The sequence below is a fragment of the Calypte anna genome, chromosome 2, assembly GCF_003957555.1.
Source record: "Calypte anna isolate BGI_N300 chromosome 2, bCalAnn1_v1.p, whole genome shotgun sequence".
In the NCBI taxonomy this organism is placed as follows: domain Eukaryota; kingdom Metazoa; phylum Chordata; class Aves; order Apodiformes; family Trochilidae; genus Calypte; species Calypte anna.
The window spans coordinates 55,148,175-55,401,408 of record NC_044245.1 but is presented as its reverse complement, the minus strand read 5'-3'; the positions used below and the strand labels follow the sequence as shown (position 1 = coordinate 55,401,408).

Here is a 253,234-nt window from a genome sequence, read left to right as displayed (position 1 = left end):
CAGTTAACACATTGAGCTCCACAGATCCACAAAGATAACAAAAGGAAGACAACTGAAGCAACTTGCTGCTGAGAAATCACCCAACCCACAATTTTCTTTCAGGATCTCAAAAATGTGTCCATGCTTCTGGCTCCACAGTCTGCCAATTCCTCACATAATACCACATTTATTGTCTTTTTCCTCCCCCATGTGGATTTCTCCCTCATCTGCAAGTGAAAAAAAAATCATTAGACTCCAAGAAGGAAGCTGCAAAAAAAAAACTTCTCAAGAAAAAAAGACAAAGTCAAGTACAAACCTTTCGAACATACACTCTGCAGATGAAGGCTGGAATAGAGATCTCAAAGTGACTTTGAAATAGTTTTGCTTTTATATTTGCTTGATCACTAATCAAAGGTATTTACTGATCTGAAATCACAGACCTGAGTGTAGAAAACATTTCCCATTTTCAGTGCTACAGAAATGTAGATATGAAACCCTCATGACTTTATTTTAACTCTAAGGATGTTATAGGAGAGCTCATTGTGTAGCTTATAGACAAATTCCTGATGAAGATGGCAGCAAGTCTCCCATCTCCTCACATGACATCAGAAAGAAACCAGTTAGTTCTTCGTGGATGAACCTATATACTGATAGTGTCACCTCCATGGATCTGTCCTGATTAAAGTGGATTGCATCTTATTGAACATTATTATGCTACCAGGACGTGCCTAAATGGTGAAACTAGTCAAGTGGCACAGGGATAGCTATCCTAGGATAATTATCTCTGTGTACAGTGCACTCCAGAGTAAATACAACATTTTCCAAACCATTACATCTCTCCTTCTAAAGGGAAATAGGTATTCTGAAATACTGTAATTTTTATTCTGTGGTAGTGGGTTCTCATAGAGAAAATTCCAATGCAGCTATAAAGAAATAGTTTGTTCTTATTCTACTGTGTAAGTCTTAAGCCTCCTGCAAATTAATCAAACTGTTCTGCCAAGAAAAACTAAACTTAGGATACTGCCAGTGAGTGGAACACCTTTCACATCACCTCTTGATTACTAAAGCAGCATTTTTTTGAGGCTGTAGAGCATGATTAGGTCATGCTGTTTTGCAATTCAGTATTAAACTTTATGTACTGGCAGTAAAACTCTGCTGCATGCTCTGTGAATAATATTAGGAAGCAAAAGCAGATTCTGAAGGAAAGAGAGAGAGAGAGAGGGAGACAGAAAAACACAGAGAAAATGTTTTCTCTCAGACTGGAAATGCTTTCCTTAATACTACAATAATGCAAAGTTTCAGTTACTGTAGATCTTTTCTTTTTGAAACGGAGTTCCTTTTCTTAGCTATTCTCTCAGAAAAAATAGATTACTTAATTCAGTAGTGAAGCAAGTCAATAAGGTTTAGTCAAGCTATTTAGTACATCGATTTTAATTCAAACATCAGCCACAGTAGGAGACTGACAATAATTACTGGTATGACAGCACCACAGGTGCACCCTCTGCTTTTACTACCATTCCAGGATGGAGCTATGTCACTTTTATGGCTTTTCACAATATGGCTTTCCTCTACTTTCTAAAATACATAGAGCAAAATTCTATTTATTTCAGTCCCATAGACTTAGCAATTAAAAAACTGAGGAAACAAGAAACAACCTTTTTTGGTACCACAAGAGCAGCCACAGTTGTCACAACCTATTTCAGTACAAATGCTAAACAGCTCCCCTGAAGTAGAGAGAACTCCAGGATGATGCTGTGGTACAGAATTGTATCCTATGATTTTTATGTTTTTCCTTTCATTTCGGGACTGATTTTTTGCTCAGTGTTATGGTCTGATTGTGGGTCATTAATGGAACTTTTGTGCTTATTTCATAACTGGGCAATTCTCAGATGATGGAGTGAGTACCTAGTGTATTGATTCACTTAATTTCCCAAACTTCTGTCCTCAGACGATCTAAACAGTCTAATTTATCTTTCTATTCTATCATTCCAGATTGCTAAAAAAATGCTTAGCAACTTGGTTATGAGTTTCCATTAATGAGGAGCTGTTTCTTTTATGTAAAATGTTAATGTGTCAATACTTCATCACTGAGACATGTTGGAGAGATTTTCTTCCTTTAGACAGCTATTTAAAATAGCTAAAGATGTGTGATGTGTATTTTTGGAGGCTGTCAGGCAATGCTATTTTTGATGATACAATATGTCTGTTTTTCCTTGCCACACAGGAAGACAGTGATACTGGACTGAACATGTTTTCCCCTCAAATGAGTTGTCTTTGGGGAAACATCCAGAGAAGTGTCAATACATACACAAGAAAATAGCACCAGTCTCTGTCATAAGCCCCATTCTTTGATTGAAAGAAAATCTTTCATGGTTGGTTTTATCACATAAATTAATGTTTTACAGACCTCCCTGAAGTCAGTGGCAGAACTGATTCCTTTCAATAGGATCTGTTCCCTTACTACTGTTGTTGCTGCTGTGGATTAGAGAGAACAGTCTGCTAGTAAATTAGCATCCTAATGCCAGTATCAGTGTCACAAAGTAGCAGAGAGAAGCTGTAGTTTGTGAGCTGATGTGTCATGAGAGCTGTAGGTGTAGGCAGTAGGAGTATAATACAGGCACTGGGACTGTGTTGTGATTCATGTTATAGATCTTAATATAAACTAAGAAGGAAAACACACTTCTGAAGAACTACAGTGTGCCCATCTCTTTCAGGGACACACAGTGGGAGTGAAGTGTGCCCTCAGTATCATCAACTAGCCCTGTGTCAAATATGTTCATAGCTGCCCTGCCTTTGCTGTTTAAGATCAGATGCAATAGACAGCTAAGCTCAGCTTTGCACAAGCAACTTTTATTGTTCTGCAATTGAAAAAAAACATACTATTGGAAAGACTTACAGTAAAATGGAACAAAATCCCAGAGGGACATCACTACAAGATGGATACTAACGTCTGTGGGAATAATACTTGGCAAAGGCCAAAGCTCTCTCAGTTCCTTCAGTTAAAGGAGACAGCAGAATCTGGACATTGCATAAAAGCCCTTCAGTGTAATAGTGCTGGTTACCAAATCCAGCATAAACTGTCATAGTGCCAACGTGTATGATGATTTACAGAAAGCATATAGTTGCTTGTCACCCCATCAGCTCCTACATGACTGAACATCTGCCCCACTAACCAGCCTGCTTTCCCCTCCAATTTTGTCCAAGACAAAAACTGGCTAAAAGGCTGTTCTGGCAGATCAAAAATGAGCCTCAGGAGCAACACAGCAAAGTACTCTGATACGAAGTGCTGAAATTTAAATACTGCTCCTAATTAGTCCCAACTGAACCTTCACTGACTTCCTTGGAGCTAGAGTACAAACAAGTTTACCCTACTGTATCCAAAACCAATAGTGGAACTAGAAGCCAGAGAAGAAATTGCTCCATGCTGATGGCAAGTAACAAATCAAGTCTCAGAAGAAATCTCTTAGAAGACAAATCTGATTACATACCATGTGAAAAACCAACATTGCTGTTTCCTGACATAATGATCTGCTTCTCAACAGTGAATTTTTAGGCAACAGATAGCAAAATAAGTCATTAGGATAGCCAAGAAATTGAATCTGCATAATACCAGGAGTCAAGACATTATAAACTTTTAACTTTGAAACCATATGATATTGGAGACCTGTAACTGACTCTTACCACACAGAATATGGCCATGCTGAACAGTACCTTACTTGATGCCATTTTCAATATGTACTAAGGAAGGCAAAACAACTAAGCATGGTCAACAGCCACAAGGGACTTAGAATCATAGAATCATAGAATTGGCTGGGTTGGAAGGGACCTCAGAGATCATCGAGTCCAACCCTTTTACCACAGGTGCAGTTGCTAGACTATGGCACTGAGTGCCACATCCAGTCTCTTTTTAAATATCTCCAGGGACGGAGAATCCACTACTTCCCTGGGCAGCCCATTCCAATGCTGGATCACTCTCTCCGTAAAGAAATTCTTTCTAATATCTAACCTAAATTTCCCCTGGCACAACTTAAGACCATGCCCTCTTGTCTTGTTGAAAGTCGTCTGGCGAAAGAGGCCAACCCCCACCTGGCTACACCCTCCTTTCAGGTAGTTGTAGAGAGCGATGAGGTCTCCCCTGAGCCTCCTCTTCTCCAGGCTGAACAGCCCCAGCTCCCTCAGCCTCTCCTCATAGGGTCTGTGCTTGAGTCCCTTCACCAGCCTGGTTGCCCTCCTTTGGACCTGCTCCAGGACCTCGATATCCTTCCTGAACTGGGGGGCCCAGAACTGGACACACTTCTCTCTCTCCTCTCAGTTTCTTAGTGTTCAGAATTACTGGTTTTCATTCAACTGGTGGGAGAGCAAAGCCTTAGAGCAGAGGTCTTGCCTCAAAAGCAGGAGCAGTAGGACTTCCTTCTGGTTCAACAAGTGAAGCATCATGTGTGTAACTAGTCTACCTCTGTACAGCCAGGGGACTTATTGCTATATTCAAAGTTCCCTTATGATGTACACTGCTCAAAACCAGAGAGAGACCTGCCCAAAGGGCCCCGGAGACTAAAATAATGAACCAGCAACATTTCAGTGACACCTCCACACTCACTGTAGTCTGTTTCTCTGTTACAGATGACTGTAACTAAGAGAGGATTGTCAAATTGATTTTAAGTGAGCGTTAGGTGAGGTGTTTTCATTCTGTTGCTGTTCCTCACTTAAGATGTGTCCCAAATTGAGTTTTGTATGAAAGAAGGCTCTGCTCTTTGCCCAGGTGAGAAACCTACTCACCGCTTGATTTTCTTTGGGAACAGCAAGAGTGCTTGGTTTAGATGCACGGAGGACACAGATAAGAAGCAGATGTTTCTGGAAGGGACATATGGATTGCAATGCACCACAGGCAGATGTGTACCTGCAGGTGCAAACTTCTCAGCAAAAATTTCCAGTCTCCTTCACCAATACAAGATGTCCCAGGTTAAATTTATTACTAGTAAATAGCCAGGTTCCCAGTGCCTTGGGGTGATTTGGTACAAATTGTTCCACAACACCAACTAAACTTCTTTCCAAGGAAACTAATCCCTCACTTCTTAAAAAGAAGCTGGTAAACCTTGGCTCCTGATTTCTCCTACAGAACTGCAGTGTAGTAAACTGCCAGCTGCTAGAGAGCACCCTCACACTGCTGCCAAAGCAGAAAGGGAAGAAGCTGCACTGAAGAATGACCTGCAGCTTGTATTTAATTCATTTTTGTCTGTTTGTTTCTGGGCCAGGTAAGAACAGCACCAGGAGTTCAGAGGGGCTGAGAGGAGTATGAGAGCAGATAAGCTGGAGAAGGCACGGAGGAGCAGGAGAAAGTGAAGTAGTGGTGTGGAAAAGAAGGAAATTTCCACTGCAGAGAAAAGGGAAGGGTTGTTGAAATTTTTGTTAAAAAGTGAAATTTTTGGCTACAAATTTCACCAGAGTACCACAGATGTATTAAAGCGGTTCTGTAACTTCCAAAGTGTTTTCCATATGTAGTTTTTCCCCACAGGAGGTTGAAAACATTTCATTTTTTTGTGGTAGAACCACAGAGATTAACAATTTCATGAATGACCAAATAACCAGCTTCTGCAATTCAATGTCTATCTTTTCTTCTATATATGTAGAGTTTTTACTTGTGTGTAGATGGTAGGAATTTGGTTTACAAACTTCCTCGGCCAGTGAGGAGGGATCTCAGATATATTTTCAGTTCTAGAAGATTCTGCATCCTAAATTCCTGAATGATGAGCTGCATGAAACCACCTTCCCAGGACACTTTGTCATCCTGGTAACTGGAGGGAGCAGACACAAGGAACCCAGCAGTCACAGGCACACACAGCATGCTGGATATATTTTATACTTAACAAAATTGCTTACCAGATCTTATTCTCCAATAGACAGCTTTCCACTTTAGCTATTTTATTAATCCTTCATAAGTAAGTTTCTTTCTCTTTATATCAGCAGGCTATCATTATTAATTTCTTTAGAAGAGTGAGCTGACTGCAGTTATGTTCTCTTATTAGATCATCCACTCAACCCACTGCATCTTACAGGATTAGTCAGGGAACAGGAGAGCACACACTATTGGATTTTGGGCTTTGAGCCTCTTGGTGCATAGCTCAGATCACTAAAAGGGCCCCAGCAGCCTAATTACTCACTAAAGTGAGAAAGACAATTGCTGAGTAGTGATGAACCTCATTTTTCCCAAAGTCCCCACCAGCCGTCAGTTTCTACTCAGAATTGCTTTTCTAGTTCTTTTTCTGATTTTTTTCTGCCTAGAGAAGGCTCACCTGTCAAGGCTCATCATTACAAACAGAGAAGATAAATCCATGCTGTTGATTAATAGCAGTGCAAAATTTCCAGGCTAAAGTATTTCAGCCCCCCAAATCCCTTCAGAAAAAAGGCTATTTTTCAGGAAGTCCTCAAAAAGTTTTCTGCTCCTCATCTCAGAATCTAGTTCTACATCCTTACCTTAAAACGGTTCAAATACTTCAGCCATAGCTGTCTGATAGCTTGTCAAGGGTGTTTATCACCACCTGAATGCAATACAAAACTCCTGTTGGAAATTAAGTATTGGAACCATCCTCCTGTTGTTTTGAATCAAGAGGGTTCATGTGAACCACATGAGCACACTTCAAGCTTTGGGGAACATCCTGAAAGATTTTGTTAAGAAGTGGAATACTTGTATAAGGGTCATCATAATAAAATATGAAGTCTGAGTAGGATTTTTCCCTTATATAATAACTGCAAACTCCTGTTTTTTAATTATTCAGCAGTCAGTCAAGCTCAGACACAGAGTAATATTTCAGAAAGAACAATGTGTTCTGTGGACACAATATCTTTCATGACCTTGTACAAACCCTCACATGAAATATCTCTTGTGTATGGATGTTGTTGCCAGAGTACATTTTTCCACTCTTGTTCACCTAAGGCTGAGACAAATTTTTTTTCAAAATCAAAACCTGCTAACTATACAAATATATTTAACTTTGCTTCTTTTCCTAAGTACAGCTCATAAACTTTTAAGGAAATTTCAATGTGGATGGAGAATCCATTGATCTTTAGATCCACAGACCTTTAGATTAATAGTAATATTTACTGTTCATAGGCTATAAGCAGTGCTCTCTGGTTCTCATTATTTCAAATTCAGTCATGTGCCAGGAGTGCCCACTTGTCCCCAGAATAATAATAAAAAAAAAGAGTAAAATTAAAAGGGGTGCATATGTATATTTAAGGGTCCTAAGCATTAATTAAAGTAAAAGTACACCTTAAAACTCCTATCTACCTACAAGATTTTGGATATGTAGAGTGCAGCTCAGTACCAATCTAATGCCAAGTGTTAATGTTGGAATATTTGCAGCCTGTGAGAATTTCTGTTTCTAGTTTACCTTGATGAAATTTGTACCCACATTTCCAATTCCCTATATTTGCAAATATCTGCAAAGCCGCCTTAATTTATTAGTAAAAGGAGAAATAGGAACAAGTGACCTATACAGTAGTCACATGTAACATTAAGTTACATCTTTCATGTTTAATGTCATGAAGTGCCAGAGGAAACTAAGACTTCAGTAAAAACAATTAATTTTTCTCAATGAGAAACCCAAACAAACAGAGATGCCTTCATGAAAAATGTGGGAAGATGGAAAAATGTTCATATTAATAAACACACTCAGATTATTAGTTTGCATCAATGGTATGTATTAAATTCTAGCAGTATCCCATAGGAACAAACCTAAACATGGGTTGGGTAATCCCAAGCATAATTACAGGCTGTGTGGAGAATGGAGACTAGCCCTGAGAAAAAGGCCTTGAGGTGGCTGGTTGACAAGAAGCTCAATGAGCTCAACCACCTGCATCAAAAGAATCATGGACAGGAGGTTAAGGGAGGTGATTCTCCCCCTCTAGTCAGCTCCTGTGAGATCCCACCTGGAGTACTGTGTCCAGTTCTGGACTCTTCAACACAAGGAGGATATGGAGCTGTTGGAACCAGTCCAGACAAGGCCACAAAGATGATCAGAGAGCTGGAGCACCTCTCTTACAAAGATAGGTTGAGAGAATTGGGGTCATTCAGCTTGAAGAAGAGAAAGCTTCAGGGGGACTTCGTAGTGGCCTTCCAGTACCTCAAGGGAAAGCCTTACAAGAAAGCTGGGGAGGGACTTTTTGTAAGGGCATGTAGCAATGGGGCATGTGGTAATGGCTTTTAAATGGAGGAGAGCAGATTTGGAGTAGCTATTAGGAAGATATTCTGAAGTATGAGGGTGGTGAGGCACTGGAACAGGTTGCCCAGAGAAGTTGTGGCTGTCCCTGGAAGTGTTTAAGGCCAGGTTGGATGGGGATTTGAGCAACCTGGTTTAGCAGGGGGTGTCCCTGCCCATGACAGGAGGTTTGGAATTAGATGATCTTTAAGATCTCTTACAACCCAAACCATTCTATGATTCCACCAAACGGGTTAGATATGAAGCAGTCAAGACAATTAGACCCTCTGAGAGTCTATATAGACTTGTCACAGCAGCAAGGCCTAAATAATATATATCCTTAAAACTTAAAGAAAAGAGAATTTATCTGTGATGACCTTGAAAGAAGAAGCAGCAGAAAATATCTCTGATGCATGGTAGGAGCTGGCCTTGCAAAATTTCATCATGTCTGACTATGGCTAAAAAGAAAGTTGAGAAGACTGCATCCTCAGTTATACTCTGGACTTTGACCCCAAATTTAACTTAAGCATTCAGTTCAGAGATCATCTTGGTATATCTTTCAGAACTATTCCTATCTACCCTACAGTTTCACAATGACATCTTCTTATGCAAGTATGATTATGACAAGGTTAAGCAGATGAATTTCCATATTTTCTAAACAGTCTTACATGTGGAACCTAGAAGATGCATTTGCACACATATGTCTACATATATTTACACTCTGGTATCTGTTAACTCCTGTATAGATATCAACCATTGCACTTACAGGTGAGGGTTTCAGTAACCAACAATTCACAAAGTGTCATATAAAGAGGTAGATAAGTTCAATCACTATTTGAAACTACACTTTGCTGACAAAGATGGATTAATCAGTTCATAAGTATGGAGTCAACCTCAGAATTTAACTTAGCAGAGGAAGCCCTCTAAAGAAACTTTCATCTTCATTCAGTTTTCAGCTCTACATTCAGCACTGTCTGTACTAAAAAAAAAAATCAATCCTCCCTTATCCAGCATCCAGGCAACCCAGATGCTGCCTGGTGATACTTGCACAGGGGTGAGAAGTGAAAAGATGACTTACTAGATTATATTTCAGTGTTAAGAATAATGAAAGACATTTCTACACATAACAAACTATAACAATGCCTATGGGTACTGGTCAGAAACAGCCATTCTGTACTGCTAAGTGACTTAATTATGAGGGTGAATCTTCATGTTCAAAGCTGATTTGGGAAGGAGTTGAACAGTGATTTAAAGAGCTATCACAGCTGCCAACATCCAGAGCCTTTCTCATTTTTGCAGTGAGTCACTCAGTTATACTGGGAAGTCACTGGCTCTGAAGGATGAGAAGAGATTTGCATAGAGAAGCATGAGGAAGCGCACCGAAGTCAGAACAGTTCATAGCATTTGAGATGCTGTTTGATCCTTTCCCCACTCCCACTGACATTTCTCCCCAGTTTTCAGAGCCTACCTGTTTTTCTTCTTTCTTAAGCATGGATTTTCTCAAAGGAAAGCAGAAAGAAATAATGTCTCCACTACAAGCAAAGGAAAAGGCCTGACTAAACAATCGACAGAAGCAGGGAAAGAAATGCTTCTCAAAATAAAATGAAAGGAGACCTGTTCCCCTCCTTGTCATATTTCCTGCACCAGGTTTCCCTTTAATTGAGGGGAGAGGCCACGTCTATAACTCTAAATGTGCTGTAATTGTCTGCTGTGTACATTTAACATCGGCTTGTGCCATAACAAGCAATACCAGTTAAGAATGGGTTTTTTGCCTTTTCAGTTTCTTTTCAGTTTGTGTTGCAGCTGTATCATCTTTGTTGATATCTCAGTTTGCGAGGCAGCCGCTCCTCAGCATTTTGTTAATTGTTTTAGATGGTAAATACATGGTGCTAATTCCTAAAAGACAGGCAAACAAAACAGCACTGTGTAATTGGCTGTAGCCCTGAACCTGCAATGACATTTTTCTGAGTGCAGCAGCACTGATTTCTCTCTTTTCATATAATTATGCAACCATAAATCAAACCAGTAGTTCCATTATTTGAGTGTCCAACAAACAAAACTGGACATTATATTCTGGAACCTGAATGCATGATATATATATATATGGACAGCTGCACTGAATGTTTGTTTTCCTGGTGGACCATCTGCAAGACATGTCTTATAAATTGATTTATGGGGACTGGAAGAAGATAAAACTCTCTAGAGATAAAGAGTAAGTTAGACTCACAATTTGAGAAGATTTTCCTCCTTAGCTAATGCAGTTATACTAAAGATTGTCAAGAAAAAACAAACACAGATGTTCCCCAATTTTGTCTACTTCTTGCTGATGGGCAGGACATAAAAGTACAAAATGTGTCTTTGGTGAAAGGCTATGAGAATGTTAGGTTCTTGTACAAATATTTGCATGTGATCCCAATAGTCCTGCCACTCTAATCAAGTCTTCTCCCAGCTGTTACTCACCTGGACAAATAGGCTGAAACACTGAAAGAACAAACACAAAGGACTTTAGAAACTTATTAGTTTTATGTTTGGAATTTGCAGTTATGCTGTTAACTATATATGTTAAGGTTTTTTATATTCTGGAGAACACAAAACAATTGCACTGGACATTTCATATCCCCAAAGCATTCTTTTTTTTTTTTAAGAACAAATACAGGTTTGAAAGCATTTAATTTCCACTGAAATAAAAAATAGTCTCAGAATTAAAATAACTTTTTTTTTTTTTGTGGGAAGACGTTAGTCTAAACTTCGCTGTTTTGTAATCAGTATAACTCTACTGAAGTCAGTTATATTTTATTACATCAGAAATAAAATTAGCTTTCAGTCTTTTTTCCTCTTTTGTCCTTAAAATAAGCTAGCAGACAAGTTCAAGCAACCGAACAGCAGTCAGCTGTGAAACATGTATAATTCAAAGAGGTATTATGGATGGATAACACATAAGGGTATATGCAATGTCCCTGACCATTTTGAGCTGGTTATTCTATACACCTAGTCACCCACCTAACCAGAAGAACTGCTTTGTGTCTGTTGCCAGGAAGGTACAGGAGAGCTGCTCCCCTAGCAGAGTCAGGAGCCCAGGGTGACACCAGAGCAGACATGGGGCAGCAGCCTCACTGAACAGGGGTGTACAGTCCCGTGGCACCTGAACAAGGTCAGGATCTCAAGGCTGGTGATGCTGACCTGGTTAAGTCACTGAACCAGTGACCATCAGACAATTCCAAGGCAATAAACCACCTTGAGGTCAAGCTGGAAAAGTCAGACATCAGGGTTCATCAATGAGATACCCTTTCAGGCACAGGTATGGCTGGGATGCAGTCCCCTTAGACTGCCTGATTTACTTTGTGGTTTCATGGCAAGCAGGGGACCCCCTGACCTGTCTTACACAGGAGTGTGAGTCAAGGTGGTGCAGCCATGCCCTGAGCTCCCTGAGCCAGGCTCCCAGGGAGGAGGGAAGAGGTCATGCTTGAGGCACTCACATCTAAATAGCTTCTCCCTGACACTTTAGCAAGGGACAGGTATGAACTGCACATATGCTAAGGCACAGATTTTTGATTGGGATAAAAAGCCAGCCTCTTGAAAAAAAAAAAAAAAGAAAAATTGCACACTTTTCACATCTTAAGCAGTGAAATGAAACAGTGACAATCTCCAAGATTTTTATCTAGAAAACAACATTTGCATTATCTAAAAAAATTCACATGAGGAATATAGATGGCATAAATCAGTATTTACCAGTAAAACCAAAAGTTTTCTTCTTAGCACTGAGTTAGTATTATACTAAATACTTTGGTATGCCTGTTTTTCACAGGATGGAAGTCTTGAGATATTAAAAGGCTCTCCTCCAGATAGCCCTTGCTGAATAAAACTCCAGAGTTTATCAAGATTTATTTCCAGCCAATTGAGTTTGAAGCAGTTTAATACAAGGCATGTAGGTTCCTAAATATTTATTTGAACTAAAGCTCTGAACCATGACAGATAAAAGCATTCAAGAATATAAAATGTATTTTAAAAAACAAATCCAGTGGGTAAAATATAAAAGCTATGTGACATCCTGTAGTTATCTATGACAACTTAATAACATTCTAGGGATATAACAGAGACAGCAGAGATTTCTCCAGAACACTACTGCTCAGCCACACTATCTGGAAAATAAAATTAATAATTTGATATTGATACCTACAGAAAAACTTACAACCTTTTCCTCCCCACATCATGAACATCACAAATGTTCCTTACAGGAACATTCTTAATAGCCTCATGCTCTCATGAACCACTTTTGAAAAGAGATTGCTGTAAGGCAGGAATATACCCTTATGTGTTATCCATCCATAACACAACTCCTTCTTATGACATTAATGCTCACAGGAACCAGCCAAAGATCACAGCAATAGAAGCCCAAGAATATGAAAATATGTAATAGATTTTTTCTGTTCTGGCTACCTTTTTAAGCCCTTCATTGTTTGAATTTTTGTGGTTATATTTTGTTTTCCTACATTAGGAAAATTTCTTTAATGTATTTCCTCATCCTCACACAAAACTAGCTTGACAGGTTGGCTAACTCACCAAAAGCTAACTTGAAAGTAAAAATGAAAATGGTGGCATTTTAAAAGAATTAAGTGTGAGAAGGAAAGCTTTTCCCTAATAGCTAAGTTCAAAATAAGTTCACTAGTTCTTCTCTGCATTGAAATAAGCACCTTCATAACTCTGTGTACCTCCCTGTCTAACACTAAGCTAGAAACACACACTGACAAAACTATAGTGGTTCTTCTGCAATTGTATGTTAATATCTGTATGCTCCAACTCAATTATGAAAAATCCTGAAGAGAAAGTACCAAAGTATTTACATTCACTACATTCACAGCTGCCAGAAACTGGCATTTCAAAATTGCTAAATAGAATTTAGTGAGAGAAACAAAACCAGGCACTCGGTGCTGGGTTAGGAACTGGATGGAGGGGCGGGCCCAGAGAGTGGTGCTGAACAGTGCTGATCCAACTGGAGGCCTCTCACCAGTGGTGTCCCCCAGGGACAGAGTGGCTGAGAGCAGCCAGGCAGAAAGGGACCTGGGAGTCTGGATTGACAGGAAGCTGAACATGAGCCAGCAGTGTGCCCAGGTGGCCAAGAAGGCCAATGGCATCTTGGCCTGTATCAGGAACAGCGTGGCCAGCAGGTCCAGGGAAGGGATTCTGCCACTGTGCTCAGCTCTGGTGAGGCCACACCTCGAGTACTGTGTCCAGTTCTGGGCCCCTCAGTTCAGGAAGGAGATTGAGGTGCTGGGGCAGGTCCAGAGAAGAGCAAGGAGGCTGTGAAGGGATCCAGCACAAGTCCTTTGAGGAAGGGCTGAGGGAACTGGGGGTGTTCAGTCTGGAGAAGAGGAGGCTCAGGGAGACCTCATCACTCTCTACAACTACCTGAAAGGACGGGGTAGCCAGGTGGGGGTCAGGCTCTTCTCCCAAGACAAGAGGGCGCGGACTTAAGCTCTGCCAGAGCAGGTTTAGGTTAGATTCTAGGAAAAAAATCTTTACAGAGAGGGTGGTCAGGCATTGGAATGGGCTGGCCAGGGAGGTGGTGGATTGCCTGGCCCTGGAGGTTTTTAAGAAGAGACTGATGTGGCACTCAGTGCTATGGTCTGGTAACCACAGTGGCAGTGGATTAAGGGTTGGAGTTGATGGTCTCAGAGGTCTTTTCCAACCCAGATGATTCTGTGATTCAGTGATACTTTCTCCTGAGGTGTTCCCCTCCAACTGGCCTTTCTGGAGGCTGTTGCCCAAATTCACACAGAGAAGACCCATGGATAACTGCTGAGGAGCTCTTTAGCTTCAGTGTAGCTCCAGGCTCGCTGTTGCGACCACCACCTCCCACTGTCTATTCCCAGTCACACAAAATTCGACAATTTCAGGTATTAAACCAAAAATCTTAGTGTAATAAAATTGCTTCAGAAAGAAGTGTCATCAGCTTAAAGGGAAATAGTGAAGGGAAAGTCATTCTAGTCACTACAGCAGACTTCTCCAGGAGCTGTGCTCTGTATAGTTAATTCATCACATAGAAACCAAGGGGGTAATTAAGATGTCTCACATAAAGAGCAGTTGAGAATGGGAAGATTTGGTTCTGGCTACAGTTCCCTAATACATCAATGCTATTATTTGTCCTCTCATTAGTTACTCTTACCAATGTTAAAACCTCCCTAGCCTTTTCTTCGCCCATAATGTATCATTACTGGCAAGTGGCCGCAAGGCTTAAAATACCCAGGCTCAGTATTACATGCTGCTTACAGAGAAGAAACTCTTTAAAAAATAATGTAGTAAAATACTGTAAAATTTTTTTCCTTTGTGTATTTGTGTGTATTCAACACTAAATTACTTTCACAACACAGTCAATGACAGAATATTTAGAGAGTTAAAACCACTTTGTGAACAGGGCTGTATGGAATTTATTTAAAGTACAGTTTTAATCAGAGACGCTCACCTCCTCATGGGCAGATAGGGGCTCAATAAAGCAGAGATGATCCAAGGTGGAAAGCCACCTATGCCAGGCATGGGGCCAGAGTACATCTGTGCCTTGGAGAAAGTGGCAAGGATTTCCTGACACAGGCCTTTCACATGGATACCTAGAGATGGGTATCACCCTTCAAAGAAATCTTTTCTCCAGGTAAACATATTCTTTTTAATACAGTTTTCCTTAAAATTGCAGTCTCTACCCTAGTGTAAGAAAAGAAGCTTCATTTGTTTTTTCATTATCATTGTAAAAAGTATTATTCAAGTGGTTACTGTACTTAAAAATTAATTTCTATGTTGTATACTTGGAAATTTAAAAAAAAAACCCTCAAATATCAATAAATTATACTAGTATATTTGAGGTTTTTCAAGCAATCCTATTGCCTAGTGCAACCACTGAAGACATAAAAAACCAAAAAACAAACAAAAAACCCCCCAACCAAACAAAAATCACCAAGCAAACAAAAAAAAACCCCACCCCCAAAGAAAACCAAAAACCCAAACGGAAAACACCTCTTTTTCCTGAGTATCTCCTTTCTCAAAATGGGAAAGGACCAGAATTCACACTAAAGAAAAGTACACTGCTTCATCATCTTAAGAGCACACATCTGAAAAAAAAGGCCACTCATATAAAGCAACTTCAGTTCTCACAGTACATCAAACAAACCTGAGAAAGAAGATAGAAATGCACCACCAATGAGATAATGAGCAGTGAATGCTTCAGGTTGTGGGTAATTAGTAACTACTGCCATGTGTTTCTGGAATGAAAAATCCCCAGAGATGAGAGACCTGACAACAGAGGCCAGACAAATAAGTTGTTTCATGACAAACCATGGCAACCACCAGAAAACACAGAATAAGGATCCAAACTCCAACTCAAGGATCCATGCTACCCCTACAGAGTATCTCCACACATTACCACGTAACTGCAGTGTATGTATTACTGTATATACATGCACATGCACATACATTTGCAGGTTCAGATCTGGACAAAGAAATGAGAACCCTTCAGATAGGACAAGAAGAATTTTCTTCAAAACACTGGAAGTTGTCCAATTATATCTTTCATTTCCATTTCAAGTAAACAAGCAATCTGAGAATAAGACACAAAATACCTCTTGATTTAAAAGGTCTTAGTTATATCTGGTGAGTTCAGTCATATGGAAATGGGGAACATTTCTTCCCTTGAAGAGACATGTTCAATTTTTACAAAAATCTAGATTTAAACCTAGGAAAGCTACCCTAAATTATAAGGTACCTTAAAAATACAAGAAAATAAACAACAACAAAACAAAAACTATTTATAGGTAGTTGATTAGCCTAAATTATTTCTTTTATCTGTTGCTATTGAGCTGGAAATGAGAGGCAGGAGATAGAGATGCCTGGTTAGGAACAAGGAGAGAGGAAATCTCAGTCTTCAAGAAGTAGCTTTGAAATGCTGGAAACTTTTTTCTTGAGGTTATCAGCCCCAGGAACCTGTGCAGGGCATGGGTGGGAAGGAAATTCAGAGGTCCAGGTAGCTTGCTGAGGTGGCTTCTGGATTCAGGGGATGGAAAATTACCAGGAAGAATTGGAAAAAAACATAAAAAATCAAACCAAAAAAACGTGGCAGGGAGGAAACAGAGGCATTCAGTTAGGAACAAGGAGAGAGGAAATCACCATCTTAATGAAGAAGCCACAAACCGCTCAAAGCTTCTGCTTTGAAGCCAGGAGTGCCAGGAGCCCGAGCAGCTCGTGGGTGGGAAGGAAATTCAGAGGTCTGGGTTGGTTTTTGAGGTGGCTCCTGTAAGGTGGGGGTGGTGAGGTGTGAGGAAGCAGGGTGCCTCTGTGCTACATCTCAGATTTCCTGGAGTGCTGCTGTCATTAGGACTCATGGTTTTGTGTCAGAAAAATACTTGGCCTGTAGCCTATTTCAGGATGCTTTCATTGAGAGCACCTCCATGACCTGAGCCAGATGCATGGGGAGCATGTGCAAAACCCAGGCTGGAGAGGTGTGTGGTAGAGCCCAAGCAGGTACTCCAGAGTGAAAGAGAGGTGAAGCATCCTACACCAAGGGCAAGACCAGTTGGTAAGGGGAGTCTGGAAAGGGTTGTGTGGCAGATAACATGGGAAAAAACAAGTACCAATGAAATGATAGAAGCTTCTGCTTTGAAGCCTTGAGCCCCAGGAGACTGAGCAAGGCACGGGTATGAAGGAAATACAGAGCTCCAGGTAGCCTCCAAGCCACCTCCCTCATCTTGGCACCGCAACCTCTCAACATAGACCCAGTGTTCCAGACACCACAGCACCTACCTGACACCCATGTAGTGAAATGAGGCAATCAGGTGTTGCTAATTATGAGGTGGGAGGCGTGAGCTTGTGTTAAGCCCACCTGTGCCCAACTAGGGCTTACCCCAGCTGCGTATGAGCCCTTTTATTGGTCGCTGCTCATGCACAGCTGGGGTAAGCCCTAATTGGGCATAGGTGGGCTTAACACAAGCTCACGCCTCCCACCTCATAATTAGCAACACCTGATTGCCTCATTTCACTACACACCCACACCTTCTGAACCCACCTCCCAAAAAATGCTACAGAACACAACCTCCCCAACAACCGCGCTCTGCTTCACAGACACATGTCTGCCTCAAAATCTCTCCTGCACACACCCTCTGCATTCCTCATCCTTCTCCAGCACCTCACAAACTGCCTCACACGACAACTCCACCTCTCCAGAGCCAAACAGCTGTGGCTTTACAGATGGACACCAGACACATGGCTCCTGCACACAGATAATAGGTACCCCTAAGAAATGTAACCACCCTATTAATTTCCAAACTTATTTTGAAGTACAACCCAAACTCTGGTGGTTAGGTGGTTGACCCACTGTCACCTACAATCTATGCAAATACACCCAGCATTCAGCAAGCCTTCATAATCTGCTCTTCCAGGATTTCTGCTTGTTGTTTAGACTGAAGTTCACTCAAAATGGTTGCTACATATCAGCCATGCGCAGCTGGTGGGTTTTTGTGTTATTGCTAATCAAAATCTGGAACTCCCAAGGTTTTTGGCTTTCCACATACTGGAAAGATAAAATACTGATTTAACATCCCAGCTAACAGGCAACAGCCCAGAATAACCCAAACCATTCACTTCTGTGAGAATGAATAATCAGAAACACATCATAACAAATGACCATGATCTATGCCAAACCTCAAAGAATTCACATTTGCCCAGCACCTAAAATTTGACAGATACCTGCTTTAATATCCTGATCAAGATGAGTGTTAAAAAATTGTGAGTTTAGGAGGTAGCTTCTAAAGATTCCTGTTAATGCTTCAGTTCAGTAATACAATGCACATTGCAAAATAATCATAGTTTCATTACTATGCATGTAAACTGCAACATAATCTTCACTCAAAATATTCGAATTTTTTCTTACCTTCTTCTCCTATAGACATTCAAATCAAGTATTTTCTGGCATTTGGTTATTTGAAAAGGTTTTGAGTCTCTAACTGATGTATGAGCACTTCTGGTAGAAGGACCAGTACAGGGATATTCACATGGGAGGAACTTCTGGCATATCAATTTCTGCCAATTAATGTCCTCTCCAAATAGAATAATATTAAGTGATCTGGAGAACTAGTTCTGTAGAACTCAGAATAAGTCATTGAAAAAACGTAAGGAGCAGTCAGCCCAGTTTTAATAACTATGTTGACTTACTATTTCTCCAGTAGTATCAGGGAGCACTGAGGGACAAGTAAAGGGAGCCAGGAGCTGATGGTGACCCTAGTGCAAGGCATGCCCTCAACATTTGGATGAAATCCCACAGGACCTTAACACAGCAGAGAGACCTGGAGACTGGTAAAAGGATCTTCAATATCTACAGACACAGGGAGTGATGAATGAGATCCAGAGTCCAATCAGGGACTCCAGTCCTGAAAGAAGGAACAGAGACAAGGCTTAAACCCCCTACTCAAGTCTGCCAAGGTCCCTCTGGATGGCATCCCTTCCCTCCAGTGTGTTGATGTCACCACCAGTGAGCCACCCTTGACACTTTTTCAAGAAACGTACTGCAATATATGCTGATGTAGCTAGAAATTGCAGCCAGTCTAGAGAATTTTCCAAACTTTCTCAAAACGCAGCCACTGGCACTTTGCCTCAGCACTGTTCAGCAATCCAGGTCTCACTGTCAAAACTTATGTAAGTCATAATTTTGATGTCTGTATTTGTAATTCTGCCCCAGGAAACACTTAGAAGGCACCACTGCACGCAGAAGATACCTTTTAAAACAATACATGCCATTTTTCCAGGGACATCTGAAATTTCACAAGCTACTTATTCTTCCATAAGTGTCTGATCCTTTCATTTATTGCCTGCCTGAAAACACAATCATCCCAAGGTGCGTAATAATTTCTGCAGCAATTGATTTCATAGATCATAAGATTTCATAGGAATAAGCAGAAGGAGCTGATAAAACCTGCAGACAAAAAAAAGGATAACTGAAAACTTTCCCCACACCTCAAGCTAAAAACCAGAACAGCACAAAAACTCTGTATGCAAAAATTTCCTATTTTTAAATCTTCTTTTGAGAAACTAGACAAATGATGGTTCTAATTCAGCAAAGCAATGAAGCATCTGGAAAATATAAGGATAGTGAATGTTCCTAAGATAACGCTCTAACCTGAGGCCAATGTTAAACTACACTATGTCCTCTCCTGGCCTGACTTTCATTGACAGAAATCTCCTCTGTCCCTGGCAGATACATCAGCAGAACTAAGTAGTCTTCATGGGTACCACCAGCTGGTGCTTTCCAAAGTAAGATATCACACTCTTTTACTATACACAGTCTTGTTCATCACACTAGCTGAATCAGAAATACAAAGAGGAGGAGCTTCATAGTGACAGCCTAACAATATGGCTTTTCATCTTATATATGCTATAGTCACTTTTACAGAAGGTCAATTACACATGTAATTTACTCCAGCTGAACTCTCAGCTGCCACCTTACACAGCCTTGCAAATACACAGGCTGCACAAAACTGTATTGATAATTAATTTGTCAAGAAAATGCTAGGGAAGAGCAACACTGGCAATTTATGTCATAGATATTCAAAGGAAACATCCTGCCTGAGTAATTTAATGTCAGAAAGTAGAACAGCAGCAAAGCAGAACAAAGAATTGGTGTCTTCCACCAGCTGTTTTTTTTAATGGACATTACTGCAATGTCTTATGAGCCAAATTCAGACACAATAAAAGCACACATTTCTTAACTGAAAACATCTGGCCAGGTTTTGACATTAAAAATGGTTGTGTAATTATACATTTACAGCCTCTGTACATATACTCTGTATATGTACATGTACTCTGGGATGTTAGAGGATATTATAATACAATCAGAAGATCTCTGTATGGAAAACACTATATGTTATCCTTAAAGGGAAGATACAGATCTATTATTGGAAATATATGTTACATTCTAGTTCTTTGCAAAAAAAGAGGGTGGTTCACCCCAGACACTCCTTATCTTTCTCCTCACTCTACCACCCTTAATACTGTCAGAGGTATAGAAACCCTCCTCATTTGTTACTAGCAGTTTTCTCCACAAGAGTACTAGTTGGTTGAAGTTACTACTATTGTTACTTTTTCTGTGTGTGTGAAATAGAATATCACTTTTAAAAATTCTGCTTTGTTAACACTGCAGTGTTTTGTCAGGGTATCTTGGATTCAGTGGACATCAAGCAAATGAAAAGTGACTGTGCAGTGGGCTTTATAGTCACTGAGCTGGGAAACATCATAAGACAGAATGAACTGGCCTTAGAAATGCTTGCAGTCCTGTCAGAGTTCTGTATCTAAAAGCCTTCAATCAATTTCAGTTGGGGCAGCACCTGAACTCTACCTTTGTGAGTTTTTGAATCTTGGTGAGAATTGCAGAATTTCTGATCTTGGATAAAAATCTGTCTCAAAATCTGGTATCCCAGAGTCTTGCTCTGCAAAAAAACTTCCTCAAGACTTCCACCAGTACCTTTCAGATGTCTGGGCCAGATGACTTAGAGAAACTAAAATTTCTCAGTCCACAATCCCACACTACATTTCTTGGTTTCCATTGCTTGGAAAGCTCTTGCTTTAGCAGTCTAACAGCAGGAAAGAAGAAAGAATTCCTCCTGGTGGTACAAGTTAGGTAAAGCACTTCAAACCTTGCTGACAATAGAATATTTTATAAATAAGCTATGAGAAACATATCCTTAGATGTATTCAAAACAGATGATGGGATAAACTGCACCTCTGCACAAAAAGAGGAAGAAGTAATTTATGTCACAAATGAGCTGCTTCATTATCTGTATTACTAGTTAGGACACTGTAGTCACACAAAATAGGTCTTCTCAGCTTTAAGATAATCCATTTTCCTGGACTGTGTGTCTTATGATGACTCAGCGTGGTAAGGCTTTGTATTTCTCAATGAGAACCAATAGAGCAAGCAAAACTCTTATTTAATTAGAAGAGCATAAATGTCATCCATAAATATGTAATAAATTCACAGTTGTTAATCCCTTTCTTCTCCATCAGACATTGGCAGGGAGGAGATAGAGACTCCCGGTTAGGAACAAGGGGAGAGGAAATCACCATCTTAATGAAGAAGCCGTGAACTGCTCAAAGCTTCTGCTTTGAAGCCACGAGCACCAGGAGCCCGAGCAGGGCATGGGTGGGAAGGAAATTCAGAAGTCCAGGGAGCTTGCTGAGGTGGCTTCTGGAACCTTGGGGTGGAAAATTGCCAGGAAGAATAAAAAAATAAATAAATAAAATAACAAACTAAAAAATAACAACCAAAAAACCAACCCCCAACTTGTCTTTCTTGTTTCCTTATTCCTCTCTACTTGGATACGGACACATCTTTAGGAACAGGGAGACACCCAAGCTCAAGGCTTCAACAAGTACCTGTGAAATGCTCTAAGCTTCTGCTTTGAAGCCACAGGTGCCAGGAACCTGTGCAGGGCATGGGTGGGAAGGAAATTCAGAGGTCCAGGTAGCTTGCTGAGGTGGCTTCTGGAAGCAGGGGGTAGAAAATTTCCAGGAAGTAAAAAAAAACCAAATAACCAAAAAACCCCTCAGCCCTAAATTATTTCTCTTTTGTCTATTGCTCTCGTGTTGGAAACCATGGGGGAGAGATAGAGACAAATATGTCTAACTTTGAAATCTCACTTTTTCCTTCATGTCCTGGTAATCCATAAACAAGTCACCCCTTCTCTTTCTTCATTTTTTTTTGAGTAAAATGTAATGGATGCAGTTTGATGGGAATGTGTCAGTCCTTGTATCATTACCAGTTGAAAAGTATTTCAAAATCTCATCTGGGAATTTTACTGAAGTGCTGCAGTTATAGCCCCTCCCAGGTTTCCATACACAAATGTATGAGGAGGAGGAGCAATGTGTCATTTATTCAATGAAAGTTTTATATTTAGTTACAACTTGGATTAATTCTTTCCTCTTTCTGGAGGGTAAGTTTGAGTCTGTACCTATTTGGAAGCTTGAGTATCATGTCAGTGGCCAAAAAAAATAGCTACATATCTATTACATTGTCACCTAGTTAGAAATGCAGTACAGGGACTGCCAAGTTACCAGTTGGCAAATGCTTCAAAAACAGGGACAAATAGTGTGTAATAATTCATTAAGGAAAGAGACCCATTATAAGGCATAGTAATCATACCCCAACCTCCACACACTAATTGTTTGATAGTTTTCAGCTATAAAAATATGATAATAAGATCAATAAACAAAGAGAGAAAAAGCTTTGAAACAGTGATGGATAGAGATAAAATGGCTCACTGAAGTAGAGATGTTTCTAAATGGCATCCAAAAACAAATTAGGAAGCACTACAGTATCTTTTCTGAACACAAAGAAATAAGCAAGCACCCAGCAACAGACCTTAAAGCTGTACTTACACTCAGTATTGGTTAGGGACAAGAAGTGCAAAGTTAGATACAACAAATCCATACCGTCTCATTTACCATCAATAAATATTTCTGTGGGCTTTTGTGACACTTTGGCCAAAAATGTTAGCTGGCCTGCTATATTTTTAAAAGGTAATCTGTTCTGTGTTGGAGTCCTATCTTTCTGGCTATTTTACTTCATTATTTATCTGGATAACTTCATTTCATACCTTTTAAGGACCTGCACAAAACAGAATCCATCATTATTCTGGCTGAGTTTTCTTGAGGAATTCTATCTCTACTTGGGGATTAACAATAAAAACTTCATCAGTCTTATCTGGTTTCTCCTTAACATTACCTGGAAGTACCAAAATGCTATGTATCTATTTTCTGTGCCCTCAAGTTATCAACCAATGCTTCTGACCAGATACATCCCCTCAGATAAGAGAGGGCTGAAAAATTACAAAGGCACAGTGTCTGTTGTGGTTCATTGCAGTGGTTGAAAATAGGTTAGCTTCATCTCCTGCAAAAAACAGGCCTGTTGAGTCCAACAGCTGAGAAACTGAAGGGAAAAAACAGAAACATCACTGTAGTAGATTGCAAAACACAGAGCATGCCAAGAGGAGGAGGACAGAAGAAAGGATCTTCTCTTAATTTGTATTTTTTTATTTTCACCAGAATGCCAGAGACCAGCGAGGAAATGGCATTGTTATACTCAAACTAACCTCCTGTCCTCATACCTCCGTTCTCCTGAGACCACAGTGGCTTGCAGAGTCACTGTAAAGGCAGCTACATCTTTGGGAATATATAATGGAACATTAACAGCACAATAGCTGCAGAGGTGCTTAATTTTGTATTAAGTGGATTTCAAAAGAGGAATGGCTCAAGGAACAGTATCTTGGATATACTTAGTGCTGTGTTAGTTTAGTTAGACAAACAGGTTTGTTATTTCAAGTCACAAATCAGAGCTGATGTGAGAAGTGCATAGATTTGGATAAACGGCCCATGTAAATGTCTAGCAGAAAACCATTGACGTTATTTTTTTTACCGTCTGGAACCCGCACCTTTCTTTTTAATAGAAAATACAACTTGTCTGAAAAGTAATTATAGGCTGAGCTGGTGCTTTTGAGATGTGCCTTGTACTGACAAAAAACAGGCTACAAGAAGCTGAAAATTATTACAGAGCTGCTGTGAACAAGATTGTAGGATGTGTCCCATTCGACACAGAGAAAAGAGGTCACATAATGCATGGAATGAGAAAGGTCTCAATTGTGAGGACTGCAGAAAGAGGCAGCACTTCAGAGATATTTGTTCCTTCTTGTTTGTACTTTTTGACTGAAAATTAAAAAAAAAATCAGCTTTGAGTAGCTGTCTGCTTGTATTGCAAGGCAGTTACCAATAACAATTTCTGTTGTGTTTGGATGTGCCTCAGATACTCTGCCATAGTCAGGAAGGACACTATCATTGAAAAGAAAAAAAACTAATAAAGAAATACTTGTTCAATTATAGGAATAAGATAGCACTGTTTTAAAAATAGTTTTGACACATGGACTTTTCGATCTGGCATGCAGCAGAAGACCAAAATAGTTCATCCCATCCAATCAATTACTGCACTAGCTACTAGAAAATGTGCTGCTGCTTTGTCTTCTCCCTCATTATTTGTCTCATATCAGTCATTTCCGTTTCCTTCACTGTCACATAATTGTTATGCTGCAGCCCCAAGTAAGAATGAAACTCTTCAGTTGAATCATCACTGTAGGTTTGCACTTCTGCTGTCCTTTTCAAGTTTGCATTTACTTGCAGTTTTCCCAGAATACCCAAGGCTGTATGTGTCATTATCAAAACTTGGTGTCTGTAATACAGAGACTCCAGCAAATACAGATTTCCAATAGCATATTATTAGTATTTAGACACAGATGAAGCCACACTAAGACTTCTAATACGTCACAAGAAGCTGTTTCCAGGAAACTGAAATTTAAACACCAGGGTGTAGATTTAGATACTTTTTGCTTCACAGGGTGATAATGAAGGGGAATGAAAAATAAAGAAACATCTTGAAAGTAATTTTGTTAGAGCATTACTGACAGGAGGTGAAGGAAATTCTATGAAATCTGTTAGAAATTACCAACCTAGCAATCAACAACAGTGAGTTGTTTGAAAAAGTGTAACTGTGGAATAGAGCTATGTATCAAAAGATAAAGTCAAGCAAACAAAATATGGAAGTGCATGAGGAAAAAAATTGACTGCAGCCAGGATTTTCCAACACAAAAGTTTGTGTAAAGCTATACCAGGTAACATTAAACGGGTTTAATAACAGATCACAAGCACAAGAAATGCTGCTCATTTGGCTCAGACAATTCTGTTTGTGCACAAGTACAGAAGATACACTTGCAAATCTAAATATATATGTTCATAGAATTGAGAGAGCTCCATATACTTCTCCAATTGCTCATTCTCAGAATAAAAAGAAACAAAATGTATTAGCAGTCCAATAGTTAAGTTATACATACATAGTTAAAACTGTTCTTTTCTCTTTTTTTTTACACCTAAGTCAAACAGGTAGGAAATTACAGCGTCAATGGCTAAAGTACAGCAATGTTTTATACACCTCAAAAGCAGGATGTCATAGAGGCAAAAGTGTTTTCTAAGGGGAAGCCTTTCCAGCCAGACAATAAAATTCTAATATCCAGTTCGCTATTTGGGTCATTGCTATGAATCAGGTGAGCTCAAAGTTAGAAGAAAACGTTGAAATGTAGACTTGAAAGATATGTCATCTCTGAATACTATAAAATATAAACTAAACAGAACTTATCTGTTTCACATTAAGTAAAACTTAGAACTGAGGTGGACAGGGAAGGAAAATAACAACAAACTGTGGGAAAGGAGAAAGAAAAGTACAATGAATAGGAGAAAGCTTGACACTAGATGGCAATATGACTTTTCAAAATAGTGCTCGTAGGTATAGGCAAATATTTTTGCAAAGATTATACTATTTCTTAGATCTTGTGTTGGTTTAATCATACAGTTTTTATTTGCTTTGCCCTAAAATAAACTTTCCTTTCTTACTATTGCATTTTTTTCATTGTTTTCTGTGGGAAAACAGTCTGCGGAGGCTTAAGGATTCCATGTGCACATCAATAGGATTGTATGAAATCGTTTATTAACAACTTGCACTCACTTTATATAGAGAAGACTTGTTTACACCATCTTATCATGCAGGTGGCTTTGTATTCCAATTACACATTCCATTCTCATGGAAAGATTCTTCTCACATAATTATTTTCCTCTTCTGTTGCCAATTAATTTATCTCTTTCCCATTAGCTCATTCTCAGAAAGCCTCTAACTAGGCCTCAATAACCATTAACCCAATGTGGCCTAAGTTGAAGTAAGTCAGGATTGCTCACAACCTGTATATTTCTGAACTGTTTCCCCAACAGTTTTCTTTAAATTACGTTTAGACAATACTCTGATTTGGAGCTGACTAAACAGAAGAGATTCATGGTTTAACTGGGGTAGATGAGTTCTTCACTATCCAGTGTGTGTGGGAAACAGGTGAAGAATCACCTAATGAACAATGACCAGATTCTATCACACTTGGTGAAATGTGGATCAAAATAAAGCCTATTTTATGGGCTACCACCTTGCATCTACTCATGTCAATCAGAGCACGACCCTCATCAGGTATCTATTAAACTTGGGATTCCTTTGAAGAGCATTTTTGTTGATTACCTGCAGCATCTTGGTGTTAAGCATTAATCAGCAGCAAGCATTAGTCTTGGTTTCCCATTTTGTGCTCATGCCCAAGTATGTAGCCTCTACTAAATTCCAAGTCATTTGTGCAGGCAGAATAACCTGGACTGTACTACAGTGATTCGAGGTGCTTCAGTTGGCTTACCTGCACTTGGTGTAGTGCTTTTCCAAATTCCTTGGAAAGCCCAAAATATTACAAATTACACCTATAAATACACCCATTGTAAAACTAAATGCACATTATAATTATCAGCTGAGATGTTAGCTAATGGTTTATTTGACTGTTTCCAAGAATTAGCAGTATTTGAAGGTAGCATTAATCTGTCTCAGCTGTGGCAGCAACTCAGAAGGACCTTGGCCTACTCTCTGCACTACTTTAAGCATCTCTTCCTTCTATAGGCACTTTTTTTTAATGAAAATGGGTCCTCAAAGCTATTACCACTCCCACACTCAACTTATTGTCCCTTTCATCAGCTCAGTAACAGATCCCAAAACAACACAACAGCCATTATCATTTAGTCTCTAAATCATTTTAGCTATTGCCCTCTGCATTGTTTGTCCTATATTTCCACAAAAAGTACTTTAAAAACTTTTCTTCTTTTTATGTCTGTGAAGACAAACATGGACAACACAGGATTATAGAAGGCAAGAAAATGGGACATCTTTTCCAGGTACTTTGGAGAAGCAGATCAAAATATCTCACAGAACAATCTCAATGTCTCCTCTAAATTAAGTGGAAATCTGCAAAACTTCTCAATTTCTAGCACCCTGATATGTAATATTTATTTTAGTTCAATTTAACATGACATAAACTGGATATTTGAATGAAAACAAAAATATGCAGCTTGCTTCTAACATCCATATTGAGACCCAATGAAAATTTTGCGGACAAAATTCACATTGGAAATTCCAAGAGAGCTTTAAGTAGTACCACCATGCAGCCTAATTAACACATAATTAATTGATACAGTGTAGTAAGATGAAAACACAGTTTCCCATTGTAACAGTTCTGATATTTTCATTTCGAAAATATTTGTGGCAATATTTAAATGGCTCACCAGCCTCTCAAGAAAAGACTTCAGCAAAAAAGACTTGAAAGGCGCCATGAAAGTCTGCCTAAGTCCTAGCACAAAAATACTTCACTTATTAAAATGAAGAAGAGAAAAATAATTTAAAAAATCCAAGAATCCAGAGACACTGAAGGATGATAGCATTACAGGGATTGATGGAAGTGGACAGATGTGTGTGTGGATAATGGTTTGGAATCAGTATGTTTACTAATCCTTCACTCATAATTCAGGATTAAAGCACCAAAATCTAAACTATCCACATGAAGAAATAACACCATTATATTCAAGATCCAGTATTTATGAGAAATTGCTAGCTTATATTTGACCTCAGCTTGGGTTTTTATAAAGGACTACTTGTTTTATTCCAATAGAAATAAAAAGTTTTTTAAAGAACATTTCTTCCCTACCTCATATTTGCATTTCAAATCTTGCAGCCTTGTTGTAGGGCATGATCAGAAATCATTCCAGCTGAGCAGAACAATTGCTTTAATCGTAGTTACTGTAGGCTACCTCAAAGTTAAATGAAATTATTAAAATTTAAAGAAAGCAGCAACCTAAACCCCTCAGGTATTTTAAAGTGCACAGGAACAATAGCTTGGTGCTACTAACCTTACCTCTTTCCTGCAGTGGCAGTCTGGTTCTTCACCACACCCAAGAAATTTTGCTTGAATTAATTCATGGGATTTGGGAAAAAACAAGAAAGGTCTTTCACACTCCACAAAATGCAGGCTTGTGACTCACTGGTGGCCTCAGACCAGAATAAGTGTGGAATAAGGACAGCTAAATCCCTGTGTCCTGCCATTATAGAAATCACAGGTTAAGATACAAATACCAAGTTGCATCTTAATCTGCAGCTCCTCCATGTCAGTCTTGATTCTCTTGAGTTGTATATTTTATGATGAGAAAGGTAGATCACATGGAACTGGAGAGAAAGTGCTCACATTTGAGAGGAGAGAGCTTTATAGCTGAGCACAACTCTATATGAACTTTGGATCTGGAATTTGATCTCTTTTTGCATCAGCAAAAAGGTCCAGTTTTTTAGCAACCCTTTTTCACTACAACAGGCAGAGGAAATGGACTATGAAATCCTCCTTTTTCTGTATTTTGAAGCCCCTGTAAACCAATGCAACTCTATAAAAGATAAAGAGTGACTCCAACTCATACCAGATGAAGATCTGGAGCAGAAGATGCACATATTCCAAATACAACTGCTATTAAGAAAATCAGAATGTGTTGAGAAGAACCTCAGTGAAGGAAAAGCTCTGTAAACCTCAAGGGAAATTTATTTGGAGTAAGTTTATCAACATCTGTGCAGGTACCATATATTTGCACCAGTGTAATGGAGAAGAGACTGCCCACTGTGAAGAAATCTCTGACTGACATCAAGACTGCAGCTTTGAACACAAACAGAAATCTATTGCCCAGAGTGCTGAATGGCCCAAGACTGACCACAGCCCCCTCTCCTTACAAGTCCCAACACCAACTGCTGTCTTCTGTTTTCTTCTGCCATTTAAAGAAAGGTCAGAGAATATGGGGCAGGTGATGTCTCCTACCAGCAGCAGCAAGGACACCAAGCGCAGCTCTTTAGGGCCCTGTTACCATTTCAGATGACTTTATTAGCAGGGCAGAGATGCCACATTTTGTTCATACTTTGGACAAGCTTTGACCCAGCTTCTCAGGACACCTGAACATGCCTTATCTCAGTTTTAAAACAGGATGAAATAATACTGCATGCCAGCACTGAAATCGTTAACAGGAAGTGTGAATCTGATTGGGGCAGAATTCTTTTCCAAATGGGGGTAATGTGTCCCTGTCACACAGGCATGGTGACATGACATGCCTTTGTTTTCCTAATATAAAGGACCCAAATGTCCATGTTAAGCATTAGCTGAAGAGAGGCAGCTGATACCTATCTGTTTGGATAGTAAGCAAAAGATTTACTTTCTTTTTGTTCTGGCTGTTAGTTTATTGCAGCTGAGTGAAAGATATCCTCAATTTTCCTTATCATTTAATCACAGTGTTCAAGCAGGAGACAGTCAGGAACACTGTAAAACTGTTGAACTTATTTAGAGACAAATACAGCTCTGATTCGACTGGGGCTTGGGAAAGAAGACATGGAAAAGGCACAGAAGTGGATATGGACATCAAAACTGCAAAAGCCACAGAGTCATGATTTCAACACCAGAAGCTGGAGCACGTATCTCACTAGGGGACTTTTCAGAGAAGAGGAAGGAGGGGAGGCAGAATAGAAGGTTAAAGTCCTCCTACACCTGTCTCCCCCTACCCCCGTTAATTTTTTCACTGGTCTCTTCTTCCAACATCCTTAACAGTGTATCTTCAGCTGATTCTGATCCTCCTCCACTGACAATGAAAAAGTATCATCTCAAGTTGCAAATTCAATCCTACACTGTGTTTAAATACCAAGGAGATTTAACCCTACAGTTAAATGCTGGGGGAAGGTGTAAATATCACAACTTGGAAAAGATTCTTCATACCACAGTTCGAGAGCCAAATTCTGTCCTTTGGATTTTGAAGTTTTAAACACAAAAATAGCACTTAACCCATGAACATACTTTAAAGCACTGAAGGATTGTTAACATAAATTTACATTCCATAAACTATGTCAAGGATCCAGCAGTATTTCTTAGCACACTGACTTTTCAGATATGACAATACAGAACACACTACAAAGCTGTACTTTTACTTGCTTAATAGCATGTTTTTCACAATCCCATAAACATATCATCAAGTTTATCAGTAAGATAAAAGTATATATGATCCACATTTCATATATCTTCCTTTTTATTTCCAAGGTAGTAAAGAAGGTTCATTTATTGTCTTTATCATTATCTACTCCTCTTCCATCTTCAATTGTTATTTTAACACAGGCTGCAGGCATATTCAAGAACAATTTACCTTGACTTTGAAAGCAGCTATGATTTTCACACCGCTCATCACCTGCAAAAAGGGATTTCTGCAAGTATGAGTTACCTGCCAATAAAGGTTCATCTCCTGCTCTCTAGAGGTTCAGTCTCAGGAATGATGGTGAATGGCACTGCACACTTTCATTTTCCCTCTGTGACCCTCAGCAGGAACAGAGTCAATCAATGTGGTGTACTTTAATGGCTCCAGTCCTTTATGCGTTTTCCCACAGAATTGGCAGCAGCACGTTCAGATCAGAGGAAGCTGTTCTGATGACATCTTCTCATGGCCTGAATGGAGCCTTGGAACTCCTGCCTATTTTTTCTCAGCAATACCATCTGGTCTAATTGAAAACCTCACCTTGCAGAGCAGTGCATTTTATGGGTAGTGTCTGATGTCATGAACTCTAGAAGCAGCAAAGCACATTGTTTCTTCAAGCAGATTTGCGGAAGTATGACTCCCAGTGGAGGCAGGAAAAGTACAAGAGTGTGAACAGCTCTGATCACCCACATCTCCCCCCCAGGTCCCTCATTTCAAAAAACAACCTAATAGGTTTTTTCTCTCAGTGGGCAGCTCCCCATATTTTCTGTTTCTGTTATGAGTGTGTTAGACCTGTCAGGCACAAAAGCACAAGTGACAGATGAGCCATCTTTTGTACTAGAAAGTCTGATGTTGGAATGTTTCATAGAAGAATCACTTTATCTCTGACAGCAGTGAAGGATACTGTTACATTCAGGAGAACTGATCCCTTTAGGCAAGCCCATCTCTAATAATTAAAAAGGAATGTTTTGTCATTTGTGCTTTAAAGTAGCTTAAATTTATATAAAGATTTTAGGTAGCAAAATGATTTTTTGTCAGCAATTTCTTTGAAATTTTTACATATAGCAAGATTATAATCACTAAGAAATCACCCTTAGTTTTTACATATTAAAAGGGTTTTCATTAACACATGAATGTGACTGAGCATAAACCAATGAACCTGTAAGATCAATCCTGTCTCTTGCAACACTGCCTCAGAGCTAGATTTTTTCATTATTTAAAGCATACTGGAGAAGTGACAGCAACAGCTTTTGATTTATGTATGCTGTAACAATGAGGGTGTTAGCATCAAGAAAACTTTGGAAAAAAAATAATTACCTAACAGCATGGAAACCCGAGGCATAGTTTTAGAAACAGTGGCACATGCTTTGCCACTAGAGATGTAGTCAACAACTGTAGAGATGGAAAGTTCATTCATGCATCTTTATAGTTTGCAGTGAATTTAGACTTATCCCTCATCCTGTGCAACAAGACTTCCTCTGTTTATTCCTCCTACAGACCACAATGAAATCCAGGAAAAAAATCCAAAGATCCTTTGTAAAAGAACATCTATCAGTGATGGTCCTTGTTTTCAGGGTGTTCAGAGAAGACTTTGTGAGCACTAGGAATGAGGATGGATTACCAGCTCTTTTGCATGTAGCAAGAGACCTCATATTTGCAGTATTTTTATCTTGGTCTGACCAACCCGTTCTAAATTCTAACTTAAATAATAGAAGACAGCTTGTAGTTCTTTATGTTCACCTGCCTCTCAAGTGCCAAGGGTAGGATTTAGAGGGCTCAGAGCTTGCACTTCATTGTTGAGCAGGAGACGCAGAAATCGGGTACAAGTGCAAAATATACTTCTCATTTTTATGAACCCCCTGGGAAGGACTAATCCAAGAAGAGGAAAAAAAGGGAGAAGGAGGCAAGATAACAGCCCACTATGGGACTGTACTGAGCCAAACTGACTCCTCCCCTCTTGGCCACCTCTCTACTCTATCACCACATCCAGCCAGGGAACTCGGTGTGCCGAAAGATACCCTCAGGATGAGAGCAAGGCAGCTGGTCTGTGGAATTTGGAGTCTGTGTTTCACATTCTGCCTTTTCTGCATCTTTCTTCACCAAACCACAGCAAAAAGAAAACTGAAGTTTGTGTCCATAGTAAGTAGGTAGTTCAAGGGTAAATGGGATTTCTTTAAAAAATGTCACTTACTGCTCTTCTGCTACTCTGGGGGAATATTTAAGTGTTTCCTGAATACTGAAAATTCACTATTGCATTGTACAAAAAAAAAATATTTTAAATAAGAGTTTAGAATTTTGTCTCCTTTGTGCAGTCCTGGATTAATTTATCTTTCTGGATTGAGAAACATTTTTTTTTTAAGTAGCACTAGCAGAGGAATCACATAGGAATCTTTTTTAAATTGTAAAAGAGAAAATTTCAGCTCTCTGCAAAAATGATCTTTACTGTGGAAGAGTTTCCATTTGCCACTGGTTTCACTGAATTAACATATTCACTTTGTAGCACCCAAGCAAGTGTACCGTGGCAGTGAATAAACAGCACAGAAACAGTTATGTGAAACTAATGTTATTTGCAATTATTATAGTGTATCATTTGTTCTGGTGATTTTTGTTCTGAATATCACATATGCTTTTATATCACTTCTGTAGTGTTTTTGTGCTGCATTATTTGATTTTATTTCTCCCTACTTGTATTAAGAAATAAAAAAAAAATGGTGGTAAAAGTTTAAAATTACATGACATGTACCTACAGGAATTATACTGGACACTGAAAGAATTCAATGCAGGAATGAAAAATCTTGATATATTTTTATAGATGTACCTTTTATCTGAAATGAAATTCCAGAACAGATTCAGTGTTTTTATAGTAACAGTTTTGTCTATATTTAGGTATTCAATGACATTTCCATCACCCCTTGTGATGAAAGTCAACCTATGGCTTTTTAAAGCTAATTTTTGCCAAGAAAGCATGCTTCACATCAGTCAGCCACAGAGAACTAGTTTGGTGTTTTGCTGGTTTGTTTGGGTTTTTTTTCCTTCTTAATTCCTAGTTCTACCAAAATATTAAGATTCCACTATTTCTGGAAAATTACTTAAATCCTTCTGCTTTCTGTTTATTTAGTATTGTGGTTTATACCTCCTAAATATGCAAAACCTTTCTAAAATACCTGAAGATATTTTCTGGTTTTTATAACTTGCAAATATGTATTTGAAGTAATTACTATTTAATGTACCTTCCTGGATCCAAAGAAAAGCACCATGAATACATTTAGCATCTGGCAGATACAATACTCATTGTCCTTGCATATTCCTTGTGACATAATTCTATCCACCATAAAAAGCCCAGTAATATGAAAGAAATCCAATCTATTTTATCAGGTATTTCGCCATGGTGACCACACTCCACAGGAATTTTTTCCAACCAGCAAGCACAAAGAAGTTGCAAAGCAGCAGGGATACGGACAGCTTACCAAGGTTTGTTTGTTTACCTGGGCCAATATACTGAAATACTAGAATGTGGTCTGTTGATATTTGGGGGTTTTTTAACTTTTTTTTCAATTGGAGAAAGCCCATATTAAGTTGCCATCCACAGCTCTCCAAAGGGACAGCCTAAGAACTTCCTAGGAAGCTAGAGCTAGAAGCCCTATTTTACATGGCACAGGTCAGCCTGTTCTGGTCCAATAGCAGTGTGTGTTGGTTGGTTTGATTGTAGACTGGGGTGTTGTGAGAGAAGCCAGGCACTGGTGGCAACTACAGTTCATCTGAGACCAAACATGGGGCTTTAACTACCAGTAGCAGAAAGTGCTGGAAGTGCACATAGACCACCCTGCTGAGTAGGAGTGCTTCCTAGCTCACGAACTACAAAGACCACTACTAGCAGAAACATCTCTCATGCTATGCCAGGGAAAGCTGATTTAAAGCTCAGCTGTTTTAATGCAGGCACTGGTGAATTACAGCAAAGCTGATCTTGCACAGAAGCATCAGTAGATGGTAGCAAGTAGCAGCAGGCAAAGCAGCTGCAGAGTCCAGCTGTGTCCCAGCATTAAGTGTCATTATTATCAGCTGCCTCCTCTTCTGAGTGGGGCTGAGGGTGAGCTGTGTAACTGTCAGGCTCTAAGGGAATGTGTGGCCATGAAGAGGTTTTAACCTTGTTTTAGCCTTTTTTTAACCTTGTTTCTGCTCTGCTTCCACCAGCACTACTCACACTGCCTGGGCTTCTTTCCTTGTTCCCCAAGATAAGTTGTTTGGATGGGAAAAAAACCACTAGCTATTTTTCCAGGACTCAGGGAATCAGGCAGACTCCCTGAAGTAGTTTGGATGTGCCAAAAACCTGGATGTTCCAGACAAATAGCTGTCGTGGATGGGTGGGCAGCCTGTGTGGGGTGTGTATCTCTGTTAGGCTGCTGTAGAAGTTGCCTCACTCACCTCATGTCCAGCGGGTCCAGCACGGTGCACGTGTTTCTCTCTGCCAAGGGAAACAGTCACTTGCTAGGCCTCTACCCAAATCAGAATAGAAGAAACTGCCTGAGGGGTTCCTCTTTGGTGCCATGGTCTCTTAGGAGACCATACCAGTCTCCAGTGTGAGGACAGGCCTCTTTCCTCTCACGTCAGCTCCCTTAAAGACACAGGAGCAAGAGCACAGCTTCCTGTGACTTAGCCATGACTCAGTCACCCATCACGCACACACTATGTGAGTTCAGCACTATAGATCTACTTGCTCCAGGTGTCAGGATTCAACAACACACATATTAGTCATGCTGGGGCAGAAGCTCAGGCCAAGCATATGCCCTAAGAAACTCAGGATGCACAATTGCAGCAATGGAAAGAGGTGATCGCATATACTGTGGGCCATGTCCAGTAATCTGGATAAAACCTTGAGTAACTTGGTCTGATCTCATGGCTGACTCTGCTTTGAAGAGGAGATTGTACTTGAGGCTTCCAGAGGTCATTTTCAACCTGAATTATCCTGTGACTTAGAAAAAGACTTTAGGAAGCAGTGAGTAATCACTGTACTTGAGATGCATTACTCTGAGGTGCAGAGTAACTATTACATGAACAAAGTTGAATATATTTCAATTTAGGGCAGGAAACATTGTCTACAAGTGAAAATATTACAATACTGAGAGCTTTACAGGGACATTGCATGGGGTTCATGTCACGTGTTTACAAAATTATGTAAGAAAGTTGGAAAATGTTTAGCAAAGAACTACTGAAATGCTGTGACTGGAAAACCCATTTTGCTGTGAGAGTAGAGAATTGTCATCTGTTTAGTTTAACACAAAGATTAAATGACTTGATTGCACTTCATTGATTATTATGTTATTGGGAATAAGATCTGCAATGGTAAATGTGTCATTTAAAGGTGTAACAAGATCTGGCGGCTGAAAGCTGGGGACATATTCAGGCGAGAAACAAGAATCAAATGTTTCAGACTGTCAAATATTTGACAGTGAAGGCACAGAGGATTTTTACTTGGAGTCTTCTATTCAAGATTTTGTATTCCTGAAAAATAAGATCTTGCTCAAGCTAAATTTGTAGCCTCCCTACAGGATCACTTCTGATATTCTATGGGATTCCTAACGTGGATGTGTCCTCATGGACAGGAGGAGGCTCTGTCTGCATGCCAGTTAACCAAATGTGAGCAATAGAGCAGAAACTAGATAGATGGTGTTGGGACATTTCTATACCTACTTTAAGTCACCCTGCCCTTCAACCAGTCTTACTAGCTTGGATAAACATGCACATAGCTTTCCATAGAGCAAACTGCAAAACCACATCCATCAGGAACATGTATCTAATATTATCCAATACTAAATGCAGCAATTTTAGTGCTTTTTTTCCCTTGCCTTCTTTCCTCCTTCACTTTAGAAAGGAAGAAGGTCTTTGTCAAAATAACATGAAATAATACCTAATTTTTTTTGTTATTTTTGTAAGAATGGATGCATAGCACATTCTTTCTTGATGCTTTTACACTATTCTCTTACTCCTACAGCTTGGCATACAGCAACAGTATGAGCTCGGCCAGTACTTGAGGAGGAGATACACTCATTTCCTAAGTGTTGTATACAAGCAGTGTGAGGCAAGTACTGGGGCTGGGAGGAGGATGTTTTTCATGGGTGCTTAGTGGGATTTCATGAATGTATGAGAGTCTGAACCTTGTATAGTCAGAAAACTTAGTACCCGTTGAATACAAAGTAATTTCAAAGCATCCCTGAAACTGCAGCTCAACTTTCATTCAGGCTGGTGTTTTTTTGAAAACTATGTGAAAGGTTTTTTAGGCTGCATATCAGGTTCAGATGCCTCACTGGTGTATCACAGATTATCTGGCAGTTATTTTCAATTCTATGGTTCTATATGGGGTGCAGATACATCTTTGTTTTCATTTAGGGTCCAGCTGCTCAGAAAGCCAACTGTATCCTGAGCTGTTTAAAAGGGTGGCCAGCAGGTCAAGGGAAGTGGTTTCAGCCCTCTACTCCACTCTCACGAGACCCCCACCTGCAGTACTGTGTACAGTTTTGAAGCCCCCAACACAAGAAGGACATGGAAATCTTTGATCAGAGGGCTGGAGCACTACAATGAAGACAGGCTGAGAGAGATGGGGTCATTTAGCCTAGAGAAGAGAATGCTCTGGAACAGGTTTCCCATAGAAGTTGTGGATGCCCTCCGGGGAAGTGTTCAGGGCCAGGCTGGATGGCACTTTGAGCAATCTGGTCTAATGGGAGGTGTCCCTGGCCATGCAGGGGGTTGGAACTAGATGATCTTTAAGGTCCAACCCAAACCATTCTATGATAATGTGATTCTATGATGTCCCAAAGTCTAGATGGTCAAATTGAGCCAGTCTATTCTTTTCACTAGGACTCCTAAGAGAACAGCTACCATGTTACAGCTCCCTTGCCCACCAAAATTTCATTTCAAGGCCCTATTCCAGCTTCACTCTTTCTCCCTCCCTGTTTTTTCTCACTGTCTTTCACCCCACTCAACTTCAATGCCATCTTCCCAAGCACAATACCAGTAATTTTCTCTTCTACTAAGAGAAAATAAAAATAACCTCGCAGGAGGAATGACCCTTCAAAATATTTATCTGTTGGTTTTTTTTTTTTTCTTGCTTCAGATTTATGTTCAAAGCACTGACTGTGATCACACACTTACGAGTGCTCAGGCAAGTCTTGCTGGGCTGTACCCACTGACACCAGGTCAGATCTGGAACCCCAGAATCCTTTGGCAGCCAATTCCAGTTCACACAGTGCCACTGTCACATGATAATGTGAGTATAAACTTGGGGCATTCGTTTCCCCTTAATCATTAGTAAAATACCTAGGATATGAGATGAAGGGGCAGGATAAAGGGCATAGTAAAGGCAATGAAAAGTACATTATGTAACTAGTATTGTGCAGAGATGTCTAATAATCTTAGTAGAAATATTATCATGAGTTCCCACAGGAGCAGATTGTATATCCAGAGATATACTCCAGACCTAGAGTAAACCTAGAGACCTAGAGTAAACAAACAAAATAATAAGTCCTAGGTATGGAGAAAAAAAATCACTTTTAATACGAGTAATAGAAGTGGATTAGCCCTAAATTTATCACAAATATGGCTGCCTTTGTGTTAGAAGAGGAAGCATACCTATTCTCACTAGTGTTTCAATATTTTTTATTCTGCAGCTAAAGGAAAAGACAAAATAATTATTCTGGGATTTTCACTGCAGGGAGAATTGAGTCACAGTACTGGTTTTCATGCACTTTGAAGGTCAGTGCATGGACTTTGAGGATTGGTAGGAAAAGTAAAAGGGAAAAGGAAGGAGAATTCAGAGTCTTAAGAGCATGAATTCATAGAGCAATGTATTTATTCAGCCCTCTTCTTCAGCTCCTCATCTCAGAGCTATAAGTGTGGATAGCAGCTCTGTAGCCAGCATGTAATTGTTATAGAGGAGAAAGCTGAATAGTGTGAGTGGAGCTGCAGTTCCCCATTTGTGGGAAAAAAATGGTAAAAAGCCAGAAAATATCAAGAGTGTGCAGTAAGAGTCCCAGATTGGAAGAGGAGGTTTGAGTATGTGATGCAAGATAAATTGTGTGGGTTCACGAGTCTAATTAAGACAGCGTGTGATGATAGTGGGAACAGGTTAAACAGGGACGTGGATCAGTGACTCTCACCTTGGGGTGATGAGATTACAAAGGCAGAGGATATGGAGACATGAGTCTTCCTGTTCATGCACACAGCCTGGAATAGAGACAGAAGCTGTTTCTGGCACTGTCACAGGTGTTGGTACCTCAGCAAACAGACAAGATACCTGGTCAATATCAACATCATTAGCAAAGTCATGCAGGTAGGTGTTGCACTTCATTCACATCCAGAGGAGCAAGTAAGTTAATTCAAACAAATCATAAAGTCGTGAACACAAATACTTTTTTTATACTTTTTTCAACTATTTATGTTTTAACTCTATTCGTCTTTACTACATAAGTTAGTAGGCTAAACTTGAGACCACACATGTTCTACTACCCAAAATAAGTGTCTATCTTTTATTGGTCAAGTCATGCCTGTTCATCATGAATTTACAATTATAATTTAGAAATACTTTCATATCTTCTGGAATAGATAGCTTGTATTTCTAAAAAGATCAAGGAATGTCTGTGTAGCTTTCCAAGATAATTATCCCTTCAGGACTCTCAAGTTCTTTTAAAATTTCCTTTAACTGTGGGATTCTATAGATAGAGCTTTATTACTGGGAAAAGGGCAAAAAGCATAGTAGAGAAAAACATGGCTATGTCAGCTATGTCTGTATCAAATTTTGGTTTACCTTTTGTTTAAAACCTACACACAAAAACTTCAAGCAAGAAGAAACTCAGTTTAGCTTAGATAAGTGAATTAACAAGTTCTTCGGTTCTCCCAGTCATAGCTAACCTTTAACCTTTGTATGGCTTGAATTAATTAAAGACAAAATGGAGATGCAGAAACTTAATGAGTTTCTACAGCTCAGCTGAACTAAATGAAGCTGTAAGACCACTTAGTAAAGCTGAGTATGCACATAGACTCCTATTGCAGTCCAGTTGCTGCTTCATAATTTGCTGCAAAAGGTTGACTGTGTTTAAAGAAAGACTGAACACAGTGAGTGAAATCATTCCTGGGAAAGCCAAGCACAAAGCAGTTCATGAGGGCTTGTGTTAGTCTTCTGTCAAGGGACAAATTTCATGTTGCGTAAATGAATGCTTTAACTTTGAACTGATGCAGCTATTACTCCTCTGAACATTTAAAGATTGCTTTGTAAGTAGTCATCAGTGTGAGTCTTACAGTCCTGAAGATGAATATCCTTGAAAACTACATTCCCAAATTATTTTTCAGCTTGTCCTAACTAGTGTAGCCAATCGGAACAACAATCCTTCAAGGGTACATTGAGTTGCAGAACAAGAAGCACTTTGTCTAACTAACGTTTTGCAATTTTCTTTTCAGTTGCTATACTTACCTTTCTCACACTGCCCAAAATATAATGAACTTCTAAGAGAAACCTTTGTAACAAGGGATTTCCAAAGGCACTTCAAGCACTACAGGGTAAAGTATTTTTAGTTCTGGAAATCTATTTAAAATGTAACACCTCTGTCAATGTTATCTAATAGGTAGGTTTTAAAAAATGGCTGTCAATATGCTCCTTCCAGATCTCTGATCTTCACACTGGGCATAGACAACATACCCAAAAAACCCACAATTACAACATTAAAGATTCAGCTGGGCTGACCTATCCCCATCCATTGAAAATTCTAACTTATAGGAAAGATAAATTACTGACTACCTTGAAAAAAACAGTCCACATACCTTCTAGGAGAGCAAACAACACAAAAACTCAGATCAGATCAGTGCTAAATCACTCCAGTACCTCTTTCTCTTTACTCCTATGCAAAGGAAATCTTCCAAGGTTTATAGCAGCTTTCTAATACTCAAAGGGGGACAAGAAACCTGAGGTAGGACTTTTTGCATGGTATATAGTGAGAGGACAAGGGGCAGTGGTTTAAAACTTGAAGAGGAGAGATTTAGGTTAGACATTAGGAAAAAAATTCTTTCTTCTTAGGGTGGTGAGACACTGGCACAGATTGCCCAGCTAAGTTTTGGATGTCCCCTCCCTGGAAGTGTTCAAGGCCAGGTCAGATGGGCTTTGAGAAACCTGGTCTGGTGGGAGGTGTCCCTGTGCATGGCAGAGAGGTTGGAACTGGATGGTCTTTAAGGTCCCTTCCAACCTTAGCCTTTCTATGATTCTATGAGATCTCTGTCTATATAACTCTCTGCTAGTTCAGGTTCCTCTTCCACCACAAAACAACCACAGCTCAATTTCCCAAATTTTCTATAACAGCCTCAGTGCTTTCCTCAACTATCTGCTCATTTCACACACCCATAGTTTTCATTCAGATACTTGTTTATGGTTTGCTCTCACCTCTCTAAGATATCCTTTCCTTTCTTCCTCCACCATCAAAACCTATGCCATGAGCATGTAACAACTTATGTATTCTATTGCAACCTTCTTCACAGGATTATTCAAAACAATACTATCAAACCCACCTGTTTTCTTACAGTCTTGAGAGCACCTGACCTCAGACATCTATCAGTAGATTTGCATCTAGGTGTTATATACAAGCAAATCATAATTCTTTGTTTTATCAAATTTACATCATACCTCTCCACACCTCTTATCAACACCAGAATAATTCTGTTTATTGCACTTCCTTTAAACACTTTTATGATTTCTGCCAGGCTCCCTCATATATCTGTGTCCCCTCTACTTCTGAACATTTCTGATCCCCCTTCTGAGCATTTCCACCAACCATAAACCACTACCACATTTCAAATCTGAATTCAGATCACCAACCTAAATTAATAGGCTAAATTCTTCAACCATTAGGAAGTGGTTCATTGCTTAAGAGCAAAGATTATACTGTTTCTAAAAATTACTATGTACTAGTATGGCAGTGTGTAGAAATGATGTAAAAAGGCCTCATATACTGCAAATAAGTTAAATTTTTTGTATTCCAGACATTTTTGAAGTTTTTAGCCACTCATACAGGATACCCACTGAAGAAGTTGAACACTGAAAGAATCTGGAAGCTTTCTGACACTTTGCAATATGAGGTAAATAAAGTCAATTCCCATGGTCCAATAGAAATATTTATGCTTCCACAAAACTGTTTTTAGCTCTTATTACATTGTTTGTATGACACCAAAAGATGGTAGGTCTGTGCTTCCAGAAATTTTTGAGCCACAGAGTATTTTCAGCTCCTTGCCCAGAAACCCTCACCTAACATCAAACTTGTAACTGAAAATCCTGTAAAGACCCTATGACTGTGTGAGATTTCTGTGGGTCATGCACTGCTAGAATGGACACAAACCAATGGTCCACTAAATCCAATATTCTGTCAATAACTCCATGAGGGGAATTAGGCAAAGACAAAGATTTTGAATAAACTTGTCCTGTTACTCCTCTAAACCTCATAACAGAAATACACAGGAATGAAAGAAACTTGGCAAAGAAAATTAAGCATCCTTCCACAAAGATTTTATGACAATTGTATAAGCAAGAGAGGTCATTATTTACATATGGACAATAGTGATCAGAATATTTACATGAATTAAGCAGCCATTGGACAGAAAGAAATTTTATGTGTGCAGGTTTCGGAACCTTATGCAAAGGAATCAGGCACATCACTAAGAAGCATGGATTTTATAACAAAAGGGATATTTTACTGCCCAACTGTCATGGGTATCTGCATCTCACAGTCTGGCACCTCTGACTGGGTTCTGAAAAAACACTGAGTGCTCTTAATTTATCAACTTTTCCCACTTCATATCATCTCAAAGTCTAGAGTTACCTCAGCTGAAGCAAGTGAAAATTGTAGTGTCTTGTGTTAAAAAAGTTTTGTTGCAGGGAGCATTCACTATCAATGCTTTAATGCATAACTACTTTTAAACTCAAATATTAATGATAAATTTGTCACTAGTATTGAGATATCCTCTAGAAAAGTGAGGCAGTTTTAGGATATATTTCACAAGCAACATATAGTACTTGAGTGTGACCTCTGTCAAGCATTTTCTGCAAAGGTCCAGCAGTCTTGAATGGAATGTTAGCTAGGGCCTTAAGTTAAGGGAAACGTTAACTTGGTGGAACACCTCACTGTGATTTCAGTGAGGTCACCCTTCCTTATCTTCAAAGTACGGAACAGCTCAGGACCACAAGCTTTTTATTTCTCTCATGATTTCATATTGAGAAACCTGTGTCACCAGAGAAATGTGCAAAATTGACAGATCCCTTCAGGTATCTAGCTAAATGCTGGAAGACCAAACCAATTAGTTGGGTTCTCCTACTAGTATTAGATTTTATGAGCTTTGTTCATTCATATTACTCAGCTCCTGGGGGTATCAATTAAGAAATCTGTCACAAAAGCCACTCTTACCCTTTGAAGCATACAAAGAAAGCTTTCTTACACAGTTTTTTGAACAAAGTTCCTTAAATAAGAGTAGTGTGCATCTGTCTGTATTTGTTATTATTGGCTAAATGTCACCTGGACATCAGGTAACCTGGAGACTGAGGTACTTGCTTGCCTTAAAAAAATATGCAACTAGCCAATTCTTTCCTCAAGACAAATTATATTTGTAAAAAGAGTAAGTGATACATCGTGACCTGAGCTGGTTTAACTTAGTATGCTCTATTGTTTCCCTTGTTTAAACAAGTCCTTTAAGTAGTTGGCATTTTCCTTAGGATTCTTTACAAGAACACTCCTTTCGTGAGGCCAGTCCAGCAGTTCACATGCACAAGAGGTTACACTGAGCTAAAGGGAAGATACTAACTCTGTTCACATGGGAATTCAGGATGCTTCAAACAGTTTGTGACCATTAATGTATCTTGGGCTGCATCCCTAAAGAAAGATTAAGCCATTCCACTTTAACTCCAGTACTCAGTCAGTATCCAACAGGTCTGGTATAAATAGGTATAAATTCCACCTATGTGTCTAACCCCTATACACTCTGGTACATCCAAATTACAGCTACATGTGTTCCTACTTGATCTCTGAATTCCACTTACATTTCAAAGCTGCCAGCTCTTAAAATCATGACATTTACTTGAAATTTGTTTCAGTAAAAAACTCGGGATATATGGCAGTAGATGGTTGAATAAGAGTCATATATTGATTTTTTTTGCACCTGGTAATGGCATTAGCAATTGGCATAAATAAGGCCAGTTGTTTTTTGAATAGTTTTCAGTATATTTCCTCTTACAGTTGAAGATGACCCTTCAAATTTGTTTGAAGGTCATTATTTTATTATAAAGAGAAAATGTTACCTGGGTGAAATATTCAAAATTTGTCCTGACAAACATTTTGTGCCATAACAGAAAAATCAGTAGGAACCAGTAAGAAAATCACCATGTTTTCTTTTTTTCATTGTAGGATACTAACAATTACAGTTTACCTGTTTGGGCTACTCATGGTGTCAGGACTAAGCTGATAAAGCTCTCAGAATTGTTATTGCAGGCGGAATTTGGGTTCCACAAACAAAAACAAAAATCACGTTTGCAGGGAGGTAAGCCAAACTCTTACCCCATTTAAAACCAAGAGTGGAATGAGAAAGAAAAAGGGGTTGCTAATGATTCCATAGTAGAACTATAAAAAATGACACGATGTGAGTATTGGTGATCAGCACTGAAAGACTTTGGTTAATGGTAAGAGAGATGGTGAGAATATGAATCATGAATATCCTAATCCAGCATTATAAAGGAGGCATCATTTTGGCTACACTGTGTAAAAAATACAAAACAATATGTAAATTCTATCTGAACGGAATTAATTCTCAGTGTAATGTATGTTACCATGCTTCACTAATATAACAAAATATTTTTGTAATACTCTCTAGGATGGTAACATTTTTGCCTGTAAGTCTCCATATTGCATTTATGAGAGTACTAAACCGAGAGCTATAAACTGCTTCTCAACTTTATTCTGATCAACAAATAGTAGACAAAATGTTAAAAGAATTTCTACTTTTTTTAATCTCTTATTCTCCTCCATTCATCAGCTCTCACCCTTTGGGACTTATTTTTGGTTTATATGGACACTGTTCAGGGTCTCTGAACTACAAGGACAAATCTCACAAAATCAGGGATTAAATTTTTCAACTTTTTGGAGCTCCAACTTACGAAACTAAGAACCAAGTTCAAACCTCTGCTCTTGCTTTACTGACATTTGCTATTGAAAATATGATAGTAGCAGAAGACAATACATATGTCTCATGTAACACTTCTTAGTTTAGGATTTTAATTTGCTGAGATTTCAAACTCATGCAAACATACTAGCACAACTATTGATTTAATTCATACAGTTTGTCTTACAGTCTTCCAGCAGTTAACATTAAGAAAACAAAGACAACCACAAAACTTAAGGCGGCTCAGTGTTCAGAGGTTATCCTTTTTGGAAACTGGAAGTGTAAAAGAGGGCAGGGTCCATTACTGTTCCTGTGGTGCAGAGCAGCTGTGAATGCACTGTTTGAAGGTGCTGATGCTACTGGGGATTCCCTAAAGATTTTATGCAGGAGCAAAATATGTCCACTGGTCATATAAAAAATAGTGTCAGAGCTAAGCAGAACCCTCTGCACTAATTACCATTGATTACCATAAAGTTGATTGAATAAATCTGTTGCATTTGAAGACAGATCATGTTTAACAATAGGTACTGCCATTAACACTAAGCATCTTTTCCATTGTCATTGCTTCCCCATTTTCTTTCAGGTATTCTTTTAAAAACTATTCTAAAGCACATCTCAAATGCTAGGAAGCCTTCATACCAGCGAAAAATGGTTATGTATTCTGCTGTGAGTCCTTTCTGTTTTTCTTATGCTCCCATTCTGAGGTTATTAAATGCTGTGAAGGTCACAAAACTTTATTTCTCTTATAAAATACAACTATGAGCATTTTTCATTTGGTTAACCTTAAGTACGGTCAGATTATTTTAATTCTTTAATAAGCAGATACTACTCTGAAACATGCAACATTACATTTTCCACCTGATGCCATGGCTTGTTTAATTCTAATATTGTTTCGATTGGTCAGAGAACTGGAAAAACTATGCCTCATGTTTTACTGAATATCTGTCACAAAGATAATTTAGAAACAAACCCCCTGCTTCCCGCATCACTTCCATATACAAAAGGGGAATTAAAAAAATATCTAATTAATTATTTTAGGTTATTATGCAGTCTAGGCTATTTTATATTTTAGTTTAGAATGTGCTAACACTGTCAGTGGAGAAGGAAATTTTTTTGTTGCTCTTGGCTGAAAGCTCCTATTTCTAAACTGAAGTTAGATCATGACCTGTCAGGCAAAGAGCTTACTGATCTGATCTGAATACTGTTTACTTAACGTTCAAAACAACTAGTTCTTTTTGAAAGAATTTTTGATAGCTCCTACTAACTTTTCTAAGAAATGCAAGTGTCAAAGACCTCTTAAATATTTACATATATATATACTTTATACATGCAGCATTTCAATTTGTACAGTGATGAAAGGGAAGTATTTGCTCAGAGCTGCGGAGGGCAAGTATTAAGGAGGTCGCATGGGTCATGTTAAGTGGAGAGATAACGTGCTGGGCATGTTCTTAAATAACAGGTGCAATCATTTTCAGTAAGATTTTCATTAAAGGCTTCTTCTGTTTACAGCATGCAGCCACCATTGTTGCCTTACAGATGGCACTCAATGTCTTCAATGGAAAATTGCCTCCTTACAGTGCCTGTCATTTTTTTGAATTTTACCAGGAGAAAAATGGGCAAGTATCTGCAAGATGCTCTGCTAACTTCTACTTTGTCTAAAAAGCAATTTACTGATACCCTAGAATAATTTAACTTGATACACAAGGTTCACTACACACACAAAGAAAGTATTATAGACTTACTTTAATTATTACAATTGGACTCAATTTAAAAGTTACTGACAGCAGCAGAATCACAGCACTGCAAGCTGGAAAAAACTCTATGTATTGTTTCATTAGTTATAAGAGGGTTTATGCCATCCTTTTTATCTAACTCCTTGACTCTCTATGAAGAAGACAGACTTCCTGCAAATTAGTTCTGACCATCTATTGTTTAAAATAACTCTTCAGAATGCTTATGATATTAATAGCCAGCCAAATATACTGGCTAAAAGTTTGTCCCAAAGTCCCATTGCTAGAATATAGAAAGGCTGTGTGATTCTGCATGCTTAACTATATTTTGATACTTCTGTATTTTGAAACAGGCAATACACCATAGAAATGTACTATCGGAATAATTCTGTGAGAGATCCTCACCCCCTCACTCTCCCAGGCTGCAAGTTTCGCTGTCCACTGGAGACATTTATCCAGTTGGTCTCCCCAGTCCTAGTACACCATTGGACAAGAGAATGTAGAAAGTAGGGCACAAGAAGAGGTAAGCTAAGTGCTTTGGGCACAGGTTGCTAGAAGTAAAGTCAGGATTAGATCCTCTACCAAAATCATTTGAAGTAACAGTCATTTTTACAGAGGTTGAGTCTGAAATGAAAAATACTCAGATTTGATAAGACAGATTTGCACCCAAATTGCTCCTTCATTGACATGTTTGCCTATTATAGCCCAACTTTTTGGTGAAGTGAAATCAAGGCTGATTGGAATTTTATGCACTATTTTTCATGAGGTTTTTTTTTTTGTTTGTTTAGTGCAAACAAGAAGACCTTCTTGTCCTATCAAGGGAGTAGATACAAATGCTCCGAATTACAACAATTCATCTTATCTTCTCCAAGTGTAGAGTATTTGTCTGAGCTGATTAACAATGTTATTAAGTCCCTTGATTTTAGGAGACATTCAGAGATCAAAACAGATTAATATCTTAAAGTATACCAGACTGATACTTAGCAGGGTGGCAAACATATTAACAGACACACACTGGTATACTAACTCATTCCCTAGTAGGTTGTTTGTGTCTTCATACTAGGATGTCTAACTTTCCATTTCAGCCACTGATTATATTTTCAGAAAGAGGGAACAGTAGAGAACATAGAGAACACAGAGAATTACATTGTTTCTCTTGTAGCTAGCTCTGTATTCCTTAATGGATATGAAATACAAGCAGGCTGTGGGATTCAAAAGTATCCCCACTTTCTTGATTATCACAGGTTGTATGTAGTGTTAAAAATTGCATATAGCTTTCTGTACCACTGATGTCAAGAAGAATTCGAAATGTCAGAGATTAGAAGAACACACCTGGTTGGAAATAATTTCCTGTTAAATATCTTGAAAATGTTAACAGAGTGGAAATATTTTAGGCAGAATAAATATATAATTAGAAACTAGTGATTCTTTAAATACATTTTTTGCTATACTAACTGCTCCTAAATTCTCAGGAAACATAAGGAAATTATGACTTATGATTGGACAAGGGGTAATGGGTTTAAGCTGAAAGAGGGTAAATGTAAAATAGATATTAGGAATAAAGCCTTTACTCTGAGAGTGGTTAGACACTGGAACAGGCTGCCCATGGAAGTTGTGGCTTCCCCCTTTCTGGAAGTGTTCAACGTCAGGTTGGATGGGGCCTTGAGCAACCTCATCTAGTGGGAGGTATGGAAGGTGTCCCTGCCCATGCAGGGGACGTAGATGTTCTTTAAGGTCCATTCCAAACCAAAGCATTCTATGAGTCTATGAAATTACTATGTTTAATTGAAAAAGGTAATTCATCAGGGTGAGGGAGAAGTTGGTTATGATGATTTTTTTTTTTTTTTTAGCCAAGCAACTAGTAATAGAAGAAACAGTAATCAAAGATATTGATAGATACTTCATGTTTGTACTGTGGTGCTTAGTGATCTAAGTTTTGTGGAAATCAGTCCCCTTCTTCACAAAGCAAACTGTGTAACTGACCATGTAGATAAATACAAGAAATTATCTATCTAACATATAAAGAAATTTTGGCATTAGTAAAGACATAAAGATTTAGCCTTTAAGTTCAACAGGCTGCACATTTTTTCAGTTCTCAAATTTTGATTCAGTAGAAGTTACATGGTGTTCAGGCATTGCACATCAAGTTCAGCTTCACTGCCCATGACTGCTTTCATTAGTAACCTTCAGTGCTGAAAACACATATGGAACACAAAGGGTATTACAACAACAGCTGATGCTCCCATCAAAATCCTTGCCATATTGTCTCATTATAATGTGACAATTTCCCCTATTTTATCCTAGTTCAGAATGGTTCCATCTCTAGTAACTGTTTGGGCCAGATGATAATTTTGGGGGTCACAAGTCTTTTCCTGCAGGCAAAAAGTTTTAAAGTTTTAAAAGTTTAAAAGTTTTAAAACCCGTGGTGTGTAGGAGTGGCATGTGAGAAAATGCCAAGGCACATTGCCCTACAGCCTGCACAGTGCTGCAAGCTAGAGGAGGGCCTGTACTCTGCAAATCAACAGTGAGCAGTGATTAAGCACATTAACAACTCAGTGAAGGCAGATAGGTTGGACCAGTTTTAACACTAGGAAGAAAAATCAAACTGAAGAGCAATGCAAAGATTTTACAGGTCAAATTACACCTGACATATGCAGCTGCAATGTCACTGATTTCAGTTGTTTCCAACTTTGTCAAAAATCAGCTCAAATACTGTCCTATGTTAATGCATGTTAATGCTTTGATTGTCTATGCATCAGAGCATTTGAAGAACAGAAGCCCATAAATGTGATTTTTTTTAATGAAATGGGGAAGTGTGTCTGAGCTCAAAAATTTACCTTACATAGTTATTCTACATGGAGGCATCATTTAAGACATAAAGAGCTCTTTCCAGAAACCACTGAATTGAATTTTCATGGGGTGACTTTCCTTAGTACAGGGAAACACAAGAGCTAGGGAAGCATTGCTCTTACGCGTCACACAAGAGAGTAGCAGCAGTTGAGGGATGATATAAATCAAAGCCAAGTTCCTCCCCATGATGATGACTACAGCACAGAACACAGGAAGTAAAGACAGCTCAGCATATTTTGGAAGGAGATGAAACATTTCTCTGTGCTCTTTTGAATATTCATGAAGGTTTCAGGGTGGATTGTGTCACCATTTCAACAGACTTTTCCTAATTCCATCATAATGGGAGCATATTTGATAACTCTTCAGTATTTAGTCTGATCTACCCACTTGTTGAGATACTAGTAACAGATTTGCCAGTTTTTGGAGAATGAGGCCATGTGCTAAGAATGATTTCTCTCTTTTTTTCTTTTAGGTGCTCCCTTCCAGTATGATTAGCTTTATGAAACAACTCCTCCCACACCGTGATGTGACTACAGTCCAACATTTCTCATTAAATTCCATCAGCATGACTAGGGGTCTCCTGATCTCTACCAATAGAAGACATTCCCCATAGAGCAAATCAAAATTATAGAAAGATGTGACTTATCCTTCATGAAAATTAGCTTTATTTTTACCAAGTGATAAAATCCAAGTGCAATAGGCAACTACAGTAATTTCTCAAGATCTATTTACTTCAAAAGGACTTTGGTAGAAGTAATTAAAGAATATAATTGTAGTTACAGTGAAAGGATACAGCTTTAATTTACAGCAAAACTGGAAAATATTTCCTAAAGGAACATTGCCCTCTTTTGAAGAATGAGACAAGAACTTCCAGAATTGGTGAGGGAAGCAGCACTTCAAAAGGAGCCCAGAAAAGGAGGACTCATTCTGGTGTCCTCACACTATATTTTACTCAAGCAGTAATAAAGCATTTTAGACAAACAGATCCCAGAAGTTACAAAAATTAAAGTAATGGCTGTTTGCTTACCTATGAGATGTCTTTCTCTTATGCATGCACAAATATCCTACCTCTATGCAGAAAGAAGGTCACACTTAAGGAAAGAAGGGATCATGGACCTACGCCTAAGAAAAGCCTACAAATAGCCAGGCTGGATACCATGAAAACATGGCAGGCACTAGGCTGATCCAAAATGATACCGGTTTATTCAATTTCTTTCCAAAAATGCAGCAAGGCCAAGTGTTTGATTTTTTAAAGAAAAATCATTAGTGGTTTCAAATAGCTTTTCAAACACACCTTCCTTCTGCTGTGTTACATTGATTGTGTATTTTGATCTGATGATATAAATTCTGTGCTTCATGGAAGTGTGTAACTCAGTGCTGTTCTTGACATTAAAAATAAAAAGATTCTCCTGGCAACACAAAATAAAAATATCCAGAGTTACATGCTAGTTAAAACATGTAGAATGTGCTGGTCAACCTTTGTCCAGTTATATTTTCTAGTACTGCTATTACGTAAACAGTTTATGTTCTTACTACAGAACATGGGTCAGAAAAATCAGATGTAACTACCTTCTTAAAACAGTGGACGTGTCTATGCTTGAAGAACTAGGCTTCTTTATTTTTTATTTTCTCAATGTGGATAGAATCTTTCTCAACAGCTTTATTGGTTGCAGGTCATTTCAAAGAGAAACAAAGTAACAGATGAGATGCAGAAAAATTTTATATTCTGTCTTCCTTTCCTTGCTCCAGACTTATAGAATGCAGGCTAGGCCTATGAATGTATGCTCCTTTTCAGAACTACAGCATAAGCAAATAACTGCTACTCCACAAGCTACAAAAGAATAAAAAGATTCCTTTCCTCTCTAGCAAGAATCTGCATTTCATAATTCTCACTGTAACAGCCCCATTCTCTTCTCAGCAGGGCCCAAGTAACAGTTCCTGTGATTCCTAAGCAAAGGTAAAAATATTTTCCAATAGCATGAGAAAACCAGTTTTAATTGCTTCTGAATGCAAACAAAAGCTTATTTTTTCCTGTTTACTTTAACTTCCTTAATGGACACCAGCAGAAAGCTTCCTAGGTCTGGCGACTTAGTGCAACTTAGTGCAAGCTATTTAAATGAACCATCTCAAAACTACGCAGCTGATCATCACACCTCCCTTAGCAAGAAGTAATTAAAAAAAATAGATAAAACAGAGAGAAAGTTAAGACTCCATCATTATCAGTATCAGACTACAAAAAATCATGGCCTTTGCTGCCAAATAAAATTTCTAGGCATCCTCTCTTCTATTCTGAACTTATTCCTAATTCTCCTTTTTCTGAACTTGTGCCAAGTTGTATTACTTGAGTTGCTTTTAATGCTGTTTTTGCCAGACATACAGTAGTGGAAGTTCAAGAGCTGTAATGGTGGTCTCATTCCACTCCCATTAAAAGCAGAGTAATGTTTCTGCTGGTTTCCTAGACTGAACAAGGTTCACAAAGGAAACACAACATGGAGCTGAGATACTCTTCATGATCCTCTTTAGACTCCAACTCCCAGTTCCTCTCCTCCTTTCTCACCCAAGTCTATCTCTCAGAAATTTTCAGAAGTGCATGAAGACCACTCTTCTGCCCCACAGAATTATTTAGTATGGTGGGTCATGGAGATGGACCCTGGCCTCAGCAGTTCAGTTTAGCTATGGACGTGCATTCCAGCTGAGACCACTGCTCACAGAATACCCAGAAGTCCCTCTTTTCCTCACATCATCAGACCATGGCTTCTTCCCTGTTACGTTCCCCAGTAAATATTTCTTGAACATTCACATTTTTATGAGCAAAAAAATCTCAAATTTACTTTCTAAATTGTTTCTAAATTATAGTATTCTCCTCATCCCTATTCAATAGAAATTCCACTAAACACATTCTCAATAATGTTTTTTGTATCTTAGGACTATCACTGTAGAAACACAGGAAGAATGCTTCCTTTATACCTTCCTTACTCCAAGAAAAAAATAAACATCAGCATTCATTAAATATGAAACATCAGGCCCAGAACTTGTTGTCTGAATATAAATCATGTATGTCAGTGAACAAAAAATACGACACTCTAAATTAAGTTTTTCTACAACTGCACTATCTGAGTCCATTTGAAAAAACCTGTCCCATAGCCTTTTGCATGCATGAAACCATAAATGGTTTCATTAATTACAGTTTCTCTTAAAAAATAAATGAGAAAAAAATTCACAGTTCAGCTTTGGAATTACTTAGAATATAAAGTAAAATATATTTTTTAGGATCATGTTGCAAAAGCAGGATCACATGAAAACACAGTTCCCTCCCTTCTTTCACAAACAACACATAGACAGTCCAATCATATTTTAAATAACAAGACTTGCTGTAATACAACCTGAATAGTCATAGCTTCTGTAATATAGGTGAGATGTAGCTGGTCACTATTTTTCCTGTCATACACTGAAACAATGCCAGCAAGATGGTGAACGAACAACAGAAGAGCAACAGTAATTTTGTGTTTCCTGGGAAATGTGACACTAAACTGACTGGACCACACAAAAAAAAATATGGATCAAATTAAATTTGCTTTACAAGAGTGCTACAAGTGGATGTTCCTTCTATTTACTTAGTGCTTAGGAGTCATCTGAGATGTGGCAGACACAAGTTCAAATCCCTCCCTTACCATGTATCAGAAAAGTATCTTAATCATAAGACCAGAAAGTAATTCTGAGTCCCCTGTAAAGAGGTAAATATTACAAATTTGGGACAAATGAAGAAATTATTAGAAGACACTGAGCAGACAATTTCTTCCCCCTCTCACCCATCTTAGTGTAGCAACTTTATGCTTACGGTATTTTCTCCTGTAACACAAGACATACGTTCATGTCCATAATTATTCCAGTACCACAAATTAATCCTTTCGCCCTTCCTACTCCCAACAGCTGGGCGAAATGCCTGACACAGGACTATGAAACAGTCTCTTGCTTTTCATAGAATCATAGAATTGGCTGGGTAAAAATGTGTCACTTTTTTTACTGAAACAAAAGCTTTTCAATATTTTTTATGATCAACTTACACCTGTGTTCATAAAGATGAAGTATTATGCAGTTGTGAAGTATGTATTACTCTCTTACACCTTTTGCATATGTACCATCCCAGAAGGAGAAGCCAAAAGGGAGGATGGGGACACAGCAAAGGAAAAGGAAAGAAGTTCATGTAAGAGCTGAAAACTGGTCATATATTTACAAGAGAGATGGGGAAGCCTGGGAGCTGTGGTCCTCCTGACTTCCAATCCCATCCATCAGATGAAAGGGACACATAAAGTCATTCACACAACTCAGAGAAGAAAGCACTTGAAGCTCAGTGGGGTTTGGGGCCATAGAGACAGAATTTCTGGCAAATGGTAAAATACCTGTTGTAGAAAATACTGTTGTAGAGAGATGAGTCAGGTTGGAGTATGCCAGAAATTGGATGACTTGGAAAATACACAGAGGTTCTTGAGTTTTAAATTTTAGAAAACTCTATAGGTCCCTGAAAACTGTAATTCATTTACTCAGACAGCCCTTATGAAATGAAGTCCAGGTATATCATTATTCTTATTTTATAAGGAGAAAGTCAGCATGGGCAAGCTGAGTAATCTTCTCAAAGCCAATGAGCGGCTGTCAGGAACAGTGTTATTAATCAGTATCAATAAAATTGTGAGCTCTGGGGCTTGTTGACAAGACATTTCTGAGAGAATTGAGACCAAAAATGAACTTGGCATAACTAGTCACAAAAGAAGTACAGATATACTCCAAAGAAAAGAAAAAGCAACACAGACAACTTGGAGAACACATATCTGCCCAGTAAGGAGCTTAAAGAACATACTTGTTGCAAGGTTCAGTCAATTATTTTATTTGAGGGGCTACTAATTTAAATCTACATGAAGCATTGTTTGAAGTAATCATTCTGATTCCTCAGCGATCATGTCGAAGAGGAAATTAAAAAGGACAGAAGAGAAGCTGGAAAGAGGACTAACTGAGCAGCAAAGAGAAAAGAGAAACAGCATTGCCTGGCTCTTGGTTCCAAATACCTCCTTGTGCCCACGCTACTGCCTGGAAAGATCCCAAGTCTAAAGAAGCGAAAACAGAACAGACATGTTGAAACTTTAGGAATGTTTAGCAACTCCTTCACATTTTAACCTCATCCTTATATTCCAAAAGAGAAAAATATCACAGAGAAAAAGGAAGTGAATTATGATTTGATTAAATAGAATGTAAACAGTAATTTGAAAACAAAGGGCGATGCAATTTGTTGCGTAGTCACACAACATTCCTCTTGGATTTGAAATTCACCTGCAGCAGCTCCTCCCCTTTTGAAAGTACAGCCTGGTGTCTGGGCTGTTCAGCCTGAGCAGCTGCTGGAGCTACAAAGTCCTTTTTAATCTTCTGCCAGGATGGGAGGGATATGGCTTGCCAGCCCATCTAGGATCCTGTGTTTTTCTTTTCATGTTATCCTCCTACTTCAGCAGACTACAGGAGAAAGAGAACTGAAGTTTGTGGTTGCAGTAAGTAGATTTGTTTTCTGTTTTATTGCAGGGAATACAGGGAATTTGATATGGCTCTCAATTCAAACAAGGTGTGCAGCTGCTTTGACTCCTTTTAGAAATAACTACAGCTGCCCTTTTGCTTACTGAGTTGAAAGAATTCACTTACAGAAGATAAAAATGCCTCTAGCTAGAAGAGCTTTTGTCTCCTACCTCCAAGTTGTTATTTCAAGATTACTGAACAACTTAGATTTGTGGAAGATGCATAATATACATCAGTTAAGATATCTGAGTTCTATTTTACCTGGTTTTGCTTACTTTACCTGGCACTCTGACGAAGAGTCTGAGAACTGCTGATTATGGCCTACCTTTTCTCTGTGCTTGGAATCCGAAGTTTATGATGTTACAGAAGTTTTTTAAAAACAACAACAAAAAAACAAAACAAAAAAAACAACTCCAGAAGTATTTTCCATTTCAGAATAAAAGAATTGGAGCAGCAGTATACTGAGAAACAAAAAAAGGCATTTTTATGTAGAGATTTGAGATACATGTGGCATTAACTGCAGCTAGGTTGAAAACAAATGTAGCAATGTTTTCTAAGCCATTTCTTATTTTAAAATTAATTAGGAAATACTTCAATGTCACTTTCCCAATAGTTGAGGTAAAAGAGAGACTAATTCAATAAAATTGTTTGGATCATGATGGTTGCAGTGTAGTCCTTTTCCTACTCATTTATTTTATTGATAAGAGGTATACTGATAAAGAATAGCAACTCTAAAGAGATATTTTCAATACAAAGTTATGGGGATAGTACATATTCATAGGTAAGAATTTTAAGATCATCTTCTGCCTTTCTCTGAGACATGAAGTACACCTGCAGATAACTGAGAGAAGTACTGTGTCCAAAACACACCATCTGCCTCAAGACAAAGTATTTCACATCTTGGTGTCTGATGGCTGCACTGTGGATGTGCCACTTGGAGAGAGGCACAGGGTGCACAGGAAAAACCAGTTCCTATGCCGGCTGAGGCATATTGCTTTATCAGACTACACACATGGCAGGGACTCAACACCAACCCCAGTAAAATTCTCTATATTGCAATACACTTAAATGTTGTTTCAATGATAAGAGGGAGAACTGGAGACATGGATGAAATTAGGCAATCAGCAGGACTTGGAGAACTAATTCTTTGAAGGGAAGGAATTGCAGCTGCCACCATGTTCTAACAAGCAATGGTACTGCAGAAGGAAATGCTCACCATTATGGAGATAAAGGCTTCCTATCTGTATCAGCTTGCTTGCCACTGCTGTGCAGACAACTTCCCTACATAAAAAAAAGAAAAAAGTTGTAGCATTTTCTTTATTTATAGGGTAATATTACAATTAATACTCAGATAATAGTTAAATTTCATTCAAACAGTCTTCTTTTTATCCCTGATACTTTTCCACAGATGGATCAATCTGCTTAAAAAGTTACAATAGGTTTGATCTGATTACCAGCATACATCTCCTTTCTCAAGGCATGGTTTCTTTATGTTCAATTGAATTTTGCCTTCTAAACTCACTGGTTGAATTTTCATGGGGACATAAATAGGGTAGGAATTGCCCCTAGAACATTTCATTGATACATTGAATAGAATGAGGGTTTGAATGTATTACTGACTTGTGAAAATGTGTTTTTAAACCTTTCTTAGCAGAACTGCACATTATAAAATGCAGCTGCAGGGGAGAAAAAGCAGACAAATGGACCCTTTTGTTCACTTCTAGAATAAGCTATGCTCTGGGAAGGTGTCTAGATTTTAATCTTTGTGCTGATTCCATGTGTTTTGATTATTGTCCACAAGTCCTTTTGCCTCAAAAATTCTACTTCAAGCCAATTTGTCAAAATATTTTAATTTTCTTCCTCACATAGAGACAGTAGCCTTCACCACAATTCTTGTGCACTGAATTTACATTAGACTTAAGAGTAAATAAAAAAATAGAACCATTGGGTAGCCAAGTAGAAATGACATACTGATTTATTGCCTCTGTATAAAGAAATTCTGACATTTAACTTCTATCTCCAGATAGGCACTCATTTCACCTGTCACATATACAAAGAGGTGTGGTTTCTGAGTTACTTTGATATCATCATGTCTCTCTCCTTCTAACTCAGGATAGGAAGTGTTGACTTGAGTGTGTTATCTGTCTAATCAAGCCAAGCCACATGAAACCTTGTCTGAACATGCTTGGTATTCCTACATTGGTGTTTCCTCTGAACTGATACAATTTTTCTTTTGTTTCTTCATTCCTATTTCTGGCTTCAAAATAAGAAAGCTTTTTTTTGAAGTTGAGTCTGTCAACAAAAATGTCTGTGAGACTGTGAGACGCTCTCTATTACTCAGACACACATAATTCACCATATTTCATGGCATGTCTGAATGATGTTATTTATGCTACACACGCCACATTCTCCATTCACCCTCCCCTTCACACCAGTTTTTCTCCAGTATAATTTTTCACCTGACAACAATGGAAGCAAAGTCTGAGTCACGTGGCCTTTTTGATCTGAACTGATCACCTACACAGAGCTACAAAGAGCAATTGGGATAGCGCAGGCAGCAAATCAGGATCACACAGTATTGGTGGGAGGAGAGGGTGTTTAACTGCTATCCCTCTAATGCTCTTGAGATCGCTCCAAATGGAAGTGCCACATGAATGTACCACAGAGGTGTGCTTCGTTCTTTTTGTGTACATTCTCCTTGTGTTGATCCATTGCTACATAGTGCCTGAAAAAATATGGTAATTTAATCATGTCAGTCAGTTTGAGCAACTGTCAGTTACTCATAAAAATGCTTTTATGTGAAGATGCATCATAACAAGAAAATATGCAGCTACACAGTAATTGGGAATTTAACCTTCATTCTTTACAGAGGCATCAGCCTGACCAGAAAAGCTAATGAATCCTACATGAGACCTCTCTGTGTAAGCATGTCAAAATACCGAGGAAGTAAGCAGTGACACAAATCTCCTCTGCACTCATTTTTCTTTCATGAAACTGAATCAACTACCACATTAAGCTCTTTGCATATTCCCCTATTCAATAGAGGTGCACTGAGAAATTACTATAAAAAAATCAACTAAGATTCCAAATTACTAGGAATTAAAAATTGCATCTAGACTAAAATATGAGATATTTAAGAAAGATTTTATGGACTAATTTGCTATATTTGAACTTTTAAGAAGTGGATGTTTTTTTCATTAAAAAGTGCAATTTCATGTTGATCAGTATGTTGATGATAGTTTGAAAAAATCCTTGATTTGCTGAAAAATACTCACTTAAGGTTGGCCACATCTTCAGTGAAATTCAACTAGGAAAGCAAAAAAACATAATGAGTTTCTTGCATAGTTCTACTGGTAACATCTACTGCAGCAAACTTTGCTGCCTATTGTAGAAAACAAACAGAGAGAGAAATCACATTATATTTGCCTCTAAAGGACAGTATTTTCCATTTCTGCAGTACCTGCTGTAACACAGGTTTGTGCACATTAGTACAGTAGGCTAATGAAAAGGGTGTGCATTGTAATTAAAATATTAAACCACACTGCATGTGTTTACTTTGAAAAATGTAAACATAAAACATCTATCAGTGGGAGTGGCAAACTAACAAGCATGTACAAACCCCTCTCATGTTTGGACAAGAATAATGTGGCTTACTAAGTCAGTGGAGATATTAATTAGAATCAAGCTATATAGCAGTGAGGTATTGAGGAATAAATGTCATTGTATGAAGAAATATTCCGGCTTCTACATTGTCATTTTATTCTGCAAAGTCAGGAATGAGGTTGGTTATGTAAACATTGATACAAGCAAAGGGAACTATTGCAACATCTTGGATCAGTATCCTGGAAGATTCTCCCTGTGAATTTGTCTTGTAGAGTTTCCTTTTGTCTGAAAGTTTTGTGGACTTTGCTTTCCTAATCCCAGACAAGACATACCTAGGGAGGGTAACTCAGAGATTTTCAGATCTATTTACTTCATGGTTGGCACTTTGTATGCTGTAATAAAAAGGTTCATCTAAGGTTTTTAATGTAAAAATAATGTAATAAAACATATCACACTAATATTCACCAGGCTGGAGTGTCCAGGATAGAAAAGTAACTAAACTCTTTACTCTCACTGATTTTAACAGAAAAAAAATAATCCCACAGACTTTAAGAAATATTTTCATGCATGGATGCAAAATTATTAATAAATACTAAGTGAACTAAAAATATAAATGTTTATGCTTTTTTATCTTTATATCTTAGGATGCTTGAGAAATGAACCATAAGATAAGATCCATTTGCACAAGGAATTGCTTAAAAGTTTACTGCTATGAAAGAAGCAGTTACCAAAAGCTTTTAGTGTCTATGCCAATGTAATTAAATACTCATATAAGCATATCAGTAACTGGTTTATTATTCAGAGATGTGGAGTGTTCAAAATCCAGTCTAATTGCTTGTCTAGGTACCTAGCTATGGATGCAATCTCAGTATTAACATCTTGTCTGATTAATTTTATGTTCTAGGAGGTTCATGTCCACTAAATTGCTTTATAGTTATAACTATCCTTGTGGGTAAGGAACATGCTCCAATGCTACTTCTCAAAGTTTCTCTAGACTCTCCAGTGACTTCATTTGAAAAATTGCACTGGAAGTATAATATATGCTTGACTTCTAGATGGGTAAGACAGGAATGTTAAAAGTAAATAACCTGATTTTTAAATTGGTAATATTGTTAGGTTTTCCGACACGGTGACCGAACACCTATTGTAAACTTTCCAACTGATTTACACAAAGAAAGTGAATGGCCCCAGGGATTTGGACAACTCACCAAGGTATGTTGACTTTCTCAGAAGAACTTCTATATATGCTACTAAAAATAGAAAGTGGGCAGATTTCTTTATGTGTGTCTCAGAAACATTAGCAAATCCCAAGTACTAATAGTTGGCATTAGCAATACCCCATAATTCCTAAGGATTTTTCACAGAATCACAGAAAGTTAGGAGTTGGAAGGGACCTTGAAAGGCCATCAAGTCCAACCCCCCTGCCAGAGCAGGGTCACCTACAGAAGGTCACAGAGGAACGTGTCCAGGTGGGCTTGAATGCCTCAAGAAGGAGACTCCACAACCTCCCTGGGCAGCTTGTGCCAGTGCTCTGTCCCCCTCAGTAAAAAAAATTTCACCTTTTGTTTATGTGGATCCTCCTATGCTCACGCTTATATCCGTTGTCTCTTGTCCTATCACTGGGCATCACTACTGGCTCTCTCCTTTTATGTATTTATAAGCAATAATGATGCCACCCCTCAGTATTCCCTTCTCCAAGCTGAAGACACCCAGCTCCCTCAGCCTTTCCTCACAAGGGAGACGTTCTTGAAATGAGGAGCCCAGAACTGTACACAACAGTCCAATTTCTTGCAACATTATTCATTCAACCACTGTTGAAATCTCATTCGTCACAGCTTTGTAGCAACCTCCCTGACAGCAATAACTGTGTCTTCATTCAAATAAACAGCAATTTTAGTATTGTGTATACTCTTTAACAATCACACAGTTCTAATGAATAGTAAGCACTGGGCCTTCTGACAGGGTACAGGAATTACACCTGCTCACCAGGTCAAGTGATGAGACCACATCTCATCATTTGATTGGTAACCAATTACTCACAAAGCAAGGGAAGTCTTGCAGAAGGAAGATGCTTCTGGGGACAATTTGTCTTCTAATTATGCTACTTTCAGCCCAGAGTTTCACGAGGATGCACTGAACCTACTTGCTCTGAATTTTGACATCAAACCTTAGCTTTGTAACTGTATTTGACATATGAAATTCCGAAGCTGAGAGGCCAATGCATTTCCCAATTATACTTCATCCTGATGTATAAACATGAATCAGAGACAGATTGTTATTTTGTTATCTTTTTAGCAACAGTCCTAAGAATGCACTTCTCTGACAGCTAAAAGTTAAAAAGTTAATCTCACAGCTTTGGAAATGAGTAACAGAGGAGATGGCAATGCAAGACAACTGCAGGAGCAACAAGGCAAAGGTGTAAGAAAGTTACTTGAGGCATGAAATGCATGCCACAAATTTACCAGATTGATCAAATACCAGAAAAATTACAATAATAAATGGTAGGTTTTCAATCATCCTTTCTCATCTGTCAATAGCTGGCAAACAGTGTAAAGATCAACATTGATCTTGAATAACTTTGGGAGCGTCCATGGAGCTATAGCACAGTGGAAACAGTATTTGTATAGAATCAGGTGCATTGCCTTTCCTGTAGATGAATTTTGAGTTATAGAATCACAGAATGGTTGGGGTTGGAAGGGACTTCTGGAGATCATCAAGTCCAACCTCCCCGACAAAGCAGGATCAGCCAAGAGAGGTCACAGAAACATGTCCAGTTGGGTCTTGAGAATCTCTAGAGTAGAACACTCCATATCCTCCCTGGGCAGCCTGTTCCAGGGCTCTGTCACCCTTATAGTAAAGAATTTTTTTCCTCAGATTGAAGTGGAACATCCTACATGTCCAGTTTGTGCCCTCATCCTACTACCAGGTAGCACTGGCCCCTTCTTCTTGACACCCATCCCATATTCATAAACATTAAGATCCTCTCTAAGTCTTCTCTTTTTTTGAGATAAAACAGCTCCAGATCTCTCAACCTTTCCTCATAAGACAGATGTTCCAGTCCTCTGATCATCCTTGTAGCCCTCTGTTGAACTCTCTCTAGTATATCCCTGTCCCTCTTGAACTGTGGAGTCCAGAACTGGACACAATACTCTGAGGAGAACCTCCCTCAAGTCTTAGCATTTCAGAATGTAACATTTTTTCATAGATACAAATGAACATTTCTGTTAAATATTATCAATCACCAGCAACACAGTACATTACAGAAATTACAGTTAAAAACGGATTGCTGAAGACAAAGAAGAGAAAAGAAACTTCTATATTAAGATTCCCCCATCACCTCAGCCTAATAGTCATCTGTATGTTTTTCTCACAGACTGGAATGCAGCAGCTGTTTGAACTTGGACAGTACACAAGGAAAAGATATTCCAACTTTTTAAACAGCACATACAAGCGGCAAGAGGTATATAATAGAACTGCCCGGAGGACAGTTTTCTGGCATAATGGAACTAAGGACTTATATGATAAAAGCACATCATCATATTCATTTCATTAATGAAAACATTAAGGTAAAAGCAGAACAGTTTTGAAAGCCAGACTTTTATGTCAAGGTAAAAAAAAAATAATCCAAATTCTAACTTTCAGCTCCTTACATTCAGTTTAGGTTTTCCACTGCCCAGTTTCCCAGGATTTTCCAGGACTTTCCAGCTCAACAGCACTGTACAAATTAGGAATTTATACATAGTGACCTAATATTGTTCTACCTTGTTGAAAGTTGAATGCATATCTAGACATATGATGGGCCATATTCACATATTTCATCCTGTATAAGGGATGGTCCCCTGTATTAGAGAGGTCTAAGGAGTGGTTTGGATGTGCTTGTCATACAGTAAGGTCCATGGTGTGCAAGACAGAGCTATTGTTTTGGTCTATACATGGGAGATTCATGGATGGGAAGCCATGCTTCCAAGAGAGGTTTATGGTTTTAAGTGCCCTCATTCCCGAGGCACAGCAGATAGTCACAGAAACCTTTAGATGGGAATAGACCTTTAAGATCATTGCAACCAACCATAAACCTAACACTGCCAAGCCCACTACTAAGCCATGTCCCTGAGTGCCATATCCACATGTATCAACGTTCCTCAGAATCTCAGAAGATGGAGAGCTTCCTTCTTTTAAACCAAGCTTTCTTATTCTTCTTAGTTCAGTCCGAATGCTGAACTAAGCATGATCGAATGCATCATTCCAAACTGAAAGATGCTTTGGCAATTCCATTTATGCAAAGGAAGCAGTGCCCCAGAAAACTGAGTTACATTTTCACTCTTTTGACTTTATGAAAAAACATGAAAATGAAAACAAGAAATCAGGATTGATGAATTGGGCAAAATTTCATTATTAATCTTATTGTTTCCATGTTATTTTAACTCTTTGCCATTCTATCTTCAGTTTTACATCCAAAGTACAGATTATGACCGCACCATTATGAGTGCCCAGTCCTACCTTTCTGGCCTCTTTCCACCAACAAGCAGCCAAATTTGGAACCCTGAGCTGCTCTGGCAACCCGTTCCAGTTCATGTTTTACAAAAATCTACAGACCGGGTGAGTACTGGGCTGGGCACTTCCTATAATGCTTTAACTTAAGCAGAAGCAAAAAATGAGAAAAAAGGGGGAAAAAAAGCTAAAAACCATTTCCTAATGTTTTTTAGTTCAGTCTAACAGAAAACATCACCTGCAGCTACTGGCTGACAAGCATGTCACAGGTCAGCTGTAACAGCTGCATGAAAATCCTCCACCTTTAGTTGCAGAATACCTGAACTGTCATCCATACTCACTTTCTTCAAGGTACAGCTCTAACATTTCTTCTGGCAAGGACACTTTTGTCCAGCATTACAGGGAAGTAGTCCTAAACCTTTTATAGGGAGCAAGACAGACCTCCCCTCCTTAGCAAGTTTGTCACATAGTTTATTCAAGGAATGGGATTTTCACCAGCCACTGTAATGACCTCTCTATTATTACTGACCTATTCTCGTAGCACTTAGACATCCTAATTACAGACAAGGGCCCTTTTATGCCTACTGCTATACAGACTTTTAATGAAACCCTAGCACTTGCCTTGTGGTTCACAGTAAGAGCAGACCTACTTGAATAATAGGTCCTGTAGAAGTTTTACCACATCTAGCTCCCTCTGGTTTATTCAGGTTTAGGTTTTCATTTTACTGTCTCCTGTGACAAGGATTGTGTAAGGAACAGTGTGTTGAATAAGGACAAAATGTTATTGAGTATATTGGTGGAAAGACTAATTTTCTTCTGCCTTTAAGAACAGAATTTGACTTTAAGGAAATGTTTCTAAAAACCCTATTAAATAACTGCTTGTCCAGTCACCAACATCAGAGGATGAACTTTCTCATTAAGGGGTGGTCACTGTATTCTTAGATGCTGTGCTTGAAAGCAGGTAGAGAGAAAGGATTTTCACAAACTGGTTTAGGCATAATGTGATTCAGCTTGAAACTTGACTCTGTCCTTCAGCAGAAAAGAGGGACACTATTTAAATGTGCGACAATAGAGGAAGTTCTTTCACCAGAAGACTGAAAAAAGGTCAATGTAGTCAAAGCTCTGGCCAGATAAAACCACAAAGCCCATAAGGGAACCACAGTGCAGTGCAATGACCTGTTTGGAGATGGCAAGTTCATTTGTAGGAATCTCTAGTACATCATTGCTTCTGCAGCTGCTTCAGGAATGTGTATTGATGTTTCACTGAAACATGTCTCTGCAGCAACTTAAAGTTCTTGTTTAGTATGCAAACCACCTGGAAATAAACACTGTTCCCTTGCTAAACCAAGCAGATGTTTGAGTGTATTTTCAAGCCCTAAGCATCTTGAAGTGGGAAATTGAGGCCAAGTACAGTGCCGTAAAAAAAAACTTAATCACCATTTGTTTTTCAGCCACTGAAGTCCATCAAGACCTGACAGGCAACAGTACCAAATACTCCTTCCTTAATAAGGCCAAAAGGAGTGGCTTAATTAATCACACCTAGAGGGAGATAATTAAGCCATATAGCAAGAGAAACATTTGTTATTGTGTAATTAAACAACATTCCCCAGTCTCATAGTGCAGCTTTGAGCCTTCACCCTCCAGTGTGCCGCTGTTACAGAAAAAAAAATGGAAATCTGTCCAAGTGAAAACGTGTGCCTGTCAGTGGCTGCTGCAAGTGTCATGTTGATCAATAAAAAAGAAAAGAGATGCACTGGAACTGCAGTCTGTGATGTTCTGATGTTCACTGCAAGACAGAGAAGATCTTGCACATACATAAGCCATAGCTATTGAAGTTAATTTCTCTTCTCTATATTGTCAGTTCCTTGCCATGGCTTGTGGGGTTATGGGATAATTAATAATAGTGCTGGTTCAAAAGTCCTCTAGTGATGAGACATAAAGTCCTGAACCAGCACAAGTTTGTTTTGTTCATCATAACTTTTTATTGACACTTAATGCAGGATCAGGTATCTATTGTCTTTCTGCAACTGGCACAAAGCACACAGAATTTAATGGACACACATGTATTTACACATGGTACAGATTAAGTATGAACTATCAGGTGACCTCATAATACATGTACTTGGAGTTTTTAAAAGTGAACCATATTCCTAAACAAGAAGAAAGAACAGAGCCATTAGGCTTGTATCTTTTTTGGTATTTGAGGACCACAATTCAATCGTGCCCCCTGTTTCAAGTTCTGTCCATTAAGGGGTACTTAAAATGCTTACCAGAATATGCTCCAAAGAGATGAGAGCAGGATGTGTGGATGCAGAAGCAATTCAGATTCCAGTACCAGGAGGAATTAAGCTGCATCTGGAGACATTTAGAAATTAAGAGGGTTACAGGTAGCTTTTTATGAACTCCTGATCATGGGCCCTGATCCATTTCTTGAAGAATTTCCCTGGCAGACATGCACAATTGCTTTTTGACAAAATCAGTGAAGCTGAGGGAAATCAAGCTATTGTAGCCACAAGTAGCCACTTGTTGCAGTAAAGTTACAACACTCCATTTCTTAAATAAACTGAATTCATGAACAAGGCACTCAAACAAACCGTGAATATGTCTGACATGTCACATCAGCAATCTCAGCAGTCTCGGCAATAGGAAAACTAGAGGTTTGTTGATCAATTTTAGAACTATTCTAAGGTTTACTTCTCTTGTTTCAGAGGCTGCATTTTCCTCTGCCTGACTGTCCCCGTTTTGATGAACTTCAGAATGAAACACTAACATCTAGTGAATTTCAAAATAGGATACAACCATACATGGTAAGACAAAATGAAGAAGAAACAAAATCTACTAAGAAGAAAAGTAACTAAGTTAGACAATTCATGATGCCATTGTTTCCTTATGAAAACATAACTATATGGAAAAAAAATTAATCCTGAGGACTCTGTTAAAGTCAGAAATTTAGACCAATACTATCAGAAAGTATGTTGGATATGCTCGTGCATTTCTCATACTTTTCTATATGAAACTTTTAAAATGTGATTTTAACATAAATTTTATGATACTATTTAGAGCTGCATATGATTAAATTCCATGATCTGAAGGGAGAATACATTTTTGGATGCAGTAATTTCCAGTTTTACAGGGTAGCAAACAAAAACAATTCTAAAAATGTGTTAAATCTAAAATTTTGGATGTTTTATGCCTTCCTGATGTGACTTTCTGAAGCTGACACTGCAACAGAGAATTAAAGCAAGCCAAACCAGGCAAACACTCTGGTTTATGTAAATATCTCTGAAATGCATTTTGAATCCATCACAAGACATAATTCTGTTTTGGCCTTGACACAAAGCTTCACAGTCAGAGATTTAAAATTTCCCATTCCAGCACTGCAGCAGGATGTAGTACATGGATGGTATGCCTGCCTCAAGCAACCACATCCTTGTGGATAGGAATTGCTCTAGACAGTGCTGACTGCTTCTTTCTTGTTCACCCACATGCACTTTGTAGTAGCACTACTGCACAAATAAAGCAGTGGTCTCATCTTATTCAAGCCCTGACTGCACCTCTAGACTTGCAGTCATTTGAGGCTTACTGCTTGGGCTAAACCAAGTATTCTCTTTTTTTTCTTTTTCCATTTTTTTTTTCTTTTTCATTTTTCACTAATTTCCTGTTAGCTCAGCTACTCTGGCCAGCCTCACTCACCTGCAATACAAGGTGCATTATTACCATCCTCTCAGCTACTAGTATGAACCAGGTTACATGGGATTAAGGGATAATAAGGACTCCCTTTATTCTTCTGTGATAGCACAGAGCAAGAATCCCTATGGGATCTGTTGGTGAACTGTTATGTAAACACTCAGCTCCCCTTCAATGGCGGATGGAAAACCTATTTTCCTTTTTAATTTCTTCCCGTGTCATCCTGAGTATTTGCCTCAGCTCTCTTTAGTTTTATGTTTTCTCCTCATCTTTTTCTCATGTTCCTTTACCTTTCTCTTCCTTATATCTGAAGGCTTGAGGTGACAGAGGCAGCCTCCTGGAGCAGTCAGAAGAGCGCACCAGAGAGAGCACCATACTTTCCCTTAGCAGGACTGGGGGAAAAAGCAGTGTTAAACTAGAGATCAGTACTTTGAAATGGTTACAAAATGAACTCCACAAGCAAAACCTTCTTATACAAGGCTTTCACCTGTGTAAAATTAAACATTACTGTGTTGCCAGGTTGGGTGTTAATGAATCTTAATGTTCCATACATACTGAATATTTGTGACATACTTTTTTTCTCCACAGGATTTCTTACAAACAATGGCAGTTAACACAGGACTTGAACTAAATAATCTTAAAATACTGGACAATTTCCAGCTCTGGAATACATATGATACTCTACACTGTGAGGTAACTATAAGGCAATAGAGGTAACAAGGCTAGAGAGGCCAGGGAAGAATAAAACTCCTAGGCTGGGTTTCAATTAAACCACAGCAATGTGGTTTCATAGAAATGTAGGAATGGGTTGTCTTTTACTGTAAGTTCTTATTTAGTGCATTGGTAAAAGATAACCCAAAAACATGGCTTACAGTTTGAGAAACTGTTGTTTCCACCTCATGTTATCCCTAAGCACTAGTACAAATATAACTTCCATTTATTCCCTCATTTTCCTTCCCATACTCTGCTATAGAATTATTTGAGCATGCTGCACAGGACATATTCATGATTTTTAACAGGAAAATGAAATCATTTGCCCCAACCTATCAACAGCTAAACTTCAAAATATTTAGATGTTGAAAATGAGATGTAAGATTATGATTTATCACTTAGAAAATTAGGAGATGTTGATTGGTACCAGTGAATAAAATCAGACTAGCCCCAAAGAGTGGGATGATTTAATTTGTCCCTGGTCATTATCAGCAGTATACTGAGGCACTTAAGAACTAGAAGGCACAGTCACTCCTACATGACTGTAGAGTGACACTTGTCTGTAAATGGCCAGTGGTGGAACTAGTATCTGGACAACTATATGGAAAAGGCAGGAAAAGCTGGAGCTAGGTTATACACTGAAGACCCATTGGAAAACAACAGTTTAAGGCATATGCCTGCAATCTTTCACTCTAGTTAACCCAACCCAACAGTAAGAACACATTACAACTACAAGGGATCCCCTTGTTTCTCCTCTTCCCATGAACCCACTTCAGGTTGTTCCCCATTCTCACAAAGTGCATTTCAGGCCATGCTGATGAGTGAAACTACACTGGGCAAAGAATTGAAGGAGAAGCCTCAACAAGCCCAAGTATAGTAGTGTGAGGCTGGGCAGCAGGATGATGGAAACCAACATTGTTTTGTTTTCCTTTATAATTAGGATATTCACAATTATACTCTCCCTGTGTGGGCCACAAAAGACGTAATCAACAAGATGGAAAAACTGGCAGAATTGTCCCTATTATCACTATTTGGGCTTTATAACAGAGAAGAGAAATCACGACTACAAGGAGGTAAATAAAAAAAAATACGTAGCTCTCAGGAAGGAGAAGACAATGCTAATGATAACATACAACAGCCTGCAAAATTATTAATACAGAATCTTGATTTGTAATTATGGGCATTGGATGCCATATTAAGCATGCTGAATGCTGGCATTTGCAAGGGTAGGATATTGATACGTGATGTGTAAACATTAATGTCTTTCATTATCCCAGTTTTTAAGGGACCGGGATTTTAAGAAAGATTATAGGAGTCCAAGGGGAAAATACCAAGCCCTCATGGGTACGATCATTACTTATCTGTTAGCAGGCTAGATTAAGTTTAAGTTATTTCTCTAATTTTTATTCTATTTTTTTCCCTATTTCCTCCTTTGATGTACTGCTCATATATTGTAACATAACCTTGGCAACTCATCAGTACCTGTCTGAGAGACAGATATGAATTTATTCCAAAACCATGTGATCTGAATAAATTATGAGAGACTCAAGTTATGTCTACACTGCAAGAACTGGAGCTTAGTTCCAAAACTGGTGTGCACAGACTATGCGCATTCTGACACTACTTCAGGACACAACCCTAGCATTCATCAGATGATCCCCAGCTGTCCATGAGCAGGAAACTCTAACAAGTGACCTTGAATATCTGCAAGCTGGACTGCTTGATGCTAGACTTTGTGACCCACTTATCCTGCAGCCTAGACCTAAAACTAGCATTATTATCAACCTCATAATAAAGCATTATTTCAGCCTCATCATCTGGGCATATACATTTTCAGATCAAGCCACATAACAACTACAAGTTCAGACCTTCATTAGAGCCACTAGCTGGTATCTGGTGATTACATATGGCCAGCACTTTATTTCTAGTGTTCACAGGCATACCAGTTACACCTTCCTTCCTTATGATCATGTAAATCGTGCTACAGGGAATTTCTGCTGCCCGTAGCCCAATGGCTTTAGAATATCTCGGATCTGGAGAAGGAGTATAGAAAAGCTTTGAAGAAACAGAGAATTGATACTGTGTGACTTGCTGGAAGTAAACAGTTAAAAATATGTCCTCAGCATTGACAGATGAGCAGGCTGGCACAGTTATTGTTACTGCAGCTCTCCAAAAAACGATAGAGAGGAGGTCTCAGCATAACAAAACTGGAAGTATCATTAGCCCTAATTCTCAAGAGAGCTCTAGATGATTTCTGCAAATCTTTCCTCTTCACCTCACCTTCATGATAAATGATATATTTCACCTCTGTAATGAACTTGTAGTGGGCTTAAAAGTCAGTATGAAGCCTGAGTAGATTTCTTCTATTTGATGCTAAAAATCTTTTGCCTTTATGAATTCTATGCAAATTTTGTAACTTCATTTTCGTTTTCTTTGTTCTCATCTTTTTAAGGTGTGCTTGTGAGTACAATTTTAAACAGTATGAAACAAGCTGCCAATTCTACAAAACAAAGGAAAATGGACGTCTACTCTGCAGTAAGTATCCTTAAGGAGAATAATCAGTTTTCCTTTATATAAATGAAATAATACAATACAGTGCAAGTGAGGTAAAAAGCTGAACACCAATCAGTACAAAAAACTCATCAGGAGCATGGATCTCTCCTCAGAGTCAGTCAAACCGTACATGGTAAAGAAAACTATGTATTTTATAATCTTTTTTTTCTGTAAATCAATAGTTCTGTTTCTATAAATGTTCCTGATCCACAGACGCTGGCACATGGCAGAACCTGAGCTGCACCTCCAAATCCTTCCTCTGCTTATGAAGGGGTGATACAGCTCTTTTAAAAATTATTTCTTTATTTATTTAGAGCCCATTTAGGTCAGACCAAGATCCACTTAGCACATTCTTTTTCCTGTCTCTCAACAATGGCCAACAGCAGGGAAAAATGTGACAAAAATGTCAGCACAGTGATGCTTCCCCTGATATAACCTTCCAGCAATCTGTGGTTTAGGGACTTTCTGAGATAGAATCTGTGTCTGTGTGTTTAATAGCTCTTGACAGACTTTCTGCCATCAATTTATCTAATAACTTTTTAAATGCATTTGGACTTTTGGCCTCTGCAACATCCTGTGGCAATGACTTGTGTGTTAAAAGGAAAAAAAAGACTTTCTTATTTGTTTTAACCTTAATACTTAAGGTTAAGGATTTAGCTCCTTCCTAGCACTTGCGCTGTGAGAAACAGGAAGTAGTGATTCTTCATTCACTTTTCCTGGGTCACTTTTGAATTTACTATTTTCTGTCACACTTTTTCCACCTTTCCTTTTCCAAGACAACGTCTTGTCCTTATTAATCTTGTCTCATATAAAAACCACTCAGTACTTTAAATCCTTCTTGCTGTTTTTCTATTTGTTTTCTAGCCCTACTGTACATTTTTTTGAAAGGAAGAAGTGCATCCAGAATATTCACTGCTGCCTTAATGCATTAAGGCCAAGTGTACTCTTGTTTTTTAAATTGATCAGTCTAAAAGTCTTCATATTCTGAAAAATAATTTAAATCTGGCTATTAGACTACAATATAAATAAGTTTAGTAAATATGTATATAAAGGTGCTTGCAAAATTTAGGCATCCAGGTGATTAGACTTCCTTTCATCAGCTCCTCCCCCTGAGATATCCTGCAAGAGAAGGGTTAATGAGGAAAGAAAGAGACTTCAAGTGTGAGGATAATTGTTCCCATCGAAATAGAAGCCAAACTGAGATTTTATTGTATAAATCTAAACAGAAAGAACAACAGTTTTAAAAGCCCTGGAGTATTTGTGGAGGTAAGGAGAATAGTCTTTGTAGAGCACCATTTGCCTAGTATACTACCTAAAAAGAGTACTTGTATCTTCACTTGCAATGCCATAGGATGTACTTACCTTATACTGCCTTAATATGACCTCAGAGCCAAAAACACTCCTGAAGGAAGGAGGAGCAAAATGCTCTGAAAAATTAGATTTACTTCTCAGACTACATCTTGCTTTCCCCCACTGCCTCCATCTCCAAAATATTGCCAGATGATGCATGACACATACTGCAGTTACTCTTTGGAAATTTCCCCTGCTGTCTGTAGTAATCTGTTGACGTTTGTTCCCCAATGGGGAATATACTGAATATGTTTTTAAGGATAAATTTACAGAGGATTTGTTTTATCTTGATTCCCACTCTGTCTCTGCTCTTGTCTCATTCCTCTGGAGATTTGGTAGTTAACCTAACTGACTTTCAAGGATGGCCTTTTTTTTCCAATAGCATGACACCACAGTTGGAGCCCTCCAGATTGCTCTGAATATTTTCAATGGAAAACTGCCACCGTATGCCGCTTGCCAGTTTTTTGAACTCTACCAAGAAAGCAGTGGGCAAGTATCTTGATATCTATGGAAGAACAAGGAGTGTTTGGACTTCCCCAAAGTCATTGTTTTCTCAATTATTGCGAGGAAATACAAATTCATTTTAAACTGATACTTCACTGATCAGTCCACAGGCACAAAATCATATTAAACCTAGAAAAAAAATTGTTTGCTGGATATGCATGTATCTGTGTGGTTTGAAAGACAGGAAGAAAAGAAAAACAGGCTTTACCAACTAGAAGTAAATGGTAAAATAAAGGTAAAAAAAATACAAAGGTAAACCAGTTGGCTTAGAACACCCTGGTGCTGTTGCTATTCAAGGAGTCTTTTGAAAGACTTTTTTGAGCTGTACATTAATGTAACCAGCTTTGGGAAACAAGTCTTTGGAGATGTCTTTCACAGAGCCTCCATTCTTGAAGAGCAAGCTCTAGAGTAGAATGTTAGAACCTATCTCCAACATTCTGTCACTTAATAGGAAACTTTCTCTTTAAGAACCTTTCCTTAAAAAATCTTTTCAACGTTGTTAACCAGGAGATACAGCATTGAAATGCATTACCGCAATGACACTTCAAAGGATCCTTACCTACTCACTCTGCCAGGATGCACCTCTTCTTGTCCTCTTGAGAAGTTTGCTGAACTAGTTTCTCCTATGATAACAGAAAACTGGTCAAAAGAATGTGGGAAGAAAGACAAAATGAAAGGTAGTGTAACCAGTCTGTGTTTCTTACCTAAGATACAGAGTCAGAAGTTGTATCAATGGCTCCAAACTTGATGCCTTTCACATAATAGATAAATATCCCTTTAACAACTATGTACCAGATTTACTATGGACAGAGGAAGTCAAGAGGAATTAAATTTCCCTGAAAATATGAAGAGTAGATTTGCCCATCAGTGTGAATGGAGTGTTATTATTAGCATACTCACATAAGGACCTGCCCGAAGATCATGGCCAAAACAAGAGCTCCACCTGTTGAAAATTTCAAACACAAATATGAGTATAGGAACTATATAAGGATTCTTGTGTATGTTTTATGCATCAGACCTTCTGTAGACACAAACCAAAAATGGCTTGCACATGCACAGCAAGACTGGTGCATTTGCATAGCAAGACTGATGCACCTCTATTTCTGGCATGTGTGTTGAGGATACCTTAAATTCTGCTGTACACACAGAGTGTAGCTGATCCACACAGACATAGTAGCTGTTTGCCTCAGATTACCAACAGCTGACAGCTGATAACCTCTTCCTTCCTAAATATTATTTCTAGGAGGGAAGTACAGGACAAAGCAACACTTAGTACTTTCCAGTGGTCCTGGTATTTCCCCCTTTCTGCATACATTCAGTGTTTTGCTGATCCCTGATGAAATTTCTAATTTACTTGAACTACACATGGTCCTTCTTGCCCAGTAAAAACTTAGCAGTAAGATTTACCCCTGTACATGAAGCTATCTATGCATTTTATACTTATGATGTATGTGTCAGTAAATGCAGGATGTAGTCTTGCCAGAAACATGAGCAAAATGTAACTGTACTTCAACAGTACATATCTGCAACTAGACTCATATCTGTACACAAATTTATATGCATTTATGTCTTTCCCTCACTCCATTTTTCTCTTTTTTTTTTTTCCTTCACAGATGTTCTTATTGGATTTGATGTTGCTGTTGGCTTGTTGTTCATTTTTGACCTTGTACTGCTCTACCTCCTTTATCATTATGGACGCTGCAGGCGCAGAAACAATTACCAAGACATTTAGAGGGGATGTAAAGAAATGAGAGGGCAGATAAATATCAAGCAATCCTTTAAGTTGCCAAATTAATCTCCAAAACATATTGAATAAACTTGAAGAGCTGAGGTATTTGTGGCCTAGCTCCTGAAAGACTAAACACCCTCAGTGAGAAATACTGTAGAAAGATGATGGTGTTAAGTTTAGGTTTTGTAGAAAGATGAAATTACTCCAGTTTCTATCTTTAGGTTCTACACTATTATCACTCTAAAGTCAATAATTGGGGTGAAGGGATTCTATTGCCTATTCTTTTTTATATTGCTCATGACCATTTAGCCCTCTGCTTCTTTTTTACTCTGCTCAATGAGCCTGTCCTTAAAATCATGGTCTATACTACTTCCTTATAAATGGCTATTTTGTTGATGCACAGGAAAATGTTTTCAGTGGGCAGAAGCCACAATTACTCTGTGAAAAACATTCATATTAGCACCTGGGTGTACTGTTTCTGCATTTATTCATGCAAAGTTTTGACCTTGGCCTTCAGCTAATAGAAGTCTGCAGCCTGCTTTTCAAAGGAGTTATATTACTACAGCTCTCCCTGAAATTATTAGAAACTGAGGAGAGCTGTCACATATCCAGGCATCAGTCAAGAGGCTTAGTGCAAAAAGGTCTTGGTCAGTATCCACAACTACAGTAATATGCATAAATAAATACATTAAAATCTATTTTCTCTTGTTACACTGCTTTCCTATTTTTCTGAGCTTTTATTCATGAATGATCCTTTGCCTGTATGTTTTCTGCAATGTATCTGTTCTCTGTCCTCCTTTGGCTCCCTTCTATAACCTTACTTCTTTGAGTCACTCTTACAGTAATCTTCCAGCTGCCATTCAGTTCATCGCCTCTCATTTTAGTTTGCAGTAACTCCTTTTGCTCCTTGCCCTGTTCAAAATCCCTTATGTTAGCAAGACATGCTGAAAGTAAGAGAACAGTGACTGCTTTGGTATGCTGATCTCTTCTGTGCACTATATTTTGTTTAGAGTGTAAGCTCCTAAGGACAGGTAATATTTTTCCATAATTGCTCTCTAGTGTAATAACCTAGTATTAGTATACTGATTAGTATTAGTATAATAAGCTAGACATTTCACAGAATTGTACTATGTAGGGCTTGGAAGGGATCTCTAGTCCATATAGTTCAAGCCCCCTGCCAGGCTATGTTCACATACAGGAGGTTGCACAGGATCACATCCAGATGGGTTCTGAATGTCTCCAGAGATGGAGACTCCACCACTTCTCTGAGTAGCCTGTTCCAGTGCTCTGCTGCCCTCAAAGGAAAGTTCCTGCTCGTGTTTAGATAGAACTTCCTATGTTCAAGTTTGTGGTCATTATCTCTTGTTCTGTTTCCATTTTATAAGATAGAGGAAATATAATCACATGATCAAGTGATGAATTTAGTTCATCATTTAGTAAGGAAGTTTTTATTGTACAACAGCTTGGGGCAAAGCTGTCAAAAAGATGAAAAAAGATGAAAGGTTATCCTTAATTCAAATGTTTTGGATGCACAAGCTTCAGACTGTAACCAGTAGTTCTGATCCTCAGTGCAAAAACCTAAAGAAATGTCTGTATTACAGTCAAAAGTGTACAGCAGCTCTAGGAAACAAACCTGACCTGGCTTGGCTACCATTAGCAGTGCACTAATAGTGGGGAAAGCTCAGGACAAACTGCAAAGCTGATGTTGGCTTCTGAATACATTGATGTATGTACAAAGTAAATATCTGAAACTGAAGTCTGTATTATCAGAGGCACTCAGAGTCTTAAGTGAAGATGTCTTGTTCACTGATAACATGTGATAAGAACAGGTTTTGAGATACTATACAGTCAGTTGGTTGCACTCCACAAGAAGTAAGATGAGGCATTTTTTTTCCAAGATTTCTTGGAAAAAAGATTTCTTCTTACAAAAAGAAGTACAACCAGATAGAAGTAAAATGTTAAGTGTCTGGGACATCTTTTGTGGTTTATGCTACTCAAGTTTAAACTGTTACAGAGAATTTCAGGAGATGAGGCAATTCTAGCTGTGGCAGAAGTTGTGATGAAGTATTTTTTTTGTAGGGGCACCTTTTCACTAGCAGTCATACTTGAAAATCATAGAATCAGAGAATGTTTTGGGTTGGAGGGGACTTCATTTACTCCCGACCACCCTGCCATGGGCAGGGACACCTACCCTTCGATGAGGTTGCTCAAGGCCCCATCCAACCTGGCCTTGAACACTTCCAGGGAGGGGGCAGCCACAACTTCTCTGGGGAACTTGTGCCAGTGTCTCACCACCCTCATAGTGAAGAATTTCTTCCTCATGTCTAACCTAAACCCACCCTCTTTCAGCCCTTGTCCTATTGCTACATGCCCTTGTAAAAAGTCCCTCCCCAGCTTTCTTCTAGGCCCCCCCCTCAGGTACTGCAATGTCCATGCACTTTAAAAAGAATCCAGTGAACACAACTTATAGAGAATGTAATGGATAGTTTCCAATGACGTAACTTCATAATTAATGAATGTACAATAAAAATATAATACATTAGTAATGTAGACCCTGAATCTCACTTATAATAAAAGTGCTTTGTCTTGCTGTGGTTAAATCAAATAAAAATTCTCCAGTGGAGTAAAAGGTTATAAGAGCCAGGCAAGTTTGTGGCTTTTTAAATTTTTTAGCAGAATCTGCAGGCTGTTACTAGAATACATCTTGTCTCCAGGAAACTTGTAGCACTGAGATAAAGAACATTAAAGAAGCAATTCAAAATTTACAGTTATATTTGAGTGAAAAATAATGGAGCTTTCAGTATGCCTAGAGTTTCCAAATAAAAGTTAATGTTCAGGTTTGATTCTTCTGTAAGAACAGATTTTTTGGCATGAATAATATTGCTGATGATGACATCAAAGCTCTTCCTTTTGCCCTCTAGCAGCAACATCACCTGCCTTTATGATAATTATAGTAGCAACCAGTAGCTCTGCTTCAGGGTTTTCTGATGCATATGGTAGACAGCACTGCACACACAGCCCTTTTCAGCTCAGTCAGCAACAGCCTCCTCTTACTGAATTGATTTCATTCTGGAACTTGTTTATTCAAAGTCCTGAATATTGCACAGTGCAGCCATCTGGCTTCCAGAGTAACACTGGCTCAACCTGGAGCACTCACATTTGTATCTGTAATGTAAGGACAGTTGTTCCAAATGATGTTATTTCTTCTCACTCAAATACATTTTGTTCTCTTAAGTGTGCTAAGATGCAGAAAACAGAATATCAAATACACTGTATTAAAAATAAATGTTAAAAATAGTACTGCAAAAAGAAGAATGGGGATTTGCAATGCTGGAATTTGAGCGTGATGATGAGGATAGAGGCTGGTTTACTGTTAGGTACATAACCTTGTTATTCCATGTTGACGTCAGCAATATTGCAAAGGATTGGATTCTTGTCATGAAATAGCTGAAAATATTGTACTCCGTAAAGCATTTATGGTAAAGAAAGAGGGGTATGCAAGGTGAACATTTGCCTATAAAGGGCTAGCTTTATTTATTTAGACAATGTTTCTTCATCAGACATTGCTAACTATTAGCACTGAAATAAGCATGAGTTTCTACTGGAATAATAGCACATCATGTGAACATACACATAATGTAATTACATAGTCTCTTCTCTGACTAGGCAACTTCACTTTCAAAGGAATTTTAGCACTAGCAAGGCCTGCAGGTCCATGTCTAGGAGATTGGGTACATATGAACAGACGGTCAAAAAGACATGTCTAAAGTCCAGTTGCGTTAATTTCTGTAATTTCTCTCAAAATGGAGAAATAACACTACTTCCTCTCCTGAGATGGATAGCATGTTGTCAAATTCATCCATCCAGCAAGCTAAGGTTACAGTGATCTTTTTAAAAATCCATATAGAGAAAAAAAGATTTCATTTATCAATTCAAAATAGTTGGTGGCAAAAGAAAATACTCCATTCCTCCTTTTCTATATTTAGATGGAGTCATGTCCATGTCAAAAAAAAGGTATTTTTTCTGTGCTCTGGTTATGGCAGCTAAAGCTCTTCCATTTTCCTATAGGGAGCCCTTGACATAACAATTCTGCTAGCTTATTGATCTTATAAACTATGGAAAGAAGGTGGCAAGATGCAGGATGATCACCAAGACTTATCTTTAGGGAGACAAGAACTAAAAGAATATGTAGACTCAACATCCTGCAATTTAGAGCCCAAATAGGAAAGCATATGTCCTACATTCTCTAAAATACCAGTCTTCACAGAATTTGTATCAAGAATTACAGAAAGACTAGCAAAATTCTGTAAAATCCACTACTATTGAACAGGTTTCCAGTACTTGGAAGCAGAGCTCCTCCATTCTTTCCATTCTAAGGCTTTATCAGAACTTCTCATGGATATTTTTCAGGTAGCAGTAAGAGCTGAAGCTGACCTGTCTCAGTTTAGTTGTTAGGTTGAACCAAAAACCAGAGAAAGAATTCCTCTCTGTAACCCTCCTCCACTCTTCTAAGGGAAGATAAAAGGGGAAGAAGGAAGGGGGACCTAAAGTTTGAAAATCAGAACTGATTTAGATGCCAGTTCTCTGTAAAGAAGAACATTCTCCACCATGAAGTGCTGTTATCATTGATAACTGTCTCACTTCAGCCCTAAGAAGTATCCTGCCTTCAGCAGAATTACAGGCAAGAGTATGATTACTTAATAATTATTTACCTGATGCTTCAGACAAGTAATGCTGAACAAAATGCTAGGAGATTTTCATAGCCCTACCTTGCATTATCAAAAGTGGACTAGGCATGAAACTTTCTTCTTTATTTCAGTGAAGAAAGTGCTGCTTTGGAGAGTCTAAACAGATGCTGACTCCTCTTGAGTGTGTCATTTTATAATGACTTATCTTTCTGGATTAGTCTGCAGTGTAGAATGTAGCTCTAAGTACATTTTTTATCAGAGAAAACATAAAGACTTCTGTGAGGCTCTTGCTGACGATACACTTGGACTGTTAAAGACAGTGACTAAATATCCTGAAATAACAATTATAAACTCCAAAAGAACTGCATTGCTGAGGCAGAAGGATGTTACAGACTCATCTGTTCAAAGCAGCTCCTAAGACAAAAAAAATACTATAGGAATGGTCACAAAATTCTATGATTTTATGAGGTTTCTAATAGTAATATCTAATACCTTTGCAAATCAGCTCTTTTGTCAGGAAATTATTGGGATGATCCTGAAGCTATTCTTCCTCTTCTTCTTGGAGATGTTTTTGTTTCCCACCATGTGCTTACATGGGTATTAGGCCTCAGTAAATGCTTCTGTGACAGGACCACTCAAGATTTCCCTTAAATTTGAATAAGTGTGGATGAGTGAGGAAGGAGTGAGCCAGACACTTGCATTCTCAAATCAGTCTTCAGTTCTGTGCTAAGCAATTGATGCAAAACTAATAGCAAGCCAATACTGCAAATGGGAAAAAAAAAAAACCCCAACACTCAGACAATCTGCATGTTTCATGATGTATAATTTGAAAAGTTATTCCCTCATTATTTTAAGGAAGATGCAAGCAGGACAAAGCATCTTGAAGATGCATAATGGCATAATCTTAGTTGAAACAAAGCATGCAGTAGAAATGTTAAACAGTCTGAGAAAGAAAGCAAAAGGAAAAAAAAAGGAAAATCTATGTTTCTGCATACCAACATTATGTCCTGGTAACTACTAACAGAGCCTGAAAGATCAGTCTCAGAAGCCAACCTAAATACAGAAGCAGATGAGGAAGTATAGTTTTATAGTAAAATAGTATAATACTAATAAAGAGATAATTTCTTTAGTAGTTTAAAATTTTGTAGTATTATAATGCTTTTCCCATTACATAAAATCTGTATTTATAGATTCTTTTGCTTTTAAATATTGTCTGGTGACCAAACTAGTTCTAGATAATCTGGTGAATGCTAAGCATATCATTCCATAAACCAGATCCAATAATTTTGCATAGTGGATGGGCAGTTCTGCCAAGTGTTTACCAACCACTGGGTTGTGTGGTTTTCATCAATCTTTAGTCAGTCTTCTGCTGACCAAAGCTGTTAATAGCACAGCCTAGTCCTAGGTGGGTAATGAAATGTCTCAGTATATACTAGATAGACTCTTTGGCAGTCAGAAACATAATGGCATGAAAAACAGCTCCCATGGTAGAGACAATTTGTGGAAGCCTAACAAGTTTCCTTTGCACTGAAATATATGAGAGAAAAGCTAAGGGACTAGGTATTTCCCTAAGTGTGTTACATTATTGTCAGCTGGGCAGTGTGGAAACCCCTCAAGATGAATTTAGGCTTGGAAAAAAATCTTTTGAATAGAGAACAGGAAATTTGTTTAAGGTTAGCAGTATTTAGGAAAGGGCAAGCATGAAAACAGAAGCTATTTTAATAGGGTGGTCTGCTATTTGAAGAATATTTTAAACACATCATTTACGTCACGTGTGTAGAGAGGAGCAGAGGCTTTGGTTTATCTGTACACATCTTCAGATACAAAAATTCTTGCATTAAACTCTCAGTTAAAAAATTCTTGAGGTATCTGGAGTTGAGGGATTTCTGAGTAGTGAGTAAACTACAGCCACATTTTTCTGTAGGGATGGCAAAGCCATGAGAGCACTAACTTCCCTTCAACAGTGGCAAATCCTCCAAAACAAGATCAAGGTTATCCCACTGCTGCAGGGCAGGGTAAGCTGCCACAGTTCCTCTAGGAACTGATAAAGCAGGGTGCATAGACTCAACATCCCCTCTCTTGCCAAGTCCCTACCAGAGGGTTCCTGGCATGCTCCATAAAAGTAGGTTGTCTGCTTGAACCCTAGGAGTCTCTTCACCTTTTTAACTCTCTTTGCAACACCTTTAACTACATCTTCGTGTGTGTTAAGAAAAGCCTGAGTCACAATTTCCCACTGATTACTGGAAGCATTGTGCCACCTACTGCCTATACAAACCCTATGTGTTTGCAGCTTTCCACCTAAACTGTAAGAAAGCTTGTTTTAAATGGCATTTAGCCCACTTGGATGCTTCAGACTCTGAAGTCAAACTCATCTTGGATGTAAAAAGGCCAGTTCTGCCCTTCTGGAACTAACTTCTTTTTTTAAAAGAGTAGAGAAGAGATTGTTAGCAATTTTCTTCCAGATCATCTATGCAGGCAGTTGATGCGTAGGTTAGTGTCAAATGAACAGATCTTGCTGCTTCAGAAAATAAGACTTCACTACACACTTGGTTCAGGGATTTTTTCAGTAATTTTTTTTTCCCACAGAAAAAGCCTCCTACCCATATCCTCCTTTATTCAATGTCCAAACATCAGAGAATGATTACATTTTTCTAACCTTCTGTTAGTCTGTGCCCACCTTAACCTATGTTATACAAAAGGAAGGAATACTTACATTGTGCTTGATAGATCAGTATCTCCCTAGTGCTACAAGCTAAGTGTTTTAGTGTCTTCTACTCTGCTGGAGTGGAGTATGACCTTTCCTTCAGTCACTTTCTCTAACAAGTTAGCTGCATAGCATAGCTGTTTCTTCCCCACCCTTTAAAAAAGAAAGCAAACCCAAACATGTAATACTGTTAGACAAATATGTTAACTATTAGCTCAAAAGCATTTCCCTGCAATAAGTAGCACCTGATTTAGCTAATTGTTTAATGACTTTTCATGTCTGAAAGCTACTGTTAAGACATTTTTAATCAAGTAAAATTTTCAAATTCACCATGCACAAAATTATTGAAGATAGTAGGAAAAGAAAAGTACCCTAAATTGAGCTGCTTAATTTCTGTAGTGAGCTAATGCAACAGAATCTGCAAATGAAAGAAAGTGAGGAGAAGCATCTTTGATCAGAGACTAATTGTTGATTATAGGATGAGCTTTGTATTCAATCTCTACGCTGACCACAGAATTTTCACCAGTATTTTCTCACTTCTTGGCGATTACAATTACTGAAACCATTTGTAATATCTGGCCACTCAGTCTGACACTTAAATCTGGGGATTTTTCAATATTTTGTCATCTGAAGTCAAATGCTGTTGTTATACACAGGTGCAACCTTTCCATCAGAAAGCAAAGAAAGATTTTTGTGGACTAGAAATATCAAAACTTGGTAGTTCCCTAATTCTGGTGAAATTTAGAACATAAAAATTCTTTAGCTTCTTTAAATTTGAGATGTTTTTATTTTACTTGTTCTTTTACTAACTGCTCCTGCCCTTATCATCTAGGAAGACCTGCCTTTTTTAAGCACTCTCACTGTGAGCAATAGGAGTCAATGGAGCTATGCTCATGTGATGTGAGTGCTTGCATAAGCCAAGGCTTGCTGAGGCAGTTCTTCCTACATGACAAAGGCAGGAGCAGTTAATAAAAGAACAAATAAAACCATCTCAGATTTTGGGAAGAGGTATTAAGTCTCTCTAGGAAGTTAAGAGAAGGAAATAAATTCTTTCTATGGGAAAAACAAAGCCATAATAAAGCAGTAATATTCTGCACTGGGATGCATGAAGCCAACAGCTATCAGAAGCTGAATGTAAAGGAAACAGAATCCCATGTGATTAATTGGAACATTGTCAAACTGAGCTTCAGTTTTTTAGTTCTGCTTTTAATCAGCAAAATTCATGCTGCACCACTGTTTACTGGTTGAACTGAAAGAAATTTAGGGCCACGGCTGAACAGTTTGTCTTTTATCTGTCAAGTGCCAAGTCATCACAATATGTCAAAAGCTCTGTTGGTATTCCTAAAAAATGGAGTGCATCAGATCTCTAAGCACGGGTCAGAGATAAAAACAAATTATATTTAAAGATACAACTGCTAGTCATTTTTGCATAAGAGCATAAGACAAATAAATTAAATTCAGTTTCTCTTACTAAGGCTACCAAAATGCTTGGTTTACTCAAATGTAACAAAATTCCAATTCAATTTCAAGCTATTGCTGTATAGATTATTGTTCTATACCTTTCTTGACTTTAATCTCACTTGTGCATGCAACAGTTTTCTTGTAAGGGTCAGGTCACTTCATAAGATTCACATCAGAAGTAGTCAAATCAGCGTATCTGCTGTTACCCAAATAATTACTTCTTTATAAAAGACTTAGCTTGATCATGCCCACGGCCTTTCCTGGTAATAAAACACTGATTTTGGAGAATGTGGGGAAAAAGTATCAGTAAAAAGCTTGAGCAATTATAACATCGGTTTATATGTTTATTAATGTTATTTTTGACATTCCAGCAGTGGAAGAGAAAATAATGAGCAATGAATTGGTGAAATGAAATTTGGCAGAAACAAAATAATTCTTTGCTTGTATGATAGCGAAAATGTTTCTTTTCATGGCTGCTATAAAATCACCACAATTGCGAGACAGCTCAAGCATTTTTAAACATCTTAGCCTAAGCTCCTCTCAAGTGGGTAACATTGACTTGCTGGCCAACTAATGAAGCATATTGGCTAATTCCAGTTCACTTTTAAGTAATTCATCAAATATCTCATTTACTCATATAATCCAAACCTTTTTTTATCAATATAGTGCAATATTAATTCAACATTTTCCAGAAATAAAGAGGCATAAATAGAAATACTTTCAACTTATTTTCTCACATGCCTATCTGCCTTACACTAAAAATGGAACAGCAAAAGTTTAGGGAAATTTGCCCAAAAGCCCAAGCATGAACAGTATGATTGTGAACTAGCACTAAGTAAGATTACATAAGTATCCATATGCTTATACTTAAAAACAACAGCAAATGCCTTAAACACCATTTGATGATCATGATCTCTGTCAAAGCAAAGCAAAAGGAGTGGGAAGATAATATGGACAATATATTGCTTGAAATGGATGCTAGAAATAGTGTTAACTGTGTGCACTTCTGCCTGGTTTATTGTGCTTTTCCATATCATACACTTCTCTTTCCATTAATTCAGCCCAATGGCCCAGTCATCTTATTACAGACAATTTTAAGGATATTAAAGGCAAAATACTTTTTCATCATCAGAAGCAACACTTCTGCAAGCTGAAATGCAGGCATCTCTGCAATAGATAGAAATTGTTAAGGGACTCAGTGATTTGCTCATACTGAGTAAACTGAAACAAAGCAAGAGCATGAGGAAAACGAAGGTGAAACTGTAAAGACCTAACCAAAAAAAGCTAACAACTCAAAAGAAAACAAAAGTTTCTAAAGCTCTGCTTCTCCTTATCGCAGAAAAAGAGAAAGAGCCTGAAAATTATGCTGACTGATGCTCTTTTTATGACTCAGAGTGTCTGGCATTGTTACAGTGTAGATGTCTTTCAGTAACAGGAAAGACAAACGATCAGCTTCTCTCTGCCTGCAGTTTGCAGTGCAGGAGCTTAGCAATATTGCAGCATAGTGCTACACTCTCCTTTTGTTGTTAACATGGATGTAACCTGATTATCACTGTAAATAGCTCATCACATGAGCTTCATAAGCACCAAGCCCATCTACTTTAAGCCTTCTTCTAAGGACAGAGTGTGTTGCCTGGTAATATTCCCAGCCCTCATTGACACCAGCACTAATGATCACTGTATTGCACAGTGAGCTTAACACATTCATCGTGTAAATGACCAGACCTCTTAACTCTGCGCAACAAGGATAACATATGCCTACAGGGAGTATCACTGAGCCCACCTCTGTGGGTTCAACCCCCCCTTTTTTTTTTTTGTGCATGAGCACCAGCAATGACTCATGCGCCAGAAACAGTGCCCCACATGTCCCATTTCTCAAACTGCTGCCTGTGAGAGTCTGGTCTCACCAATTTGAAATTGTCTCAAAAGAACAATTTTACAGTGAATAGCCCTGGCTAGAGTGGAGGACCTGGCCTGGCCAGAGCTGAGCAGGGGGTAATATCCATAAAGAGATAAGAACTAACAGCTGGGTGGAGACTACTCCCCTTTTCTGAGGGCCTTCAGTGCTGGATGTCCCTCAGACACCATTACCCTGGCCAGGGTGGAGGAAGCCACCTTGATTGTACTGGTGCTGATGTACCTGGCTGAGGAGGCTGGAAGTGAGTGGGAAGTGGCACCTGGAAAGAGATAAGAACTGATGAGTGGGTGGGGGACTGCACCCTTCTGTGGAAGCTCCCCTCCAGGCAGCCTGTCTGCAATGGCTCTGAAGCCAATGCCCCTGGCTGCTGTGGCAGCTGACTGACAGCTGCCCCTTTGGAACAAAAGGAACTCAGGGGTACATATGGCTGTCCAGGCTGTGGCTGTTTTGGTTGTCTCTTGATCCACTGCCATCTCACATCCAGCCCTGTCCAGGATCAGCGCCATCTTGAACTCGCTGGACAGCTGCACCCCTGGTGGCGACTCTGTTTCTCTCTCATTCTGTCTTCCCTCTTTCTTACCCTTTTTTCTCCACTTTTTTTTTCCTCTCTCATATCTTCTTTTCCTCTCTCCCTTTTTTTGACTGGCTCTATAATTTTGCCTGTGTCAATTGTCAAATAAAGTCTACTTGCACCCGACCCTTCTACGGTTGGGCTTTGGTTCACAGATACAAAACAAAAATAAATTTTGATGTTACCTCAGACCATAACACTTCCTTTTCCTGCCAAGCTGAAGGATATGGTCTATGGTTCATCTAAGAGTCTCCTCAGTGAGCTACCCGAAGGGCAGCAGCCACTCATCTCACCTTGACTGGATCTTGCTTGCTCCAGGTCGCCTCAGTGTTACAGAGACAGGTTGTGGGCCAGCTGGAACCTGTTGGCCCTGTAGTACCAAGGACATTTGGTGGATGTCCATCCTGAGCAGACAGGCTCTGGTCTGCCCAACAGGTCTGAGATGGCAGGAAAGTTTAATGCTTTAATACCAGATTAGACCACAGAAGGAATTTTTTTTTTAAGAATCCTTCTAATTCACATTCTTTCTCAGCAGGTTACCGTTTCAGTGTCTTGGCCTGCAAATTACATCATCATAATACCTTCTGTTCTTCTCTATGCACTTCATGAATAATTCTTTGTAGACAGGTGCAGATGGGCAGCCCTCTCTTGGGGTACAGCGCTTGGAAGTCAAAGAGGTGTTCTCACCAAGGTCCACAGTCAGTGCTCCCATTTTACTGCCTTTAGACTCAGCTAGCCTCATTCAGTGCTTCTGCTCGAGACTGAGCTAACCTCCTCCTTTGGCTGCTTGAGAGTGAGCTGAGTGTGTGCTGGGAAGCTCCCCTTTTATCAGCCCCCCAATCCTGCTCATGCACAGCTGAGGCAAACCCTAACTGGGCAGGGGCGGAGGCTTAACACAGGTGGGCTTAACACAAGCTCACACCTCCCACCTTGTAATTAACACCTGAGTGCCTCAAACATGGGGCTGTGTACACATGCTCAGGCCATTCCTCTACTCATTCCACTACAATTTTTCATGGAGGAAAGGCTGCACATTCTCAAGTACATTCTTACTCCCTGAGGCACTGTGGGCAAGGTTAATAATTCCTGTTTGTTGCTTTGTTCAGAGTTGTTTCCACTGGGCATTACAATCTCTTTCTTATTTCTGCTTCTGGGATTTGATCCCAGGCAGTACTTTTCCTCTATATGGTGTAATGCCCACAGTGGGGAATCAAGTGTTTGTAAGTGACTCTCTCATAACTTTTGCTGATGAATACAGCAGTGCTGAAGCAGAGAACCTGTTACACAGTTTACAGAGGTAATTTTGGTGTGGATGACCAAATTTAAAGCAGAAGGATGCTGTGAAAATGGAGTAATTCATGCTCCTGGAGCACTCTGATAGCATACTGAAGAATGTCACAGAAATGTCAATATGGAAATCAATAAATCTGGAGCTTGAATAATAGAGTTTGTTTAGTATACACTAAGTAAATGTTGGGCTAGCAAACCAGGCAATATGGGTAGAACACAATGTCATATTCATGTTGAGTCATGGGATCTTTTATCTTGTGAAATGAGTAAGACAAAATTCCCATTAAAAAAAAAAGAAAAAGGTATCTGCAAAGGCAGTTCTAATCTTTTGGAATATTCTAACTCTTAAAGTCTTTTGGTTTTACAGTGTCAATATAGCACAGATGTTTACATGTGTAGGTGTATATTTCTCTAGGTTTATTTAAGAAATACATAATCATGACGTGGGACTATATCGTATACCACATCCATTGCAATACTGACCTCTGAAAAGAACTAAAAGTATCTAGCAACAGAATTAATTTAGCATACACTAGAGAGGTGTATGCTGGGCATAGATGTGCATGGGCATAGGTTTCTTAGCTGAAGTCATCCTGGAGAAAACATGGGCTCTATTTTCACAGACTACTGTGGGTACTGTTTCTTTTGTCCTGTCTTCCTCAGCCTGATGATCTGCTAAGCCCCTTCTCCCTCTCCTTGCTTCTACATTGGAATCTTCCTAGTAACCTATACTGACTCAGCTCTTATTCCTTACAGTATTCCTCAGCTCAGACCCTGACTCCTTCCCTAGGCATTCTCAGTCCTTCTCCTCAGATATTCATATTATCAACAGTGATTCCCTTAGCCAGATCAAGGTGTTTCTCTCCTTGCACTTTTTTTACTTTCCCTTGTTCATGGGTTGTTGGTCCCAGTCTTCTTGAGAAAAAGTCCATTTTTCCCTACCTGACCTGACTACAGAGCCAAGGTCCACTCCTGGTAAAGAAAAAACCAACATGCATTTTCCTTTGAGCCACGTTTTTGCAGTCCACACTCTGAAGAATGCCAACTGACTCAAGCCAAAGTGCAGCAGCAGACTCAGAATATTTTACTGTCATTTTACTGCTTGGTTCATCGTTAAGGTAGTCAGAGAGTTGAGCACAGACAACTTCGTCCCGGTTCTACACACTCAGTGCAAACTAGCAAAGTTCTACACACTCTAGCAAAGCTTTTACACCAAAAGAAAACAGAGGTTTTGCAAAGTCAAGTAACCAAAGGCTGAGATCAACCCTAGTAAAGGCGCTTTCCCAGCATTCCACTCCTGACCACTTCCCAGCCGTTTGGGCCTTCTGGCAGCCGCTGGCACACTTCCAGTCCTTTTGAAAAACATGTGGATGTTATAAAGTTACAGGCACACCATCACCTGCTAAGGGCAGAGATGCCCTTCCTCCAGAATGGAGCTGTGCCTGGGGTGGTCGTGACCCCAGGGCAGGCCCCACCTTCGGCCTCCTGTGCCCCTGGCACAATGGTCACTGACAGACGACACCGGAACCGGCCAGCCAGTTAGCAGCAGCACCGCTGGAAGCGCAGCACCGCTGGAAGCAAGGTTTGCAGCCGAGTTCTGCGCCTTCGGAAGCTTTGCCGCTCCGGGCTGCAGAGCAAATGGAGGTGAGCAACCTGCAGCTCCTCCCTGCAGCCCTTCCTCTCCCGCAGCAGCAGCAGCAGCAGTCCCCCGTGCCCAGGACTTGCCCTGCTGACCGGGCTCTGCTCCCGGTACCTCTCTTCTCTGGGCTCCATCGAACCTTTCCCGGGCTCTGCTTTGAACCCGCGGCACATCAGGGCTGCAGCCCTGTGCCGCGGGGAATAGGGGACCGGGGAGAACAGGGAATAGGAGCGGATCTTGGCTCTGCAAATCACGTTCCCCTCTGCTGATGCGAAGTGGATAAATGCTTGTTTCAGGTGTGTGTCTGTGTGTGTGTGTGTGGTCTGTGGTCGCAAGGACTCTGGAGTTGCCCTGGAAAATTCTGACACGATCCTGTGCTCTGTGGAGCCGGTCCTGTTCTTCTGGGAAGTGATAGCTTTGGAAGGAGGATATGATGCGCCTGGTCCTGGCCGTGCTATTCCAGGTGGTTTGTTGGTGGCAGTGGTGAGGCTGTGGGCGCTGGCAGATGTCAGGGAGGGGGAATGGAGGGGTTGATCGGGTTAGCAGGAAACACAGGGAACTGAGATGTGATGAGGGAAGAGCGTGTAAACTCGTGTGCACGCTGTGTGTAGAGAACAAAGAGCATAGCAGGTGCTCACTGACTAGGTAACAAGTAGATGGAACTAAATGAGGTTGGAAAACACTTAAAAAGAAAAAAAGAAGTAATACTTCTAGATTTAGACTTTACATTTGCTGTTTAACTCAATCCTGTATATTGAGAAGAGGTCCAGCTGGCAGGGAGCCATCTCTAATTCAGGCTGAGAAAAGGACCCTTTCTGTTGTCTGCCCAGCATGGAAAAAAATCTGTATTGGATTTCAGAGTTTGTTCTTCAACAGTCTTAAGTGGGGCTTAAGTGAGAGCTCTGACCATTGCAGATTTGTGGTAGTGTAACAGAAATTGAGTTTCAGTGACTGAGATACCCCAGGGGAGGACAGGAAATACCTGGTGGTGGGCCACAGCCAGACTTGGTGGCAGCTCTGCAGTGGAGTACCTGGTTTGGGAGGATGTGTCTGGTGCATGTTCAAGTGGCCTTCACACTGCTACTGTAGAAATGTCAGGGGACTTGATGACTCTGCTGTAGGAAAGGAAGCTTTAGGTGGTTTTAACTTCCTCAAGAGCACCTGCTGCACTCAAAGCTGTGCAGCCCGAACAAGGCTGTGTAAAGTGAGTTTACTGTGATGGTCCTTTTGGCAAAAGGCTCCTTGCTGGTGTTGCAAGAGCTAATAGCAGAAGTAAACTTGTCTGCCACTGGAGCACAGCTGCTGAAACATTCCTTGCCTAAACTGTTACAACCTGTGTGGTTTACATTGAGCCTTGCCCAGTGCACACTGGGAAGTGTTCTTCCTAGGAAGGGGGGCTGAGGGCAAGGGAAAAATGCATTCCTGCACTAATGGTGGTATAGGGGTCCTGGACTCAGCTCCCCCTTTGAAACAGGGATCTGAGTAGGCAAGCTGTGACCTTTAGTCAGACAAGATCAAAATCAAAACTGGCATTCTGCCGCCTTGCCACCTTTTAATATTCTTTCTACCAATGCTTTTCTCTATCTCTGAGTCATGTTTCTGACTAATGCATAACAAAAGGATCTCCCCTGTCTGTAGGCTAGCATGGAAAGCAGTGATGTGGTATTCTGGCACTGGAAGTGGTGACATGAATCCACTCTGGTCAGTGAAGCAGTGGCTACCAGTCTAATGCCTGTGTTAAACAGAAGAGGAATAAGGAAGAAGCATCTTCTGATGAGCAGCTTAGAAGCTGAAGTACCTTTCAGAATGGATGCAAGCTCATCTCTGGGGCACCTGAATTTTGAACCTGCATCTCCATGTGCTTCATCTCCTGTCATGACTGGCTCTGCCATGTAGAAGACAGGCACTTGCTCAGACCGAGCAGCTTTAGTGTCTTCCTTTAAGGGAAGAAATGCTCCTATGGCCATCTTAACTTACTCATCCATAAACAAGATGTGTTGTCAGTGCCATTAGCAGTTGGGTGTCAGAGTATTTAAATGTTTGTATCTAAGCTACTGATTTTAAAGTCCCAGTGAAGGAGCTGGAGATATTGGGCGGTGTGCAGTGATCCAGTCATTCAGGTCATTGTAAAAGGGCAATGTGTTTTGTGCTATGAGCATTGGAATTCTTACTGTGGAGACCACTAAGCAGGAAGACAGAGTTCTAGGACATTTGTGCATGAGTCAAATTGCCACTGTTAGGAGATCTTCATTTACAGAGGAAACACAACCAAGTTGATCAATATCTTTTTCTGAAGTAAGTTTGATGGCAACAGTTGGGTAAAACTTCAGTAGACAAAACATAATAGAACAACTTTAAAAATAACTTAATCCAACTAATATTTAACATTTTCTACATTTCTCTGGGGGACTGACAGATGTGTCAGCCTCCTCACACCTAGGAGGCAATGCCCTTTTTCCTACTTCTTGCAATGGCAAGAAAAAGATATGTTTCAGGGCTTCTTCCAAAGTAATGCACTCTGCTGGGTCACCCTGCAGCACCTTTTCAATGAGGTCACCATCATAGCAGGCCATGAATATGCTCGTGAAGAAAACAACAGCACATGTTTTTGTAATTGTGTTCTTGGACTTCAAGCTCCTTTCCACAAAAGCATTTTTCCTCTGTCCTCTTACATCAGTGGCTTAAAGCACCAGGAGATGTATCTCCCATCAGAGATGTACTGGTTAGGGAGCATGCAGCCACAAACAGACCAATGTTTGTTGTTGGAAGATGTTTTGTCAAACAAAGAAAAGTACCAGATTCTTCTAGACTGTGCCCCTTTAAATGGAAAATATCCAATTGGAGAGATGGCAACTCTCATCATGGCACATTTAGAAAAAGCAAAAACAGGAAGAAAAGACTTGCAAAGCCCCCCAACAACTTATATGAGAACATACTCCATGTGGAAAGTCAATCTATACATCTGGTACTTCGGACATCATCACTCTGACTGATGTGGTGACCCTGAGAGGTCACCTGTCTGATGTCATCCAGCCTGAATGGCAGAAAGCCATTCTTTTCAATGACATTGCACTTGCTGAGCCCCAGTAGCTCATAAACAATGGTACTCAAAGCAGCCTAATGCATGTACAGAACTGGAAAAAGAGAAAAATACAGGACTTGCACCAGGCAGTCCATTGACATGTGCCTTTGCTATATATGTCACATGTTCCAGAAAGCAACATCTCAGAAATCTTAAGGCCAAAGCACAACTCTCCTTCTCCACTACCACCAGAACATCCTCTCTTCTATCTGACAGAATACAGACTGAGTCACAGGCATCCAGGATCTCCAGACGCCCATTGCTCTGGCTTCCCTTGATGGACATGGGCTCACTGCAGTTGGGTTCCAGGTGAGCATGCTGCTTGACTCCTGCTTATTCCTCAGGGAAGAGTTGGACATGCCTGCTTCTGACACTTGGCTCACCATAGGCCCCATCTCTTCCAAAAATTTGGTGTAGTTTGGTGGCATGAAGAATTTCCTTGACTGTTGGTGCACCTTCTCCTTTGTCTTGGACTTTGGTTGGCTCCCTGGTTGGCCACAAGCAGGTCACAGTTTGTTACTGAAAGATGCTGTTTTGTTCCTTCACTAAAAGTAGTTAATTTAACAAGTAGAAAGAAGTAGAAAATTTAACAAATCAGGAAAAAAATAGAAGCATACTTACAGCTCACAGCTTTACAGATCTGATAGGCCACCTGTCTGATGTTGTCCAGACTGAAAGGCAGAAAGCCATTGTCTTCAATGAAATTGTACCTGCTGAGTCCCAGCAGCTCCTAAACAATGCAGACATAGCCATGGTACTCAAAGCAGCCTATTATCTGGACACAGGAACTGGAAAAAGAGAAAAATACAGGACTTTCAACAGGCAGTTGCATACAAAGCTTTGCTACATGTATCACATGTTCCAGAAAGCACCATCTCAGAAACCTTAAAGCCAAAGCACAGCATGGTTGGCTTTGTCTACTTACTGTGTCCTGCTGGGGCCCAGTGCATTTGAGTAGTCCAGCACTTGTACTTCATTATAACCTGCCATGGAGTGGCTATCAACATCTTTTGCTATTTTCACAGCCACGTGTCTGCCGTTCTGGAAAGACAGGTTTTTAACAGGGAGGAGAACAACGAGTAATTTTACCTGAGATCTTCAGGAATTATTTCCATCTACGTTGTCTATAACAATGGGAACCTTATCAGAACAGGCCTTCGACTGTAAGTGCATTCAGAATTAATCTAAGCAGGGTTCATCCATGCATAGACATAAGTAGAATTTAAACTCAGAAAACCTACTCGCTGTACCTTACGTATTGGTGTTACTGCTCGAGGTTCAAAGCCCCATTTACCTCCTCTTTCCACGGACATGTCCTGGGCTAATACCAGAGGAACTTCCACATCTCACAGCCTCACATCAGTTTCTGCTTGGGAACTGCAGAAGCCTTCAAGGAAGACAGAGCACCAGGTGAGAAAGTAAAGATAAACCCCAATGCAATCAGAACAAACTTTCCCAGCCATACTGTGAGTGCATCATTTAGAAAAATTACATGTATTTCATTAAAAGACTTACTCTCTGTGATTGATGTGTTCCACTACTTTTCCAAAAGTGTCCTCACTCAAGGCAGCAGCAATCTCATCCAGAAGGAGAAGAACTCTCAGTCACGCAAGTTGTGAGGTTACTCAGCTATTGAAAAAAACCCCAACAAACAGGAATGGAACAAACAAAAGGACTGGATTCTTCTAGACTGTGCCTCCTTAAAAGGAAAATATCCAGTTGGAGAGATGTTACTGGCAACTCCCATCAAGGCACATTTAAAAAACGTCAATACAAAAGAAGTCAATACAGAAAGAAGTGACTTGCAAAGCCCACTAAGTTCTTATGCGAGAAGAAACATACTCTGTGTGGAAAGTCAGTAATATTCTATACATCTTGCACTTTGGACATCAACAATCTGACTCATGTGGTGACCCTTCTCGTCATCCTCTGTGGTGCTGGATCTGTTCCTTGGAGGACTTTGGGATGGTGTAGGCAATCAATAAACCCAAGTGAATTCAGGTCAGAATAGGAAATTCAGTCAGCAGGGAGACAGATATTCAGGCATTCAGATACACACCAGGCCACCATGGGTTGGCAAGACCAACTTCACTTTCAGTGCCCAGAAATTCACAGGGCATATAGTTTGTGTTACAGGAGGGAAACATACTCAAATGTTTTCAGATGACAGCTCAAAGTGGCAAGGCAAAATTACAACATGATTACACTTCTTTAAAAAGATTGGTTCACTGAATTTTACTTGAGGATTTCAGTGTCCATCTTTTTATAACAGCAAAAGGATTTAATAATTATACTTACACAATAAATATAGCAGCAGGGAAATCGTGTTTCTGCCCAGACGAAAAGTGTTCTTTCTCATAGGTGAGGATCTGCTGTAGACCCCACTGTCACCACCTGTGCAGGGGCCCTGCCCAACCATCTCCCACACCTGAACCTCCAAGTAGCCAGAGACAGCCCCACTGCCCTCATCCTCGCTCAGGCACTGCTCTTCCAGCTCCAGGAACATCTGCAATGAGTCCGTGTTGGTCAGCTCATGGCTCCTTGGGCTGGCCATGCACTCTGAACTGCCAAAGTTCTCAATCTGTCACTGTCCCCCCTGTCCTCCATACAGCTGGTGCTGCCAGTAAGGTGACTGCTGGCAGCCTCCAGGGATGTGCAGGAACAGCAGGTTGCTGGGCTGGGGGCAGAGCCATTTGCTGGAGTGGCAAACTGTCTCCTCTCTCCAGAAATATCTGCCAATCAACAGCTCTTCTTCACTGCCACCAGAACAGCCTCTCCTCTCTCAGATAGCTTACTGGCTGACTCAAAGGCCTCCAGGATCTCCAGATGCCCATTGCTCTGGCTTCCCTTGATGGACATGGGCTCACTGCAGTCGGGCTGGCCCAGGTCCTGAGTGGGCATGGTGCTTGACTCCTGCTTACCCCTCAGGGAAGGGTTGGACATGTCCACTTCTGACACCTGGCTCACCAAAGGCCCCATCTCTTCCAAAAATTTGGTGTAGTTTGGTGGCATGAAGAATTTCCATGACTGTTGGTGGGCCTTCTCATTCACCTTGGACTTTGGTTGGCTCCCTGGTAGAGGTTGCACTCGCTTGCAACTTCAAGCTTCAGTGTACTGAAGATGACTCACTTGTACAACTTCATTCTTTCTGGCAGCTTGGAGTCCAGTATGTCAGCAGCTCCTAGAAGCCCATCCCTTGACATGGTACTGCCAACGCCATTGCCAAGGGAGTTATTGGAAAGCTGCTTGAGCTTCAGTTTCCAATCAGTTTCTTCATTAATTCTTATTGTGTCCTATATCCACCTCTAGGGCACATAGTAGTCCTTAAAGTAACCATCCTCCTCCTGGCCCTTCCCCAGGAAAGTTCAGTTTCCCCACAAACAGCCTGGATGGCTCAGGGGTTTGCCCATGCTCCTGTCCTTACTGCTGACTCAGGCTTGGACTAAACTGTCCCTCCAATGGACCCTGAAGGTTTCTTACAACCCAAACCCTTACATGGGTCTAGGATTATGATGAAACCACCACAGCAACCTTTCCACTGGCACTGCTGGAAGCACCACACGGAGACATATGACTTGGAGAACCAGCTTTCAGGAATAAGGCTCAGTTCACTCTGCTGAGGTGATTACCAAGGGACGGCCGAAATCCTGGAAGCTCCTTTGGAGAGAGGTGATGGGTGAAGGGCTGCAGGAACGCACAGGGAGGTGAAAGGTTTGGCAGTGTTCTGTGTGCAGCAGTAGTGAGCAGTAGAGAACAGCTGGGACAGGACCTGGGTGAAAATGCAGCTGCTGGAGATGAGCAAGTGCTGGGACACAGTGTCCAAGCTGTCCATGTCAAAACAGTCCAACCTGCAACATGCCTAAAGCAGGTGAGAAGAAAATGGGTGAAAATGATCCTGAAGAGCTTTGCTGGGCTGCTGGTTTGTGGTGGGAGGTTAACACCAACCTCAGAGAAGAGGCTTTTGCCATGGATTGATCTGGCTGAGCAGGGTCCCCCAGCCCTGCAGCAGTTAGCAGTGAGAACTACAAAGCAGTGGGCTGGAGACTGTGATTTACTTCTTTTTTCCCCCCAAAAGACAATAACTGATGTGAAAAGGGAGGATGAAAAGGTCTCGCCAATGTGCATGGTATGAATAGTCCATACAGGCCTATGCCAACGTCCAGAGCCAGAAAGAAACCTAGATTTAAGCAAAAACAAAACAAAACAAAAACCAAAAACAAAGGTTAAAGGCTTTTCAGTAGTTCTTATGTCAAGTCAGCAATTTACAGCAACAAATAAATTCTCAAATGGGTCAGAATACAAGGAGCTGTGCTGGGTTAAAAAACACACAGTTCTTCAGTGCAGCGGATGTCAAGGGGAGGGAGGTAAGTAAGGTGCAAATACTGAAAACCTCCTTCTGCTGCTCCTACTCTCTGGCTGCTGAAACTGGCAGAGAAAACGTGAACTATTCTGGGACCCCTCTGTGAGTCGGGGAGACTGATGCCCCCTGTTGGACCCCTGCCTGGGAGAGGGGATGCTGCAGAGGCTTTGCAGTGCCAGGACTGGCTGCTGCTTCGTTCCATCCCAGGGAAGAAATGAGTCCTGGTGCTGAGCCCTCCCGTTCAGGGGTGCTGGGCAGGTGCTTGAATGCAGCCTAAGCAGTGCTAAGGATTTGGGTGCTGGTTGGTTGGGGCACAAGCAGGAATTCATCTCCAGCTGCTGATGCCTCTCTCTGCTTCCCTTGCAGGCAACTCACAGTGGGGATGGCCAAGCCCTCCAAAACCCCAGCCATGTCCAAGAAAACAGTCACTGGTAGTTGAGGAACTCGAAGCCTGCAAAGACACTCCTCTACCCACACCCACCTGACTTAAAAGAAAACTCCACCCATGTCCAGCTTTAACCCCGCTGCACACATTGAATGGATATTTGTTCAAATGTGGTAAACTCTGTTGTTCAAAGTGGAAAAGGAAGTGGTGGCACATGGCTGTCTTATATGTTTGGCTTTTTTGTTTTTTTCTTTTTTTTCTGTCTTCCTATTTTCATGGGAATACTGATGAAGGTCAAAATGGCCTCTCAGTAGCCGTGTTCAGAGAGGGGGCTGAAAAACTGAAATGTGGGAGAAAGAAAACAAAACAGCTAACCAAAAGGGAAAATGAGAAAAAAAAAAAAAAAAAAAGGTGAATCTGTAAAGAAAAACTAAAATAGAAATAGGATTTCTGTGGGGTGCAGGGTGTGAACCTGCTTTACCTTTTAGGATTGTTTCCTAAATGTCTTTCTAAACTTAACTTGCTGTCCCAGCACAGCAAATTCTATTTAAAAACAAAGCTCCAAATCCTGGAATGTTCAAGAAACTCTCTTTCTGTAAATCACAGCTACCTCACTCAGAGAAACATGAGGTGAGGGGACGTGGGACTTCTGTTTCCATTTTCTGAAAGCTACATGGTATTACCTGAAGGAAATGGAGCTTGAATGAACAAAGGTGCTGACAATGGCTGTCTTGAAAATACTGTCCTAACAACTTTGTTGTTAAAACACAAATAGGTGGTGCTGGGTTTGGGGAGGGGACTAACGCTGCAGCTGGCCAGAGGACAGCATCCTAATCCAATTGTGGGTCTGGCTCACTCCAAGATATCCCTTAGCAGGGGGGGTTCCTACAAATGAGATGGTTTTTCTGGACTGATGTCCTGAGAGAGCAACCCACTGGTGCTGTGCCTGTGCCCATGGTTGTGCCGGGAAGGCAGAGGGGATCCAAGGGGAGCACAAACTGGGGAGGCGCTGGAGGGACTGGGGTGCTGGGGCCTCCATGGGCAGCAGGGGCAGCTGAGCTTGGGCAGGCACTGGGGGGACCAGAGGTGGAGGTGGCAGCTAAGCTCCCTGCAGACCATCACCCTGGGATGGCTTCCTGGGGAGTGCTGGGGCAGGAAGGCACTATTGCTAAAAGAGATGCAATTCTCTGGGCACTGTAAGGAGCCCTTGGCAGAGAGTGTGAGCTCACAGCAACCTTTTCATTTAGCCAGGGAGTTTGAGGGCTGCTGCTTCATTCCCCGTGCTTGTTGAGCATCAGCCACTGCCACCCTTGGTGCCTCAGTAAGTGATATTTTGAGGATGCAAAGGCTTAGTTTGGGCAAGCATTCTTCTGATGCAAAAACCCTAATCTGATTCTTCTCTTCAGAACCTCAGTTTCATTCCCAAACTCTTCATGTGAGAGAACCAAAGACCCATTTATAGAGTCCCAGCCCTCACTTTCAGAGTTCAAACCCTTAAACACTTCAAGCCCTCATTTACAGCTCTAAGCCTCAACTCCAGTGCCCAAAGCCCTGGATTAGGCATATAAACTTAGGTATGTTGCTCCACATTTGACACCAAAATCTACTTGCTGCCCTCTCATGGATGAACAAGGAGTTCCTGAACGAAGGAGTTCAAACACAACGAAGAAGTCTAAGAGGGTGGAAGCAGGGACAGGCAACCTGGGATGAATAGAGAGAAACTGTCTGGAGCAGCCAGGGCTTAGGTTAGGAAGGCTAAAGCCCTGATAAAATTAAATCTGGCCAGGGACATCAAGGGCAACAAGAAAAGCTTCTAGAGGTCTGTGGGTGATAAAAGAAAGAGAAAGGAAAATGTTGAACCTCTGTGGAAAGAAATCAGGAGACCCAGTTACCCAGGATATGCAGAATGCTGAGGTACTCACTTTTTTTGCCTCAGTCTTCACTGACAAGAGCTCAGGCTACACCACCCAAGGCACAGAACGCAAAGTTCTGTGATGCAGCTGACACACTGGGGGACCATCCAGAGGGACATGGACATGCTGGAGACTTGGGCCCATGCAAACCACTTCAAGGCCAAGTGTAAGGTCCTGCATGTGGCTCAGGGCGACCCCAAGCATAAATACAAGCTGGGTGGATTGAGAACAGCCCTAAGAGGAAGGACCTGGGGATGCTGGTTGATGAGAAGTGCAACATGAGCTGGCAATGTGTGCTGGCAGCCCAGAAAGCCAACCATGTCCTGGGCTGCATCACCAGCAGTGTGACCAGCAGGAAGAGGGTGGGGATTCTCCTGCTCCAGTCTGGTGAGAGCCCCCTGCAGTTTTGTGTCTAGCTCTGGGATGGAGCACAAGAACACAGAGCTGTTGGAGCAAGTCCATGAAGATGATCTGAGGGTTGGAGCACCTCTTGTATGGAGATAGGCTGAGCTGGGGTTGTTCAGCCTGGAGAAGGGAAGGCTCCGAGAGAGAACTTAGAGCATCTTCTAGTACTTGAAGGGGCTACAGGAAAACAGGGGAAAGAATTTTTACAAGGGCATGGATGTGATAAGACAAGGGGGGATAATTTTAAACTGAGAGTGGATTTAGATTAGCTGTTAGGAAGAAATTCTCTCAGGGTGGTGAGACACTGGCACAGGTTGCCCTCAAAGTATTTAAGGCCAGGGTAGATGGGGCTTTGAGTAACCTGGTCTAAGTGAGAGGTATCCCTGCCCGTGGCAGGCTGGCTGGAACCAGATTATCTTCAAGGTCCCTTCCAACCTAAACCGTTCTATCATCATTTGATGTGTGTCTCAGGACATACAGAATTATTAATAAGCACCATCCAGAAACTACCTTTTAATTAATCTTACAGAGAAGATACATAATCAATATCATCTGCATTTAGAATCATAGAATGTCAGGTTGGAAGGGACTTCAATGATCATCTGGCCCAACCTTTCTAGGTAGTACTATAGTTTATATGAGATGTCTCAGCACCCTGTCGAGCTGAGACTTTAAACTTTCCAAAGTGGGAATTTATATTTAGACAAAATTTATATTCAGACAATTTATGTCAAGATCCATAAAAATCTGATGTGAGCTTTAAAGTGCTGTCAAATTTTCTGCACAGTCTTACTGTAACTTTGGGATAGCAAAGACCAGAATGAGAACTGATCCACTACTGTGGGTCTGATTCCCAGAAGGCCCTCTGTGTACCCTCTATTTTGACATCTGCAACAAATCAGGAATAAAAGTGACAAGATTTCGCAAGAGAGGTTTTCAAAGGTGGGACCTGTATGCTTACCTCCTCCTTGTCCCTTTGAAACTTGCTCTGTCATCCTCCTGTCAATCAAGTCCTACCATTAAGCAGAAAAGTATTATTGTTATTTGGTAATCTAAACCCCACAATTATTAAGCATATTCCCCTCCTAATTATCCTAAATTTATGCTAAGCTGTGGTGTACCACTTAGATACAATCTTAAAGACTGGATAGATGCCCACCACTTTGTGGCAGAAAGCCAGTAGCCAATCTCAAAGCAGATGGTCCTGTATCTTCCTACACTGTAAAACAGAGCTGAATAAGAAGGTGAAGTAGTAATTGTCAATTCTTCTAGGAACTTTTTTCTTTGTAAGACAAAGAAGAGTGGAGGAATCTCTCCTTTCTCCAGAAAGCTGGCACAAATTCTGCCCCATCATTAGAGGCATTACTGGGAAATAGGAGTTAATTTGCCCTTTGCTTGCTGCTTACAGGCTGGTTAGAAGCTTGTTCTTTGTTAATGCTATAAACCACAATATATCTCTTTTAAAATAATAGTAGCTCTGTTATTATAGGCTGTATTTAAAATAATTTAAAATTTTAGATTGTATTTACTGTTGCTACAGAGAATCCAAGCAATGGCTTTTTACTCCATCACAGTACTCTAGTGCTTGAAGAACTCAGCCACCCTAAACCACAGTTTTTCAGATTAGGTACTGATCACAGAAATAGTCCTGTGGAGTGTTAATTATTTAGTAGTGGACTGGAACACTTCATTCCTGCTGGATTTCTGTAATTGGATGGTAAGAAGAGACCTTGTTCTTTAGATTAGAGGTGGCCTGAACTTTTTTGCAAATTACAGTATTTAAACTGAAGAGGTCAGACTGACACTTGCAGTACTTCAGCTGAAAGATCTAGAAATAATACAGATGTGTTTGCTTCTCCAAAGTAGACGGAAGTAACTTTTTATCTTTCTGGGTGGCATTAAAAAACTTGCTTTGTTATTATTTTATTTATGATAATGGCTCTAACATGGCTCCTGACTCTATAAGTGACTGGGAGAACTAAGGGTGAAACACTATTTGTGTCACAGTTAACAATAAAACTGTCATTAATGCTAAAGGAGTGAGGATTTTGTTCACTTTCTTTTTAATAGCTTTTTAAAATAAAATTGAAAACTTTAAAAATTGGAAGATGGTGTCTAAAATACATTTGTTTTCCAGACTTTCGACAAACCTGCAGGTAAACTGAAAAACAAGGCCCTATATCTAAGAAAAACCCCTGTAGTATCATCTCAAGAGAAAAAATGACCAAGAAAACTAGAATGCTGTTGTTTGCACACAATTATAATTTCACATTTGACATTTAAACAGTTAGGAAATCCTGATCTACCTTAATTTCTGAAAATTTTAATTTACCATGTTGCACAATATAATTTCTCTAACTTCCTGTCTGAACTTCTAAACACACTTTTCTTGTTTGCTTTTTTTGTCTGAGTAATAATTTCAAAATGATTATTCCACTTGGATATTTTCTCACTCTTTATCCTCCTTTCTTTCTTTCATTTTTCTGCATTATAGCCAAAGTTAACATCACTACTTCATGAAAGCATGTCCAAAAATAGAGGAATTTATGTAGAAAAATAGACAGGTAAACAGTTTATGACTGAAACACTAGCTTGACCTGAATAAATATGATGAAATTTACACTACTGTGTCTGATTAAAATCTGATTATGAAAATATTGATTCCTAGTTTGTTAAACCAATTTCATGACACTAATGTCATTATTTGGTCTCCAGTAATAAACATCAAACAAGCTGTTGCTTTACCTAGTGTTTTACCTACCTATACTAACAGCACAAAATCGGTACTGAGACAAAACATAACCCCTCTAACCAAAAAAATCCTGCAAGCCAATTATTTTACATGAACAGAAGACCTTCCTAAATCCCTCCAAAAATTCCCCCATGCACTTAGCCAAAGAAACTTCTGAATTATAGCACCTCTGTCTGAAATTAGGTTTCTGAAATTCCTAGTATGTTAATATAACTTTAAATATTTCCCCCTCTCAAAGTTCTGTTACCAAAAGTAATTTATCAGATTTCCTAAAGTAATGCAATTTTCTCATTAGTGTTCTTCTACCACTGTGCTCCAGATTCAGAGGACCAGAGTTATCAAAAGAATGACTTATTAGTATTTTAACAGGTTATGTAAAATATTACATGAATGACAGCTTATGACAATGAAAAATATATTAAAAAATAGCAATATACCACCTGTGATTTTAATCTTAGTTTTTTCTCCAGTATAATTAGTTCTAGTTATAAATTGTTCCCCAGTTTTCTCAATTGTATACTTTAAGAGCACTAATTTAAAGGAAAGGCATGGTAACTCCATGTGTTCTAACATGAGTTATATTTCAAAATATTTACGTCAATCTTTAGACATTTTAAGGAAACCATGGCAAGCTGTTAAAATGCTGCTGTAGTTTACATCTTTAGGAAATCTTACATTCGGTACAGAATATAGGAAGTTGACAGAAAGCTGAAGCATCTAGTCAAAACTTTTGAGGGTGGTTAGGCAACCACATAACTCAGTGGTTCAGCAATATTAATATGGGATTTAACATAATTTGTGAATTCACATAAGTAATATGCACAATTAAAAAGTGTACTTTGTTTTTTGATTGCTCAATGTGCCTTTTATGGCTTGATGACACACATTCTCCAAAACGGGACTGCAAGTTAGTAACATTTCAAGTATAATTAAAATACCTCTCTCATCTGCTATATACTATTGTGATGAGCATGAAACCAGAACCAGGCCTCAAAAATATACTACCAGGACACTGAAGGCACGAAAAACTGCAGCTACCCACACCCCCAAAGCTTTACAATCCCAAGATTCCGGGATCCAAGCACTTAGGACACTGCCAACCAGCCCCAAACTAGTTAGTCGTGGAATAATAAAATTTTGGAGGCAGGAAAAGGCCTTAAAGATTATCTTCCCTGGGCAACCTGTTCCAGAGTCTCATCACCCTTATAGTGAAGAATTTCTTCCTCATGTCTAACCCAAACCTACCCTCCTAAAGTGAAGATTTTCTTTCTCATGTCTAACCCAAACCTACCCTCTTCCAGTTTAAGGCCATTCCCCTTTGTCCCGTCACTACTGCCCTAATAAAAAGCCCCTCTCCAGTTCTCCTGCAGGCCCCTTTCAGTGAAAGCCACTGTAAGCTCTCTATCTAGTTTAGACCAACAGACTAAAGCACCAAAAAAGACAAACAGAAGCACTCACGGCCCTGGGAAACCCACCCAATCCACCTCACCCATCCCCGCAGCTGCCGCAACCCCAGCTTCTCCCCGCATCACCTCCTCCCTCCCCGCCGAAGCCTGAGGTGAGGGGCAATGGAGGCGGGAACTTTGCTGTGCGCATGCCCACCGAGGCACCCTCCCCCCTCCACCCCTCCGGTTCCCGGCAGGGGAGAGGGCAAAGGGCAGTGGGGAAAGGGGGGCGAAGCGTCTCCGCGGGCTGGGCTAGCAAGGCCGCGGGAAACCAGAGGAGCAGGAGGGAGGGAAGAAGGAAAGGAGGGAGGGAGTTATATATCAGCTGACCGCGTCCCGTGACGGCCCCAGGGTTGACGGCGGCTGCGCTGAGAGGGCGGTCTTGGTGCTGGAGCTAAGATGGCGGCCTCCAGCGCCAGGCTCTGAGGGAGTTGGAGAGGTGTAACGGCTGTTGCCTGGCCCGGAGGGAGGGCGAGGGGCGAGGGCTCCGCTCAGTGCCCTTTCACCCTTATCGCCGGCACCGGCGGGAAGCGCAGCGCTGGTAGGGGCGGGTCCGGGCAGCGCGGGCTCCCCGGACAGGTAAATCCCAGCGGCGGGGGAGGTGAGGAGGTGGCGGTGTCCCCCGCCTCTCTCCACAGCCCCGGGCGGGGCCGGTAGGCACCGAGGTGCTGCCGGAGGCCGTGCGGGTGACGGGGGGGCTGCGCCCGGCCGCCGGGGCTGTGGGGGAGCGGGGGCAGGGCTGGGGACAGCACTCTGCCGCCTGGGGGCTGATGCTGCTTCCGCCGGTCAAACCCCCCGCCGTCCCGGCTTGCCCCGTCCGTGGCCCGGTGAGAGGCGGGCTCCGGGTGACGGTCCTGGCCTGGGGCGGTGAGCAGCCCTAGTCCCCTCAGGTGCGTCCTTAATAAGCAGCCCTTCTCTTCCTGGATCTCCCAGCAGAGGGGAGGCTGGGCTGCTCTCTGTCCTCAGCCCGCCTGGTGCTTCACTGAGCGTCCTCTGCACCTGATGCCGCTTTTGTAGCCGCGGGGCAGAATCTGTCCTCCTTCCATAGATGTGTGTCCATTTAGAAAAAGATACGTTGTTTTTCTTCTCCTGGCCCTCAGTCAAAAAGCATCTCCATCGTGAGACGCTTTGAGAAATAATTTATGAAGAGTAGGAGAGATGAGGCTTGTTCTCACAGAGCTGAGGTTTTGTTTCTTTTCTGAGTGGTATTAGTATGCCTGACGAACATGGGCAGAACTTAATGTATGTTTCGGAAAAATCTCTCCTTAATGTGCTTATTTTTCCAAGAGGGTTTTTTTGTTGGTTTTGTTGTTGTTGTTTGTTTGTTTGCTTATTGGTTTTGGGGTGGGTTTTTTCAGTTTTTTACTTTTGGGGGGTTTTTTGTTTGTTTGTTTGTTTTATTTCTCCCATGGATGCCTTTTCGCTTGCTTTTTATTTTCTGAACGTCAAAACAAGTAGGCATACTAAGTGGTTTTCTGTCTGTGGTGAGCTGCCAGCGGTCTTGGGGATAGATTTTCCTGTCAGGTGGTGTGGAGCTTGCACCCTGATAGCTGTGTTTTCACTGAGGCTGTAAAAGGGTCTGAGTCCTTCAATCTATTTATTTATTTGTTTGGGTTTTTTTGGGGTGGTGTTGGTGGGTATTTGGACATGGAACCTTTGAGCATACTGCTTAGGGGAAACATAGGCATATATGTTTATTTGGAGTCTTCCAATTATTGCACTTTCTGTTCTGTGACTGTAGTTGAAGTTAATGTAACGGGAAATATGTTTTCCTGTTTTCTCTCATGCTCTTGCACAAATAAGATCCATGGCAGTGGTTCTGAAAACATTAAGTTGAGCAGATAGCTGCTTTGTTTCCTATTACTTAGCAATGATTAAATAAGAAATAAAATACTGTATTTCAGAAAATATTCCTTGTTTTAGAGCTTAAGATATATATTTGAAGCAGAAGCCTTTCCTTTGTTATAGATCATTTGCATGGGCTGGCTGCATGCAGTGAGATATGTAGAAAAGGAAGAAGGTTATTGAAGGAACTGCTGATGACTTAAATCTCATCTTTGAATCAAGTTAGGAAGATACTGTTCATACAGTCTGCTTACTTCAAAAATAACAGGACCAGTATTGTAGATGCAAAAGCAATGCTTGGCTCTGGCCTGCTTCAGTTTATAGATATGTATTTTGTTCTTAATTCCTGCCTGCTATAGGCAGCCAAGTGCCAGAACACTTTACCAGAAGTTACTCTCTTCCATTATTACCAAGTGTGTTTTTTCCACTTGCAAAAATTTTCTAAGTGTTTGGAGACTCAGAGCTGAGTATAGTCCCTCTGTAGTATAGACTTTCCAGGAACTTTACCTTGTATTTTAGCCTTGCCGGAATACATTTCTAATCAGATTTATTTCATTATTGCTTGCTCAACTTGGTGTCATGGGCTATTCCTCATAGTTTCCAAACCAGCATTTATCCTAAGGGACTGAATCATTGTGTGTTTCTGGATTTTAAGTGGTATTCTGGCAACTGCTCTTATGGGCCAAATCTGTGTTTTCAGACTGAGCAGATGACTTTTCTCTAACTTGTGTCTGAAGCTCAGTAAGTGGAGCTTACTGACGTAATAAAATCATTCAGCTAGCATTCGACAGTATCTTTGAAGAGTTAACCCTCAACTCCTTAACATCTCAGCGTGCTTCCAAAAAACTGCTCTCATGCCAGAAAAACTTTAACACTTTCTCTACCTCACTAATAAAACTTAATATAGAACAATATTTTGAAGAAATATGACAGGATACCTAAACTAACTGAAAGGAGCACTGCTTTTTTTCTTCTCTCTGTGAGTGAATAAACCCTTTTGTTCTCATACTCACCTGTCTAGCTGGGGAATCAGATTGGTTCATTGATACAGCAGAATGCTTAAAGTAGATGGAAAAGAAAAAAACAACTGTGGAAGATCACCACAGTCTTCAGCACTGGTTCTTGGTGAGCGAATGGGAGGAGTCAGCTGGAGGATGGACACTAATGTCCATCATTTATTGTAGCAGTAAGGTTGACATTCTCAGTCTGTTTACATCCCAGACCAGTGAAGGTGGCAATGCTGCTATCACTGATGGAGGTTGCACTAATCTTCTTGTAAGGATCTGGTGGGTCTCGTATTTTCTATGAAAAAGGACTGCAAGTTCCTGCACAACACATCAAGAAATCTCAGTTTCCACAGTAGTACTTTCAGGGCAGAGTACTGTTTAGAGAAGAGGAGAAAGTTTGGTGTTCATTAAAAAAGAATCTGCCAGGAGGCAAAGCTGCCAGTTAGCACACATAGCAGTGAAAAGTCAGATGAGACCTAGACAGCTAAAATATTTCAGTGCAGAAAAACATTATTTGTTTAAATAATATCTTTAAAGCTATGGATGAGCAGATGTCTGGAAGTCAGGCTCCAGACATTGAAGCTAAAAGGTAGATACATAGAACCACAGATTAAAAGAACCTTGGCTTTTTTCATAACTTTGATCTCATTTCTTTCCAGTTGGTCTCTGTTTTTATCTTCCTTGAAAGAGAGAAAGCATACCAAGAAGTCACACTTAAGCTTGATGTGAGTGTCTGTCCCTGAGTAGTGTAGACTTTCCACGAGCTTTAGCTTGTATTTTAGCATTACTGGAAAATATTTTTTAAAAGATTCTCAAGTTTCTTATCAATATTTCGTTACCTCCTCCTCAAGGTGAAATAGAACAATAATCCTGTTTGGGTCTTTGAAGTGCTACCTTAGCATAGGATAAGTCTTCACTTAAAGATATGAAAGTTTTGTAGTAATAGAGGACTAATAACATCAGGAAAAAGTAAATTCTGCGTGAAACTTTGAATCCAGGTCCAAACTTTAAACTGTATTGAAACAAAGGGATACTTACATGTAATTACAGCTATGACTATTGCTTTGATGCCTGCAAGGTCACAGCTTTGTTTCTAACTCCTGAAGTGTTAGTTTGAGACTGTATTGTCTCTGTTTCCTGAAATAGACTCTGTTTTCCCAGATGGTAACTTTGTCTGAAGACTGAAATCCTGGAAAAGTGGAAAGTATATGCAAATTGAGCGCAGCTTGTGTAATACACCTATTCATGTAGCTTAAACTCTGCTGAGGGGAAAGTCCTGGCAGCATTTCGGGCCTTAAAATTAAAGGGCCTGAAATGCTGCTAGGACTTTCCCCTCCGCAGAGGTGAAACCACATTTTTGTGTACTGCATGGCTTTCTGGTACATGCAGTACACAAAAATGTGGTTTCACCTCTTCCTCCAAAAGCTGTTTTACTGCTACTTACATTACTACAAGAACCAAACAGCAAAGTGTTGCTGAACTTCAGCATTGGGAAAAAGCTAATTAAAATAGCCATGTATTGGGGGAGTACTTTAGTCAGATTCACCAAAGAAGTTGCAAATCATGGACAGTATTTTGCCTCCAGGAATCTCAGATTATGTGACTGTATTTTGCATTCAGAATGCTTTTCTCTCAACCGGATGAAACATGTTTATAAACTGCTACTTTCAAAGTACTTTTTGTCTGCTTCAGTAGAAATAGAACAACTGAGCTTGGTGTTTCTCTAGTACCACGTTTGAGAGCCATGAGTGTGGGATATCCAAGAGCTGTTCTGTGATATGTTCAAAATAAGCTCATGAATTGATGATTTTTCTTTTATTGGGTACCCCAGGACACTAAGATGTTCATCAAAGTTGGGGTGTTACTGTTCTGGATGGTTTTATGATTGAAATAAAAATTTAACCCCATTTTTGTTTCAAATCAGTCAACTTTTTAAAGGTATCTTGAATACCTTTGGAGGAAGTGGTAAAAGGGAAAGGAAGAAGACTGGTCTCTTAATTTGGGAAATTAGTATGATAAGACTAAGCAGGCTACTTTAGTGTATTCTGGCAGTATGTCTAAAACTGAATAATGAAACTGCAGAGTCAATGGCTATAGTATCACAGGTACTAAAATTACAAGATGGCACATTGTAGGAAGTATAGTAAGAGTGAGGCCACACTGGTTCTACAAGAATGAGTGAAGGAAAATAACTTTTATTTCTTCTAAAATGCATCTTTGGCATTAATTATTTCTTTTTTATTTATTTTACTTTTCCTGTGGAACCAAAGACAACTGAAAAATGATTGCTGGGCTACAACATAGTGGCTCAGAACACAAGGCTATTGTTGGGCTTGTTCTCTGTTAAACTGGAAGAACGCATGTACAAGAATGAATTATTTGATTTTGACATATATTGCCTCTGTGGTAGACTTCTCAGTGGGAGAGGTAGTTGAATTCACTTGCAGGAAGCACAGTGAATAATGGTGATCTTAATAGTTTTAATTTAAACAATAAAGCAGTCTAGTGAATTTGTCATTTCCACTGTGTATACAGTACTTCATGTATCAGTATCCTGAATCTAGTCAGGTGCTTGTGTTAAAATTAATGGAAGCTGCTGGTAGCTCTTGAGTGTTTCTCAGTTCTGTATTATGAAGATGAGATGTTGGCAAGTATGAGAACATCTTGCTTAAAATACTCTAGAGCAGGTGGTATTCAAGTTGATAGGACTTAAGAGACCTAGTCAGAGGAATCTGATGTTGATGAAACTGGAATTACAGATAGATTTTATAATCCCCTACTTAGTGGAGTTTGTCTTGTAACAAGCCTTTTATTTTCTTTCTGCTAATACATTAGTGTCAGGAAAGTGGCTAAAAATGTGGCTGAAGATTGAGTATCTGGCACTTTGTTCTGAAAGATAATTTTAAGCCACAGAGTTACCAGAGCTGAAGTGTGCTACTGTACAGTCATGTCTGTGTAGCTTGGGCAGAGTATACTGTTTTGATGCTTAACCACATCTATAATGCTACAACATAGCTCTTAAACCAGGTAAAATGGACACCCTCAGGAGTGATACTGTTGAATATCTTACTACCCCTCATGAAGCTTTGCTTCAAAAAATAGATTTGGCAGATTTAATTTGCTGTAAGTCACTGGGGTATAAACTGTGAAAGTTTAACTTGAAGACAGATATTGAAATATATAAATACCGCTTCTGACTTTTTCCAGAGGCAGTACACAGGTTCTCTTCAGCAGGTAGTGCTGATTGTTCCTGCTCTTCACCTGTGGGAAGGAATTCTCAAGCTCATTTCTACCAGGCTATCCATTCTTCATGTTCATGACTACATAACTGTTAGTCTTTGTTTAGAAAGAAAATAGCCTGAAGTTGTAGAGCATAGAAATTAGCAGTGAGCTGTTACAGTTCGTCCATCACAAAATGAGAACTTCCTTTGCCAAATGGAAGTACAGTTAGCTGAATGTGAAAAGATAACTGGGGTTGTAGTCTAACTTTTAGTGTGGCACTGCCTGGGACTGAATTACTGTAGCATTGCTTTAGCTATAAATATGAAATCTTACAGAGTAACTTATTAATGTGTAGCATTTTGATGATGCCACCACATTAATGATGTGAACCTGAGAGAGTACCAGTATGTAATCCAGAGGATGGAAGTTTGTTTTTACATATTTGAAAATGAAACTAATGCTGTAGCAGTAAACTGAAAATGACAGCTTGACTTGTGCAGCTTTGTCAGGGGATGTCCACTTAAGTGCCTTGTATATGAAATAACATCGAAGTGAAGTAAAAGAGAAGTTAATTTCCCAAGTACTCAAATCCATTTCAGTAATGTAAATGTTCAGGAGCATTCCTTAGAACTTAGCAGCTCCTGAATGGATCTGGTCAAGCAGCTATGAGCAAGTTTCACAATTCCTGTACTTGTTTAGGGACTAGGTATTCATGTGTGAAATCTGCATGTCAGGATAGAATCGCAGAATGGTTTGGGTTGAAAAGGACCTTTAAGATCATCTAGTTCCATACCCTTGCCATAGACAGTGACACCTCCTACTAGACCAGATTGCTCAAAGCCCCAGCCACTCTGGCCTTGACCACTTCCAGGGAGGGGCCATCCACAGCTTCTTGGGCAACCTGTTCCAGTGTCTCACCACCTTCAGAATAAAGAATTTCTTCCTAATACCTAATCTAAATCTACCCTCTTCCAGTGTAAGGCCATTACCCCTTGTCTTATCACTGCATGCCCTGGTAAAAAGTCCCTCCCCAGCTTTCCTGTAGGCCCCTTCAGGTACTGGAAAGCTGCTACAAGGTCTTCCTGGAGCTTTGTCTTCTCCAGGATGAACAGTTCCAGCTCTCAGTCTGTCTTCATAGGGCTGGTGCTCATCTTTGCAGCCCTCCTTTGGATTCTCTCCAGAGAATGTTAGTGATGAGATCGTTTAAACTTTTACAGCACAGAAAGGAAACTTAGCCAGCTCTTTAGTCACAGTTCTTGGCTAATAAGTAAGTTGCTGAACTTCAAGTTCTGCTTCAGGATGGAAAGCAAGCTGTTCTATCTGTACAGATTTCTCCTTGCTGTTTATTTAAAAACCATAATGGTAATCTGTCTTAGTCGGAGTTATGGACATAGGGCACTCAAATAATTTTGATACCACACAATTTTCAGGAGTTAAGAATTCTGGAAATGGCATAAAATACACCTTAATCTGAATGTGCTACCATGTAACGGAAGTTGTGTGATTGCAATAATATGTCAAACAATGAGACAGAAATCACTGTAACATGGTACTATTAAAGAGTAAATAGTGTAACAAAATCAGGGAAGTCATGTTCAACTTAATTGATCTGTTGTTTCATAAACATAAGTATTCCTAACTTTTTTTTTTGTCTGAAATTGACAAAGCAGTGACTTGAGTCTTTAAAACCAGAGTAATTTTGTCTTGAATCGTATCAATTATTAATGAACTTTAGTTTTAAATTAAAAACCTGAGTACTAACAGGATGTCTCCTTTGTTTTCAGGTCTTGGCACAGAATGAATATAATTAGGGAAAACAAAGATCTGGCTTGTTTCTACACAACAAAACATTCATGGAGGGGAAAGTAAGTAGTTTAAAGTTTGTTTGGGTGTTGGGGTTTTTTAGTGTTTTATGTGACATTTCTTCTCTCCCTTATTGGATTTAACTGCATAGATCCTATATTGATGACTGAAAATTGAATGAAAGGCTTCTGCTGCTCAGTCTCTGAATGGAATGTATCTTCACTAGAATCAATTTAGATTTTAAAAATAGCATTTTAGCCATTCTCTGCGTATGTTCCCACACTTCATTGTAGCTCTGAAATGGACCATCTGACTAACTCAGCTTCTGGGTCTCTTGAACTTGCTCTATAAAGCACAAATTTTAGACTAGAAGTTTTTTTTCTCAAGACAGGTTCTTGGAGGAGTGGTGTCTTAGGTATGAGGGTCACTAGTCCACACATATACTTAACATGTTGTGTAATAGATTATCTGTTAAACTGCTGCCTGAGATTATTTGAAGACTTCTGTTACTAGAAATAGACTTCATCCCTAATGGGGGCCTTGGATCTAAAAATGAATTTTCATTCATGCTTCTATTTGCAAAAGATAGGGAAGGTCTAATAAAAATATCCACTAAAGTATAATAACCCATGTCTAGTATACTGCATTTGAAGTCAGCTCTTATGCATACTTTTTAGACCTTCATAGGACTTCTATTGGTATTCTTACCTGTTGTTCTTTCTCACATGTGTAGTAGTGCTATGGAACTGGGACTTTTCCTTGCTATCTAAATATCAGCAGAAAAAACAGGGTGCATTGTCTGTGCCTCAAGAGTGTAAATACTGCTTTATTCTCATGATTTACTGAGAGGTGTTGTCAGAATCTGATCAGTAAGCTAAAACTGGCTTTTTTGGGGGGCTTGTCTGCTGATAGATACTTCATAAATTCTTCCTATCAAAGATTGTGAATGCTGGGAAGAAAATGAAGATGAGAATGCAAGGAGTGGCAGCCACAGCTCTTTTGCAAATGTGCTTTGCAGAGCCATGAGTTTGCTTCAGTGGCTAATCAAATAGCTCCCTGCCTTTTTGTCAGCAAAACTTAAAGCCCTGGGTAGTTCAGAGTCCAGAGTAGACTGAACAGCTGAGGGCAAAATCTTTCTCCTACCAAGACAGAATCTTGATTTACTTGAAATACAGTTTAATATTTAGTTTTACCTTATTAAAATTCTAGCCAGTACTTTTGTATATTGAATCTTACCTGAGTTAACCTGAGTTAATCCATGCATTTGGATTGGTGTGGCCATGGGTGAATAAACAATTTCTTTCAGTAATAATAAGATACTGCGTGGCAATAGAATAGTACAAATGTTTGTCCCTCTAGATTTTTCTGTTTTCCAACAGAAAATACCTGGTCTCTTCACCTATGGCATGTGTGCATCTGATTTGAGCCACTTGGTGAAAATGAAATGCATAGAACTCAAATTACTATTTGCCCATTGTTTTCCATTAAAGAGTCTGTTCCTACCTTATGAAAGCTGTTGAATTTATAGTCTGATCTTGAACTAAGACTGTAATTTTCTGAGGAACTGTGAAGCCTTACAGAACTGCAAACTAGGTCTAAAGTCTGTAACAGAGGATTAATTTAAAAACTCAGTGTCACTTCACTTTTCATGTAATGAGGGAGAAGGAGTATTTTGTGAGGAGTTGCCTCTTGTGTTGCTTCAGAAGCTTATGTGGTTTTTAATAACCTTATATTTGTGTACTTAAGTCCACTGAATTCATAATACAATCTCAGAATAATCTATGGATAACTTAAAAAAAAGGCAGTAACAATGTATGAGCCTGAATTACTTTGACTGTTCATATGATTTGTCACTTTGGATATGGGCTGAATGGATGGCAGCTGAAGTATTTTCTAGTAGTACAGATGATGATGCTCCAGTGTTGATCTGTAGCTCTTAAAAATTAGTGAGCACTCTCTTCCTCTTAGTGGGATGGTATAAAATTTGTCTGCCAGGTTTGTCATGATATTAAAAACTAACTTCTGAGTTCTGCTGTCCTGTCAAGAAACTAGTGATAGACAATGCCTTTTTTTACTGGGAAGAGAATGCTTGCTTCAAATTCTTCTCAAAACAGCTTGGGATTAGACTGTACAGCAGAGTACTCTGAGAGATAATTAATGGTGAGCTCTGCAAGGCCCAGAGGTATAAATACATTTCTATGCATTTAATAAAGGTGACATTCTTGACAAGAGTATATTTAGGCTGTGTGTAAGAACTGACTTTTGAGTGTCCTCTGTGCAACATGACTTGGGTCTGCTGAATTTGCCTAGGGAGAGGAGATGAAGGAAATGGTAACTTGGAATATCTGCTGTTCTGTCTTTGGTTTTTCACATCACGTACTAAGAATTCTGGGTGAAAAATATGCTCCCTGCATTTTGAAATTCTGGCTTGATGTGAGGGGAGAAAAGGAAGAGGCTATAATGTCAGGAGGGTGATGTTCAATTATGATCTGTGCAGATCCTTATTCTGCCACAAAGCACTATGAAGCTCTTTAGTATGTTAAGTGAGTTAAAAGAAAACCTTAAGCAAGAAATAGTGCTTTATTACTTGTGATAACTTCAGAACATAGGTAAACAAAGCCGCATTTGTAAATTCTGTAAAAGACAGAATACCTCACTAAATTGTACAAAAAGGGAGAGGGATCAGCTTGTTTGTTCAAAGGATTTTCTATGATGTAAGAACTGGAGCATTCTTTGACAGACCCATGGTAGTGGAATTATTAGGAGGAGTTATTATAATTAGAATTATTGTCAGCTTTAATACGGACAACTAGTAATTTTATTTGGTTCAAGTTCAAGTAAGGCATCTGTTTTCAGGTCCTGTTTCTTTCAGAGAATATTTATTAGAGCTGGTACTCGTTCAGGTTTGGCTTGACATTTTGGGCAGACTGCTTCCAAATAGAATAAGCAGTCTCTACAAGTAGTAATAGGTTATTACTACATCTACTGCTTCAAACTCTACTTATGTTGCAAAACTGTCTGATTCAAAAATAGTACCTATATAAGAGGTTGGCTCAGGATATACTGTGAAGACCATAGAGGAAATGAAAGCATGGTAAGGTTTCCATTTCGCATTTGATGCATCTGAATTTCTTAGCTTTCACTCACTGCTGCTTGTTTCTGATATGCCTGAAACGAAGGAACTACTTTCCTACATCTGTTCTTTAAGCACCATGGCAGTTAACATATATGTGGCATCAATGTACGGTGGCTAGCTGTACGCTGAAATACAGCTTCAGTGATCTGTGTCTTTAAAAGTTTGGTAGCCTTAGTTTTCCTCGACGTGAAAAAAGTTCAGACTTGGCCATGGAAATGCTTTGCCTGGTTTACAGTACTGTGACCACGTGCATGAACTGGGTTATTTCATGCTACAGCAGTTGTCCGAGACAGCTTCAGACAGATGGTTTAGTGCTTTTTCCTCTCTTTGTAGCCTGTTGAGAGTTTATGCTGGTCTGGTAGTACCTTCCAGTCCAAGAGTCTTTGGTTCTGACTTAGCCAATAACATTGAAAGAGGTTTGCATAAGGAAATTAATTTAGTAGTATTTAACTTTTATGCCCCCTTTATGGATATGTAGAACTGATAAGCTTAAAATATCATAAGGATAAACTGCAAGCTAACAGCTTAAAAAAGAAAGCAACAGATCTGTTTCCTAACATTTATTTGTTTAAAGCTGCTTAATGTAACTGTTGCTGTTCAACAGGGTTTTTCTGTGACTTTTCTCAGAAACTAACACTCTCCTCTGTTCTAGGTATAAGAGAGTCTTTTCAGTTGGAACCCATGCCATCACCACATACAATCCAAACACACTAGAAGTTACAAATCAGGTAACTATAGTTTTCGACCAGGGGTTATTTTGAGTTCATTTCTGACTTAGGTTCACCATTTAGAGTGAATAGTGGCATTCAGCCTACAGAAACTATCTAGTCTGACCACATCTCAGTAGAAACAGGAAGTATGGCAGCTGCTACAAAAGCACACAGAACAGAAAATTGTTGTTGCTTTTACTAACTCTAAAATATCCTGCAGAATTTTGTACTTTATTTATCTTCATTAGCCAATAAGTAGTAGTTCGTTATGGGGTGTGCTGTTCTGAATGAACTGGGGTAAATTTAATCACTCTTAGGCTATGTCCCAGGGAGGGAATCAGGACCCTGGCTTACTTTGTAGTGTATCTAATAGAAGGCTCAAGTTAAAGCTGTCATGTAGCATGCTAGCTATTGTCTCAGTATAGCAACTCACTTAGGTACTAAGGGATTTTGAGTGGAAGAGATATGGCTTTAAAATTACTAACAGCATAACCTAATTACTTTCAATTGTCTAGTGGCCTTATGGAGATATCTGTAGTATTTCTCCTGTTGGAAAAGGACAAGGAACAGAATTTAGTCTCACTTTTCGCAAAGGGAGTGGAAGAAAGTCTGAAACTCTGAAGTTTTCCACAGAGCACAGAACAGAACTCCTTACAGAGGCACTGGTAAGATTAATTTTTATTTTTTTCCCCGTCAAGTAAGCATCAGTTACTGGGTTATCATTACTATGTGGTAGCTTACTATGCTTTCTTTCGTTATATAACAAGTAGGAAAGCAAGCTATCTTTTGAGCTGTTCTGTTATCTATGTGATCTAGTGTCAGTTGCAGCAAATAGTCCGTGATTCTTAAATAGCAAGTAAAGCTGCAGATACTGAAGATGTTAAACTGCAGTGGAATTGGTGAGTCTTTAAGGGGCCTTAGTTCAAGTCCTGTAAAACAGGGTCAGCTTAAATGTAAACTTTCTGGAGAGTTTGACTATTATAATTGCGTTTACTCATAGTTAATTTTTTTAAAAACAGAGATTCAGGACAGATTTCTCAGAAGGAAAAATCACAGGACGGGTAAGTGGCTTGTCTACATCCACACTGAGTTTAGTCAAGTTATCTAAAGACTTAAATTTCTTCACTGCCTAAAGTAGCTTCTGTACATTTGAATCTGAAATCTTGCTTTGAGAATAGGAAATTAAGTTTATTCAGAAGCAATGGGAACCTTTTCTACAGTACAATATTTGAGTTCTCTTTGCTTGATCTGAGCTGTATGTGTAGAGACCTGAATGTTACTGCTGAAATAAAGGGCCTTGACATGTGGAATTCTTACATGGAGAGAAGGAAGAATAAAAACATAAGCTTTCATTCATTATTCAATGTTTAGTAATTCCAGTTTTACTGCATAATATCCTGAACACTTGATGTGGGAATATGGTTTCCTGGGAGGATTTCTGTAGGCCAGATTAAAGAAAAGTTTGTCATTTTTAATGAGTCTTCGTAATGTAGTATAATAAGCAAAGGGTTATACAGATCTCAACTTGTATTTGGTTTTATGTCTCCTGGTCATAGAAAATAGCCCTAAAAGAAACTTAAAGCATTGCACAGAATAAATCTTCAGTGATGAACATAGTAGCACTGTTGGGATTTGGGTATCCCCTTTGTTGTGCTATAATTCAGAACGGACCTCGGACTTTTGCTGATTTCAGTAATTCAACATATTTATGACTGCAGGAGATGAAAAATTTCCATGATAATAAGTCTACCTTTACTTAGTCTTCATTGTCTGAGTAATATTACCTGGTGCTATGGCTGTTTCCTTATCTTTACCCTGCGGTGCAAGCAAACTATGAGTATGCCACCTTCTGCAGCAAGAGAAATTTAATTCCTTCTGAGGTGGCTATTTTGGGTTTGCTGTGCTTTTTAAGCTGCGACTTCCTTGTCAGTAGGCAGCTTCTTTCACTTTTTTCATAGTTAACATAGATAAGAACACTAAAGGAAATTGTACAATGTTTTTGAACTTTACACCCACACTGTTTATTACATTGGAGAATAACTATTGCTGTGTAGTAAAGGAATCTGTGTGTAGATGTCTAAAATTAACTCTCTCTGCAGAGGTATAACTGCTATAAGCATCACTGGAGTGATACGAGGAAGCCTGTGATTCTGGAGGTGACTCCTGGAGGTATTGACCAAATAGATCCTGCAACGAATAAAGTCCTGTGCTCTTATGACTACAGAAACATTGAAGGCTTTGTTGATATTGCTGGCTATCAGGGAGGCTTCTGCATCCTCTATGGAGGATTTAGTAGATTGGTAAGTACTGAAACAAAACATCTGGGTATGGTGCTTAGGATATTTGTAGCTGCATAGTTAATAATAAAGCTTCAACATAACTTGAGCATAGAAGTGTGTGCGTCTTTGGGATCCAGCTGTGGAACCTCAAGGCTTGTGGACAGGTTTAAAAACCTTCTCCAAAGGAAATTAGTTAAATCATTTTAGAGTAGGGTTGTCTGCTTATTGCGTGTTTAAAAAATAATGAGCATAAAATACCCATTTATTTATATTTGGATGGTGAATATAAATGCAATGTGGATGTTGGAGTTTCCTGGCACTTCTCAAGAAGTGACAGGCAGTATTGCTAATCTGCCTGCCTGATGGAGGGATTCTGCTCAGAAATAGATTGATCAGTGGCAATGCATCCTTTGTAGGCTGGAGATCTGATGTTCAGCAGCTTTGCTTGTGTAATGTTGGTCTCAAAATCTTAGGAGGGTTTCTGTGTATGGCTGAAATGGATCTTCAGGAATTAATTCATGGTTGCAAATGTAAATAAAGCAACTTTGGTCACTACTAACAAAATAGGACTCTGCTCTCCAGATCAGAGTTTCCATCTCTCCTGTACTGTGGTATGCTTTTTTCTGGAATAAAATCAGCAATATATAATTTGCCCCCAAGAACTGCACTAACCTTGGCCTGCAAGACTGGATAGCAGCCTTTGCAGGTGGCAGCTGGGGCTGCCATCTCTGGCTGTTCACTCCTGCCAGGCTGTCAGGAACTTCTGCCAAGGGTGGGCAGGCAGGCAGTGTAGACCTTTACTTTAATTCCACACTAATGGCTGTTATAGCTGCTATAGATTTTTTTAAAATTTTATTTTAAAGTAAATATGAAGTTAATGGTGGATCTCTTCTACAGTAAATATCTCTTCTTCCTATGCACTTAACAAAGGCAAACCTAATTGCTGGGATGTTTTTCTACTGCTAGGTATATAGCAGAGGACTATATTTATGGAACTGAATAAGAGTTCTTGAGCTATGCCTTATTTTTGTTTGTTTGTTTTTCTTGTTGAAACTTGCAGCACCTGTTTGCATCTGAGCAACGGGAGGAAATCGTCAAAAGTGCAATAGAGCATGCTGGCAACTTCATAGGTATTTCTCTGAGGATAAGGAAAGAATCGCTAGAATTTGAGCAATACTTGAATCTTCGCTTTGGAAAATACAGCAATGATGAATCTGTAACTTCTTTAGCAGAGTTTGTTGTTCAAAAAATAACACCTAGACACTTGGTAAGGGTATAAAACTGAACTTGGTTCCTCTTAAGTGGTAAGAATTCTCTTTCTTAACGTGGTTTTGTGGTTTTGTTTATTTTTTTTTTTAGGAACCTGTGAAAAGAGTACTAGCTCTTACAGAAGCTTGCTTAGTTGAGCGGGATCCAGCTACCTATAACATTGCAACTTTGAAACCTTTAGGCGAGGTAAGAGGCAACCTTTTTCAGCACCAGCTCTTCAAACAGAAGCTCTAAAAAATTATACTATCAAATAACTACTACATAACTACTACATAAGATGCCCTCAGTTTCTAGAGTGGATAAATAACACTACTTCCCGAATGTGATCCTTCTCTTATTTTTAGATATTTGCAATAGTGTGTGACTGTGAAAACCCCCAGCTTTTTACCATTGAATTTATCAAAGGACAAATTCGGAAATACTCTTCAACAGAAAGGTAACTGGAGCTCCTGTGGGTTATAATTTCAAGTAGAAGTTGCCATTATAGCTTTTCAGCTTCCAGAAACTTTGAACCTTAAAAGTTTTAACTCAAAGTCTTGCTGTTCCAGTGGTCTTTCACTTACAAATCAGGATTTGCTACAGGATCTAAATCTCTCTGCTTTATCCTCATCCCAACTGTAAGGAAAGTCAGAAGTTCTGAACATGTAATGCTGTTAGACACAGCCTGTTTCTCCTACGCTATGTTACTCTGTGTAAGATTAAGCAGTGTATGTGAGAGAAGGAAGGAAATCACAAGTGATACAGAAATGTGAAGGCTATGAACCCTTTGAACTGTCTGCTTGAGATGTTTTTCATTGATTCTATTTAAAACAACCAACAGAACAGTCCTTGAGTTCACTTCCAGTTGTAATGCAGTCTAATCCTGTTAAGTGGTTTTGCAGAAAGCAGAGGGAAGAACTGGCTCACAAGATGTGTAACTCAGTAACAGCTAATCTATGGTTGATCCCTTTAGTGAAAGGCTGCAGCTGGCTATACTGGGTGTAAGACAGCTCTGCTTTTACAGTGAATAAAGGAAGTTTTGGAAGTTAGTGATTTTCATCTAGAGATGTAGCTGTTAGCGTTGGTGGTAGTAAGAGATTCTGAGTATTGCTGACTTTTGTTCTGTGCTTGACTTTTTTTTCTTTTTCCTATGTTTCCTATGTTCTTATTTTGGTTCTTTGTTATGACTTTTCTTACCTAAATTGTATTTGTATGTCTTTCTCCCAACCCAGAGATTCTCTCCTGGCTAGCTTGCTGGATGGAGTGAGAGCTTCTGGTAATAGAGATGTCTGTGTGAAAATGACCTCCACACAAAAAGGCCAACGTTGGGGATTACTTAGTATGCCTGTAGATGAAGAAGTGGAGAGCCTTCATCTGAGGTTTCTGGCTGCTCCTCCAAGTAAGTTAATGCTTATTACATGGTTTCATAGTGCTCTTTAAAGCATCCAGATATTTAGTCAGGTGCTGGGCAATTAACTTTTATGTTTTCTTCCAGATGGTAACTTTGCAGATGCTGTATTCAGGTTCAATGCCAACATTTCCTACAGTGGAGTACTACATGCAGTTACACAAGATGTAAGAAGAATTCCTCTGCCCATCCTCTTAAATGTTGTTAATGCATAAAGATATTAACAATTTTTATTTCTTAACCAGGGTCTGTTCTCGGAAAACAAGGAGAAACTCATAAATAATGCTATAACAGCATTGCTTTCGCAAGAGGGAGATATTGCAGCATCTAATGCAGAACTTGAAAGCCAATTCCAAGCAGTAAGACGACTAGTGGCCTCAAAAGCAGGCTTCCTTGCCTTTACTCAGCTTCCAAAGTAAGCAAGAAGTCTCTCCAAGCTTGGAAGTAGTAGGTGAAAACAGTTCTTGAGCTTTTGATGATGTCTTATCTTTAAAACTGAGAATCGGAGTTCACTTCTGAAAATGACTGGAAGACTAACAGATTGCTTCCTGTAGCATGAGGTTGTTATCAAGCGTTAGTGTAAATTGAGAATCCCAAATGATCATTAGTATGTAAAGCTGATTATTCCATTGCTAAGTACTCTCTGTCTTGAGTCAAACGTGAATGAATGCTTTTCCTAGTGGACAAACTTCTAAAATGCCCATTCATCTGCCCTTGAAGTAGGCATTTCATTCTTGAAGTATGTTGATGCCATTGCTGTCTTTAGTTCAACACAAGATAAAACTTGATGTAGGAAGTTGTTGTACTCCTGCAGTAAAAACAGGCTCCTTGAAGTTTGTCTTACTAGGGTAACATAAGGAAACAGAAAAATTGCCTGATGTTCTTCTGAAAATAAAAATTTCTGTGGAATATTTCTGACTCTGGACTATGAGGGCATTGAATGATGTGAAGACTAACGTGCACTTACTCTGAGACCTGTATAAATTTCTAATTCTCTGTGAATACTGTCTTGAACTGTTGCATTTTTCTTAAAGCTAAGATTTCTCTTTCCAATCTCTCTAATCTTAGTGGTTTTACTTTCCTTTTAAAAGATTTCGAGAAAGATTAGGAGTGAAGGTGGTAAAAGCCCTCAAAAGGAACAATGATGGAGTAACCCATGCCTCTATTGACATGCTTTGTGCTCTTATGTGTGTAAGTATTAAATTGCACATTTTTTCACTTTGGAATGCATGCGTTTCAGTCTCCTGAAATGTGTGAAAATGGGGGAATTCCCTTCAATTTGCAGTGTGCTCAAACATGAAATAACCTGTGTAGTGGTTAGTGGTTTCTTGCTGAACGTGAAGTAGGATGTACTTTGTATGGCTTAATGGAGACTTGAAAAGCAACTGTGTAGTGCATGCTTTTTTTTTTTTTTTTTTTTAATATATATAGCCCATGCATGATGACTACGACTTGAAACAAGAGCAGCTGAACAAAGCTTCCCTTCTTTGCTCAAAGAAATTTCTAGAAAATCTACTAGAGAAATTCAACTCCCATGTGGTAAGTCAAGCTTTGAAAACAGAAGTCTTCTTTACATACCTTTCCTAATTGCTGTGGAAGCACTTCTGTTATATGTCCATACATCTTTGAATGTATTTGTACCTGCAGTTGAAGTGCAGCAAATAAAGCTGTGTCTGGCACTGAAGCTTGTTCTGAAAAGGTTTGGATCTTGACAAGTTAAGATGCAAAACGTGTGCATGTTTAATATGGAAACTGGTTGTTCTTTAAACTGAAAGAATAGTGTAACATGGGATTAAAGCTAAAAAAGTAACTTGCAGCACACTAGTATGCAAAGTCCTGAATCTTTGATATGCTCTAGGAGCCAGTACTTTACCCAGAGTATAGCCATACTTGGAGTTAAAGCATATTTTAAACTTGTAATTTTTCTCTGCAGACTATTTCATGATATGACAGGGAAATACACCTTCAGCATCATAAGCACTGAATAAAACTTGCTTGAATACTCTTGGGTAGGGGAGAAACACTGTATCTCTATTACATAACTGTCTTCCTAATTTCAGGATCATGGGACAGGTGCCCTAGTAATTAGTTCGCTTCTGGACTTCCTGACATTTGCCCTATGTGCTCCATATAGTGAGACTACTGAGGGGCAGCAATTTGACATGTTGTTGGAGATGGTGGCATCTAATGGAAGAACACTATTTAAGCTCTTTCAGGTAGGATTAAATTTTTTAAATTATTACCTGAGATCTGAGGTAGTCAGTGAACATAAAAGACAAATTTGTCTACTGTTCAACTGATGAATGAGCCTCAACATTTTGTACCTTGGTGTGACTTTTCTTTTTTTTTTTGACCTGTTGTTTTATTTTCATATATCAGATTGAGATGGTTATTCTGTAATGAATGATATGCCAAAGCACTGCCTAAGATATTCTTCTATAAACAGTTTAAAATATCAGTTAAATGGTAAAGTAGACTCAGTGGATGGATAGATTCTCTTCCTGTCATCGGAGAATCTGCCCTCTTTTGTTTCTCTTTAGCTAAATGAGAATTGAGAGTTAAAAAACATGAGCTACATCTTGTTCAGTAGTAAACCTGTAAAAATTCTAGGATTTTTAGCTAAAATAGCAGTGCTTTCTTCCTGTAAAAATACTGTGTTCTTCTACTTCTTGGTTACTATCAGCTTTTGTCAGTTTCCTCAGTACCATTCCAGCTTCTTTGATACATACTGCAGTTCAGTGCCAAGAATTCAATCTAATGGTTGTATGATACGTTCATGTTTAAAGGGACAGGAAATGAACTCTTCCTGATGCTAGTGCTAACAAAACTGAAAGAAAAATTTTTGTCCAGAACTGGAACTAAAACAGCCATATAGATGAATAAAGATTAAACTGAATCATAGTTTATATAATCTTTTTTGTGCTCAAATATTTATTTTGTCAACATTTGATTTTAGCACCCTTCCATGGCAATTGTGAAAGGAGCAGGTTTGGTAATGAAGGCAATAATAGAGGTGAGATTTTATCAGTGTTACCTGGGGTAGCATACTCAATATGTATTGTCTGTTTCCAAAGTACAATTGCTTACTAGTAGCAGAAGTTTGTTATATTGGCTTCTCTTGGAGGGGGAGGGAGGGAAGTGAGGAACAGGACACCTGCTTAATTTTAAGTAGTTTAATATAATAACTTGCTTTATCTTACACTTGGGAGTTTGGAAAGGCATGGCACTTGGGACATTAGGTGTAGTGCCTTGCATGTTTTCATACTGCAGTCAAGGTCTGGCAGTCACACATCTTGAAGCCACCAGACTTGTGCATGTTAAAGAGGGTCTCAGGGAGGGGAGCCTGTATTTCCTGGGACTGATTGCCAGAGGGAATGGGACTTGGATTAGCAGGCAGTAGTGCCACAGAGGAGACTAGTGATGTCGGCCTCTGTTCCTGCTCTTTCTGCTTCAACAAAGGATGGCTTGGCTTTGTGAGTTTCCATACCACTTGATGTATGGGCCAAGTCCATACTTCTCAAGGGCTGCTCATGATTGATTGTTGAAGGGTGACCTTGCTAACTGACTCTCGACACTTCCTGTGTTGAAATTCAGGGTTAAAGTTAGTGCCTCATTTTATCAAAATTCATCTGAAATGCATCTAGTACTTTCTCAGAACGCAAGTAGATGAACACTTGAAATAGAGGTATTATAAATCTGAAAGTTTCCATTGATGTATCTGATAATATTAGCTAAATGTTGCTATGCTATTAAAACTCCAGTAGTTTGAACTACAGTGGGAAATGGGCAAGTAAAAATGCAGTGAAAACATTTTTCTAATAATTGGTTGCAACCAGTGTATCTTGACTGGGTGATGGGTCTTATCCATGTGGCTGTCTAGTCCAAGCAGCATCAGCTATTGTTAAATAGTTACTGTTGACTAGAATCAAGCAACAAGCAATTACTTGTGGCTGTCATTCTGCTTTGTTTTGGTTTGGTTTTTTCACTCTAATTTAAAATTGCATTGTGGAATTGGTATTTGCAAATATACTACCAAACTCCTGGCCTATGGTGGGAGGCATACATCTTATCCTATTCAGTTACAGTCCTCATGACAAATATCTGGTCCATGGCTTTACTACAACTTTGGTTGCTATTGAGAACTTGCACTTAAAACCCAATTATACTATAGCTTCTGGCTTTTGGATATTAGTTGACATAATTGATAGTCAAGAAGGCCTTGGAACTGTAAACTAAGATAAAAGCAGCTTAACTAAGATTCTTTCTTTAGTAATCATCTTGCCCTATTTCCAAAGGAAGGAGACAAAGAGATTGCTACCAAAATGCAAGATCTTGCCCTCAGTGAAGGTGCCTTACCTCGTCACTTGCACACTGCTATGTTTACAATAAGCACAGATCAGAGGATGCTTACAAATAGGTATGTCAGTCTCACTTGATCCATTATATTTAAAAAGTCTAAGTAATGGCCTAGCTAACATCAGAAACTTTGAGCTCAGAGAGAAGAACGTGCTGAATATGGAGGATATTTTCTTCTGCAGCTGTTATGTTTAAGTAGAGCAAATTTTGGCTGAGATTGCAGCCACTTAATAAACCTTTTATTTTTTATTTTTTTTTTCCAAGATGGGATTTGGGTTGGTTACTCATTAGGGGCTCAAGTTTTTATTTTATTTTTTTTCTGAAAATACTCAGGAAAAGAAAAGCCAAGTAGAATGTCTGGAATGTGTAAAAAGGTTTAACTTTATTGTACAACTGTATAAATCCTGGTGTGCACACCTCAGACATCTTGCTTGTAGTTAGGGTCACCCATTCCATCTGAGACAGAAGTGTACTTGTACAGAAATCATTCCATTAATTCAGCAGTCAGTGATCTCTGAACTGAGACTGAGCCTGAGGGTGTGCTGAGGATGATGAGTGATAATTCAAGTATTTCCACCCAAGTACAAGATTGTAGAATTTTTAACTGCATGTTCTTGAACTTAGAGTTGCTGAGCAACATAGTGACAAGTGGATCTTGTTACCACTGTAGGAGAGAGCTAGTATGAAACCTGTCTTACTAGTTCTGTTTGGAGATACTTCTTATGACTTGGCAGCAATGCTTCCATTCAGTGCAGTAGAACTCTTAAGTGCCATATTTTGGCAGGAACTGTCATTTGGCATAGAAAACAGGTTTCAAAAAGTCTTTCTTTGCCAATAGCTGGTATTGAGATCTTCATGTAGAGCACTTCAGAGTCTAGAAGTCATGAAGAAATTAACCTGTAGCAAGATTGACCAGATAAACTTAGACTTGTTCATTAGATGTTTAGTTTCTGCTCTATTGCTCAAGTGTTCTTTTGAGGTCTAGATCAAAAAGCATGTGCTGCTAGTGTTTCACTAACTTCACTGGAACTTCTTGAAGGTGACACTTTTAAGCATGCTAAGCATAAACGTGAACTGGAACAATATAATGCTTTGTGCTCTTACTCACCCAAGAGCACGAGGGTCTTGCTCATCTCCATTTCACCAGCATGGTAAGGGTGTCAGTTTAGTGGTTTACAAATCTGTTTAAAATACTGACTTGCTGTTTGTTAATTTCAATGGCTTTTTCAGACAGTTAAGTAGACATTTGGTTGGCCTCTGGACAGCTGAGAACAAAACTGCTATGAACTTGTTGAAGCGCATTTTGGTAAGTAAGATGTGATATGGAGTAGGGGAGGAGTAAGATCTGAAAGCCTGAAGTATTAGGAAACTTGGGGTAGTCTGTGTAGCAAACATGTCCTCATTCCCTTCTGAGGGGGAAGTGTAGCCTGAGGGGGAAGTCTAGCAGTCTGGTATCTATTTGAAGGATATTAATGGCTAGTGCAAAACATCTCAGATTCTTAAAGTATTCTGTTACTTTCTTACTTTACTTTCTAAAAATGGCGTATGACACACAGCTTAAAAGAAGATGTCTTTATTGAGAGGACAAAACAATAGGAGACATAGTAAACAGTCTCCAGTGCTTACTGCCAGTAAGGAATTAAGTGACAATTGTGTCTATGCTTTCAGAATTCTCCAAATTTGACTAAATTTATATAGTAACTGATAACTTCCGTGTTCTTTCACCCTTACAGCCTCCTGAAAGGCTCTTGATGAAGTTACTTCAGTGAAACTGGTTCAGAGAATAGTGTTCTAAAGAGTTACTAAATCCAGAAAAATACCAAATTTTAATTTCAAAAAAAAAATTCCTTTATTTTGGGTAGAGCTTGGTTACTATCTTCCAAAAGGCTTACTCAAATGAAACTATTTCATCTCTAGTGTCATATCCAGTGTTCAGTTCATATCAGAGCATATGACGGATTCTAGTGTTACAGTATTCATCCCCCTCAATATTGCTGTGGGATCAGCTCTTTTCTTCTGCAGTCCTTAGCTCCACTAAGTGCCCCTTTAAGAAGTGGGATAAAGGCAAGTGCTTGCTAATTATGTGCCTCTGTTGAACGGTTCTGTTGAGGATGGTGGTATTTCACTGATTTCACTAAAAAGCTGCTGTGGCTTTACATACTTGCTTTAGAGTAGACTATAAATTCTGTTTTGAAATCTCAGATTTAAAGAAATGATCTTTTGTTGTCTAATGTGATATTTCTCTTCTATTAGTCATGTGTGTTAACACTGGTTTTAAATGTTCCTAGCCACCAGGTTTGCTGGCATACCTTGACAGTGCTGATCCTGTTCCTGAAAGAGATGCTGATAGGATGCATGTTAGAGATAACTTAAAAATTGCAACTGTAAGTAAATGTAGCTGTCTTACCTCTCCCATCATACAGATATACAGTCTTGGTGACTTTTCTAACACAGGCACTGGACTGTTATATTGACCTGCATCAAACAATGTTGATAGACCCACAACTGCAAATAACTAATAGGATGTATTCTGCAGGATCAGTATGGCAAGTTTAATAAAGTGCCGGAGTGGCAGAGACTGGCTGGGAAAGCTGCGAAGGAAGTTGAAAAATTTGCCAAAGAGAAGGTGGATCTAGTCTTGATGCACTGGAGAGATAGAATGGGCATAGCTCAAAAAGAGGTAAAAGTATTTGAAACTTTGTTCCAGCAAATTGACTAAGTGTAGACAGGAACACCTTCAGCTCCATGAAATCAGAGGAAAGTTTGACAGTAATGGAAGTGAATTCTTAGTAGGAATTGGAGAAACTTCATAGTTTTCCTTCCTTTTAGCAAACTCTCTGCCTCTTACTCCTCTTCATCTTGGGTTAGGAATGGATTCCAGGGAGAATGTAAAGCAGGCAAAGGGATTCCTTCAGCGTATGTATTAAGCTTCAGCTTGTTCTTGCTGTAGCCAACCTTATCAAAGTGGACTGTACCTTATGTGCCTTTCTTCTAAGATTATATTATCCAATCTTCCATCTATACAGGAGAATAGGGAATTCCTTTAAAAACTAGCGAAAGCAGTTCTTAAACTGCATTCAGAAGGAGCAATAAGTATTCTTTGCATAGCAAGTTATGTACTTTACACTAGTGGTATTTTAGTTATGAAACCTGCTTGAAGAAGCTTAATATTACCTTGAATACAGGTACCTCAGTGCTTATATTGCATCATAAGACTACATAAAACCATGGTTAGGATTGAAGTGATCAGTACCAGGTCAAAACAGTTACTTTAAGTGGATAACTCAATCACTGTTCAAGTTCTTCTGCTCTTCTGTTGATTATCTTTTTCCTTTTAGTGTTTTGGGTTTTTGTGTTTGTTTGTTTTTTTTTTTGGTTTGGGTGGTTTTTGGGTTTTTTTTTTGTGTGTGTGATGAACTTTTTGAATTAAGCATTTTCCTTCAGGCTACTGACTACACTTGTTTTTATGCATTCTGGAAATGAAACATTTATATGCACAAGGAAGGATGAAAAGAGCAATGCAAATAACAGTGTATTGAAAATACCTGTATTTGATCTGATATAAGATTTAATTTAGGAAAATCTTAACTTGGAAAAATCTAGCTCAAGTTTGAGGCTGTGGTGCAGAATTTTCGGAGGTAATGTTTCTGGAATGATGATGAACCAGGTTCAGTATTAATGGAGAAATGTAGGAAACGGTAGTGGAAGGTAGAATTGCACTTTAAGCATCTTGTCTAGATTCCAACTTTAAACATTCATTGTTCTATCTAGAGTTCTGAGATGTTTAATTTCATAGTAGTGTGTACAAGTATAGCTTGGAAAAGGCAGTAGCAAGTTTGGTATTACCACTTTGATTTACTTCAGAAGCCGTGGCTTGTTAAATGTACGTTTTCTTTTTCTTCCAAATTTCCATCACAATCAGGACAGAAACAATATGGTGAGTCTGTATCTCTGCCACTTGTGTGGATTATGTTGCTCAGACTTCTGCTTGCATGTGGTACCTCATGTAGAGTAGAATATTGATTTCGTGCTTGATCAAACTAGGGAACCTTTCAGCCATGTCAGGTTTGTGTCTTATTTCTGTGGCTTGCTCTAGTCAGTTCCTTTCAAGACCAAAGCATTCTTGTTGTGGGTTTCCCTCTTCATCAGCTTTGGAATGGGGTGATGGTTGCTAAGCTTTTCTGAGGAGAACTTGCTTCTAAATGAATGAATTGTTGAACATCTGAAAGTTTCTCTGGCATGATTTAACTTGGTGTAAATAACACTTGTGAAACTTTGCTGCTTCGACTTGCTAGAAAAGGAGACCTTATTAATGAGGCTTAACTTAGCGTGGCTTTTGAAGGAGTTAAGAATACACAGCTTTTTATTTTAAAAGGGGAAAATGGGGATTATCTGTCCTGCTAACTTGTTAAATTTGGCTCTGTTGCAGAGCATTATTCAAAAGCCTGTGGTATTAAGGAAACGACGCCAAAGAATAAAAATAGAAGCAAACTGGGATCTCTTCTATTACAGGTAAAATACAAGTATGGTGGTTCAGATAAAAGTTATTACCTGGCTGGATATTCTTGTCGTTATCTTTGGCAAGCAAAAAGAAAACACATGGATACTGCATTCAAATAGTGCCCACAGGTCCTAAATCTAGCTTGCTTACCTGTAAGTTCTTACAGCTGTCAAAGTTTACAAGGGAGAGGCCTCCATCTGAAAAAAAAGATAGTATCACTTCAGGATGTTATGTTAAATGGACTAATGAATCTTGACTGTTTAGCAAACTCTTTGAAAACAAGCTTGGGGAAACTCTGTAAACTTAACTGTTTGATTTGGTACTTAATGTTCCTAAAGGTCAAATATAGTCCAGTCTGCACAAGTGTTGCATGAAAGGAAGATTCTCATGTTCCTGAACTTTGAGTATTAAAGTGCTCCTCTCAGTCAGTCTCTGGATCCAAGGGTTCTTTTGTAACTGCCACTGAAGAATATCTAGTGAATATCTTGTGACACTTGAGACATCAACTTCTGTTTTCTTTCATGAAGTACTTTTTTGTTTTGTTTAAAGCATACACTTGGTATGTGCACACCGCTGCCCTTGTTTGTTGTTCACTTGTAGCCCTTACTGGCTGACAGGATGAACAGCTTGCATTTCTGGTCATCAGTTATATACAGATAACAAACTGAACCAAAAGGGATGACACCAGGTGTGATTTAGTCTAGGCCAACCTCCTTGACTATGGAAACACTATACAAGTGAACAACCATAATCACTGTAACAAACTAGAGACAACTACTCATGCCTTCTAGTTAAGGTCCACTAATGCTTATCTTCTCTGGCCTGCCAGCTGAGTGCTGTCTGCCTTTGACATAATGTTTTTAGGGCTTTATGCTATGTAATTTCTCTCTTAGATTTACTCAGGATCATGCTAGATCCAACTTGATTTGGAACTTCAAAACCCGGGAAGAATTGAGAGATACTCTTGAGTCTGAGATGAGAGCATTTACTATTGACAGAGAACTCGGTAGTGCTAATATAATCTCATGGAACCATCAAGAGTTTGAGGTAGGAGAAACTGTGTATATAAAATATGTCTACTTAATGTACCTTTTCTGTATCTAACTGCATGAATGAATCTTGTCTTGACAATCCCTGGCTGCAAGCTAGAATCTTTTGGCATTACAAAAATAAACTGCTCAAGTTCAAGGCTGTGACCAGGTTGTTGTGGTAAGACAAAAAGAGAAGTACTGGTGTTACATTGTTGTCAAGATACATCATACTTGCTCTTGAATGTGCTCCATCAGACTTATTTCATTAGTTTCACAAGTCACTTCTTCCTGATAGCAAGTTTCTTGTTTTTATTTCCATCATGTCTAAGTGATCTTAAGGCTGTTAAATACCGAGTTGGCAAACCACCAGTAGGTTATGTAGCTGAAACCATGGTGCTCAGTAAGTTCAGTGCTGAGGATACTGTTTTCACATTATTGCAACAGCAGTACATATAGTCAAAAGAGCTTCTCAGGCTTCTGTGAAGCAATTGGTATGGTCTTAATTTGCTGTCTTAAAAGGGCTTGAAAGATGTTTTCAAGTAATGTGCTGATAAACACTTCCTCTACTGTACTCTTATCTCTAGTATTATGGTTCTGCACAGTTTTAATTAACATGTAATGCTAATGTAAAGGAAGGCCACACTTGAATTCAACTTTAAGATATTCTTAGGTATTTCCAGTGCCATCCTTGTCACAATACAGCTTTCTGGGTGAAATTTGAGCAGAGGTCTACTAGTGAAACAAGAGTAAACTCCTTCTTCTGAGGAATTCTCAGCTGACTACTTAGTCAAATCAGCGGATTGCAAGACATCAGGCTAATGCTTTAGAAGAAAAAACTATTTAAGTATGTGGTTTATCCCTATCACACAGCTATAGATTACTTCTTACCTTGATACAGTAAATGGCTATCTATGTTTGGGTTTGGATTGGTATCTTTTGCACTGGTATTTAGCTTTCAAAGTTTCCTTCAGGTATGTATCAGCACAGAGTTCTGAGCACCACAGTGTCTGCTATGCCAGCTCTGTACTTCAGAGGTGCTAACTGGGTCAGAATCAAAAGTACAGATTTGAAGCTTAGTAATACAGGCTTCCCACCTGGACTTCGTGCTCATTTGAGCCTTATGCTACTGTAATGTATCACTAGCATTCTTGTAGTTACAGCCCAGGATACATGGGAACTGGCTTGAAGGAGCTTCTGTAACATGATCTGTGAACTGCTGCTGTTTCAGTTTTTGTTTGAAATATTTTAAATGAATACTTTATCAGTCTATGCTGTAACTGTTTGAATTAATTACTTAGGAGTAACAAAGGCTTCTCTGTCATTTGTGGAACCTGTCACTTTGCCAAGGGGGGAGGGTGGCTTGAGATTGCTCTGTGACTGTACTAGTTAGTGTGACATCTTTGTATCATGTGCAGTTGCCAAATCTGAAGATAATTTTATGTGGTCTTATGACAGTGGCCTGCATACTACAGATAAGAAAAACCACTGTAGAGGGTGGTTTTTGTGGTATTTTAGAGGTACCTCTAAATGAGATGCTTGCCAAATGCTTAAACCCACTGAGGATTGAGGCATATGGTTAAATTTAATTTAGTTGCTCTGAAGTTAATGATTGTTCTTATTGTGCAATTTCACTTCAGCTTCCTGGTGTGTGTAGTGATGTCTGCAGGCTTTTATTACCTAGTATAATAGCAAGTATAACTAATAATTAAGTCATACTTATGTACCATATGTGTAGTAGCATGGAACAAAATACCTGGTGATAGAATAACTAGTTACTAAAGCTTGACTCACTGAATACACCATGTATTATCCAAGATTAGTTAATAATACCAGCTAATGTTTCAGGTTACTTAAAGGCTGGCAGCTGGGATGAGAAACCTTTTGTTATGGGGAGCAACAGGAGATTATGGGATATATTTTGTAGACGTGTTCCTTTAACATCAGACTTGCAGATTTCCATATTCTTTAGACTGTAGGGAGAGGCTGTTAACCTTGTTGAGTTTATGAATGCAAGCAAGTACAGTGAGAAGTATTGCTATGTGACCAAAAATTTTATAGGGAGAAAATATTTACTATTAAGTAACTTTTGATTTGTGTTACAGGTAAAATATGAGTGCCTTTCTGAAGAAATAAAAATAGGGGATTATTATCTAAGATTGCTACTGGAAGAAGATGAAACTGAAGAGAGTGGAGCAATCAAAAAATCGTGAGACGTTATTAAAATCCTATCTCATTCCCAAGGTCCTGGTTTATTTTCTTCACTAAAATCTCATTTCTTGCTTAGATATGAATTCTTCAATGAACTCTACCACCGCTTCTTGCTTACCCCAAAAGTGAATATGAAATGCTTATGTCTGCAAGCATTGGCCATTGTTTATGGAAGATGTCATGAAGAAATAGGACCATTTTCAGATACTAAGTACATTGTTGGGATGTTAGAACGGGTAAGAATTAATTAAAATTACTTAATATAACTGTCAACATCCAACCAGTCCAAGATATGTTCAGATCCTTCAAATTGCTGTAAAACCTGAGCTTAGGGCTTGCACGAGTACTCTTTCTTTCATGCTTTTACCAAGTATTCTCAGTATCTCCCCTTGATTCAGTTGAAACGTCACTAAAAAGACCTGATCATAAAGGTATTTCAAATTAGTTTCCATATATCTGCATTTTTTTGCCTTAAGAGATTTTTCAGGCTGTACAGAAATAGTTTGCAGGAACTGTGTGTGATATTGATCTTGTACTTGCTTTAGAAAAATACAGAAGTGTAAAGCTTTTTAACAGGAGAACCTTATTGCACATCACAGTATTTTGAAATACTGACTTAGAGTAGTAGCGACAGCCCCTGACCTAATGAGATGGTAGCCTCAGATGGGCACATGTGATGGATCAGATTTTTATTGGTAACTACTTTGCATATTAGCTGTCAAGTTCTGCTTTACAACTGATATAATGTGCAAAAATGTTTCCGTGCAGCCTGTAGATGCTGACATCAGTATAGGCTTTAGATATGGCTATTGTAAGTGAAACTGGACCAATGCAGCCTCTGGTTAGTCTGCCTTGAGTCTTGACAGTCTTGCCAGAGATGTAACATCAAAGATCCATTCCGTCTGCTAAAAGTAATTTTTTTGTGTGTTAACCAGCTCATTGGGGAATCCAAACAATGCTCCTTTAGAACATTATTAGATGTAGCAGGAAACTGGGTTTGAGTATCAGACCCAGAGCAGCAAAGGGGATGGAGGCCTCTCCTCCTCAGTAGTTGAAAGCCACACTTTCTAGCTGTCCACAAAACTCGACACTTCATAGTCAATAGTTTTATCCTCAGCATGAAGGAGATGGATCTTTGCAGTTGCAACTGTACTGACTTCTAGAAGTAACTTGTAATATGTGCTGTTAAACACTAATTTGTTCTCTTCTGCTGCAATAGTGTACTGATAGGCTGGAGCGGGACAGATTGATACTGTTTCTCAACAAGCTGATCCTTAATAAGGTAAGGTGGAACTCTGTACTTAAGGGTAGTATATATGTCTTTCAGCTGTGTAAAATTGTCTGAACTAGCCTTTCACTGTTAACTTCAGCAAATGTTCAAGTCTTGAGGAAGTCTTAAAATAATTTTGATACTTCCAGGGATGTAGTAGCTCTTATTTACTGTTGAGAAAGCTGAAGGAAAGAAATGTGTGGATATTGTGGTGATTATAGCATTCTATTCACTTCAGCTAATTATTTGACTTTTCTTGTGGTCACTTATTTGAATAGAACAGATCAGTAGTTGTAACAGCCCTTACCTAGAAAATGCTTGTGTTAACTCAGTTTCTCCATTAACAGAAAAATGTGAAGGACCTTATGGATTCAAATGGCATTAGAATCCTTGTAGATCTGCTTACTCTGGCACATCTTCACACAAGCAGAGCTACAGTCCCACTGCAGGTATGTGGTCTTTTTTCCTACTGCTCATGTGTTTCTTTGCTAGAAGGGCAATTCTTAAGAATAAAAAAAAGAAAATCGACGTCCTTTTCACATTTGCTGTAGCCATGTGATATTTGCACTGAAGCTAAAGCTGTTCTTTTAAAAATCAACTTCTAGAGCAATGTAATTGAAGCGGCACCTGATATGAAGAGAGACAGTGAGAAAGAGTGGTACTTTGGCAATGCTGACAAAGAAAGGAGTGGTCCTTACAGCTTTCAAGAGGTACCTGTCAGTTCAAACTTGGCAAATTAATTCTGTCGTGGTGACTGGGTGTCAAGCAGGAAAAACAAACACTGTAAACAGTGCTAAGCTATATTATCGAAGTAACTTTTTAAATAAGGATTAAAGCTCGATAAGAGATGTGATGTGCCAAGAACAACTTTCTTCTTGGTAGGGCTGCCTGCCCCTTCGTACCCCAATTATGCTGCGATTAATCTGTCAACTTGTATTTCATATTTCCTGACAGAGTTAAGTTCATTGAAATTTCATGCAGCTATAGTAGTCTTCCATGTAGCAGTTAAGAGCTTCTCTTGAGTGTGAGTGTTTATGAGGAAGCTCTACATGCAGAGTCAACTGAATTAATCTCTAATCTTGCAATAGATGCAGGAGCTATGGAACAGTGGAAAGCTGACTTCAAAAACACGTTGCTGGGCTCAAGGTATGGATGGCTGGAGACCATTACAGGTTATCCCTCAGCTGAAGTGGTGCTTGCTTGCCAGCGGCCAGGCTGTGCTGAATGAGACTGACCTTGCCACACTTGTACTCAACATGCTCATCACAATGTGTGGATATTTTCCCAGCAGGTAAACACTAATTTTCAGCAGATGTGGTTAATTTTTTCTGCCCAGTGCATGAATTCTGTCTTAAAGCTTTTCTTTTAAACAAAGTAGTGCATTAATGAACTGTATTAAATAGCCTTTTATGTAGTAGTAATTAGTTCTGTGGGCAAATAGAGACTTTGTAAATGATACAATACTAATGTTGTGGAAGGTACTGCAAGAATGAATGCATAAGCTATGTGTGCTTCTCATGCACAGTGGCAGTCTTCTGCTTGCAGGCGGGCAGGCTCTTGTTTAATTTAAAAACAAAGCTGCTTTCATGCATGACATTAAATCACACTTATAAAGTCTAACAACACATTTTGAAGCTAACATTGAAATATTACCTCAATTATGTTGAATATTACCTCAATAGCCTGATACTTATGGCTTAATAAAGTTGTTCACTCTTGAAAGAGAAAAGGCACATATGCTTATTCCTGTGCCACTTTAATTTTTTTTTAGAGATCAAGACAATGCTATTATAAGACCTCTTCCTCGAGTGAAAAGGCTATTGTCAGATAGCACTTGCCTTCCTCATATCACTCAGGTAAGCAATTCTTTTAAAATGAATCTAAATGAGTAAAAATCTTTCTCCGCCATCTTTCTTTTGTGAATACTTTAAAGTGGGACAAATGCATCAAATGGGAGCCTAAGAATCTCTGATCAAGGATTTTTTTATTTCACTGGATGTTATTACAATTGTCAGATTGTTTCAGCCAATCTCTCATTAATAAACATTTCCATCTTTGGAGCTAGTAAGAAACGATCTGGACGTGGTCCTTTGCAACTATCTCTAGGTGACCCTGCTTTTGAGCAGGGTGGTTTGCTAAGATGACCTCCAGAGGTCCCTTCCAACTTCAAACACCCTGTGAGTCAAACTTGTTATTTTTTTGGACTGAAGCATTCTTTAACTGAAAGTCTCCCAAGTTTACTAGCTTATCCTAATACTAAATTAGTTAAAATTTGCACTACTCAAGCATCTAACGTACGTGTTTGTGTTTGATTTCAGCTATTACTGACTTTTGATCCTATCCTTGTGGAAAAAGTTGCTATATTGCTGCTTCATGTCATGCAAGATAACCCTCAGTTGCCTCGATTTTATCTGAGTGGAGTATTCTTCTTCATCATGATGTACACAGGTTCCAATGTACTTCCTATTGCAAGGTGAGGATAAAGGATTGCTAAAAATACCTCTTGACCAGTCGTGCTCAGAAAGACTGATCCTCTAAAGGCTTCATTGAGTGTGGTTTGCTGGAGCCAGCATGAGATAGCAATCAAACACCCTGAAGCAGAATCACCTCTACATCATCTAGACACTGAAAAAGTGAATTGCTTATGACCCTGCCAGGGAGGGAACTGGAGCAACTAGGCATGGCTTATTGTAGAAGAACAAATTCTTACAGGCACTTAAGAGTAATAATATAGGCTGTTAATATGCTAATGCAGTTTTTGGTGGTAAGCAGCTGTCAGAAGTGGTGGAAAAATCTAATAGCCTGTTTTACTGTTGAAGCCTAAACTAACTTATATTGCCTTACAGAGATGCAGGTTATGGCTCATTTTATGGTTTATTCCACTAGTCCTGCCCTAAACTCAGTAGTTCATAATAAGCTATCATACAATTCCAGTTAAGTCTCTTCAGTACCAAAATGCATTGGGAAATGATTGTTTGCTTACCTGATGATGCAGGGACAGAAAGGTTGTCTATGTCTCTACTGGCTTAGTTGTTGGGTTGTTTTTTTTGTGTGTGAAGGAGAAAAGGTCTCAGGAGCAAGAATTTCAAATTGAAATGGTGAACATAAGGCATTGGTAACATGGGAGTGCTTACCTTGGTGGAGTGTTCCCGAGGATTTGGGAGACTTTGTACAGAGATTCATTCAGTTGTTGCTGTTACTGTTTTATCTCCAAGTAAACGTATGAGACTTACCAGCTGGGCTGTGTTGGTCTGCTTATCTTTCAAGGGTGCCTAAAATATCAGTTTAACAGAAAATATCTGCTCTTTCTCTTCTAGGTTTTTGAAATACACACATACAAAACAAGCTTTCAAGTCTGAAGAAGTGAGTAGATTGCAAAAGTAACTACCTCTGTTTCCAATAGTTTTGCAGACTACCTGTAGTTGTTTAAGTAATACTTAGTTCTTGTTCTTTTTTTGCTAAGCTTTCAAGAGTTAGACTTTAGGAACTACAAGGGAAAAGGGGGAGGGTTTTTTGGATCTCAAATTAGTGAGACTGAATTCAGATTACCTTGAGATGACAATGTGATCTCTTCTGTAGACAAAAGGCCAAGATATAGTTCAGAGAAGTATACTTGGACATATTCTTCCTGAAGCAATGGTGTGTTATTTAGAAAACTATGAACCAGAAAAATTTTCTGAGATATTCCTTGGAGAATTTGACACTCCAGAAGCAATTTGGAGCAATGAAATGAGGTAACTGTTTTCTGTCAGAGGGACAAATAAATCTGAACTACATCTTATGCTGTGGAGGTCTTGTCTTTGACATTGCTAAAAAATGCTGAAAATATCAGTATTTCATGGTTTTATTGCTTCTTTCTGTTCGCCTTGTGCAAGGGCAACGTCCGGCACTCCCTCTACTTCTGTGAAAAATAGCAAGCACAGTGGGGAGTGAAATTGGTGTAGGGAATGGGAGTGTTTCCCTGAGTTGGACAAACACACTTTACACCCACCTCTCTCAAACTTAAGTTCCTTTGATGGGTGGAGACTTCACTACTTATGTTGTCTGATTTATACTTAGTGTAATCATTTATTACCAACTTGTATCTAGGGAGATACACTCCAATAATACAATACATTTTTAGGGTCTCCCAAAAAGCGGGAGGGGTGAAAAATGTCACTTCCCATTGCTTTTAATAAACTAATTTTCATGGCATGGAAATAGCTTTGCAAAAGACTAGGACTGAATCCTTCTCTGAATTCCTTCAGAAACATGGGAAATTAATATGGAAAGTTTTTTGGGAAGAAATCATTGAACTCGCTTTTACAGTCACTGAGGATTGAGGACTGCTTGGCAAATTTTAAACCAAACTTTGTAAATTTTAGGCGTCTTATGATAGAGAAGATTGCTGCTCATCTTGCTGACTTCACCCCTCGCCTCCAAAGCAATACAAGAGCACTGTACCAATACTGTCCTATCCCAGTTATCAACTATCCACAACTGGAGAATGAATTGTTCTGTAATATTTATTACCTCAAGCATCTTTGTGATACTCTTAGATTTCCAGACTGGCCAATTAAAGATCCAGTAAGTAAGATGTATTTTGGGATTCATTTAGTTGTTGATCTTTTAGAATCCTAGAAGTGAGATTTGTAACAAAAATTAAGGAAATCAAATTCTAGGTTTGTTGCAACAAACTGATCCTGACTAGTTCATAAGCAAATATGTTAGACATTCCTTCAGCTTGAAGGAGGATCGTCCTCATGCCATACAGCCACCACACATTAACTTTTGACTCCTTGTGACTATGAAAAAGTCAAATAAAGCACCCAAGAATCTTCAGAGAGTGTTTCAGATGATTGAGGGCAGGGGAGAAATTATCACTTTTGTGTTCTTGTTGGTCAACACTGCACAAGAAGCCAAGCTAACTTGGTGTCAGTACACTAACTCAAGTGGTGGTATCTTTTTAGTACAGGTCTATAGTCTAGATCTGTATGAGCAGCTTTGGTGCAGTTTCTGTAGTATTGAGATGTGAACTGCATATCATTGAAGTGATTGTCCTGCTTCTAATACAATTCTTACATAGACAATCTAATCTTAAGGTGCTCTTGACTAAAATATAGCACTGCAGTGAAGCAAAACCTTAATTGCTTCCTGACTTTTGGGAGAACCATAATTACTTAATGTTAAAGGAATAGATCTTTGAATTCAGGGTGATGGGTGATAAGGATTTATTAATAAAGCAGCACTTTCTTAAAAAAGGTGACATATACTGGTGTCAGCATAGATGAAACACTAATAAATTGTAATTATTTAGGTTAAACTGTTGAAGGATACACTAGAAGCCTGGAAGAAAGAGGTAGAAAAAAAGCCACCCACAATGTCAATAGATGATGCTTATGAAGTTCTTAACCTTCCCAAAGGACATGGCCAGTAAGTTGCTTTCAGTATGAAAAGTTGTATAATGATATCTATATAAACTCTGTACACTGAACAAGCTGAAGTGTTTTATCTCAGTACTTGCAGCCAGTTAGTGGTACCAGTTCAGTTATGTTGAGCATCTACTTCCTTAACAGTAGAAGACTACTTTATTTAAAAAGAAACAAAGTTTGAAAACCTAACTCCACTGTTTGAGAGAAAAATTGTGAAGTGTTCAGATAAACTGAAACTGGGAGAAAAAAGTGCTTTGACCTCTGCTCTAGGCTGTTCTACAGGACAAGCACTGGACTCAACCATAGTGAGCAAAGGCTATGGCAGAACTTGAATTTGGTCAAAGTGGAAGTTGGTTTCTGTAAACAGACATTTCTTCCCTCCTGCCAAATATTGCCCTTTTCTTGGTGATAATAGCCTTAGAATTTTTTACCTCGTATCTTGCCACTGATTTCTGACTTCAGACATCTAGGAGAGAATTGACAGCACTTGTATTTATCTTTCAACAACTGTGCACTTACTACAAATCACAAACTGCCAGCTTTTACCAGTTACAGCTCATTTATGGTCTTCATTTGGAATATTCGGGGGCTCTGAGCACCGTCTGCTTAGTTTATTCAGTACAAGAGGCACTAAAACATTTTCTATTTCTGAAATCTTTTGTTTGTTTGTTTTGTTTGTTATTAATTGTTACTCAGTGTAATGGGACTTGTTTTCTCATAGACATGATGAAAGCAAGATCAGGAAAGCTTATTTCAGGCTGGCGCAGAAATACCACCCAGACAAGAATCCAGAAGGCAGGGTATGTACAGCTCAGGTTTATGGTGTTAATGAGGCAGGCACAAATTCAGCTGTTACGAGTATTAAGAATTCTGAAATGCTAACTTAAAATTTTCTTTGTCGCTTTTAAAAGCTGTGCCCTAGATGAATACCAGAATACAAATTAATACTACAAATGAGCAATTTAATTGATATCAATAAAAGAACATTAGGATCTATATAGTAAACTGATGTAATTGGGTGAGACCCATATCTCAGAAAATGCCTAGCTTAAAGGGTTACACAAAACCTAAATAAGCTAATTGCTCCCTTTCAAAGACAGTGTCCCCCACCCACTCCTAGAGTTAATTCAACTGTACTTATAATCTTGTTATAATGGAATTGACTTGGTTTTCATCACTTGCCTGTGGCAGAGCTTAGGAGACGAAGAATGATCTATAAACCAGTGTTCTGAAGGTCCTTTGGAATATTTTCTGAAGTGGAATAAGGCAATAAAACTAGAGTTGTGGCTAATAACCTGGAATGTTTTATATTATCTGCAGCAAAACTGATGCTGCAGACTTGTAATAATTTAGGGAGTTCCTAGCAACTCCTAAGACTTTTCCCTCTTTGCAGGATATGTTTGAAAAAGTTAATAAAGCATATGAGTTTCTATGCACAAAGTCTGCAAAGGTGATAGATGGGCCAGATCCAGAAAACATAATTTTAATCTTGAAAACTCAGAGCATCCTCTTCAACAGGCATAAGGAAGGTAAGCATGCTGTCTTAAAATAATGCTTTATGTTCATCTTTAGTGGCCATGTGATCAATTTTAATCTCTTTTATTCTTGAATCTGTGTTCTGTTCTGGTTTCTGACTTGCCACAGCATTATGTAGGTATGATTACAGGCTTCAAAATGAGTCTTTTTCTTTCATTAAATAAATAATTCTGCAGTAAATCTTAATTCAAAAAAACATTAATAGTTTGTTTGGTTTTGGTTTTTTTAAATTGTCTGCATCAGTGGTAATAATTTTGAATCTTACTCTAATTTAAACATACAATTCTGTCTGTGGAGAAAAGTCCTCATTCTAGTATTCTGTTACCCAGATGGCAGATTCTGGGTATAAATTTTCTCCTTTTTAAGTTGTAATCTTGTAGAAATTCTGACTAGTGTTGGAGTTCTCTGATGAGTGTGCTGCAACACTACCCCTTCACAGCCCAGCTAAGAGGGATAGCTAGACTACCCTAGCCCTTGGCTTCAGCTACAGTCCCTGGCTGGTAGCTGCTGGCATGTCAAAGACTTGCAGAGTCAACAGTTTTGCTATGTAAGTGTTAAATTATAATGGTAAGCCAACAACCTCCTGTGCAGTCGTAGCTCTGTCAGTTGTATGTTGACAGAAACAACATTCCTGTAGACTTATAGGTCAGCTCACAGTTGGCTCTATAGTGCAAGGTGAAATTGTTCTTCAGCACTGCTGAATCCTAAAGGAATGAAAAATATAATTATTTAAAGCAAATGATTGTTGTGTCAATCTGGAAAAGGCCCTCATAGTCTTATTGTAAGACACTCCTTAGCATGAAGCATGAAGAGTCTTATGCAACAAGGAGTCAGACTGTGTGGCCTGGTCAGTCTTGCTCAAATTTTCCCAAGTGTTGGCTGTGTTGACTTTCTTTAACTCCTACTCCTTATATATCTGATAAATCTTCCATTAATTATTATGCAGTGGTTTAAATTGCTTAGACTCTGAATGTGTAAACGCTGACTTATTTTCTCTTTCAGAGTTGAAACCTTACAAGTATGCAGGCTATCCTATGCTGATAAAGACTATTACTATTGAAACATCAGATGACCTTTTGTTTTCCAAAGAATCTCCTCTGTTGCCTGCTGCAACGGAGCTTGCTTTCCATACTGTCAACTGTTCAGCATTAAATGCAGAAGAACTGAGAAGAGAAAATGGAATTGAGGTAAATGGAAAGAAAATTACTGCAATTTTTTTTAGCCTAACTTTTCCACAGATGAAAATCCTAGATCTTCAATGTATAGGACACCAGAAACAGCTGAGGTTCACTTTTGGTTGTGTTGTGATGCAGCAGGAGAAGCCTCCTGCAGAGTATGTCCCTTTCTGGACCTAGGCTGATCTGTTTAACTCTGAATAAGCAAACTACACGTGATGTTTCCCTACTTTACAGAACTCCTGTTCAGAGATTCTGCGTTCTGTATGTAAAAATAGATAAACAAGAATGAGTCACCTGAGCAGAAGGCCTTTCATTGTGCATATTATCTCAAATGTGAGAATACTAACAATTCTAAACCACCAAATGGTAGTATCAGCACTTGCAAGGAAATTTGCCCCTACAAAGTGTGTGAGCAGGCAGCAGATTTTGTCAAATGTTTCCCTTTCGGCATGAAAAATGGGTTTATCAGCTTTTGTTTTATTTCTGTGAGCCTTAAGTTTTTTTTGTTGTGACTGGACTTACACATCATTCAATCCTCACAGGTACTGCAAGAAGCATTTAATCGTTGTGTAGCAGTCCTGACTCGTTCTAGTAAGCCAGATGATATGTCTGTACAGGTAGGTTGCAGCAACCTTAACTGATTGTATCAGCTTCTAAGAAGATTAAAATATTACAGTAATAAATAGAAGTGTGTGTATATGAAAAATATCAATATAGCTTTATATGTATTAAAAAAGAGGATTGTAAACATGCATTTCCCCTCCACTTGGAACCAATAAAATTTTGCTTTCTGTAGGTATGTGGGTATATTAGTAAGTGCTACAGTGTAGCAGCTCAGTTTGAGGAATGCAGAGAGAAGATTACAGAAATGCCTAACATCATTAAGGACCTCTGTAGACTACTGTATTATGGCAAGGTAAGTGCTCCCTTTCCTTGCCTAAATGGGTATTTAACTGTTGAATGTTAAGGGGAATGTTCTGTTTTTAAGGGAGACAGGACAATTAGAGAGACTGATCAAACCCTTCTATAAGGTCCCAGCTAATCCTCATGGGATACAGAACTCTACTGCCTTGTTCTTAACATGTGTATCTGAATCATTTAGTGGACTTAAAGTGCCATTACTATGAAGACTTGAGTTACTTTTTGCCTTTTAACTGGTTTATGTCTGGCTGATTGGTTTACTCTCCTGTATCACCAGATGAAAGTACTAGAGCTAGATCTTATGTAAGCAGATAGAATCCTAAATCAGCCGTAAGCTCTGGGCACAGCATTTGAGAAGTTTTGATGCTATTTATCTCTTTAGAACTTGAGTTATGTTATATAAATGCCGAATTTTGTCTGAATTAAGAAAGGAAAACCTGTCTTGAACTTTTCATATCAGTTATGTGAAAACAGACTATAGAAAAAGATTGCAGCAAATTGAAGACAATAAAACCAGATTATAAGAACTGATTATAGGTGCTTGTCTGTTCTTTATTTCCCCACAAAGCACGTGTATTGCCATGAAAAGCTCAGTTGGGAATCTGCCACCTTCTTGAATTATTTTTCTATCAGTTCTCATTGTTCCTTTGTAATCATAAACTATTCAAGTACTCTTCCTTTGCAGGATGTTGACTAGTTAGTCATGTTTCTTGGTTACCTGATGCTTAACTTCAACTGCAGATGTTCTGACTATTTAAGTTTCTGTCTCTATGGTGCTTAGAAAATACTCTAGAATCAGCAAGTTCAGGCTTTGTGCCTTTGCTTGGCAGCAAAGTTGTTTGGCTTTCTATGTTAAACACTGAGGTAAACTTTTTTCCTCTCTTAGAACATACCACGAGTAGCTGCTTTGGGTGTGGAGTGTGTTAGCTCCTTTGCCCTAGATTACTGGCTCCAAACACACTTGTTCCAAGCTGGAGTTCTCTGGTACTTACTGGGTTACCTCTTCAACTATGACTATACTCTAGAAGAGAGTGGTATTCAGAAAAGTGAAGATTCAAATCACCAGGTAATGTTATCAGGTGCTTTTAGGCACTGACAGTAGCTGCTTGATGTCTCTTAGTCACAAAATGAATGTATCCAAATACTGCCTGGAGTTGTGAAATTACATGATGAACAAAGATGTTAACAGAACAGTTTTGGAACGGGGATTTTTCTGTAGTAGTGTAAGTACTGTTTGAGTTTGGCTTTTTTAAGTAGCTCATGTTTTGAGTTCAGATTAGCAGTTACAGCTGCAAGGCCTAATGTTTCTAATGGACTTAGTGGAAGAGATTTTTATCTACAGTGAACAAGGAAATAAATTTGTGCTGTCAGATGAAAAAGTCCTTTTCTCCTGAGGCTCAGCTGAAGCAGTTGTCAAGTGATTTTATCTGAATTTATCAGAAAACCATGAATTTACCATGAATTTATCTGAAATGTCAGCTTGAGGACTTTATTGTCCCTTTGCCCCACAGCTATATAAATGGCTTCACGCTTCCAGTTCTTTAAATGGTGACCTTCTAAGTGTGGCGTTTCCTCTTCAGCTGCTGGATGAGATGAGCTCTGAACAGTCTGTTGTTGTTATCAACTCCTGTATCAGTGTCTTAAAATCTTACTATGCTGATATTTGACTGTGGTAGCAGGAGCTGTGGTCTGGTCAGAAGCTATTACACTGAATACCTTTAATATATTAATGGATTAAATGCCTTTAATGTAATAGCTTCTGTAGCTTTCAGCTCACCTTGGTGTCCTGCTTTCTCCTACTTGTCGGTGTTCATGGCTGTCTGCCTTACTAACCCCACAACTCAGTGATCATACTGTGCTGTTCTGCATCACCTCATGTTTTATTAGACATCAGTGCCTAATTAGTGATGCAGATAAGAAGGGAACACTGGTTCTGTTTGTTCTGGTGCAGAAGTGTGGGACAATATTGTTCTAATATTTCTTCAGCAAGCCCTAGCTTTTTTATAACCATCTTCATAATTTTTCAGGAGGTAGCAAATAGCCTTGCTAAGCTCAGTCTCCTGGCCTTGAGTCGCCTTGGAGGGTATCTCTCTGAAGAGCAAGCTACACCTGAAAACCCAACGATCAGGAAAAGCTTGGCTGGGATGTTGACACCCTATATTGCAAGGAAACTCGCTGTGGTCAGTCCTACTGAGGTTAGCATCTGTTGGCCAAAACTTTCTCTGATTTATAGAAGAAGCACCTGGTCACTTCTAGAAACTGTACTCTCATAGACAAACCTGATACAGAGAGCAGCACTGTGAATTTTCCTTTGCAGTTGGAGTAACTGCAATGAAAAGAGACAATTTCAGCCTCAAACCCTGTGAACAGGGACAGTACCCTATAGAATAAAATTTGCAAACCAAATACAGGAGCAAAACAAGAAGTTGAGGTAATTGTTGAAGGCTTAAAAATATGATGATAGTAGAGAGCAAAGGCTAAACTTATTTTTGGTTCCAGGGAAGTAATCTACAAAGATATCTGCTGTAGATAGTTGCTGGACACTGTCAAAAATAGGAGAATCTGAAGTAAATGTGACTCAAAGCAGAATAAAGAAAAACTAAAATATAGATTGTACTATACCACATAACTTACACATATTGTTTTCCCAGTATGTAGAAAATTTGACACTTCAAACCTGCTTATGGAATTGGTCTGGTTGTTAGAGACTGGATTAACTTGTGTCATGAAACACACTCATCACTATGCATAATGATCCAAAAATAAATTGTAAACATGTTGCATTGTGTAAATTCCTTATTTATTAGACTTTGAAGATGCTTAACAGTAATGCAGAGAATCCCTACTTGATCTGGAACAATGGGACAAGAGCTGAATTACTTGAGTTTTTGGAATCTCAACAAGAGAGCATGATTAGAAGGGTAAGTAATTTAAATCCCTCTACTACTTTTTTAAAAAGTAAGACTCTTCTGTGGTTTTGTACAACTGCTTGTAATGTGCTGGTATAATTATTAGAGGTATTTATTGTTTTTTCCTCCTAAGTAACTTTGTTCAGTAGTGTTTAAAAGAAACAAAAAAACCCCTTGTTTCTATATTATTTCAGTTTGTCTTGAGCTTCTGATTTTGCTAAAGTTTTAAGTTTTCTGTTCAAGTATTGTCTATTTAATTAGTGAATTATAGGTTTCCACTTTCTACAAGATGCTTTTCTTTCTGATCTTGTGCTGCTTATCTCTGTTTTAAAGGGTGATTGTGACAAGAGCTATGGATCTGACTTTGTCTTCAGTGACCATGCAAAGGAACTTATTGTGGGAGAGATTTTTGTTAGAGTTTACAATGAAGTCCCTACCTTCCAATTAGAGGTGAGATGTAGCTAAAACCTTGTTGAAACTGGTATTTGGAATGTTACTTCTTCCTGCTTATTTGTCAGTGCAAACAAAATGAGGAAAATAAAAAGTCTTAGAGCAATTTCCCTCATAGTGATCAGCATTTTTTGGGATCTCTCTCTATTGGACCAGTACAAATTAAAAAGAACAGTGAGTTTATCATAAGACATGATGCTTCAGATGGCTTAATTCCTATTTTCTACAAGGTTTGGGCTGCAGACATGCAAGTTTATTCAGTAGTTCCAGAAGGCAGGGATTCAGCCTAGTGCCTTTTCTGTCCATCTGTATACATGGACAAACATACACCTTATGAATGATGTGATGTAGTGGCAGCTTTCAAAGGATATGTTTAGAAGTAAGTAATTGTGGTTGATGTGCTACAGATGTTATGGTGATCAGAGGAGAGAAGTGTTTCCTCTCTCTGGAAGAGAGGGATATGTGAAACGTAGAAGTTATTCAAATATACTTTCTTCTAGTGTGAATACTGTTGCATCAAACAGCTAAAAATGCTCTCACCTCTCATTTAAAGCTTCCTAAAGCATTTGCTGCAAGCCTCTTGGATTACATAGGCTCACAAGCACAGTATCTTCATACACTAATGGCAATAACTCAGACTGGGAAAGTAGAGTCCAATCAACACGGAGATCGGTTGCGGAGAGTTGAAATGGCCCTGGAGGCTCTGAGAAATGTGATAAAACACAACCCAGGTAGGCTTAAAACTGAACTTTCGTGATAGGCTTTCTTTTGGACCACCTTAAAAAATGCAACCCTCTGTAGTCTTCCAGAAAGAAGGAAGCTTGTTTTTGCTGGCTAACAGACTTTAGCATTGTTGATAAGCCATCAAATACATCAGTAGATCTATTAGTTTTGTGTGAAATCCAAGCCTTATCTATTTTCCTCTCTGAAACGCTGGGTTTCGAAGAAACTCTAATTCTAGCCTGCTGTTGCCAAGAAGACTAAAACTTGTTGGATGAAACTCCCTGTACTCCTTCTAAGAATTTTAGCTGATTTTGAAACTTACTGCATCAAACAAGCAAAAACCCCTTTAGTATACCAGTAAACATTTAAATACAAGTCAGTACCTTACTAAAGCAGGAGGTGAAGATGCTCTTGAGAGTGGGTAGCTACTAGCAGTGAAGATTATAAGCAGTTAAAAATTTACAGGCTGGAAAAGCACAAGATAAATGATTAGGGTGTTTTCCTGCTGTATATCTTGGTTGCAAAAGCAACTCATGTTACTACCATGACTTCTTGATGGTTAGGTTGTTCTCAGACTGAATTATCTGTATTTGGCAATTACAGCCCTGAAGGCAGCTGTTAACTGCTGCAGATAACAGTGCTGCTCTGAGCTAGGAGAATCAGAAAAGCACAAGTGTGCTTGAAGCCAAGAAATACTGATAACCACAGATAAATAACTGAATTTGCTTGGTTGTCTTGTAAGAATGCAAGTAACTAGGTAATCCAACAGCTAGCTAAGTTATTTGACTCAGAGAGGAGGTATCCTCTCTTTTTGATATGTTGTTGACTTAAGACTGTGTAGAAGCTAGATTAATAGACAGGACTTTATAGTTTTCTAATTCTGTAGTATGTGCTGTCCTGTAGGAGATGTTGTAGAGGCTTTTAACACCTATAAACTGAACTGTGGGCTTTGAATGCCCTTCAGTAAATGCTCTGGCTAACATGAAGAGGATGACTTCCCTGATCTCTTGCAGGGTCTGCGTGTGAATGCATTGGGCACTTTAAGTTGATATTCTCCCTTCTTCGTGTTCATGGAGCTGGCCAGGTGCAGCAGTTGGCTCTGGAGGTAAAAAACCAAATCCCCCCCTTCTGGATGCTCTGCATAATCAACATAAACAATCCTGGTTGTCTAGCTGTTAGAGTAGCACCTAAAAAGCATCAAGTTGGGATTCCAAAGTATCAGTTTCTCCTTGAAAGAACAAAGTGTTATTTTCTTGCCTGTGTAAGGAGACAATTTAGTGACAGGAATAAGCATTGTAAATATTAGCTGTATTGGTCTGTGAGGTGACTGACTTCACTGTACACTGAATTTTCTGGGCAATATCTCAACAGCTGGAAGGTATTTAAGTGTTGTTTCTGATGTTTTACAGGTAGTGAACATAGTGACAAGTAACCAAGAGTGTGTTAACAACATTGCTGAGGCAATGGTTCTTGCTAACTTACTGGCACTCCTGCATTCCTTACCTTCAAGTATGTACCATGTAATTCTTGGTCTTGCAAGGCAAAGGGTTTCCAGCTCTTAATTAGAATGTAGCTGTCTAAGCTTAATACCGCATTTAGGTTAATACAGCATTTCAGTGGGGGAGAGTGAAAAAATGCTGTGTAAGGTGTTTATTATCTTAAATATGTGATCTGAAACATAAATTTCATTAACTAATTCTTTTAGGGCATTTAGGTAGTAAATTTCTAATTAAGATGTTATGCTATACTAGCATGTGTGACTGAATGTCATTCCTTCACTGTCTCAGTTGAGCTGGAAATCCCTAAATTTGCAGTTGTCATAAGCTTAATCACAGCTTTCTGTTAAGATCAGTTTAGTTAATCTGTGACTAGTTAATAGTCTATATGACACAAAGTTCCTAATACTTTTTATTTTGGCAGGTCGGCAACTTGTCCTTGAGACTTTATATGCTTTGACATCTAGCACAAAAATAATTAAAGAGGCCATGGCAAAAGGTACAGTAGTACATGTAAAGCAGATGTTTATGTGGGACTGGACTTAAAATGCAGTGGCCACATTTTACTCTCCCCTTTAGAACAATCAGTGTGGAATTGATGAATTCATACTGCTTGTGACCAGAAAAAACCCTGAATGTTTTCATATCTCTTTGTACAGGTGCTTTAATCTACTTACTAGATATGTTTTGCAACTCAACTCATCCACAGGTCCGAGCCCAAACAGCAGAACTCTTTGCCAAAATGACTGCAGATAAACTGATGGGTCCAAAGGTAAGAATCTTCACAGCTTTGTTGGAATTCTTATGTTCGTATTACTATCCTCTCTCTAAAAATGGAACATAAAAAACCCAAAAAATCCCCAACCTCTTCTGGGTCTGAAACATGCATGTGAAGAGTAATCTGGCTGTTTCCCAAACAGGTTACTCTTAGTCTGTGAGCAGACTTCTCTTGAAGCAGTTGTATTTATTGTAACTACTATAAGCAGTTTGGTTTCCATTTTTAATGACTAACATTAGATAGCTAGATTTCAGACCTGTTACTGGCTATCACTATTTAAAATGATGGCACTATTATATTTTGTGGTGGTGTTGGTGTTTGTTGGCATTATACTGCTACAAATAATTGGACTTCTTGGAGTTCTCTGTTTTTCTGTCGGTTGGTTTTACTTACGGTATACTAAAAGTTGGCTCTGTTCATCCTTTCTAGGTTAGAATTACACTAATGAAATTTTTACCTGGAGTCTTCATGGATGCTATGAGGGACAGCCCTGAAGCTGCTGTTCATATCTTTGAGGGAACTCATGAAAATCCTGAGCTAATTTGGAATGACAACTCCAGAGAGAAAGTGTCAACAACAGTTCGAGAAATGATGCTTGAGTATGTGGAGACCTACAAAGGATTTCCTTTAACCCAGACATTCTTTTAGTGGCAGTAGAACCAGAGTTACTATAGAAGAAGTGTCAGACAGGGCTCTGCCAGGAAATGTGGAATCTTTGCAAGACAGACTTGAGTGAAGAGAAACTCATTAATTTTTTTTATGTTGTACCGCTTAACTTGGTGATGCACAATCCATGGATTTGCTCACTGCTATGAGATTTAGGAGGGGGTTACAATCAGAAAATTAAGTTTAGAAACTGAAACTACTTCATAATGACAGAGGGAGACTGAGGTGTCGAGTAATGATGATGACTTCTGCTTTTACTGCTTGTTAAAACTTACTTTCTTTTTAAAGGCACTTTAAACTTCAGAGGGACAACCCTGACACTAACTGGAAGGTAAAAATATACTGTTTCTGCTTTGGATCTGTCCAGGGAGACTAGAAATCAGCTTTTACTCTATGCCTGTAACTCTGTGATAGCCTTTCCTGTACAAACAGGAACTCACTGCTCTGCTAACATAAATTATAATGTTGAATTTGTTTTTGCTCCTACTTGTACGTTGAAATCAGATACTCTTTCAGTGGTTCTGCCAGTAATATTCTGAATTTTCTAATAGTTCAGGTAATTTTAAAATTTATCAGACATCCACAACAAAGGAGGAGTCCTGTCAGTTACTGCATAGCTGTAGTAAACTTGCTTTCTGTAAATGTTCAGGAAAGCTGGTAAGCCACAGAATGTCAAAAATTGCTGTTCTGAGACATTCTGTCACATCAGGTCAATTAGTGAGATGTTTCAGTCTGTTGTATTTCCAAATACCTGTGAAAGGTCCGGCACAACGTCTTCCCCACATTGGTGTAGTTGAACAGTTTCTAAACACCTGCGGAATGGCTGTTTTGATGCACATGGAAACTGGAAACTTCTTGAGGTTAATGGTGAGAAACCTTGCAGTGTGCAGAAAAGAAACGAAAGGGCTCTTTTAACAGACTTGTTATTGGTACTTTTCTTGAACTAGTGTTTACCACTGGTACTACAGACTTGCATTCTTTAAAAGAAAAGTCTACTGCAGTAGTACTGCCTGCCTGCATTGTTTTTTCTGGTCTCACTTAATACCTTGTGTTTTTTCAAGCTGAAGTGTTTAGTGGTCTTGCAGAGCTTTGTTTTGGAGTACAAATAGTTCAGTGACCCTTTTACCACTCAGAGCCATGATGTTAGAGAAACAATTACAGCTCTCACAAACACCTCTGCCAATAACTCCTTCTGCTTTACAATTCAACAGCTGCCTGAAGACTTTGCTGTGGTGTATGGTGAGGCAGAAGGTGAACTTTCAGTAGGGGGAGTCTTCCTAAGGATTTTTATTGCCCAGCCGGCCTGGGTTTTACGGAAACCAAGAGAATTTCTCATCGCGCTGTTGGAGAAGTTTACTGAACTACTGGAGAAAAATAACCCCCATGTAAGATTAGTTTTCTGCTTTTTAAATTTGTTTAGCGATGTTAAGCTACTAGTTTTTTAGTATCTGGTTAACTCAATTTTTGCATTTCCCAATATGAATGGTTTTTGAGTCTGCTTTGTGACTCTGTAAAAGCATGTAGATGTATTTAGACAACTTCTGAACATGAGTCAATGCTTTTAAAGTCCCTGGAGCCATAGAACTAGCTTCAGTAGGTCTTAGAGGCTTTTTTTGTGGTAGAGGTAAGGCTTAGTAAGTGGAGTGCTTGTAATTATTTAATGACTGGCCAACCTAAGAAAATGTCACTTGCTCTAACACTGCCCAAAAATATTCACTACGCATTTCTAAAGCCCTGCAAAACTGAACTTTCCACTCTGGTGTAAATTAGGTGACCTATACAAGATTGCCACCTAGCGATGAGTGTAACACATTAAAACTAACATGTTACCATTTGAATCAGACAATGTGAAATTAGTAACTTAATGATATTACTAAAAACGGAATTTTAAGCAGTCTTCAGACATATTCAGCTTATAGGGAGGAAACTAACTTGCACATTGAATAAACCAGACATCTTTGTGAGAAAGATAGCTGTTTGTATAGGCATGCAGAGTGCAGCAAGTGTGATGAGTGCTGCTGCAGAAACTGCAGAACCCTCTAAGGCATTCAGGTGTTCAGCCCAAACATCTCTGATACTGTGGTTCCACTGAGCAAGTGAACACGTGTGCTGCTGGGCATGCAGGGGCTGCAGCCAGACACTGGCTTCCCTTCTGGAAGTAGAAATTTCTGTGTGATCTGCGTTCATGAAACTAGTGAATGCTTGACACTGTTGGAGCTAATCATATTATAAACTTCTTGTTTTAACACTTTCAAAGCAAAGTGACATGATAAAAGGATTAAGGAAAAAATGCTTATTGCAGAGTAAGTGAGAAATGTTACCGTTACAAAGATACATAAGGCTTTGATGAGCTACATTTTCTGTTGTTTTTTTCTTTTGTTTTCTGCAGGGGGAAACTTTAGAAACCATTACCACAGCAACTGTGTGCCTGTTCAGTGCCCAGCCTCAGCTAGCTGATCAAGTTCCTCCACTTGGTCATCTTCACAAGATAATCCAAGCTATGAATCACAAGAACAATGCCATTCCTAAAAGTGCCATTCGTGTCATGCACATACTGTCTGACAATGAGGTACTGAATCACTGAGAAGTTCTGAAGGGGAGAAAAGAACATAACTGGTGTTATTTATTTCAATTTTTTAGTGTAGTATTCCTAGAAGGGCATTATTCTAATGAGAAATAACTGTGTACCAGATGAGCAGGGACTTTCACAGAGGGAGCTGGTAGACTTAAGCCACCGGGAAATTTATGGTCCTGGCTGGCTGTATTTGCCATAATCATCGAGTTTAGCATAAAATAAAGTATTCTCTCTGTTTCTGTCTTTCTATAGCTTTGTGTTCGAGCAATGGCATCTCTAGAGACCATTAGCCCTCTCATGAATGGAATGAAAAAGAGATCAGATGTCATTGGTGTAGCCTGTGAAGCACTTAATCGAATGTTTCAGAAGGAACAAAATGACTTAGTAGCCCAAGTAAGTAATATATTCTTAGTGAGTAAAAATGCTATTTTTATACTTGGCTATTTAACTGCTCATAAGAACAGAGGGACCATTCAAAGTCTGTGTCCAGGAGGCTTCCCAGAAGCCACCTGATGAATGTGCTTTTCATGTTGAATGTCAGTCTTATCCAAAGTGCAGCTCTATTCAAAGATGCTACCCAAGTACTGAAGCTTAATGAACAGAATAGTGTTGGCTTCTGTCTGCTGAGAAAGCATAGCCTAGGAGCCTCAGATAATTCAACTGAGTTTAAATATAGACAGAGCGAAACTGATGGACAGGGTATGTCTTTGTATACTTACACAGCTCAAGATAAAATAACAAAAATTAGAATAAGCATACTTAGTATTAGCTGTTGGTACACAGATGCTAGTAATGTAAAACATCTGTATGGAAGCTTTTAGTCCGTGTTAAGACAAATCATTTGGGTATTTTTGCAGGCCTTGAAAGCAGATTTGGTCCCTTACCTTTTGAAGCTGCTTGAAGGCATTGGTCTTGAGAACCTGGAAAGCCCATCTGCAACAAAAGCTCAGATTGTTAAAACTCTGAAATCCATGTCTCGCAGCCTGCAGTACGGAGAACAGGTAAGTAGTGGCAGGCCTTTAGCTGGGCTTTGTACACTTAGAAGGTCAAACACTGGATGATATACTTTGTTTAATCTTATGGATGTCGTGCATAATTCCACCCAAAATGTGAACATTGTGTAACAACAAAATCATTATGGGCTGGGATGGCTCCATCTCTTTTTTTTAATGGAGAAATTGATTCAATGCGTCTGAAGAGTACTAGTAAAAAAGACACATCCCAAGTGCAGAAATGTCATATAACCTCATAGGCTTCAACTGACAACTCTTCAGAACTTCTGATAGAAATGTAAAATGTTTTCTTCTTTCCTGGATAACCACTGCTGTAGACAACTGCATTGGTGTTACAGGTGTATGTACTAGTTGGTAAACTTTGTCCCAGTAGCTGTGGTCGTTCTCAGTGCCTTTTTCTTACCCTTGTTGAAAGCTTCCTCAAAGGGAGGGAAATGGAGGATAGGGCCAACTGTGAGGAAAGATCTAATTTGCTATAGTACAGGAAAAGTCCTGTTCGGCCCCAGCTCTAGATGCATGGCAAGTGGCTGCTTGCAGGGCTGCTTTTCCTTGTTGCCTGAGAAATGAGGAAGAAAGTCAAGCTGCTAAATAACTTTTCTATATAAGCCTTCTGCATTATGTGTTCAGCTGCACAATTCAAACGGAGAAGTAGATTGCTACAGTCTCCTTGAAAATGTGTGATTATATATTGCAGCCCAGGCTACTGCCAGGCTTTATTTGGTAATGGCTCCAGATTAGTTTGGTTCTAGAATATGAGGGGGTTTTTATCCATGGACATTACTTCACTTGCTCACTGTGTTAATCTCTTCAAATAATGTAGGTAAATGAAATTCTGTCTCGTTCTTCTGTGTGGAGTGCCTTCAAGGATCAGAAACATGACTTGTTCATTTCTGAGACTCAAACAGCAGGATACCTCACAGGTTGGTTACCCTTTCCTATTTATATCCTGGAGCGTATTGAACTGTTACTTAGTTATCAGACTTTGGAGATAATGTTTATCCTCGGGTCTCCTGATACCAGTTGACCTGAAAATTCGATGCTGTAAAAATAGAGTAAGTTTCAAAAACATTTATAAAAAGCCAAACTTTCTTTTGTGACTGGGAATTTCCTTCTCTGGATAGTCTTTGCTGCACCTACTTCTAAAAATATCAGAGCAATGGAATCTAGGCACTGGCAAGTCATGCAGGTAGCCTGTAGTGATGAAGCAGAGATAGAACTAAAGAATTACAGGACCTTTCCATGCTTTCTCAGGATCAGTGTAGTTTAGTTGTAGGAAGAATGGTTTTCCAAGGTTGGGGGAGAACTAAACATTCTCCAAAATCACTTGGACTGTCTATTAGTTGTGCCACGTGAATTATGCTGCTTTAGTGCTAGGCATGAAGTTGTGGTATTGGGGCAGTTCTAGTGGTGACAGCTCAGAGGGTGAAGCCTTGTTCCCATCACACTCAGTGCACTGGCAGGGCCTTTCTCTGGTGGGAATGGCCTTGTGTCTGATTCTGGAGCTTGTGGTATATACAAATACACAGCTGTGGTGCACCCTGGGTGAGACCCTTGCTGGTGCCACCACTTCTGAACCCCAGGGTGCCACCTCAGTCCCACCAGCAGTGCAGAAGAGCAGTCTTGCTGTGAGCACACAACGGATGGCAACTGATGTGAACTTCCTTGCTGGTAATGGCATGGCATGGATATAATCATAGAATCCATAGCAAATCAAATTCTGGTTCTTCCTTCACTCGGGTGTACCACTTCATAGACACATCTTTAGTGACTACATTCTGCTGCATCACAGTCCAAAACTTATTCATCTCAGGGATAATCTGCTATATCTGTAATTTATATAAGGACATTGTAGCAAACTTCCTCTAAAGCAGCACTTGATACAAATCTCTGACTCCTCAGTAGCCATCAGCTGAAAAAAATCATTTGGTCTTAAAAATCATTTAGCATCCGAAGTAAAGTTCTTTGTGACAAATCAGTGTGGACACTTTCATGTGCTGCATGGAACTTTCTCATCTAACCTGATACAGGAATCTTCATTAAAGTTTTTGAGTGTAGCTGAAGTAACAAGGTCTACATCAGATGGCTGTACAGTCAGTATAGTTTTTCTTGCAAGATACCAGCATATATTTTGGGAAAATAAAGCAAGAGCCAGCCTCTTAAGTCACAAAATAGACATTCTAGAAATAGATGCTTAATATTTTGAGAGTAGGTGCATTGCAGCACTCGATGCATTTTTCCACATAGTAAAGACTCTTTGCCCTAGCTATGAATGAGAGTTTTCTGTTTACTGCACCGTTTAATGCCACTTTGCCAAAGAACACTTAAGCACTTGGTTCAGTTGGTACTGAATTTACTTGGTATTTCATAAAGACTGTAAATTAAAAATAGGAAGTGAAAGCTGGCTGATTACTGGCTAAGAACTGAAACTATACCAGACGAGGTAAGGCTTGAGACTGGGAGCAATGTAGCTATCCAGTTGCCTTAAGGCCTGTGATGCATTTAAACTGACCAGTGTTGAAGTGCTTGCAAATGTAGACTGAAAGTGCTATACCAATGCGAAGTGTAGATGGAAACCAAACTACAAGCTTTATCTTTAACCTGCCTTACCTTGTATTCTGCCTTATGTCTTGCTTCAAATTGCTTTGCTATTTGCACTTCCCTTGAAACTTCCCTTGCTTATTTTTCTTCCCTCAGGTGTCTCTTCTCCTTCCCTTCTAACTGGCAGCAGTCCCCTTCACCTGAGAAGTGGGCTTTAGATGTGCTCTGCCAGGCAGCTTGCTAACTTCTGTGTAGCTCTCTAAAGCAGGTAGATACCATCTTGCAAAATGCACGCTGCACTCACTGCATTCCAAGGAACAGATGCATGTCCTAGGACTGTAACAAACGGGTGGTTCCAAAGCCCAAAACACCGATAACCTTTGCCTCCTTCAAGCACACAGCAGCAGGAAACTAACAACTGCAGTGAATGATACTGGCTGGAACTACTAAACTTCTGAAGTATGTTAGGAATCCTCCATAATGGAAAACTTTGAGGGACAAGAGAACTAGTGGAATTTTTGCGAAGTGGGTCTAGCTTTTGGCAGGTGCCACTGATGGGCTGGCAAACAGAATTCCCCTTCTGAATCCAGGCATTTTTTTTGAGTTTTGGTTTTGTTTTGTTGGGTTTTGGTTTTTTGGTTTGGTTTTTATTTGTTTGTTTGTTTGGGGGTTTTTTTGTGTGTGTTTTTCTGTTTTGGCTTGGTTTTGGGTGTTTTGGGTTTTTTTTTAATTATTATTCTTTTTTTACACAAGGCATTGCTTGCTTTGCTCTCCTGCTTGCACTTGTAGGATGGTTTGCAAGGAGGCAAACTAGGCTCTAGTGTCACACTCCAGGCTGTAGTGTCAGAAGGGAGGGGGTGGCATGAAGATGTAGTAAACTTAGGAAGATTAGTGAAGGTGACTTAAGGGCCTGTGGGGAGTAAAGGATCCAGCAGAACAAACCATGTAGCATTGAGGGCTTGAAGGTCTAATACCAAATTTATTACTGTATTGATTCAGGAAGATGTTGCAGGTTGGCAGTTTTCCAGAGTCATTAATCTGGTAAGAGCTGCTGCTGAAACACTTCATGCTGTAACTTGAGTTTCTGTTGCATTGTTGAAAGTTTCTATATGACTAAATTTTAAACTCCAAAACTTTGAAGCAGCTTTGTTTGCAGTACAAAACTGACTGCCCTTATAATAATTGACACAGATTTATTAATTGATTATATATACATAGGTTATTAATTTATTAATGATCAGGGCTTCTCTGATACCAGAGTTTGTACATCCCAAGAATGCCATTCCTTTTTCTAACTGAAGGCACAAAGAACTGCCTAGACAAGCATAAGGCAGTTCTGCTTGTTCCCAGGGCAGCTGATGTCATTTCTTTTAAATATGTGTCTGGGAAAACCTTTGCAAGACTAAAAGCATAAACATGGAGCCCAGTAGTGGAATGCGTGCCTGAACTTGCCTCACTCTGCAGCAGGCCCTTTCCTTAGCAAAGGAAGGGCACCTCCTCTTTCCTGCTGCTTCTGTGGTGGAAGGCGAGATGGATGATGGTGGTTGGGGACCTCTTGTAATATACTTGGCACATCAGAATAAAAAAAATGGTGAGCAAGTCTGAGAATGGCCTCCACAAGTGAACTTAGTGGGCTGAGATGCCTTAATTCCTGGTGTTCCTAGATTCCTCAGACTCTAAATGGAAACTCCTAGATGTTTAAAGTGTCTGGTTGATTTGGATGATGTATTTGAGTGTTGCCAGAGGGAATAAAGCTGCTCGGGTGCTCTTCAGATTCAAAACTCATCTCCAATATTTTCTTTTCCCCCCAAGGCCCTGGAGTTGCCGGTTACCTTACTGCAGGGACAACCTCATCTGTAATGCCCAGCGTACCACCCCCGGTAGACAACGAAGTGGGAGATGTCAGCTAAGGACCGGGAATTCTTGTGAAAGAGACAGAAAGGCAGGCAGCCTGGCCAGTGATGAGGAACAGCACTTTCCTCCAACACGTTGAAGTGAACTTACTGCCTTTCCAAGTGTTTAAGTGACAGTGTTATTCCTTTTTCTATGACTGTTTTTGTTTGGTTTTTTTTAGAAAAAGTCAGTGATTCTAACTATCACACTGTAACACAAGAAAAGCACTCTGTGGATCAGTTGAAATGAGTACACGAGAATTTTTTCTTGTTGTACGTAAGCACATTTTGTTCCTTTATATTTGTTTACAAGACTGTGAATCAAACTTTCCTAGTTTTTGTATTTTATGAATTAGCATGACTGGAGTTGAGCTACAGTCTAGAGGAACTGAGCTAAAATCACTTTGACCTCACTGACCCCCCTCCCTCCCCACAGAGGAGGACATCCCTTCTTTTCCCAGTCTGATGTGATCACTCCCATTGAACATGACTTGCAAAGGGTTTGTCCCTGCACCAGTTCACTGATGTCCTTAATCATTAACATTATCTTCTTCCTGAGATCAAACAGCATTAGACATTCATATATTTAACTGGCTTGACCAAATTGACAAAGCTTCAGCAAAAAAACTTAAAGTTGACATGTTATGTAAGAAATTAGTGTAATTGTGAAATGTTCTATACATTATCCAGTATATAAAAACTTTCTATATTGAGTGTACATTATACAGATCATTCATATGTACATAAAATTTTAAAATAAAGGGAATTAAGAGCCTTGTTAATGAGAGAAAGGTGGTGTTCCAATACTGCTGTTCTTTGAAGGTGTGGGAAACAAGAGGGGTCAGATACCTTAATTTCAGTGTGGCTAAGTAGGGTTCCTGGGCATTCTTGCTTGGAAAAACACTTGCAGGTTTTGACAGGTTGGAGCAGAACTGCTAAACCACACGCAGTGGAATAGTGCAGGTTGTTTTGTATTTGAAATGCACTTCAGCTGCTTTCTTACATTCTTAACTTCCTAGGAAACATTCCTTACAGGAGGCCCGAGGAAACTAAGATGGACAGAAATACAGTAAGTAGTGTTTTCTCAAATGAGATTAAAATCTTGGTTTTAGGGATAATGAAGTGATAGGAGCTAAGAAACCTACTTGCAAAAAGCTTCCAGTTCTAAGCACTCTGAAACTCTACCACCCTGCCTGACCTCATCAGACAGGTTGCTGGAACAACCTTCAGGTTTACAACCCTGTGTACTTTGTCAAGCAACTGTCCTACTTGCTTAGGAAGCAGAACTACCAACAGTGCAGTGTGCTGTTACCTGCTTGGTTCTGCTACTCTACAAACAAGTTCTCTTGTCAGTAATTAACATCAGAATATTGTTAGAGAAGCAGATTGGAACTCTGACCTTTGAGAACTTCAGGAAGTAAATGCCAGGAGTTGGGCATAAATGGCAGAGCCTGTTTTGGCAGCCAAGGAGGCTGTGAACTCTGCTGGGCCACTGCTTGTTCCAGCCAAAACTTTAGCTCCTCACAGGGGATGGTGCCACCTGTGTTTAGATGTATTTAGCTGTATTTAAGAAAGGGTGGGAACAGCTGAGGCCAGGAGGAGAGGAGGCTTGAGAGACACAACAAGAAGGATGCAATGGAAGATGAGAGGCACCTGGGAGGAGATGTGTTTGGAGAAACAATGCAGATGAGTAAGCAGCCAGGGGCAGCAGCCACACAGTTGCCCCCTGTCCCCTGCCTCCTCTGCTGCTGCAGCCTCTCTTGAGAGGAGGTGGGAAAAGGACTGAGTGCAGACTGAGTGAAAAGGAAGGCAGCTGAGAGCAGGAACAGGGAAGAAGAGAGGCTTGGATTGAGGCTGCTCTTTGGAAATGAAAAGAAAGGCATTAACCTGTCATTTAATCAATAACTTAAGTTATCATAATTTGCAATAAACTAAACTGGGTGAAACTGCTGAATCAGAACTTAGTTGTATATAATACAAGGATAAAGAGGGCTTTGACTCAGCAAAGAAAGCACTTCAGGCCTGTTAGAAAATAGATTTTATTTAGTGTTACAAAGAATCCAAATTCTGGTATTTACATGGCATTCTGCCAAGTTTTAAAAGCAAGCCTCTGGTAATTAATTGTAATAATTACAAGTAAAGAGTGAGAGAATATGTATTTCTTCAAGCTAGAATCAAGTGTTTGGTTTTTTAATTCCGTTTTAAATGAAACATTATTATTGCACTGAACAAACTCCTAAATCTTCCATCCATGTGAGAGGGGCTTTATGCTGGCATTACATTTTTGCACTGAGCTGCTTGGACTGATCAAGCAGTTCCCACCTTGCAATTGTTGAGAGATGAACTTCATCGGGCCCGTCTGCCAGGCGCAAGGTCCGGGTATAAGCAAACCTGTGGTGGAAGAGCTGAATTAAGGGCAGAGCTCTCATCCTGCCACAGCACCAGGCCTGTGCAGCAGCAGGAATTCTCAGCACTATTTTTGCTGCAGCCATCCTTTTAACAACAATCTTTGACAGGAGCTATCACATGGGAGATACTGCAGCAAAATTACTGAGATGTGTGGGCTGGAAATTCTGAAGGCTTGTTTCCCCCCCAAAGCCATAAGGGATAACACTGAGCTTTAGAAACAGATACTCTACACTGCTGATAAGAGCAACTTGAGGTCCATTGCCAGCTTTTTTTTTTTTCTTTTTTCTTTTTTTTTTAAGGGTGAAACAAACACTGCAATTACTACAGAACTGACCTATAAAAAAAATGCAACTGGTTCATACTTTATAGCTTAAAGTCATAGGGACAGTTATTTTGAGCTACCTGGCGTGCAACAGCAGGTACTTGCATTATAAAATTACCATTAAAAGAATGCTTAGAATCGGCAGCTCAGTCCCATTTTACTCACAAAAAAGCCAAAGGAAAATCCTGGGAAACTCCAGCTCCACCACACACTTGGATTGCACAGTCAATCACTTTAAGCACAGCTCGAGGCACAACCACTTTGGTCATGGCTACCTATTAATTAGAAGAGAATTCACATGATCAGCAATGATTTCATGAGGAAATGAAAATGTTTATTTAACAGTTCCACTGAAGATGGGTATTTCAGTACGTTTCTCCCTCTTTGGATCAGAGTTCTTGTTCCCTGGGTAAGGTAAGCCCGTTTCCAGTCACACAAAACTCTCATTATGTTGAAACAAGTGAACAATACGTGAACTTATTTGATTTTTAAATACTTCACCAGCATGATCTTAAAGTTTTTAACTGAGAACACATTCCAATCTCATGATAATCAAAAAACCCATCTTAAGGCCATCTATTTTCAACCTGAAGTTGGGCTCTATGATTAGAAAGATAATGTTTCACCGTATTTTTTAGCTTGTATTTCAACTAGTGTAAATCACAGGTGTTGCACACTCAAGTCTTAGCCCAAGGCGGGTGGAAAGAAAAATAAAATTACCTCTTTTCTTGCTTTTATGTTGCCCACCATGTCAATCTTCCTGGCTGTTTTTAGTGTTAGCAGTCGAGCTTGTTCTATGCTGAGGCGGCATTCAGCGATCCAGTGGGCAACAACTTCCTGCAGAAACCAAAGCCAAGAAGCAGAAAGCCAGGGAATGCTGCCTCCTGTGTCTGGGAAACCCTGCCTTAAGGATGATGCCCCTGTTCCTCAGCATCTGCCTGTTCAGTCATTTAGAAACACCTTTGTGTGAATTAAAGTTAGTTTATGCATGCCAGCTAATATGAGGTAAAAAGGAAAAGCAAAACCCCACTTGATTCAGCTCAGGAACATTAAAGGGTTTTTTCTGGCAGGAAAGAAGGGGGAAAACTGCAGATTTTGGCACATTCTCATTTCCTGGTCACAGCCACTGCCTGGCAGCCATGTTCCTGAAGCCCTTCAAAGCCTGCCCTTTGCCCCCTGCTCGTCTTTTCCTACTGCTGGGCTTTAGAGCCAGCTCTCTGTGTAACATGCCTCAGTACACAAAAACTGTGGGGATAAGAGAAGAATCAGAGGATTGGTTTGGTTTTTTTCAAAGCACCAGTGGTGGTGTGTTGTGCACCCAGACAAACAGCTGCAGGGTGGTGCCTGTTTTATCTGTCTTTTCATATTGATGATAAATAAGTAGCTCCCTTGATTCAAATGAGGTTATGGTCCTGGCAGCCCATTCTGCTTCTCTTAGCTCATTCCCTTCTGCAGCCCACATATCACATTAGGAAAAAAAACAAAACACAAAAAAACCCCCGTTCATGTGATGCTTGGCAGTGCAAAAGCTGTCTGGAGCCTGAGCCAGCCCCAGCCACCCGCTGTTGCCTGGAGTGTGAATGTTGTAGCCACAGGAGGCACAGCCAAATGTGCAGCAGCCTCCTCAGTGCAAAGTGGTGGCTCAGCTTAGTGCATGGCAGCAACGTTGGTCGGAACCTGGGCAGAGGTGTTCAGACACATTCTTCTGCCGACAGCTCCCCAGGGTGTAACTTAAGGGCCACATGGGCAGTGGTGACAGTCAGCCTGTTACACCCAGCAGCCCACAGCCTCACCTCTTCCTTAGCTGCACCCACCAGAGCAGTGAAGATCCTAGGCTGGCTGTGTAGTTGACCCCCAGTTCTTCTCTGTGGTTTCATCAAAGATGTTTTAGTTTAATGAGCTTCCGAGAAACAGCGTACACCTCATCCAACTCTTACTAATTCTAGGTTGTGGTGATGAATGGAAGTTTGGCCATGACATGACTGGAAAATGGGTATGTAAGATTATTCCCTTTGGATCTGTACAAACAGTTTTCTATAACCTGTGCCAGACACTCAATCAGTTTCCTCTTTCCATTGCCTTTACTTGTTTTTTCCGATAATCATCCTATCTGTTGGATAAGACTGAGGAACAATTGAAATCTGATAGGCAAAGAACTAAAGGCTGATGGTTCCTATAAAAAGCAGACTGTACTCTTTTTATTACTCTAGTGAGCTCTCTCTCACAAACTTGCATTTCATTTTCAGAACAAAATGAGACCAAAAATCTCAGCTTGTCCACAGTTTAGCGCTGTGCTTTTGTAAGTACCAATAATTGATCAGGGAGATAAAATTTTTAGTCAGATTTGGAGCCTGAAGTGTCTAGGTGACAAATCTGATACACAAAAATGATGAATTCAGACTACAGACAGAAACAGTGTTCCTGGAAAAATACCTGTCCAAACTGATCAGTGAAACCACAGAAGAAAAACATGGTGCCAAAATCTGTATTCAAACACAACAAAGGATAACCAATCCATTGCAAGGAAAAAAAAAAAAGTGAAAAATAGGAGCCTTGCAATGTTTTTTTTTTTAATTTTGCCTCCTGAGACATTAGGGATGGGAATTCAAGGTTAGGGCACACCTATTATTGCAGTGGCTATTATGGGAGCCACATGGTTCAATGGGGGTAAAGAAGGTAATATCTAGACCATGTGAATTGAGATCAAGAGGGCACAATGCTTACATGGTGATACAGCTTCTTCCCAAAAGTCTCTCTCTGAGCTGCACGCTGGCACATTATCTGTAAGGCGGTTTCAGCCACACCAATGGACCTCATGCAGTGATGAATACGGCCCGGACCAAGGCGACCTTGAGCTATCTCAAACCCCCTGCCCTCACCTGGTTGGAAAGAAAAACAGGCACAAGGAGACTCCTTGATTCCCCCTTGAAATGATCTGTGGTGCTAGCCAGATGTGGCCTCAGAGCACCAGAGTTAGAAGCAAGCTGCTTAAAAGTTCATTTTGCGGAACTGTTGCTTCTTTACTCCCATTAGATCTGTAGTGACACACTGTTAACAATACAGCACACAGTACACTCTAAGATGGTTTCTGAAGGGGTTTGATTTACCTGATCTAATTTAAATGTTGTTAATCTTTAATTGAAAAATACATCTGTGAGATTTGGTATGAAAACTTAGGAGAAGAACTTGAGGTTTTCCTAGGGCTACTGAAGAGAGAAACCTAAAAACAGCATTATTTTTTTTTTTTTTTCTAGTTTTGCTAAGCTTGAAAGCTTAGATGTCCACAGACTCCAGCAGAATACTCTTTTTAAGAGTTTGTAAAAGTCCATGAAAACTGGTTTTGGGTAAAGAACACCACTGACAGTTTCTGCTTTGCTTTGCCTCGGGAAGTGATTTTTGCATGTTAGTCACAGCTGCTCTGCTCCCTTCAGTCACCTTTCTGCTCTAAACAAGTTACATTCAAGCAATAGGTAGACTGGTAAGGGAAGAGTGGGCTCCCTCTCACATGGTTTATGTGTCTGAGGCCCAGACTCACCTGACCATAGCGGTTTACAACAGCTTATGGTGATTCACAGAATAAAGCACCATTTCATAAAACTTAGTTCATTGCTATATGTATAAAAAAAGGAACTAATACTGAAACTCACCCAGTATTATATTGGACACAGGTACTCGCACATCATTAAAGTGTATCTCAAAATGTCCTCCATGGATCTCATCTACAGGAATAGAGAAAAAAACCACAGCAGTGGGGAAAACAAAGGAGGATAAAAATACAGGCCTTCACTTCCCAATCTTTTTTCTGTACATGCATTTTACTAATTTATTTCATATACAATACTTTTTAGTATTACTTGCAAATAATAAATTGCTAAAAATTAATACCCATCTAGCCGATAAATATTATCACCTACCCAGGTACCCAAACACTGAGAGGGGTCTTATCAGCTTCAGCCCTGCAGTGTTCATGGGAACAATGATCATACTGTGCTGCTTGTACCTGATCCAAGACAAAACACCCAAGTCATGGTTAACTCTGAGCCTCCCCTCTGTCCCCTCCCTCTACTTCATCTTCTGCCCTCCATTTAGCACTGGCATAAAGCCAATATTGACATTCACCTAGGCAGATTACAGTACCCCTGTATGCTGCCTTGAATTACCAGTCAACAAGTAAAAACATATTACTGCCATATTACTCTAAGTGACAAAAATTACTACTTCTGTGCAAGTAGTTATGTATCAACCAGTCCATTTTCTGCTCCATGCTTTTCTTTTTTGTTCTCCAAACATGGTTATCATCATCATCTTGGCTTGCCTGTGGTTTAGGGAAGGAATCTCCAGACAAACCATCCCCTATGCTCTAAGCCTGTTATTGTTTACTTCTCAACTGAACCAAGCTAAACCTAAAAACTTAAGATAATCAGGGGAATTTCAGCTAAAATCCAACTTAGTGATACAAATGTTCCACTGATTTTGTATTAAAAGCTGTGTGATTTTAATGGCATCAGTCACAGAAGCATGACTGATATATTCATCACTTGCATAAGTTTTTGTAAGAGGCAATTTTAGTTTGCTTTAGTTCTGAAAGTTCAGCAACATGGGGTTTTTTAACAAGAAGAGAGGAATATTATATTTATACACACAGGAATGGAGTAGTGGGCCTGATAAGGATGTGCAATGCTCTCTGCTCCCACAGCTTCAGGTAACAAACATCCCATATTTCAAACTTAACTTTGTATACCTACAGATAAGTTTGTGAAAAATTTAGCAGATACCTTCTACTAAAACCGATGTGACCAAGATACACTTATTGGACCCAAATAAAATGCCCTGATACAATTCATCCCACATCTGCAGGAACACTAGAACTAGTGCAGTGGACAGGGGGAAGCATGCAGATGCAAGCTGGTGACAGTGGAAAGGTTGGGAGGCTTCAGTCATCAGCAGCTGACAGCAAAACAGAACTCGGTCAGCAACATTTTTACTCTGAACAGACACATGCAAAGGTTTAAAACTCCTCTGGAATTCACAAGAACATCCAACTCATAAGGCAATTAATGATATTTACCATTTTGCAAGCAGTGACTCCCCCAATGAACAAGTTTTAGGTAACTCTTTGGAACTCCTGGGAATCCTTACCTGGACGCTGAGGAGTTTTTGGTTCTGCCCATTACAATTGCAACTTTACAATTTGGGTTCCCAGCCCCTTAAAAAAGTCAAAAACAGAAACAGTTTTCAGTACAAAAATGATGTTGAATCAAACAGTGCTTCACACATATAAATCTTACTCCCTTTCGTGATACAGAGGCAAAAACAGGCAATCTACTTCTGTGTTTATCCTCTGAGTAATCAGTCTAACAAAATACTTATTGCTTAACATGTAAAAGGGAGTTGACTTGTTGGGAGGGGACCAAGGAAAAGCCAAACATTCAAATGCTCCAGAATCTAGCTCCATCATCTATTCCTATGAAAAGAGAACAAGAAGGTACTTGAATTGGAATCTAATTATTTCTGTCTCCGTTACAGCACACACAAATTAGTGTGACACAAATGCACACCTTTTGTGTGTCGCCTTGAAAGTGAGATGCTGCTATTGCAAAATTAAAGCTTCTTAAAACTACAAAGACTGAGGGATCTGTGTGGGAATGGAATGCCAACTGTACTATACCACACAAAAATGACTATCAAAGGACTATCATGATGACTGGTACTACTGCAGTGTAACTTCTCTGAAACTATTTTCGCCCCTTTATACAAATTATTTTAGTTTGCACTTCAAAGTAGTATCTGAATGGAAACATTGCAGCACAAAGATAGCACCTTAATGTACAAGTTCTAAAAGAAGATACCACTATTGATTAAAGTGGCATCTTACTTTTAAGATCCTTAATCATGGAATCATTTTGGTTGGAAAAGACCTTTATGATTACCAAGTTCAACTGCTAATTCAGCACTGCCAAGTCCACCACTAAACCATGTCCCTAAGCATCACATCTACAGGTCTTTTAAATACCTCCAGGTGACTTCATTATGTCTCTGGGCAGCTTGTTCCAATGTCTGACAACCCTTTCAGGAAATAAATTTTTCCTAACATCAAATCTAAACATCCCCTGATACAACTTAGGTCATTTCCTCTTGTTCTATGACTTGTTATGTGGGAGAAGAGAGGAACACCCACCTCACTACAACCTCATTTCAGGTAGTTGTAGAGAGTGAGGTCTCCCCTCTGTCTCTTCAGACTAAACAACCCCAGTTCCCTCAGACACTCCTCCTCAGACTTCTGCTCACCAGCTTTGCTGCCCTCCTTTGGACATGCTACAGCACCTCTTGGCCTTCTTGTAGGGAAGAGCCCAACACTGAACACAGTATTCAAGATGCAGCTGCTCCAGTGCCAAGTACAAGGGGACAATCACTTCCCTGCTCCTGCTGGCCACATTATTTCTGACACAAGCCAGGATGCAGCTGGCCATTTTGGCTTTCTGGGCTCACTGCTGGCTCATATTCAGCCAGCTGTTGACCAATCCCCCTGGTCCTTTTCTGATGGGCAGCTTTCCAGAAATTCTTCCCTAAGCCTGTAGAGTTGCACGGGGTTGTTGCTAACTCCCACCATCATTTTTTTTAAAGGTTTTTTAGCATGCTCTCATTCCTTTCAAAGTCTCACACAGACAATAAAGCTAGGGAAAATGAGGCAGAATTATACCTGACAAGTGTAACAATCGGTGAATTTTCTATTGCTACCTTAATGCAGATCACAAGCTTTGCTGAGTTTTAACTCAAGATTCGATCTATACCAACTCAGTTTGTTTTGAGGTTGAAAAAAGATGAGTTTTTAACTAAAACTGGCAGCTGTTATCACGAAGTTTCTGAACCTCTGGTCTAGACAGTACATTCACCTGGCTTTGAGCTGAGACACTTCCTCCTAAGAACTGCCACTGTGATGGCCAGGAAGCAGGAGACATAGATTTATTTAATTCTGCTAAGCACTGCCTGTTTTGAGGGCCATACTGCTGGCTGTTCACTTTTCTCTTTTGCAATATGTTAGTCATCCACTGTTTTCAAAGTGGGATCATACTTGTGGCCCAAGAGCTATGTCCTGAAAAGAGAAATGCTATGCTCTTAGGGGTAATCTTAGTCCTTTTCCACAGAAGGTAAATAATTCCACAAGTCATATTTTTTAAACCACATCCACCTTGAAGTGAGGTTAACAACAAAAGATATTTTGACTTCATGGAGTCTCTGCAAAAACTATTTTGTAAACGATCCTCAACTCATATCCATGCTTCAAAAGAAGTCAGTTTTCACTGTGTTGTATGAAAAAAAAAATTAGAAGCAACATTCACATTGAACTTAGTGAGGAGAGGTCACTGAGAACCAGACATCTGCTTACATGCTCTAAATCATTAGTACAAGTTTCTGGAAGGCGAATTAGTATTCTGTTTCATATGCACTTCTTCCCATCTGAACACAGCAAAGGAAGGCAGATTATTGGCCTTCCCACTCCTTGGAGTCTGAAGTTATGAAAACCCAAAAATTAAATTTATGCAACTTTTGACCCATAAACACCAGAAAGAAATTCTCATCTAATGTAAGACTCAAAAAGGCTCCAGTGCTTCGGAAGTAATACAGACTGCCTGGATGGACTAAATACTTCAGTTCTAAGTAGCATTTTTACACTGCTTATGGAATTTGAAGAAGCTGCTGGAGGAAGAGTCAGAGAACCCTGTAATACTGCCAGGAGTTAGAGGTAGTTTTGCAAGAAACTGACAATTGAACAAATAGATACTTAATGACTCTTGCCATGTAGACTGCTGCACACATAATCCAGATGGGGTTACATCCCCCTCTGCTAAAGATAAGGCGTCTGTGGTGACATTACAGACCTGGGAGCTTCACGGAAAGGAACTAATAAACACATTCTGGACTCTTCCTACAAGAAACTGGACTGGGTAGGGTGGATGGCAGCATGATACTGATTGCTGTAATACAGGAATCTTCTAATGGAGAAAAGGAGACACACATACCAGTACCCCCAAGAACTTCAGTAATTTCTATTCAATAGAACAATGCATTCCAGAGTTTTATCTCATCTTCAGATTACACTACTGGACATCCAATTTACATATGGTAAAGATTATAAAATGCAGCTGCAAGCAAACTGGCTACAATCAGTAAAGACAGAGACAATGCTGGGGTTCTGCAGCTAACCAGCAAGGGCTGCACACTCCTACATACTGCCAAATGCTGCTGCTCATCATTCTCGCCTAGACCTCACTGTCTTAGATGGTGCCAGTGAAAACAGCTGCTCCCAACAATATTTAGGACTGTCTTTTTTCCTCACCTTCGTCCCAGTTTTATACAGCCTCAAATACTTAAACAAGTTCCACTGACATTTTACATTCACTCTTATGAAATTTTAATAATTTTGAGCCTATAGGGCAACAATGAAATCCCATATGACAAGATCAAATTATTTCTGTCCGGGTTCTGTCCTCCCTGCACCCTGCAAAATTTAAGAAATCGAAGCACTGAGATCAACAGAACAGGATTTACATGAACTGCTTTCTGATAGCCTGCCTTCAGGACCTCATTGGCACTATTATCACAACCATCTCTTCTGCAGACAACACACAGAGGTATTTCCCTGGGAGCTTTCTTACTTTTACCCTGACTGTTCTATCTTTTTGGGGACCATGCTGAGAAAAAGCCCATTTGGGATGAAAGAGATTCACTTATTTTAAAGAGATATGGCTCAGGCCTTCAAGCAACAATATGACTTGTGAGAAACACACGTGCTGGAAGCAACCCATATGTCTCATCTGCCACTGTGAAGAACACCAGTGAAGCACAGTGATAACTCAAGACAAAAACATTGCAGAATTATGCACAAATATTGCAGCACTCTTTCTCTAGACTCCAATTCTTCTCCTAACCAGCATTTTTTTTTTCTGAATGCAAATGAAGCTAGAAGTATGTGGAAAACATCTGTTACATTCTTAGCAGCCCATTTTGAAAAACCTTTCACATATTCCAAAACAGTTGAAGTACAGACAGATGGTTAGTCCAGCAATGAAAGGCACAGCAATTTAACCAGTATGCCAAGAAGCAAAGCCTCACCTCTGGTCCACTCAAAATCTCTCTGTTACTTGCCATCAATATTGCTTTTACTGAAATGTACTAGATTGCTGCAGGACACAGGATAATGCAAACAAAATAAAAGCTTTGGAATGTTATGGGAGGATCCCAACACTACACAAGAGGACAATGTGAAGCTGTAGAGATTAGGGGTTGGACTAGATGACCTTCACAGGTCCCTTCCAATCCAAATTATTCTATGATTGTGGAAATTTAATCAAGGTTCAGTAATTTCACGAATTCTTAACGCAGTCCAGTCCTCAGTGCAGAAATATTAATATCTGCATGTAAATGGCAAAACTTCTCCATCTTCCCTTTCCTATAGAAGTACTGACTCTTTCAAATGCAGACTGCACACTGCAAGTAGAAGAATCCCCTTCTTCTTGTCAGGCTTGCACAGTCTGCAGACATATTATCAAAAACTAACTTGATTATGAGTCTGCCTGATAACATTCAGAGAACTGAATGGATGTCAACTTACCACTTGTTTTCACATCCTTTCCCTCCAGTCTTCCTGATTTTGTTTAGTATCACATACTGGAAGAACAACCTCCCCCATCTCACAAAAAGCAAACATTTTTCTTTTGTATCTGATAAAAAGTTACTTGAAAGGCGATATAAGGATCCCTTCCAATCTTACATAGGCAGCCGTGACAAAAGAATATAGTGACTTTCTATAGGATAACTTTGTCCCAGGCAGTTCTCCCCCTCTTTCTCTCCTTATCACCTTTTAAATGTGTGATTTGATAAAAGCCTTCTGATGATGTAAAAAAACCCAAAAAGCCCAAAACAAACAAACAAAACACCAAAAACAACATTTGGGCTTTCAGGAATCAAAAAACCAACAATACAATTAAATACAAAGAGAGTCTTGACCCTCCAGAGAACACTCACATTCCAGTGGAAACAGGGAGGAAAGTAGGAAACGTATGTGTTCAACATAAGAGCTTCCAGGAAAACAATTTTTTTTAATTTATTTTTAAAACTGGCAAGTCAAAATGAAAGTGCAACTGACTTCCAGATGAGGGTGTGGTGCTGGAAACAAAATGCAATGTGTCAGACTGATTCAGATCATTTTACTGAAGCACATCTCAACTGCAGTACCTGCGACCTAAAAGAAGGTTAGTTTTTTAAAATATTTACTGCTATGTATACTGAACGTGATATGTTTATATGCATAGAGAGGAACTAGGATTTACTCTTTGTTAAGCTGGCTTTACAGAGAGACATAATTTCACTAAAGCACATGCTCACTTCCAGTCTTAAAATTAGATTTGTTCAGTAGAACTGAATATTGCTGAATTAATCAAAGAAAAAAAAAATCTCTGTTTAAACTGGGGATATTAATTTAATTCAATGCATATTCACACAGTCCCATGTCAAGTCTAAAAACACTGAGCCACTAAATGGAAGGCTGGAGTAATTCTGCAAGAAAACACACAGAATAACCTATTAATATTTCTATTAATACACCTCATAGAAAACAGCACTTAAAAAAAACAGCTGAGGTTCTTAACTGTTTGGTTACTTGTGGGCAGTCTTGTATGTGATAAGATTCCTTTCTTTCCATAATACCCTGAGAAGTTTCCAGCTGTAAGATGCAGTGTGCCCACAGCAAGTTGAATCTGTAAGAAATTCTACCTGGGCATCGGGTGTCTTGCTGTGTGGGACAGAGACTGAACTGAGCCTCTCCCACTGTTGCTCAGCAAGTGACTGCCACAGAACTGCTCTGCTTTATGAAATGGGCATGGATACAAGTGCCTGAGAAACAACACTAACAGGAATGACAAATATGAATAGGTGTGTTTGATAGTTAAAACATAACTCTGGGTTTTTTCGGGGAGAAATATCAACTGTTGCATTGTAGATAACTTGTTGCTGTTGAGAGCTGGGGTCAGCCAGAAGTTATCAGACAGGGAAGTAAATTTTTTTCCACAGCCAAACCATTTTGTGATAGACTTCTAGAAGTTTGCACTGAAATGTTTATTGTTTTGCTTGAAAGCAAATTTTCCAATGATCCAGTTTAATCAAACCTTCCCAGATGGATTCTGTAATGTGTTTTAGACAACAACCAAACCTGTTCAGTTTAACTTTTAATTTTTTTTTCCAATCTTGGCTAAGTGGATTGAACTGTCCTTGCAGCAGTTTCTCATCTACCAAAACTAAGCAAAAAATTAAAGATATATTTGCAGTTGATGTCTGAATCTCTCCTAAAAGTACCATAAAGCTGCAAAAGACTACCCTGCTGAATAGTCTCACTAACATAGTTTAGGCATAGAATAGTCACTCCCTGAGAAAGTAATAAATAGAATAACTGAATGTTTCCATTCTCATTTAGGCAACAATAAATGACAGATTACAAGACTTAAAATAAGTGTAGTGATTGCTTAAAGTTTAACAGGAAGAGTTTTGAAATGTTAACAAAATTATCTGACAAAGTCATTAAGGATGAAGCTAAATCAAATAGTTAATTTCTAACCAACATATTTTGAAAAAGATTTAGATAGCAGATTCATTGGAAAAAAAATCCAAACAAAAATAGAAATTATTATTTTCTTTCTTCTTAGTTGGTCTGTGTCCCTGATTATGAGATCAATCCATAACTTATTTTTTCTGGTAGAGAGAATATTTTTTTTTTATTTATTTAAGAGATACTGTTTATAATAAAGGTTTGGCAACCCCTCATTTAAACCCTTGTCTGAAAAACAGAAACAGCATTTGGAGTTATTCTGAAGTTGAAAAAGCTCTGGGGCAGAATATCTAATAAGAATCTGCTTACAGTAACATTGGCCTCAAATTCTGAAACACTGCAGACAATGAGAAAGAGGCATGTTTTTCTCATTCTTAGTTTTTGTTACTGCTGTTAAGAAATTTAATCCTATTTATTTCAAGAAAATGGGGCACTACAGGGGTATGTTACAATAGAAAGAATTTCAGCAAAGTAGTCAGTGAACACAATTGCAGGAAAAGAAGAAAATATCATAGGACATGACTTGCTTAAGAAAGTCTGAAGATACATACACGCAAGATTTAACTCTAAGCTGGCAGTGAGAATGTAGCCTTAGTGTTTTCAGAGTAAATCTCTCATGAAATAGTACTTGAAAAAACAGCAGAGCTTCAGAGCTGTTTGAGTACTTGTGGGCAGTTCTGTATGTGATAAGATTCCTTTCTGTCATAACATCCAGCTATAAGATGCAGTGTTCGTGCAGCAATCTGAGTCTCTAAGAAATTCCATGTGGGCAAGGCATGCTGTGTGGGATGGAGCCTAAACTAAGCCAGTTCCACTGCTGTTCAGCAACTGACTCCCCTGCTCTGCTTCATGGAACGGGCATGTATATCTATGCCTGAAAAAAGAAAACAACACCTAGAAGGTGTTACTTCAGCCCTACAAAGTTACAGACAAATTTATTTTGCAATGGAATATTGTCAAACAAAACGGAGTCAGAGCAGTTTAAGTAATGATGGCTCCTCAGATGATATCTGGTAACAAGTGAGGTGCATTCCAAGCATCTAAGTAAATGCTAAGGCTAAGGAAAGCATTTCAGTTGAGTCCATTTTACTTTGCATTGCACACATGGATGTAAGTCAGTTACCCCACTTCATGTAAGAATTTGAGACAGTCTGTTCTGCATCTTCTCTGTTTTGCTGTACTTCAATTATTTTCAAATGTATTCTCAATATACAACTTCTTTAAACTTGAGATGTATAAACAACCCAGAGCAAAGGTTTTAGGTTCCAACAGGCATTTAAAAGCTTAAAAGAAGAAGGATTATTTTTTTGTGTTCTTTTCTCCCTTTTTTTATGTCTTGTAGCTTTGCCATGGGCTGGGACATGAATATCTCCACTGATTACTGGACTGAGGATGAGGAGGAGCATGACCCTAACTCTGTTGTAGATTACAACTCATATGAGCTTCTCTGTGAAAAAAGTGATGTGAGAAATTTCAGTAAATTATTTCTCCCTGTGTTCTATGCATTGGCTTTCACTGTTGGCATGGCTGGGAATTCACTGGTGGTGGCAGTTTATGCCTACTGCAAGAAACCAAAGGCTAAGACAGATGTGTACATCATGCATTTAGCCATTGCTGATTTGCTCTTGCTCTTTACACTCCCTTTTTGGGCTGCAAATGCAGTGCAAGGATGGGAACTTGGAAACCCAATGTGCAAGCTCACTTCTTCTCTGTACACCATGAATTTCAGCTCTAGCATGCTGTTCCTGGCCTGTATCAGTGTGGATAGATACAGGGCCACTTCTGAATGCCGGGGTCATAGAAGAGTTGGTAAACACTGCAGTGTTACCTGCATCTGCATCTGGCTCTCTGCTGTTTTGCTCAGCATCCCTGAACTGATATTTAATCAAGTCAAGAAACACAATGACAGAAATGAATGCCTTCCTGTATTTCCAATGAACATGGAAACACTCTTAAAAGCAGCCATTCAAATCCTGGAAATTATCCTGGAATTTGTGCTTCCTTTCATAGTAATGCTGATCTGTTATTCAGCTACTGCTCGAGCAATCTTTAGATCTGCAAATAATAGAAAATCTAGACCCTTCATGGTTCTGCTGGCAGTCGTGGCTACTTTCATTATTACTCAGCTACCTTACAACATTGTTAAGTTCTGGCGAGCCATAGATTTCATCTACATGTTGATTACTGACTGTGATGCAAGTAAAACCATAGACATTGCACTCCAGGTCACCAAGAGCATAGCTCTGTTTCACACCTGCCTGAACCCTCTTCTCTATGCCTTTCTGGGTGCCTCTTTTAAAATGCATATTATGAAAATTGCAAAAAATTATGGATACTGGAGAAGACAACAGCAGAATGGAAGACCTGAAGAAATTTCTATGAATTATGAAGACCATACTGAAGAAACTATTAGTTTCACTATATAGACTCTCCATTACTTTATATTATTTTATATAACCAAGTGTATTATTTACTAATTCTTGAAGTATTGTTTCAGCAGCTGTTTCTCTACAAGTCAACTTTCAGATTAATTTCTGAATCTGCAGACTAGCCAAGACACTACAGTGCAGTTCAAAGTAGAACATACTGACCAAAATTAAGCATCAGGCAAGAACTAAATACTGAAATCCCTAGAAACAAGGAGAGATTATTTATTTAAAAAACAAACAAACAAAAAGAACCACAGCAAGACCCAAACACCTAGAAGCCCTCAAGTTCTAAATGTAAAAGGATCACAGTACCAGGCACTTAAATAGCTATGTAACGAACAATCTCTGTAAACATTCTAAACATACAAATAAAGAAGAAAAAATCATCACTAAAAAAGCAGTACAGGAACAGTTCCAAATGTTAACAATCTTCTTTTTCTCCAACTATTTTATAAAATTGCATAAGGTATATATTTTTATATACTTTTAGATATATATATATAACTTCATAAACTAAATAAAACTTCAGGACATTTGCTTCTTAAGTAAGTTGCATTTTTTTCTCAGCAATCATTCCACAGATACCCTTGCAGCTTAAAAAGATGTACCAGTTCATTACTGAAAATTGAGGGAGATGAGGAGGAGAAAAAGCCATTCTCTGTCTGTTTCCACATATACATAGCAACAACATCCTCCATAAAATACAGGAACTCCTTCTCTGTATTTACAGAAAATGACCTCTCACCTCTCCTCTTCTTCTCACCTTAAACTTCAACAAGCTCAGTACCCTGTGGGAGGCATATTCTGGATCTCTGTAAATGTCACGTCAAATGTAAATGCCAAAGTAGTGTAGTCAAAGCATTAGCAGAAATGTAAGAAAAAGCTAAGTTAATCTTCAGATACAGGACCTGGAATTTCTACTCAGTATTTGTAAAATGCAACAAACACTGCAGTAACAGTATCTGCTAAAATGTATGGAGATACAATAAAATACAAGAATTTAAAACAGGCACTGGCTGTCATTTATTCATATCTTTATGTTTGCATTGGTTTAGTTGGTATCTCATTATAGGCATTTATCAACCAGCAAAGTTTTGCAGACTTGCCTGATGAATAAGAGAGGTTCTGATTCTATTTGGAGTTCCTGTTTGCCAAGATTTACATTTTTTCTACAAAAAGGTACCAAAGCTGTACCCTGCCACAGTGCTGGTGAGAATTCCAGGAAAACAGCAGTTTTCCATTGCTCTGGAAGCATTTGAAATATATTGACATATTAGCTTTCCAAACAAAAAAAAGGGATATTACAGCATACTGACCCTGCCTTCAAACATCCCATGGGCTTTGACAAAGTGCCTGATCTACAGCTTATAAAAGCCAACAAGAATCTCTCACTTTCAGGCACTGTTCCTAGTTGCACAATTATGGACTAGAAGAAAAAGCTCTAAAGTAATAGACAAGAAATAACAGTAGCATAAGCAAGACACAAGCCTCTGCCCTCTGCTTGGATGACAAAAGCTTACTGAACTTCTGCCCAGTATTTTGAGAAATACTAGGACATGAACTGTTAAGTCACTATAAATCTGATATGTCTAAGCCATGCTGGATATATTGTAGATGTGCAAAGCACCCATGCAGACCACAGTAAGAAACTCCAGTTTCTTCCACTGACTTCTTGCACATGAGATTTATGACCTGTCTTTACAAACACAGAGCCAGGCTGTCAGGCTTCTGGAATTCCCACTCAGAGTAAAAAGGAAAAATTAAAAACACAACCAAAACAATAGCAAACTAAAAACCAAACCAACCAACCAACCAAAAAAAGAACCTAAGTCCCAACTGGGCAGAAAAGGAGACTCTGACTAAGGCAAACCTTCATGTATCCATTTCTCAAACTTCTTGAAATTACAGCACCTTTTTTGAATCTACCTTTATGCAAATCCAACTGTCCTAATTATTTTAATTACAAATAAGACAAACCAAATCCTGCTTACACTCCTCTGTTTACTCTCCTTTTTACAACTCGCATAACTGATTTTATGAACATTATTTTGGGTGTGTGATCTACAAACTTTCCCATTCCTTCCTTAGGATCTACCATGCACAGCTGAGAGACACTGACCCAGAGAGCAAAGGCAGCAGCCACCTCTTAAGTGACACTCTCAAGTCAAGAGACAAGATGCCAGGTCTGCTTTAGCCCGACAGCTTTATAGTACTAGAAGAGGGAGAAAGCCCTATCTTCTGGTGAGTCCAGGTATTGCACCAGCATGTATCTGTAGGAAATCTACAATGTATTCCAGATTCACTCTTTTAGCAACTCGGCTTATTTACACCCAGGGAATTCTGATTTTTTGTTGTCAGGTATGTTTCAGTAAAAAGATAATGGTACTGCAATATGAAGGACATTTATCACTTACAGTCTTACCCATTTATTTTTACCAGGAGTAGAGTGTAAGACTACTACCCCTAAGAGTCAGTCCAACAGCATCACAGGCTAGTTTAAAAAGCAGACAAATTTTACTGTAACTACACAATACACACAAACTTCACACATAAGCTGCCAAAGACAGTTTCAGAAAAAAAGAGTTTAAAGATTACAGCCATAAATGTGGAAGTGATTTTCCCATGATAAAAATGGGAAACATTTAAAGAACAATAGTTGCTTTCATTCTGTCAACAAAATTCAGTGGTTCCAAAAAGGGACCAAAACCTTAAAATGGATCTGAGCCTTGGGCTTTGATTCATAGAACAAAAGTTTGATTCAGCTCTTCCTGTTGTTTTTCATTCTTTACCCAAAGAGAGAGAATTTTCCATCTCAGAAATAGAGCACCAATAGTTTTGTTTTACCAGCACTTGGAAAGAATTACAGGCTTAACCATTTTTATTTATGGTTTCCATACTTACCACTGCTCCACCACTTCTTGCCATTGATCACATAACTGTTTCCATCTCGCTCAATGCTGCACAACATGTTGGTGGCATCACTTGAAGCGACATCGGGTTCTGTGTTAAAGAAAAACAAACCAAACCACTGTATTAAATATACAGGCAGTACTATCACCACAAACATAGATGTACTATAGTGACAGTAAGACTGTTTTTCTCCCATCAGAGAAGCTGTTACCACAACCTTGCTCTGCTGGTGATCAACCTGCTACTCATAGACAGTTTACACTTTCTCCCCTTCTTGGGCTCAGACTGCTCTTTATCCTCAACAGCCTCTTGCTTCCCTGATATTTTTAAATCCTTCCCCTTTTCCAATGTCCTTATAGATAAGGAACATATCTCTCCTCAGCCTTTTTTTTCCCCTAGGCTCTTCTCAAGGGAAAATGGAGATATTTAAACTATTTTTGTGATGGTTTATGAAACTTGTTACACTACGCAGTTAGCAACAAAATGTCATCAATTATGGAACATGAAAGATTCTTCTTCACTCCTTTAACCCTTAACTTCTTATATGGGACATCTTTACAGCACAACCATCTCTTGCATCTTGGCAAACACAGTGAAACAGGATTTGCAAACTAGGGGTCCAGCTCTGTGCAAGATTAAGTTCTCTAAACTCTTGCTGACACAGTTTGAGAAAACAGATGTCTTAATTCTTTCAGTCTGATTGTAACAATAACAAGCTAATCAGCGTGCTTGCCTCCTACAAAGGAATGCAAGCCATTTATTTTGCAAATGACAAGGGTGCAGGCTAATTTAATGTTCTTATCATATACCTGACAGGAACAGGGCTGGAAGGAATTGTCTACTCCAACCGTAGCGAGCACTGAGTTTTCCCCCACCCCTCTCTTAATTAGTAAGCATCATAAGCCTGCTAAGAACAAATCAGCGCACAAAGTACACCCAAGTCCTACCTCATAAATAAGTAAAAAATTAGGTTTTAGAATCCTTTTTTTTCTTTGGAGGAAAAGAACTCCAACTACCCAAATGGGCTGATAGGCCTGAATCCTTTTTTCCCCCCACAAACAGGGATGCCTCTTTGGTAAGACTTGCACCTTCAACTCTGTTGGATGTTTACGTGGGAATTACTAACTCAAGCTCGAATTTTTGTACTAAGTGTACTTACCAACAGTAATTCAGAACTTGTTTTATCTGTTATCTTAACAAATTATCTATCTTTACAGCTTTGCAAGTCTGTCTCACTGAAAGTCCCAGGCAGGACAATGAAACACAGAAATGTTAAGTTTTTTCAACTTTGCAAAACTGTCTTACTAAAAGTCCTTGGCAGAACTCTGGAACAGGGAAATGTTGACTCTAAAAGGTGGCTGCACACACATAATCCTTCAGAAATAAGCCACTGACCAAGTCTGGGAGTAGGATTGGATCCAACCATACCCAGAGTGCAAGGGGGTCCTTTCTGAACTTTGTGTATCAATGGGAGGACTTTCCTGCAGACACTCTGCAGACTTATACCCTTTACCCAACACTCTGGAAGATAAAGATTTTCACATCACAGATTCAAAAGCTACCTTCCCAAACCAATAGTCAGGCCTTCCACAGATGCTGAATGTTAGGAGCTTTCAAGAGCAAAAATGAGTATAATGCTGAGCTGCAGACATAAAGCAAGTGCATTATTGTTTGCAAGTATTCTTCAGGCTATGTCTTAAAACCTTTACCTATGATATACTGCAAAACTACATAATATTAATCACAATAATCAGACTTGTACTCACATATATGTTTTCAGAGAACCCCAAAGCACATTATAAAAAGGGTAAGTTCTATAGTAAATCTGGTTTGTACAATAAGATTTTTTTTTAGTACAAAATATAAATTGAAAGTATATGGAAAGCAAATACTAACTATTATAACTATGAAAAATAGTAACTATCAGGGAAGGGCAGCAAGGATGCTTCCCTTTGCACTTGCATTACATACATAATTCCATATTCAAACACATTCACAGACACAGTGGAAATTACAAGTGTAAAAACTTGTGATTTCATACTTCTTACATATTTCATGGGAAATTTTTGCCATTTGTCCCTAACTATTTTTTGAAGAAAAATTTACCTGTCATACAGAAGCAAGAACTAATCTTCCCTTCTAGAAGAGGCTCCAGCCACTCTTTCTTTTGCTCTTCAGTTCCATACATGTGTAAGACCTCCATGTTTCCAGTGTCTGAAAGAAATCCACAGTCATGCTTACTTCTTGAAACACTCAGTTCATAAGATGTAAGATGCTCAACTTTTTGATGCTCCCAGCCCAGGACAGGGTTGCTAACCTGGTGCATGGCAGTTGAAAACCTCAGCAGCAAAGAGGCACTTCCCTGTCTCCTCAGCTATTAGTGCATAATCAAGCTGGCTGAGACCGCTGATAGCTGGGAGAAAAAGGTTCCACAGACCTTCTGCTTTGGCCATTTCCTGTTGAAAGAATCAACAGAGAAAAACCTTTGCAATAAATCTTAAAAATAAATAAAAAAAAAAAAATCTGGCTTGCTGCCCATTTGCTTCTTTCTGGCCTAACATACAGCCCAATATATGTGATGCCTTTTTTCCACAGCTACTTTCAATAGGTACAGTCTTGGATTCACAGTTCAGGCATACCCCTCACGGAACTCAGTTTTGCTTTTCTCCCTCTCACTCAAATCTCTCACCTCCTTTTGCACACTTTCTTCTTCCTTTCTTTTCACTGTTCCTCATACAGTTGCAGAATACCTTCTCCAGAAAGATACACCAAACATTCTTATGCTCTCCTTTAGTGCCTGTTTCTTTCTTCTCTAAAGTATTCCAAGAATACTTATTATCTCATACCTTCAGTCTCTCAAGCAGAGGTGGTTTCTTCCATTTTTCATCCATATTTCCATGTTCAGCATAGTATTTTATTATTTCCTTAGAAAAACAATTGAAAAGATGCTATTTAAATTGAGAACAATGTAACATACACGTCAATATGGTGTTTTTTCCACCCTAAGAAACCAATATGAAGACATTCAACAGAAGTTTTTATTATATAGTTGGTTGCATTACAAAATTTACAATATAACTGAAATCAAACTGGAATCTACTCATTTTGCAAGACTTTAAACGTGTCATGGAAATGACACAGTGCCTTATTTATACAAGGAAATGACTTGAAGTGGTTTAAAGTATGCAATGATGATGGTAAAAGGTCAGTAGCTTCTGAGGATTAACTGCTTGTAACTGTTATCAACAATAGGCATAAGAGGCATGAACCCAGAAGTAAAACAAGTAAAAGCCTGATTACACTTACAATTTAGGTTTCCCATCACAACATTCACATATATGAAGCAGTTAATTTTTTTTTAAGTGACAAAATAGCCCACAAAAATACATTTTCTTTTCCTCTCAAAAAAAATTAAAAAAAAAAAAACCACCAAAAAAAAAACCCAAAAAAAAAACCCCCACAATTTAACAGATTATATAAGCAGTCATTCTGAGCACCAGTGATTAGTGCTGAGTAAAACTGTGTATTCAGTAATCCTAGTATTTTCACAAGTATCTTTTACTGAGACACAACACTTCAAAGCTGGTAGAAACTAGTTGTATAATGAATAAAAAGTAGTGCCCTCTTCTGAAAATCATAAGACAAATTTCAAAGTACAATTTACAAGTCCTGATTCACAATCCCTGTTATCAGAAATTACTTACGTGCACAACTCTACTCATCTGCAAAACTTGCATAGCTATTTGTGGTTCATTTGTTTTTCAAGCATGTACTTTAATTATTACAAGGCTTTCTTTGAAAAATCCAAAACAGTTACAGACAAACTTCTAAGAAACTTTGTATATCAAAAGTTTCTGATCTAAATCCCTGCTTGCATTAAGCAGATGCATTCACAAAGCTTTCAGAATAGTGTTATCTGCAATTCTGTCTGACTGCAAAAAAAAAAAATCAAAACCCCCCAAAACCCACTTCTGCAATAAAAGCCATCTGTGCTTCCATGAAGCTAAAAGTTGAACCATGTTTCTAAGTGGAAAATTTCTGTCTCCCTAAGATAAAAAAGTAAAATCCTTAATCTCATTTTCCCTTCCACTAATTAGGGACTTCTGTGGATGATTTACCTAATTTCAAACCTTCACTGTTGCTAGATATATTCAGGAATAAGGCTACACTTGACACACTATGGAATACCATTTTTTGTCATAGAAGTCACACTTTAAAGAATAAGGCAAGAAACAGAAACATTCATCTTTGTATGGTTAAAACCAGCACCTTCCATTTTAAAAATGTGAGCATTTTTCTGTTTAGCAAGTAAGAGTCCAAGGGTTTTGTTAGCTGAAATTTAGAATCATTAAATGGTTTGGGTTGGAAAGGTTGGAAAGGACCTTAAAAATTCATCTAGTTCCTATGCCCCTGCATGGGAAAAGTTACCTTCCACTGGTCTAGGCTGTTCAAATTTTGGTCAGTTTTGGCAAATACCTTTATAATGTTATTCTTTTTAAAAAGAGTAATTCTTAAACTTAAAAAAGTTTAAAAAGAAACTCTTAGTTTTCCCTAAAAATGCATACAATATTTTAATCCTGAAAAAAAAATCCCCATCATGCAGATTATAATGATTTCCATTCATATTTTGTAATGTCACAAACATCATTGCATAAAAAGAAGGCTGCTTTGAAAAAAAAAAAACAAGTAAATTGCTTCTATGCATAGTTTTATATTATTATAAACCCTCACCATAAAATGTTAATTTATTAACTAGGATTACTGAAAGCTCTTACCTTCTCAGATGGATATATGTACTGCTTCATGAACTGCTTTACCTTCAGCAAAATTTCTTGACCTTTCCTACTTTGATGGAATAGCTCTCCAGAAATACTGTGATGTGTGCTGCTGAAAGATGACCTGAAGAACATTCAGTGCAATAATTAGTAAGACCAGATTTTCACTCATAATAATATAAGCTGCTTTATAAAGGCATTTAAATAAGTTAAGCCATTGTAAAAGCTTTTCTTCACCTTTGACCACTCCTACCTTTTTGAGAGCTCTAATCCTCTCTCTGCCAAAGGCTTCACGATCTTAGCAAATAAATAACTATTCTCTGCAGAAGCATTTCCAATGAGATGTCTAGCATAGACACCCTAAAATGAAAATAAAGGCATATATTGTGTAATTATGTACTTAAAATGGTCTCTTTTATAGATCGGCGATTTCTTCAGCCATGAACCTTATACTTAAATACACTTATTCTTAAATAGAAACTGAGAGCACACAGACAGATATTATTGGATACCTTAACTGTGGTTTTGGTTCCTTTCTGACAGAAAGAAGATGCTTGGTTCACAAGAGAAAAAAAGCGTAACCCAGCTAAACCAAACTAGAGGCTAACCACAAAAACAGTAGAGAAAATTAAAAAGAAAAAAGAGAAGTTTGCACATGATACTGCAAGCAAGCCCAGCCTGTCCCTTAAGCAAACTGACAATAGTATCCACATTCACACTCTTATTCCAAATTACTACCAGGCAGCTCAGCCCCCAGCAGGTACAGTGATCTTATGCTATAACTCACTAAAATATACCTTTCAATGGCAGAGTATCCTATCAAATTGTTATTTTTATCAAAAATGAATCAAGGAAATGTATTTTTTTCCTATGAATGCATATCAGGATTGGCTTCCTGTGTTCATAATAAGCTGAGTTCACAACACATCCTTTTTTTTCTGTGGGTAGCACCAACAGGATCTATCTGTCCTGCTCTCTACTTCCATAAGAACTGCAGAAACTTAAAAATATCTTTGTTACTTTAAATTAGCCAGAGTACAAAAAAGATAATACAAAACTGCCTGCATTCTGGAATATCAGTAAGAAAACCCCACATATCCACATTTTGTTTTTAGCCTACTTCCCTAAGAATTTAGATGTATGTAACACAATTTACTTCGTGTAGCAAGAATTCTGTGTTAGAGGGTTATCAGTCATAATCACTTAAGCTTCTAAATATATAACATACTGCTTCTAAAGGAATAAATTGAAATACAATGGCTCCATTTATTTTTAAATATTATTCAGATTTTGAACATGTATTACTGACTACAGTTACTTGTATTAAAAATATGTGCTACTTCAGCAAATGTGAGTGTATTACCTGGGATATTGCTGCCATTTTAAAATATGACAAAGCAAGAAAGAAATTGAAGTTGGATAAAGTAGTGCTAATACCCCAGCAGCGGCAGTAAACTGAAACCAGTTCTTCAAATGAAGGAGTTTCTACAAAAAACCAACATATTATTTTAGAATACTCGACATTTTCTATGTACTTATCCTTTGAACATTTGAACAGCTTTGCAGCTTCAGGAGATATTCCACTTACACAGTAACAACCATGATTTACCACCTCTCATCACTTAAGTGTGATATGGAGAGCCAGAAGGAAACAGAGGTAGTCAGAATTCCAGATAAGCATAACACTTCCTACTGCCCATCATGTCCACTCCAATCAGGAAATTAATTTCACCACTTCTTTTTTTTTTTTTTTTTTAAGTGATAAATCTACATTTATATTTCAGTTTTCTTCCATTACCTTTAAGAAAGGCTCAAAATAAACTTTTACAGAAGTAACATTCTGTGGCTACGACACAGATTATTAAAACAGGACTACCTGAAGCCTCATTATCAGCATATTTCCTACAATCAAGAAAACTACAGAGAAGTTATTTTCAAGTGTAAAATCATGTTCTTATTAATTTTTAATTATTGTTTAAAAGGGTAAAATATCAAATAGAAATAAACTCTAGGATTCATTTCAATAGAAATATTACAATTTCATACCTATGATGTCTCTGACACCCAAGACAGTTCCTTGGCCTAAGTCTTTAATAGATGTAGGCCAAAAGTAGAACTGAGTGGCATATGCTAGATCTGCTAAAGGATGACCAGTAGTTGAAAGTTCCCAGTCCAGCACTGCCAAAACACGAGCCTTAAATAAAAATAAAAACCACAAGTGAATGCTCTAAGATAAATTCTCTCCATTCACAAATGCACAAGCCACTTAATATCCAACAGCTTTATTTGGTTATTATGTGTTTAAAATTAAAATCACACACTAACTGTCTACAGCAAAACCACTTCCTTTTAGCACTATGTAAGGATCTGAAGAAAACTGACAGTCATGTAGAGGCAGAAAACCAGGAATTTTCCTAATGAAAATGTTTAAAATTCTACATTTTAGTAGCATTCTTCCTGTCAGAGACTTCTAAACTCTTCTAGCAAAGAAACAATTCAAATGAAATATCCTAAAGAACATCAGGACTGACGGTTGGTTGTGGGGTTTCTTTTTTCAATTCTGATGCACAGATACTCATGGACTAATCATGCATTAAAAAAAAAAATTTAAAAAAAATCACAATATTATGCATGGATTAACATTTACTTTGGGAATTGAGTTTCTTAAACAGGACAGCCAATGATTGCTCAGATAGTAACATCTTCCTTTTCCTTGAAGCTGAGTGGGGAACTTTAAGGGTCTCCATGACCTACGTGCACTTGATAACTAAGCAGATCTGGCGGGTTTTTCTTTGCTTCCATTAGTAACACATCACGCATCTGGATCCCTTTCCAAATGCCACTGCTGTTAATTGAAGCCATACCACAGATTTCAACAGGCTTAGGATCAGATGCTTATGTAGTTTAATGAAGTGAGCCTTCAGCACATCATTAAGTTGCACTGAATAGGATTTATGTATATAGAAAGTCTTGTTCCCAGACTTTGAAGTAAGGACTAGAGCTAACCAATGAACAGCTTAACTAGCACCTTCAACCAGGACTGTATTAGGTACCTGAACACCCTAAACAGAGAAGAGTCAAGTTCCTTATCATTCCTTTTGAAGATGTATCCTGCACTAAAACATCCACATAAGTGACTCATTATACAGTAGGAGTACAAACAAATGGAGGACCCAAAATTACTAAAAATGTACAAATATGTTTCAAGTACCTCTGTTGGATGGAAGATTATGTTTTCTATTCTAAAGTCACCATGAATCAGGCTTTCTTCATAATCACTAGGTGGCACGTTGCTTGCTAACCACTCTGCCAGCTGGTTCATGGCAGGAATATCTGTATGTGCAGCTGCATCATATTGTCTTTTCCAAGTTGACACCTAAAGAAATACAAACAATTCAACAGATATTCCAACTGATTCAAAAGTTTCTCGAGAGCACAAAATTTCAAAGCACACGATTCTGGGGCTTGACTAATACCATAAATTCAGCAAACCCCAGTACCTTTCCATTTGCAAGTGTGTGCAGTGCTGTCTTCTACTTCAATCCTATTTACATAGTCTAAATCTAGTATTACTCCAAAAGCAAATGATTACCATTCCCTGAGCACTCCAGAACTGATCTGAACACAGTACTAACTTCATACTGTGCACAAATAATCAAACTAAGTGAAGGTGTTTAATGGCTAAAATATGATAGTAACTTTCACAAGTCATTGCGAAACAATACAGCTTGCAAATAAGTCTTCAAAGACCTGACAGAAGAAGAGAACTTTTTGAAGAGCTGTACCTGTCTTCTGCAATATCCTGGTCCTTTGCCATATCCTTGGAGACCCAGTGACTGTAAATCAAAGGAGTGCAAGAGGGCCAAGGTTTCTATCATTGCAATATATAAAGCAGAACGCTCTGCTGGGCCCACTTCAGGCAGGGAGAGGTCTCGGAAGATGCGACCCTAGAAGCATAGATCAGATATTTGGTGGGATGTACACATCAGATGAACAGAAGTAAAGCCACACATTTCAGGAGAATAAACAACCAAATAAAATAACAGTGAACCAGCACTCCCTAAAGTCCTTCCTGATTTATTCCTAGTTCACAGGATTCCTATTGGAAGGCAAATAAAATAATGGATATATTCAGTAGATGAAAGTTTGAATTAGAGCACTCAGTGCACATATCATCAAGCGTGAATGAACCAGGGGAAAAAAAGTTTCTATATTGTCTCTAACAGCTAACTGCCAGAAAAAATATCACTTAGGATCTTGTGGAGAGGGAGGAGGGGAGTGGTTGGGTTGTATATACAAAGAGGCAAACAATCCAAAGAAATCCACTTTCATTATCCTTAAAAGCAGTTCAGATATTTAGAAGAAGTGTGTGGTTTTCCATTTTCTCCTTTTAGTTTGTCCCTGTCAGTAACTGATTGGAAAAAACAGACTGTTCTCCAAGTTCCTCAATTTCACTGGTTTGCACCAATGTTTTTTGCTGAAAGATTCTGCAAAACAAAACTAGAAATAAGATTTTGTATTGTGTAATAGTTTAAACACAATCAATATATGATTGCTTTCTAAAAACACAATGTATTTGTTAAAAACAATGCACTGCTTCCATCTTGGAATGAAAAGACTGCACATTTATATCCTTGGAAACGTAAATATAAGAGTAGCAAAGCTTCTCATGAAGGAGCCACTTTGTTCCAGTCAAAAGCAGAAAAATTCTCCACCTTTAATGTAAGAAATTACTTGGTTTTCAATAACAGATGATTGTATATAGATTATTATCTACAGGTCCCACGATGTCCAAGGATCCAGTATAACTTTATAGTCTAACTTTTCTCCCCCTGACTTATGTGAATATTTCTCACAGAAAAAACAGCAACTTGTTTCAAGACATTATTCTGAGAGCCCAAGAGGTTAAATACTGAGCTGAAAAATTTCAATAAAGTGGGAAACAAGCCCTGGAGAAGCTGAAATCAGTGAGAATCTCTGACAGCATGCATTCTTAAAAACATCAGGGGATTATTTGTGTTTATAGAACAAAGCTGTAAATGCTTAATAAGGCTCTAACAAAAAGGTTTAAACAATTTGAAAGAAGCTTGTAGTAGGAAAAAGAAAAAAGAATCACATTCTAAGACCAACCTGCACATGCTGCATTACATAAAATTCTGTTCCAATGACAGCAACATCACTGCAATATAACAGGGGCTCAGGCACTGGAAATCCAGCTGAAAATAAGGCTTTCTGCACACGATATTCTCTATCAACCTGAAGAAGACACAGAACTTAGGTTCAATGAAAAGCTCCCAAGCATAAATGAGTATATGAATGACATACTCATGAATGTGACTGACAATTTATCCTCTTAAATGTTTAATAATATGCATGCAACTGAAAAGTGGAAAGGACACATCAAATCACTGCATTTCCAGAGACATTCAACAATGTGCTGCACCATCATGTATATGAGTTAACCTGCAACACAAAGTGTTTGGAGTTTGCTGAACAATGTTACTTGCCTTGTGAGCTCTAGGTAAAAGAGGGCCATGGGGCTTCTTCCTGAGCACATAAGCATGCCCACCCTTCTGAAGATAAAAGGTTGGATTTGACTGTCCTAAGCTAAAAAGAGAAAGATTGTCGTTACATATGAATTCAGGTACTTAAAAATTTGCAGACTTTCACTAGAAATTACACAAAATGCACTGGACTTGGCCTGAACAAAATAGTAAGAAAAAGAAAAGGGTTCTTCTCAGAAGTTGGTTGGGGTTTTTTCACGTATAATTTTACAAGGATGCAAGTAATAAACTATGAAACCAGAAGTCAGTGATTCTGTTTCTACCTATAAGAAGATGTTTTCTTTCACTGCAGAGATCACAGATATTCAATTTATTCCTCTGTGAAATGGAGATAGCAGTTATTCCCTGAAGAAACATCATTAATGCTTTCAAGGTATGCAGTAGATACTAATTTTAAAGCCCTCTGATTTGGAGGAAATTAAACAGAGCAGAATTCACTCTAGCCCACAATTGTGTTAGTCCTCTGGCAAGTTGTATTTTGAAAAATTTAAGCACAGAGAAAACTCCCCAAATAACTGATGAATTCTAGTACCAGGCCCCACAGTATCCTAGCCTGATCACCACATACATATGCTACACTAGAATCAGAAAAATCAGACACAGAAATGAGAATAACCTAGTTAAACTCTTTGTAACACCTTGTCCATATACCAATCAAGCCTACTGATCCCCATTTTCCTTAAGGCTCTGTGGTTATCCACATGCTTTCCTTTCCTTGTTCTGGATCATTTTTAAGACACACTTTGATCTAGTCCAATGAAAGATTAGACAACTACCTTTGCCCTTATGCTCACTATGGCACTTTCATTCTCCCTAAGAGAGGGCATAGTCTGCAGTACAATTTAACAAGTATTTAACATACAGATACTATGCCTGGCACAACTGTGATTTAGATTGGTTAAAGCCTTGAAGTGCAAAGCCAAGGCAAACAAAGTAACAAAAGCACAAACACTGGTGGTATTTTAGATTTTGCTATTTGCTACTCTCCTGAGGTTCCTCCTATAACGAGGACGAGAGGACAGGTGAGGATTCAGTGGATGCTTCATATTTTTATCAGAATACAATGGAAAATCATTCACTATTTCTTGTTGATAGCTGCAGGTAATGCAGTTGATGTCACGTGTATGAAGTTAACTTTTAGAATAACATAACTTTTAAAGGTCAGCTCCCAGCCTGAGGTCCCACAGTGATTTTCTGAATGCAATGAACTAGACCTTCTGTGGCACGGAGCCTGGGTGCAGCACCTCACCGGCACAATGTGTTGCCTTCAGGGTGGTTGTTAATAGGAATCTCAGCACCCTGTCACGCTGTTCTCATGGTTTTGCTTATCTTCCAACAACCTACGGCTTTCAAAGCCGATTTCTTAAGCCAGGTGTTTACTTCCGAACCTTACTATTCGCCGTGCTGCTACAAAGCGGTCAGACAAATCAAGATTTATGAGCGGGCAATGCAAGAGTTGATCCCAGGCTCCAACAGGGCGCACCACCGAGGGCCAAACGGGTGGTTCCCTGAGGACAGCGTGCAGTCCACCCCAGGCACCGCCTGCCAGCGGACGGCCGCAGGTTCTGCCGGTGCCGAAGGCCACCAGCGCTGCTGCCAACACGAACTTTGACTTCCCCTGCTCCAGGGAGGGGACGGCCCACTCCCTCGATGGCCGCTGTCTGCCACCCGCAGGGCCGAGGGCCCTCACTCTGCCCGCCTTTCCTGCCGGGCAGCGAGAAAAAGCCGCGACAGCTCTCCCCTGCCCCTCAGGGGGACACTTCGGGCCCACGCCCCGGCTCTGCGCCACACACGGGGGCGTCCCACGCCCCGCGTCAACAACCGTGGAGGTCGCCGCTCGCCCCTCACCAGCGGCCCCGGGGCAGGCCCGCCTCTTTACCTGTACTGCCTGACAGACAGAGCCCCCGCGGGCTGCCGAGGGAAGCCGGGCAAGTGGCTGCACAGGTACCGCTCCAACCTGCCCTGGTCGAAGCGGTGCTGCGGCCGCACTTCGCTGGTACCCGGCTCCGCCGCCATCCCCCCCTCCCGCTGCGCAACCGACGTACGCCCCGCACCCGCCCACCGCGCCGCTACGCTACTGACGGAGAAGCCTCGCCCAGCCCAGCCCGGCGCGGCGTCGCCACGGCAACTGGCGGCCGCTTGGTCCATCAAGAAAAGTGGTCCCCGGCGCCGACCCAGAAGGGCTACGGGAGCCGGGTGGCTTTACCTGGAGGAAAGCGGCTCCTAAGAGGTGGCTGCTGCCCCGGCTGGCACTTTCGCTCTGTCACTGCCACAACCCGCTCGTTGACCGCTGTCGGGCGGCAGGAGACTGCCGTCGAGAGGGGAACGTTCTCGGAGGCATCGGTGCTCGCAGGGGACGGCTCTTGCTGCTGCTCCCGGAAGACTCAGGCGGGAGACGTGTCGTTGCGGTACCGGCGGTGCCGCCATGGCGGAGCGGAGCCGGCTGGAGCAGCTGGAGCGGCGTGTGCGGGAGCTGGAGGAGGAGTTGGCTCGGGAGAAGGGCGGGCGGGCCGCGCCGCGGGCTCGCATCGAGAGCATGAGCCCAGAGGTGACGGACTCCAACCCCTACAGGTGCGGCCGGGAGTTAGGGGCAGCTGAAGGGCTTTCCGCCTCACCGCGGAGCGCGCTGTGGGGTGGGAAGGCAACAGCTACAGGGGCGGTGTTGTGGGGAGAGCGCCGGGACTGAGCCGTGGGGAGGAGGCTCAGGGGCTGAGTCGGGGTGTAGGGGATGGGGAAAAGGAAGGACTGTGAGGCCCCAGGCCGTAGGTTGGAACTGTGGGTCTGGGTAGAGGGTGAGAGGTATGGGGACGTGGGCTTGGCCAGGGGGTATCAGGGATGGGACTGTGTGTGCTGATGAGGGTGTCGGGGCAGTGCTGAAGGTAGGGCCTCTGTGGCAGTGGGAGGAGGGGAGAGATGGTCTCGGCTTTCCCACCTGACTGGGCTATCAGAGGCGTGCATCGGGGTTATTTTGCATTATCTTGCTTTACACTACAGGGAGAGAATGGAATGAGAGAGAGGAAACTCAGTTTTTCAGATAAATTGTCAATAAATGGGCTAGGTGTTGGTGTTACATGAATTCTTACTCCTCTTTAACTTCACTATTATAGTGTTTAGTTTAAAGAAGTCTTGAGAATCTAGAACCCGTTCTAATGGTCAGCAGCTCTGGAAATCTGGTGTATTCTTTTTTTTTTTCAGGATTAATTTATTTAATACAAGCTAATACTTTTACTGATACTGTAAATTAAAAAATTGCAACAGCAGGATAAACTGTTACTTTAAAATTCTTCCAGTTATTCTCACAACCTGATACTTGCTAATGTATTAATTTTTTTAAGTGCTGTGTTGGTGTTAATCTGATAAAACCGATGAGAAAACAGGGGAAAAGTTTTCACTGGCCTGCTGCCATGTGGTTCATTACAGAAAAAAGTACAGGCTTTCATCCTATAAATCAGCAGTTCATTTACAAAAATAGCTATGGGTCCTCCTAATTTCAGTCATGTTACTCATACCAACCGAGTAAGTACAAGAGTTCCAGCAGTTAGTACTCTGTTGCTCACAGGAGAGCACCTGAGAACCCATTTGGTCTGTATCTAGCTGACAGTCACAACTGCTGTGGAAACAGCAGGCTTGAGTTTGGTGCTTGGTGGGGTTATTTTGAAAGCAAAAGTGATTTTAAATAACTGAAAAGCAAAACTGCTATCAGAGACATAGAGAACATTTTCTGTTTAATGTTACTGTTTTTCATTGTAGTCGCTTGATGGCATTAAAAAGAATGGGAATTGTCAAAGACTACGAGGTAGGATTCTCTCTGCATTAAACCATCTCTTCCCTGTGGGGGCTGCTTTTGAGGTGCTGATCTGTATTTTACTTGTTTCCCCAGAAAATCCGTACCTTTACGGTTGCCGTAGTAGGTGTAGGCGGGGTTGGCAGTGTGACTGCTGAGATGTTGACAAGATGTGGCATTGGTAAGGTAATGAGAGACGTCTTCTTCTACTTCTTTATAGTAGGTGGGTTGGTCATCTTTATAAAGAGTTAGATTTGATTTCACTCAGTTGATTTTGCCCAATTAAAAAGCTACTATGAAGAAAGCACTCAAGAACAAAATTTGTGTAAACATCACAAATGAAGAATCTGTATTTTTCTTATGCTAGTGAAATGGATTTACTTAGGGCTTAATCCTGTTTCATGTGGATGATTCATTTGGATGCTTGTCACCTCCTGCACTTACATGACTTACATGCATCTATCTGACCTCTATACTGGATTATTGCAAAAGGAAAGCAAAGGAAAAGGAGGGGGTAACTCACGTAAAAGATTAAGTCTAATGCTATGAGGATGACTTGTTACTCATGGAATTGAAATGAGGTGTGTGTTAGAGATATTTTTATCAGGAATATTATCTAGTAATGTGGCAGACTTAGAGCTAAAAAAAATAGCAGCGTTATTTTTTATTAATATATTATTTTTTCATTAATTTTATATGTGTATAGATAACAAGAATCTGCAGAATTAATAGAAAAGGATTTTTCTTTAAGGAAGGAATTTGGGGAATAGCTTAGATGTTTGTCTTTCCATGCAAAGCCTGGCAATTTACTCTTGGAACTTTAAGAAATTTGTAATACAGAGGTGATGTAATTCTTTATTGCAAAGTTTATTCCCCCTTCCTCTGAAGGACAATTTCTTTAAGACAAGCATCCCGGGCATCAAAAAGGACATTGGACAGTTGATTCAGAGTTTATCAATATGCCCATGTATTGTGTAGGTATTTCAAGTGAGTTGTTTTTGAAGAACTACATGCCAAGGAGAGGGAAAGAAATTAAACATTTCCAGTTAAAGCCATAACAGTGAGCAGGAATGTGATAGCAGAGCTGATATTGTTCAAGTAGATCATCTGTTGAATACTCTTAGTTCAGATAAATTGAACAAATTGCTTTTTATTAAGAGTGGGTTTTATTACCTGATGAATCATTTTCTGGTGAATAGCAGAATTCAGTCTTTCAGGTACTTACAGTGCTGGTAACTTAAGTATGTGAACTGAATGGGACTGCAGAGGGTGGGGAGGGGTGTTTGGTTGGGGGGTTTTGTTGTTGGGTTTAGAAAGAGTTTTGTTGTTTAAAATGCCTTGCCATAGTGCTCTGGTTGCAGAGTCTTTGCAGATTCACATATGTTAATACCACTTTTATTATAGCTGCTTCTGTTTGATTATGACAAAGTGGAACTGGCAAACATGAACAGACTCTTCTTCCAACCTCATCAAGCTGGATTAAGTAAAGTGCGAGCAGCAGAGCATACTTTGAGGTATAATTTAGTGGTTATCAAAATGTATTTACCCAAGACGCTGCTTCAGAAAACTGATATTTCACTTTTAATCTCTTGCAAAGTAGCATGACCTAATTTGAAAATTTGAGTATAAATTAGTTTTGGGAATGGTTGATACTTGAAAGACATTTTTGTCCTGGCCAAAACCTTGATGTGAGTATACTTTTTAAGTGCAGGTAATTTTGCTCAGAGGTTATATATAAATAATGCCACTTCAATGTGTTGTAGTTGTTTTTTTCTCATCTGTGGCTTTTTGACACATATTCAAGACTTCAGACTGGAAGCTTAAAATTGTAGCAACACTTCAGAAGTTAGGAAATTGAATTTGAGTTATGATTGTATTTATGAACGCTGATTCATACTGTTTCCTCCATAAGGAATATTAATCCTGATGTTCAATTTGAAGTACATAACTACAACATCACAACACTGGACAACTTTGAACACTTCATGGATAGAATAAGGTAAAATCTTTTAGCAAAAGCATATTGCTAACTTCTGCTCATTGTAGTTCTATACACCTCACCTTTTCATAATTATTTTGTGTTTTTTCAGTTTAATGACTTCCAATTGAAAACAAATGGCAAATGTGTATATATGAAGACATTCCTGCCTAGACCTTTTCTTTAGGGTTGGCATTTATTTCTACAGCTGCATCTTTAGATTCCCATGTTTTGACTGCTCTGGGGCAGTTTCAGTTATGCTTTATAGAATGAAGAAGAAAGAAGATAGTTATTAGTGGATCTCATGGAGAAGCTCTGAAGTAACTTTTCTCATTTGAAGTTATCTTGTACAAAGATACAGTTCTCCAATACATTTTGTGAATGTATAGTATGTGAAACTTCCTTTAATCTATGATGTCCATATATATAAATCCCAGCTTCAGCATGCTGTTGTTTCTACTGTAGACCTAAGATGCTAATTGCATCCTCTTTTATATTTGCACAAGTTTTGTTAGGAATACAATTCCCTTGTGCTTCTCTAAAGTAGCATGGTGGTTGCCACATTGGTATTTTTTTCTGCCAGCTATTTCATGCAGACTTCTGGTACTTCTTTCAGTAATGGTGCACTAGAGGAAGGGAAGCCTGTTGATCTTGTTTTAAGCTGTGTGGACAACTTTGAAGCTCGCATGGCAATTAACACGGTAAGGCTGTTGGAGGCATGAGCTTGTGGAAGTCTGTTTTTCCTATAAATAGTGTTAGAAATTGAGACTAGAGAAAAGACAGGAATTTATCAAGAATCTTGTAGCAGAATCTGAACTTTTACTCAGTTCTTATAAAAGGTATTTTCTGTGTACAAGTAGCTAGTGGTTACTAAGATTTAAGTATCACAACCCGTCTCTGTCTTTCCAGATCATCTTGTTTATATAAAGGTATTATCAAAGCCTGGTGGGCTAAATCTTACGAACATTTAAAAAAATGTGTACATGAAATTCATATGACTTGTTGTATACTAAAAATGTCGTAAGGCTCTCTACCTAGTCAAACTGTTGTTCTTTATAGCAGCAGACTGTGTAGGGTCTATGCCAAATGCATGTTTTCTGTTATCCTTCAGCTATAAATTGCATTAATTGAATGTACACAGATACGCTGCATCCAAGCCTCTAAAAGTAGTTTGTGCAATTGGATCCCTTAGCTGCTGGTAACTGGCTTGCTAATGCCTGTGTGTGTTCAGAAGTCTCAGGTCCTCAGGAAAGCACAAAGGGCTGGCTTCATGAGGACAACTTTAATTTATCCTTTAATTTGTCCTTTGGTAAACAATTTCTGTTCTACCTTTTGAAGTTCCATTTTTTTGGCCATAGCCTTTTTCTCTTAAAGCGGAAAGATCAATTTGTTTAATCACTCTTAATTAACAACATAGGGGGGTTTATTTCTTTTCCTTAAACTTCTACAGTGCTGATGTATGTGTTCCTGTATTTATAAGGCCTGCAATGAACTTGGACAGATCTGGATGGAATCTGGAGTGAGTGAAAATGCAGTGTCAGGACACATACAGCTGATCATACCTGGTGAATCTGCTTGTTTTGCGGTATGCGTTGCTCTACCAAATTGCTTGTTTCTGTTATAAAGCAGGGCTGAGAAGCTTAACTGGCTAATGAATAATGTCATCCTGGCACAGCTGATGGAGTGGCTTAACAGTTTATATGATCTGTGGGGTTTTTTTAATACTTTTGTTTAAACTGCCTTTCTTTATTTCCCCTCAGTGTGCTCCTCCGCTTGTAGTTGCTGCAAATATTGATGAGAAAACATTAAAACGAGAAGGAGTGTGTGCAGCCAGTCTTCCTACAACTATGGGGGTTGTGGCAGGAATGCTTGTACAAAACGTTCTGAAGTAAGTGATTGAGTTGTTGGTTTCAATGCACAGTACCAGAAAAGGGGGAACACTGAAGCAACATTTCATAATGATGAGTCTAGGTCTTTTTATGTTTGTAGCCTATTTCTGAAAGGTATTGGAATCATTGGATAGGACTGAAATACACACTGCTTGAATTACTGGTGTGTTTAGTTTGGAATTGCTTTTTTTGGTACAACTTTCCAGAGGTAAGGAAGAGTCTTCAGAATTGTTTTTTAAGCTTCTCTCTTACAGCATACACACACACTTACCACCCTTGCCTTAGTTCTGCATTGAAATGTGCTCGCAGTTGACATTGCTAAATCATACACAAAACAGCACTGCTAGAGTGCTAATTTGTCTTTCAAACTTTGTACATGGACAAAGAAGAAATAATTTCTCTTGCAGTGTTTGTAGTCTGAAAACCTGGGATGAATTGAAAATAGTTATATAGCAACATGAGCTCATTTTATATTTTCCATAAGTAATGTCCCATGCCTTCAGCCGCTTAAAGTACTGCATGTATCATCAAGGAAAAAAATGTAACAACTTTGTGTTTGCTGTCAAAATTATGCGCTGTCTTTTACAAGCATCTTTGAGAATAAGATCTTATTTTTATCTGGTTTTAGCCTAAGCTTGGTTTTGTCAGTTACAAAAAAATTTCTGTATACAAAGGATTAAACTGCTGCTTGCAATTTTACCTACAAACAACTAGACACCATTTTCAGCTGTGCAAAGAGAGGTATGGTATAAAATGACATTGCCACAGTTATTTTTCTTTAATGAAGAAGGCAAACCTTGCAGCTTAATTTAAATTGCTCTTTTCATTGCCAATAGGATCCTACAGTAAAGATGATTAAACTGGATCTGTTTAGGTGTTGAAAACTCTCCCTGCATAAATGCAGGGTACCTCAGTGTTTCAAGCAATAGGTTAAGGCACAGAAGAAAATTGTTTACATTTAAACTTTTTTTTCTGAGATCGTAGTTGATTTGTTCTCATGCACTTAAACCACAAAAGGATTTGGTTCTATGTTGGTGCAGTTATCTTGTTTTTAGGTGACCAAAGCAGATTTCAAAACAATTAGAGAAACTTTTTACAACTTCACTGGTGTGAAAAGTTCTTTGAGGAAAAACTATTCCTTGAGCAATTCAATTTTTAGGTTTGGATCTGAATATAAGGGACTGCTTTTTCTGTTTGTGTTTCTAGATACCTGTTAAATTTTGGTACCGTGAGTTATTATCTTGGTTATAATGCAATGCAAGATTTCTTCCCAACTATGTCTATGAAGCCAAATCCACAATGTAGTGACCAAAATTGCAGAAAACAGCAAGAAAATTATAAGGTAAAAATGTTTTGGTCTTTTTTTTCCCTTTCTTAAAGTGTTGATTACAAAACAGGCTACCTATAGTAAAAGAAAACTTTCATTGCTATTCCAGTTTTCAGCAGCCTTATCTTCAGGTGGTTCCATGCTTTTTTAAAAATATGGCACTTGGAGTTATCTTAAAGCAAAGGACATGTAGAATGTCTTGCTTTCTTCTACAGTAATTGCTCAACCTTTCTGGTAGTCATGTATTTTTGGGTCTCAATGGGTTTGTTTTTTTTCAGTTTGCAGGTATTTTGCCTTCTTATGCTTAACAAAGTTCTGAATGGTGACTGTGTATCTTAAATATTGCAAGAAGAGTGAACACTGTATTTGACCTTCTTTGCTGTTGTTGAAAACTGGGCTATACCTGTCTTACGTGTTTTATTTTTTTGTTGTGTTTTCCCTTCAGAAAAAAGAAGCTGCACAACCAAAACAAGAAGTAATTGAACAAGAAGAAGAAATAGTACATGAAGATAATGACTGGGGTAAGCAATCAGCTGGAGACTGAGTGATGTTCCCAGTATCATGGGAAGTCTTTGTTTTAAGTGAACACACTGTAGGTACATAAACTTCTTATGGTTCCTAATTTTTGTAATTTATAATACATAATTACTCCTAGCTTTTCACAGGTTTTGACAGTAATGTTATCACAACTTGGTGATGTATTTTAAAATAATTTGCAGAATTTGGGCTCAAAATGTAATCATGTTTGAATTAAAAACTTCCTCAGAAGGTGGCCTAAAGATACGAAAGATGTGAGAAGATGTATTCAGTGTGTATTCCTTTTAGAAGTGTAGCTGAAGAACACGTGTCTTTTCCATAATCACTGTGCTAAGGGATCCCCAAAGATCTTTTATATTCCTACAGGGGCTTTCAATGAGGGAGAATTAAGAAATGGTACATACATTTTATGTAACTGCTTCAAGAATGTATAAATACTTTCTGTTTTTTGCATGGTATTAATGCTGGCTTTCCAGTGGTAAGTGCCCTCCCAGGAAGACTTAAACCATTCAGGATGAGGAAGTCCTACAGGAGAGGGGCTGTTCTTGACCATGAGTTCCATGTATGGAGCCATATCATATATTGTAAGGTGAAAACTTGTTGCATTTGTAATGGGAATGAACTGAAACCAAATGTCTTTCTGCTTTTAATTTTTTTCTATTTTAGAAAAGTAGCTGTTTTCCTTGTGCTATGTGATTAAAGAACTTTTTTGTCTGACTTCTAATGAAGTTCTTAATTCCTTTTAATGCAAAGGCATCGAGTTAGTATCTGAAATGTCAGAAGATGAGCTGAAGGCTGCATCTGGCCCAGTACCTGAGCTTCCTGAGGGAATTACAGTAGCATATACTATCCCAAACAAGGTAATGTATTTATTCTTTATGAATACGCTTATATTTAAAATGTATCACGTACATTGAATTGATAACCTAGCCCGTTTGGTTAGCCTTTAAATCTAAAATAAATTTCCATCTTGAACAATTCCAGTAAAATTGTACCTTGGTACATCTGACTGCTGTCTTATATGGTCCAGTTTTTGGTCTCTGTAAAGTACATTTCTTTCAGTATAGATGTTACTGTGTACATGTAGTTTTGAGTGATAGGAATGAATATTATTTGGGCATAATGGTATTTGGAAATAACATTTGGGAAGGGAAAGCAACTGAATTTCTCAGTTTATATTTTAGTAACTAATATTTTAATTATATTTATCTTGTAAAACCTATATTTAATCAAAGAATGATAGGTATATCAATACACAGAATCCGTATGTTTCACAGCCAGAACATTCTCACTCAGTCAGAAGAGAGTTTACAATTTAAACTTACAATCACTTAGGTCTGTTCTAGGAAAATGGTGTGGTGTAATGGGAATAAAACTTCTTTTATGTGTGGGTCTTGTGGGTCTTTTTTTGTTTGTCTGTTTTTGTTGCCAACTCTTTCTTCCTGTTTTCTTCCTGTTCCTAACAGGAAGAAAATTTGATTACTGAAGAAACAGTAGCTGAGTCTGAAGAAAGCCTAGAAGAACTCATGGCCAAAATGAGAAACATGTAGCAAAATCAATATTAAGTACAAATTTGGGGGGTTTTGATTGACATTGGATTTTGAGAAGACCAGACTTTTTTTTTTTTTTTTCTAACTTTTCTGATAAAATGGAACTGTTACAGTGGCAGGAAGGACAGGAAGGAAGCAGACTCACCTGGTTTATATTCTGGTATCTATTCATATCTTTAATATAGGAGTTGTGCCACTATGAGTTTTAATTTCTCAGCATTGCCAGCATCCAGTGGAAAGTAAAGGAGGGTGGATAAACTAACAAATGAAGGCATAGCACATTACATGCAATATCATGTGGTGAGAATATTTGGTATTATAGGGCTGATTGAATAGGTCAAGGGTAGCTGATGGTGCCTTACACTGCTGCTTCTGATTTTCAAGGCACTTGTACTTGTTCATTGAGCTCTGTCAATTCTTGGCATAGATTGTGCTGTGGCTACTTTTTCTGAGTAAATGGAACATTTCAGCCTTTTTGTTTGCCTTAAATATCTGTGATGGATTTTTAAAATTTGTTTAATTTTCCTGGTTTTACAAATGTTTTACTACTGCTTGTTCTTAAATAGCTGCCTGTTCATTTTGTATGTGATAATGTTTTGAGTATGCCAAGTCTTCTGTTATTATACCAGGAGACTGGCTATTACCTGTCATGATTTCAGCTGGCAGATGCTTTTCATGACAAAGTCTGTAAGAATTACCAGCAACACTGCAAAAAACAGAAGATTTTGTCCATCTCCATAAAAATTTATTGTATTTTTGTTGATTAATCAAAGTTTAGCTATAATTCTGATCCATCCCTATCATATGGGCTCTATTAAGGAACACAATCTGAGTCTGCATGGAAAAGCTTCTAAAATTAGGTGCTCTAGAATTAGGTTTAGTGTTGCAGGTATTTTCCATGAAGTAGCTGAGCTATTGTATTTTTATTGTATAAAATGCTAGTACAGTCATACTACCTTTTAAATTATCATTTAACATCTTTGGTGGCGACATGGACAGTGGAATGGAATGTACCCTCAGCAAGTCTCAGCAAGTCTGCTGATGACACCAAACTGTGGGGTGAAGTCAACACACTGGAGAGAATGGATGCCATCCAGAAAGACCTTGACAGGCTTGAGAAGTGGGCTTGTGCAAACTGCATGAAGTTCAGCAAGGCCAAGTGCAAGGTTCTGCACTGGGCTGAGGCAATCCCATGCATGAATACAGGTTGGGAGGAAAAAGGATTGAGGACAGCTTGGAGAAGGACATAGCAGGAGAGGTGGTGGACCAAAAGCTCAGCATGAGCCATCAATGTGTGCTAGCAGCCCAGAAAGCCAACTGTGTCCTGGGCTGCATCAAAAGAAGCACAGACTTCAAGGGAAGTGATTCTCCCCCTCTACTCTTGTGACACCCCACCTGGAGTGCTGTGTCCTGCTGTAGAGTCTCTAGGATGAGAAGGCTCCTTGAACATGTCGAGAGACAGTGAAAGGATCAGAGGGCTGGAGCACCTCCCCTAGGAAGACAGGCTGTAAAGTTGGGGTTGTTCAGCCTAGAGAAGTAGAGGCTTCAAGGTGACCTTGTAGTTACTTCCCAATATCTGAAGGGGGCCTACAAGAAAGCTGGGGTAGGGCTTTTTTGCAGAGGTGTGTAGCAAGAGGACAAGAAATGGTTTCAAACTTGAAGAAGGGAGATTTAGGTTAGACATGAGAAAAAAATTTTTACTTGTGAGGGTGGTGAGGCACTGGCACAGGTTGCTCAGGGAAGTTGTGGCTGCTTCCTCTCTGGAAGTGTTCAGGGCCAGGTTGGATGGGGCCTTGAGCAACCTGATCTAGTGGGAGGTGTCCCTGCCCATGCAGGGGGTTGGAACTGGATGGTCTTTAAGGTCCCTTCCAACCCAAACCATTCTACCAGGGTAGAATGTGGGTAATCATGTGTTAAATTATCACTACATCACTGCAGAACTGGAAGTATCAATTTAAATCAAGATTAACTACTCTGGGTGTCTGATCCAGAACTTGATCCTTACTTAAATCTGGCTTAGAAAAATGTACATTTCAAACTTCATACTATAATACAAATATTTCCAACTTAGGCTTTTCAGAAAGCCTTTCCACAGCATGATGTAGCCAACACTGAACCAGCTAGTGAGGGTAGTAGCAGCATCCAACCAACATGTAAAAATACAGTAATATAGTGGAGGTGCTTCTGCTTCTTAGGGCAGCTGACTGAATATGTAGTTTAAAAATGTTTCATTTCTAAGCAATGGTTACAAACTTAAGACTGTTTCCTGAGTAGCTGATATTTATTTATATTACTAACAAAAATAAACTGAAATTAGTGAGGAAGGTTCTGAGTGGGTTTTGTGTGTAGGGCATTATACAGTAAAATGTATTTTATTTTTTTTAATGGAGTTCAGTTGTGGAGAAACCAGAATTCAGAAATGAACTGTAAAAAAGGGAAAAGAAAAATGAGAACATTAAAAAAGTACATACTTGGATGTGTCACTAAGTCTATGTTAGCTTTATCCATATGTCAATTTAATTGTTATTTACATTTCTTTGTGGCTTTACCTCTCTGTTGGGAACAATAAAAGTGAAGCACATGCCTGGCTCTGGAGATCCCGAAGCAAATGATTGACTCGTTTCTGCAACAGCTCTGTTAATGGTCACTCTTAACTATTTGGCTGACATGGCTGCTATCACGACTGACAAAGGCAACTGTTTACCATTTTATTTCATTTACAGTTTTATGAGCAAATCAATACACTTTTATATGCCCACTTACGGAGTATGCAAAACGGTTCTTGTATTACTTTCAGACTTTAAACTTGTTTATAAAGAATTTGAATTAGTTGGAAAATGTTAAGATGATTGTATGTGCTAATGGTTACAATTACTTAAAAATAAACAGTATCATTAAAAGCAGCTTTAAGTATTTTTTTAATTAAAAGGACATTTAAAAGGTAATCTACTCCAAATATAAAATCTAATGGAAAATTTGTTTTTCAAAGAACTAGCAAATTACAGCATATTTCCATGGTATAGTTCAGCTTTGTTATTTGGCAGTCTTATAAAAGCAGGTTCCAGTGTTTACAGTGTATAGTTTATTTTACTGATGCTCATGTTCTGACTGTATGATTAAATCTCCATGGAAGCTCCTGACAATGTTTTGAGGTGGAGTTCTCCTACGAGAAGTATGTACTTGGCATACACCAGATACACAAATGAACTTTTTTAAAAAAACATGAGGTACAACTACAAATACATGAACAACTCTCTTAAGAGCACTCTGAGTATAGCTGCATCAGCTTATGGCCACTGTGCTATCTACAACACCCTGCACTATTACTCATGGTTCTGTTCTCATTTCTGTAGAAAGTTTTCCTTGGGTTGATAGAATAAGCATATTGTTTCCTCACCGTCTTGGGTAATAAACCATGGATGGCTGAGATGGTTACTGTTTAGGGACCAATTTTTTTTTTATTTTTTTTTTTTTTCCCAAAACCAATATGCAAGTACTAACAGAAGTCTCTGGAGGGAAGAAAAGTTAACAGTTCAGAACTGGAAAAAACTAGGAGAAAGTCTGGTGTAACACTGAGGGTCCAGAAAGTAAGCAGCATCTTACTTAAGCTACCTACATTATGGAAAACTATTTAGAGGAGCAAAAGATACATTTATACATGATAAAACCAGAACAGAGGTGACAAGCTAGACATCCAGTAATTCATAACACTGGCTTTAAAGAAGGGAAGTACCAGGTTTGAGAAGAGTAGGCAACAGCAAAACAGAAGCTGAGGAAGTTCAGGTTTTTGGGGAGAGTCTTTTTTGGTTTGGGTTTTGGGTTGTTTGGTTTTTTTTGGCTGTTTTGTCTTTTTGCCCCAGTCCTTCCTTGGTAACAACACAAATAAACTTTCCAGTTTTCAAAACCTTTCAAGGTGGCCAGAATTAAGTGGGAAAACTTGCTTTTATTAAAAACTCATTTTCTAATCCAAAGATGTGGAAAATAAATACCCCTTTGGGGTAGAGGTAATTTGCATTTTTAAACTGTATCAAGACTTTGCATCAGTTGCCTCTGAAACATTACAGTTAGGTTTCAATAATTTTTTTCACTCGTTCAGTTTTTAATAAACAGTCTTTTTATACCATGTATTTAAATTGATTCATGGATTTATGCACTGAATGAGAACAGACTTCAAACTGACTGTTTCAGATGACTGGGGTGTTAAGAAATACAACAGGCAGGTAGGTTTAGTTACCATCCCTTTATTTGACTGCAAACTATTTTGCATCATTAGGTCCAGCTAACACAAACATTCTTGCATTTTAAAGGATTCGATGAGATTAAATAGTGGAAGTGTTGCTAAAGGGTTAACAACAGGGAATCAAGTTCATCATCATTCTGATTCCTCACTGGAAGTATTTTTACTGGGCACAGTCGAATCTGACAATTAACTGCAGATGATGATATATATATTTAGATTAGATTCCCAAGGAAACCAATTGTTTTTGTACAAGTACCTCAAATCTAAGTTTGCTTAAAGCTGAAATCACCCTCCAGATAAAATTCTGTGTGGAACAGTATTTTGACTATTTTCAAAATTACTCTCTTTTGAAACAACTTTAAAAGCTTTTGAAAAAGCAGTGAGGATTGATGAAACAAAAATACACAAATACTCTAATCCAGGCTATTACAACAGGAGTAAGAACTACCTCTTAGAGTATTTACAATTAGTTCAACTTGTTGCAATCCTGGCATTTAGACTAAGAGGTATCAAATCCACATGGTTCTGGTACTAGCTATAACTTAAGTTGTAACTAATCTGCATATCTATTTACAATGAAAGTAACCTTTTTGTACCATACAGTCTGCAAAGTTAACACTGAACAATTTCAAGCTTAAACATTTGTTTCCCTGTCATTCATGAAGGCAGGTGTCAGTCCCAAAATAGTACCTTATCCTCAGAAAAATATATTTTCATAATAATTTTATGTCTGCTTTAGAATAGCAGGAGAGACTGCCTTTTCTTTAAGCAGGTTTCTATCACCTTTGTCCATGTTCCAGGAAAATGTTTGGTGATAATGCACTTTTTAAGCTGAATGTATCTCCACTTGATGAGTGTCGAGAAGTTGCTTTTCCACCTATCAACAAAGTCTCTGCTTCTTTTATTTCCATAGCTCTCTTGTAAAGGGCAGCTGCCTTTTCAAAATCTCCCCCCTCGTAGCTTTGGAGAAGAGTAAAACAAAGTTGAAACAAGCAAGTAAAATAAAAGTCTCTCAATTCACTTAAGTTGATATGCACACTATGCTAACAAACAAAGTGTATTTAAACCTTTCTGCTTTCCTAATAAATATGTAAGTCCAGGATGTTTTGTTTCATCTAGTAATTTTTACAGTAATTCACTTTTATTGGGCTAAAGCATATAATTACCTTAGCACAGCCAAGTTTTTCAGAGTTTCCCCCACACGAGGATGCATATGACCAAAGCTGTCTTCATAAATCTTTAAAGCTCGTTCGTACAGTGGTAAAGCTTCAATCTGCTTTTTCTTTGGGTAGTAAAAAGTTGGTTGTTACAGACATGTTACATTTGCAATTCTCTTTTTTTTTCCAACATAGTATCAACATATCCTAGAGACAAGGTGATGCAGATTTAAGGTGTTCTCAACACTATTGACAGATGAAGATGATTACTGAGACTGTCAAAACAACTAGCTCGTACTTGCAAATGTAATTCCCACTAGTGTTGTAATAATCAGAGTCTGGACTTCCTACCCAGTTTTGAAAATCTCAGTCCTGAAAGTTTTAAGTTAACAAATGTTCTTTAAGCTTTAATCCCTGTTTAAAATCAGATATGTAAATTGCAGAAATATACAAACCAAGGAAATAAATACAGCTCACTCCTATTGATGCTAAATAAGGAATTCAGCAAGTTGACTGCATTGCCTTTGAATCTTGTATTAGTTATAAACTAGAAAGTCTGCAGCCTTCTCAGATTCTTTTGTTACACAGAGTTGCAACTGATCAAGGTGATCTTTGATCATGCTTCCCTCCATCCATGTCACTGGCAGAGCTGTGTTCCATTACAGAGAGATAACTGCTGTGCCACTGAAAATGCTGTACTCCAGCTCTGGTCTTACACAGCATGGGACAGTTTTGAATGATCTAGAGAGCATTTTGAATGATCCAGAGATCAATATGCCTGTGCATATTTCACAATGGTCCACCCTGGTCTTACCTGGAGTTATTTTAAAGCTACTAACCTAGAGCTACAGATTCAGATCCAAAAGACATATACATTTAAGGTCTATAAAAGACAAGTTAAATAGCTCTGTAAAAAACGTTACATGGATGATCTTATGACTTAGCTCAGGATCTAGGTCTTCCAGCTCAAAGAAATCCAAATCCAAGCTTCCTCCCACTTAGAAGGGCTACACTATTCTACCTACCCAGACAAATACTTAGTAAGATCAAAGATTTACACTCCCAGCCAAAACCAGGGACTTTCCATCCTGCCAGCCTCTTCTTCCCACTTCATCTAAATCCTCCCCATCACAATTACACCACATCAGAGATGCTGACACAAGTACTAGAACAGCCCACCATGCCAGATATCTGATAACCCACCAGTACTACCCTAAAAAATATTCCAAAATCCAGATGGCAGAAGAATTTTTTGACTCCTAGAGACTCCTAGAGTGTCCTTGTGAAACACCAGTCACAGCGTTTACCTGTTCTCTGCCTACATTTTCCTTGCCAAAAATCCTTTCAATTAATAAAACGGAATCGAAGAATCTGTAAATCTTATAAGGATATTCCCTTTTAAATATGATCAAGTTTCTCTGGTATAATTTGGGTACAAATCTTACAAAAAAAAGTCTAAGGCAGGAATAATTAACATGTAAGCCATGAAAAACTTACCATCTGACAATACAGGACAGCCAGATTGACCAAGGCGGTTGCTACACTAGGGTGTTTTGGGCCAAATGACTTCTGTCGAATTTCAACTGCTAGTTCATAGAGGGGAACAGCCTTGTCAAGTTTTCCCTAAAAGTAACGGGAAAAATTTATTTGGTTCTCTTGCATCAAAATGGTGACAGTGAAATCTATTTAAAACAAAAAATGTTGAGGAAATGTTACTATTTCCAGAATAAGGTTTAACTTTGGTTAATTCTGTTATATTCTGCATAGATTGCTTATCATGAATATTAGAACCTAATTTAAAAAAATAATAGGCATATTCAGCTCCCAGTTAATGTGTTTCTCAGATATACCTCTTTTTAAATTTATTTTTTCCCCACAATCGTCTCATTGAGAAGGCTGCTTAAAAAGACTTTTCAGTTGTACTTTTATCCAAATAATTTTCTCCACTTGTATTTCCACATCTTGCCATAAATCGGAACAGGGAGCTCATTTTTGTCCTAAAGGTCTTAAGTTTCACTGGAAATATGGGAATGGGAATGGAGCTGCATTAACTTTTGAGCATTTTGCTGCTTACTAGAGCTGCATTCACACCATCTTCTTAGGAACAGTCCCACAGTGTCAAATGTCATTTCAAGTATGTGTTACTTCCTATTCAACGTTTTGAGAATCTTGACTTTGGTTTCTCTAAAATACTTCTTTCATATGCCAACTAGTTTTACTAGAGATTATTTTCCCAGCAAATCTGTTTTCTTCCAAATACGAATCTGCTCACAGATTAACTGGATGTACTTCAGAAGTATGTTTAGGCTTCTATTATTAGAATGTGAATGCTCATATTTAACAGAAATTGGAAATTAAATACTGCAAACTTCCATTGTGTAATGGTTTGCTGTAGCTGCAAAATTCAAACAAATTTTTTGAAAGCATCACCAGGCCACATTTTGAAAATAATAATTCATTGGGAATAAATTCTTATCTGTAAATAATTGTAATTTTCTATATCAAAATTCTGTCCCTTCTCTTCTTCCATTCTTCCTTATGTCACTAGTTCACCATTAATTTGTGCTCCTTTAAACTATCAAAGAGCTGTTTGGTTCAAATATTGAGTGCTTTTGCAGGTTCTAGCAGCATGAAAATTTGAAGCTAAGTGAGTAGAGAACATGTTACCCCAAACAATTTTATGCATGTAATAGGAGGTAACAATTATTGAGCAAGAACACAGGAGCATTTGATCCAGGATATTATCTACAATGATCCTCTTCTCTTTGAAGGATGTTAAAATGTGGAAAATATAAAAAGAAAAAATTGTCATCCTCTGAATCTGATCTTGGTTCAACAGCCAGAAACCTTACATCACTCTTACAGTGATGATATGGAATGGTTCAAACAACCATTTTATGAATATCTGCAGACACAGGGATGAAATGCAGAACTTTATAAGACTTTTAATGTTATTCCTCATAGCTCATTTTGCAGGGGAGTAACCTTCATCTTTCACTGGATCAACATAAGCTGGAGGTGGCTCAGCCAGACAGTTTATTTGTATAGTATATACTATTTTCCTTGTGAGCCTTCAAGTTACTCAAGTTGACTTTATAGTTCAAGGTCATAGTGTAAAAAGAACCCTTCCTACACCCTAAAATACGATTTTTCCATCAAGACACATCTGACCAAACTCTTGTAGCAGACAGCAATGAATTCAAGTGCAGCTGGGAAGAGCTTCCCTAACTGCAGATACAACATTAGCTTTTAACCAAATCAAAAAATCTTCATGGTGAATACTGAGCATGCAGGACATAGAAGACTTTATTTATAAATAGCTTTTCTTTAAGCCAAGTGAGTTTTGAAAAAGCTACTGGGCTTTTTGGACACAGACAGAGGCAGCTTGACTACATCTTTTATGCATGTATATAGAACACCAATGTCTGGAAAAATTCCCATGCCCCATTCTTTTTGGATTGAAGACTGGAGCAATGTAGCATTAGAGTTAATTCAGGTGATGGAAAAAGGCTTGTGCTTACCATCTTTTTGTAGAGCACTGCCAGGTGTTTCACAGTGTAAGCCAAGGAGGGATGATCTGGAGCCAGTGCTCTCCTCCTGATGTCTAAAGCTTTTTCATAGAGTTCCTCTGCCTTGTCATAGTGCTTCTTTTCATTGTACAAAGCTGCCAGATTGTTCAAAGACTGAGCACAGTCTGGGTGGTCTGGTCCCAGGACTCTCTCCCTCATTTCCAAGGAGCGCTTCAGGAAAAGCTCTGCTGTCCTACAGAACACATTTGTTCAGCAATATTATAAAGCTGGTAACATCTGTACAGGCTGAAGTGGCTGTTTGAAAAACAGAGCAAACTTGGCCTTGAAAACCGTGCAGTAATGGACTTTCCTCAGGATAAGTATATGATAGATCAGCAATTCAATTATGCAAGAGAGAAACTACCCATCCCAGAGTCCTGCCATGCATACTAACCATAAGAATGTAGATAGGGAGCTAGTTAATATATTCCTGTGCAAACCTGAACCCCTGTCTGGACTGAAATGCCAGTCTAGCCAACTGCAGCAAACATTACACTACCCCAAAAGCTGCTCACTTCTTTAATTCAACCTACATCTTCAGATGCACTACCTTCCTTATTCAAAACATACTACTGTCTTCTGGGCAACTCCTCCTAGCAGTCATGTACTCCCATGGAGCATAATTCCATCTCACTAGAGTAGTGTACTGCTGTTCCATCACAGATTTACAGAAGTTCCTCTATTGCAAACAATGGGATATCCCCACATATCACTGGTAGCATCCAGGGAACCAGGCGGTTTGGCATCCTGACAAGACACACAAATTCTGAGTGACACTATTCCCAAGAAGTCATCTTAGCAAATTAAAAGAAAAAAACCAAAAACAACACCAAAAACCAACACATTGTGAATTGCAGAAAAAGAAAAAAACATTTATTAACAGAACAGTAAGTTCTGTTAATTCTGGAGCTCTTAGGTGTCAGAAAGTATTACCTCTCCATAAGGGTCAGGTGATGAAGTGGAATACACATATAACAACTAATAAAGTGACAAATCCTCCTGCCACTGACTTCATTCTAACTACATCAAATGATCAAAAAATTCAATCTTGGACTTGGTGATTCACAATATCCATTAAAAGGACTACTTAAACCTTCACTAGAACATGGCATATACTTTTGCTCACCTATGAAATAGTGAAGATACAGTTACTTTAGCAACAGATTGTGTTGCACAGGAACTACATATTAACAATGTAGAATATCAGTGAATATTCACATGCTAACAGCATCAACTCTAGAAAATATGAGTGAATTTCCCAGTAAAGAAAAAAAGGCAGAACAAAACAAGGTGGGCACTAAAATGATTAATTGATCATGTATCTACATTTAATACTAGCTCTCAATTCTTTACTTCCATTTAAGTCTATGACAACACTTAGTGGATGTGTCACAATCAATACAACTTACTCAAGATTATTCTGCAGGTAATAGAGGACTCCAAGCTCATTGAGGGTTCGGGCATTATCTGGTGTATCCTTGCCTAATGTGAGCTCTTCCAATTGCAGGGCTCTTTGACGCAGGAGAGCAAAGCCACACTGCAGCAAAGCATAAAGTAATGTCAGCCAATTGCCAGTACTTTTAAGGCATACAACCGAAGACAGAAAATCAGAGGATTCCATTTGGTGCCACAGGAGCACAATAATCCCACTTAAATTCCGTTTTCAAGATAAATGGCATATAGGCATTCTGCTTACATAAAACTTAACAGCACATTGCAGCAAACATGCTTCCAGGGAATTTAAGTTACTGTGCCATCATACAGCTTTTTCTTTGTTATACATGCTAATTTGCTTTAACTCTGCAGTTCACATAACCAATTCTCATTAAATTCATAATTTTATATGCTCAAAAGTAAGATCAAACTAATCTCCCACCCTAAATGCCATGCATAAATACAAACAAAGTATTAATAAGGCTCTTTGTAAAAAGCACTGCAAAGCCAGTGATTATATGCAAGGTGTGTAACAAGTAAAAAATGTGAAGGCACTGTTACAATATGTGCCTATTCTTTATCTTTGCAGTCTTAATAAAAATACTTCTGCAGAAGAACTCTACAGAAATCTAAAAAATCTTCATGATCCAAATTACTTTGTAATTAAGCACTGTGGAAACAGCAACATTTTTATGACTTTTCACTGCTGTCATTAGTTACTAGAGCTCTGGAGTTGCTAGCTCAACTCTTACAGTGCAGGCATTATATAACAAACAGTTCAAGAATGACAACTGCAGCTGAAAAACATGGAAGAAAAAGAGGGAAAAACTCAGTATGGCATGTAATATTATTACTGAGATTATCTGCTGCAGCAAGCACTGTAAATTACATTTGTAGGATAAATGCCTCAGTTATTCCAGTGAACACCTTTTTCCATTGCCATTTTGACTGCCAACTATACCAGCAGTAACTCCAGTAACTCTGCACCCTTGAAATGTATACATCCACTTACTTTCCACCTCTCTCAATCCCATACCATTTGTGATTCTTCTGATTCTTCTGCACTTCCAGCCAAATTGGAAGGGCAGTTACGAAAGTTGGGGCCAGGCTACTTCACTACCCAAGCCTTCAGTCAAAAGCATTTGAGCATCAGATTAGCAGAGCAGCAACATACCCTGTGCTTATATTCAGTACCAAGTTTATTTCCTTACCAGACTGCCTTTCCGCCTTGCTGCTTTTTGGCGGATTTTGAAGGACTTTTTCCTCAGTTGCTCAGCTTGATCATACCTGAAAGCAGTTATTCACCATGTTAGAAAGAATGTCAAATGTAGCATCACTGGGTATTCTGGGAAGCTTCTGAGTTACTTTAAAACACAAATCTGAGGAGAACTCAAGAATCTTAAAGAAATTAATTCTTTTTGTCAAAGATAAAAATATCAAAAAAGCTTAGGATAAGACAATGATCCTCCTTTATCTCCAACTTGTTAGAAGTTTGTTGGAAAACTAAGCACAAAAGTTGGCCCTTCTGTGTGGCTGGCTACAAGAACACACAGAAGATGGTCATGGTTTGTTACGATACTCTAAAAAAGGAAGAAGGAAATATTCTGGCCACAGGAAGAAAACTTTTACTGTTATTTTTGTACCATCTCCACATGAATAAAAAATACCAGTGTAGTTAAACTTACTTGTTCTGCTTTTGGTATAAGGCTGCTAGTGCATCAAGTTCACGGGCCACCCGAGCATGTTCAGCTCCATAAGCGTTTTCAGAGATTTCCAGTGCCTGTTTATACAACTGCTCAGCATTCCCAAACTTCTTCCACTGAACATAAACTCCTGCTAGTTGGTGGAGTGACTGTGCCACCCTGGGGTGGTCTGGATCCAGTGCAGTCTCTCGAATCTCCAGCGACCGCTGCAGAGGAGCTACAGCCTGTAACAGTGAAGAACAGATGGCAGCAGGCAGCACTCTCTATGCTACAATAATTTAACAGTTGCAACAGAAAGAGCACACTGAGCTCTGCTTTATTTGCCTCCTTGCTGTTACAACAATCTCTAAATGTACTTACCTGACTGAGAAGACCTAGGTCCTTAAGAAACCGTCCCAGGGTCTCATAAAGATCAGCCAGGCAGATCATACTTTCCTCTCCCTCACAGCTTTTTTCATATTCTTTCAGAGAGTCAAAATACTCAGCTGCCATAGAGCTCTTATCTTTCCCAACCAGCTGCCAGTAACTCAGCAATTCTGCAAAATGTCCCCTGTTTTAACAAGGAAATAAGAAGCTCATCTTATCTCTGATACCCCTCTATTCAGATTCTAGCTTAGAAGAAAAGGGCCATATGCATGAATTTTGTCTTTATGTTACCATGTCTACAGAGACAATCCATGGAGAATACACTGTTCAACACATTTATCCCAATCCCCAGGTGTAACAGAATACAAAAAAATGGATGATTTATATTATAACAGCGTTAAGGATTTCAGCCTCTACTATTTAAGTTCCTTTAATCTTTATCTGTTTTTCTTTATCATTTTCTGATTTATATTGACAAAACGTTGCTTTGAAATGTTTGTAACTGCCAAAGCAGTGGGTATCTTTGTACCTTTTGTAAAGGTTTTGCGATACAAAGAGGTTCAACAGACACTTGTGTAGCTTTTGCTTATCACCCTGTTGCTGGAAGAGCCAGGGAAGTTCATCTGCACTTCTCCAAGTCACTCGGTCTTGACTATTGAAAGGAAAAAAAAAAAAAAATTAAAACTAAGTGGTGTAAAAGAACCTGTCAATTTGATGTGAAAAGTAGGCAGCTGTTCAGCTGTTCTATTTGACCTCCTTTTGTGTATGTCCTAACTGATTACTGAACTCAAGTGGTCTTCTGCTGCTTCTTCAAGTTCCAAGTAACCTCAAATTTACTAGGATCTACCAGGAGTTAAAAATCCATATGGGTCAGTTACACAAAATAACTAAGGTTTTATAACTTCATGCCCTAACTTCTCACATGGTCACTTTAATATATGCTCATTCCCCTCCATATTACTCAATCATTTCCAAGGATAAAAAGCAACATATCAATAAGAAACTGCTTAACTGACAACTAAGGTTTTCCAGAGTTATTTTGCCATAATTTACTAAACTGAGTCAAACAAGCTCAGACAGAAAAGATTACCCATGGGCATAAAGCCTGAAATTTAACACATCTTGGAGAATTCTGACCTACCTTAGCTGCATGGTGAAATACTCCACTAGTTTTTGTCTATAGGTAGAAATAACTTTTTCACCTTCTTCCATATACTCTAGTCTCACCATCTCCCAAGCCTTAAAGAGAGTATAATTGAGAGCATTTAATTTCTTTATTTAGTGCCGATGATACACAGAGTGCTATGCAAGACTTCTTTATGAACATGTTCCATGTTGCAGAACTGAAACTACTTCGAGGACAAAGGCACTACGAACAGATTGTCTCCTATTAGAACGAAGTTCTGGTTACTCAGATAAAATTCCCTTCTTCAATTCTGCTCTTGTGGATGTAGTGTTTTCTAGGACACATGGAGTTAACAACTAAGAGACTGCAGATTTCTGAAGGTTCTAAATGCCAGGTTTTCACCTGCTGAACAATACTGACCAATACTCTGGTATCACAGCTCTAGTAGTTTTCAAGGTGATTCTAACATCAGACTTGGATGTTATGAGAAAATACAAACATACCACGGCGTACCTAATTAATAATAGAACTTTTCTAAAAACAAGCAGGGTCTTTGAGAGTGGAGTTTCACTCACACATGTTTTTAATTACAAAATTTACCTGGAGGTGCTGGAACTTCAGCAAACCACAGCCATACGTGAGCAAACACATTTTGTGAAGGCTGTGAAGGAGTGAGGCTAAAATTGCAGAAGAGAGTTCAGGATAAAGTTCCATCAGCTCCGACTCACTCATACCATTGTGGCTGACACCGATGACACACAGGATCTACATAAAGCAGGAAAATTATTATTATATACACCGTTAGGAGTATTTGCTGCAGAGCTTAGGTACACTGAAATCCCAAGAAAAATACTGTGGATAATTTTATATGCCAAGGAAAAAAAACCTGCCTACACAAGTCCTTTCCCTCTTTGGTTGTCACAGAACAGTGCTAGTGGATCAATATTCTAACAGACAAAGCACCCAATAAGATACCCTGAGACAAACAGCTCCTTAAGACTTCACTCTAAAACACTGCGGAAAAATAACTCTATTGTCACAGAGAATTTCCATATAAGTAAAATATGTTGAGGGTCTTATGCTGCGACAGCACCACAGTACTTCTAGCAATTATTGAGTTATTATGTCCTAATAAAAAAATGTTCTAAACAACAGGGAAATTCTGCAAGGGTAGGAAGAGGAATCATAAATCCAACAAGCAGTGCCCTGGTTTGATTACATTTACTGTCCTCGGTGTAGTTAATCATTGTATCAGGATAGTGATCTGCAAGGAAGCGATAATTCTCTAATGGATCCAAGTGGAATAATTGTTTTGTGAGACAATTACTTGAAATTTAACACAAAGCAGATATATGTTTCATAGCTATGCAATAAATATAATAAGGTAAATAAAACTGTCTCTTCTACACGAACAATACAGTAATCTCTGAATTATGCCTATAAACCAACATAAATTTACATGTACTTTTAACATTAGGAAAAGTCTTTACAATAAAGAAAATACATTAGCATTGGAAACAGTGGCACATTCTCTGCTTACCTCTCTCAAAAGACCTTTCTCTTTATCACTCTGCAATGATTCTTGAATTGATCTCAGAACAAGCCTGTAGAGTGACACTGTGTCTTGACACTGGAAACACTGTTGAAGGGTTTCGTCAATATTTCCTGTATTTCCAACACTGAGCAGAAAGACAGAAAGGGCAGGGTTTAGCTTATTAAATTTGTCTGAGTAAGATTGATTGAAATTACTGAAGAGCTCCATCTCGAAAGTGCACTGAATTCCTACTGCCTTTAAAAGATTTGCAGCACCTGGTGAGAATTTACACAGAAGAGGTGCATTCTTGAAGCCTCCTTCTGTCATAGTGTCTGATTTTTATAAATAACTGCAGCATTTTTATTTTAAAACAAATATAAATATGTTGCAGAGTATGTTCCAGTGTGTTGCAGTGTGCAGTTCCTTAGAGTGCAAAATAAGAACATCAGGTTGGATGAAGATAAAACCACATACTGCTGTTTCAATTAATGCATTTACAAAACTTGTTTTCAGGCTCAATTAAGTATTCTAGTACATAAGACGGGAACAAAAAATAATGACAACCAGTAAACTACCAGTGCATCATCTTCTGGAGGCCTATAAACTAAAAATGTATCTATCTTCCTCAAGAAGAGGGATTCACGGTTAATAAGAAATCAATGCAGTTATTAATTACTCTCTTGCACAAGAGTAAAGATTAATTTTCTCCACAGCAAGAATTGTAGGGCAAATCATCATGTGCAGGATCTTAAACTAAACAGCTGTTGAACTTCATTTTAGCCTTAAAAATCTGTGAGGCAAACTATCTGATACATAGATCAGATAATATCAGATAAATACAGACACAAATTAAACTGTTGAACATAAAAATACCAACATTCTCCAAATACCTTTAAAAAGCGTCAGGCAACCAACAAACCCAGAAAGCAGAACTACAAAAAGATACAATAAACAAAAACAGAAGACCTTAAACCAGTCAGATATAAGTATTTGTGTTCACTTAGTAACAAAATGGTGATTGTATACTCTGATTTTACTTCCTATTGCAATTACAGTCAGTGAAGGGGAGAAATTTGGTATATACTGCTCCACTGTTTTTTCTTAACAAGATTGATTTTACATTAAATTTAATATATTTCAAAAATGCTAACAAACCTACTTGAAGTCTTCTAATCTAGTGATGATCTTAATAATCTCCAGATCACCTGTACTTACCAAGCAATAGTCTTTCCCAAGAGAGTGACATACAAAGCATTGCAAGTCGTGGCTGACCGACAGTGTCTCTCAAGCTTCTTCTCCTACAACATTAAACAAAATCTGTGAGCCAAGACAAAATTAACTATACTAATAAAATGTTCACTGCTTAATAAAATAAAAAGGTTCTAGATAAACTATCTGTAACATCTAAAGAGCATGACATAACTCATACATAAAATACTGCATGTTTCTCTAGCAATAGCAGCATAATCTTGAATTTAAGATTAAAGGGTTAGGATCTAAGCATTACATCTCTAAGGATGAGTATTACTATACAGGATCAGTCTGAGAGGCAAAGAGGCATTTTTTCTCACTCCTTGTTACAGTACTATGCAATATTAAACCTTCTATTAATCTAAAATAAAATAACGTTTACAGCAATATGTGCAACTCTTCTGTTTTTGTTTTAATAATTTATGCTGTTCAATCAATGTTCCAATTTTGTGAGCTGTGGGGTAAAAAATACTCAAACTCCATGCTATCTTGAGCATCAGTATTTGGTAAGCTAAATATAATACTTTCTTTTAGCATCTGGGCCTATTTACTCTTTCCATGTTTTCATTATATGTTATATACTACAGTAAGGTACTTCAGAAGAACTGCAGCAGACATACCTGCTCTTTAGTCAATTTCACATTTGCAGAGTCACATTCTGCACTAATGAGAGATTTAACATCTTTGGAATTCAGTGGATCGAGATGAAGAGTGGGCCACAACCTTTGGTAACAGAGAACAATAATATGTTCAAACCTCATTAAATAGCACACAGAAGGAAAAAAAAAAAAAACCCAAAAACATGACGTCAAAGCTCCAGATCTTTTTAAAGATTGATATCAAAGCAGTATTCAAGACTATTGGTTGCTACTAAGAAATTATAGTTATCACAAATCAAATTTCCATTCTTAGTCTTATCCTATATCTATATCATGGTATTGTAGTTCTTGATGTGCACCTGACTTTTTCATATAGTCAAGTGGATAGATCCAGCACAGTAAAAGAAAAAAAAAAAAAATCCAGTTTCACAGCAGCCAAAATGTGTCCTTCTCACAATTACAATGCAGAAGCTTTGGTTGTTCTCAATGGCTGCAAAATCTATTCTGTATCCAGAACTTGACAAATCTGCCTCTATGCTCTTCAATAAGTATCTGTCACTTACAGCAGTAATTCTAACACAGGCTACTTTTGAAATGTCTCAGAAATTTAACATACCTCCAAGCCTGTGGACACGTTTCTACGTTCACTGATACAATCACTCTCACATTGACTGGCAGTGGATCTATCAGCCATTTCATATGCTTCTCAGCTTGCTTAAAAACAAATTTTGGTTACATAATACAAAGGTTCTTCAAAACAAATGCCAGAGGTTGAAAGGTTTCATTAACCACACAGATCAGTGAAAGGAGTCTTAAAATTCTCTAGTGCCCCTAGAAACTTATCAAGATCTTGCTCTTGAAACAGTACTAAATGATCGATTTATATGTACCAGCATGACTGTACATTAAATAAAGCAGATAGAATGCTATAGTTGCTGAAATAGTCACATCAAAGAACAGGCTATTTACATGCCCAGTAAGTCAGCTCACAGCCTTGAACCTTTGGATAAGCAAAGTGACTGAACTGCTCAAAAATTAAGGTATTAAAATAAATTCAGAAAAAAACCCAACAACAAACAAACAAAACCACCCAACATAAATTTTGTCTATAAAAACAGAATACTATTTTAACCCATCTGCATTTTTTTCAAAATTAGTGTCAATATCTGCTCTTTTAGAGCAAAGCAAACAGTATTTCTGTTACACAGATCTAGCTGAACCTATTATAATAGTGAAGGTTTCCTTCAAACTGAGAAATGGCAATTATTTTGAAAACACACCTGTATTTGGTCAATGGAATCAATAATTATAATAATGCTTCCTTGATGACGTGCAGAAAGCTTTTCCAGCCAGCGGGGAAACTCTTCCAGAAGTTTAGCTGGATCCAAGGTCAGAGGTGACACTAACCATGAGTGCTGCATAAGCTGCAGAATTATAAACACGTATCACAAATTCTACCTTAAAAATCAACCAGGAAGTTCTATAGACACAAAAAGGGAAAAAAACTTAAAACAACAAAATGGGATTTGGGGGAAATTTTTCTAGTTAAGTTCACATCAGTTCTCTCATAGTATATGCAGAAAGCTGGAATATGCACAAAAAAGAATATTTCTTCAACTCATTATGTCTATTCTAGAGATAACATAAATTTACACAGCACACAAGGAATTCAGAGACTTCGAGAGCTTAGAAATTACACAGCTTAAATAGGCAGACATCTAGAGTATAGAAAAAAAAATTGCAAGAACAGCACAACTGATTTAATTTTTCTGAAGATTTTAGTCCTGTGAGGTCCTTAATGCCACCCTGTGAAGGAAGAAAAAAGCTTAGACCATGGCACAAAAATATTCCTTGCTTATTCCTTACATATCTAACACAGAATTAAAAACCAAGCCAAACCAAAAACAACATAGGAGAGAAACTAGCCTAGGAAGAACATGGTGCCAACTGGTGAATACAGCCTCAGGTTTCTTTTCACATTGACATAAGACATACCATCTGCCTTTCTCATTGACCAGATGGTAGGAAATCTTGGAAGAACTTCATATGGTTTTATAAGCCATCCATATAGGTCACTGGGAGCATAAGTGCTAATGCCAATTTATTGCAAATGTCCCAGAGATGCTATTTAACTGGTCTGCATTCATTGCATAGGATCAGATTCCCCCTCTTCTATAATGCTTTACATTTGTACTCCTCTTAGCCTATGTAGGAAAACCTGGGGGTACTTTGATCTTTTGACATACACACACACTGGTGCCTTCCAAAGAACCATGCAATGCAGGGTATGTAGTAACACAGCATACCTTTAAAGTAAGGCGTTTAATTATCAATGCAGATTCTGAACTAGTAGACATGGGCCTTCCAACAAAGTGATAAAGAATTAGAGTGTTTGGTGAATGCTTCTGTTGCAATTGAATCCTAATAACAGAAGTGAAAAAAATTTTAAAAAGCACTTGACAGACTATAATTTTGCAACTATACTTATATCTCAAGTAAAAACTACCAGTTTTGCCAAGATATAGTCAGAGCCAGAGGTATTCCATTTTTATCTTACACAATAGGGCAGACATTTCCTGAGCAGCAATTCAACTCTTTAGGTCAGATCCCACTTTTACTCTCCTCAGTACTGATGGCCATTAACAAATTTCCTTCCTAGAACTGGATATTCACACATCACTAGTTTTTTAAGTAGTGACACTATCCATTTATTTTTATGGCAGCAAATTTCGTCATTGCCTAGAAGTGATCACAAAATGCATTACTATGATGAATTATTAGGTCTGATCTTTCCTTTATTTCAGTTAAATAGACTCCAAAAGACCTCTCTTGGGTATCAGAGAAGGGCAACTTTATTGAGCTACTGATAATGCTGTGCAAAGAGACATCTTTAGGGTACTGCAACTGGAGTCAGGGAGATGTTAAAGGCTGTCCGGATGGAATTAGCTACTCAATTATTACAAATCTTTCCAGGATGCTTCCATATCTTCACTGCTCCCATTTTACTTTTAATGAAACTGATATTATATTTGAAACACAATGGAAATTTTTTTCTTAAAACTGTGCTCATACCCAAAGAAAAAAAAAAAAATTAGTTCAAACTACCATTTTGATAGAAGGAGAGACTTCCCAGAGCCTGGTCCTCCTGACACAAGTAGAGGTGGAATTGGTGCTGGTGCTGCTACTAGGTCATTTAGACGTTCAAAATACTGTAAAAAAAGAAACAATCATCACAAATATTCCATTTTTTAAGGGAGAAATACAGTGCCTGGTACTATAAACCATCTAGATACAAAATGCAAGGGAATAACTACTGAGATGTAACATAATACAAAAGTAAATCAATTTGGTAAGGAAACATTTAAACCTACAAGATTTACTGTATCTTTTAGAGAAAGTGTAAAAACAATTTTAAACATTTTTTTCAAAACTCAAATTTAATAGGAACTTTCAGTGCCAATAAAATAAACTGGTGTTACCATGGTAAAGCAAGTGTGTTTGTTCAGGCTCTGATGCCCCATTGATACCCCTTTCTCACAACTACTCCACTACATTGAATATGGTTGCCTGAACCAAATATTGAAATATGGCATCTGACATGAATGACATTTTGAGGCACTAAGCATGCAAAAATAAGACTTTCTTTCACAACATGAATGCCCAAGTATGTTTTAGCAGAGTTCAGGATGACAAAACCAAAACCAAACGCCACCCTCCATCTTTTGTCTGCAAAATGGAACTGGAAGCACATTAGGATACAATTAGGTATTTTTCTATTAATGTTCTACTACTTTACTTTCTAGTACCTAATGAAGATGGCACAATCCTCTAACACACTTCCAATATATGAGTAGTGAAGTAAACTAAAATTTTGCAAGTAAAATTCAGCTACTAACATTTAAATACAGTAACAGAAACTGCATGCTTATGTTACATGGTAACATCAAGGAATATTGCCCAAATAAGCTGTGGCATCACTTTCCATTGGCACTTTAATGCTTTCTCTGTCTTCATTCATGATACCTTCCCTACACATAACTGTTTCTGATGCCACCAATTTGAAATGTATTTTAAAAATTTATTTCAAGCAATGAGTAAGTAACAAGTTACCATGCAGCTCTCTACTTTCAACTTTCCTATACTCTTCTCACACGTATAGCTGCATGATAAAGAAATCTTTTCATTAGTTATCTCCAGAAGACTTAAATCTTGAGTGTCGAGATAGAGCTCGGATTCCCTCCACAACAAAAAGACATTCAGTGCCTTTTCTATCAACAAACAAACCCGTACTTCAGAGGTTACCCTACTTCTGGCACACCATTATAGTGCTTTTTCCTCAGTGTAGGAACAACAACTGCTTCTTCACTAATGCTGTTTAAAAACACATAAACTGGCACTGCTCCCAGAAAATACATATGCCATCTATATGAGACATATGGCTTCTTCTAGCTTAAGGAGTAACAGCCTCAAGGATGCTCTCAGACACAGCTTCTGTGGAAGTACACCTTGCCTAATAAGAGACAGAAATGAGTGATGACTTCCTTTTCATTTATATACATTTCCAATGTACTTACTTTCTCAAATCCCAGCTCACATGTTGAATTAGAGGCCTTCTGAAAAGCCTCCATCTGTTCTTGTTCATCATGCGCATCCCACAGCACATCACCAAAAACTTCTTCTTCAGGAACAGTGGCCTCTTCCTTATTGCCCAAATCCTTGCCTTCTAGTTCTGTTGTTTCACACCCCAATATATCCTAAGCAGAAAGAAAATTAAATGGAGAAAACTGCAACTATAATTCTTAACAGGGCAGGCACATTGCATGTTAGTCTCAACTCCACTGTAGGAGTGCAGCTATAATAACATCAATATGCTCATTTCCTTTTAGGCTGGCAGAGAACATAAATAAATGAGCAAATACATTTAAAGAAGTCAACTCTGAATGCACAGGTTTCAAGAAAATTGAGTTTAATCTTCTCATAGTGGAAGCAACATACCACATGGAAGAATGGACTATGCAAAATTTTCTTATCCTATGAAAGTCATAAAGAAAGTTTAAGCCATAAATAGATCACTTCCCCCTATAATTTCTGCTTCTCAGTACTGGGTTTTATTTTCAACCTTAGCTTGCCAGATATTAATGAAAAAAAACACAGAAAGATTGTTTCAATTATAAGTAGAACAGAGTAATCATGATGACATATTTTAAGATGATAAATCTCAGTACGAAGAGAAAAAGCTGAAATGCATCATGTACTCTACCTGTTTAATTATCTTTTCCACACAGTTACAGATTTCATATGCTCCTTCCTCCACATCTCCAATATGATCAATCATCTGAAACAATAAATTGCAAAGCGTGACACAACTCTGAACCCAACTGGGAACAGTATTTAGAAATTCCAACAAAAAACATTCTGGAACACATTTAAATTCCATTCTGTTGCAATCCTTAAGTAGGATCCACTCTGCTTAAGCTTTTAAAAGTTGGGTATATAGTTTCAGCTGTTCTCAACAGTTCTTTCTGTACAGGGAAACAAATGGCAACTGATCTATTTTCAGACAGGAGGAGTTTCTCCAGGGGTACACACTTCTTTCTCGTCAGAGGCTACGAGGGGCCTTAAGACAAATAACTTTGCCATTTAACTGGCTAAGCACAGGGGAGAAATTCTATCGTTACAGCACCAGTTTTTCTTTTTCGGTGAAAATGAAGTGGCTTTTCTCTCCTCTGCTAATGAAAATTTCATAACATTCATGAATTTCAGCTTCATCAATCTGCTCATATAATGAACTCTCAGAGCAATGAGTGGAATGCAATTTGTCCTAAAATATGAGACTACTAGCATTCAGTGTTGTTTATAGCAGGAAAGTAAGCCTTTTAAAATTCAACAGTCTTTTAAATTTCCATACCTTTGCTTTGTTCAGGTGAGAAATTCGTTCAATTAAGTGTTGCACTGAGACAGAGCTGACTCTGCCATCCTCTTTTCTGTGGTAAATTAGCCGGGGTTTTTCTTCTGGATTTCTCAAGAAGGCTTCTTCACAGTCTTCCAACAAACAACTAGATTGGAAATCAGCATTCTTGTGCTATACTACACTGCTGTAGTAAACAGTTCAATCAACACAAGCTCCAAATATGAGTTTCAATGCAAACTCTAATTCAAAAGTCCTATCTATTTAAAACAAAGGGCAAGCAAGTATTTAAGCAAAGAATTTAAGATAAAATCTGAAGCAAGGGACAGCTAAGAGAGAAATTTGTGCTATTTGTACCAAAAAGATTAAAAACATTTATTATTCTTTATCATTATTGCTTTGTAAATTAGAAGTTGACTATCTTGCCACAGCAATATGTAGAGTGAAAGGTAATTGCCTTTCATGGAAAGAATATGGATACACACATGATAAACAAGCATCACATATATGCTCTGTCACCACTTCTTTGAAGGATCTGATCTATTCCTTTACCTTTTTAACATAAGTATGAATTAGTATTTTTCTGATGTAGAATAGTCTTTTAATTTGTAGCACTTAAAAGGAAAATTATACACCTCCAAACTCAAAAGCACTTTGCATTTATATATGTCAATGGATATCTTTTCCAGCAATCTACTGTGGTTTCACAGAGGCAACTATAGAACTTGGGGATGCCAACAATAGCAGGTAGGATCTCTCAAATATTATGTTGTTTATATGAGCACTATCATTTTCATCACTGTTTGTCTAAGAGAAACCGATTTCTAAGTGAATACTGTTGGCAGGAACACTCCTTTGTGGTTTTCTTGTATATTCTTTTCTTAAACACTTGTGACTGCAATCGACATTATCTTTCTTACAGCATAAATGTATGGCAGCTCTAGTTCAATTCCTCAAAGAAAACAGATCAACATCTTTTGTGGTACCTGGGTGTTCCCTGAAGCACTCTACTGTTGTAAACCTTAGTTACTACTGTCCTAAAGCAGCCTTTCATTCTCTGCAGACAGATATTTTATTTACAAAAAAGGTAGGTTAACAAAAGAGCTTTAATAATACAACAATATTTGAAAACCCTGGAGTAAAATCTACGTCTGATATGAAACTTAATGCATAACAGTATTTTCCCATTTTTAAATTCATACAGATGTTTTGGAACACTCTGTAATACTGTCTTTTCTAACCCCTTTTTCTCTCTTCTTCAGAAAAACTACCCACCTCCTTCCTCCGAACATCAAAACAAAACTCTTCCCGAATTTCCTAAATTCATTACAGAAACAGATCTGACACAATTCTGAAAGTATCCCTAGTTTGGTGTTTTTAATTTCCTAAGTCATGTTTCTTCTTCTAGAAAGTTAGGATATTACTCACTAAACAAACAGAACACATTGTATTACCATTTGTCATAAAACATTATGACTTCGGTAAATTAAGCTGTAGAAAGACAGCATAAAGTACTACACAGAAAAGACATGAAATCAGTCAGAAAAACAGCCAAAGATAGAATATCTTTGTGACAGAATAAAATGAAAATGCTACAGACAGGTGTAGAGCTAGATAAGCAAATGAGAAAGACTGAGAACATTCACACAAGCCATCTTGAATTCCTAAGAAGACTCCAGCAACACGCACAACAGAACTGCTCTTGGAAAGCAAAACATTTCTGTACAATGAGGATATCTTTCATGTTTTATTTTAAGAGAATCTGTACCTAAAAGAAAAAAGAAATGATACAGAGCTGATGCATTCTTTTAACAGTCTGCACTAGGAAACCTGAAGTTTGAAGGAGTATCAGTTAGAAGATGCTAGCTTAGGAAAAGTACTAAGCAAAGCCTTCCATATATTTAAACAAGCTATGCACTCTGCATAAATTACCAGTTTGTATTTGCTTTACTAGTCTGGAAAATACTTACCTTGGCAAAGTTAAATGCAGGAGCAAAATTACTAATGAACTTTTTTCAATTTCCCATTTTCTTACATCCTTAAGAGGCCTATCATTTTCTGCTGAAAAATGAACAACTTGAAAGAAGTAGCCCATTGTTTCACAGATTCTTTGAAGTTTTGGTGAGTAGTTCTGAAAGCAAATTTGAGTAAAGGTGCTTTATTAGGAAAACTGCATAGCACAAAGGACCTACTAAGCAAATCTCAGTTTCTTCTCCCTATGCTGTTCCTTTCCCTGAAGTCCTTGGCAAGCCTTTCACTGACTTCAGGCTACATCTATTAAAACTTTCAAGAAGTATTAGACAAATGTATGAAGAAATACCAGAGTTGAAGAAAAACAATATCTGAGTTAGAGTAAATTTGTGAGGTACTCACTCTAATGAAGATGTCCACTTCTGCTTGAGTCTCATCAGTACTAATAATAAAACATCTTACTGTGTTACTCCACAGAGAGTGAGAAAACAGAGGAGTAACTTGTAATAAACTGGCGACAGCAGCATCCCAATCATCTGCCAATGAAAAAGCCCCCTCAGATTAAGTCTAGAGATCTTCACATATAATTGCACTGCATAACAGGTAAGTCATCACCTTTTAACATTATGAATACCACATTTTAATTTAAATAATAGTTACATTTTTCCTCAACCATTTTCTCAGTTTGGATATAGAGAACCCAAATTATCTGATAGTGTCATATAATTTAATACTGTCACATATCAATAGTGTTAAATGCATTCATGTTATCATTACAGAGATATTTCCTTTAAATAGGATTGATGAAAATTCACAAAATCAAGCTGACAGTTGTGAGTAAAAATATGCGAGAATAATAAAATAACTTATAATCAAACATTTCTCCCTCCAGATTTACATAGATTTCAATTAGACCAGATTAATAAATGACAGTGAAATATTTTGGCAGTTTCTTCTTGAGGTGAAGTCCACTGCTGTCAATCCCCTATAGAAGCACTGACATTCAGGACTTCCTTAGGTTCTTCATTTTGTGGCTGGTCATTCCTTAAAGGTAGGAATGGGGTTCCCCTCTCAGTACAACATGGCATGACAAAAGGCCATGTGAAGGTGTGAAGCTGGAGCCATCACAGACCAGACCGCCCCCTCCCACTTGAAGGCACAGGCTTCTGAATCAGAGCCTGAAGTATTGAAAAAAAAAAAAGTGAGAAACTGCCAGCAAAGTCACACACTTGGAGAGAGGGTTCCAAGACCAGGACAACATTGATGGAACCAGAGAACTGGAAGACAATTTACAAGAGACCACTTAGGAAACAAAGTTCAAAAGCAGCTGATAACAAAATATCTAACACTGATTAACGTGACAATGAAACACCCTGGTCTTACAATTAGGTTTCCATGAATGGCTTCCTAGTTCAACTAAAAAATTCAATTAAAACCAAGGATACAATTCATTCTAATATAAACGTAATATTAATACTCTGAATGTAGAGAATTTGAATAAAAATGGGAAAAAACCAGCAGTAGGTACTGTAAGAGTGATGACTATCTTCCTTAGTCAACGCTAACAGCAAAATGCTATTTTGTTTACACATGATGAAGCACCATTCACTGCTGTTTGCTAAAATCACTGCTGCACATATTACAGTCATGAGATATATTAACATAACTTAGCATGTTTAGATCAGTTTTCAAGTTACAAAATATTCCAAACAAGCCTTTAGTCAAATTACCAAAGAATCGACAGAAAAGGAGATAATAGAGAACAGAATTAAGAACAGACAGAAAAAGTACACTGAAACATATAATAATTATAATATTAGCTAATGAGACCATCACCACTTACCTCTGTTTATATTTGCAAATGGTCCCTCAACATCTATAGAGCTATGAGCAAATTCAGGCCCTCTGAAAGACTGCTGAAGTTGCATCATACTACCCATGGATGGCTCACTTCCCAAAGCTCCTCCATTCCAGTATTCAGACTGTGCCCCAGTGGCTAACATTGGGGGAAAAAAAAAGAAAAAAAAAAGAAGAGAGAATAACTCTTCACTGTCACTAAACAAAGGAAATCATCAGCCTTAAATACTCCAGCTGAAACCTATTACCACATGTCACTGATCAGTTTTCTTCCCTTTAAGCAGATTTGACCATCTTTGTGTGCTGCAGTCCTAAATGAGAGTCAATGAGAAGTCATGCTATTGAAGGACAAGATTATTTGCTATTATTTGTTACTGTAGACATTGCTCACATCTCTTGGGTTTAAATGTTGATTTGGATTACAAATTAGGAAAACCATCCATGATATTGCTGCAATCATTTGAGTATACCACAAGAGTGACAACTTTTGGTCAGGAAAGGTCCAGAACTGAAAGAGCTGTAGGTCAGGAATGAAATACTCTGTGCTGTGTGAAAGAGCTTCCACAGTGTATCTTTGTAATTACGCCTGTATTACACTTCTGACAACAAATATACAACTTTCAAAGCACTAAATAAATCTTCCTTGATGAATAATCAGGAAATTGAAAAATACTTAAAAAGTGGTAAATAGGGAAGAATTAATTAAAAAATTAATTTAACACAAAAGAAGACAAAAAATAGATAAAAAAAAGCAAGACTATTTGTAGCACTAAAGCTCATAAAACAAATAATTGGTATGCACCAATCACTGCATTCTGATATGTTTCTACTTTTATAGATTGCATATTTATACTCCTGCTAAGATGTGACTGCTGATACATCTCAATAAGGAAAGCAAAGGTTGAGCAACAGGACTTGCACACAGCTCTTCCTTAGTAACCCTTCATGGTGCAGGAAGTAAAGGTGGCCATCCTTATGAGAGTAAGGATGCTAACTGCAACAATTATTGCTCTGTTTTGAATAAGAAACAAAGTCAGAGGACTGATCACATACTTATCTGAATCATTCCCATGTTACCAAATACCTATTCTAGCATATACAGGTTTTGCTTTTTATGTCATTAAGTTGGATAGGGCTTCCCTTTCAAAAAATTCTTCAATAGAAAGATACTTTTGGTCAGTTCATTTTTGCTAAATATCTAACAGCTCTTCTGAGAAGTGTAGCAGCTGAGACTGGCATACTTCATCATCCAGAAACAGGAAGTCTAAGATTTCCTCTCAATTCAGGTGTGCTCTTTGGAACATGATCTCTCAGATCTAGAATCAGAAAACTCAGAAGGACAAAAGCTTTTCAAAAATATTCAAGTCCCTGTGTCTAGACAGATCTCTACTTTTTCATCCATTCATTCAGGAGACCAGAAACGTGAGGTTCCCACAACTTAAACCAAGTTTGTGAAGTCAGCTGCATTTACTCTATAAACTATTTTATGTTGCTTTTCCCCTGGAATAATAGAACTTTTTCCAAAGTACATAAACACTTGTCTTGTGCTTTACTGTTCAGTCACATTCCAACACAAAATGGCAGGGATGAAATTCTCACCTGTAACATCTGTACAATTATCATCAGAATCAGACTCTTCAGGATCAAATACTTGGATTCCCTGGGCTTGGAGTCGCTGAAGTTTGGCTTCCAGCTCTCGTTTGGCCCTCAATAAGTCCTGAATCTCATTCTCTTTGGTTTCTCTAAAAATCTACAAACGGGCGAAAAAATAAAAACCATTAATCTTTTAAAAGTGAGTATATGTTCCTAAAGTAATGCTACCTGCTTTCAATCATGAAAATAAGTTTCCAGTACACACTTAGAGGGAAAGACATGAAACTGAAGCCATCAAGAACCTATGAAGTAGCAGGGAAACATAATTTAAAATAACCTATTTTTAAAAAAAAGTACCATTTTATACCTTAGCATACTGTTCTGAGTTAGAAGTCTGCATTAGAAGAATGGAAAGTTCATTAAAAATGGCAAATAAATTGCTACACTTTCAAGTTTCTTGTATTCTAAAATCACTACATATAATAATTATTTCAAAGGTTCTCTTTTACACCTCCAAGTATTTTTTTACATTTAGATATAACTTGGGATTTCATTTTGATTGCTGTGGCAATCTAAATTTCTTAAGATAGAAAGTGATCAAGCATCTCCAGCTGTCCTGTTTGTGAAATATTACCATCATAGGGGGATGAAAAAACAAACTTAGCTTTAAATATTAAGAGATGACATCTTCCATTCTCAATTTCGCAAATAAGGTCGAAACCAATCCTCTTTTTATATGTATGCCAAACATTACAACTTGTTACAATCAAAGACATAAAGAATCTTAATCACAGTTCAAAACCAGAACTGCCCTGTGCCCTGTGTGGGTAGTAAAAGTATCATCTGCAGCAAGGAAAGAGCAGAATCATCAGCTTGGCCATTCAAGTCTTCCTTTCAGAAAGTCAGGTTTATGTCTTTCACTGGCTATCATGTTTTAGCAGCCAAAAGAGATGCACCAGTACATACTTTCCTTTAATGTAAGCTAGAACATTACAATGCCATATATAAATTTTATTCAGAAATAATACAACTCCGTGTTTATGCATTCCTTCAGCATGTGTCAGCAGTATGAAGCTGTATTTTCTTGTCACTCTCAAATATGTATATACTCCTCTGTTTAAAATAAGATAGGAATTTAGCTTGATATGCATAAATATATATTCTCCTTTTAATATTTAAAGAGTTCCTTTCTATTTTTTCCTCAGAGTTTTGGTAATATTATCTTAAAGGCAACAGGCAGCTATGACACTCTATTTTTTTCTAAAAGGAAAAAAAAAGGAACAGGTCCTACAGGATGAGTTCATCGGAGAATGTGACCAACTGACTTCTATCTTCTTTTTGGGCAATTCCCCCAGGAAAAGAAAAGTCAAGCTATACCTTGAATTGCCTTTTGACCTTGTCTCGATCGTGTTCAAAAGTAGCAGCTCTCTCCATGGCTTGGTATTTAGCTTCTAATGCGCTTTCCTTCTCTCTAAGTATTTTCTGGTAAGTCTTCTGAAGTGCCTGAGAACATTGAATATACCATTCTTGTGAGTGAAAGCAACTGCTGATAAAAGAAGTTCTGACTTCAACAGCGTTATTCCAGCACCCTACATCCAGGTGCTGTGTGGTCCCCAAACCCACAGGCACACCTTGACCGCACCTCCACAGCTCCCCAGGATGGCACTGGGGGATGCACCATTTCCCTGGCACCCATCGCACCCACCCATCGCCTCCCTGCCACAGCTTCCATGGGAAGCAGGACAAGTCCTCGGCAGCCTCGGGGGCGAGGGCCCCGCTTCGCTGCTTCATCCGAGAAGGCGGCCGGAGCTACCTGCAGCTCGGCGCGCAGCCGCTTGTTCTCCCTGTCCAGTTTGGCCTCCTTCTTCACCATGGAGGCCACCTCATTGTTCTTGCTGACACGGAAGATCTCGTACTCCTTCTTCAGGCGCTCGTACTCGGCCACGCACTCCAGCTCCTGCACCGAGGCTGTCGACTTGAAGCTGGCCCCGATGAGGCCGCCGGGACGTGAGGCCCCGACCCGCCGCAGGGAGCCGCGCAGCAGCCGGGCCTTGGGCTTCACTTCCACCGGGATCTCGCAGGCCTCGCCGCCGCCGTACGTGTCCTCGATCACCTCCCCGACACCACCCGCCGGGCTCACCAGGGACGACGCCGTCCCCATGGCCGGGGGACGCCGCAGCCGCGCCCGCTGACGGGTGAGGCTTTTAACACAGAGAGGGGAAGGCGGCCGCTCCAGCGGGCTCTGACGGCGGGGACATGCCCGCTGCGGAGCGTTCCCGGAGGCGCCTGCTCCACGCCTCGCCTTGGACAGCGCCCTTCACCGCTCCCCCGGCCCGTCCGAGCCGCAGTGCCCTCCTACCCCGCGGGCCATGGCCCGCTCCTTGCGGCGGCCGGACGAGGAAAGAAGTGCGGGAGGAAGCCGCCCCTCGGGCCGCCTCCCTCCGTCTGCCCCTCCCGCCCCGTCGCACGGCGGCTCCGTCCCGGGCAGCGCTGCTGGAGCGCCCGAGAGGGGGAGCAGGAGCAGCGCCTGCAGGCCCGCGAAAGGTGGAGCCGTGGCGGTGGTGAGAGGGAGGGTCCTGGCGGCGTCCGAACGGCGGGGATCTGTCTTCTCCTCTGAGGAAAAGGAGGGGTGGGTTTTTTTAGATTTTTACTTTTTTTACGTTTACGTTTTCCTTAGCACCATCTCAGCGTGCCGCGGGGAAGCCTCAGCCCCACCGGGTCTTGCCTTCCGGCCGGTCAGCATCAGCAAAAGAGTCCCGTTTTCTTCTCGGAGCCAGACAGGATCTGACACCTGTCCTAAAGCCTGCTGGATGTGCCATACCCGGGATGAACTACACCTTTATAACACCCCGTTCTCCTTGGACAAAGAGTACGGTTGTGCTGGTTGTGCCACAAGCTGTTGTGTGAGAGACCCTATGGGACAATCACCTCTCACCACCCTAAAACTGTGACTTTTGAGACCCAAAGAAGAACTGAGAAGACGTGGTAGTGGGTCTACCAAGAAGTAAGTGCTAGGTAATGGTGCCATGTCATGCCCCAATTCAGTTTCTGCACCTTGTGCTGTCTCCTGGCCTCCTATGAATCTTGTCAGTTCTCTGAAGATGTTTCCTTTCAGAAATAAGGCAGCCCCAGATTATCTGCCCCTTAAATTATCTTTCTGCCATTTCTCTCTCTGACTCCTCAAAAAATCTTGTCTGGTTCTTTCACTCATCCTGGGGATTTTGGAGGAGCAGATCCTCCAGGCTCGGGAGAACTTGTGTTTGTTCCCAAATATCAGAACGTGCCCTAAGATCAGTTTGAAAAACAAAAATGTCACAAAACAGATTTTACTTCATGTATGTGCTAGGTTTTTTAGCCATGACTGGAGGAGCCATTTCCTCTTTAACAGGAAGAAAAAAAAATCTTAGAACTGTCCTTCAGCAATACAGCCTTGAATTTCAAAATTGATTGGAAGGAAAAAAAATTGTGTACACCAGAGAAAAGGTGGGGTTATTTCCGTGAGTAAGAAGTCTTGAGTTTTGGGAGTATATGCTGTTTGCCCTAACTCTGCCACCCTTTGTTTTCTTGAGTATTTCTCATCTGAATGCCATTTGTGGGTCTGTTGGTGATCTATTCCAGTTAAACCTCATTTCAGTGAAAAGGATTGATTCAGAATATGTGACAATTGTGGGAAGAGCAAAGTTGCTACTACATTTTTCCTGCACAGTATTAAGTGTTTCAGCAAATGAGCCTACAATTCTGTAACAAGGCAAGGCTCTTGGCTTCTTCATTCACATGTTAGTATCAGGCTGTTTCTCCACTTCACTGCTGCTTCAGCTCTGGGAATAATTAAACATACTTTCATGCTGGTGCTTGAACTAACTTGTTCGCATATTCTGATTTTATGAAAGTCAAAATCTCCAAGCTCAAAGCCTAGAATAAAAAGTGTAGTATTGTAAGAGCTCCTGGATTCTTTCTAATAATCCACTTGACATTAACAAATAAGAACTGTAGATGCTGCTTCTCTAATAGTGCCTTTGGGTGCATTAGAGAATTTTTATGGATAGTAGAGACCATATTAACAAAACACTTTCTAAGCAGAAAAATTACATTGCTTCCCTGTTGCTTCATGGATTGTTTTCCTAATGTTTAGAGATTAGAATAGGTTGTTTTAACATCTAATTTGTAAACTAACAAAGATTGCTTTAAATCACTGATTAGACCAATTGAGAAAGAAATCCAGCTGTTCATTGCACAGATGTTGGAAACAGTCTCAGAATATCTGAGGGTGAGCTGTCTTAACTTTCAAAAATTAATTGACTCAGAAAATAAATTGTTGGAGAAAATACATCAAGTTCTTCTAAAACTGCCTTTTATGTTGCTACTTTGCTAAGCTTCAATTAGACCAGCCCAGTCCTTCGTCCTTTGAGGACACTGATGCTGGGTGAATTGTACCATAAAGCTCTTCACCTAAGTCAGTGAAGACATTTTGGATACTTGAGCAGCTTCATGTTTAACATTGCTATTATTTGCCTTATTTGTGTGTGATGTGGCAGTTTAACCCTGGACAGCAATTAAGCACCCACCAATTCATTACTCACTACCCCAGCCTAACAGGATGGGGAAGAGAATGGGAAAAGCAAAAGAAATTAAAATTTATGGGTCAAGATAAAGATGGTTTAATTAGTGAAGAAAAGAGAGAAGGGAAGAGGACAAAGAAGAGGAAAAGAAGAAGAAAGAAAAAGAAAAAGAAAAGAAAAAGAAAAAAAAAAGAAAAAGAAAAAGAAAAAGAAAAAGAAAAAGAAAAAGAAAAAGAAAAAGAAAAAGAAAAAGAAAAAGAAAAAGAAAGAAAAAGAAAAAGAATGCCCACCTCCTATCAGCAGACAGATGCCCAGCCAGTGTCTGATGAACAGCAGCTTTGGAAGGAATACACCCAATTTCTATTGCTTAGCATCACGTTAAATGGCACAGAATATGCCTTTACTCAGATCAGGTTCACCTGTCCTGGCTGTGACCCCTCACAGCATTTTTCTTATGCCCATCTTACTGTAGGGCAGAGTGAGAAGCAGAGAGGTCCTTGATGCTGTTCAAGCACTGCTCTGCAATAGCTAAAACACTGGTGTGTTATCAATACTGTTATACTAACAAGTCTGAAACACATCCTCAGATGGGTTGCTATGAAGTAAATCAGCTCTATCTCAGCCAGACATGGCACAGATGTGTTTGTGAGATGAGGACCTATACTTTGTAAGGCTCCTTCATGAATTCAGCTGTAACAGAACCGGGTTGCTTTCCGTCCCTGAATCCACATAATGAGGAATACAGTATATTGGCTGCTTCTCTGCAGGCTGCTTCTCTGAAATTTACTCTGCAGAGTAAATTGCTCTGACAAATTTACTCTTGTAACTACCCTTTGGGGTTACTATAGAATCTATACTCCTGATCCTGATCTACAGGGTCCTGATCCACAGCTACTCTGTGGATGTTCTACTGAGACTGTAGGGTTTTTTATTGGTGTGTGTGTGTTACTTAGAAGCCTGTGGGTTTTTGTTCTTTATGGCATTAGACAATTTTGTACAAACATTCTAAATATTTTTTTTTTTTGCTGTTTCTTAAAATCTGCTGGGCTGTGGCTTGAAAACATTTATGTGGGATCTCTAGGATACTGATTTTGTATTTGATATATCCACCATGTTACTACAGGATGTACTGCTGAAGTTTCTTACTCTTGACTTTACTTCATTTTAGGAGTTGTTTGTGACTGCTAACAAGCAAAAACTGTGGATTGAAGGATCTATACGTTAGCAAAAATTCAAGCTGCAGAAGCTGGTCTTCTTAAAGAAGGTTGGTTTTTTACATGCATTATTAGATTCAGCACCAAGTTAGCAGATGTTCATTTTACAAAATTATATATCTGATATGTTATTATCTGTGTATTCCTGTAAAATTTAGTGTACAAGGTCAGGATATGGCAAGATGAGAAAGTTGAGGAAGATGTGGAGATTATAAATTGATGCATGTTGACTACCCATGAAAAATAAGAGTTGCTATGATTAGAATGAATGTTGATAATGACCTGAAAGTGGAAGATGCTTTAAATGAAAGGCAGCTGAACAAACTTCAGCACAATGTCCTTTTTGTTAACTCAGATGCTGGAGTGGCTTTTAAGGCCATATACCACAGGCATAAGCAAAGTGTGTTGGAATGCCTTCATAAATCATTCTGAAGTTGTGCCTGCACTGAAGCAAGCTGATTTTTTTTTTTTTATGATCTCATTCATTATTCAGAAATATCTGTGTCTGATGGAATGTGATTAAGAGAACTCTGTTGAGGACATGCAGTGAAAAGATGTCATTTGGTAATATTTAAAATATTACTTGTGTCCTGATTCATATATGGTTCTACTTAGGTCTTTTTAGTGATGTTAAAGACTTTGCTCAAAGTGGTTGCTTGCTATTGAGTTGTTCTTTATTGGCTTTCCCCAGTACCTCTACCACATGCAGTAAGTGCAAGTCTGAATAAGCCAAATGACTGATGTGCTTACTCAGTTTTTTCCTTCTATATAACATGAGGCCAGTGTAAAACAGTGAAGGAAGAAGGAATTTTTCAGTTGAGATGATCTGTTTTGAATCTGGCACTCTAGTTGTCCCAAAAAGCCTGAATCTGCCAGATCTTCCTTTAGAGCAGAATTACTTTGTTGTCTCTGCCCTGTTACAACACCTGCATTTCATTCAGATGCATGAAAGGCACTGTCCTCCTCTGAGAACTTCATGCTCAGTGTCAGCAGTTCCATGGTTCACCAGCCACATTACTGGTGTGCAGGGTTCTGGAGCTGTATTCAGCTGAGGGATAGTCTGCTTGATGGGGAGGAGGCAGAGGTCATCTTCCTTTTTCATGTGACTTAGCATGGCTAGGACTGTAGTCATCATTATGACTTACTTACACAATGCACAGTCTTTCTGTGACATGACATGAGTCCTACCTAGGATTTGAGTAATTTGAGGTTTTCAGTTGAGGTTTTGCTAGTGAATATGGGAGACAGAATAACTCAGTTCATCTTCAGATCAACAACTTAGAAGTTTACATTCGTAAGCAAGACTTTAAGTTTTAGAAATAAGATTGCAAAATTGAAGTCTGAAAAAATGTTCTGAAAACCCCATATTAAGTCGTTAGATAAATTATTTTTATATGCATGTTTAGGAGAGTCTCTAAGGCATCTTTTTGCTTTCAGGCTAAAAATCATACAACATACCGGTGGCTAATCGTAAACTGCTTAACAAATTCAACCTTGGGGCATATTTCTAAGTTCTGAACTTATTGATCTTTCTGTGCTTCACTCAGTAACTTTATTACAGTATGCCAAGCTGAGATCATCAGCTTCCCTCAAGGCTCCATTTGCTTAAAGACCTGAGAATTACTTGAAGCAGAGATGATGCAAATCTCAATTAAGGCAAGGGCATCCACTTTTAAATGCTCCCATACCAGTACATGTCATGGACCTTCGCCACTAGAGGACAGCAAGACTTCAGGCAAATGGGGTTGCCTGAAGAAGAACAGGACAGTGATAGCTTACCCAGTTAGGAATTACTTCAGAAGTTACATGCTTTTAGCTATACTCAAGCTTCTGAAAGAATTGAGGCAGGTTTGGAAGATGTTTCTAAAAAAAAAAATACAGCAGAGACACTTAGATGAATAAAATCTGAAGTTATAACATGCTTTGTTTATCAATTATAAAAATGTTATTTGAAAAGCATGATACTAACTTGTTTTAAGACCCATAAATTAATAGATAATTTTGTATTGATTTCAGTAAGATCTTTGATCTCTAATCTTAGATACCTGGTAAGTGTTCTGATTTTTTGTGAAGGATTTGGATGCCCTTTTGTGGGAAGGCTGTTACAGTCTGTTATGTAGGATGGAAATAGTAGTCTGAAAACACTGGAAAGGGATCTTCTTCTTGACCTATTACTGTAACTGTATATTTTTTTTTTAACTTGTAATGCAAGGGCTCATTAGATGTTCAGTCATAAGCTACAGGATTCAGAACAAAGATATTCATAATCAGAGCCAAATGTTTCACCTTGAAAAGTTCCAGTATGCTAGACAAGATAAACTTCATTAATCTTTATGGCAAGTCACTCAGTGCCACTTCTCCATTCAATGTTCAAAAGAGGTTTTGAAGCAACCTTAGTTTGTCATGTCCCTGAATGTCATTTTCACGGAAAATTCCATAATGACTTACTATCCTAACAGGAAGGTAGCTCTTCAACATCCATCTTATCATCACTGAGTCATCACTGAACTAAGAAGGACACAGTTAGGGTTAGGGTAAGGGTTAGGGGTAAGGGTTAGGGTTAGGGGTTAGGGTTAGGGTTAGGGTTAGGGTAAGGGTTAGGGTTAGGGTTAGAGGTTAGGGTAAGGGTTGGGGTTAGGGGTTAGGGTTAGGGTTAGTGTTAAGGTTAGGGTTAGAGGTTAGGGTAAGGGTTAGGGTTAGGGTTATTAGGGTTAGGGTTAGTGTTAGGGTTAGAGGTTAGGGTTAGGGTGAGGGTTAGGATTAAGGTCATTAGGGTTAGGGTTAGGGGCTAGGGGTTAGGGTTAGAGTCATTAGGGTTAGGGGCAAGGGTTAGGGTTACAGTTAAGGTTAGTGTTGGGGTTAGGGGTTAGGGATAAGGTTAGGGTTAGTGTTAGGGTTAGGGTTAGAGTAAGGGTTAGGGATTAGGGTTAGGGTCATTAGTGTTAGGGTTAGGGTTAGGGGTTAGGTTTATGGTTCTTATGGTTAGGGTTAGAGGGTTAGGGTTAGGGTTAGGGTTAGGTTTAGGGTTAGGTTTTAGGGTTAGGGTTTGGGTTAGGGTTAGGGTTAAGGTTAGGGTTAGGGTATCGGTTTGGGTTAGGTTTAGGGTCATAATTATGAGGAACAACTTATCTTGTTCAACAGAAATTGGGGTTAAAAAGAGGGAAATATCCAAAATAATAGCAAAACTGATAAATATTAATGACAAGCAATTGCAGTTTCTGTGCTCTTTATTGCTTCAACTTTGAGTCAAAAAACTATAGTGGTTCATAATGAAAGACAAATATAGAAGAAATATGCTTAACAGTGCACCTAGTAATTTTTAAGATCACTTTAGTGCTCTTTTCAAAACCTTTCTGTGTTAGTGAGAACTTGAAATTACGACTCAGGGGAAACTTCTGTGTTGTATTGTTCATCTGCAGAACATCTGCCTTCTTGGCAGAACTACATGTTACAATAGCTTGCCCTGATCTAGGTTTGTAAATTAGGGGTCCTAAATCTGAAAAAAATTTTCTTCAAAAACACATGGAAATAGTGCTACCACCCAGTCCAAAAGGTTGATACTGAGGTGAGTTCCCTGGCTTCTTTAGTCTGCAACAATTAGTTCCTTCATTTTGTTTACAAGAATGGTGTTCTGACCGCTAGAGTGTAGGGAGGATTGGCGTCAGCCCTTCTGCAGCTGTCCAGAGAGAACTAATATGTCATATGGGGAGAGTTTATGGGGCCAGAGAGAGAGCTATAAGGATCATGATTCCTGTTACGGTCCGAGGTAACATTAAAATTTATTTTTGTTTTGAATACGCGAAACAAAGTCCAACCATAGAAAATGGTCGAGTGCAAGCAGATTTTATTTGACAATTGACACAGGCAAAAATGTAGAAAAGAGGTAGAGAGGAAAAGAAGATCTAAGAAAGAGAGAGAAAAAGTGGTAAGAAATGGCAACAAAGAAAGAGAGTGAAGAGAGGAGAAATAAAGGTTAAGGAGGTGGGAAAAATGAGAGAGAGAGAGAGAGAGAGAGTCACCACCAGGGGTCCAGCTGTCCAGCGAGGTTCTTCGGGATGGTGTGCTGATCCTGGACAGGGTCCAGTGCAGTAATGGTGGTGGGTCAAAAGACGACCACACAGTCAAGAGCATGGACAGCAATATATACCCCTGAGTCCTTCTGTTCTGAAGGGGAAGCTGTCAGTCAGCCAGGGTCATTAGCAGGCAGGCTGCCTGGAGGGGAGAAGAAGGGTGTAGTCCCCCACCCAGTCATCAATTCTTATCTTCGTCCAGAAGCCATTCCTCCTCTCTTCCAGCCACTTAACCAGGTACATCGTGCCTCCAGGGGCATCCCAGCATTGAAGGGTGGCCCTGAGGAAAGGGGCTTCTTTCCTGGTGCCATCCTTGCTCTGCTCCAGCCCCATTAGTGTGCCTGGAGGGATGTCCCAGCATTGAAGGCTGGTGCTCAGAAGAGGAATAGCTCCACCCAATAGCTCTTATCACATCCCGAGGGGTCACCCCTGCTCAGCTCTGGCCAGCCAGCTCCTCCACCCTTAGCCAGGGCTATTCATTTTAAAATTGCTCTTTTGAGACAGTTGCAAATCAGCGAGGTCAGACTCACACAATTCCATTACTCCTTTATTAGTACTCTTTTCTTCCAGAAAGCTAAAATAAAGTCTTCTGTCTTCAGATCTATTCAGCTGTACTCAGATGAGGTTGAAATCAACTACTATTTCATTCTAGAGGTCTGATTCAGAGGCACCTGATGTCTCAAGTATGATCAGGTATAAAATATATCTATTCTTCATCATTCCTTTAGGAAACAATTATGTCTATCCTTCAGTATTCTGTCTGTGGTCAAGTGTGACTCTCCCCTAGAGTGTCTAGAGAAGGCAGACACTTAAAGCAATGATTGTACTATCAGGGCAAGAGGCTTAATAGTTTGGTGTGACAATAGTAGAAGATGTCATACTTAAGTGTATCTAAAACAACCTTTATTCAACGATGCAAATGACTGCAGTTCAATAAAGGTATCAGTTTAGCAATGCCCTTCATCATGCCTGATCTGTAATCATGTCAGTATTTTTTTTTTTATATTCAAGGGACTAATCCTTTCCTGCCATTTTTTCTTCTGGTTGATGTCTCTGTCTTATTTTCACGCACAAGCAATTGTGCTTTAAGGAGTTCTAAGGACAGACACACAGGGTTTTTTTTAATGACTCCAGCAAATGCATTCATATCCTATGAGAAGAAGGTTGTTCAGAAACCCCCACGTTGCTAGGCTAGTGGTAGAATGCCAACAGAGGCATTGTATGTGGCATGTTGAACTCCAGCTTTAAGAAGAAAAATATTAGAAAGCTTCTCAAGAATTCTTAGTATGTACACTTGAAACTTTGATTTCAGCTCTGAATGGGTCCCTGTAAAGGCTTAGATACTCTGAACTCCCACCTTTCAGAGGAAGGTGCTTTTCATCTAGCTGAAAATTAAATACTAATTCCTTTAGTTTTCCATTGAAATGTCCAGTTTTAACTGTGTAGCTAGAAGTGCTCACTGAGTGGTACTGCTGTATTTTATTATTTGTCCTGCTGAACAGGATATTATTTCAAGGAATTTATCTGGACAGTGGAAACTGCTGAAATGAAGTATCTTAGGGATTTTCCAAGACATTATTAGGAAAAACATGTAATTGATTATGGGCTACATTAGTTCTACATGCATGAGCTGAATCTGACAAACACGTGATGTAGAATTTTATCTCTAAACCATTATGTGGCATATTTTTACAGTCATTTTATGTAGTTTCCTAAAAAAATTATAGGGCTTTTGGGCTAGCAGGGTTTTTTTAGCATTTCATTTTCTATAATTTAAAAATCCTATATGAGATGTGTGTTGAAACCAAATGATCTTTCTCTTTTTATAAGTGCAGCAGATTCTGAATGTCCTGCAGCTGCAATTGGCTGGCACACAGAAAGATTAGATAACCACTGCATAATAGGAATGGGTGAAAAACAGAGGAGCTGTATATACTCCTTTAGACATGTGTAATTTTAAAAATGTGACACAAATGAAGGTAGACTTTATGGTCATATATATATTAAGTTACAGCTTATTTAAATACACTGAAGCTATATTGCAACATTACTGAAATTAGAACAATGGGTTGTAACATGGCAAAAGGTCTAGTTAATTTTTCTCTGAAACATGTGAGGCATGTCATTATGGTAACTCTTCTGGGAATACTTTAGATTGAAGGTGCAAAGATCTGTGATTACATTCCCAATGTATGCCACAACTCATCTTACTTCAGGAGTTTTGTAGCAATGAACTGTGACCAGAGAGAATGGAAGGGAGGAAAAAAGACTGGTCTGTGGGGCATACAGCAGAAATGTGCACTTGTGAGGGCTTTCACTGAATGTCTATTGGTACCTTGTCTCTCCACATTTAGAGTGGCTTCAGTTTATGAGTTGTGAATGCGTACATGTGTCTGGAAATGCAGCGTGTTTGTTCTTGGCTAGGTAATATGGTTAGGAGCTTGTGAGCTTCTGGAAGTCTGGGACTGGAGAGTATAAACATAGTGTCAAGTGGTACAAATTCCTATCAGTTAAGTCTGAGTGGTTGTGTATAGCAATGTGTTGAAGATTGCCCACTGTGCACCTGCTAATTATCTCCACTCTGTGCACTGAGTTTGATGTTGAAGGATGTGACAACTCAATACACATTCATTGTGCAAATTGTCAGTTTTAGGGCCCCTCACTACGAGAAAGACATTGAGATGCTGAAGTGCATCTAAAAGGCAACTAAGGTGGTGAAAGGTTTAGAGAAAAAGTCCTGTAAGGAGCAGCTGGGAGAAATGGAGTTGTTTCGTCTGGAGAAAAGGGAGACCTTATGGCCCTCTACAACTACTTGAAAAAGGCTGTAGCGAGGTGGGGGTTGTTCTCTTCTTCCAAGTAACAAGTGATAGAATCAGAGGAAACAGCCTCAAGTTCCTCAAGAGGTTTAGCTTGGCTAGTAGGAAAAATACCTTTACTCAAAGGATTGTCAGACACTGCAACAGGCTGCCTAAGGAAGTGGTGGAATCACCATCCCTGTAGATTTTCAAAAGACCTGTAGATGTGATGCTTAGGGACATGGTGAAGTGGTGGATTTGGCAATGTTAGCTTACTGGTTGGACTGGATGATCTTAAAGGTCTTTTATAACCTAAATGATTGTGACTCATTTTATGATTCCATGATTCCATCATTCCATGATTCCATGATTCCATGATTCTATGATTCTATGAAGGATGCTGAAGGATGGCATGTGGGGATGAAGGACTGGCATGGAGGCCCTGTCACTGACATGTCACAGTGCCATCACCCATAAATGAAGCAATCACAATGCCCCAGGGCAGTATAAAAGGGGCTTCTGCTAGTGGTCTCCTGCCAGAGCTGGCCCAGCAGGCAGCCTGAACACATCTGAGAGGAAGTCTTTGAGGAGGCAGTGGAATTACTTGGAGGGAGGAAAAGTGGAGACTGCTGGAGGTTCTCCAATGCAAAGTCATTCAAAGGCCATTTGATGGATGAAAATGCTGCTTCAGCCCTCAGGGAACAGATGTCAGCTCCTGAGGAGATGAGAAGAATCACCAAGACCAGTAGCAAGATCAAGCGAATAACTTCTGGAGGAGCACACAAGGGAGCAGTGCAGAGCTGTCTGGCTTCATCCCCTGCAAAGCCAGGGGCAGCAACTGTAAGAAATGTGATGCAGAGATGTTTCTAGGGCTCCCCACGCTCTCAGGAACCCACGGGTGTCCTGCCAGGCGTGGGAAGGATGCTTCCCCCAAGGTCAATCAGGCTGCAGGTTTGTGGCCCCTGTGGGAAGCCCCTGAGATGAATCAAGGCTGAGTGAGAGGAGGGCTTGGGCATCATCTCCTGGGAGTTGTGAGCAGGCTGTGGGAGGAGGAAGCAGGTCTTGCTCAGATGCTCAGGGAGCAGCCGATCGCCAGCTCTGCTGGGGTCAGGAAGGAATTTTCCCCCGGGGCAGATTGGGCCTGGGCCCCGGGGGTTTTTTGCCTTCCTCTGCAGCACTGAGCATCACCCCTTGTCAGGGCTCCTCCGGTCCCTTCTGGCTCCCTGACTGCTGCTGCTCATGCCCCACCAAGGTGGCCTCTCGTGCCCTGCAGCTGGGGGGAGGAAGGCTTTTTTTTCCCCACCGTGGGCTTCCTACCAAGTGTCCCTGGGGGTTTTTTTGCCTTCCTCTGCAGCAGTCAGCACGGCTCCTTGCCAGGGCTGCTTGGGGCCATTTTGGCCCAGGGGCTGCTGCTCCTGCTCCACGAAGGTGGCCCTCATGCTAAACTTTCTTAGACTCCCAGGGTGGGAGCCAAGGGTGTCTCCAGGGGCTGCTTCTTGTTGTCTGCAGCACTGAGCACAGCCCCTTGTCGGGGCTGCTCTGGGCACTTTTAGTTCAGTTCTCATCTGCTGCTCTTGCACCTCTGAGGGACCACTCATGCCCTGCCTCTCTCGGGCTCTCATTCCCACAGCTGGCAAGAAGCCAGCAGATGAATGTTAGGGGAGCAAAGAGGAGGATTGGCATTGCGAAGTATTGTGCCAGGGAGGTTTAGATTGGCTATTAGGAAAGAAGACTTCACAGAAAGCACTGTCAGACACTGGAGCAGGCTGCCCAGGAACTGGTTGAATCACCATCCCTGGAGGTATTTAAAAGACCTGCAGATGTGATGCTTAGAGACATGGTTTAGTGATGGACTTGGCAGTGTTAGGTTAACAGTTAGTCTTGATGATCTCATAGGTCTTTTCCAACCTAAATGACTCTATGATTCTCTGCTCAAGTGCAGTCTATCTGTTCTGTATGAGATATACTGGATTTACAGAGCATGCTCTATCTGGAAGCTGCAGTGTGTCCATAGCCCACGACAGCTCCACTTTTTCATAGCAGTTCTGTTTGCATATACTCTGTACCTGGACCCACAGCTTTCTGCATACACATACAGGCATTTCACAAATCCATAACATATTACAAGTAGACATTGCAGAAAATGTCTTGAAGTCTTCGAAATTGCATAATTTTTACTTAATTTCTAAGAAGTTTTTTGCCATGCTGTCCTTTCTCTTTCAAAAACATGTTTTTCCCCCCTTCTAGGCTTCATTCCCCTCCCATTCCACTTTTTGCCATCTTACAGTGCATGCCAAAGCAATAATAAAACAACACATAGCTGCTGGCAGAGCCCCTTCACTTCTGCTCTGAAGTGCAAGTGTTGCAACAGTGAGATATTTCGCTGCATTCCTTTAGGTATTGTTCTGCACCACAAGTATGACTCCTGTTTGTCAGTCCTAATTCAGTCTTTTGTCTCTTTTTACAAAAGAAAACCAAACAAACTAAACAACTATGCTGTAGGAAGAGACATCATGTATGGTAAAGGAATGGGGAAAGGAAGGGCAAGAGATACCTTTTTGGCTTTGGGTCAACAGAGGTGAAATTATCTTCTGGTAACTGGAAGACTGCAGTCTCTTTGTGGTGGGAAGCAGAGCACAGGTGCTGAAAATCAGTGTGAAAAGGCAGTGCAAAGTGCTTTGTGTGAGGTACAATCTGTAATACCTGCTGGTAACTCAAGTACGTCAGAAAGCTGTCTTTGCAGTTGCAAGGGCTCCACATCTTTTCTAAAGCTTCTGCTTTGCACAAAGCAAGTAAGCTGCAATGAGAAGAGAGACCTAACTCCCCAGAGCAGTGTCTTACAAAAACAAAGCAACCAGTCTCTTCTGCATTTTTATACTTTTAAAGGCCTTTTATATTGACTTCAAAAGGAAAATATGATATAAACCACTTTTTCAATGCATTTAAGAACAGCAAATTGTCACTTTATTCTTAAACAAGGTATATAAAGACACAAAATTCATAGTTCAGACCTGTCAAAAGCACACTGCCTTTAAATCAAAAGAACCATTTCACACTGCATCTTTAAAACAATTTTACTAGAACTCTGTCTGGCAATGAGACTAGTCTTAGAAAGAGTAACCCTATCTAGCTTTGAATTGTTAAATGTCAGAGCGGAGCCTGTGTTGACAGTGGAACAAAATGATGAACAGCACCAATTGAATGACCTTTATAGAGTAAACAATTCATTGCAGTCTCTGGTGAAGCTTTTCCATTGACATGACTTTAGATTAGGTGATACATTAGAATAAACACTACCAAAATCTAACAGTGAAGGAAATATTAAAAATATTACTTTATTTCTGCATCCTCCCTAAAGCCTGTCACTTTGTTCTCATTCACCTGCTAGAGAAAAGCCTAAGGCTAGTTGAAAAAGACAGTTGTCTTTGAAAAGTAATCTTCATGGAAGAGGAATTAAGAGTAAGGGCAACCCATATTCTTCCTGCTACACTGCTAGTATGTGCACAGGTGATGGAAGAAACTAACCAGCAAATTCAGGTGTGTGGTTTCAGAAGCAAGTATTTCCAAGTTTTTTTTGTTGTCAACATGTCAAGGCCTTTTGGAAATTGCATTTCATGGTTCTTAGCCCTGTTCTCTGCAATATGTGCTAAGGAAATGAGGCTGTATGTCCTCCTGCTGTTGAAGTTCAGGACATGGTTATTAACTCACTACACTGGATGGGATGCTGCAGTGTTTGGATTCATCTTTTCAAAGGCCAACATGTCTTTGCCACGGTCAGCCAGCAAAACAGAATGATATTTATGTTGGCATGGTTTGTTTTTCTGAGCATAGACAATTGTATGTTCCATATGAGGTGTCTCCCTAGGCACCAGGCACATTCAGAAGGGTGTGAAAGCAGAATACCAGGATAAGGACACAGCTCACAGACAAATAATGAAAGCACAGATGGGATACACTGCCTGAAGTCCACAAGGAATGAGCAACAGAACTGAGCATGCATTTTCTTCAGTGATGGTTGGGTAGAGACTGTGCTGGGTAGCAGGCTATGATTTTATATTTCAGTGCAGTCATATGAATTTTCACAGAATCATAGAATCAAAGAACTGTTGTGGTTGGAAAAGACCTCTAAGATCACCAAGTCCAACCATCCACTCAGAAAAAACCACCATGCCCTCCAACGCATGTGCTTAAGTGCTTCATTTACATGTTATTTGAATACCTACAGAGAGGGTGACTCCACTACCTCTGTGGGCAGCTCTTTCCAGTGCCTGACTACTCTTTTAGTAAAGATGAGGTTCAAGGAGCTACCTATTTAGTTAGTCATACCCTAAGGAAAGGTTCACATGCTAAATGTTTAAGTATCTTGCTGTCTGAAAGAATGTTTCTACTGTCATCATGGGATAAGTATTAGAGTCTTCTATTTCAGTTATTTATAAACCAACTGTTGAAAAACAGGTATGGTAAGTAATCAAGTCAGTGCTAAAATGTTCCCTTCTCCCAATCTGTGCTAATGAATGGGGAATTTACTTATATCCGTGACAAATTCACCAGAGAAAGTAATTGGCCCTTGTGTGTGGTACATAAATTATTTCTTTGCCAGCTTGAAGGCTATCAGTAAGTTTATCAGGTTAAGTTAATTGGTTTAGACATGTTCATGTTTCTGATACTAATCTAGCTGTTTAGCTCGTTTTATAGGTTTGCTCTTCATTGGCTGTTATATGCATAATTTACGATTTAGTTTTTCAAAGCATAGAGTTCTGTACATTGGGCCCTATCTATCCTCTTTTTAAGTTTTGCTACAGAGACTTTAGATGAAAGAGGATCAAGTCATATTAATGTATAAACCTACAATAGCGAGTGACTCAAGAAGCAGCAGTTCTCTCTGTGGAAAGGATGTGAGACTGATTTTTCCAGTAAGTGATGCATGTGTACTTGGTTACCAGAGACATCTAATGTTCACCTAAAAAATAGCTGTGCAAGACTTGGTAAATCTGGCAGAAAGCTTGTCAGTGACTGAGGCCATGTAGCCAAGTGACCTGCTAGAGCTCTCAGAACAGCTGAGGTATTACAGGACAAAAGGGGAGTAAGAGCAGTAGGCTGCAGGGGTGCCAAGGTAGAAGTAGGAGGCTGCCCCAGGGCAACATGTTTGGATGGGAGTAGGTGAGAAGTGGATATTAACAGAGCTGCACTTCCATATGGTTAAGCAGCTGTGCTCTTGCTACTCTCAGAAACACATTTTCTTATTACAGCTTGGAGCTGATTCATTCAGAAATACACTCCAGGCCATAGCACAATGAAGCCAAGCCTTGCTTTCTATTCAGATTGTGATATTTTAATTAAACACCAGGTAAAATGTTAAAAAAATCGTCTAGGTGACTTAAAAGTCTTAATTTACTTTTTCATCAGATTTCTTAGAACAGTATTGAATTGTTCTTAAGCTATATTTGAACCGATGTGAAAATGGGGCCTAAATGCCTGTATCTAATTTGTACCATGTTTCTTTAGTTTAAAGAACCTTTGTGTTTTTTAGGAAATGTAGAAAATGAGAAATATCACTGTTACTCTCTTCCCTTAAACCACTTCAAGCTGGCTTGTTAAGCTGGATAGCAAGAAGTAGTACTGACAGAAGAGAGTAGGAAATTAACTAATCGTGTAAAAGAGAAACCAGAGGGGGAAGATATTAAGTACCCTGAAGAATTATTTCTCATAATTCATGATTCTTCCCTAGACTCATAACAGCACCATTGAGCAGACGATTCTATTCTTCATTTTTTTATATTTAAAGTCTGCATGATAATTTATGCTATCCAGACTGCAGAACTTTACCCTTTAAATTTTCACATATGTCAAACACTGTAAATACCGTGTTTGCTTTTGATGAAAAAATATTTTTGTATGTGTGTGCTACTTGATTTTTTTGTGTTCTTTCTGTCCAGTCACTTTTGCTTTACTTTGCAATAGTGCTTTACCTAATAATTTTAAAATAATACTTGGTAATAGGATTTGAAATTGAAACATAATAAATTTGGAAGACTTTAGGTAGATGGTGAAATTTTAAGTGCAGCTAAGAGATGTTTGCAGCCACATATACTGGATATAAAAGAATTATAGGCTTATGGAGTATTCCAGCTTGAGCTGCTCCTCTGGGCTTTTGGTCCTCAGATAAAATACATCCACTTTGGATGTAGTCATCCATGTCTTTACTGCAAAGCTGATAGAGTTAGCAGTGCTGGCAATCCACAGCCTTCACTGTATAAGCCTTTCCTGTCATCTTCATGCAGGAGTAATTCCTGCAGATCCCAATTAGCCCAAAATCTGTGAGGAGAGAACCAAACCCAAACAGTACCAGAAATGATATCTCACCTTGGAATGTGTCTGTGACAGGGAAGGACTTTCTACTGTTTCTGTTTCCACTTCTGCAGAGGAAAAGTTCAGTCTGGATGTAAATATCTCTTCCAGATATTTCAGGGGAGGGATGAAAATTATGGCATCATCTAAACTACATTTAAAAATTTTTTAGGAAACGAGATACTTCTTTCATAAAAGCTGTTAGGATACTTGAGATAAGAGAGAAGCATATCTAAATGCCCATTTTCCTTAGTCATACCTTAACCTGATGTTTGTGGAAAAATTTTGTACTGCACATTTCTAAACCCACCAGTCATACAGCTATATAGTTTATATCCAAAAGGAGAAGCTGAATCTTAAAGTGACTCCTAAATGTCCAAGATGTCTCTTTGCAAACAAATATGTTTTATAACAAGACAGATTTTAAAAATATACACTGGTTGTGAAGAGCTCTAGAATGTTTGTGCAAAAACATGAAGAACAACTAGAAATATCACTGAGTAGAATAAAAGATGTAAACAAAGGGAACCCAGAATCTCTCCCATAAAAATTTTCAAAGAGAGAACGTAGGATTATTTCAATTACACAGTTCACATTGTAGGTTTTCTGAAGAAAGTGTAAACCTTTCTCAATGCAGCTTCTTTAGCTTGACAGTACAAGATTTGGTTTGAACCCAAAAGCCTCTTCAGGAGGCTTTAATGTCTCCTTGAAAAAGCTCAAAGAAAAAAGAGAGGTTTTGCAAAGGAGACTTTACATCAGTTATTTTAAGTCTCCCAAGAGGAGTTTTAGCAAATTTCAGGGTTGGTTTTTTTGTTTGAAAAATTCAAGACTTTTATCACCCTGAGCTTATATATTTCATTTAGAGTGACTAATCATAAACTTGGATCTTATTACTGCAAGCAGGGACATAAATACATCAGAACTGCATTTTCTAGGATGACAAATTCTGTATCATTTGAAATTTTTCAGTTGCCATAACATTTCTTTTAATCACCTAATTTCTTTCAGCCACAGATTTGGGCTAGATTGAAGGACTGCTCTGTAATACCTAGGAGATTTTAAAATTTATTTCAGTGTCAGGTTACATGATTGTAAATTCTTTTCAGGTCTTGAAATGTTTCACAGTTCTCTGCATAGATCTTGAAAGAATGAGTGGGAGTTGGCGAGTTGGCATGGGCATCAAAGTTAGAAATCAGTAAATGAAGTTAGAGGACAGAATGGCATGAAAGGAGAAAAGTATAAAATGAGATTAAGGGGGATAGAGATGAGCATGCATTTACAGAAAGATAGATTAATGAGTCTGACAGGCCACAAAAGCAAGCTCAAGGGACAGAGTTTATTGAAGCACTTGCCACATTGCGCATTTTCATTGGAACTAAACTCTGTACTAAGATAGCCAAGCCTTCAACTTCTTAGGTACTCCAGTTCCATCCAGTGTAGCTGGATTTGGTCCATTTTCCTTTTGCCTGATACAGACCAAAAGACAGGAGAACAAAGACATTTCTGAGTGCCAACAGGTTATGAAATGCATTTTGAATAATGAAGCTATTTCTACAATGCAAAATGAAATTTATCAGCTAGTTATTATGCCAAGTAGCTATAAATAGATCTTTTCATTATACAACATAACAGCTGTATATTTCATATGATTTATTTTGCTGCTTCTGATGGCAAACACAGCTACATCATACTGCCAGATTGATTTCTATAAGGGGATTTCTAGCTGATACAAAATGCCATTATTTCATTGACTTAAATCCAGTTATGTCTCTGTTTAAGTTGGAGGTTTAGCCAAAGTGTTAGGTGCTGCCAAGGAGGTGAACAGTAGTGCAGGAAAAGAAAAAGAGGGAGGGAGTGATACTTTTTTTTCAAAACACTCATCTGATTACTGAGAGAAAAAGTTATGAAATGATACAAGCACACTCCCCTTTTATTGAGTAGCTCGTTTATATACACTGACCATAGAGCCCTGTAAAGGTAACATAAAAATGCATACCTTAATTCTACTGAGGGAGAACCTCTCAACACTTTTTTGTTTTGCTTTATGTTAAGGAATGACAATCGATTTAGTTGTCTAGTGAATCAGCAAATCGATCTGCAGGCTTCTTTTGTGTTATTTTGTGGTATTAATAGGTATGTATAACAAAACAGTTAAATTACTCTGCTTTCCATCCGATATTAATAGAGATAAAACAACTGACTAGAGATAAAATAATTAAATAGAGATACATTATTTGATCCTCTGATTTTGGATGCATATCAACTCCTGGTTTCTCCCAAAGTTTCCAGTAAATTGGAATCTGGAATTTTTATGATTTCTAGGTAGTATGGAAAGGCAACTGGATAGCAGTTGTTTATTTTTCCAGACATCTCTGGGTTTTAAATCAAATTCTCTAAGGAAAGGACCTGTAAGCAATCACTGATTATAGGAGAAATAATGAACTGCAGTGTGTTAAACAGCTTGAAATTATATCAGCCCTAGAATGAGTACACATAGATGAACAAAACTTAAAAAGATTGTCCCTTGAATGCTCTGTCAAGAGAGAAAGAAAAGCCCTCATACTTCTGCTATTTTAAGGAGCAGATGGAGCAGCCCGTGAACAATTTCTTTAAAACTCTTTCTGCTTCTAAGTGCTCCAAGTGCAGGTGTCTAACAAGTGAGTTTCTCACATGTACAGCTGTTCTACTGATTTCTAGGATGCCAAGGTCTCGCAGTCAAGTGAGGATACAGACCATCTTTTCAACCCAGGGAAGACCATGCCAACAGCCCCGTTCTCCTGTAGTTTTTAACAGCGTCCACTACTGAGAAAACAGCTTAACTTAGCTGCATGTGCTAACTGACTTTAAAAATTAATGATAGCTCTAGAGAATGGCAGCAGCTGAGCATCTTCTTTTTCTTCTTTCAGAGTTTAAGATTGTGCCTCACTACAGTCAAGTGCAGTGTGATTTTCAAACCTTTCTAGTATTACTTAAAATAATATTGTCAATTCCACAGATTCTTGTTTATATCTTTGGTTACCCAGATTGGAGTTTTGATGGTTGCATTTTTCCTCTGCTGATTTTATCCTTTTTGAAAACTCTTTCCCCTGCTCATATGTGTATATATATATATAAAAGCAATCTCTGTAGCTGATTCTCAAGGTACTGTATTACCATATTTTTTAACTGCATGGAGAGAAAAAGAGTTCAGCCACAGACAGCAAGCTACTAGCTAGCTTTCCAGAGCAAAGTCACCCAATCAAGATATTCATTAGCAAGCATTTAACAGAAGGTTCAAAGGCACTGTTAGACTTTGGGCTTATACAGGTACATAACTTCCCAGGAGACAGGAATAGTTGGAGACACTGTCTGCAGTGTGCAAAATGAAACGTAAGCATACAACCTTTACATGAAAAAGGTCTAATTTTAATTTGATTTTTAATGCTGATAAAGAAAAATCCAACCAAATGTTTCAGGCAGTTGCTACCTCCTTAACTGGAATACAGCTGTGGATAATGCAAAATTAAGAGTGGATTCCTTTAAACACAAAGTCTATGAAACTGTTCCCTATGAATTGTTCTTTAGCCCTCTGTGCTTTCTAAGGTGCAATGATCTGTAATGATGATGTCTTCAAATGGAGAAGAGAAATTTGAGGGACACACAGAGTGTCAAATTTGTAATGTTGTTTATTAGGACATGTTGAAAGATTTCTGGAGAATGTTTGCAACTCTCCTACAATAAGGTAGCTTCAGCCTGAGTACTGTACTATGAAAATTGTGGTGTTAGATAGTGAGAAATTCTATGTGAATGCCAGATAGTGTTAACTGAAAGAAAAATTATTTTGCTTTCCATCATGCTGAATAACTTTTTGCACATTTTAAATTTATTCTTATTCACGTAGTGAAGTCCTGTATTTAGATATGATAGCTGTGATATTTCACTATGCTGTATTTTAGTTGAAATAAACAGTCTAATACTTTGAATATTTGCTAAATATCAGAAAGGTCCCTGTTATATATGTCCCCTTGATACATGAGGATAAAGTACTTAATAACATCTTTTTAGTCTAAAAATATCAACTTCTTACACTATTTTAAAATTCTGAGTCTGCTCTCTGGTATAAATTTATGGAATGGCAGCCATTTGATTGCAGTGTCTTCAGTTTTCTTAAAAATAGTTTGACTCAGGGAGACAGCTGCAATAGAATGTTTCCATAGAGTATAGGAAAGAGGAAAAAAAAAGCCTTTTCAATGTATTTCCAGCAAGACAAGTGCTGTTAATGCAAATTTTGTCCAGCATCCTTATGGAATTGAAACAGTGAGACCTTGACCCTCTACTGAGATGTGATAGCTGAGATCTCTGTATCCATGAAGAATCCTTTTTAAGCCAGTAGCATATACCTGAGTGCTTTTCTGTTCCAGTATATTGTCTGGTCAACTTGTTTTAAAAGATCACAGGAATTCAACTGAATAAAATTAGTCTCAATATACTTAACAAAGATAGGGCAGGTTAAAGAAAAGGTTGGTATCACAAAAATGTCCCTGTTAACAAGTTAAGGTCGGTGTGAAACAGTTTTTAATCTTTGTTCAATCAATGATGAAGTGAAAACACTGCTAGGCTTTATTTCAGGTTCACCACTTGTATGATGATTTCTTTACTTGCAGACAGATGATTTTTATTAATATTCTTTCTTGATCATGATAAGTAGGCAATTGCACCTGCAAATAGATGAAATCTCCCAGCTTGTATCTAAGAGCAGAATTGTACCCCTACTCCTTGAAGTAAGTCCTACTGAGCACTTTGCCATCTGCCTAAACAAATGGTTTGTTTTGGCTTGATTGTGTCCAGGCACATAGATGTTTTTGCTGCACCTGCTTCTTATGTCCAAACAACAAGAAGCTTCAAATAGCATAAGTAATGTGTATTTAGCAGTAAGCTACAATACCTGAGCTTAGTGTAACATTGAATTACCTTTGTTTAAAACCATGGCTTGTATAGAAGAGTGTAATTATTTGCAAAGGAGAGATGGAAAATCAGCTGCCTCCTCATTTACAAGGGTGCATTTAGGAAATAGCTGTCTTTATGTTTGTTGTGAACATTAAAAGCTTAAAAAGGAAGTATAGATTTTCAGATCAGGCCATTGAGAAGCCAGGCTGTAGGGGAGAGAACTGTAGTTATGGTCTGGGACCCATTTTGCTGTGCACACACACACACACAAAAGTACTTTCTTTCTACACATTTAGAAGTCTTAAATATAATTAAAATATTATAAAATTGATGTAAAGGAAGATCAAACAGGGTGGAAAAGGAATCACTGGGCTGGTTTTGATCAGTCTGATAGTTCATTGTGTTAGCACATCATTGATTTCAATAGTGTTGCAATTCTGAGAAGGCTTCCAAAGCAAAGACAGATGTGAGGAGAATAATGAAGCAGCTATGTCACTGGTGATGTTAACAGATGCCCCAAGTATCAGGGACAGCAAGGAATTAATTGAATTATTTTACTGTTTGCTTACTTGCCTGTTCATTTAGTAAACTTGAAATGAGTTCAGCATTGTCTGATCACCATGTCAATAAGAACTATTTGATAGACACAGATGTGCACATTCTGAAAATGCACACTAGTCTATTCTGATTTCTTGCAATAAGAAGAGAGCCATCAGAAGCATGCAAAGAGATGGCTGTTGTCATAAGAACTGGGAAAATTACCTATTCAGAAGCTTTCTGGGTATGTTTAGGCAGAGCCAGCTTGTGCTGATCAAGACCAATAAAAAGGAGTTTACAGTACTATGAATAACAGGTAATGAGATCCAGGTACATGGGTGTAGACAGCATGTAGAAAATCTTCCAGGTGGGGTGGAACTTTCTACCTTGACTGAGATTTAGATGTAATGTGGGTGTGAGGATTTAGAAGGAAGTCTAACTCAAAATTTGTGATCAGATGATGTAGATCAATACTGATGAGAGAGACCTGGTAGTTGGTAAAGGCAACAGAAGGGAGACATCAAAAGAAAACATGTTTTTGTTTTAGTCACACTGATGAGTGTATGGCCATGAGACAGACACAGGCTTTGAGTAAAAAGGAGGCAGCTGAGTCATCCAGTTTAACTCTCATTTATGAACCTTACTGGTTGAATATATGGTTGAGCAATATAATAGTCTCTAGTGTTGGAACTTCTACCACTTATCTGCTTGATCTTTTTTATTGATTCACTACCTTTATTGCTAGAATGTTCTTCCTAATGTCCAACTTGAATTGGTTTTGCTGCAGGTGGAGTGTCCCTTTCAATCCATTTTTTAAAGATTTTTGCTGTATTAGCCACCTTCCATTGTCCTCAAGCAAAAGGGATTCAAGTGAGAATATAGTAATGTCAGTTAATAGTTCAGCCACTGAGGAAGGATTTTGAGCTAGGTATATATCAGCTTGATTCTTCAGTTTGCTGAAGCTGAGTTTCAGTCTGTGTTCACAGTTCTTTCTCCTTTTCCTTTTGAGAGCTGAGAACACAGTGGAACATACAATCAAAGACACAGTGTAGCTTAGATAAAAATTTTGGAGCTCAAACACCTGTTCAAAGCAACACCAATTTGGATCAGGTTGTTAATGGCCCTGTTCTGTTTTTAATATCTCCAAGAATGGAGATTATACAGCTTCTTTCAGTGTTCCTTCACTGGGATATATTTTTCCTTTATATCCTCCTGTGAAGTTACTGAATACCAAGATAATTTCTAGCTCGGTGTCCTCCAGCAGCTGCTTCCTAGTATTTGAAACAAATACTGAGTGTTTGTGCATAGTTCTTTTTGATCAATGCATTTCAAGAACTTACTGGACAAAATATGTTTCTTCTCCAAGATGTGTCTGACCAGCTAGCATTCCCACCACTCAGTTTGTTTTGAATTATTATGCAGGAAAAAGACCTAAAGAAATCTTTATTTATCTGATTTTGCTGGTTTGGCTTAATGAGTGAGCTTTTCGTAAGAGATTCCCTGTTCATCTTCCTGTACATTCTTAGACTTTGAGTGGCTCCATCCATACTCCAAGCTTCAGAGGAAATTTTTAATGTGTAAACTATCATCACCTTCTATATTTTCTCTCTTCTGACTTCCTGAAACAAACTAAAATGCAGGGCAACTACCTGAGTTACACCATCCAATCTCTGCTTTGCCATTTATTTCACAGGCCTGATCACATGCTAAGGTTTCTACCAGCTCTTGCTTTTTTCCCTTACTATGCAGACATCTGAGATGATCAGTGATTTGTGCCATTTTTTCCCTTTGTCCTTCTCATTTCACCTTCAGTCATTTGTTCTGATAGTATTTCTTTTGCCCATCATGCTGGGTAAGTGTTAATTAAACTGGACTACAATGCAATTTTAAAAATATCAAATTATGAAGAGGAGCAAAAACTCTGTCACAATGTTGTGTAGAAAACAAACTGTTTCCATGGAGTGGGTTTAATTCTGGTATGACCTGCAAGCACTACAGTTTATAAGAAGGAGTTGCTATGTACTGTAAGTACTGAGACTGTAATATAAGGAAAGATTACAAAAGAAGTCAAGTGTAAATGCATTGGAAGTCATGGTGAAAATAGGTATCTTGTGTTCCAAGAGGCTGATTATGAAGAATTCAACACTATAAAACATTTACTATTATGAACTACACCCATAAGTAAAATGAATGGCTATAATTGTGTGAGTTTGCAGTTTATAGGGTGGATAAATTGAATTTATACATTACTTTTTTTACTCCAAATTTAACATATGAATTCCAGTAGCTTTTTTACTACATAATTAAGGGGAAAACATGCCAAAGGAAGGGAAATACAATAAATCTTAAGTTTAGAATTATGTCTATCAGCAGGGAAATTAAAACAAAAGAATGCTTTCTTTACAAAGTATTTTTGTCTAAGAATGTTGAATGTGAAGGTCAGCTCACTCTGTGATCTCAACTATTGTTTAGTAGTGTAATGTGTGTATTATTGTCTCTGACATTGAGGGTTCCTGTGCTCAGAAAACATAATTATAGAAAATCAGAATTTTTGTATTGAAGATTAATGACCTTAGTGTATTCAGTTTCATGCTACCCAAAAGACAATTAAATTGAGTTTGTTATAAGGCTATTTTTAAGAGGTGCTGAACATTCTCCATTGTACTCACTCCAGTGAGTACAGGCCATCAGAATCCCAAAGAACTTAAAGAAATTTAACCCACATTACACTAAGTGTTCTCTGGATTTGTTACTGATTAGATCTTCCAAATCCAAGTTTTCAGAGTTAGGTGGGGTTTGGCTGGAAACAAATTCTTGTGAATGCAGTTCACAGGGTGCTGAGCTGTCTCTGCCCTTACTGAAGTTCTGTAGGAGGAGAAAGATTTAGCAATTAGGATTATAGTGTACTAAAGGCTCTGCTCTTGTCTAAGAAAATCCTGTCAAAATATTTAATGAGTATTTTTAGACCATTACAGTAACAGATTTGTGCTTTCTGACTCACCTTCTGCAAAGAAAGTGCTCTCCAGTCAAGTATTTGGAATAACATTCACTTTCTCTTCATTTAAAAAATAATAACAGTAGTGCAGATAAATAACATCCTTAGTTAATTTTATTGAGGATGTTCCATCTTCATCCAGGAACCTTGCTGTAGGGTAATGTTACAAATTGGCCAGCTCATGATGACTGTCTAGTCTGTTTAACTCTGTCCTGGTCAGTCCCCTTGACCTTCACATTCTGAGTAAAGGTCCATTTCTTCTAATGGTACTGACTTTCAATAATCTGTATTCCTTCACATTCCAGGCTAACATATATCTTTTATATATATATATATATATGTATAATTTGGCTTCACAGGGGGAATGCACTTGCGTCCTGTAATGGTTTAAGAAAGAAAAGCATTTCTCCTTTGATTGTAGAAGTGATTTTTCTATTTCTAGCTGCTTCTTTGCATTTCTGGAAATATTTTGCTAACTGTTCTGGAGTGGTCACCAATATCTCCTTTAGTTACCCATCTCCATTTATCACAGGATTATGACAGAAGTAAAAAGGCTGTTGTGGTCTGCTACGTAGCTGCTCAGAACTCATCGCTTTTTAAGAGCATAATTCCTATACAA

The 253,234-nt window shown here is 39.0% G+C and overlaps 7 protein-coding genes and 1 long non-coding RNA gene across 14 annotated transcripts; 5 read left to right on the top strand and 3 right to left on the bottom strand.

Annotated features, from left to right (window-relative positions):
- Positions 1–32,153: 32,153 nt before the first annotated feature.
- LOC103530458 (prostatic acid phosphatase-like) lies at positions 32,154–49,418 on the top strand. The gene is made up of 11 exons (XM_008496022.2): positions 32,154–32,267; positions 33,504–33,599; positions 36,118–36,204; positions 37,237–37,389; positions 39,576–39,674; positions 41,145–41,240; positions 43,553–43,685; positions 44,887–44,969; positions 45,813–45,919; positions 46,387–46,556; positions 49,356–49,418. The coding sequence occupies exons 1-10, from the start codon at positions 32,154–32,156 to the stop codon at positions 46,541–46,543; spliced, it is 1,125 nt and encodes a 374-aa protein (XP_008494244.1). The 3' UTR covers positions 46,544–46,556; positions 49,356–49,418.
- Positions 49,419–54,306: 4,888 nt separating this feature from the next.
- Positions 54,307–73,067, top strand: LOC103530442 (prostatic acid phosphatase). Its single transcript, XM_008496007.1, has 11 exons — positions 54,307–54,417; positions 59,159–59,254; positions 61,416–61,502; positions 62,486–62,638; positions 65,239–65,337; positions 66,806–66,910; positions 67,869–68,001; positions 69,381–69,463; positions 71,214–71,320; positions 71,843–72,012; positions 72,949–73,067. The coding sequence occupies exons 1-11, from the start codon at positions 54,307–54,309 to the stop codon at positions 73,065–73,067; spliced, it is 1,263 nt and encodes a 420-aa protein (XP_008494229.1).
- Positions 73,068–89,579: 16,512 nt separating this feature from the next.
- Positions 89,580–102,056, bottom strand: LOC115597804. 4 transcript variants are annotated; one of them, XR_003987188.1, is made up of 8 exons: positions 102,008–102,056; positions 98,442–98,493; positions 92,716–94,594; positions 91,933–92,046; positions 91,712–91,804; positions 91,343–91,458; positions 91,039–91,205; positions 89,580–90,904 (listed from the first exon to the last, which is right to left on the bottom strand). It is a non-coding gene; the product is annotated as an uncharacterized LOC115597804 (long non-coding RNA). The 4 variants fall into 4 exon arrangements; XR_003987187.1 differs by lacking the exon at positions 102,008–102,056 and adding an exon at positions 101,765–101,812; XR_003987189.1 differs by lacking the exon at positions 102,008–102,056 and adding an exon at positions 101,722–101,808.
- On the top strand, positions 102,048–156,574 carry DNAJC13 (DnaJ heat shock protein family (Hsp40) member C13). Of its 2 annotated transcripts, none has more exons than XM_030444564.1 (57): positions 102,048–102,256; positions 109,536–109,616; positions 113,343–113,418; positions 113,916–114,065; positions 114,420–114,461; positions 115,500–115,700; positions 116,740–116,946; positions 117,039–117,134; positions 117,293–117,384; positions 118,160–118,326; positions 118,423–118,502; positions 118,581–118,750; positions 119,427–119,526; positions 119,767–119,874; positions 120,396–120,551; positions 121,292–121,348; positions 122,631–122,752; positions 123,922–123,997; positions 124,980–125,075; positions 125,228–125,371; positions 126,614–126,628; positions 127,121–127,203; positions 128,086–128,239; positions 130,326–130,429; positions 130,508–130,667; positions 131,651–131,713; positions 132,049–132,150; positions 132,307–132,411; positions 132,790–132,992; positions 133,473–133,557; positions 134,020–134,174; positions 135,019–135,064; positions 135,281–135,435; positions 136,066–136,267; positions 136,998–137,113; positions 137,834–137,912; positions 138,506–138,641; positions 139,651–139,835; positions 140,369–140,443; positions 140,623–140,742; positions 141,634–141,813; positions 142,775–142,942; positions 143,555–143,668; positions 143,990–144,106; positions 144,660–144,837; positions 145,843–145,934; positions 146,239–146,338; positions 146,750–146,824; positions 146,985–147,097; positions 147,533–147,702; positions 148,058–148,100; positions 148,981–149,154; positions 150,159–150,338; positions 150,597–150,737; positions 151,202–151,345; positions 152,178–152,277; positions 155,708–156,574. In XM_030444564.1, the coding sequence occupies exons 2-57, from the start codon at positions 109,549–109,551 to the stop codon at positions 155,803–155,805; spliced, it is 6,738 nt and encodes a 2,245-aa protein (XP_030300424.1). In that variant the 5' UTR covers positions 102,048–102,256; positions 109,536–109,548; the 3' UTR covers positions 155,806–156,574. The 2 variants fall into 2 exon arrangements, with proteins under 2 accessions (XP_030300424.1, XP_030300425.1); XM_030444565.1 differs by having other exon boundaries at positions 102,143–102,218.
- A 1,232-nt stretch (positions 156,575–157,806) lies between these two features.
- ACAD11 (acyl-CoA dehydrogenase family member 11) lies at positions 157,807–187,897 on the bottom strand. 2 transcript variants are annotated; one of them, XM_030444129.1, is made up of 20 exons: positions 187,678–187,897; positions 185,742–185,841; positions 185,365–185,490; positions 184,020–184,181; positions 183,446–183,610; positions 182,281–182,428; positions 181,598–181,719; positions 180,488–180,594; positions 180,235–180,358; positions 178,306–178,383; positions 177,777–177,915; positions 177,566–177,673; positions 175,451–175,549; positions 163,658–163,724; positions 162,433–162,518; positions 162,166–162,237; positions 161,243–161,397; positions 159,239–159,355; positions 158,684–158,793; positions 157,807–158,178 (listed from the first exon to the last, which is right to left on the bottom strand). In XM_030444129.1, the coding sequence occupies exons 1-20, from the start codon at positions 187,812–187,814 to the stop codon at positions 158,064–158,066; spliced, it is 2,337 nt and encodes a 778-aa protein (XP_030299989.1). In that variant the 5' UTR covers positions 187,815–187,897; the 3' UTR covers positions 157,807–158,063. The 2 variants fall into 2 exon arrangements, with proteins under 2 accessions (XP_030299989.1, XP_030299990.1); XM_030444130.1 differs by lacking the exon at positions 159,239–159,355.
- ACKR4 (atypical chemokine receptor 4) lies at positions 168,747–172,981 on the top strand. The gene is made up of 2 exons (XM_008496009.2): positions 168,747–168,771; positions 171,463–172,981. The coding sequence occupies exon 2, from the start codon at positions 171,470–171,472 to the stop codon at positions 172,544–172,546; it is 1,077 nt and encodes a 358-aa protein (XP_008494231.1). The 5' UTR covers positions 168,747–168,771; positions 171,463–171,469; the 3' UTR covers positions 172,547–172,981.
- UBA5 (ubiquitin like modifier activating enzyme 5) lies at positions 187,896–199,756 on the top strand. 2 transcript variants are annotated; one of them, XM_008496010.2, is made up of 12 exons: positions 187,896–188,369; positions 189,549–189,594; positions 189,679–189,768; positions 190,987–191,096; positions 191,495–191,581; positions 192,177–192,261; positions 193,041–193,145; positions 193,321–193,448; positions 194,656–194,791; positions 195,222–195,297; positions 196,067–196,173; positions 196,780–199,756. In XM_008496010.2, exons 1-12 carry the CDS (start codon positions 188,224–188,226, stop codon positions 196,861–196,863), a joined length of 1,200 nt encoding a protein of 399 aa, XP_008494232.2. In that variant the 5' UTR covers positions 187,896–188,223; the 3' UTR covers positions 196,864–199,756. The 2 variants fall into 2 exon arrangements, with proteins under 2 accessions (XP_008494232.2, XP_030299992.1); XM_030444132.1 differs by lacking the exons at positions 187,896–188,369; positions 189,549–189,594 and having other exon boundaries at positions 189,715–189,763; positions 196,780–198,036.
- A 1,337-nt stretch (positions 199,757–201,093) lies between these two features.
- NPHP3 (nephrocystin 3) lies at positions 201,094–227,551 on the bottom strand. Its single transcript, XM_008496024.2, has 27 exons — positions 226,985–227,551; positions 226,549–226,674; positions 225,178–225,328; positions 223,565–223,717; positions 222,124–222,257; positions 221,721–221,881; positions 219,751–219,898; positions 219,103–219,177; positions 218,417–218,596; positions 216,948–217,051; positions 216,149–216,263; positions 215,123–215,266; positions 214,459–214,556; positions 213,864–213,966; positions 213,208–213,290; positions 211,999–212,137; positions 211,059–211,223; positions 210,474–210,571; positions 209,862–209,984; positions 209,327–209,516; positions 208,949–209,190; positions 208,475–208,550; positions 207,239–207,366; positions 205,782–206,022; positions 203,758–203,883; positions 202,270–202,385; positions 201,094–202,063 (listed from the first exon to the last, which is right to left on the bottom strand). Exons 1-27 carry the CDS (start codon positions 227,330–227,332, stop codon positions 201,883–201,885), a joined length of 3,948 nt encoding a protein of 1,315 aa, XP_008494246.2. The 5' UTR covers positions 227,333–227,551; the 3' UTR covers positions 201,094–201,882.
- Between the last annotated feature and the right edge of the window lie 25,683 nt (positions 227,552–253,234).

Bases quoted from the DNA above. Each gene is read 5' to 3' on its own strand.
- ACAD11 (XM_030444129.1), bottom strand. From the start codon at position 187,814: ATGGCGGCGGAGCCGGGTACCAGCGAAGTGCGGCCGCAGCACCGCTTC. The intron at 162,519-163,657 runs GTAAGGATTCCC...GTCTTGGATCAG, and splicing joins AAAAACTCCTCAGCGTCCAG to GTACAAGCAGCACAGTATGA. The intron at 162,238-162,432 runs GTAGGTGATAAT...CTATTCCTGTAG, and splicing joins CTCAGTGTTTGGGTACCTGG to ATGAGATCCATGGAGGACAT.
- LOC103530442 (XM_008496007.1), top strand. From the start codon at position 54,307: ATGGGAGGGATATGGCTTGCCAGCCCATCTAGGATCCTGTGTTTTTCT. The intron at 65,338-66,805 runs GTAAGACAAAAT...TTTTCTCCACAG, and splicing joins ATAGGATACAACCATACATG to GATTTCTTACAAACAATGGC. The intron at 68,002-69,380 runs GTAAATAAAAAA...CATCTTTTTAAG, and splicing joins GAAATCACGACTACAAGGAG to GTGTGCTTGTGAGTACAATT.
- LOC103530458 (XM_008496022.2), top strand. From the start codon at position 32,154: ATGAGAGCAAGGCAGCTGGTCTGTGGAATTTGGAGTCTGTGTTTCACA. The intron at 32,268-33,503 runs GTAAGTAGGTAG...CTATTTTATCAG, and splicing joins AACTGAAGTTTGTGTCCATA to GTATTTCGCCATGGTGACCA. The intron at 39,675-41,144 runs GTAAAGTATTTT...TTTGTATTCCAG, and splicing joins GGCACTTCAAGCACTACAGG to ACATTTTTGAAGTTTTTAGC.
- NPHP3 (XM_008496024.2), bottom strand. From the start codon at position 227,332: ATGGGGACGGCGTCGTCCCTGGTGAGCCCGGCGGGTGGTGTCGGGGAG. The intron at 209,985-210,473 runs GTAGGTCAGAAT...TCCTTTCAATAG, and splicing joins TATTTCACCATGCAGCTAAG to TCAAGACCGAGTGACTTGGA. The intron at 203,884-205,781 runs GTAAGCACAAGC...CGTTACTTTTAG, and splicing joins CAGTGCTCTACAAAAAGATG to GGAAAACTTGACAAGGCTGT.
- ACKR4 (XM_008496009.2), top strand. From the start codon at position 171,470: ATGGGCTGGGACATGAATATCTCCACTGATTACTGGACTGAGGATGAG.
- DNAJC13 (XM_030444564.1), top strand. From the start codon at position 109,549: ATGAATATAATTAGGGAAAACAAAGATCTGGCTTGTTTCTACACAACA. The intron at 121,349-122,630 runs GTGAGATTTTAT...CTATTTCCAAAG, and splicing joins TAATGAAGGCAATAATAGAG to GAAGGAGACAAAGAGATTGC. The intron at 125,076-125,227 runs GTAAGTAAATGT...TGTATTCTGCAG, and splicing joins ATAACTTAAAAATTGCAACT to GATCAGTATGGCAAGTTTAA.
- UBA5 (XM_008496010.2), top strand. From the start codon at position 188,224: ATGGCGGAGCGGAGCCGGCTGGAGCAGCTGGAGCGGCGTGTGCGGGAG. The intron at 193,449-194,655 runs GTAAGTGATTGA...TTGTGTTTCTAG, and splicing joins CTTGTACAAAACGTTCTGAA to ATACCTGTTAAATTTTGGTA. The intron at 195,298-196,066 runs GTAAGCAATCAG...TTTAATGCAAAG, and splicing joins ACATGAAGATAATGACTGGG to GCATCGAGTTAGTATCTGAA.